We start from the raw sequence: 253,962 nt of genomic DNA, 5'->3' as shown, positions 1-253,962 counted from the left end.
TTTTGTGGAACTAAAAAAACAACAGATTCAAGTAGTTTCTGTTCTGCGTCTGTATTCGTGCAGTACCACAAATTAGATAAATGAACAGATTAGTTGATAATCTAGTTAGTTTGATGGATTTAGAGCTGGTAAAGGTAAGGTAATGGCTCAGAAACGGACGCAGATATTCACATGTCCGGTGTGCTCTGGTAGACACTGAATTGGGGTCAGTTTGTCATTTTGAATGTTCTTCCAAAACTGATCTGGAGTGATATCCACCAGATCCAAACACAATGACTGATTATGGCCATTTTAAAGATCCCTTAATATCTAACTGAATCTTCTATACCGAACATGTGAAAACAATGAGCAAGTGGTTCACTAGCGTACTCTGCATGCTGTTTTTTGTGTTGTGACCCATCCATCAGCTCTTTGGCTGCAGGCTGAAGTCATTGTATCCCCTCTTGGTCGACAGGATGTTACCTAAGAGCTGCATGGCACTTTTCAAGAGAAATGCCACCATTTAGGAAAATCTCTGTTTCTCCGGACCGACTCTAGCCCAGCAGCAGCAGGCTGAATGAATGTTTATAATTCATGTTGAGTGAAAGGACTCTGGCAGAACAACTTGTCCCTATTCCTCAGTTCAATGCAGAGTCTAAAAACAATGTCCAGGCTTCATCTTTCTCAAACCAGACGAGAGGGCTACTCTACCACAGTGGGCTTCCCTCGTCACATGACCTGGGACAACATGGTGTAATATAAGTGTATCCTTTGGGAAAAAAGCAAAGGATAACAGAAACATAACTGTCATAAGTGAGTGAATGTTGTGTTGAAGTTGTTTTATTTACATATATGGCATATAGTTGTACATATGATTGTTTCACATTGGAATATTTGTAACTAATATATCAGTCAGTGATGTACAGGTTGTATTAGCAAGGTGCTGTTTCATAGTATAGCAGCAGTCATTGTTATTACAGAGGAAACCCCATCCCATCAACAAAAAACAACTCCATGTTCCCCAAAGAACCTTTCAGAGAACAGGTCTTACATGAACCATTGTTTTTGTCGTGTGAGGACAATTTAAAAAATCTGAAGAAACTTTTTCCACCATAAAGAACCTTCTGTGAAATGGAAAGGTTCACTGGATGTTAAAGGTTCGTTGAACCAGTGATTTCATTAAAGAACCTTTACTTTTAGTGTAGCAAAGACACAGTAGCACACACATGTTGTATCCTCTTGAGAGCCAGCAAAATGACTTTTTTGTTAATTTAGGATTTTGTAATGTCTTTAATTTTCCAATGACGTGAAATGAAAACACACACACACACATAATGCATGTCTTTTGTTGTGGACAAAAATTAAGGCAAGAAGCAAGTTTATATTAACACATTTTGCAACTTGTAATTACATTTTCAGTTGTAAATCAAAGTTAAACCAATGAAACGTTGGCAAATTTAGCGCCATTTCATATGATTTTAATTAATTAATTATTTTTTTGTTTATTTGTTTTACTCAATTCACCTGTTAAGTCTCCCCACCAGGTGAGAAGCAAATTAAATAATGCATAAAAAATGTAATATTAATGTACACATAAACAATTTGTATTGAATGCAAGGATGCATTAAATGGATCAAAAGTAGAAGACATTTTAAAATGTTACTTCATATAAGAAATAGAAAATAGAAATAGTTTTAAAAAATATTTCTATTTCAAATAAATCTGAATGATTTCTGAAGGATCACGTGACAGTGAAGACTGGAGGCATGATGCTGAAAATACAGCTTTAGCATTAAAGGAATACATTTTTTTATTTTTTTATATTAAATACATTTTATTTTATTTTTTGATTAAATAAATACAGTTATAATGAGCATGACATACTTAACAATAGTGGAAGTTACAAAATAATTTCAATACAATATTTATTTTGCTGAAGTAGATATTTTTGTGATGTCAGGCTTTTTTTAAAACAATGGCAGGAAGTTATCATGGGCAAACTGACAATAACGTTTTGTATCTCTGAAAAGCAAAAGTCAATTTTAAAGTTTTGAAGAGGACATGTATAGACTTGACTATAAATACATGTCATCTACAAATGAACTGCTGTATCTCAGGAGGACACTGAACTTATGATGAAGTAAAAAAACACTGGAGAAAGAGCACAAAGTCAGTGCACTGGAGTAAGTCCTACATGATCAATAGCTATTTCCATTCACCTTTATTATGCACATTTTGGAATATCGCCAAAAAAAAAAACTCCAGATGAAAACATGAAGGTGCACATAAATTCTAAAAATGCATGCGCACAATTGTGTTGGACAAACCTTTTTATCCGTAATGCACATAAACTATGATGGAAACACATTTATCGAATAAAATCTTCCATGTGCATCATGTGAGGGAATACCTGGACTAACCAACAGAGCGATCGCATTGCTCAGCATCTGAAATATTGTTTTGCTCTTTCTTAAATGCTCGAGCAAAGCCGGTCATCTAAGAATTTCTGTATAACAGCCTTCCAGACCTGTCTTACACAACCCCCTCCAAAAGCAATGACTGCATTTATAGAGTTTAATCAGCTCGCTCTAAGGCGAAAGTAATTTATTATATATGAAAATGATTATATTCAGATGCTTCTCCTACTTTACTTAGTGATATTTAGTGGCAGTGTATAAGTGAAGATTGTGTCGTCTTTGGCTCATTGTATGGAAACGGTGCTTAATTCGCAAGTGTTTTATGCGATATTCCAATTTTGCGCACAAATTAAATTGTCAACTTTAGATGGAAAGATAACTAATGTCTCCCTCCACACTGAGCTCTAGTAGGATCTCCAGTGAAATCCCTCATAAAGCTGAGAACTACATCAGGTCTGAGCAACTTTATATCATGCATTCTGACTCGTAACATGTATATCTATCTTGTCTCGATGTTTCCACAGGGCCATTTATATGCACTCGTTAACTGGTTTAAAATGGTAGAGTGCTATTTCAGATCACAGCTGAGGTCTACACTTTATTTATATTTCATCTGTTTATTACAAGCTGACTCTTGTCAGTTGTAAGTTGTAGTTGAAGTTGTAATTAGTGAAGTAATACACCACTTGTAGCCAATTCGATTCCAATTTTGGAGGCGAAGTATAATAATTTCTTCTTGAATCAAAAGCCACTGGGGAACTCCATTGTACAGTACATGCCTCCTTGAGCTTATGCATCTGTAATTGCACATTTCCCATATAGTATTCTTTGCATATAGTACACAAAGAAAACATTATGAGTAGTATGTCCGAATTCACAGCATTCATGAAAAAGTGGGAGAAAAGTGTGCGGATGATGCCATGAGAGAGTTTGTGAATGACACACAAAGCAACACAACTGACTTCTTCTATTAGTCACATGACAACGACAACATGACGTATGTAGTACATCCGGATTACATTCATTTTAAACAAACTAGACTTATGAACAGAATAAAGGAACAAGATAAACAGACTTTTTTAGCAGTCGCAAAGTAATTATTATTCAAACGTAAGAGTGCTTAAATATTTTCTGTTTACACAGCATGTTGTAAAAATACAACTTTTTCGTTCCGCTTCATTATGAGCCCTTCATTGTTTTAGTTTTAGAGATAGTTCGTTGCGTACAGTGTTTCCTGCACTGATATTCAGGATGTTGTTGCACTAAAGCTACATTTGCAAGGACGTGGCATTTTTGAGTTCAGTAAAAAGACTAATATTCTGTGTCAGAAATATCACAAGTGAATTTTTATGTTCGTTCAGCCTGTCTGCAGTTTTTTTTATGCATTGGTCTGAACAGACAAAATCACACTGATAAATCATCAGACAGCTTTTTCAATCCAATCTGATTACTCGCTCGCTCAATGAACTCAAAAGGAGCCCAGAAATGATAACTGTGTTTTAAAGACATACATTCGTAACAGAATTTGAGAGTTTTGTTGTGATAAAACATATTTTACTTTAAAAAAATAATAATAATACATTGAAAAAAAATTATTGATTTGTTGGGAAAATATGTTTAACATGTTTCAGGGTTGATTGATCTGTGAGAAAAACAAAACTCCTGTAGGAAACACTGGTTGCATATATACAGTACATGCTGCATAGTGTTGTTTAACACATCACAAACACTGGGTTTAATCTGAATGAGTGCAGTGCCTCAAGAATAGCTCATAGTTTCCGATTGGCCGTCACTTGGACAATGTCAAGACTCATGATTTAAATCCCAGATATGAAAGGAAAAATTCTGGATCTTTCACACAGGACGAGAAAAAAAAAAACTAACAATATATACTGTAAGTAATTCTTCTCAAACCGTTCACACAGGTTTGATTGTTTATCCAGAGGTATTTTAAAAGGTCAATGCAGATTTTTCATCTGCAAAGGTCAGGCTTCCCCTGATGTCTTTAAAATAAAGAGCAGGTTTTCCGTGCATATTTCCCCGGTTTTCTCCTTTTAAAATCCAGGATTAAAGTGATTCAGAAGTATAGCAGAGAGATAGAAATGCTCTCGGACACCTAGGTGCAGCCTGATGAGGCGATTCCTTCAACCACATGGCCATCAAATGTAATAGTTCACCACGTCCTTATGACACGTTAAGAGTTAATGATAATAAAAGAGAGAAAGCATTAAACTGCTGCATTGAGTCCTTATGACTCCTCATGAGTAACCCGGCCACTATAGACTGAATCACGCTACATTCAATTCAGTACAGGTAACATTACACATCAAAACACATCTCCTGGTGTTTTGATCCCGATCTGACCTTACACTGGACACATTTCGGTCTTTTTCACAAAGACGAACAATTAAACAAGGACAGTACTTGTTATTGGATGTAAAACAAAACCGTAAGGTCGTCGTCCAGGTCTCTGAACCATCTCTTGTCCTCCAGGTCCTCACCTGATTCGTCTTCGCTCCTCAAGAGCGACTGCGGACCTCCTGCGTTCCAACCAAAATCTTGCTGTAGAGTTTTTGTTGCTCCTCTTTGAAATTGTCTTTCACTTTCCCTCGTTTCAACCCACCATCCCTTAAAAAAATATAGAATAGTAATTGTTTCAACTAAACATTTACCAAAAAAAGCCATTTACCTTCTAAGAAAAGCAGTTTAATATGCATAAGCTGGTTTGCTGGCCTCCCAGTCTGGTCAAAACCATGTCGGCCAGGTTTAAAAGGGTTTCTGAGATCAGCTTAAACCAGACATTTTGTCTGAACAGACAGTTATATTAAGAGTGTTTTTATTACTTTTCTTTGGCCTCAACAGATAAATGATCATAATTACAGTAAAAGACTGTAAAATTGCTGCGGTTAAAAACTTGTTAATTGGTCAAAGTTAAATCTCATTACTCTATAGTGGAAAATTTGTAATAATGTAACTAATAGGACATTTCAAACTATTTTACAGTAAAATACTGTTAAATTTACAGTTTTTAGAAGTGAGAAAGATCAAGTCATCTCACAAAACCCCTACATTGACGTTACCACAACTCTCTGTGTGACGGCTCACACTTGATGGTTTTTTTTGGTAGCACTTTATTTTACAGTCCTGTTCCTCATGTAAATACTATGTACTTATTATAGTAATTACAATAACTATGTAATAACTAGGTACTAACCCTGAACCTACCCCTAAACCTAACCCTACCCCATGTAGTTACCTTGTATTACCAGAACTTTCTTAGATAAATACACTGTAAGTTCACTATAAGTACATGTTAGTACACGTACTGTAAAATAAAGTGCAACCGTTTTTCTTATCGGTTATGTACGTTAAAGACAGGGTAGGTGATCTGGTTCAGAAACATATTTTGTTATGCTGTTTAAAAGTCTCTATTCACATCCTGATAGCATTCACTAAGTTAAATGGTCTAAATGTATTTATACTGTCTGAAGAAGGTGTAGGACCATAAAATGTTCTTCCAATCATATTCCTCAGTCTGAGGGCTACAATAAGCTGTCCTGTAAACATATGTATCTGCACACCTGTGCACCGTTAGTTCTTTGCTCATTGCACTACTGCAGACCGAGTGAGACTGGAAGGCGTTATTATTGTAATGTTATGAACTTTGCACTTTAAAGTTTTCTCACCAGTGAACGAGACATGAGATAATCTGACAGAGCTGCATTCAATCCTCTCTCATCGTGTCGGTGGTTAGCCTCTGAACTGGACTGCGTGTTCATGTGTTTAGGAAGAGGCCTAACTTTAGAGAGTGATTTGCTAGGAGAGTGGGATCTTACGCTTTTGAAGATAGCTTGCTACTGCTAGCCTTTCTGAAATCCTACCCTACCTAAGGTTTATCTTATGTTGCTAAATTAATATCCGTTCCATATCTGCCATTTATTTACAGCCAGATTTACAGATTTTTCATTTTGAGTCAGATATTGACTTACCACAGCAGGTCCACCAGACCACCCTGTCTGGCAATGGCTGCTTTTACTCTGTTAGCAAACTGCATTGCATCCTCATCTTCCTGCAAGGTGACAAAACAGACACTGACAAAAAAAAAAAACCTGACCTTTGGTTTTAAAATTGATTAAGTGCTAAAACTGTATTTTCACACTTGTTTAAAAAAAACACATTCTCAGCATTTTCAGTGAACAGCAGTATAATTGAAGAAACCATTATTATTTTTCTAAAATAGGAAATCAAACTATAAATACACAAAGGAAGTGATTTTCCAGAGAACTTTTGTAGCATTCAAGGTGGGGCGGTTTTTGGGACAGGAGCCTTTACGTGCATTAAAAAACAATGGTGTATTTGTTTATCTGCATGCCCACATGCAAACACAGATGTCCATTTCCAATCTTTGGTGGGTGGACAAAACTTCAAACCCACACGGGCTCATTTGTGTTTGATTTGAGTATTAAATGCACCAATTTAAAAATAGGAAGGGCAGTGCAATCATTCATAATACGGATTTAACTGCATTCAAGGAGTGGATGTATGCGTGTAGGCATTACCTGACGGTTCATCGGAGGCAGGTACCACACGCTGCACACGATGGCCCAGCTACTCATCATCCTGAGCAGATAATTCACCATCCCAAACTTACTGCTGTTCCAGAAGGCTTCCCCAAACCGAGGGTCATACTAGAAAATCACAAAACATGCCAATTAAATACAATGCAACCACCAACACAATGCTTGCTGACGCATTTTCTTTCTCCAGTAAACACACCTACATATTCTCAAAACAAATGCATACAGATAATATTTCTTATCTGTTTAAAAATTTGATGGTATTTAAAACTTTTAAACCTTGAAATAAAGCTTAAAATACACAAAGAAAAGCGCATTTAAAAACAAAACACATTGAAGCTAACACAATGTAAAAATAATTCTTAATATCTTCCACAATTTTGCCTCCCAAGTGATCTTGTTTTAAGGATGTTAAGATGTTATTGCTGACAAATACTGATTAAGACATCAACATCGTAATCATCTGCCCTTCATCATTTTTCTTAGCATAAAATCTGATGCAAACGAGGAGGAGCCTTTGAGAAAGCAGCTACAGCATCAAAAAAAATTACTAATAACTGAAAAAACATCTTTTAATTGGGAATAATCAGGATGTCCAGCATGTTTTAAGTGTAAAACACGCATTAACTGCCCTGTCAGAGGACATTTGCTCATGTAAAGGATCGGTAAAAGAAAAAAAAAAGTTATTTCAGCACTCAAAAGAGGACACTGTGGTAATACTAGATTTGTACTTGATGCCAGGGTGTTGTGGGTGGTTTCAAACATGTTGCTATGATTTACTTGGATGGCTAGGGGCTTGCTTACTGTACCAAGTCAAAAGAGTCCACCCCCAAGTCCCTAGAGATGGCTCAGGTCTATGGGATTTTTAGTTTTCGCCTGTTATATCTGTTATATCATCCACCAGCCATAACTCCGATCAACTCAGAGAACAGAAATAGCTCACGTTAAACTCAACATGTCTAACAATTTGCAGTAGAGTGCAAAAGTTTGAGACCTCATTAAAAAGATGTAATTCTTCAAATAGCAGTATTTTCATTAGCGTCTCAGACTAGCATGGGTGCCATTCACGTATCATTTTTGATCACAACACAAACATTGTTTAACCAGCGTTTAATTCTTGATGTTCAAGGTTTGCACACATCCCTAACCCGAAGTATTCACAAGGGAAGTGAGATGTTCTGACCTTTATGGCGACAGGGTAAACGGTTGAGGCAATTTCAAAGCTTCCTTTCTTGAACATCATGACTGATGTGTTATTAATGCAGGTACCTGGAGACAAACATAATATAAACATACAGTAATAGCCTATTAACAACCAAATCGCATCACTTGTTCCATGTTAGTTACTACACGTTTATATGCACTTATGAATCAGTGGAGAAACTGTAAAAGGTCAAATGTAATTTATTCATTCGCAACAAGTTTTTCCGTCACATTCTTTCTCTGCCTGAAAAAAACAGATCAGTACACAAGCATTTCAATTTACAAATACATACACTACTGATCAAGAGTTGAGGGTTAGTAAGTAACATATCGAGGCTTCCACAAAAATATTAAGGATCATGAGACACTGGAGTAATGGAGGCTGAAAATTCAGCTTTGCATCACAAGAATGAATTACATTTTAAAATAGTTTTTCAAATAGAAAACCATTCATGGAAATAGAAATGATATTTCACAGTATTACCGTTTTACTGTATTTTACTGTATGAACAAATAAAGGCAGCCTTGATGAACATAAGAGACTTCTTTTAAATACATTACAAATATTACCAACCCCAAACGTTTTAATGTCCATGGATGTAGGAAACAAACATAGTAATACTCTAATCTCTCTTTCATATTAACACAAACTTCTGAGAATGAGTTCAGCTCACCTTCAGGGAATATGAGGATCGGCAGTTTACTTTTGTCTTTTACATGATCGCTCAACCTGGAATCAAACTCTTTTGATTAATAACAATAATAACAATATATGAGTGTTTAAAAAAATGCAATTCAGTGAAATATTTCAACTAAGAGGAATATTTTTTAGAAGAATCCAGCACTTTTGGTTAAAAGGCACAGAAATAAGAACAAGCTGTGATGCTGTGTTACCTTTTAGCCACTAGAAGGCGATCTTTGACTTCCGAGCGCTCAAACCAAATGTGTGGACAAGCTTTCACCATAGATCTCTGAATGAGCCCCATCAGGCCCCCGTGGATCTGACCCACCTATAACACACACACACACACACACACACACGATTAACCCTCTGAGAGCAGCTTTCTCACACATACCCACTAAGAAACACACACTTACCATTGCATAGCATCCGTCACTGGCTAGTATAATGACGTCAATGGGTGACGTGTGGTTGGCGACACAGATGCCTCCATTCTTGGGTTTGTTTTCACTGTCCCAGAGAAAGAGAAAGAGACGGGTTTCTGAGCAGAGAGAGTTAATAGTGGCAGGGGTGGCAGAGCAATGTGAGTTTGTCTAACAGATTAGTAGTATCTTCTTCATGCTGTTTTGTTGTCACAAAACCCTGAACGTGCCTGGGAAAGGAGACAATTTGACTGGTCAAGAGAGAAAGAGAAAGACTTTTCTTTATTCTTATCGTATTTTGGGAAGAAGAGAACAGGAGATAGAGAGAGAATGCACAGGAGGACAGTGACCTGAAACACCACACATGAACACATGCAGGAATGACTAGCTGAGATAATGATGAAGAGGGAACTGGAAGAGTTCAAAGCTGAGCTGACATTGAAACACCAAACCCATGTTAACTCACTGTCACCGTTTGGGTGTTATGATGTGGGACCCTACTCTGTTTGTGTGTCAGATAACTTCAGAATCTAATCGTCCCTTCACCATTGATTCAGAACATGCTAAGTTAACATTCACAAGCACCAGCTCTAATTTACTGCAAGGACGTTTGATTGACAGGCGATCTGACCAATCATAACACTGTTTCTGCTATTACAGACACGACAGTAGATTAGAGAGTAGAGAGTAGATTAACGTTGGTGGACTTGACCTTGAAAAATGGTGTGTTATAAAGTCTTTTCGCGGTTGAAACTAGATACCTTCTGATGTTGATTCATGTTTATTTAAGAGGAAGAGATGTTAAAGACACATTAAAGAGCCACAAATCGCTATTTATTTTTTTAATTTTTTACAGAATGACAAAATGTAAAAAGCTGATACTTTGTCTCACACCTAAAGTCTTGTCTGTCTTATCTGTCGGCTCGTTGTCAGTGTCCTTTTTGCTCCTTGATGTATTTTTCACTGCCTGGCGTGCGAGTGTCATGGGTTGTCAGATATGGCAACAGTAATTCAGGGGGCAGAGCTTTGCGTAGGGTCAAATGCACTGAAAAGAGCAATATGCACATTCCTCCAACTGTTTCATTTGTGTCCCAAGGAAGACAGTCAGGTTTGAAGAACTACTCCAAAGAGAACTTTGAATATGTGATTGTGAGCATGTGAGTCTGAATGCATGATTAAAACCTGGTTAAATAAAGAATAAAACATTTGAGTGTATGGAGGTGTTATTGTGAACGTGTCAGATTGTAAGCAAGTGTGTGACTGAGTGAATGTTAGTGTGCGTGTATGTGATTCAGAATGGGTATTAGTTTGTGTAATTGTGATTGTGTGACTGCCTGATTGAGAAAGTGTGTGTGACTGCCCGTGAATGTGAATGTCTGATTGTTAGTGTACTGTAGGTAATGTGGGTGTGCATGTGTGTTCATAAGATTGTGAGAATCTCATTGTGAGAGTATGAGTATGCTATTGTGAGCATGTATGTGTGTGATTGGGAACATGTTGTTTCAGAATGCAGGCTCCAGATAGGAGATTTCGAGTAAGCGTGCACATGTTTTTCTGTGGCGCTTCTTACCTGTGATGGTATGTGATGATAGCAGTCAGCGCTCTCACACAGATACGATAACACATCAGGTGCACCTTCTCACTGAGAAAATTCTTCATCCTGCAAACACACACAGAGACACGCTAACATCTGTTACTGGCCTCACAGATGTGTTGTTCTAGGACTAGTTTAAAATTTGTTATATTATATTGATTCCTACCTCCCATTGGGCAGAAAACCAATCATGGCAGTTAAGACGACCAATAGGCCCACTCCTGTGATTGCTAATGTTAACCTGATAAACCAAAAACAAGACATTTCAGCTCCAACTCTAGAACAGTCTTTACAAAACTGACCCTTTAACTCTTTTTCATTTAAAAGTGCACAAGTGTTTTGTATGCAGTTTCTGGATCTCTGAAACATAGCTAATACTCTATGCAGAATATTGAGAGTATTCATATCATATGATTGTATATCATTTTAATATTTAATCATTTTATTTACATTTTTTTAAAAAAAAGCAATAAATTACTGAGTGCATTACTTGGCTTTTATCTTTGTTGGCTTCTGATCTTCTTAATTTGGACTAACAAGCGTCTGTAAGTAGTACGATTGATAAGTTATGTGTATATTTTCAACTGAGTGCTCAAAATACCAAGTTGTTTTGATAATATGTGATGTATGCCTAGTGCAGCTTTAGGTTTCCAGGTAAAACATATCACTGTCGTACTGAAGAAGTTCTGATAATTTACTGTGAACTTACTATTTCCTAAGAATGTGTTGATTATTGTAGACTGAGGTTTTTCTAATTACTTCTTTTAATAATAATGAATGTAGTGTAGCACACAGACTTTATAATCATTGTGAAATTGCTGTTTATTGCGCTGCAGTGGCAGTTCTAGGGTTAATGCGGGTGATACGAGGGAGATATTTAAGGCTGGAGCTCCTGTGACACAGCTGTTCTCGGTTCTGATTCAAAGTTAAGACAGAGCGTCTTTTGTCTGTCGTTCTTCAAACATTACACTAGACATATTTTGGTTTACAGACTGTATTGTTTCATCAGTTAGTCAGGTTAGCCCTTGGCTAATGAACCCACCATTAGTGTTTTAAGTGTTCACAGTTTAGCAGCTAAACTTTAGCTGTGTGCCCGATTCGCTTGAATAAGTGTTTTTGTATTATGTCATTATTATAAGAACGAATTGGCGCACTATATTATTGTTTAATGTGAAGGTGTTTTGTCAATAGAAGTGCTGGGTAACTGTCTCAAGGACTCCTCTCTGTGCCAATCACAACAGGCTTGTCCAGCTGACCAATCAGAGCAGAGTATGCTTGAGGAAGGGAGGGGTTTGCTCCGAACTTGCTAGGAACTAATCATTTTGGAATCATTGGAAAGTGACTCTAATATCAAATGTATATTCTGAGAAAATTGCAATGCTTTCTGTCCTTAGATGGATTTGAATCTGTTGTAGGGGACTCCATGACAATATTAGGACACTTTAAAATACCAAGTGACCTGCTCTTTAATGGATTAGAGAGACTGTAATATGTCACAGGTCAAATATAAACCTACATGAGCTATGATCACAACAGTTCCAGGAGCACACACACTCTCCATCGCACCACGGCTCTGACCCAATGCATGCTGCTGAAAAGTTCAAGCAATAATACTGAGCATTCGGGTTTCTGTGCATAATTCAATTAATCCTGCAATAAGCAGTTGAGAGCATCTGATTAAACAGAGCTCAGATATCAGGCGCACTTCCTCATCTCAAATGTGCCCACGGGATGGTGAGTTTATATTAAGGAATGTGGGTTAAGGCCACTGCCCTGACTGACATTAATCCTACACAAGCTCCATAAGGCCCTGAGGGGCGGCAGAATTAGCCTGTATTGTAAGACGCTAAATTCAGACACGTGCCAGAAACAGTAAGTGTCTCATCTGTTTATTCAATAAACAAGGGTTATTTTCTTAGTTTACTTCACACTATATATTGGTACCTCATCCATTACCAGCATAAATGAGTTTTTTTAATTTTCTAGTACCAGCTTAAATTGGAAGCCAATACTCTGTATTTAATTTTGATGATTATTTCTCCTATTTTTTTAATATATTTTATTACTTGTACTGTCATCTAATGTTCACTGAAGTAATTACTGGAATCATTTTAACATGGTTAAATGTATTTTTAGCAAATTTAAAATTTTAAAGTGAATATAAATTTATCATACTGTACATTACAATGATGTGACGCCTCCATTCACTGCCATTTAAAATTACTGATTTTAGTTTATACTATTTTAATTTATTTAGAAAAAATAGTGTAAAACTGAAATATCAGCCATTTATGGGTTACTGGCAATACAAATTCTTTGTACCAGGCAGAATTATAATATTAGCGCCCAACTTCGTCACCTGAGGGGCAGCAGGAACCCATAACGGATGACAACCCCGAGACCCCACAGCACCGTCAGTCTGCTGCTGATGTGGTTGAAGTTATAGTTGCTCCTGGTCAGCAAGTTCCACGACTCCAGCTCCTCTGCCGAGAAACACTTGGTAACCTCGTCATCTACGATGCTTTCAATGCCACGGCGGCAGAAGTAGAAGGTGTCCGACATCTCAAACTCTGACGAGGAAGGGGAGGGGCCTGTGCTGGTGGAGGCGGAGCCTTCCAACTCTGGGCTGCTGCAGTTTCGCCGAATCTCTTTGAGCTCGTCTTCAAGTGATGTAGGTTCTTTAGCAATAATGCCTGGGATAAAATAATATACACAATATCAAGAAATTAGAAGAAATTATATTTTCTTAATCTGCAATTAGATCAACAAACACTTTGATTCGATTTCGATTGTCGATTTTTTTTATTGCATTCAGTGAATATAATTTTAATACAAATCCTATTGATGTTTCTAAAAAGTAAACACGAGTTTACAAATGGTGAATACAAAAAGATTAATATGTATGAGCAGTAGTAGCATTAAGTCTTAAGACTGCTATATAATAATAAATTCTGACGTTTCTTAACATTAAACTATAACGTTACTTTTATTTTGACGGGTTGCCGTGAGGGACTTGCAGCTGCTGTGTATGTGATACATCGGTAGTTTTCTCAAATGAAACGGTGAAATGCTAATAAAGTTACTCTCAGAGCAGCTGGAGATGATATTTGTGTATTCATATCATCATAGTGAGATCATAGAAGCTGAAAACACCACGAGCGTCGTCCTCGCTTCAGTATGTATGTACGTACGTTAGTAAACAAAACAATGCGCTGCACCATCCACCATTCATTCATTGATTGCGGAAATCATGGCTCCTTATACGTGATATCAAATGCTTCTGTAAATGTATAGTAGTCCTTTAGCATTTCACCTGAGCATTGCGAATCACGCGTATGGCTTTGTTCATGGTTCTCATCAGCAGTTTCATAAGATAACCGCTGAATGAGTAACAGGCTTTCCGTTGTAACATCGCGCAAGATAAATAAGGGTGACATCTAGTGGAGAAGAGTAATGATAAGATTCACATTAATCAGATCTCGTTTTAACAGGGTTTCCGTGGGGTCTTAAATTTCAGTCTTAAATTGTATAAGAAAGTCTTAATTATGATTTCAAGAGGTCTTAAATTTTGGGATGGAAAGACCAGATTTGCGATATGGCTAAATGTGATGATTAAACATAAAAAGGCTAATGTTATAATTGTATTGAATAAACACAAGGTTTATTCTTAAGGTCTTAAAAAGTCATACATTTGAGCATAAAAATCCTACGGAGAATGTGTGCTGAAATAAATACTGGAAAAGATTGATTTGTGGCTTTTGAGAATCAATATTGAATCGATGTCATTTTAAAAAAACATAAATCTAATAATCGTCCAGCCCTAGACACAAATGTAGTTTGACTGCCTTTAATTGCTGCCTGATCTTTCTGTTGATAGGTCAACTGACAAAACCACCTCAGAACACGTTCTGTGAGTTTGACAGTGTACTTGGGACACGCCAAAACAAGCGATGTCCCTCAGATGAACAAGCAGACGAGCACACAGCTGAAGTAACAGATCTCGTCCCACAGGTGTGCTCACACACGTACTATTAAGACTGCAAGGCCTGTACAAAAGATGGTTTTTCTCCTTGGCTCCTCTTTCCATCCTCACTGTGGCCCACTGACAAAAAAACAAAACAAAGAAAAACAACGTCAATTTAATGCAATATTATTACCACTGAGACATTCTAGTACAGTTTAACTATTGTAATAATGATCTTCATTTAACTAAAAAGATATTATTATTATTAGATAAAAGTATTATCTAAATCTTTATATGCATACAAATGCTAGAATGTAATTTATTTGAAACTAAATACATATTTAACCCTCTGATCAACAAATAAATCAATGAATTTTGGGAAATATCATAAAAAAATAATAAATATTATTGCAATCAGAGAGTGTCGCAGTGATTACATATTTTTGTTTCACATATTGAGGGTGGAAGAGAGTGCTGTTCATTAACTCCCTCCCACCTACAACTCCTGCCAGCACCGAGACTCGAACCTGCAACCTCCTGGTACTAGTCCGGCTCTCTAACCTTTACGCCACAGCTGCCCCCCAATGGCACTGGAAGAGCTAAAATGCTAGGTTAACTTGTTTTTTCCAGGTTTTGGCCTACAAAAATGTCATCCCTGCAGCACTCTGTTACACATCTAATGCACAGTCAGCGAGTCATCATCGCCAAATAAAACTCATTTACTTCCTCAATAGATTATATCATAATGGACCTTAAAATAAACTGCTTGTTTCATGATTTGAAAACATATTGCGGGGGACTGTAGCACAAACACACACACACACACACATACATACATAATGTTCCCCCGAGGGAACAACAAGCACTTTATTGAAAAGCTGTGGGAAGACGAATAATGTCAGTATGTTAATTCAGGCATGTGGAGCACACAACGGACTTGAGAATCAGAAAACACTGAAGGGCTGCTATTGACATCTTGCCAAATTAACACTCGTTTTGCTTTATCTTCAATGCCTCAATCTTAGTCTATTTATTTGTCTTATTTCTCTATCTGAGGTTTCTTCTAATCTGTAAGAAGAGTGCTTTGAGGTTGAGGACCGAGACACAACACAGTTTTTCCTAATCTTGACCCTGGAAGCTCAAGGTACAGTAGAAATGTTCAATGCTGTTGCTGTGTACAGCTGCAGAGCTGTAGGTTTACACACAGCCAGGAATAGCACTTTTTAGCATTTTTATTTTTCTTATTTAACATTTTTTAGGGATTTAAAACTATTATTATCTATCAAACTTCCTCTTTACAGCTTTACGTGACTGGGTTGGCTAAGCGAATGTTGTTTAACACCCAAACAACATAACGTTTTACTAGAATTTCTCCTTCATTTTAAGAAATTCTCCTGTTTGATGTTGGAAAAATACTTGTTTTCAGTTTCAGGCAGCAGGAGGAGAGTAACACGCATGTCTGCTCAGGCAGTTACACAACCGCCTCAGACGGACGTGAGGTAATGCTGAAATACATCAGCCACAGCTGGAGACTCTACACTCCACCTCCACTCCAGGATTTTCATCTGGGGGGGAAACAGTGCCAGTAAAGGAAGCAAATCATGCATTGTCTAGAAACATTAACCAGATGCGCTTAACATGTGCTCTTCATCCAGATCTCATTTCTTGCACCTGGCCTCTTAGTTTAAAACAGGACTGTATTCATATTTAGATCCCAGTATGTTCTCTGGACCTATAAAAAATGCAAACTGTGCACTCCCAGCTTCATCTACATCTTATCAGATGAACTCCATAATATAAGAGTATGAATATGTAAAACATAAGCACATGAGAAGTTGACACTACACTCAATAAATAAAAAGTACCATGCTAGTACCAGTTTTTGGACACGGTGCTGTGATAATACAGTGTTTTTTTGGACATAATAGTACCATGATTTTTTACACAATGTCATTATCATATCAGATATCTAATAAACATTAAATATTTAATTGTAATTTAAGAATCTAAAACTCACTTAATTTTTTTTTTTAATGCTTACAATTTAATAACACTGTTAAATGTAATATTTTGCAAAATATATAAATTTTTCCTTCCATGCATTACAATGTTGTGATGCATAAATGCACTTATAGTATTTAAAACGTCTGATTTAATGCGACTGAATGATTGGTTATTCATCGCTCTCAGTCTCACTCCGACCTTTCTGTCAACTCTATACAATCCAGTGAACAAATGCAAGGTCACAAATAAATCAGTATGAACTACAGCATCCTGAAAACCCAGCGAGACGAGCTCCTGCCTCACCTCGAACACCTTGAGCAGCGTCTTCATGTAGAGTCTGCGGATCCCGAAGGACACCCCGAAGATGGCAGGAACGATGATGAAGACCAAGAGCAGCGTGAACCAGACGGTGAACGAGATGCCCAACAGCATGCATAGCAGATTATTGAAAGGAGACATAGAAGGGCCCATTTTTACCAAATAAAAATGGTGTTTGTCTAGGAAGAAAACTGATAGAATTGGGAAAGTAAAGTGGCACTCCAATAGACAGCTGTCTCAGGCACTTTTAGGGTCAAAGTCTCTGGAGTGTGATGTGGAGCGTGTCCATTACAGTCTTTCATTTCACGACTGGATGAAGCCAACACATCCTTCTGCGTGTAGCACTGCCCACAGGTGATTCATATTCTTCAACAATGGCAATTTTGCAACTGTGTGTAGATGCCTGTAGGCTCAGAGAACATGACAGCTCTTCACTCAAAACTGGAGAAACCTGGAGATGGGAAGGAAACACAAACAGGAGTCACTCAACAGGTTTATACAAATCCAACTGACTGTCACTGAACACACCAAAGTAAATGCAACAGGTTGATCACAGAGTGGCCTGGGACTACACTGGGATCTCAAACAAGGACACGTTTGAGTCAGAGCTCCCACGAGTACAGAGATGAGAGACACACTTACATAACAGAGGAGAGGAGAGAAGAGAAGAGAAGAGAAGAGAAGAGAAGAGAAGAGAAGAGAAGAGAAGAGAAGATAATTTTTTTTTACTCATAGTACTCAGCCACAATTATATACACAATACAAAACCATTTTTTTAACTAAAACAAAAAAAACTTTTCAGATATACAACCATCAATAAAAATGCAAGTACATAAAATACTAGAACTTATTCTCAAATTCAAATAAACTCTGAAAATATAAAACTCTCAATATTAATAAATAGTATATTAGTTAGTGCTGTCAAACAATTAATCACATCCAAAATAAAAGTTTTTGTTTACATATATGTATGTGTACTATGCGTATTTATCATGTATATATAAATCCACAAACATACACGTGTGTGTATATATATATATATATATATATATATATATATATATATATATATATAAACAAAACATTTTCCTTAAATATACACAGTACACACACATATATTATCTAAACGAAAACTGTCGTTTGACAGCACTATTAGTATATAGATAATACTACAATAACACTGTCTGAAACTGACCAAAGAAAATTGAGGTACAGTTAGGATGTTAACTAAAGTAAATTCGTAAACTAATAATCAGTATTTCATCACTAAGTTCTGACCTTATGATCTCATTAAAGAAGGCGATAAACAGTATTACTGCGCTGTCATTATTAAGATGGGAATAATTTGGAATTAAAGGTATTAAAATGATTTGCTTTATGTTAAGAGGAAGTAAATTACAACTATATTTTACACTAAATTGAATTTCATTGGCTGTTCTAAATTATATATATATATATATAATAAAGAGGAAAAAAAACTTTATTTAAAAGGTAGTGGAGAGTCATAAGTTTCAACAGCACTTGACTACATTATACAGAACACTTCAGCAGCGGTAATGAAGTATATTTAGTCCAGTACTCACGCGTCAGGTCACACAGACTGATCTGATCTGATCTGATCTGTATCACTGCTCGAAGACTACAGACACACTACATGACTTTATAAACCGCTCATCTGTGCCAGCTGTAGCTGTCAGCTAACGTTAGTCGGCTGTTGAACGGGCAGAGCAGCGGATCTGGTGACTGTCACGGATCATCTTACTCAGACGCGCCGCTCGTCCGCGCGTCACGTGCTGTATCTACAGAAGCACTACTCTGCGCGTTATTGAGCCGCGTCGATCTCAACCCGAGGGCGCGTCCGCCTCGCGCTCACCGACACCGGCGGAACAGACCGAAGATCCGCAAGTCGTGAGTGACGACAGACTGACGCGCATCTGATAGCAGAAGTACACCACGACGGATGTTCCGACAGGGGGCGTGTCGAGGCGCGGAAAAACCGATGCGACACATTTGACGAAGGACGAGTTCTTATTTTTATTTTATTTATACATTTTTTTTGTCTCACTTGAGAAATCTGTACTATAAATGGCTGGTATAAATCGTACAATTTCTCTCTAGAAGTTGCTAAAATATATATTATAAACGAACGTTAGCTAGTAATCACTGTCAAATGTGATTGGTCAATCCTGAGAAGCGCGGAGAAAAGTAACAGGATTTGTGAGTTCATCGTGTCAGCGTGCTGCTTCCGCTTCAGGTTCAAGTTCAATAATAGTTCACATCTTTACAACAAAACCGAGGAGCTCAGCATTTAATTTAACAAAATAATTATTAATATATCTGAGCGATTAAAGACAATTTTCGAGTCTCTAACCCTACCATTTATTTTTTCTAATGACAAGGATCAGCAAGTCAAAAGCACTTTATAGTGACCAACAACTAAATAATCTGTATGGAGCCTAAATTGTCGAGATACAGAAAATAACTAAAATCCTAAAAAACTAAAATAACTGTTATTTCAAACAGCAGAATTTACACTAAGAACCCACCAGGTGGTGCTGCAGGATTGTATGCAATGTAAAAAGCAAATATATATATATATATATATATATATATATATATATATATATATATATATATATATATATATATAATTATTATTTGCCCATTTTCTAATTGTCCAGAAACATTACTGTACAAAAAGCTAAAACCCTTTAAATGTCAGTCAACTAGTATTGTTGTTAATGACTTTTGATAATACCTCCAAATTTATTGTAGTCAAGTCAAGTCGAGTCACCTTTATTTATATAGCGCTTTAAACAAAATACATTGCATCAAAGCAACTGAACAACATTAATTAGGAAAACAGTGTCAATAATGCAAAATGACAGTTAAAGGCAGTTCATCATTGAATTCAGTGATGTCATCTCTGTTCAGTTTAAATAGTGTCTGTGCATTCATTTGCAATCAAGTCAACGATATCGCTGTAGATGAAGTGACCCCTTCTTATTTTTTTGCATGTTTGTCACACTTTAATATTTCGGATCAAACTAATTCAAATATTAGTCAAAGATAACAAATAAACACAACATGCCGTTTTTAAATGAAGGTTTTTATTATTAAGGGAAAACAAAATCCAAAACTACATGGCCCTGTGTGAGAAAGTGTTTGCACCCTAAACCTAATAACTGGATGGGCCACCCTTAGCAGCAATAACTGCATTGATTGTGATAACTTTCACTGAGTCTGTTACAGCGCTGTGGAGGAATTGTGGTCACTCTTTGCAGAATTGGAGGGTTTGAGCATGAACTGCCTTCTTAAGGTCATGCCACAGCATCTCTATAGGATTCAGGTCAGGACTTTGACTAGGCCACTCCAAAGTCTTCATTTTGGTTTTCTTCAGGCATTCAGAGGTGGACTCACTGGTGTGTTTTGGTTCATGGTCTTGCTACAGAACCCAAATTCGCTTCGGCTTGAGGTCACGAACAGATGGCCGGACATTCTCCTTCAGGAGTTTTTGGTAAACAGCAGAATTCATGTTTCCATTTATTACAGTTTTAACAATAGGCAATCACTTTCTCACAAAGGGCCACGTAGTTTTGGATTTTGTTTTCCCTTAGTAATAAAAACCTTCATTTAAAAACTGCATGTTGTGTTTACTTGTGTTATCTCTGACTAATATTTAAATTTGTCTGATGATCTGAAACATTGAAGTGTAAAAAAAAATGCAACAAATAAGAAATTATATACACCAATGTATGTATGTATGTATGTGTGTGTGTAGCGTCGCCCTGGCAACCAACGGAAAACACCTGCATGTCCTCGTCACCGGCTGATCGGTCACAGCTGCTCCCCATCAGCCAGCACACTCTTAAGGAGCACACGCTGCACTCAAACGACGGTCTCGAACCGAATGCAACGCTGGTCTAATCCCTGTCTCATCTCTTTACAGAAAGCAGCAACCGACAGCCCAGCCACTTTGGAGCACGTCTGGACACCCACTTTCACCTTACCTGGCACAGGTACCGTGACAGTGGTGGAGAATGCGAGCAGAACAGTGAGGAATCACCGACAAGATTACCGCCCCAACTCCTAATTTTTTTCCCTCTTTTTCTGTTTGTGTCACCAGCACCACGGAAGACGGTGCATGCGTCCCCGCGATGGAGGACGTCTTACAATGCCTCGCTGAAGCAAGCATCCGCCAGCAGCAAATAGTGGAACACCTCGCCACTCGCCTGGGCAGGACGGAGGATGAACTTGCCGCCGTCCGGGCGGCCGCAGCCCAGCGCGTTCCACTACCTGAGCCTCGGCACAAGCCACCCGCCTGTTACCCAAGATGACAGCCGATGATGATGTGGAAGCCTTCCTTCAGGTCTTCGAAAACACCGCCCACCGAGAGGGATGGCCCGAGGATGAGTGGGCACGTGCGCTGGCACCCCTCCTCACCGGTGAAGCACAGAGGGCTTACTTCTCACTACCCTTGAGGAGGGCAGACAGTTATGCCGAAGTTAAGCGAGAGATCCTGGCGAGGCTGTGCACCGCCCAACAGTTCCACGAGTGGGAATACAACATTGGCTGTTGGAAGGAGACCCCACCGCAACACAGGTAGCGGAAGGAGTGGTGGTCGATCGCCTCCTGCGCGCACTACCTCGCGCCCACCAACAGGCCGTCGGCATGAGGAACCCACGTGACGTCCGGGAACTAGTGGAGGTGATCAATGCTGTCCATCACAGCGGGGCAGGGGACCGGCTGCCGCCATTCCCCCGAAGGGTGGTCCAGGAGCGACGCCCGCTCGAAGGCACCGTGCGACCAGTCAGCAAGCCGACGGTTCCCCCACCGCGAGATGAGCCCATGCCAAGTGCAGATCCACCATTGCCTCCGCGGGCCTGGCTGGCAGGCTGCATCCTTCACCAGCGAGTGCCGGCGGGAGCCACCGAAGGAGAGGTGAAGGTGGATGGAAGACGGTTCCGGGCCCTGTTGGACTCAGGCAGTGCGGTCACCCTCATCCAGTGGCGGCTGTGCGCCCCTCGAAGTGGCCGGAAAAACTTCCTACTGATTACCTGTGTGCACGGAGACACTCGCCAAGTACCGGCCCGTGAGATGGTCATTTCGTCCCCCCAGGGCACCTGGCCGGTGGAGGTAGGCCTGGTGAAGGACCTGCCAGTGGCCGTACTGCTTGGAAGGGATTGGCCCGGCTTCGAGAAGCTGCTGTCTGCCTCTACTCAGCCTGCCAGCCCCAAGGGGAACCGTCAAAGACCGAGGCGGCCGCCTGGACCCCGCCGCCAACCGGCCCTGCTCGTCTCCGACAGTGGGAGAGAAGGTGAGGCCCCCTCCCAATCTACTAATCTGTTTTATGATGTGTACCAACAGGCCGCTGGAGGGGGCTCTTTCGCCAAGGAACAGCGGGAGGACGACCGACTCAAGCACTGTTGGAGCCAGGTGCGAGTCGTGGATGGAGAGGACGTCCTCCCCCGGCCCCACCCTCTCCCACATTTTGTTGTAGAGAATGGCCTGCTGTATTGTGTCTCCCAGCATAGGGGGGAGGAGAAAAAGTTACTAGTCGTGCCTCAAGCCAAGACCAAGACCATTCTAGAACTGGCACATTCCCACCCAATGGCAGGACACCTCGCTGCAGCCAATACCGCTCAACGCATCCGCGACCGCTTCCACTGGCCGGGCCTGGACGCCGAAGTAAAGCGGTTCTGCCAAGCCTGCCCGACCTGTCAGGCCACGTTGCCCAGGACTCCTCCCCCCAGCCCGCTCATTCTGCTGCCTATCATCGAGGTGCACTTCAAGTGGATTGGAATGGACATTGTGGGGCCGTTGCCGAAGTCTGCCCGAGGGCATGAGCACATCCTGGTCATCGTCGACAATGCCACCCGGTACCCAGAAGAAGTCCCCCTGCAGAAGGGTATCGCCCAGGAGCTGTTTCTGCTGGCCAGCCGAGTCTGCCTCCCCTCGGAGATCCTGACTGACCAGGGAAACCCCTTCATGTCCCGGCTAATGGCAGACCTCTGCCGGCTGCTGCGGGTGAAGCAGTTGAGGACCACTGTCTATCACCCCCAAACTGATGGGCTCGTAGAGAGATTTAACCAGACCCTCAAGCAAATGCTCAGACGCCTGGTGGCGGAGGACAAGCGGGATTGGGACCTCATGATCCCCTACGTGCTCTTTGGGATCCGCAAAGTTCCCCAGGCCTCAACTGGCTTCACCCCCTTCGAGCTCCTGTTTGGCCGACAACCCCGGGGCCTCTTGGACGTGGCTCGGGAAGCGTGGGAGCAGCAGCCGGCCCCTCATCGTACCATCATTGAACACGTCCGGCAAATGAGGGAACGGATTGACCGAGTGATGCCGTTAGTCCGGGAACACCTCACCAGGGCCCAACAGGCGCAGCAACGTCGTTACGACTGGTCGGCCCAACCACGGGAGTTCCAACCGGGAGACCCGTCATGGTCCTGGTCCCCAGCTCTGCATGCAAATTTCTGGCCTCCTGGAAAGGACCCTACTCGGTGGTGAAGAGGATTGGGCCGGTCACATACTGAGACAGCCGGGACGATGGCAGGCGGAGCAACTCTACCACATCAACCTCCTGAAGAAATGGGTGGGGACCCGGGACCAAGTAGCTGCCCTAAGCCTCACCGAGCCAGTGGTTGTGGATGTCAACCCCCACCTTTCGGCTGCCCAGAAGACGGAGCTGCAGCACCTGGTCAGTCAGTTCCAGGATGTGTTCTCCTCTCAGCCCGGGCAGACCAACGTGCTTCAACACCACATCCGGACGCCCCCAGGAGTCGTCGTTAGGCAACGGCCCTACCGAGTCCCGGAGGCTCGTCGGCAGGCTATTGAGGAAGAGGTCCAACAAATGCTAAAGTTGGGGGTAATAGAACCATCCCGGAGTCCGTGGTCCAGCCCCATTGTGATTTATTATAAATAATTTGACGTCTATTATATATATATATATATATATATATATATAATAAATCATTCAAAGGCTTTTTTTTGTCTTTGAAACTGTATCTGGTTATGTGTGCTGTTTTGAGGATTGTGAATACATAACCATGTTTAGAATTAACCACCTCCTGATGAATTATAACACATAAGCAAGTACCATAATATGAGCAGATGAAAAGCACTAAAATCAACAAATTATGAAATAAATTATTATGTAAAAATGATTTCATAAATAACATATACAAAAATCATGTAACTTCATACAGACATACAACAAGAGACATACCCAGAGGAGGAGCTGAATAATTCCTCCCACAAAACCCTGACGTCAAGCTTTCATCGGGACACTAGACCCAGCAGGACTTCTGACCCCTCTACATGAAGGCTAAACCGGAGAACAGAGCCTGACCAGACAGGGCTCTAAGCAAAGGTTTCTCTTTGAAGTGACACCAGTGATGTCACTGTGACAGTGACCTTTACATGTGAAAGAATAAGAAAAATATATTGAATTATCCTTGTTCATCTGATCTGAGAACAGTGTGGCTCTCTGGGACAGAACTGTTTCATTGGTTACTAATTGTAAGGGCTTTTCTGAAACCAGTTTCAAGGATTTTAGCTGATAAGGAGAATATTCTAGGCTACATACAGAGGAAAGAGAGAGAGGCGGCCTATGGGACAGAAAGTGTGCTGTGATTGGCCACAGTGTGTTGAATAAATGACAGACATACCTGAACATCAGTGACCACACACAGATCTCCTCCGCAGATCATCCAAACAGGTAAGGACAAAATCATAATTTTAGATTTCATACACATAATGCTATCAGTTTCCTAAAAGGTTGGCATTAGTTAATACATAATGAACTAATAATAAACTAGACTTTTACTTTTTCATCACTCTAAATTGATGTTAATTTCTACATACTAATACATTTTTAACATTTTAGTTGTATAACTTAATGTACATATATTAGTGAAATAGAAGGTGATTTGTAGTATGTGTTGCTGATTGGAAAACTAAAGTTGAAACCACTCCCCCTATTTAGTTTTTAACCACAACGTTATAATAATTAGCAAAAGATTAAATGTTTATTCAAACAAGGATTATAGATTACAGTATAAAATGTCATTTTTATTATAGATATGTCCTGATTTGTGTATTTATGACCTATTCTGTACCAATTTGTAATATAAAGTATACTGTGTGTTATGTGTTAATACTGATAATCCCAACAAGAAGAAGTGCACTTCAAAAACCCAGATGATGCACTTATTAAACTGAAAACAAAAGTGTGGAATGTTGGACAGAAAAACAATCAGACTCAAAACAGCTTTTCAAAACTATTTACACTGGATGTTTGAGTGCATAGTCAATAGTATGTGTATAGTGTATTATTCTTCACTTGGGTCACAACTTATGTCTTATAATTGTTTAAAATGGTATTCATTTACTATTAAATAGAAATATATTCTAAAAATTTTAAACTTTTTCATCATTTCATTTTTTCTTCTGTGGAACATAAAATAAATAATTTTGAGAAATGTCTCAGTATTACAGTATTTTCCAATTCAGTTGAAGTCAATGGGTATCGGCCTGGTTACCTACATTTTTCAAAATAATTATCCTCTTCTGTGTTTTGCAGAAGAAGAAAAAAGTCAAACAGGTTTGGGACGACATGAGGGAGAGTAAATGATGACTGAAAAAATGAAAGATTTTGAATTTTTTCAGTGAACTGTCCCTTGAAACCCGTCTTTCTTTGCAGAGCTGATCAGCATTATCAATCATGATGTGGATCCTTCAGAAAGTGCAGGCGGGAGCAGAAAATCTCCCGATGCAGATCAATCACCTCATCAGCAAAAATAAGGAGGAGATTTCAGCCAAGAGCAGCATCTTCAATAAACTGCACTGCAACGTCCTCACACCTGAAAAAATTCCTGAATTTTTCCTGCCTCCCAAACTGACCAAGCGCTGCCTCATGGCAGACGCTGCAAAAATCTCACAGTGCCTGAACGAAGAAAAAAAAGCTTCCAGCTTTGCAAACACATCACTGTCAAGACCTGGTACTGCCCAGCCACTGAGAGCGAGTCTAAACAAACCTACAGCGGCGTCAAACAAACTCAAACCCATCCCATACTCACTGAAATGCTACGAGTCGGGTTTATTCGAGAGTCCGAACACGCGCCGCAAAGAGTCTTTGTTCCACTCGGCACTAACCAGTTACACACTAGAGCGAATGACCATCAAAACACCCAAACTGTCCTTCAGACCAGTGCTGAAGACGGCCAGCAGTGAGAGTGACACGCCCTCCGCTGACTCCTCCCCTTATTCAACACCTCCACCAATCAGACGAGAGGATTTCACCAGCGACCAGTCGACCTCTGAGGAGCCGCTGCAGCAAGATGTTCATGTTTCTATAGACGAGAAAGAGAAAGTTCACTCCACTCCAGATAAAAAGCTCGTGTCAAAAGTCTGTCAGCGTGCTAAAGTTATTCAATCATCCCATTGCTCCAAACTAGCCCCGCCCATCCAGTTCCCCCTGGACATGCTGCACTGCCAGGAACGCTTCCATCAGGAGCACGTGCTTCCTCTTCCTCAGAGAGGCCGGGTGCGCGTCTCTGCCTTCAGGACCAGCGCAGCCCAGAGCTCTACGACAGTTCGCATCCGCGTGATCTCTGTGGAGGGCTTGAGAGATCCCAGCGACCTTCGACCTCTGACCTGCAGCTTGACCCTAAGCCTCGCTCCAGGCAAGCTGCAGCGGCAACACAGCGCCATCATCAGGAACTGCCGTAACCCCGTGTTCAATGAAGACTTCTTCTTCCAGGAGCCCGAGGAGCAGCAGGGCAGTCTGGGAGATCTGGCTCTGAGACTGAAGGTGCTGGATAAGGCCTCGGGCCTGGGCCGAGGAGTTGTGCTGGGAATCGTCATCAAACCTCTCTGTCAGCTACTGCCTCTGTGACGGGAACACAAGGAAATGAGCTCCATCTGTAGTTCTGTTTTTGTGTGCAAGAAACCTGGCGTTCTCATAATTGCAATATGTTTGCACTCCCCTTAAAAAAATACACTGTGCTCCATTGCATGCTTTGTGTTGCCCCAAGAAACTTTACATTTGTTTGCATTGCCTGAGAAACTTTGGGTTCAGTTGCAAAACTTTTGCATACTCCAGAGAGAATCTGCATTTGTTCACATAACTTAAAAATAACAGCACGTAACGTTCCCATAACAATCGCATAACAGCAAACACAAAAGCATTTAAATATAATCGTTTTCTCTGATTTTTTCTTTGACTATGTCTCCAGTTCTGCTCAGTTTTACCTTTATTTTTTACAATGTTAGGAAACTTCATGCTAGTTACTTGCTAGTATGATCTGAGCTGTGTGTTTTACCATAATCCAAATGTATATGATCTCAATATGAAACTACATCCAGCCATAAAGTAAAAAAAGAAAACAGATAAATGATCTTTTGAATTGCCTAAAGAAGGTTTCTGCTCTACAGTTTGTCAAAATCTAAATATTTAGCTACAGAGGTGTGTTACACAGATCATGATGTTTTTAATTGAGTTGTGAATATTTATCTGTCATTTAAAATAAACATATTATAATAGTGTAAATCACTGGATGTGGATTTAACAGATAACAAGAAAATGAGGTTCATAAAAGTAACAGAAATATAGAATTACAAAAGCAAATAGAGAATGTATGTTTTGATTACTTTAAAAATAAATGTAATAATTGTTTATAAAAATTTGTATATTTTCATCAGATTAATAAAAATGATATGTCAATACTTAAATTGCTTTGTTGGTTTATTCATATTACTATTATGAAATATTTTAGTATTATTTATATTCTATTATATATATATATATATATATATATATATATATATATATATATATATATATATATATATATATATATATATATTTTTTTTTTTTTTTTTGAATTATTTTTATTCATACATTTTCAGTTTTCACTTTAAAAATGTTTGTTTTCACTTATATTTTCTATTTAGATTGAATTTTTTTAATTCTGTTTTAGTTTCAGTAATTTTAGTACATTCAACTTTTTCATTTCAGTTATATTTGTCAAAGGCAACATTTGTAAATATTTTCAACATTAATAATTGTTTTAATTGTATTTATCAATAACAGCTCTGGTAAAAAAAAATCACAAAAGGTTACCTGTTGGAACCTGATTTGAGAAGAAAAATATGAAAAAGTATTATATTTAAAAAATATATTAAATATGACTTTTTAAAAGAAGTAAAACAATTAAAATGTGTTATAGGTTATTTAATGGCTATTCAGGTACAACACAGTAAAACAAATGTGGAAAACACAAAACAGTTTTTAAACAAGGAGTTTACTCCTAATAGGAGTAATATACAAAATAACTAACCATTTAGAGAACAGAAATCATAATAAATGAACTGTATAACAACAAGTGGCAAACTGCCCCATCAGTCCTTGCTGTTCTTCATGATGTAATACAATCTCTGAACACAAGAGGGCGAGCATGAGTTTCTCTCTCTGGCCTCAGCTTTGACTTCCTCAAGCACTGTCTGAGCCCTTTACAGGAAGAAGAACCAAGACCAGTCAACAGAGGCCAGTGTTTGTCTGATTGAGATAATCATTACAAATCTGTAGCATGAACTCCCTCACATACACACATGTTGCAGGAGTGCACATGTTGTAAGGACAGTGTTAACAGATAGAGAGTGCTAATTAGTTCAATAAAAGCCCAAGTGTCTGCTCTAATAGCAAGATAAATGTGCAGGGAGGAGCGCAGGACCTTTCCTTTAACTGCTGTCAACAGCCAATTAACTCCAGATGAGCAGTGTGTGTACTCTCAACACTCATCAGACACTCGCTTAAAAATCAGCCCGCATGCATGGACACACACACACACACACACAAGGTCACCATAGACTTCTGTTGTTTTTACACTGTTTAGTGACAGTTATATAAAGTGCTGTAACCTTATCAGATCCTTTTTTCCTTTTTTAGGATGCTGCTCAAAAAGACGGTTTTATCAGGTTTTTCCTCACTTCTCACTCTGAGAACAAATTTCTCCACATTATATGGTTAAGGATGTACAAATATTGTACATTTCACTAAACTGAGGAACACACTGCATCTGGGGCAAGTTGTCACAAAATTGATAATCTCAGGAAATATGAGGTTTTAAAACAAAGGTCCAATTACTATGTTTACATATGTTTTCTAGCCATGTTTTTTTGTTTGTTTGTTTTTTCATCTAAGTTCAAAGACTTTTTTTGCTAAATACTATACAAAAAATACAATGTCATTATATTTTCGTTGCAGTTGTTGATTAATCAAAACAGTAAACCCACTCCCATATTTTGAGAAAAAAGACAGATGATGGCAGATTTTAACTGGAAAGTTAAATTCAATTGTGCTTAAGAATATTTTTCATATATGTTAACTAGGGAATGTTTTAAATGCTACAGTATAGATTAATTATGGTAACACTTTATTTTAATGTGACATGTACTAATTACAAGTAAACCTAAGCCAAACCCCAACCTTAACCCTAAAGTACAAATTAATATTTAATCATATTGATGAATTATTTAATTTAAAAACATCCCCTTAATAAAATAAAGTGCTTTTTTTTTTCAATTATTTTATCTATTTTAAGTGTACTTTATTTATTATTAGTATATCATTTTATGATGTATTATTATTAAGATTTAAAATTACAATATTTATATTGCAGGTTTCAGTGCGAGAAATACTACAGGGCATGTTGTTGCAAAAAAATTATTTTAATTGCCTTTCTGTGTCCATACACATAAAAAAAAAAAAATATATATATATATATATATATATATATATATATATATATATATATATATATATATATATATATATATATATATATATTATAATCATTTCACTGGAGTAAAATGTTTTTTTTAGGACAGCTGAAAGTTATGAAAAACATGAAAACTTTGCAGAAATGCCCTGAGAATTCATGGAGGTAATCAGAGAGGAAGCAGTCCAGCAGCAGACAATCTGCTATATTGAGCCCCATTAACACGGACTTGGCTGCATCTAACAATCCTTGTTAAAAGGACAACCTCCAGCCATTTCAATTAGCCCACGGGGCAGTCCGAACACGGCTGTCTGTTCTTAGTGAATCACTGTGAAAGAGAGATTTAGTGATCAGCACTTCAGCTCTGGTGACCTCTGCTATCTTTTGTTAATGCATGTCAGATGAGCTTTTTATTAAGAGCCGCTGACTTACGGCTGGAGGAGGTGTGCTGAAGGGGAAAGAAGAAGACACACGCCAAGCAGTGAAGCTCAGCCCTGAAACAACAAATCAATGTGTTTCCACTGAACTCTGAGCCTGAGAGCTGCCATGGAGCAAAACTACTGTATAACGTCCTTTAACATCTGAGTCTGAATATACTGTATGTCATTTCCACTGTCATGCAGTCAACATGTTTTACAAGCACTTCTGTTAATACTAGTGTTCTTATTAGTGTAGCTGTGGAAATTATGTCTCTATGACAGTTGAAATTTAAGGGGGAAAATGACAAAATTTGAGGGACAAAAACTAATTATAAACAATAAATACCAAACTATCTTTACACAGTTACAAAAACATTACAAAAGTTTTTTCTATCATTTCTGACCAGTTTAATGCATCCTTGCTGAATAGAAGTATTGATTTTTATCAGTCGATCAATGAGTCTCTCTGGCCCCAAACTTTGAACAGTAGTGTAAATCTAATAGTGTTTGAGTTTGCTGTTGTTAACCGAGCATATTCTCAATTATCGTACCTTAAATTGAACAAACAGTCTTTATACTAAAGCTAGTTAAAATCCAGAGTTTGAGATTTCAAGAGACAGACAGATTAAACAGTGAATCTATCAATTCAGTTATGAGTTAAGATGAATTAATACAATATATTATACTTAATTAGTGGCCAGGATTATAACATTTATGAAGAATCGTATAATTGTACTAAGTTGCTGTGCTGTTGCTGGGGCTCACGGTGTCAAGCTTCATGTATTAAATGGTTAATTATGAAGACGAGGTCCTTGCAGTCATTAAGACGGGCATGAATGTGTCACCTCCACCCCTGCTGAAGTCAGAGTAATTAACAATAATATCTCATATCAAATTCTGGCAGACCAGCAACTTCACGATGCCCTCATTCCTATTCATCATGCTTTCCACATAATCCATATTTAAAAGACTCAAGGGTTGAAAAAAAAAATTCAAAAAGAATTGAAAAAAGTCATAGCGTAATCATAATTGCAATAAGAAATGGTCACATATTTGCTTTAAATGGGTGGATTTTCTTATCCACCGAATCACTTGACGTGTGTTTTATTTCCAACAGGCACTTACATATGCAAAATATCACTTTTTGTTTGAAATTTACACTGTTGCTGCTTATGGTAAAAGACAAATTTGATGTCTTTTAAGATGCAGAGAAATGGAGATTGCTACCGTCAGACAGTAATGAATCCAGAGAGTGATGTAGACAGAGAAAAGCAAGTGCTAGAAAGAGAGACGGATCTTTTTCATTGACTAGATGCGATGTGGGTGTAGTTTTCACATCAGGCAGCCACTTGTGCATCTTATTTGTTCAGAGGGCAGGTTCGGCTCACTCCTGGTGTGAGCGTGTGCCGCAGCGCACAAATCAAGACGTATAAGAGAGCCTTTGCCATGCTAAACAGTGACACTCTGAATGGCCTCCCGACTGGCAGCTTTTGTGTTGTGAAGAGGACCAGCTTCTCAGCTTCAAAGGTGAAATTTATGTCAAGACGAGCAGGACAAAACAACTTTATCAGACGGCTGCTTTTGAAGTCATGCATCTGTCTCGACCGACGCTTTACGTGAAGCACAGCATCCCAGACACACACACACACAGAGTAAAAGAAAAACATCTGTTGATTTTTTTAGATTGACATGTAAGTTGATCATTTAATCGATCATATGGTCATCATGATTCCACCATGCGTATTAATGTTATTTTAATGAAATCTAGAGGTTTAATTTTTTTTTTTGTGCATATATGCTGTGTTTGTAAAGTCAGGTCAGGTATGCATGCATTATCACTATTCCTGAAATATATTCCTGGCCCTATTAGAAAGTTACATAAACTAGTCCAGCAGTGAACTCAACCCAACACTAAATGTATAAAGCAGCACTCAACACCAGGATGGGTTCTTAGGTAAATGCTCCTCTGCTGGACAGTGTCATGTTTTCTGTAGTTTAGCAAATAGACTCAGTCTTTCGTCTCTATGCCTTGGAGCAACAATTGTCTTAATGTTCAAAAATGGAGAGGAAGCGAGTCCTATTAAGCTATTTATGCTTGTGGATGTTCAGCCACTGTCTGTCAGGAAAAGGAGTTCAAAATGTGGATTTGGTGAAATAATTCACAAAGTGGAATGCAATATATTAAATATTCAGTGAAACAACAATAAAGATTATTTCCTATTCACAAAAATGCTATGTTGCATTAAAATTGTCTCTTTCATTTAAGTATATTTGAAATAATTATCATATTACTGCCTAAAGTACTTTTACACATATATATGCATATCATATATGCATATATATGCCTTTGATTTTACATGCATACGAGTAAAAATTTAAAAAAGTAACAGATATGATGTTATTCTGCTAAAATCAAATGAACAAGTCGTTGAAAATAAGACATTCGACTGCACAGAAACTGGAATGAAATTGACTGATTTTACTCTAAAAATATTTAATTTACAAATCTTATACAATAATACTGCTTTTTTTGAAACTAACATAATACTTAAAAACAGCACACTTCAACCAGGCCTGCTTTTATTCACTATAATTGTCTATTTGATTGTTTCATCTTCATAAAATATTTCAACATCATGTTAGTAAATACCAATTCAAATGCTGTAAGTGATGATATTCTATACATATTTACAGTACATTTATGATAATATATAACAACATTTTAACATAAAGGTATTTTCTATTTTACATGAATACAATAATTTAGCAAAATTCCCTTTGGGTTATTTCACGACTCTCTCCCAGATGCACAGCAATCCACTGTTTTAACAGTGGCATACAAGCATGCAAGTCATCATTTTTAATTCATTATGCACAATCTGTGTAGCTTTTATAAGGCTTGACGTTTTCAAAATTCTACACCTATGTTTTTGTTTTTCTGGCTTATACAGTCCTTTGTACAATACACCATTTCTTAAAAGAAGATAAAGCATGTACACATACCATAAAGCAGAAAACAGCAGAGCCAAATTCTGACCATCTGCACTCTGCAGAATATAATACACAGCAAAAAAAATAAATTAAAAAAAATAACCCTCTTAACAGATCTTCTGGAAAAATCTCAAATCAGTTTACAGCCGTCCCCAAAACATACTCTGTGTACCCTCGTGTGTGAATCTTCAGCGTTTGGCTCAGGACTGCAGGAGAGCAGGATGGAGAGACCCGCTTTTCTCCTCGACAAGAGCTGTTGCATCTCTCTCCATCAGAGCCGCCGTTCTTGGGCACAGCTGCATTACTCCCGGCGTCATGCCAGTCAAGGACGGGACTGCGCCCAGGGTCGGCGTGGGTTTGATGGGCATGGGCACAGCAGGCATGCTTTGGGTTCCCGGGTGATGATGGTACAGCCCCTTGACCGCCACATTGAACGGCGGGTAGTCTGATGACACCGGCTCAGACAGCATGCCCACATGTGGCCACACGGAGTTGACCATACTGCCCAGTTGAGCGGGCACAGGATACCCGAGGTGATGCATGACCGAGGCGATGGGCAACCCGCTGGCCATCACTCCTTTATAGTCTCGGCCAATCAGGCTCTCGATGGCGAATGGGTGTTTGAAGCTGCCGCTCTGCCCGCCGCCAAGCGTGTAGCTCTGGAAGTGGGAGAGCCGGCCCATGGTGCCCAAGTATTCCGGGTGTCCCACGGCCAGCTTGCCCGAATGGTGGTGGGATTGGTGCAAAGCAGGCTGGGCATGAGAGTGGTAGGAGTGCAGCACGGGGCCGCTCTTGCAAGCCGAATGCTCCACCCGGAGGAGCTTGAAGCGCTTGCGGCGGCGCAGGAAGCTGCCGTTCTCGAACATGTCTCCACAGTCCGGATGCAGGGCCCAGAAGCTGCCCTTTCCCGGCTGGTCGGGCCGCCGGGGGATCTTAATGAAGCAGTCGTTGAAGGAAAGGTTGTGCCGGAGCGAGTTCTGCCAGCGTTGAGTGTTCTCGCAGTAATACGGGAAACGGTCCATGATGAATTTGTAGATGTCGCTGAGGGGGAGCATCTTCTCAGAGGAGCTCTGAATGGCCATGGCGGTCAGAGAGATGTACGAGTATGGAGGCTTCTGGTCACTGTAGGAGTTCTTACCTGGCCGAGGCATTTTTGAAAATCTTTTCAGTATCGGTCAGACGCAAGCCAGCATATCGTCCGTTTAGGTAAAAAAGTCATTGATTGACCTCAACTGTTTGTCTGAAATGTTTACAGCTGCTTTATAAGACGCGAGTCATGAAAACATCTCACAAAGTCACAATCCACAAGTATGTAAAAGAAATCAGGACCGTTTGAAAGTTACCTATCTAATGTTACTCCCCGCACGCACGCGCGCGCGACACCTGCGTCCTCTCAGAGCGCGAGAAGTTCTCCCGGAGGATGCGCGCGCTCGGCTTTGACTCGCAGAGGACCCGCGACGCTTTTGTAAGAATGGCAGAGGTCCAGACCCCCCGCTAGCTGCGTTTTATTATGATGACACTGACTTTAGGACGAATAAGGGGTAAATAGGGGGAGGGACAGACTTCATGTGCGTTTGATCCTACTCATCTCTACCAATCAGAGGCAAAGAGCAGCGCGCTCACTAATGAGTCTGATAATGATAGCACACACTAATGACGTGCATGTGAATGATCTATTCCATATGATATACTGTTTTTGGAGTGCGCTGGAATTATTTTAAACGTCTCGAATTCCATAAAATCGAAATTTTGGGAGTTTAGACCTTATTTAAACAGGAATAGGCCATTAATAATTGTCCTTCACATTGTTCACAGCGGTTTTATTTTCACTGTCCATGCTAATTAAAATATTGTAAATAAAGCAGTTTAACAAGAAAAAAAAACATAAATATTTATGGAGAAAATTACTTTTTATTCCTGTGCAAACCACAACATTTATTTATATTTCCCTTTGTGTGTGTGTGTGTGTGTGTGTGAGAGAGAGAGAGATCAGTTATCTGTTTGTTTTTTGTTTGTTTTATGCTGTTGCTGAAGAGGTGCTGATAAACTTTTTACGTCTAAAAAGCCATCATATGGACTTCCATTATGCCACTACCGTATTATTAGTATTTTTAAATGTGTAAAGTTTGGTATGTTAACATTATTTAAATGTCATATCAAGTATGCAGTTGTGAGTTTTGAAATATAGTCATAAAATTCCATCTTTTTTTTCTATTACATATGAGACAAAACTATTTACTATGGGGTTTTCTTATTATTTTCCCCTTATTTTTTAAAAGATGTTTAAGCACAAATGAAATAGGCAACAGGGATGAACATTTAGGGGGAAATAATTTCTTTGCATGCCTTCTCCAGTATATCTTACAATTAAATACATTTATTAATTTTAATAACCATAAGTAGAAAAGGTACTTATATTAATATGCTATTCATAATAGTAATATGCAGAATATTATGAGCATCTTCTGTAATAAATGTGACTTTGTTTATTCAACTGTTAGTTTGATGAACCACAACATTGTCCTCTGGGCAACTTTCAAAGCCTTCTGACACAGAGCTGCAGATCAGAGATCTCGCTTGCTACATTTAACAAGCAAGCTCATTTTTGCTCACAAACTTTACAATTTTTTGGTCACCCCTGAAGCTAAAAATAAATGGTGTTAAAACCCAGCAAGCAATTTTGCGTCTAATAGACGTCTAATAGCCGTCTAAACACAGCCGAGACGTCTAGGCTAAATCGAGGCTAATTTTGGGCTGTCAGTGAAAATCTAATAGACGTCTAAACATACCCCAAGAATAGACAGCTATTAAATGACTACATATATACGTCTAATAGATGTCTAACCATAGCCCAAGAATAGACAATCAGACAGCTATTGAACGACTATATTTATACGTCCAATAGACGTCTAAACATAGCCCAAGAATAGACTAGTCATCAATTAGACCGCTAAACAACTACATACGTCTAATAGACAGGCAATATGGGTCTAGGCTAAAACAAGGCTGATTTTGGGCTATCAGTGAAAATCTAATAGACGTCTAACCATAGCCCAAGAATAGACTAGTCATCCATTACACTACATATACATGTAATAGACAACAAAAAGAGGCATAAGGATTCTTTTCACTCAAATATAACAGGTTCTCATAAATTAAAATCCATCCAAACTAATTGAATATAAAGGGATTTATTTTGAACAATTATATAGACAACAACAACTTGGACAACATTCAAACATAAAAATGAACAAATAAAACATTGGAGAAATATGTAAAACAATTAATTTTTAAGAATTAACTGTTTACTTTAGATCCATAACCCCCACCCCCTGCCCTCCCTGGTGCTTGTTTGAAATGATTAGAAATAGCATTTTTTATTTCACATTCCATAGCTGATGGAAAGCTGGTCATCACTGCGTCTGCCAAATGAGAAAAAGGAAAGAATTATTGCTCAAAAAAAACATTGTTGACAATCCTTTTTAACTAATTAGTCAATCACTTTTGCTAGGATGATTTAATAGATAGAGTTAACAGAATATAGATTGAGACTATATAATTTATATCACTATAGACAATAATTTATATCAATATTATAATTAATATCAATAATTGAACATTTTTGCTCGCTTAGTGGTGATGCAATACGGCGTGTAACGATACGCGTATTGAACAATTCTGTACAAGGCATATATATATATATATATATATATATATATATATATATATATATATATATATATATATATATATATATATATATATATACACACATATATAGGCTATATAGACACACACATATACATATATATCTGACATTTTCTTCTCGAATGTTCATTTTTATCAAGCTCATATATGCAAGTTCTGTAATTTCACTTAAATGGCAATGAAAATGACCTATTAATTTTCAGCGAGAGCATTAACTCGATCTCTCAAGCGACGCCATTCTCTTAGATATTTGGGATCCATAACTTCTGAATATGGAAATAAAATTAACATTATAATTGATTATGTAACACTGTTATCCCAAGACATGTCTGACTACTACCATAATGTGTTTTGAAACTGAAATACAGTATTTTTTTAAATTATCATTCTAATGAAGGTGAAAACAGATTTTATTTTCATTTCTACTTTAGTTCTTCCCTCAAGTTTAAAGGGATAGTTCACTTCGAAATTAAATTTTGGTATGTTTTAGCTTACCTTAAGAACGTCCAAGATGTAGGTGTCTTTGTTTCCGCAGTAGTTTCAATTTTTTAGGTCAAACTATTCTTGTCTGTCAGTCATATAATGCAGGTCTATGGTCACCACCTAAAAAGGCCATGCACAGAGAAGTCCAAATTAAACAATTCCCCATCGTAAGTACACATTGATGGACTAAGACACGAAATGAGCAGTCTGTGTGAGAAAATGAACAGTATTTATATCGTTTTTACCTCTTGTACACAGCCACGTCCAAGTGATATGAGGGCTCACGTGCTTCCAGGTGTGTGATGCGTCCGCGTTCTGGCTTAATTTGCGCAAGCGCCGCACTTAAACTAAGCCAGCCCAGAATGCGCACACACCGAAGCACGCGCGCCCTCAGATCACTTCGACGTTGCTGTGTTATAAGAGGTAAAACGATATAAATACTGTTCGTTTTCTGACACAAACCGCTCGTTTCGTGTCTTAGGCTATCAGTGTGTATGGTGGGGAATTGTTTAATTTGGACTTCTCTGTGCATGCTCTTTCAGGTGGTGACCATATAGACCTGCATTATATGACTGACAGACAAGAACAGTTTGACCTAAAAATATAAAAATTGAAACTACTGCGGAAACAAAGACACCTACATCTTGGATGCCCATAAGGTAAGCTTAAACATATCAATTTAATTTCAGTGAACTATCATTATATATCATTCTTTATCACTTACTCATATAACTCTAATAAACATAAAAAATACTTATAGGCGTAGTTCACTTAAAAAAAAAAAATAAAAAAAAAAAAAAACAACAACATGTAATCGTTTACTCACTTTCACTTGGTTCCAAACCTGTATGGCTTTCTTCTGTTGAACACACACAAAAAAATATATTTTGATGAATGTTGGTAACAAGACATTTAATGGTAGTCACTGACAAGTGTTCTGTATATTCAATTGCTGTACTTTGTTGACTGATTGCAGGATAATTTCCAATAAACAGTGTCTTTAAATCAAATAAAGTGGATTACATCACTCCAGTTCTGAGGTTTTTACACTGGCTATCTGTCTGTCAAAAAATTAATATCCAAAAACTACAGTTGGTTATTAAATTAACATTTTAAGGCCAAAGTAAATTTCTAATCTTCTGATGCACTATGAACCATCCAGAGCAGACCTCTCAGGACATCTGGGACAGTAGCCAGCTACTTTTATATCTCCAAAGTCAAAACAAAACATGGAGAAGCAGCATTCAAATTTATATCTGAAACAAATTCACTGAAAACTGAATGTATGCTGCATATTTTAATTATTTACAAACTAGTTTAAAGACTTTATGTTTGCCACTACCTTTTATTAAATGGAGAGGATTTTTTTTTTTTTCTTTTCATGTTGCACTATGCTGCTGTTAAATTTTATGTAAAGTACTTACAGAATTTGCTTTAAATCAACTCTAATTTAAATACAAATAAATACTGGTATCTTTATAATAATAAAAAAATAGTAATGATAAGTTTCATAGTTTCATGCTTACCACATTCATTGAATTTAGATACATTTGCAATAACACGTGCAAGGTAACGTTAACTTTTTGGAGAAAAGTAGTACTCTGCAATGTTAATGTTAAAATGTCACGGTTTCTACACATTATAACAGCTAACTAATTTAAACAATAAACATATCAAAAATAACACGAATACTTACAAGATCGAAGTAGAAATGTGAAGGTTTTCACTCAGACTGTTGCTCATCCCGTTGCTCTCCGACAGCTGCCTCGTGTAAAATAAAATGGCGGAAATGTTTATCGCGAGATTTGGCTTAAGTGATCTAGTCACGCAATGGCATTAGTTCCATTAGACATGTCTCAGTAGTGTTTCAATTGTGCCATCTAGCGGTTGGGAAATGCAATTGCATTTGATTAGATATTTTTATCGTAGATTGTGTATGAATGTTTGACAGAAAATATATATTAAGCTGTGTAAGCGAAAACATTTCAAAGACTAATATTCTAGGTCGCTGGTCTATATCTGAGCCCAGATTGCAATAATTTCGCCAGGTGGGCTAAAGCAGACCGCATATAGCCCGTCCAATTCGGAGCTAAATCGTGATCTACCATGCCGTGAAATGACGTATTGAACCTTGATATCATACCAATGCGAACATGATTGAATATTAACCATTTCATGCACTGCCTGGCAAAAAAATACAATTAATCAGTTTTGACAAAAAGTGGGCTACAATAGCCGGGTCTGAATACGAGCTAAATCGTGGCTACGCACAGCCTACACATATAACATGTAAAATAAAGTAAACCAAACAACTTGTAATCACGTTAGACTCTGCGTACATGATGGAATATCATACATCTCACAAGTTATTTTGCAAAAAAAATACATTTATCCAGATTAAATGTTATTTGGGCTAAAAGTGGGTTACACATAGCCGGACTATATCTGGTCTATATTTAACCCAGACGTTGAAATGACGGCTATTGCTTGCTGGGAAAAAACAATTGAAAATGGAGAGAAAGGCAGAGAAAGAGAGGGAGAGAAAGGGACAACAACACGACAACCACATCTTCACAAAACGGATCAAAAGTATCAATTCATATATTTTTTCCCCTGAACATCATACAAGGGATAATACGTGGCCTTGTGTCAAAACCTGACCCCAGTAATAGATTAACACGTTGCTTCCATAGTTACATACTACTTCACAACTGCTTTCTCTTCAGTAATTTCAGGTGAAATGTTTGTTACAAACATCATTCAAAAGCTGAAAGCGCACGCGTCTGCGCGCACGCACCAAGAGCGCGCCCGTATTTCACCGCAGCTGAGCGGAGTCAGAATCAACCTGTCAAGCTGTTTGAACTTTGCTCGTATTTCACAAGGATAAACGCTTCCCCACAACCCCCGAGAGCAGGTTCTCCGGTAAACAGAACAACAAAAGCACCGCCGCTCTTGTGCGGCCAGGTGTCACGGCGCGGTCCCGCCAGGCGCCTTCTTACGCGGGCTCCCGACGGGGAGGAGAATACATTACATTAATTAAGCCTTCAGTGATTTACCTTCCTGAGAGCGATGTCCAACAATATAATTAAAGGCGTAGTGGTTATATTAGCGATGAATATTCAAAACGGTGTCAATTAATTAGCCAACAGATCTTTCTCATTATGTTCCTGAAGAGCTCCGGTGTTTCTCTAGTTTAAAGGGTCACCGGCGAACATGCATATTTCACACCCAGCGCTATTATATCCCGCGCTTAATGTCTTTTGAAATACAACTTGAGCGCCAGACTGCTGACGAACAACGTGTGTTTAGAAGCGCCTTTGACACGCGAATCTTGCGGCGCGCTTGGCACCGGAAGGCCCCTGCGAGGCTGCCGCGGGAGCGCGCGCGTTCCTCCTCACCGTGTTGTTTAGATCAATATTAAACCTGCTCCCACAAAGCGCAGTGTTAAGTAGACAACACGCTGATATGCATAAGAAATTAATTAGACGGTTTTCTCTGCATTCAACTCCTGGACAAATAACAACTTGTAAAGTGCACCTTCTGGGCATATTGAACATATGCTGGAATTAGCCTTAATCGACTAATTACATAAATTACTCATTAATTTTACAGCACATCAATTATAAAAGATATATCAATTAATTTTGCATAAATTAAGGGCTGAACGTGGCAAAAACGGAGACGGGGAGATGAGCGCGCGAGGAGGGGGTCGGCTCTGGGCCGCGAGGCAAGGGTCGGGGGGTTCGTCTGTTTGTTCCAAGATGCTAATAATTATTTTGTTCAGCTTTGGGCGAAAGATTCTGACTCTCGTGGTAAAATAGGAAATGGAGAAACCCGCAATCACGGTAATAATAATAACGTTAAAGACCCCTTACTAAGCGAGCATAGTAGCGTTGCCGCAAGGACGAAGCATTTAAATCAATTAGAGTGGTCCTATTGGGAAATGGGACTTTGGCACCAGCAAGAGGACTTCATGGCCACCGAATGATTTATGGATGCCGATTAACATATGATCGCTTTAAGTGTGACGAGAAGTCCTCCCATAGTTTACGTGATCGCTTTAATGCTCCGTTTTAAAGTTTATGAATTCTAGATAAATTGTATCAGGGCATATGCTGAGTGCTCAAACTCTAGAGATATTTCAAGGTTCAACCCTAAAGCAAAGTTTTAAGATTAGGCTTTGTCTGTCCATAAACTAACTCACAAAGACAATATCTTAGACATGGCGCACTTGAAGTAGATTTATATAATTGTCCTTCCTTTCCATTGCCTCTGGTCTATATAAGCATGCAGGCAAACTAATTCGTCTTCCTACCTGCATATCAGACCGATATACACAATTGAGTATAAAAGCCATTCTCATACTTAATATGGAATATACATTTTGGTTCTCTGTATTAGTATTTTTCCCTGCTCTTTCACTCGCCTCTCTCTCACTCACACATACGCATTAAAACGATCTATCTCCCTCCCCTGGTGAGAGTTTAGTGAATCGTGCAGTTGGCAGAGTCTGTCTCCCCCTCCACACACACACCCAGGGGCCCACAGTCTGTGGCCCTTACCTACCACAAACCTTTCCCTACAGTTACTCCTTACCTTTCACAATCCATTCCTTACCTGCCACAATTCATTAACCACCTACATCAACATATTCTTGCTATTTTCAGACCTGCAGTAATCCATTCCCAACAGACCTTTGAAAATCCATTTTACTCTTTATAATCTAAACACACTGTTGTGAACCTTTGGCTTTTATATCATCTGGTAATCAGTCACTATATGTCACTATTAGACCCCCTCTTCAAACTGAAAATATCCTGGGCAAATATCTATCTATCTATCTATCTATCTATCTATCTATCTATCTATCTATCTATCTATCTATCTATCTATCATTTTAATAATGATACAAAAATATATTGTTTAGTTATATTGTATTATTTTATATTATATTAGTAATGCTATCATTTGAAGCTATGACAAATACAAAATAAAAGCAACATATAATTTAAATAATAAAATAATTAGAATGTATTTTAATATTATATCATAATAAAAGTTTCATTTTATTTTAAGCTATAGTGTATAAAACAAAATACTATTTTCAATAATAATTTAATATATTATACAAATTCTACTATATTATAAAAAAGTTAATCTTAGCAATAACACTAATATTTGAAGCAACGTGAGGACTGCTAAGCAACAAGGCTTTTGTAATGTGGGAGGCATGATGACGGAGTTGAGGAAATGCAGCTTTATTTACAAGAGAGTAGTCAAAACAGGCATGGGTGAAGCAGCAGCAAACAGGTATAATCCAGGGCAGACAAAAAGAGTAATCCAATAAACAAACAATGGTTAGGGCAGGTGGCAAATGACAAAAAAAAAGGAAACAGTCCAAGGTCAAAAACAAGTGAGGCAAGAAACCCAGAAAACACAGACGAAACAGGCTATACAATAATCAGCCATATGGAAGTAACAAATCAGACTTTAAATAGGATGAAACATATGAGATAACAAGGCACGTGAATGCAATCAGAGATAATGAGTCCAGGCAAAGGCTTATGGGAAATGTAGTAGTGAGGGAGGGACAACAGTCTGGGGTGAATGGCAAAGGTTAAGGATTGAGTGCCCTCTAGTGAGCTTAAGGGGCACTCTAGCTAGAGATCCTGACAGAGATTGGAAATCTGGGATCTTCTAACTCTGATGCAGCTAGAGGCTGACTGTCCCAAGGCGAATCCTGACCGCTAAACACCCTTGAAGGATGACCTGAGGGACAGACACAAAACAGTGGAGAGAGAACAAAGAATATGACAGGTAGAGAAGGAGGGAGAGGGAGGTTGGGTGGGACAACGGGTTCATAACCGGTGTTTCTTAACCAAAGCAGAGCAGGCAGAGAGTTCAAAAATGGCCTCCTTGGCAGTGGTTGGACAGGCAGAGAGTTCACAGATGGCCTCTTTGGCTGCGACAGGACCATCAGAGGGTTCACAGACAGTGTCTTTGGCCACGGCTGGACCGACAGAGAGTTAAAAGGTGGAGGTTCTGCAGCAGAAGCCACCACCTCAGGAGGAGCTGGAGCGGAGGCCACTGCTTAAGGAGGTTCTGCAGTGCAAACCGCCACCTCGGGAGGAGTTGTACTTACTAGAGTCATTGGAACAGGGAATGGCACTCCTGGTCGTGATGAGGGAACTGGAGTCATTGGAACAGGGAATGGCACTCCTGGTCATGATGAGGGAACTGGAGTCATTGGAACAGGGAATGGCACTCCTGGCTGTGACGAGGGAACTGGAGTCATTGGAACAGGGAATGGCACTCCTGGTCGTGGCGAGGGAACTGGAGTCATTGGAAAAGGAAATGGCACTCCTGGCTGTGACGAGGGAACTGGAGTCATTGGATGAGGGAATGGCACTTCTGGTCATGACAAGGGAATTGGAGTCATTGGAACAGGGAATGGCACTCCTAGCTGTGACGAGGGAACTGGAGTCATTGGAACAGGGAATGGCACTCCTGGCCTGACATGGGAACTGGAGCCATTGGAACAGTGAATGGCACTCCTGGTCGTGGTGAGGGAACTGGAGTCATTGGAAAAGGAAATGGCACTCCTGGCTGTGACGAGGGAACTAGAGTCATTGGATGAGGGAATGGCACTCCTGGTCATGACAAGGGAACTGGAGTCATTGGATGAGGGAATGGCACTTCTGGTCAAGACAAGGGAACTGGAATCATTGGATGAGGGAATGGCACTCCTGGCTGTGACGAGGGAACTGGAGTCATTGGAACAGGGAATGGCACTCCTGGTCGTGGCGAGGGAACTGGAGTCATTGGAAAAGGAAATGGCACTCCTGGCTGTGACGAGGGAACTGGAGTCATTGGATGAGGGAATGGCACTCCTGGCAGTGACATGGGAAATGGAGTCATAGATATGGACTCGTGGACTGGAGCACCCTCAGGAGGAATAACAGAGCAGTGAGTAGCCTAAATGCACAGGATGGCGACCACCATTACCGGAAGCACTGAGCCTTTGGGAACAGTCATTGTGATTACTCGTTCCGATGCACTTGGGATGCCTGCTACTCACACTGACATCAGTGGTGGTTCCTCCTTACTGGATGCCAGTCTCGGACACCTTGGAACTGACCTTGAGGCACTGGGCATGGTCAACATGATGGGAAAAGACTCTGGAATGGCGGCCGTGATAGGACAAAACTCTGGAATGGCGGACATGACGGAAAGAGAATCTGGAATGGTTGTCATTTTGTGGAGAGGCTCTGAACTGGTAGTCCTCAATGGGTCGATAACCCTGACGGAGATGCATCAGCTGTGCTGCTGGATTCATGATAAGCCTGAGACACCCCATAAAGCCGCTAGATCCAGGTGTGGCTGATTATTCTGTAACGTGGGAGTTGTGACGACTGAGTTGAGGATCCAAATGCAGCTTTATTTAAGAGAAAGTAGTCAAAACTGGCAGGGGTCAAGCAGCAGGTTTAATCCAGGGCAGACAAAAGAGTAATCCAATAAACAGGCAATGGTTAAGGCAGGCAGCAAATGATCAAAAACAAGAAAACAGTCCAAGATCAAAAACAAGCAAGGCAAGGCCAGGCCAGAAACACAGGGAACACAGACGAAACAGGCTATACAATAATATTTGTGATATTATTTAAGAAGAAAAAAAAACTTTATTTGGTTCTAAATGTAAATTTATATTTTATGTTCCAAATCAAATATTTATTTTTTAATAATAAATATATATTTTAATAGGACTTATATCTTAAATTGATTATATTATAATATACGTTAATATGAATTTATATTATTAATACTATTCTACTATAAAATGTATATTAGTAATTCTAGTATTATTACTAGTCATTTTATTACTATTATTACAAGCAATAGTATTTTGAAGCTATAGTGGAGCTTTAACAGGTGACAAGGAAAAGTGGCATAATTTGTGGTAGTATTTAAGAAAATTTGGTTGTTTTATGTAAGGGTATATGTGGTGTAGTGAATCATAACCTTTTTATATTATATTATTAGTATAGTAATAGCAATACTAGTTTTTGAAACGTTTGTGGAGCTTCAGTTCAGCATAGGACAATTCTAAGAAGCAAAATTTTGACAAAAAAATGCCAACTTAATCTCAGCCCTGCCTCATGAACATGAGTGCTACGACTAAATTAACAGTGTGTTTAACAACTCGCAAGATAGACATCCTTCTTAATGCATTAAAGAAGTTTATGTGGAAACAGAACTGCTCAATAACGACCATTTGTCAGAGCTGCAAGGGCCTCGGAGTTCTAGAGATGCGGTAAGCGAAAGCCGCTTCCTACCAGAGGGGTGTCGAGCGCAGCCCACTATGCTTGTGGGTGGCGGGCAAGAGACATCGTCTCTCTCCAGCGACGATGCTCTTGCTCGACCCTCTTTTGCTTCCATTCACAGCTCTCCCCCTCCAACTCTTAATGTCCCCTGTAACACTCACTGTTCTGATTTTCATAAAGTCGTTCTTCTCCCCTCGCTGCCCAGTGTGTGATACCAGGATATGTGTAAAATAAATGATGTATATAGCTGTAGGGGGAAGCCTTCCTCCCCCAGAACTACCTTAGCGTCCAGGGAACATTGAACATTAGATCCTCGTTTAGTGAATAAATAAGCATTCAACTGAATGGCAGTGTTCGTGTTGGACTTTTGTGCATATTTTACCAGAAAAGGAGCTAGGCCATTAGGGAGTTAATATCAAATAAATCTCCACTGGTCGACTGGCAGAAAGGGACCGGCGGCTCTGTAGCGCCCTGTTGGGTTACTAATGACCTGAGCGGGCTTCAAATGAAGCCATCATATGCATGTCATTTGCAGTATGTATATATTTATATATTATCTTCTAATTGTGTTTGAGAAGAGAACAAAGCCACAAGCGCAGCATTTAGGATCAGACCGTAAATGCTTTACAAAGGACTAAATAAGCTTGCTTTGATTAGAGCATTAAAGTTTGTGTGTGTGTATGTGTGTGTGTGTGTGTACCGTGTGTGTGTGTATATGTGTATGTGTGCACTGTATGCGTTTGTGTAGATGACAGAATGATACTTACTCAGCCAAGTGTGACAATAACCATGGAAGATCGCAGTGCTCCAGAAAGCCTTAAAACATGCTAAACTAAAACAGAATTTCTTCACAATTGTACGAACACTCTGGAAGTGCACCGATACCAATTATATCTTTAAATATTTTCATATTTAATGAAATATAATCAAAACATTTGATAATAAATGAATAATTAATATTATGTCTAAATACAAAATAAACTAAAAATTAAAACCAGTCATTGTAATCAAGTGAATCTGGGCATCATCTACATAATATCATAGTATGAAAAATGGATATTTATATTGAGATTTGCCAAAGATTAATTTAACATTAAATTATTAGTGTTTTTAAAGAATAAAGGGATAGTTCAGCCAAAAAAAATTAATGAATTTACTCACTCTAATGTCCAAAACCATTAGACTTCTGTTCATCTTTGGAATACAAATAAAGATATTTTAAATACACAAATTTTTAATACTCTCCATTGAAATAATCAAGTTTGTAAAAGACATCCATATGATTTGAGCAGTATAAACCAAAGTCTCCACAACTGCTTTATGAACAGATTTAATTTAGGCTTTTATTCATATATAAACATTGCTCATATAAACAATTTAAAGAGCAAATTAAATATGGTAAACAGAAGTCCAAACGTGCGTGTGAAGCTTAAAAATGTTGACTTTCAATGGGTGGACAAAAAATAGATTTGAAATGACTTGACGGTGGATGAACCACCGTTTAACTTTAAATGAGCGTTACATGACAGTAAAAGTTATGTTAATGTAAAATTGGATAAATTAGCATGTACAGTACATTCAGTATCCAATATCAATTTTGACTATTGTGCATCCCTAAATGAGAGATGTATCATTTTTGCTGTCTGGTAATTTATTAACTTTTCACTCAGTAGACGCAAATTCTTCTTGACAACAGTCAGTCACCCACTCTTTAAAGAAAACCTACAAGTTTTTCCTTTCTTTTTCTTGCAGCTAATTAAAACGTACAAAAAAAATCAAACAATGAGGCCTAGTTCTCTGTGGAGCGTTGGAACCATCTGGAGCACTCACAAGCCCCTTTCGTTTCTCTCCGTCTTGCTGCCTGTGAAATTAAATATGCACAAGAGAAAAGCTTAGTGAATAGTGTTGCACTTTCAAATAGAATCAGCCAGCGATTCTGAAACAACAAGGCCTACAAAAACAATGTAGCTTATTAGTTACAGTCAAACTATCACTATGTACACAGCACACACTGCGTAATTTAGGACTACTGTGATTGATAACTATTATGGTCCTTGAAATGATTATTGCGTCAGTGCATTACGGGGTGATTAACCAACAATTAGTTTTTTCCTGTACACAGTCATCCTTCCCGTCTGAAGTAAATGTTTACAGCAGATTGGCTCGAATCACTGGATTATTGATGCAGATTCATTACAACATTTTAAAAAAGAGAAATATTCACCTTTATGAAGATTAAAGTTCATTTCAATCTGGTAATTGAAAATAAAATGAATGGCAATAGATTTGTCTGTACAAAAAGAGCTAGTTCAGACTGGTGACAATGTGATTAGATCATTAGCATTGCAGCATGCACTACTACAGAAGGCTACAGAAGGCTACAGAAAGGCTCAGTAATTTAAACTTTTAAACCTTTACTCTTTTTCACATTCTTACAGATAGATGAAAAATCTCATAAAAGCAAAAAGCAGGGCACACATTTTGATGGAAGCACATCTGAGGTTTGAAACTAACCATGGTCCAGTAATTAGCATGTGCAGGCGCTGCGTTGGTTAGCAGTCCTCGTGCTGAGGAGTTGATGAACTGTGCTAGAGATAAAACCCTGGAGCCACACACAAATAAATCTGTCATTTCACACGTTATCATATTCATGAGCGTGTGAGTCTGGGTGTGTATCTCTCTCTCTCTGTGTGTGTAGCACATTACAGATGTTACAATAAGCCTACTTGTGTGTCTCAAATGTGCTAGCTATTTGGGAAATGATTGCTTTTCAGACCAGAAGTTTTTGGGTATTTTTTTCCCCGGGAGAGAGTCTACATGCTGCTAGTGTTTTTGCCGTTTGGGCGAAAATGAGCGAAGAGCTAACGATGTTTGTCGTGTGTCTCCAAGCCGCCTGTTTGTTTATGCTAGGCCAGTTCTGCCCAGTGCTGCCTGTAAATAATTACCCACCCTAATTATGGCCCGGAGTTAGCAAGCGCGCTAAATGCTTTTCTGATGAGTACTGCCCTGGGTTAGCAGGTGCTGGGTGGCCCTCCTAGGGACTCAGATTGAAGAGGGGGCCCATATTCCTCCCTCGGGACCCACAGGCGAATGGGTCGTGTCGCTTCGACATACCCCCCGAAGAATAATGTGTTTTATGCAGGGGGGCGGTTCTCTGCACGGGGGGCGTTACATTGTGTACAGCTGGCCCCTAGTGTGAGATCCATTATGCTGGCCTTAAGATTGCCTTGTTTTTAAGGACCTTTGTCATTAAGACTTGTCTTGCTGATAGAAATCAAAATAAATTGCTGAAATTCTCTGGATGAATCTCATTGCCTCCGAAGACTTGGTGGGAATAATCAGATAACTTGACAGACAGTAATCAATATTTACATTTTTCATTATTATTAAAATCTCACATTATTTTACAATTATTTTTTATTATATATAAAAAAAAGAAGCTTTGGCATTATTATAATAATTATTTTTGTGTTTCATGGGAGGGTGAATAGATTTGATTCAATTGGATTCGATTCAATTCAGACTGATTAGTTTTGGATTATGATTCATTTGGGAGTACTTCAGTTAAAATGATCATTTTGCTTATAGATATTAATTCTCTCTCGGTTAATGCTGTTAAATACACAGGGCGGTGTTTCAGATTAATTTAAACTATTTATTAAATGTACTGGCTCTTTAGAGTCATTTGTTTTGGTTATTGGATTAAGGCTCGTTCACAACATGGATGTAAATTATTAAAGTTAACTATGACTATTAAACATTTATTATTATCAAAAAAGAAAAAGAAAATATTGGGTGGGGACTTAGTCCCATCCATTGGTATCCAATTGTGGGTGTTGTAGGACGGGGTTTAACTGGACTAAATGATTGGAGAAGTGCATGTTGTTGTGTTATATTGTTGTCTGCTGGAGTAAATGTTTGAGCTTCTAAGAAAGTCAGGTGGATTCTGACTGACTTGTTTCATTATCATTAAAATTTAGGTAATTGCGATTTTTTCTCTCACAATTCTGGCCAGTTTTCTTTCTTGCAATTGAAGTCAATTCTGAACTGGAGGGTTTTACTTCAACCCGCAGACTAAAAAAGCAACCTGTGGCAGCAGTATAACAGTGTCACAATTGGGTTTTTTTTTTTCAGAACTGTGAGACATAAACACAGAATTGCAAGGAAAAAGTCAAAATTGTGAGCTAAAAGTCACAATTCATTTTTTAATCCATGACAGAAATTAGCTAATATTCTCATAGAATTACAGTATAATGATTATGAAAACTAATTAATCGTTACAGTTAGTACAGTTATAGTTATAGTTACAGTTATTGGTGTAAATGGGCCTTTATAACCAACTCTTTGTGCAAAAATGTAAAAAAAAAAAATGCTTTTTTTTGCCATAGCTAACTCTAAAAATGGGAGGGGGCACTGCATTAACCACTATGACTTATTTTTGCAATTATTCATGTTTTGAGTATTTGGCAAGCTGAATGTATTAAAAGTTTATTCCAAAAACAACTGCTCCACAACTGATAAACCCATGCCGTTAAATCTGAAAATAAATCTTGACGCAAAACCCACAATGGTGTCAAGCTCTAAAATACTTTTACAAAGACATGCTGAACTCCGTCTTGGTGGAGGGGTTGGACAGGGGGGCAGCTTGTGTGTGCCATCACGAGTGCTGTGTGTGTCTTGTAGCATGTCGCATCAAACTTTTACCCCCCATGGACCCGCTCAGTCTGTCTCCCAAACTTGCGCAGACTTGCATTATGTCAGCTCGCGCTTTGCCACCCCATTTGCTGTAGCTGTACTGCTGTGCGCGCAGACAGACTTATCAATCAAACCCGGCTTGATGGATTCTTCAGAACGATGGAACAATCGCCTCAGAAGAGCTGCGGAGTCTCGGAGCGCTTTTTTCTTTGACATAAGGGTATGCAAAGAGTGTAAATGGATGAACGGTTGATTGATTCTCGCCAGCGATGCTGTTGACAGCAGGAAATGTGTTTTGCATTGACTGTGTTTGCATGGGAATTTGCACGGGGCATGAGTTATCGAGCAGGAGTTTGGACCTTAGGCGATTCTAGATAATGATGGCAGGTCGGAGAAGCCGAAATTCACTGTTTAACAGCCATTACCTGTGGAGGGCCCGCAGAGAGAGAGCGCACAACCACAACAAAACAAAACATTACATATTTAGAAAGGTTATAAGGCAGAATAAAAATATTTTGCACTTGCAAAAATACAAGTCTTGTCGGTTAATAAAGATTTGTCATTTAAATGGTTTTAAGGGTGGCCCCTCTCACCCTCAGGCCCAACATGTACCATAGTGGGCCCCCACATCACAGGGCCCTGAGTTTAGGTGTCATCATTACTAAATAACTTGCGCGTTACGTGTTTGGAAGAGTGTTGCTAAGAGGGGTATTAAGACTAGATATTGTCAGAGCTCTCATCAGGGTATCTGTAGTGAAAAACGACCCTGTCCTAGAGATGGTAATAATGCAATGGATGCACACAGTTTCCTGTCAGCTTTACTTTTTTTTTACGCGCTCTCTTCCTCACTTCCTGCCTTCCTACCAACCTCTCCATTTATCTGTGTCTGTCAGTAGTTCCTGTGGAATGACCTACGAGGACATAAAACTAAATATACAAATGAAATAGTTTCCCCAACATCTCTCAGTAGTATAGATTCTCTAAAGATCAATTTTTTAAATAGCACAATATGTGTTTTTTGTGGTTCTCAGTATGAAAGTTGCTGTTTTTGAGAGCCATTAACCACATAATAAACTTTTGTAATGTTTCAGAATGGTTGTAATTTTTGTCTTAACACTTACTAAAAATTATTTTTTGCAGATATTTAGGTGACAACATCTTTGTCGTTCTTGTGCCTTCATCGAATGCTAGTTTCACAAATCTACATCTGAAATTAACAAACTGGATGTCACAATAAGAAAGTGTGATGTAAATCTCTGTATTTTAAGATCAAATAAAAACGTTAACTGCTAGATTAAAGAATAAACACCACTTGACTTCATCCTGAAACAAGCCTATATGTACGTGCATTTTTAATAAAGAAATGACATAACAAGCCTTCATTATGATTATGTGAACATAAACTAGATTTGAAATAATGTTACTTTAAGTGCATTTCAAACAAAGTTACTTAAAACTTTGAGGGAATATGGAACATTCAATGATAAACACATAAATAAGAGATTTTAACAATTGCGCTACACACACACGCCCAAAAACAATCAAATTTTGTTTTTGATCATTTCAAAAGTCATAAAAATGCAATAACCACTAGCATTAAAGAGAAAAAAAGCAAACACGACGGCATGTGTGATTAGCCTCTCCTTCAAACACGAAATAATCATTGTAGACACTTTTTCACTTCTATTCAAAAACACACATGGGGGTCCCATTACTTCGCTGTAAAGCTTCTTTTAAAAAAAGTGTTCAAAAGCAACCATGAAGAAGAACAAAAAAATCCATTCTCCAGAGACAAACAAAACCATTAATTAAAACAAGCTCTCAAACATCAATCTCGCTGCCTGTCACAAAATTATCATAATCTGGGAATTTTAAGAGTCTGTAGAGTAAACAGTTAATTTAGAGCAGTATTAATCAAAAAGTCTGGCTTTCTGTACCCCCTCTGTGCTGTGGCACTTGTACTTCTTCATCTAGCGCACTTTGTACACTTTGCACAGAGAGGGGGCAACTTTTTATGCACTTCTTCACGTGTGTACTTAAAGGACGACAGTAATCTTCACAAATTCAAGTTTACCTTCAGTATTACAGTCTGCAAGTTTTGTATGACCTCCAATATATCTTAATTTCATATTTCATAAATGGGAATATATTTCTGAACAGAATGTCAGTATTTACCACCCATGATGTACAGATGATGCATGAACGAAAACACAACTTACACATCTTAAATCCTAATGTATCCAGGCTGTTTTTTCCAGAACATCATGATGGTGTCATCAAAGCCATAATCATGTCAGAAATGTTGAGCTGTGGTGCCTGTACCCTGTCTTGATCCAATTTCCTTTTATTCTCCGTGATCACTGTCTAATAAAAAAAGGGAAAAATAATATATAGTCAGAAACATTCAATGGTCACACTTTAATTGGGGCACCAATTCTAATGTAATATAAGGAATTAATATGTGCTTCATAAGTACTAATAAACAGTAACATGTTTGCTAATAAGCAAGTCTCTAAACTGAAGTGATACCCATTAAACAAATCTACTGAGGACATTCGCCCTGTCTGCACAACCAGTCATTTGTGATTTTACATTTTATACCTAAAAATATAACAGTATTTTTATATTCATCAAAGAGATATCTAATATCCTGTAAAACCTTAAACGCTAATGTTTCCACAGAATGAAACAATTTTGAACCTGGCTTTTTCTAATGTTCAGATTTCTGTTTTTTACATGTATGCAAATGAGTACATAAATATGCAAATATAATGCATCATTTGCATATTTAAACTTGCAATACAAAACAATTGTCTTAATTTACTGTTATCAATCAGCTGGTGAAAGTACGGTCATAGCTATTCCTTTAAACAAATATCTTATTCACCTTTTATGATCTCGTATTGGTAATAATGGCTTCCCAAATCATTTAGCCTGCTTAAACCCTGCAAGCTCACATCACATTCCGTTTAGTGTTGAGCTTTGGTGCTCTCATGGGTAATGCAGGTTCGAATCTGGCATGCAACCTGTCCCAATCTGATTTCCCTTCCTTCTCCATAATCGGTCAAAAAAAGGCAAAAGCCCAAAGAAGATTCAGTCAAAACATGAAACAAATCTACCGAGGATGCGTGACCTGTCTGTTATCAGCGCGATCAATCGTCTGTGTGTGAGCGTCTAGTAGCCGCGCTGTAGCTGTAGTAAGAGACGAACAGATGGTGAGAGACTATAAACAGTTGAAGGTTTATTCACAGGTGTGTTTGAGGAGTCAGTGCACGTGTATGAGGGGAAACTAAGAGAGAGCTAGAGAGATGGGGTGCACTGCTGTTGTAATAATGTTGGAGTGGGTGTATAATGTGAGTATACAAGCTGTTAATCTCTCCTGTGTTGCTGTGTTTAAATGTGTTTATGCTTCATTAAGCATGCATTACCTGCTTCATTACTGCTGTGTTGCAGCCACTGCCAGTGAGTCTCACGCTCTGAGTGTGGGTGTGTGGAAGTTCATCTCTCTCACAGACTGACCCGGCCCTGATAGGATGCTTCCTTTTTGGAGGAATTTATCTTTTTTGGAGCAACTTGCTTTAGTTTCACTTGCGCATTGATGGGGGTGATATGAGGCTGGGTACATAATGACAGAATTTTCATTTTCAGAGTTGTATCTAAGGGAGGCTTCATCGGTTTGAAAGAGTTGGCCAGATGATGTCAGATAATGTCCTGTGGTTTTATCATGCTATATTCAATTCTAAATCATTAAAAATTATCACCAGAAACACATGCAAACACACATACAGTACATCTATAACTATATCCGCTCCAAAAAAAATTAAGAACACATTTGTAATCCAACTTAAATTTGCACAAATTAAAAATTTGGTATTTTGTAATTGTATATATTTTATTGTGAACAATGCATCCATGTACGTTTTATTTTTTAAGGCAACACACATTTCAGGCACTGGTCCCAAAATGTTGAGATTTTGGGTGGTTTGCTTCCATAACTTGTCTTCTTTCAGAATAGTGGGGAAAAAAGACATCCAAAATACACATTTGAGTGTTTATGTCATGTGTATTACATGTCATCCATTTACATAGATTTAAATTTCAATATTTTTAGCAGTTTTTTTTTTTTTTTTCAAAATTAGCCAGAAATCTCCACTTCAGGAGCACTTACACCAAACTTTACAGTTTATTTCTATTTCTATTTATATCATTTGATTTATATAACATTTTATTCCCTTAAAAAATATGGGGAAAATGTATTTTTTTCCTTGTTGATGACAGTATTTTTGAGTGATAAAGAGATATAACCAACAGTATGTAAAAACATTTAACTCTAAGAACTCAAATGAAACAAGAACGTTAAACTTGGTTGGCTTTATCCAGTGTCCAGATTTCTGTTCTCAAATGTGCACAAATTGCATATTTGATGAGACAATGCCTCATACACATATTTACACTTAGTCATTTAGCAAACACTTTTATCCAAAGCAACTTACAAATGAGGACAATGGAAGCAATCAAAATCAACAAAAGAGCAATGATACACAAGTCTCAGTTATCTTAAACGGAGTTCACGTAGCAAGGGCTTTTAAATAATATAATACATAAAAAGATAACAGATAGACTAGCCAGTGCAAATTGATAAACAGAGGTGTGACGTGTATTCTTTTTGGCTCATTAAAAATTAATCTTGCTGCCGCGTTCTGAATTAATTGTAAAGGTTTGATAGAATTGGCTGGAAGACCTGCCAAGAGGGCATTGCAATAGTCCAGCCTGGACAGAACAAGAGCTTGAACAAGGAGTTGTGCAGCATGTTCAGAGAGAAAGGGCCTGATCTTTTTAATGTTGAATAAATCAAATCTGCAGGACCGGACAGTTTTAGCAATGTGGTCTGAGAAAGTCAGCTGATCTTCAGTCATAACTCCAAGGCTTCTAGCTGTTTTTGAAGGAGTTATGGTTGATGTGCCTAACTTGATGGTGAAATTGTGATGAAACGATGGGTTTGCTGGAAACACAAATCTGTAAACCAAAACAACTGTTTTAGTGTCCTGTAATTAATCAACTGGGGAAAGTTTGGTGCTCGTTTAAATTCACCTGTTTCGTCCTTGTAATGGTGAAAATGACAGTCTTCTCTCTAACACATGCTGGACTTCTTCAATCATTTAGTTTACCTAAACCCCGCCCCTCCACAATCCACTTCAAACTTATGGTCACTTTCGAGAGCAACGTCTACATCTAAAGATCCAGTCAATAACTGACAAATAAACTCAAATCTAAGGCCTTAAAAATTTAATAAAATATCTGTCTTTGCTTTCACCGCAGCTTTAAGATAAAAATGTAAACATTTAATAAATAAATAAATAATTCATAAAATGTTTCTAGGCTACTTTTTCAAGTTAGCAATAAGAGATGCACATAACTTTATGTGCAAATTTTCTTTCTTATTATTTCTTTTGACAAAATTTGGCAACAACAGTATTAGTGTTAAAACATTGTACTAAGGACTTTGCAACATGAGAACTAAATATAATGCAACTGTATTATTGCTGTAACTTATTTATTCATTCGGAATATACATTCAAGTATAACCAGGTTTTGTGCATCTCCAAATATTTTGGGATTGCAACTATGTTTTAATTTTATTTAATTAATAGATGAATTAATCGATTCAAATTAAGATATAATTAAAGGAAATGCTATTCTATAAAAGAGCGCGAGACGCAGATGATACTCCACACCTGCAGACAATGGCGACATCTTCTGATCTTTTACTGTCTATGTTCTGATCACTGATTGAAGGCATGAGCTTCTCACTGAAAACTACTATTAATGTCCACCGAGATCGGACAGTTGACACTTATTGACATTGAACATTATTAGTTACCTGATGGTGGTTTGGCATAATAATTAATCAAACAGTATATAAACATGAATAAAAACTGTTTACATACAATTATTTCATCATTCGGAGTCATGCAAGAGCTATTTATAAAGTGAGGTAATTAAATAGTTTATAGAATGGAAGCGTGAATGTAATGTAAAGGTATTTAAAATCATATGATCTCTAACCTTTAATACACATTTCGTCACGTGGTGACAGGCAGCAGGAGTACTTTATTATTATCGGACAAATATATCTACTAATTATTATTTTGTCTAGTCACTTATATCGTACGAGCTTAATTATTTATTTGGACACAAAATACTAGTGATTTCGGTAAATTACATTCAGTTTCATTTGATAATGTTGAAAAAAGCTAGGACTTTTATTTTGAATGTATGCTGAAGGAAATACGTCAACGAAGGTCGTTGGTGAAAAAACTGCTGTATGATGATGAGTACGACACTTTCAGTTGACCAACCGGTCATTTATCACGGTAGAAATCAACTCACCGATCAGCTGTAACCCGGAGGATAACACTCCTTCATTTCATCTAAAGATTCACAACGGATGGGACCGAGACTGAAAGGCTCTTCGTTATCAAACGGTTATTCCTCGTGTAAGAGGGCACATTAGTTAAAGATAGAAGAATCTAGAATCAGCAAGCTGTCTGACCGACCCAGCTCTGGATCTCCGGATCACTGTGAACCCGTCGACATGAGGAGTTTGCCGTATTTCTGTCGGGGACAGGTCGTCCGCGGATTCGGACGGGGAAGCAAAGAGCTGGGCATCCCAACAGGTGAGACTCACACCGTCCGTGTCTACACCGGAGCGACCGTTAAAGAGCATTTGAACTGCGTGTCAGTAACTTTACGTCATAAAAAGAACGAGGCATCTACTCACTTGTCATATATAGATCTGTGGTTCTACTGTATTTTGTTGCGTCGCTTGTAAAGGAATAGCTGATGCAAAGACTTGATCAATTGTCCAATATGTATTGTTCCTTATGCTGCTTTTTGATTTTCTTTATATAATATATATATAAGTATTTTTACTCTTGTAATGGATGTTATCGTTCAGTAAAAGCTCTGGTCATATTATTATATAACTTCACTTACAGGTGAAGTTACAACTCGCGTCTGTGAAATGTTTGATTGTGATTGGCCAGACCCGACAGCGAGCGCAACAGTGCCCGCCCATCTTTCAGGAGCCCTGGTTCCTTATTCTTTTTTATATATTTTTTATATATTTTATATATTATTTTATATAAGTCTTGGAGTTAGAAGTAATGAACCAAACTATCCAGCTACGGGGTAAATCACAAATTTACAATCTTTGGTTTGAACCAAAAAAATCGGACAAAATGACTAAGGTACAAAACGTTGTACTAAAGAACTACAATCCCACGAAGCATTGTGAATGACAACCCAATTAAAATCGATAACAAATATACTGTAGGTTTATTACAGTATAAGTAAATTAAGTAGTTTAAGAGCACTGGGAAATTGACCCCGTTCATAGTACCTAAATGGAGTTTTTTTTTTTTGGCAATTTGCTTGTCCTTATTCTTTAAATGGTGGATTTATAATTTAGTTTTTCCACCAGATACACAGCTGTTAAACAACTTTTTTTTATATAAGTTGAAATAATGCAGTCTGATGCCTTTGACAAAAGCACATGCCATTAAATAACCTCATGGTAGCTCACTACTAATTCACTACTGCCCATGGCAACACTACCTTGGTGTCTCGCATATCATGTTTTATATTTGCACTAGTGATGCCGGAATCTTTCTGCTGACTCTGGCATTCATGAACCATTTTCATTTTTAGAGATTCTCATTTTTGTACATTACATAGAGACAGTAACGGTATCGTTTTCAAAAACTGGCATTTTAAAACCTGTTTTCAAAATGCATAAAGTTTTCTGTTTGTAGTTGAAAAACAGCATTGTGTAAATGCCCTCATAATTTTGGAAAATGCATTAAAATCATGACTTCATGTGCATGTATTTTTATTTGTCACGTAGCAAAGTATTCTCCGATAATAAATGGCTGTAATGATCCCTTAGTCAAGTTTGTCATGTCTCAAATGTAAACACAGACATAAACATTGATTAAAGAAAATAACATGAAGCCAGTATTTAGTCTTACTAGAGCTCATGTTTTCTTTCCATTCCCATCCCAGCAAACTTCCCAGAGTCGGTTGTGGACAACCTCCCCACTGACATCAGCACTGGAATCTACTACGGATGGGCACGTGTGGATAACGGAGACATTCACAAGATGGTGATGAGCATCGGCTGGAACCCTTACTACAAAAACACGAAGAAGTCCATGGTATGGCCATGTCATCCTTTCTAGTGTACAGATATCTACAAGCTATGGACCTGTTGATATCTTTGCATTCATTAAATGGTATTTTTTAAAAGCAGTATAGATTAATAGTGCATCTCTTATGTCATATATAATGTATTTATCTCTCTGTGTAACAGGAAACACATGTGATCCACAAGTTTAAGGAAGATTTCTATGGTCAAACATTGAGTGTTGCCATGGTCGGCTACATTCGTCCTGAGAGAGGATTCAAATCACTTGGTAAGACTCTGAGCTGCTCCCTTGAACTCACTCCCACATCACATGATCTCAGTGATGCCCTGTTCACTCACCCAAACACACTCATTTGGTGACTTTAACTCACGGTCATGTCTTCCTCCCAGATGAGTTGATAGCAGCGATTCATAGTGACATTGAGGAAGCCAAGATGAAGCTGGACCTGCCTGAGCACTTGAAACTGAAAGAGCATCATTTCTTCAAGACGGCGGTATTGACAACACCCAATCAGATCTTGAACGGTCATCGACTGTAACATTCACTTTCACCATCGCCTCTATTTAAAAGCCTGTTTATTAGATATGCAGTTTATTGTTTTTTTTAATGTACAAAATATTTCTGTCCTTTTGTTGTGCTTTGCTAAAGTGCAGGCACTATGTGCATTTATGTTCATATGGTATCATCACATAGCTCTTTTGCTTCTGTATTTATCGCAAAAAGGAGGAATCAGGTTGCTTACTGGTGAATGATCACTGCACAGGTTAAACTTCCCAGAGCTCTTCCCAGACCTCCACGATTACCACAGATGATAGATACTATGTGGAAGTCAGGGAGTCTCAAAATCTCTTCTTCCTGGTGAAATTCCTCTTTAAATGGATACTTCTTCCGCCACATTCACTTTAATTTATTTTTTTGTTTGGGGAGGACTCTCTTTACTTGAATAAAACATTTTAACAATTGTCAAAGTTTGTGTTCCTCCTCTTTGAGATAAAACGAATGCTTTTTATGGTTCTCAGAGAACCGTGCACATTGCTGGAAGTCCAAGGTTGAGATAAAGAGAGTTAAAGCCTAGAAACTGGGCAGACGGAGAACAAACAGTGACTGAAGACAAAATGAATTAATCTAAATGGCCTTTTAAATATTTAAGTCTGTATAGGAGATCTGTATAGCAAAGACTTGCTTGTATGTAACGTACATATGGTTTACTAAACTTTAACCTAAAACAACATGTATTTTACTCTTGTTCTATAATTTAGTAGTGTTTTACATTTGAGAAGACAATCAAGAGTCAGGTCAGATCGTCGATTTACAAATTATTTACCTGTTTCTCCATGTTGTGTTCCTTCCTGTTGAATTGGTTCTTGAAGCGCGTGCTGCTGTCCTTTTCCGGTGCCATCACGTTATGAGCCGAATTTTACGGGCAAAAAAAACGTGATTCCTTTACAGTAGTGTAACGATGCATGAAGCTCACACAGAAATCGGGTTCAAACTAAGTTTTCGCTTCTTTCTTTTGCTCAAAGCTTCGAATCCTGTTGGAAAATGTTTGCGGGAAATTGTTCGACCTCACGCGGTACTCCCGATCACGTGGACTTGAATTTCGCCCGCGAAAATTCGATGACCGCTCCTTGAAGTAGCTAGTAATAAAAAAAGCGATACTCTTTAAAACCTGTTTTTTTTATACGGTTATCTTCACAGTCTGTAAATGTTCAAACACTTACTCATCTAGACTGGCTCTTAATATGTTGAACCGCTGCTTTTGTTTATGTTTGGTACTGTGTGCATATGCTTTTTTTGCCCTTTTCTTTTGTTTCCTTTATAGGTTAGGGCAGTGCCTTCAAGAAGTGAAATCTAACATATTAATATACAGTGCACAACCAAGAGTTCCTGCAGTGTTGAAACCTGCTTGTAAGCATAAAACAAATGCATTAAGTGGTATTTTACTGCTGTTTTGTGTGTGCGTGCGTGTGAAAACTTCTGTAATGCTTTCATGATGTCATAAATCACTGAAAAGGGAAATATGTACCAGAAATAAATCATATCTAGTTCAGAATCTGTGTAAATAAACGCTTTGTCCATTATAAATAATCTTGAGGCATTAGTAATTTAGTATAGCTTTACTTTAACAATCGCATTCATTTGATTAGAATGATTAAAAATATTAAATAAAATGATGATTAAAAACAGCACCCAACTGAACATTGACTTGTGATTGGGAGAGGTTTTTTTCATACACGAGTTTCTTCTGTTGAACATTAAAAGAAGATTTGGAAGAATGTTGGTAACTTAAAGCATTTCAGTTCCCATTAAAAAATTAAAATGAAAGTCAATGGAACCTGAAACCGTTTGGTCCCTATATCATATATACCTTATTTTGTGTGAAAATAAAACCTGAAGATATAAAAATGAACACTGATTCACATTATATATATATACATAAACTATAATCAAAATATATAGTTTTGTTAAATGAATATTTAAGGAAACCTGACTGGAAAGTGGAAAAGCTGTGTGAAGTCCCATGTATTAAATTTAAGATAAGTCAGTTTAGCTAAATATTTGGTCAGCTTGTATGGATGAAAGGCTGCTGTACAGATAATGTCCTGAAAACAGACACCCTCGAGGCTCAGTGAACCGGCTCTTATTTCATTTTGTGCGCTGTCGGTCAGCTGACATTTCAGTGAGGGTTTCCCATGCAATCAAACGACTTAGTTTGCTCTAATGCAAATCTGTTACTTGTCTGTAGTTAAGCCTTCATCACATATAAACCACCTTTCAAGAGTTTGGAGCAACAGAAGATGTTTTCAAAATAAATCTCTCAAGCTGTGCAAAAATATATTAATAGTGTGATGTATAAAAACACAGTTCAAAATAATGTATAAAAATTTTTTTAAACGATACAAAGTTGTGTTTGAAGTATTAGTTTATGGTTTGTAGGGCTACATTCATTAACTGAATATGTTAATCTGGCTTGCGACTGTAGTGTCTGAAGATCAGTTTCTACATATATCTGATGTTTTCAGCACAGATCATTTAATCAAGTAATCAATCTTAACTGAGATAAACCCATTACAAAGAGCATCATGTTCAGTTTATCATAACAGACTTTTAATCAGCTATCATTTGAAAAAGCCTGTCAATACACTGTATAAATCATTTACAGGTCTTAAAGGATTTTTTTTTGCCTGAAAATGACAAATTTACTCACCCCTCAGGCCATCCAAGATATAGATGAGCTTGTATTTTCATCAAAACAAATTTTTATAATTTTTTTTTTATTCCATCAGTTGCTCACTAATGGATCCTCTGCAGTGAATGGGTGTCCTCAGAATAAGCATCAAACAGCCGATAAAAACATCACAATAACTTCCTCAATTAATGCCATGTGAAATAAAAATCTGTGTTTGTAAGAAACAAATCCATCAGGTATTTTAAAAAAGGTATTTTGACTTTTAACTATTGATTCTCATTGATTCATAATGTTTTGAAATCAATGATGGATTTCTTACATCATGCAGCTCTTCACTTTAGAAGACATTAACTGATGGACAGGATTATTGTGGTGTTTTTATCAACCATTTGGACTCATTCTGACGGCACCCATTCACTGCAGAGGATCCATTTTCTCCAAATTTTCATATTTGGATGAAATATTGTTTAGCTACAAATATAAAGCAAAAGGAATGACTTGCTGATGAATATTGATGACACCATCACATAATATTTAATATTTAGTTACTTACCAAAAGAGTATTATATTTTCATGTGCACCATCCAAGCTGCTCTCTTCCATTCAATAGAAGTGGATGGAGACCACAAAATACAACAACATACAAATAGTAGTCCTTATCACGCAAGTATTATATTCCAAACATTTGAGCCAATTTGAATCCACTTTTTTAATACACAAGTCAAAATAACTAAAAATGTATGGTCACCATTCACTTTCATTGTGTGTAAAATAGCAGCTTGCACATTCTGCCAAATATCTACTTTTGTGTTAGAAGAAATAATGCAATAAGGGTTTAGAACAACACCATGCTGGGTAAATGATGACAAAAGCGTGATATTTGGATGAACTATTTCTTTAATTGTTGATTGGTGAAGCTTAGTGGGTTTCTGCAAGTCAAAATGTTAATAAATAACAATTATATGCACATATCAAAGAAATAACAAACAAGCTTTTTATGTGAGAGTATACATATCATCATATTCCAGCTCCACCACCTCCTCTTCCTCATCCCCCTCCAACAGGCTGTATTTAAACTTTCGATACACTATCCCATCCATCCCCATGTAAACAATGTCCTCATCCTCATCCTCATCCTCCTCTTGGCCCTTTTCTTTATCGCAATAATCCATCGGCATGCTGTCCCTCAGGGTCGCAGAGGTGAAGGGGTCATCTGTGATTTTGGTGTAGCCGTTCAATTTGACGATGGGTTTTGAGGTGATCTTCTGACGAAAATGCAGGAAGAGAAAAATGGCGAGCCACAAGCTCACCAGCACAAATATGACAGTGAAAATAAAAAGGCCAGGATGAACCGAAGTCACATGATCGTTACTGAAGAGGTTGTAGCTCAGTGCGACAATGCATTCATCTGAGAAAAGAGAGGTTAAAGGTCAGTGGTTTCCGGACTGCAATGGCTTAGTGTTTAAAAATTTTCAAAGTGTAATTTAGTAGCATCTTCCTCTTTGAGTGAGTGCTGTCTGATCCAGTGCTATGTGAATCTTACATGGATGGTTCAAGCTAAGCATGATGTCATGATGACAGAAAATTGAATAGAATTAAAATCCAATGAAAATGCAAAAAGATTTCATTTAGTCAGACTGTTGAGCAGAAGTTTGAGCTTTCTGTATATAAATATTCAAATAAATAATTGATTTGTAAATCATTTTATCTGTAAAGCAGTTTAGATATATCAAGAGTTTTTTTTATTACTAAAACTTTTAATTGAAATAAGGTGGAAATAGAATTAAAAATATTAAACAAAAACTTGATGTAGACAGCCTTTGCAATTAACTGAAATAAAATGATCAGAAATACCGAAATTAATAAATCTAAAACTAAAATATAGATAAGTTAAATAAAAATGTTAACTATTTCAAATAACGAAAGCACACAATATTACTGAAATTAAAAATGAAAGCCACAAAAATAGAAATAAATATGAATAAATATGGAAATAGTACATAATAATATGAAAATAACACTGAAATGTATAAATATTTAAATCATTATTTGTAAAGACTTTTTAAATACTAAACATAAACTGTCTTAAAAATAAAACTTGTTTTAGAGAAAATGTAAACAAAACAAAGATTACTGTAGTACATTTTCAGTAGAGAATTACATTTTCAGGCTTTTTAAAAATAATTGCTTGCCGTTTCTTCATGACTGCAGAATGTATAAGCTATTTCTGAGTGAAAATTTTTCACAGTAATTGTAAAAAAAATATATATATATTCTGTGTAGAATGAATGAATTCATTTAAAGCTTGTACCATTGAGTGCCTGGCACTGGCAGCATTCCGAGTGGAATCTTGAGGAATCCTTGCCTGTGTTCTTTTCTCCACAGCAGTGAAGACACCTCCCATCCTCTGTGAGGCGCTGTAGAACAGGGCACGAGATGCAGCTGTAGGGTCCCGGGCCTTTACATTCTTCACAGGATGGGTCACATTTCGCACATGAGTTATTCTGTGCAAAACACACAGCGTGTTAGAAAGAACTGTGTCTAAAATAAGACATTTTTCTACAGTAATCTAAAAAGGTGGGTATTCACACATTTAACCATTTAATGTATGTTTGAATGAGTCAGATATGTCAGGAAGTAATTAAATATAAAGATAAACATAAATAATGAAGGGTTAAGAGAGGAAATGAAGTTTAGAAGTTGTCGGTGACAGATTACCGATTTGATAAAACTGTATTAAAAAGTCATTTACCACAGTGATGGGATATTCCCCAATTAGACACAAAGACGAGCAGATTCCTCCATACATTTCGAAACCGTCGTAACATGATGTACAGGAGACCGCACCAGAGCCTGACGATCAACACAGACACAAATCATATCATCTGCACGCTGATTGTACTAAAAACTGTCTTAAGAGTATGGAGTTTTTCCTCCAAAATATCTTAAATTGTTTTCCGAAGATGAACGAAGCTTTTATGGGTTTGGAAAAACATGGGGGTAAAGTGATTGACAAAATGTTCATTTTGGGGTGGGGTATCCCTTTAAGTCTTACCCTTGCATGTTTTACAGGTGGGGTGGCATCTCTGGCAGTCTCCGTCGAAGGTGTGAAGGAAGTAGTTTGACGGGCATGTACGCAGACACTGTCCGGACTTTCTCATCAGGAAGTATCCATCTCTACAGCGGAGACAGAAGCGGCTGCTTCCTGAGCATTCCTCACACGTGTGGTCACACTCTTGACATGCTCTGCTGGTGGCGTTCACAAAGTAACTGCAGGGGAAATACAGACGTGTTATGATGCTTTCTCATTTTGGGAAACATCATCTTTGAATAATCACGATTTAGTTGCATCAAAATAATTCCTGCTAAACTATGCATTTGCAACACATCTGTGCAACTTTCATGTTTCTTGTATCACTCTACGGTATCTTCCTTCTCCTGTTAATGCATGATTGAAAAGATAATTGTCCCAAATGTAAGCAATTAGCTACTGATTGTAGTAGTAATTTCATTGGAGTACAAAAATGAGAAAAATGCTGCATATTCTACCAATTTAACCTGCTCACGCAGCATCAGTTATAAAAAAAAGTGGAGTAGAAAAACCTCTCTGGTAATCTTGCTGCACAAAATGTATGTATTTTGTTGCCATTTAGACTGAGAATATTCCAACAAGCTGAAATAGTAGATGATTAGTTTCAGTTCGCTCTGGTGAGCAGTCATAATGTTAATGTGACAGTCTTATGACACTGGGAAACCCCCTCAGAGGATCCACAACGTCCTTTTGTGGCCATCTGTTCTCTATCCTATAATGAAAGAAATAGATGAGAAATTGAAAATGAAATGCTATTTATCTTCCCGTTGTTATAAACCCATGTTGAGTTTCTTTCTTCAGTGACAGGTTTTAATGCACCTCCTGAGGAGGAGTAATTGTGGGAGAATGAACCCTTTAAGATTGTTAATGGTTTTGATAAATAAAAAAAAAACGATCTTATGGTTTACCAAGGCTGCATTCATCTTATCAAAAATAAATCATAACAGTAGTCTTGTGAAATAGTAAGACAATTAAAAAAACTCTTATTTCTATTTAAATATAAAGCGATGTTTATTCCTGTGATGCAAAGCTGTATTTTCAGCATCATTACTCCAGTCTTCAGTGTCACATGATCCTTCAGATATTATTCTAATATATTGATTTGCTGTTCAAGAAACATTTCCAATTATTATGTTCTTAAAAAGTTGAACTGCATAATATTTTTGTAGAAACTTTGATAATTTTTTTCAGGATTCTCTTATGGATAGAAAGGTCAAAATTATATCATTCAGATGCAATAGAAATCTTTTGTAACATAGTTATCACTCAGTTGAAAACCTGCCTGTTGAATAAAAGTACTCATTCAACGAAAGGATATATACTTATGATTATGAATAAATCAGAAATATAAAAGTGTAGTCCATAAAAAAAAAAAATAAAGAAACAGAAATAAAGCTCCGGGACCACACTGTTGCTTTTGTGTTATTCCCCAACATTATAAATATATATAGACCTTTTTGTGGGTGAAATGCTTCATGAATTTTAGTCGAAAGACAATAAAGAACAAAAGAGAGCCATTAGTATTACATTAACAGTAGTGATTTAGCATTTGACCACTTATAGCCATTGCATAGATCTTAAAAAAAAAAAAGTCAGTGCTTTGTGCTGTTTTTCTTTATAATAAATGTTACTCAAGGGCAATAAAAAAAAGACATGAGTCTTTCTCATTATGTATCCGATTTTCAAAAACGACATACTTCAATGACCCACAGGCTTTCCACAGTCATGTTGCAATGCGTCTGATTTTATTTTAACTGCAACCAAACTCGATTCTTACTTTAGCAACAAGTGCAAATAAATCTTAATTATCTAAATGTATAAGGATGATAAAAATGACATTTATAAACTACTAACTAAATTAAATAAAACAATAAAATAAGTAAATAAATAAAAACATACAAATAATCAAAACGGTTAATCAGCTACCTTGGTGGGCAGGTGGAGAAGCAGCTGTGTCCGAGCAGAAGCAGACCTGGTTTACAGGTTATACAGTCATTACTGTGATGTCCACGGCATGACGCACAGTTCACATGACACTGAACACACTCCTGCTTGTCCTCGTCCACATAGTAACCATCCGGACACGTGGACACACACATCTGATCTGACAAACGGCAGAAATAATGTGTACAAGACATTAGTTCATGCATGCATGCATTTCCATTATTATTAATATTATTCAGTCCAGCTTTTTTCAGACAGCTGGCAAGATGACAGCCTTTGTCAAGCATATTTTTTCAAACTTCACATTACAGTTCACTTAATTTCTGTTATTTAGTAAATCACGTGATAATTCATAGGTTCTCAAGGACATTTTAATGATGTTCACTTTCATAGTGTCTCTTATACTCTGTCCAAATGAAATCTGGTAGGCAAGTCAGCTCTTACTGAACAGAAAGAGTTTGTGTTTACAAGCCGAGTAACAAATTAAAGATCTTTTTTTATACATGTCACCAAAGCTCAGTTTCTTAGGGAAATGACATGTGGTGGCAGGTGGGGGCTCTTACTGAACAGGAAGTGTTTGGGGTTGCAGCTGAGGCACTGCTCTTTTCCGGCGCCTGAGCAGCGGAGACAACTCTTGTGACAGGACTTGCACTGGCCGTCCTTATCGGCGAACGTGTGCAGAGAGCAGTCACTGAAGAACTGGCAGTGGCCGTTCACATCCTTCTTCATGTTGTCCCTGCAGGTGAGGCAGGAGGACGAATGAGGACCCGAACACGTCAGGCAGGATTTATCACACTCTAGAAACAGACATATTTGACGTCAGTGAAATGTCCAACACTATCCTGCCAATCTGAGGCAATACACCCATAAACGAGGGAGAACATGTATTAAACCTCGACACTCTGCTCCGTCCAGGTATGTTTCTGGCGGGCATCGGATCAGACACTTTCCGTTGTGACGAACATCTCCATAATTCCCACAGGTGGTGCAGTCATCGTCATCAGGTCCATTACATTCTGCACAGTCACTGTGACACAGCATACATCGCTTCTGCTCCGTGTTTGTGAAGTAGCCCTTGGGACAGTCACCCAGACATTGATCCTCATGCAGGAAGTAGTACTCTTCACACGCTGAGAGAGCAGGAGAAAGAGAAGACAAAGACAAAGTTTCAAAACTTCAGTGCAGAGAGAATAACGAACTTGATGAATATGATCACCAAGGCTGGGTTTATGTGACAAGAAATAAAGTAATATTGTGAAATATTATTACATTTTAAAATAACTGTTTTCTATATCAATATATTTTAAGATGTAATTTATTCCTGTGATGCAAAGCTGAATTTTCAGCATCATTACTCCAGTCTTCAGCATCACATGATCTTTGTGAAATTATTTTATTATCAGCAATTAATTAGTTATTATCGGCAATCAAGTAAAAATTGTGCTTAATATTATACATTTTGATCTTTTGTGGATTTTAAGACCCTCTGATAATATAAAAAATTATATATATATATATATAAATTATTTGAAATCACTTGCCTGGGACAACAGTAAATAATACAGTTTAGTGGTTATTATTATTAAATGTCAGTCTGTGATGAATAAGGTTAAGGACCTCACCACTGCATTTGCTCGTTTGGTCACATTCGGCGCAACCGTTTGGACAGAGCTCACATACTCCATCTTTAACAAAGTGCCTGGAAGGGCACTGATGCATACAGGTGTGTTTGAAATGCACATAGTCTTCCTCACAGCTTTGACAAATATCGGCTCCCCCCTCACAGGAAGCACATCCCACGGCACAACTGTGACAAACATCGGCCTCTGGGTAACCCCTGTGAGGATGACACAGACATTAGAAGCTGTTTGTTAATGTACAGCTGTGTTCCAGCTTCAACTTAAGGTTGGTACCTTGCTGGAAATGGTACATATTTATTATAGTGCTAGTCAATAAAAGTCTTGATCTTTGAAAAAACTTGACAAGTACCATTTGGGATGCAGCCTGTGTGTGCATGAGACCAAGCGTGTGAACACGTAGCATTCTGTGTGTTTTGGAAGAACATTTTTCACCTTTTACACTCAGCAACACATTTGCCGTCCTGCAAGTAGAGGGGACCAAAGCTTCCTTTGCATTTCACACAGTGATGTGCATCCTGACACACCAAACAGCCTGCTGAACAGTCTTCACAGCGTCCACTCGTCCGGTTCCCATGAGTCTCACGTGGACAATCGGACACACACCTCTGGCTGTTGGTGAGAAACATGTCTGCGTAGACATATAAACACACATGTAGATCCCAGCAACATATGACAAAGATAAGTGCACATGCATACTGAGAAATAAATAGACTGAAGGCACTACAGAAGTTCACTCACCTTTCTGACAGGAGTCACACTGGTCTTCCCCTTGCCCTGAACACGTCCTGCAGGAGTCGTCACACTGCTCACACTCACCCTGACCTGCACACACACACACACACAATCAAGAAATACAGAATCACGCTCATTTAAAAGACTTCCAGTGTCTTTAAACTCAATATAACACAAGTTATAGTAAATAGGTTTCGTACCGTTTAGGAACTTTCCGTCGGGACACTTGATCTCGCTCTTGCTGATGCATTGACCCTTGTCTAGAAACATGTCATCTTCGCAGGAATCACAGTCGTTATTGTCCGGACCGCCACATGATCGACACGTGTGGTGACACGGCTCACACTCCTGCTTCACGTCACCATAGAATCCCTCCTTACAGGTTTCTACACACTTTCCATCTGCAGCAACACGATTTCAGTAAACAGACGGATATTTGGGCAGGTGCAGGCTTCAGTGAGATGACCTGAATGCTGACACAGACTGGTTGATGTGAGAGATGATCTGACCTGACAGGAAGAAGCCTTCCTCACACAGGTAACATTCAGAGGCATCGCAGGACTCGCAGTGATCGTCACATCGAGCACACCTCATTAAAAACCTGTCCTCAAACGTCCTCTCAGGGCAGAGCTTGTGGCAGCTCGATTTCAGCCTGTGGAAATACCCCGTCTCTTACTCTTTACACCATTAGCACATGGATTATAACTACTCCTGAAGTCAGCAGGTCAGAAAACATGAGACAGACTTACTGATAATAGTTCGGTAAACAATCCATGCAATGCTCTGGACTCTCTAAGAGAAAAGACATATTGTTAAAACACTCTACTGATTACTATAACATACTCGTTTAAAATAATAATGATTTAGAAACTTGACTGGAAATGCTTTTTTCTTCCTGCATTATTATGTCGACCAGCAGAGGACGACATTGCTGCATTTCACACAGTTTACTGGAGCTCATAATGCAAAACAATAATGTAATACTGCTGTGTTAGTACTAAATTGCCTTATGAATTTATACAAATCAACTACTTTTAGTTTTTTTTGGTTTGACTCTGTGTTTCGCCTGCATGAGGAAAAAAAAACATTAATTGTTTATCTGCCTGAGCTGCTGCAGAGACAGAAATTAGATTATGATTTTGTGTTTTCCAAATCTTTTTGTTGAAGGAAAGATGTTAACTTTATTGGTTTATCTGATTTAAATGGGCTGGAAAGCTGCGGGCTGATATGTGAGACACATCTGTGTCTTTACAACTTTAATCTTGACACACTGACTCATCTAGACAGCATTTTGCACATGATTATGAGCCATGATGTCAAATAATACTGTCTTTTAAGTGCAGCCTATGCAGGCAGCCTGCTACAGTTTGAGATACAGTCAGACACGCTCTAATTACGAGAATTACAACAGATGAACAAGATACTGGAAGCTGAGGTGAGACACACACACACAACCTATCATTTGTTCACTAGTAGCCTACACACGACGCATATAGAAATCACTGGTGCGTCTAGAGCAGAAACGGGTCCAGATCACAAAAATGCTTCTATTTTGTCATTTAGAATTTTGTAATAAAATATAAACCTAATCATCTGAGCAAAAAGTATATATATAAAAAAAGTAAGAAATACGCATGTAAATCCTGACATATTAAATAAGATTTTTTTTTCAGTATCATATTTGATCAGGCTTTTATGGCTCATATAGTATGATATAAACAGAACATGACGTTCACACTCAAGGAGGAAAAACACTTAATTGTTAAAGTAAAAAAAAATCATAAAATAAAAGACCCTGATGCATTATATCTGATAAATTTGAACATGATTTAAAAAATATATATAATCAAGTAAACCAATCAAGTTACTCAAGTCCAGTAAGTGTTAGTCTTTTAATATTACTGACAATTTAAAATAAGGATTTTACCACAAACAAAAAACACCATGAACCACAACCCGAAGGGGGATGTTTTTAAAATTACACTAAAATGCTGTTTACTTGCTTAAAATATATAACCTATCAGTCAAACAACAGAAGGCATGTAGTGGATTGTGTACAACAGGTTTCAACAAAGTTTTGATCGTGTTGATAATTTCGAAGCTTTAGAAATGTATGTATCAAAATATAGTGTTATAGAGTGACAGCGCAGGCTTTATAGCGTTAATAACACGAGCACGGAACATTTTCTAAATGCTAAAACTTTATTTCTGGGTTTAATTACAAATTTAGCCCCGCTAATGATAAACATACTATTAAATTTGACTTTTTCAAGACTTTACGTAAAGGATGCTTTTTGCTTAAGACATGATGCATTTAATTTCTTTAAGAGCAATGCTTGTTGTGCTCACATGGATCCAAATAATGATATACTGACCAGAGAGGCAATGCTGACAGCCCTCCTCACAGGGAACACAGTCTTCATGATCAAGGTCGACTTGTTCACCTACAGAAGAACAAGCATCGCACCAGGAGTCAGTACTTTAATACTGTCGCCAACATGGAAAAAGAAAATGCATGATACAGATGTGCATAAAAACTAGATAATGACTGCATTAGCATGTATAATAAGAGTGCATGAGTCTAACAGACGGAGCCCTGGAGGCCAGGGCACAGGATCCGTTTATACATGTCTGCCACTAATGATAAGAATTTCTGTTCCCCCACTGTCTCATTTCTGCTGCTACTTCAGTCTGACTTCTGCAGACAAGCTCTTCCTTCATGCTCAGCTCATCTTTGACTGTGATAACAATTTGTGAAGAAGATTAGATAAACAGCAGTGGGTGTCGTGAGAAGCCAAACAACATCCATAGAGTTAGATTTACAGATATACATGAAGGATGAAGCGTTCTAGCACCGCACACAGAACGAGAGAGGAGAACGTCTGTCTAGTGCGCAGCAATCTAATGAAAACATGGATTTGCCAAACTGCACTGCAAGATCAAAATATAAAAAGTACATTTTCTTCTACTTTAAGGCGCATTATTTTCATGACAATTGTGTACATTACCCCCCTTTCACTTCCTGTAAGTTTTTTTACTTTATCACAGTATACATGTAATGTGTTTTACTGTTACTACTAATATTACTACTGTCACATTAATATTAATCAGCACAACTGTTTACAACATTGATAATAAGACTGGAGTAATGAAGCTGAAAATTCAGCTTTGCATCACAGAAATAAATTACATTTTAAAATATATTCAATTAGAAAACATTTGTTTAAATTATACATTAATTAAATTGCATATTTTTTTACATTTTAAATCTTTTAATTTATAATATTTCGCAATATTACAGTTTTAACATTATTTTATCCTTTTTTATGGTTTGTTGATGCAAAAAAGCAGCACGGCAAATGCCATCACGATGTATAAACACATTATACATCATATATATCACAAATATTGTATAGTTATTTCTTGGCAGGTTTTGTGAGATTCATCCATTGGAAACATTATGGTGAAAAATACTGGCAAATTAGTATTTTGGCAATGAGGATGTGATTTTAACACTGGGCCTACAGCTCAACCACTAATTTGATTTCAGAAGAATTCTCAAATAAACCTCACTCACATTCCAAAAAGAGTCTTAACATCATAAAAAAGAAACATTCGAGAACAGTTATGATGCAACTGACCCACTCCACACTCCAGTTTGGCACACGTCCCGTCTTTGGGGTAGTAGGACGGGGTGCAGTAGAGACAGTGGCCTGTAGAAGTACACACAGTGCAGTCTGGAGGGCAGGGATCACATGTTCCCTTCGAGGAATGGGAATAGCCCTTTGGACAGCTTTCACGACACTCTCCTTCAAAGAGGTACCGCTCCACTCCAAACCTATCTGTGTGAAATCAGAAACAGAGAAAGAATTATATTAAGAGTTTGTATTTTTATCTTATGCGAGACAGTCATGATGATGATGGTGATGATGTTACCTTTGCTACAGCGAGTACATTTGTCAGGTGCCGAATCAGTACATTCGAGGCATGTGTGGTGGCAAAGATGACACTGTCCATCCCTTTCATACTTCCCAAGATCACAATGGATCACGCATATCCCATTATCAAAAAGCCTGCCAGAGAATAAAAACTGAAATCTCTCCCCACACAGTGCACATCTGGTCTCACTGTAACTTTGACTGTGGTGCTGTGAGAAACAAGTGATTTGTTCACACTTCACCTGGTGTAAGGGCAGCTGATGCAGTCTTTACTCTCGGGTCCAGTGCACTTCGAGCAGGTTGAGGAACACTGTGCACATTTTTCAGCTTTGCTTAAATACTCCCCTGACAAAAAAAAAATACAGATAACACATAAGCGACATAAATACCCATAACTAGAATATCCCACTTCATCTAGTGTAGGTATCGTTTATTATATTAGTATATTTATGCATGTAGCATCAGAAATAACTAATTTCCCTGAAGGCAGTTAGAAAAAAGTAGGAAAATACAAACAATTAAGTAAAACAAACAAGCTGGTAAACAAATATATTAAAATAAATATAAATAAACAAACAAAACAAGAAAACATTCAGCATGCAAGCAAACAAAAACACATCCAAGCAAGCAAATGCAACAAGTTAAGAAACAAGGAAATTACAAAATACACACAAAAGAAAATCAAACAAGCTAACAAAACAAGCAAACAAAACAAAATATAAAAACAGCAGATGAAACAAGCAAACGAAACAAGCAGATTAAACAAATGCATGCAAAAAAGCAAACAAAACAAGCATACAAAAAAGAAAGCAAACAAAACAAGCAAACCATCAAAAAGCAGATTAAACAAATACATGCAAACAAACAAACATAATATACATACAAACAAGCAAACGAAACAAGAAAACAAACAAGCAAACAGACAAGTAGATTAAGCAAATACATGAAAGAACACACAACACACATACAAAGGAGATGGAAATCAAGGTGCTTACCTGTTCAGCTTTAGCATTAATAATAAAAGGCTTCTGGTTGAAGAACTGACCAGCTGACGTTTATGATTGTGGACAATTCAAAGGCCATGAACATGCAGGATTCATGAATCACTCTCAAAAGCAGCAAGAAAGCTCATGAAGAATGCCCTCATTCAATCAGCAGGCCTTAGAAAAAAAGAACTGAAAGCTGAATTTAAAAAAAAGTGATTTTGTAAGATGCAAAAAAAACTGGAACCACATTAAAAAAGAAATGTCTTGCACATTCACAGTCGGGTCACTTTAACCAAGCCTGATATATATATATATAAAATACATTTTTCACTAAGTAGGACCAAAATTGATCAAAACTATCCCAAAGTGATGCTATGGGAATGTGGGAAGAGCTAAATACATCCAGCGGACCTTTAACCCCAGGCTAAGCAATGCATTTGTGAGATTTCCTTTAGAGTGAGCTGGACGTCTATGGCCGACTGACCCTTCAGATGACCTCAGGCTTACGCTCTGATACACTCCATTCACTCAATTCTGACAGTCCCGAAGCAAACCCGCATGACCCTACGTGACCGTAACTGAGACGTCAATCACTAGACTTAAAGAAACACTGGTCCGGATCCAGGGTCAGTTAAAGGAGTTTTCTCAACTGCTAAAATGCTTAAGAATCACTTTGATATTTGACACAGGACAGTAACATGTAAAACAGCATATGTCAGTAATAATGGCTTTATTGTGTTATTCATCATTGGTTGTGTGGGAGCTGCAACTATTTTAGAAATGTTCGTATTAAACGGCCACAGGTCAGAACAAGGGGCTGCGCAGATATTGTCTCTTTTAAAGTCAGTGTGACCTCTGCACATTTGAGTTGATTTTCTCTCGCTCAAATGCCGAATTCTCTTCGAAACAAAAAGGGCCTTTTGTTAAGAAAACAAGGAGAGGTTGAATCATTCTCACACCAGTTCACCGCAAGAATTTAACTCTGAACAATATTTCTTAAAGACAAAATAAACAAGCATAGATGATTATGATGAAAATGTGAGCGCTGCTTCTCACTTCTCTTTTATTTTAAAGTTAATTAATAAAAAGATCAGTAAACCATTCGTTTCGTCCAGTCTTCTCTACATGATAAAATAGTTTTCTTGGCACGGACTACAACACATCTTCATCATCTAGACTAAAACGGTTCATGGCGGTTGGCTAAAAAAAGAAATATAAAATAATTTTAGAAAACTTCTAGAATCCATTTCCCCCTTATTTCAGTTGAACCTGGGTGCAAAATATATTTAAGATTAATAGTGATAAAAATACATATATACATTAAGAAACAACGTTGCCAGAACAGAGTAAATGTAACACATCTGAACATAGACTGATTCTCATAATCCTATATAACATTAGTATTGTAACTTTGAATAGAGTACAATCATACTACAACGTCTGTGTGTGTGTGTGTCATGAACACACAAGTAACATGAAGTGGTTGGACAATCCCATCCACAAAACCCAACTAGTTTGAACGATGACCATTTAGAAATCTTTTTCATAAATAAAAGGCTACGTCATCTTAAACCACATCATTCATAAATAAAAGACATAGAAATCCCCTTAACACTGCGCAAAAGTGGATTGGTCAAACATGTCCTTAATGAATGCAGACGTCTATTTTGTGGTGTGTAGTACTATTAGTAGAATTAAACGTTTCACCTCGTTTCTGACCTTCAGTAAAACGTTACATACTCCCCTAGAGTATTTTTTTTTTTTTTTTCGTTTTTTCATGTGAGGTGGCCAAATCAAGTAAAAACAGATGTTGAGCGGGCTGTTGACCCTGATCTACCCGGACACACACTTTAAAGTTCCTTATTTCACACAAATCATCATGCATGTTTAAGGATTTATTTAACAAATATATCACAAAGGCCTGATTGTATCAAATTACACGTTCAGCTACCACGAATAAAACCTGTACTCCAGCCCAGTCAATGATTCTTCAGGGCCCACTAAATTACGTTTAGGTTCAACGCTGATGAAACAAACACACACATGCACGCACGCAAAACAAGTATGAGATATGAGCCTGAGGTGAAGTGAGACCACCTGACCACTGCGAGGCTAAACGGCAGGTCGTTAGTGTTAGTACAACACTTATCGCTTCAGGAAGTACTTCTTGTACCTTGTACCTCCAGAGTCAGCTATTGATTTGACTGCAGTCATGAAGGTCAGTGGATGAACCTGTGCTATGGTTTATGAGTCCGTCCCTTTTGCTCACGGAGGTCTTTGCTGCAAATCGTAGAGGTTCTCTGAGTGCGCTTTATTTCAGAATATGCACAAACTGGCTTTGATCATTGTTGTCGTCATGTGTGAAACTGCGGAAAAATAGAGAACCGCCGCTTCAACGCTTAGCATGTCGCTCCAAATTCTTCTCTCGGACCCAAAACGGAGAAAAAGGTACAAAAATTTGGCATCCATGCTTTGGTCACAAAATACTGACATGTATGATTTGCTGTTTATTACTGATCCCAGTCGCACCACCCTGACAGCTTCTGTCGACACACACATACGCACACACACACACACACACTCTCAGAGATAAAGGTAGGTTTGTTGTAGTTCTGGCATCGGGAAACCTCACGATGTAGTCCCATATTTGAGGTTCCTGACTGGAATATAAATTAGCAGAACGGCAAGTGTGGCTGGAAAAGTTCCTTCAGCCCTTTTGAGAACATGTTCTACAGCAGAGCTGCTGCAGAACCTTCCTCTGGCACAGATTGTTCTTTTTCACTAGCACACAGAAACTTCCCTCCGCCCATGATTCTTCATTTGCTTTCCAGAGAGCAGGAAGAGGAAAGAGCAGAGAGACAGCACACAGATGGGCGGCGGACAGGAAATGATGCAGATCAGGTCACAGTGAGAGACGATGGGCAAACGTTGGTTTTTATTTGTATTTTTTATAATCCAGTTGATTGTTCGACGGAGGAGGATATCCAGGTGTGATTGCAATCCAGGATGAAAAGATTTGAAGGAAAGATCATCAGGAAGAAAAGGAGAACAAACATTTAGAGTGTGATTCTGCAATCATCAAATAATTTTTACTGTGTCACAGGTCGACAGTATAACTTTGTTTTCATTTGCTAGAAATTGAAGACAATACGCTCCACCGTAAAAATTGTATATATATTAAATATTTGGGCACATCTCACCACAAAATCAGAGGAAATTTTTAAAAAATAAATATTTTTTATCATATTTTCTTGATTTTTTCCTTTTTTTATTTTGCAATGAATTAACACATCACAATGGTATTCTTTTTAGTTCCTTTATAAAAATTTTATAAAAAACATATATTACAATAATCAAGATATAATGAGAATCACTACTGAGAATCATGAAATTATGTTACCGTTCAAAAATTCAGGGGAATTATTGCAAGAAATTAATGCTTTTATTTCCCATGGATGCATTAAATTGATCAAACAAGAAATAATATATTTTGTAATATTGTAAACATCTTTCAAATATTTCAAAATAAATGCTTTCGAACTTTCAATTAATTCAAAAATCCTGACATTTTTTTCACGGTTTTCACAAAAATATTTCTACAGAAGTTTGTTCCCGCCATGGGACTAAAATAAAAATTTATAAATATCAATGGTAATTGTGATATTTTTCTGTCACAAGACTTTTAGTTCTTTCAGTATTAACTGTATTAATATTTCACAGTATTACTGTTTTTCTGATCAGATAAATGCATACTTGATAAGCATAAGAGACTTCCTTAAAAACATTTTTTTTACTGATTCCAAACTTGGTAAACTAATTAAATAAAAGTAATAAGAATTGGAGGTTAATGTACTTGCTTGTAGAAATTTTGAAAAGAAACAAAAACATATTTGTGAAATATAGTTTTATTTTGGGGTGAAATGTGACCTGGACACATCTTTCCAAAAAAAGCAATATCAGAAAAAGTAAATAAACAGACCATGATTCAACCCCATGCAAAAACTACTGTATTTAGTAGCACAAAAGAATCAGATCAGAATCTGGAAAGAAAAGAAAACACTGCAATAAGGAGCTAACCCAAAGCTAGCATGGCTGCATCAACAGTACTCACCATCTTTGCAGATGGTGCTGACGACACAAACGCCGTTTTCCAGGTTGTAGCCGCTCACGCAGGTGCTGCAGTTCCTGTCCCCCGGCCCGGCGCAGGCGTAGCAGGTGGGGTCACACCTGCAGGCAGATCACAGACCTGACCGTCATTACTGCTTTACACGTAAACACTCGCTCAGATGTCATGCTTAGCAGTGAGATACTGACTTCTGACAAAACTTCTGGACATCTCCGTTGTCTGTTGTTTGTTCTGCCAAGTAATATCCCACACTGCAGCTGGAGACGCAGCGCCAGTCCTCAAAGTAATAGCCCGGAGCGCACTCACTACACGCTTCCATGCCAGTTCCTGTGCACAGGGAATACCATCATGTTCCCCAAAGCCAGACTGCAAATAATTTGAAATGCACTTTGGAATGTTCACACTTAGAGAAGTTCTTCCTGAAAGGGCTTCCTCTGAGAATGCTTGGAAGCCCTTGCAATAGCGAATGAGTTACAAAAACACAAATAACTTATCGCTTGTGGGGAAACTAATCTTAAAAAGGCACATATCATTACAAATGGGAGCTGATAACAAAAAATTACTGATTCTCTGAGCTGTTGACAATTGTATGGAAGCCCATTTCTGCCATATACAAACATAATCAGTATGAAAATTAAAATTATGAGATAGTTGAAAATGACATAACGTCAAAATGACATAACACTAGCATAAGTCACAACTGTCATACTAAGTCATAATTATGATCAAGTTAAATAGAAAAGTCAAAATTACGACAAAAACTGACAAGTCAAAATTATGACACACTAAGTCATAATTATGAGATAAAGTTGAAATTATGACAAAAATGAACATACATCTAAATTATGACAGTCATAGTTATGAGATAGTTGAAATTATGACAAAAAATTGACATTAAATTATGACAGTCATAGTTATGAAACAAAGTTGAAATTATGACAAAAATGGACATAAATCTAAATTATGACAAAAATTGACAAATCAACATAATTTTTAGATAAAGTTGAAATTATGACAAAAATAGTAATACAACAAAATTATGACATACAAAGTCATGATTATAGGATAAAACTTAAAGTAACAAGTCAAAATTGACAAAAATTATGACGACTTAAAATTATGAGCTACTAAGTCAATTATGAGATAAAGTTGAAAGAAGTCAAAAGTATGACAAAAACTAGTAAGTCAAAATTTCTAGGTAACACATAATTAAGAGATAGTTAAAACTGAAGTATTAATTTAGACTTTTTATCTCAGGTGTCACAGTACGTCAATTTCAATGTCTCATGATTATCACCAAGTATGTCAATTTGTACTTTTTATCTCATAATTAAGCCCCTTTACCTCAAAATTATTAGGACCTCATAATCTTGACTTTCTGTATCATAATTGTGACAATTTACCAAAGCTTTTCTCTTATGTGCTTCCTTTGATTAAGAGTCGACTTAAAAGGTCCTTTACCACTGTTTTTTACTTTATCAAATTATTACACATCCAAGAAGAACTTTAACTCACCCTAATGACTTGAACAAGAAAGGCTTTTTGTGACGAGAAATTGTTTGAGAATTAGAAGTGTGTCGTTGCAATAGAGATAGTTTGAAGAAATGTGATCATCATAAGTGTACACGTGTGCATACATCAACTGTTGATAAAATCTAGGGCAGTTTCTGAGCTAGCAACAGTAATTGTGCTGCATAAACTATATTCAGCAGCTACAGTTGAGGTCAAAAGATTACATACACCTTGCACTATTATTTTCTTTTTTTGGACTATTTGAAAACACCTTTTATCTGAAACTTAATCTATGTAATCTGAATCTTAATCAGGTCAGTATAAAAAAATAAAAAAGACATGCATTTTGTACGATCCCTTGTATTTTGGTAAAATACTTAACATTTTGCAGATTCTGCAAGGTGTATGTAAACTTTTGACCTCAACTGTAAGCACTGGTTGTTCTGCAAAGCCTTAGTAATTTGTTGCAATTTCTGGACACTGAGAGAACAGCTTTGATGCAATAGTCTCAGAAGGCACTTCACAGTCTTGTTAAGTCTAGAACTTCAAAATGACATCAGACTCTGCATCTTTTTTATGCCTGGGATGGTTATATTCTCTTGACATTTTTAGAAGAAAAAAAAATAGAGTAGCCAATCAAAAAAACAACTACTGGAAGTTATATTTTATAAATTGATTTTAAAGGGGGGGTGAAATGCTATTTCATGCATACTGAGTTTTTTACACTGTTAAAGAGTTGGATTCCCATGCTAAACATGGACAAAGTTTCAAAAATTAAGTTGTACGTTTGAAGGAGTATTTCTGTTCCAAAAATACTCCTTCCGGTTTGCCACAAGTTTTTTTCGAGTATGGCTCTGTGTGACGTTAGATGGAGCGGAATTTCCTTATATGGGTCCTGAGGGCACTTCTGCCGGAAGAGCGCGCGCTCCTGTATAGCAGAGCAATGAGAGCACAACAGACTTCACTGATCAGAGCGAGAGCGTCGCGAAAAGTCACAAAAGAAGTGTGTTTTTGGTTGCCAGGGCAAGACAACCCTGCACAGATTACCAAAAAAAAAAAAAAAACAGCATTAAGGGACCAGTGGATGGAGTTTATTTTTACAGAGCATCAACGGAGTTGTGCAAGTGTTTGTGTTTGTTCCCCTGCATTTCGAAGATGCTTGTTTTACAAACAAGGCCCAGTTTGACGCCGGATTTGCACATCGTTTATTTCTTAAGGATAATGCAGTCCCAACGAAAAAGGGTCACGATCGTGTGTTGGAACCGCAGGCGGTGAGTAAAACTGCTTCAGATATCTCTGTGTTGTTAACTTAGCTATCGGCGCGTAAGCACATCAAGTAAACAACATGCGATGTTGTCATCAAACTGAACTTTCCACATGTACAGCTTAAATAAAAAAGAAAAAAAAAAAAAAAAAGACGACAAAGTGGAACTTAGTCATTTTCCAAAACCGCTAAGCAAATATATACAGTTTCAGTACATACCACATAGAGATGTCATTGCTGATGCTGCTCTTGTTAAATTTCAGCCTCTGGATCTGATTCTGGATCATAAATAAACGGCTGAATCTGACTGTTAGCCATGGTTTGTTTTGGATGATGGTTTTTTCCTCAAGGTAATGTCACAGCTTCCAGATGCTCTCAACGCAAAAGCTTACTGGCCCTCGTGATTCTTTAGCTCCGCCCACACGTCACGCCTCCAGCCACTCGTGTTTTTCCAGGAAAAATCGGTACAGACTATCTTTCTCTTATGAATATAATAAAACTAAAGACTTTTTGGAGTTATGAATGATGCAGTACTACTCTATTGAGATTGAGGAGTCACGTGCCGATTTGGGTTGATTTGGGAGGGGTCTGAGCCGGTCGGCCCTGATGGCAGGATACGCTATCTGTTGCCAGGGGCAATGCCTTCAGAACTTCACAGAGGCGCGACTAAACATTTCAGAGCGCTTTCATTTTTGCCATTTATTTTGTCAGCGGAACAGATCGAGACGGATCTACAAATACTCGAAAGAAAAGGAAGAAAGTAAAGCAATGCAAAAACATAAGGCGAAAGAAAGGGGACCTTACAGGAACAAGCTCACACCAAGCGCAAAACAGCGGTGTTTGGAGAAGCTCTCAGGCATCCGAAATATCGACCCATACGAGCTCCCTGCAGCGGCACAGAGACCTGAACAATTTACCTCAGTGCTCACATATGGATATTGGGAATTATATTGTTTACGATGTAAGTCACCTTGCATTTGAGCTGTTAATGGCTTTAATGTAACCCGGACATTTACATCTTGCAATCACACATTTAACTACCCTAGCTAACCCAGAACTGGTTTGTCCACTTTGCATCCCCCGACACAAAAACCTGGTACAGTACGTGTCATTGGGCTAAAATCAAATCATAACTAAACATACACAGCTTTAGCCTACATCAAAACATGTTGGAAACGTTCGTATACATTGAACATCTCGGTACAATCTAGTGTTTACGAAACAGTCGCAGTTAATTACTTTGTCATTTTGGTCAAGAAGTGCATTCTAAATGCAATGTAATTACAATACGCTAAAACGCATGTGAATAAACTTACTTTGGCCAGTACAACACTGTTTTCTTCACATGCTGTAAATGGACCCAGCCACAGCAGAAAGCCTCGTAACTTTTAAAAAGACTTGTGGCTTTTAAACTCCTGCATTGTGTAGTAACTTAAACCAAAAACAATATAATTCCCAATGTCCATTTGTGTGCGTGGATGTAAATGGTCCAGGTCTCTGTGCTGCTGCAGGGAGCTCGTATGGGTCAATATTTTGTATGCTTGAGAGCTTCTCCAAATACCGCTGTTTTGCGCTTGGTGTAACCCTAAAAAAACTGTATTCCATTGTTCCTATGTTTTCCATATGTATCGTGAGAGGTACTGGAGCAGTTTTTAAAGCAGCAGTAACTTCCAGGCATGGTAAAACAGTGCAGAATTGCGAGAACCTCCTCTACTACAGAGTTAAAAACATATGTAAACAATCCTGTTTCGCCGCAGGTATCCTGCCAACATGGCGGAGACCATGATATCGAGGGAGGGGCTTTGTGCTATGACGACAACTTCTCATTCTCAATAGGTACTCAAGATTAACAGGATATTGAGTGAAAGCGAGCATTTCACCCCCCCCCCCCCCCCCCATTTAAGTCAAAGATCATGATCAAAGCCTACTGCAATCCTAAATGGAAAATAAAGTACTATAATTTCAGGTAATGTGCTTACCTGCACAGGAGGCACAAGTCAAGTGGCACTTTTCACATGCTCGTCTGTGTCCATTATAATAGGTGCCAGGTTCACAGCTCAGCTGACACTTATTCCCCTGTAGACTACAGGGAAAAGACAGACAGAAACCAAGAAAGAGGAATTATTCAAAGGGGTTCAATGCTGAGACATATTCATTGCCAGTTTCAACAATGCTAAATAAATAGTTGATAAAATAATGTGAGGATATATCTCTCAGAATGGTTGTTGTGCAGCATTGTAGATCTGCTGTTTTTTTTTTTTTTTATCACAATTTTTATAACATTGTGTTAGTTGTTTTTTTTCTCTCAGAGGGAAGGCCTACCTTCTAAACACATGCAGTAGATGAATGACAATGAATGACAAGTCAAATGAATAATTACAAAGACTGTAACTGCAACCTTAAACCGAGAGAAACTGCGGGCAGAAAAACTAATCTCATCTGCACTCTAGCCCTGCCATCCTTCTTCATAGCTTCTGTAGTCTAAACAAGTCTAAAAAGATCAACAACGACGGATTGAAGTCCAGATGAGTGGGTGAAAAAACCTTTACGTAGATTCAGAGAATATTTCAAAACCATTCACAGAACAGCTGCTGCGCATTACGCCAGATTTTGTGCCATGACCTGTTTTTCGTTTCTCTCTCTGTTTTTCCACCACTCTCTCTCCCTCTTTATCTAACGTCAGAGAGGAGTAGGAAAAGCCCGAGCAAACCTGCTCACTAGAGACAGAATTTCAACATGCATCTAAACTCAAGAGCTACGAGGTGTGTAACAGGATGTTTCCAGTAATAATTCAGCGTGGCTTCATTCTGACACCTCTCGATGGCCAAGATTCTGATCAATTTCATATAATGGCTCTAAAAATACCATGTAGGAGGTGGAATACTGTATTTGCAGTGTAATACCGGAGACCAGTCTGGCACTCTGTGCAGATGTTCGCAGACGTGCATTTCTCGCAGTTCTCTCTGCATTTCCGGCACATGGTGGAGTCTGCAAGAGAACAGCCACATGAAGTCTCAAATTCAACAGCCAATCACAACGTGGGGTTTTTTTGGAGTGAGATGAAGTGTGACTTGCCCAGGTCCAGGTAGAAGCCATCAGGACAGGAGCTGACGCAGTTGTTTCCTCCCTCCACGAGGTACAGACCTGAGCGGCAGGTCGAACACTGATCACCGCGGCTGCCCATGCAGGTCTCACACAGCGGAGAGCACTTCTTACAGCGCTTCTTATCGTCCTGGAAAAACCCAGTCGGACACTCGGGTACACACATCCTGAGAGACACACAGAAGGAGGTGGAAAGAGAAACGGAGAGAGGCAGACACAGACAGGAAGAGCCACATGAGACCAGAAGAATCAACATCTGGCAGCCGTGAGGAAAGACTTTCACCAGGAAACAAAGGCAAAAGTCAGGCTCTGAGAAAGCCATCAGCTCCAGATGTGAGCGGGGCTTGTGTGACCTGGGATATGCCGGAGAACACAAACTCTATAAATGTAATCATGACACGTGCGTGCACACACACACACACACACACACACACAGAGAGAGTGTCTGGACAGATGTGAGACGTTAGCAGGGGCACACAGACACACAGCTGTTGTCAGCATGTGCTTTGGAGTTAATTAATCTTTTGACTCCCAAGTAATATTATTTTCACTAATAAAAAACGTACTTTCAGTAATACATACACAACATTCTGGAAATGTATTAAAAACTTTCTCAATCTTTAGTAGCTCTTATTATGTTACGCAATGCACATGCTTCATGTTGGGGTGTTGTATCGCCCTGTAGCTAGGGAGTTTATTTTGCAATGACTGACTGGATGTACAGCCGGTTCATTATAAGGCTACATACCAAACAAATGAAAACATGGACATTTAATACTGATTTGAGTTTCACAGAAACTTTAAGTGGGTCAATGACAAATGCACCCAGTTCTTAGAAATGTCCTCATGCATTCATGCTGCTTTCATACACTACAGGTCAAAAATGTTTGGGGGTCGGCGAGATTCTCTTTTCGCTTTTATTTGATCCAAAACAACAACAAAAAAAATGTTTTATCAAAAAATGATAAAAACAGTAATATTGTGAAATATTGTTACAATTTAAAATAACTGTTTTCTATTTGAATATATATTAGAATATAATTTATTCCTGTGATGCAAAGCTGTATTTTCAGGATCATTACTCCAGTCTTCAGTGTCACATGATCTTTCAGAAATCATTCTGATATGATGATTTGATTTCTTATCATCATCAACGTTGAACATGTTTTTTGTTTTTTTTGTAGAAACAGTAATCCAACTCAAAAACCACCAATCAAAAGAACAGCATTTCTTTGAAATGGAAATCTTTTGTAACATTTTAAATTGTATAAACATTATAACTATCACTTATGATGATGATCTTTGCTAAATAAAATAATTATTGTAATGTACAAATTTTACTGCCTCTAAACTTTTGAACATTAGTGTATGTTTTAAAAACAAATTTGATTTTCATATAAAAAGTTCAAATTGAATGACTAAAAATATCTTATTACTCATCTTATTACATAAATAAACAATGATTAAATATAGGCTTCTAAATTATTATAATTTTTTCTTTACAAATGGCATTTTCACAAATAAGTTAATTAATTCTAGTTCAACCTGAGCCAACCATGTCATAAAAATATGAAATGATCTGATATTTTAAGAGACCTACAGTCATGAGGGTATGCATGGATAAGTGATATCATTTCATGAGATATTTTTGTTCATGCAAAGGTCTGTTCACTTGTTCTACCCCGAGATAAATTTTAATGAATCTAGAAAAAAAAAAAAAAAAGTGGGCATTACGTTATTGAACCAAATACCAACATTTTTAAAAAAGCATTTAAAAGAGTGTGTGGTGATGTTGTGGAAAGCTGTGTACCTGGTGTTGTTCTTGAACTTGAGGAAGTAGTGGAGGCAAGTGATGCACTGCTGGGGCCCTGGACCCTCACAGCCGTTCTCACACTCAGGGTGACACGAGCCTTATGTGAGGAAACAGAAGATGAGCAGACTCCACAGATACACAGTCAGATGCACAGTATAATTACTTACCCATATACTCCTCAGTGTACTCGTCATCAGGCTGCGGCTCCGCCAGAGAGCGAGGCTTGTCACTGCGGATCGAGTACGGATGCCCAGAGGTGCCATAAAGTACCAGAGACCACTCTTTCAGCTTGCCTGGAGAGAATAACAAGTCCGTCGTTGTGCAATGAAATCAAACCCTCATTTAAAGAGCTAATATTTCTCTGCCTTCCCAATTGGAAGAGGTTATTTACAAGTATGTCAATATCAGTACTTAAACTAAACAAAGACTCATAAAATGAAAATAAGGCTACTAATAGACTCAATATAAATAATTTACAATTAGTATATTTTTTTTTATAGTAATTCATTATATATACACATACATACATACACACACTACTGTTTATATATTATTGAAAACTACGGTCACATTTTTTTCCTCTAAATTTTGTCATAGTAATTAGTTTTTTGTTTTTGTTTTAAATAACATTTTTTTATCGTAATAACGAGATGCCATGTCATTAAAATAATGTTCTTTAAAAATAATGAGATTATGGCTCAATAAATGATGTATTTTCTTGTAATAACAGCATATGTCATAAAAGCAACGTGGTTTTTCCATTAAAACTACATATTTTGTATGTGACCTGACAACAGGAGAACTAGGAGACGTCAAATCCAGTTCGATATTCTGTCTGCCTTACAGTTAATGGACGATTCAAAATTATGGCCAAAAAAAATGTATCAAACCTGAATCTCACACATCAGTTATTTTTCATGTCACACTACCCGAACTGTTCAACTGTAATCAATGTAATCACTGCAGTAAAGGTTGGTACTGTGGTAGTTTTTAATAGCGGAATAAACCACACAGCCCAAGTTTATATGCATTTGTCAAATCTCCTCTGTGTAAGACCGTGTGGTGTATCAAATGTGAAGGAATGGCTGAAGGAACAGGAAGTGTGTTTTCCTTGGAGAAAGTACCTGGTGCTTTCTGGCTCCTGAGTTGGGAGGGAGTGTCGTAGATCTCTAGTATCCAGTCTCCAGTAGCTTTCTCTCCCCAGCAGTGAGTGGTCATGAATTCCCAGTTCTTAAAGCCCTCCATTGAGTGATCAAAAAGCCTGCAGTAACAATAAACAGATGCTACACCAATGCACTTAAAAAAATACTGGACCAATTCAGTGGAAACCTGGGAATTCTTCCACTGAAATTCAGCAGAAAGAACAAAGCACAATATGCAGTAATTCTACCAAAGTAGCCATTTACTGAAGATTAGTGCGTAGTGCACTGTACCTGTTGGCGAGCAGCTGTGACTTTGTCCCTGATGGTGACGTTAGGTTGATTGACAGGTCCCCTCGCCGCGGGTGTGTAATTGTTATACGCACGACCACATGCTCCAGATAAATAACATGATTGTTTGCATTATCGGTGCAGCCTGTTGCCTTGTACACCGAACGAACGACATGCTCTGAACGGATGGTTCTACGGGAAACAAATATACAGTTACTATGACTCATAGGACACTATAAATGTGACGTACTGTGGGCTGTTTAAGAGCTATAGCATGTACCGGATTTGTTTATCAGCATTCTCCACACAGATGTGTTGTGGGGGAACCTGTTTCCAGTGCTCTGCCTCTTTCACCATGGCCTCCGCGTCCATCAACCCAAAGCCATAGAGGTGACTGACTGGAAGAAGATTTACAAAATTACCCTCGATCATAAAGCAGATCAGGGCTAGTTTAGTATCCAGACTATATTAGTTATTCTTATACTGAATTTCATATATTTGTAGGACTTTTGTTGTGTTTTTGCTTTTTTTTATTAGATTATATTTATCTTTTACAATTTTATTATTATAGTTTTAATTTTGGTTATTTTAGTACATTGTTAATCTAAAAGAAAATGAGAAACGATGACTTGCCTAATACATAAAAACATGTTTCTTTTTGTTTTTTTCAAGGAAATGTTTATCACATTTCAAGTCATGGCAGTTTTTTTTATGGTTTTAGTTTACCATAATAACCCTGATCTATATTGATGTTGTAAAATTAATTGTTCTGCATAGTCTGGAATAGGGGTGGACTATCGTTTTTATCTGCATTATGCTCACGTGATATCACTGCGCCAACATGAAAGCTTGTCACTTAAATGCGTTTTTTTTATTTAAAACTTGCGATATATGTGAGCACTGCCTGAGAGACGGTCTGAGTGCACTCATTTGAAACTCAAACGTACATAAAGCTGCCTCTCAGACAGCACAAGCACTGAACGGAGATCTTTCTGGCTGCTTATTGGGCTTGAACGGTCAAATACACACACTTACGTTTCAAAATGCCCATCTTTGAGAGTATCCTCATAAATACAGTCATTTATGTCTTAAGAGAACCTAAACAGTTGAGAAAAAAATGCATGTATATCACTATATTAGAGTCGTACATTCAGTCTTAAAGTGACAGCAGCCTAATAAACCTGCGTGTGTCATTAAGGAGTAATCTCACACTGCTTTCAACTAAATCCTTTTTGTAACTTTTATAGGAATAAATCTTTATTTAATTTACACAAGGGAAGATAACATACATTTTAAGTAGTTATTTCTACTAAATGAACTTTTTTCACATAGTTCTATTTCATTTAGGCCTTTGTTCTGTTGCGGTTTTTTGTCCTGTAACTAGTTTCTTTGTTCTTATTTTTATCATAAATTGTTTATTTGTCTGCAGTAAGCTTAAGTAAGCTTTTTTTTGTTAGGCTAGTATTCGATTCTTGTGATACTGAAATCGATTATGTTAATTATGAAATTATAAAACAAAAAACAAAAGTCTGAGTGTACAAAATGAAATCAACATCTGGATATTCCTGGGTAAGAAGTTTCTCACAAACATCACTTCCCATCTGGTGGTTAAAAGGAGATTAAAAAGCCTGTTACCGTTATAACCAGCGGCATTGGTTTTCCAGTCAGGAGCACTGAGATGACCAGCACGAGATGTCTTCACTATTATGTGCTGTACATCTCGCCACGTTAGGAAAGGACTGCAACAGAGAGTCAAACAGAAGACTAATGGATATCTGCATCTACGTGACCAATTGTGTGACTAAATAATTTCTCCAAACAGGACTCAATATCTTCATATCCAATTAGTAGAATCCAAACAATCACACTGGCCACAGTTTTCAGCTGTACTTCAAAGTCTCATTGCCTAGAGATGTGTGATTGAAGCATTCACTCCCATAATTCACCATGCACAGTGGGATCAAACATCAAACCAAAAGAAAGCTGGATGCCATGTGTCCTCGACTATCCCCCCGAAATATCGAAACAATCTAACTCTGTTTGGTTCACTGCATTGTGCTGGTAATATACAGTCACATGGAAGCCATATGTCAAGGTACTCCTCAATTTCCTGTGTGAAATCAGACACAGTTGAAACTTACAGAAAACACGCCACTTGCGTCACGCAGTTCTGAAACCCAGCATTTACTGGCATGTTTACCGGTTGTAAAATCTATTGTGTGCACAAAATAAACACTTAATGCATTTAAACCATGTGGGAAAGATCAGATTTATGATTTGAAAGACACCACAACGTCGAATCGACGAGAGGGAAAATCAGGGTTATCTTTGAGACAGAAGCATATCAGAGGAAACATGGTGGATGCAATAAATGTGGCGTCTTTTTTATTGTTTAATTTTATATATAAATGTACAAAATATGATAGTATAGCACAATTATAACATAATATATGGCAATCCATTTTACAGGACCTTCATAAATTTAATAAAAAGAAAAAAGTGAGAAAAAAGGCACTCAATGCACATTTTTATTCATTATTTTGAAAAATTAGTTAAAAACATGGACGCTGGAAAATAGGTATCTGCAATCTTGCTCCAGCTAAAGTGACTTGAATGCACCTGAAGTTCTAATTATGACTTGCCAATTCATAAATATACATTTCCCAAAGGCACACAGTCAAAACACATCAGAAGCGTTAATTAAAAGTCACCGTTTCAGCCACTGATTGTGTAACCTGTATGAGTTTATTTCTTGTGTTGAACACAAAAGATGCTATTTTATAAATGTTGGTAACTAAACAGCTGTGGCCAGTGATTCCATACTACTATAGAAGTCAACGGCTAAGGTCAACTGTTTGGTTAACCTCATTCTTTAAAATATCTTCTTTTGTGTTCAAAAGTAAGAAACTCAGGTTTAACAGAGGAGGAATTTTTGAATGAACGATTCAGTGGGTCATCGAGAGTGAAAAGCATAACACCTTCATGATTAGTGGCTGAATTAGTGATGATAATTCCACTGAAGTGGCCTGGAACAGACACTTCCACTACACAAGTGTAAAGCCCCTTTCACACTGCCATTCCGGCAAATACAGGGGTAAAGTGTTCCGGCAATTGTTCCCGGGTCGCAAAATTTTGCACTTTCACACTGCCAGTGATTACCCGGGATATGCGCCTGCTTTCACACACAACCCGTAAACATCCCGTAACGCCACGTGACATCAGGGCGTGACGTGTAATGTAAGAATGTTTGCACATATTTTTTCGTCGCGAACGTTGATCTTCCTTCAAAACAGCCGGTAAAAGAGTCGACATAGCAGTAGATCTGGCTTTTGTTCACACAGCGCTCGTCCCGGGTTGAACCCCGCAATGTTACTAGGTCTCCGACCTGGGTTCAATGCTGGAATCAATCCCGGGACGTGTTTGCTTTCACACAGAAGGCGACTTGGCAATGTTACGGCATATTGCCGGGTCTGACGTGCAGTGTGAAAGGGGCTTTAGAGAAATGAGAGTAGACAGTAGTTTGCTTCCACTTACTTAGCTTCCAGAGCAAGAGCAATGATCCCTGCTGCCATCGGCGCTGACGCTGATGTTCCTGTGTGACTGTCTGTGCAGCGCTGCCTTAGATCAGTCGTGATCTAACAAGAGAGAAATTCAGGTTATTCTTTCGCATTGGGTTTCCATGTGTTAATCAGAGTGAATGTGTACTGACACTGCAAGTGAGCAACATGAAGTGAAGTAACAATACTTGACCGCTCCTGTTATTACACACAACACAGTCTCCACTGAGAGTATGGGATAGGCAGCTTGTTCATTTTAACAAGTATTGCATTGCTTTTTTGTATTTTGTTATTTGAGTTTAGTTTTAGTTAACGATTTATTTTTCATTTGCTTTTTTGAAAATTACTGTGTATGATTTTAGTATGGTTTAGATTTATATGGCGTATTCATTTTCATCCCGTCTCATACAGAGCCACATATTGTTCCATCTGCTGCTTTAATCACACACACTAAACTTAACTCAAAAAGAAACATTGCCAAAGTTTAATTTGTATTTGTTAAATGCAAACTGCAGTACTTACGGCCAATGAAATGTGCTATAAATGTGCCATTGTGCTACACTTAGCTGTAAATTACCACCACTTTGGGGCATTTGTGATTCAGCAGCATGGACTGGATCCACTCAGATACTGTGTCAGCATCAGTTTCATGCAATAAAATCTTTGAAATATATTCAAGAGTTTAGTTTAAGGCCATTTGGATCATCTAAATGAGACTAATTTCAGCTGTGAGACATGATGGATTTCAGATTTACTCTGCTCTAAACGTCACATCCACAAAAAACAAAGTGTGGCTGTTTTGTTTCAACAGCCCCTTCCTGTCTAATTGAATAGATAGGTTTTATTAGATCAGAAGTCTTAAAGTCCTCATGAATTATGAATGTTAACCTTAATGTTACCAATAAGCTAGTGTGCTCCAAAACAATAACAAAATATGCATTTAGCTTTGAAGATATAAGCATTCAACTCTTACAAGGTAAACCCAAATCATGTATTTATGCACTATTATATGCCATTTTGCTGGAGGTGGGGTGTAGATTAATGTAAACATGTGTCATGCTGCTCGCGTCTATCCCCTGAACAAAACAGCAATTAAATGAAGAAGTCCAGGCAATCTAGGTGTGAGACAGGCATCAGTATATTATAGACAAAAGAATAATGATTAGCAGTTCAGAGTCAAGTATCACGTTTGCAATACAAAATAACCATAATCAGTCCTTTATGGGAAGTGTGAATGTCCCATAGTCTGTAAAACTTTAGGATGATGTGGAGAAAAAACATATTGGAGTCAGTTTGTTACTTTATTTTATTAGTGCTCATTTATTTTATTAAACTTAATTTAAATTGTTACACCTTTTTTATTTTTGATAAAAGTAAAGGTTTATTATTGTATATTCGTTTGGCATTTCATTTATTGTATACCTTTTAATTCTCTTACTGAAATAACAATAACAGCAACAGCAGCAGCAGTATGGTGTAACATTTATTAGAAACACATGTATTTCATGGCTTTGGAAACTTCTCTCTGATGATTCTCTGTGTCGCTTTTTGCATAACTCCGGGTCATCGGCACCAAGCTTCGTTGCAATTTCTTTCTAGGAATTAAATGCTTTCTCTAAATTTGTAAAGTTTCTCCGTGAGCGTTCGTACAGGAGTGGATATATTTGTGCAGCTCGGCTATTCGACACTCCAGTGTATTCAGGAGAATGAGGAACGAACCACAGCCTTTAGACTGTGGCTGTCATAAACTGTAAAATGCGATAGCTTTGGCGGAGCTGTGATTAAAAATTTTTATCCTATAGGCTATTTTTAAAAAAGGGTAGGGCTGCTCAATATATATTTCACCCTGACTTCAGTTTCAGTTCAAATTCTGTCAACACATTCAATAACGCTATATGATGCATGCCAGGCCAGTAGTTGGCGATATCACTTTTAAAGAAACACCACGCACCTGCGCTCATACCTATTTACTGAACACATAAAATGCATGCACGAGATGTCACCACTTTCACAACTGCACAGTTCTGTAGTTTCCACAAACACTTGCATGTTGAAAGTAAGCATTTTCAATCCCCCAAAACACTGCTATCAATGCTTTAACTGCTAGTATGTGTCTTTATTGCAGTTGCCTTTAAATGACAATAACCCTGGATAGGTTGATAATAACCCTGTGTAAATATAAGTCATCTAGAAAATGGACAAAGTTGCGAAAACTTGGAGAAAACTGAGTTTCAGTGAACTATAACTTCAGCTGTAATACCCGAAAACAGCAGGAGACCACAACAAAGAGAAGTGCTAATGTCTGTAACACTGGGCTTCAGAATGCAAACATATATTGCAAAAGGAGTTTGAAAGTCAGTGTGGAATTTCACACGTCACTCTGAGACGAGCCGAGAGTCGGGGAAGCTCTGACGCTCGGTAACTCTCAGAGGAGTGTGTGTGTGTGTGTGTGTGGGCTGTAAACCGCAGCGGTTAACACCAGGACGCTCTCATGAAACAGTGACCAAAAGCAGATCAAACACACATGTGTGGCCAAAGAAATACATGAAAATGCATTAGACACATTTAAACGGCAATAAATTGAAAAAACATGGCGAGACGCATCTCTACATTCGAAGATATTGTGCAGTTTACTGGTGTTTAACTTCCAAAAGGTTTCCATAAATATTGGAAACGAGTAAATGTGTTTATAAGCACAGATTAATATCAATTTTTCATCCATTTTGAAACAACAAAAGTCATTTTTTACTCATCATAACGTCATTCCAAACCCATATGAATAAAAACATGAAATCTGTCATGTTTTATGCACCTTGTTGGAGTTGTTCCATACATTAAGGAGTTTCTTTATTCTGTGGAACACGAAAAATTATTTAAAATAATATTTGTAATCAAACAGTTGACAGTAGCCATTGACTTCCATAGTATGGAAAAAAAAAAATACAATGGAAGTCAATGGCTACCGTCAACTGTTTGATCTTCTTTTAATTCAGTGGAAGAAAGAAACTCATACATGTTTGGTACAACGTGTGTGAGTAAATCATGAAGGATTTCTAATTTCTTGCTGAGCATTGCCTTTAAACTAGAAACCTGGTGGCCTTAAAGTCAATTCAGCAGCAGGCCTGTTTAATGAAAAGCACGTTATCTCGGTGCTGAAGATCTAGATTAGGTCTCTTCTTACGATTTTGCGGTCGTAGTTCTCTCCGCTGCTGTAGGTGGTGCTGAGGGTGGAGGCGCACTCTTCCAGATACCAGGGCTTGCGGCCACTCTCTGCCGTGCTGCTGATGGATATCGTGTAGATGCTGTTGGTGTAGCCATCACATGAACAGTGATCGCGACTCCGACCGCCATTTCCTGACGCCCAAACAAAGATTGAACCCCGTCCTTTCCTGCCCTGTGAAGAAAAAACAAAACAGAAGTTTTACATGAACATGTTTTGTTTACGATGAAATGTGCTTGTTAAAAATAACTATTCTAACTAAAAATAAATATTCACAGTACAGTTTTAGTAATAGAGTCATTTTTATTTATTTTATTTAACATATATTTATTTTTTCTTCAGTTTTAATAAGTTTAGTACATAAAACGACATATGTTGCTTGGGCAACTAACTGAAATAAAATACATTTAAATGGTTTACGTTTAGATTAAATTCCTTTTTTTAAATGTAATCGTTTTAAAAGCAATAACAGCATGGCTGGTTCAGATTAACTACATTCATTCAATTTACTAAAAAAAAAAAAAAATTCAAAAAGTTAATTGTTTCCAGACAGATGATTTTAAATGCCTTTTTACTGTAAAAATAATCTAATGGATACATTATGGTAATGACCATTTGTCTCAATTCCAAACAAACAAACAAATAAATAAATATAAACTGTTTTAACTGATTGACAGCCCTTGAAAGACTTCAAAGGAGGAACTAACATCATCAGGACAGCATAATCTCCAAGCATTAATATCCCCCAGCCTTTTCCGATGAGAGGAGACCAAAATTACCTGATGTCTATGAGTCTCACATACCTCAAACATGCCTAAACCCCTCCAAACACACCTTTGGCACAGGATACATGCCAATTACTGACTGAGACTCATGACTTAGGGATGATAAACTAAAATCACATTCTAAAGTTCACTGTCGTAGCAGGTGGTGAGTGTGAGAAGGAAAGGAAAACACCCTCGGTGGGCCAGACTGCTGGAGAGACCAGACCTGAACATTACACTTATGATTTATGAACGCCACATCATATGGAAAATGGAAAAGCATAACACACTTTTCATATAAACTTGAAAAATCCTTCTATACATGCGGAGATGGCTCTTACCAGTCGGATGCCGTTTTCAAAGGCCTGTCTGGCGAGGGAAGCGGGCCCATCCACAGTTTTGCCATCATCATCTGGACCCCAGCTGGCACTGTAAATGTCTATGTGTTGAGGGTTCAGACTCAGTGATTTGGCCTCTACCATGTCTGTCACATCTCCGTCCAACATGCGGACACCTACCGGACAAGCCCAAAGAAAACACTGAAGATCAGCGGGCCAATCACATCCAACAGACATGAAAACTAACTCATTTCCAAAATGAATCAGTCAGAGGAATGTTGACTAAATGTCTAGTCAACTGATCTACAAACCCGATTCCAAAAAAGTTGGGAAACTGTACAAATTGTGAATAAAAACAGAATGCAGTGATGTGGAAGATTCAAATTTTATATTTTTTATTCAGAATACAACATAGATGACATATTAAATGTTTAAACTGAGAAAAATGTATAATTTTAAGGGAAAAATAAGTTGATTTTTAAATTTCATGGCATCAACATATCTCAAAAAAGTTGGGACAAGGCCATGTTTACCACAGTGTGGCATCCTCTCTTCTTTTTATAACAGTCTGCAAACGTCTGGGGACTGAGGAGACAAGTTGCTCATGTTTAGTAATGGGAATGTTGTCCCATTCTTGTCTAATACAAGCTTCTACAGTAGTTGTTCAACTGTCTTAGGATTTCTTCTTAGGTCATCTTCCTCTTTATAATGTGCCAAATGTTTTCTATGGGTGAAAGATCTGGACTGCAGGCTGGTCATTTCAGTACCCGGATCCTTCTTCTGAGCAGCCATGATGTTGTAGTTGATGCAGTATGTGGTCTGGCATTGTCATGTTGGAAAATGCAAGGTCTTCCCTGAAAGAGACGACGTCTGGATGGGAGCATATGTTGTTCTAGAACTTGGATATACCTTTCAGCATTGATGGTTCCTTTCCAGATGTGTAAGCTTCCCATGCCACACGCACTCATGCAACCCCATACCATCAGAGATGCAGGCTTCTGAACTGAGCGCTGATAACAACTTGGGTTGTCCCTGTCCTCTTTAGTCCGGAGGACATGGCGTCCCAGTTTTCCAAAAAGAACTTTTTTGAGTCGTCTGACCACAGAACAGTTTTCCACTTTGTCACAGTCCATTTTAAATGAGCCTTGGCCCAGAGAAAACGCCTGCACTTCTGGATCATGTTTAGATATGGCTTCTTTTATGACCTACAGAGTTTAAGCTGGCAACGGTGGATTGTGTTCACCGACAATTAGAGCGGTGCAAAAAATCGAATGCGATTTTCATGCAAATCTCATCAGTAAAGACGCTCCTGTAATTAGAAGTATATTTCCAGCACGTGTGTTAAGATCAGGGTTGCCAGGTTTTCACAACAAATCCTGCCCAGTTGCTTCGTAAAACTAGTCCAAAACTAGTCCAATCGCGTTTCCAGGAGGTTCCCTGATAAAAATTGCTTCCCGGGGTTAAAATAAATTTTTTTTGGAAGGGTTGCATTGGTAAAATTAGCATTTTAGGGGCTAAATATCACGCTATTGGTATTGGGATTGCTTCAAACCGCGGACATGAAAAACAATCGCAGACTTGGCAACACTGGTTCAGGTGGAGCGGCAGTTACTACACAGAGCCGTAGTCTACTGACAACTAACAGAATCGTTTTCAAAATCGACAAAGAATCACCTGCGATTATAACATCGATTTTGTGTAGATTGTCAGTGAATTACGGCTCGGTGTAGTAAATGCCAACCAGTGTTGCACCGAATGCACGTGTGTACCGAATGACGGAATGGAATATTTTGTGCGCGGAAAATAAGTACATTTTCGTGTTTCCAAATGAACATATTAAGTGGCAGAAGTCTCCCACAGAAGAATCCCACCCTGCAGCTGATTCTAATGCCGGCGACACACGATGCGTGGCGCAAGTGTCTCAGCTGCGTGCGGCTCCCATGTTAACAGGTTAGAGCTTGCAGACTGCCTGCGTTGAGAGCGGCACGCGCAGAAAACATGGGCATACTAGAAATAGAACCGACGCCTATTTTTCACGCGACACGCGCACGTGTTGGAAGCGTTTCCAGGCAAAATAGATTAAGAAAATATGCTTATATGTCATTTTGTACACAAATACATATTAATTCATGACACTTTGATGTTTGAAAGTCTATACGTTGACATAAATTCAGATATAAATGTAATTTAAAAAATAAATGAATAATTATCAATTTTCAAATATTGCACCTGTCAAACATACATAGTCTATTTTGCCGTCAATACTGTTGACGGTTTCCTTTATCAGTAGGCTTTATATTTATGCTCAACATGAAGTATAGATATTGATGTCATGAAGACAAGAGCCTGGTCTGTCGCCGGTCTCCCTGTCACCTACAGTAGCAGGCATTCTGGTGAAGCAGGCCTACAAGCTGGTATTGGTAATGCTGCACTGTAATCATAGTTATTTATTTATATTTTTCATTATATTTTATTATATGATATTGGTTTGAGAGTATTTTATTTAGTGGAAAACTTTGCAGCAGTATTTTATTTCTTATTCTTTTTTTTATTTTATATATATTTTATCAAAAAGTATTTAAAAAAAAAGTGTATAGTAATAAACAACCTGCAGTTTAATGTTTGCATGTTTTTTCCTTACTGTACCGAAAATGAACCGAACCGTGACTTTAAAACCGAGGTACGTACCGAACCGTGATTTTTTGCATACCGTTACACCCCTATTATATATATAGAGAGAGGGAGAGGGAGAGGGAGAGGGAGAGAGAGAGAGAGAGAGAGAGAGAGAATTCATTTGGACAAATTCAAAGACGATTTTTTTAGTATTTAGATTTTTTTTGCACCTTCAGATTCCAGATTTGAAAATAGTTCCAAATAGGCCAGATATTGTGTCACATTTATATATATATATATATATATATATATATATATATATATATATATATATATATATATATATATATATATATATATATGTACACATAACTTAACATTTTTAGTCTCTAAAATTTACATCGGTGACTATCTTTACTATTGTGGGGTACTGGGTGCATACAGGGGTATGCATGTGAGTACGAGCAAAAGGCAGAATTCCCAGTTACAGCAGTAGGTCCAAATCAGACAGTGACCATCAGACACACTCACCCCCAATCTTGGCGTTGTAAGCGATGCCCACCGTGCAGTGAGAGTTGTTGGCGGACGCCGCTACTTCACCAGCACACCTCGTGCCATGCCTGAACACAACACATCAGACGTTAGTGTTAGTAATGACCTACACACACACACACACGTGCGCGCGCACTGCTGCTGACCTACTACACACACTCGCAGAAGGAACGCAGAAGTAGACAGGAAACAGAGAGAGAGAGAGAAACAGCTGGGCTGAAACTAAACATGTGCTTCCACGGCCAGCAGAGCTAAAACACAGCGGCTAAATATTTAAGATATTGAAGGAAAACATTTGAGCGGTTCCTCCGCCTCAGACGCAACGTGGATACATTCCTGACCCAAACTAAAGCCACATAAATCTAATACAAGTCATCCACAAACAACGCACCCTAACGACACAGACAGACAGATGGAGACAGATTCGGCGCTGGAACCTCCAGCAGTGAACAGCTGCATAGAACAACTCACACTACCATGGTTACCACCATCTCCAATCTGAGCCATTGGAAAAGAAAAGAGAAAGAGAAACAAAGATTGTAAAGATCCATAGCAGCACAAGATCTGGGATGAGACCAGGGTTCGGTCGCCATCGCAACCAGAAACATTTACAAGGTCAAAAGGTCAAAAGGTCAGAGGAACCCCAGGTGGTCCGTGGACTCAATCCCGATCCAGTGACTCCAGACTGAAACTATTCCAATGGTTATCCAACACTCAAACATGGCAGAAAATACATAAAGTGATTGGTCACTCTACATGTCATTCGGACAGTCTTTTCCTGTCTAACTAACTATGCCAACAGTCAAAACCCTGCTTTGTGAGACTAAGTCACATCTGCTAGGAGAATACAGGTCAATGTGAAAACCAGAAACACAAACCACACCGGAACAGAACCCTTCCGGCATTCCGAGAACCGCACAAGACAAGACACTGAAATGTTTCCTTCGTTCCCTAAACAAACCTGATAATCATATTATATGTGACATACAGATCGGTCCACAGCCACACACACTCATGATGAGGGGAAACTCCACTTTTGCTGCACATTTGACAAACAGCTTGAAGGTCAGACTGGGTCAGTAACTGCATTACCAGTCTGAGAGTCCAGTGCAAAGCCCATGTTCATCTGGGAGATATATGAACTCCCAATATTTACAATACAGCCGTTCGGTCACTCAGAACGACCCCCGGCGGTGAAGCTCACGGTCAAAACCCACCGCAGGGAAATAAAGACTCACATTACACAAACTGTTAGTGGAGGAACCAACACAAAACATTCCAGCACATAAAAGATCGACAGCTTGTGCAGGATAGTGGCCAAAAGACGGGAGACTTTACTGAATCACTGAACAACCCCCGCCCCCCAAAAACATTATTAGCACCCTTGTAAATATGAGCAAAGGCGGCTGTGAAAATAAATCTGCATTGTTGATCCTTTTGATCTTTCATAAATAAAAAAAAATGCACAAAATTCAAACCTGTTATTGAAGTAAATCAATACACATCTGCCATAATTATTAGCACCTTTAAAAATTATTATGGAGTAAAATATCTCCCATTCATATTTACATTTTTTGTGCTAAATTTTGTTAATTGCAAATAATCTTGACTAACATTACAAGCAGACTTTAAAGGGGGGGGGGGGTGGAAACCATCATCCAAAACAAACCATGGCTAACAGTCAGATTCAGCCGTTTATTTATGATCCAGAATCAGATCCAGAGGCTGAAACTGAACAAGAGCAGCATCAGCAAAGGCGTCTCTATGTGGTATGTACTGAAACTGTATATATTTGCTTAGCGGTTTTGGAAAATGACTAAGTTCCACTTTATGTCGTCTTTGTTTTTTGTTTTTTTAAGCTGTACATGTGGAAAGTTCAGTTTGATGACAACGTCGCATGTTGTTTACTTGATGTGCTTACGCGCCGATAGCTAAGTTAACAACACAGAGATATTTGAAGCAGTTTTACTCACCGCATGCGGTTCCAACACACGATCGTGACCCTTTTTCGTTGGGACTGCATTATCCTTAAGGGGGGGGGGGGGGTGAAATGCTCGTTTTCACTCAATATCCTGTTAATCTTGAGTACCTGTAGAGTAGTACTGCATCCTTCATAACTCAAAAATTCTTTAGTTTTATTATATTCATAAGAGAAAGATAGTCTGTACCGATTTTTCCCGGAAAAACACGACCGGCTGGAGGCGTGACGTGTGGGCGGAGCTAAAGAATCACGAGCGCGAGTAGGCTTTTGCGTTGAGAGCGTTTGGAAGCTGAGACAATACCGTGAGGAAAAAACCATCATCCAAAACAATCCATGGCTTACAGTCAGATTCTGCCGTTTATTTATGATCCAGAATCAGAACCAGAGGCTGAAACTGAACGAGAGCAGCAGCAGCAACGACTCGCTCCGAGCAGGGCTCGAACCCAGGTCTCCGGCATGGGAGGGGACGCACTAACAAGGAGGCAGAGATATTTGAAGCAGTTTTACTCACCGCCTGCGGTTCCAACACACGATCGTGACCCTTTTTCGTTGGGACTGCATTATCCTTAAGAAATAAACGATGTGCAAATCCGGTGTCAAACTGGGCCTTGTTTGTAAAACAAGCATCTTCGAAATGCAGGGAACAAACACAAACACTTGCACAACTCCGGTGATGCTCTGTAAAAATAAACTCCATCCACTGGTCCCTTAATGCTATTTTTTCTTTGGTAATCTGTGCAGGGTTGTCTTGCCCTGGCAACCAAAAACACACTCCTTTTGTGACATTTCGCGACGCTCTCGCTCTGATCAGTGAAGTCTGTTGTGCTCTCAGTACTCTGCTATACGGGAGCGTGCGCTCTTCCGGCAGAAGTGCCTCAGGACCCATATAAGGAAATTCCGCTCCATCTAACGTCACACAGAGCCATACTCGAAAAAAACTTTCCGAAACTTGTGACAAACCGGAAGGAGTATTTTTGGAACAGAAATACTCCTTCAAACGTACAACTTAATTTTTGAAACTTTGTCCATGTTTAGCATGGGAATCCAACTCTTTAACAGTGTAAAAAACTCAGTATGCATGAAATAGCATCCCCCCCCCCCCCCCAAGGAAATAAAATGCTACAAAAATGTAGTATATGCCGAATTTAAAGGAGTTCTCTATATTTCCTTTACAGGGTGAGAGTTTTTGAACCTTTGCACTGGAAGCCTCACAGAGACAGGAGGGGTATGGTTTTCTATAGAGCGTGTCTATACATGCAGACCTGAACCTCCCTCTCCGTCTCCAACACACACTTCCTCCTGAAAACAGTGACCGCGTCAAACACTCCCCTTTTCCTCGGGCCACGGAAATACTTCTAAAGGGGCTCCTGAAAGTGTCAATTAAGAGAGGGAATAGTGCTCACGACAGCAAAACACTCATGTGTACGTGCACTCACATACAGAGACCTCCAGATGGGGGCTTGTGCAGCATTTAGAGAAGGGATGCACCATCATGATTTTTCATGGCCGATTCTGATACCGATCTCTTTTTAAATTTTTTATCTTTAAGCAACAAACAAGAAAGAAGGAAAGTATGCCTAAACAAGATATTTATTTGGTATTTAATTGGCCAAACTAGCTTTTGGCTATTGAAATTAACAGCAGTAACTGTACATTAATTAGCCTACATTCAATACAAACATAGATGGTACAGACATCAGCATTTAGCTTTTATTTTTGAATTGGGTTGAAACTACAGAGAACTGGCCTTAAATTAAAAGATTAACTGTAACCATGTGAAATTAAAGGCAATAACTGCATAGTTCTGCAGTCCAAACAACACAATCAACACACGTTCAATAAGAGGTTTCTTAATCAGCATTCAGTATTTTAGTTTTTTTACATTTGGTTTTACATTTAAAAAAAAAGGTCTTTACCAGTGAGACTAAATAAAAGTATGCTATATAAATACATGATTCCAAATGTTAAAATCAAATAATGTTGGTGCGATTAAAACAAAGATGTAAAGTGTTTCATTCATCCAATTAAAAAAATAAATAAAATAGGGTGATGATTCATATCTATGTTTTTTACTTGAGCCAATGAAAAATAAATAACTATTGTCCCAAGTTAAAAAAATATAAATGTGAATCATTACCCTAAAATGTTTTAATTGGATGAATGAAACACTTTTTTTCAGTGTACTACAGCAGGTGATTTTTAAATCAAATTAAGTCTATGTTACTTTAAGGTAAAATAAAAATAATCATCCTAATGCAGAGCTGACGTTTACTTCTGGCTTTTCAAACGTGTTTGCAAGTTCTACTTTACAAAAAAAAAAAAAAAAAACATTTCAGTTTTGTCACAGTTTAGTCCGTTTGTTTTCTCATCCAACACACGAGACGTTGAGCTGAACATGCTATCTGTGCCTCAGACTTGTAGCTCTGCACTTCCAGTGCTGAACGGCGGCCCGTGTCCTGCACACAGATTTCGAAATACTTCCCACACATTGCATAGCGAATGATTACAATGCAGTCTGTGCATGCGGGTGTACTTCTGGAAAAATTGTCCGAAAAGAGACCAAAAACCGGCCGATTGCCGATCGCATATTTTAATCATAAACTGGCCAGTTCGATTTATGGCCGGTCAACCGGTGCATCCCTAATTTAGAGGCGTCTGAATCAGGCAAGACAAGAATCACTACTACTATTGCTCATTCTTAGGGAAAAGTATTACACTTTGGCACATAGCTCACCCCACACTTTTTGAGCTTTGGGCATGAATCATACCAAAAAATAAAAATAAATGAGGAACTCGTGGAGAGGTGTGCAAAAGGGACAAAAAAATATTCTTTAAATTATGGTAATGAGAACTTGTACAGGTAGATGGAAATTAGCCTTTTTGTCCTAAAAATGGTCCTAAAATTTTTTTATTTACACAAAAACAGGGTTATCATTATTAAAATTAAATTAAACATTTAAAATGAACAAAAATGCCTCTCCTTAAACTAACTGGAAATATCTAAAACCGAACCAAGAAAACGTGAATCTGTTATAGCAATATAATAAAAATACAAATCAAAAAGCTCAAGAATGACAATTACTTGAAACTAAAACAATGAACATTCAAAAGCTGAAGTAAAATATAAATATTAGATGAAAAAAATCTTAAAATAAAGAAACATTTGAAATGTTGCCTTGTTGGCAACTAAATGAAGCAATAAAACTACTCACTGGAAATAACTAAAACTAAAATAAATTAAATCTTAATATTAATATATAAAGAAAATAATAACAAAAAAGACAAAATAATAAAAAATGTAACTAAAATGAAAACTGAAAAAATGAAAGCCAATTAAAAACATTACTAGAAACTAAAAGAGTATATAAATATCACTGCGCCAAAACTTAATTTCTTTGTCTTGATTTGAGGACCGAATATGACCATTTTGGGAAAGTTAACTTTAAATATAGCACACTAGAATAAATAAATATATAATTTTTTTTTTCATCTGCTCATATTTTGAAAGCTTTCTGCTACAGTAGACAGCTTTGTGATCGTTCTTGAAAAGGTCTCCTTTTGTGTTCCACGAAAGAAAGAAAAACATGAACATCTGGAATGGCATGAGAGTGCGTACATGATTGCAAAACTCCACGGAGGGAGCAGATGAGGTTCGGCTGTCACTCATCAGTAGCAGAATTGCATTGCAGTTGAGCTCCTTGCAGAAACGACAACGGCACGGAGGATCAGAGCCCGGGCCAAGCTTCAGTCTGAACGCTCCAAGAAAGCTTCAGAGCCATCTGGCAAAGGCTCACACACACTGACAGAGTGGCAGCCACAAAAACACATGGGGCCTCCACCCACTCACAAAACACACCCATATACACACACACACACACACAACGAATCAAATCTCAACACTCACCAAACACTTCCAAATACACACTGATCCTGTGCCAACATTTCCACACACACGCATAATCTCTCACAGAAAGCTAATTCCGAAAATCCCTTTTTGCCAAGCAAACATGCCAAATACACTTACTTCTACACACACCGATTGCAAGCCAAGAGCCATATTTACTCATACACCTAAGAAACCCTCAGACGCACAAAAAGCTAACTCCAAAAACCCACATTCACCAACCAAACCTGCCAAACACTCTTATTAGCGCACAGATCAGAAGCCAAATACTCACATTCACACACACAACACAGAGAGGACTGTATAAACGAAGCCTTTCCAGGGTTTTAATGACTTGATATGCTCAAAGTGTGTAATGAACTTCACTCTTACTTGTTCTCATTACTGGCATCATATCGGGGCATGGGATCCATGTCATTACCGTTCACATCATAACTGGCCTCATAATCCTGCGCACAGATCAAAGGGAGAAACAGACACATGAGAACACGGTCAAATCTGGATTTTTCCATCCATTACAGGAATGTGCCAGATAGGACACTTCATTTTTAAAAGTGAACAACGCTTTTAGACTTATGCAAGTGAACATGTGAATCTGGACGTGTACTTTCAGGACTGAGCTTATATAAACACAGTCAGTTTACGAAACAGTCTCAGTCTGGGTGCTTTTGTTTTATTCAATTGCTCGGATCCAAGGCTTAGTTTTAAGTTCTTAAATGACGAATCAGAATGAGCTTTAATGCCAGGTATGTTTACACATACGAGGAATCAGTTTTTCGTGACTGAAGCATCATTGGTGTGGCTCAATTATTACAAAAAGGTAGCTATTTCAGAAATGCCAACCTTGGAAATGTTCTCTGCATGCAAAGAATACCTGAATGACAGACACAATGTGTGTGATACAACAAAGCAGAAAGCACATTACACATAAGACTGCATCCCACAATGCAATGAGCTCAAGCTGACCTACAATTTCTACTGCAAATGAATGAACACTTTTTACATTTTTATTTATTATTTGGACAAAATGCAGTTTTTTTTACACCAAATGTGACTAAAATGTAACCACTAATAAGTATATAATGCAGAGTATGCAGCATGCAAGAAATTACTTTCCTAAAATCACACACACACAGAGATACACTTACATAGTTCTGGATGAGATCTGGGTGGTTCCTCTCGATACCGTCATCCAGAATGGTAACCACCACATCCTTCCCCGTATAGCCTCTCTTCCACGCGCCCACGATATTCATATCAGACTGACAGTTATGGATGTTGTCATTACAGTTCTGCAAAGACAGAGATAAAAGAGGACATAAAACAACCGAATTAGGTGAAGAGTCACACTGTGACACTCACACTGCTGTTCAAAAGTTAACACTCAACAAGAGTTTTTTTGTTGTTGTTGTTGTTGTAAAAAACTAATACTTTTATTCAGTAAAGATGCATTCAATTATTCAAAAGTGACAGTAAAGACATTTACAATGTTACAAAATACCTAAATTTCTAAATTTCTTTTGAACTTTATATTAATCAAATGATCCTTAAAAGAATTTATCAGTTTTCACAAAATAATAAGCTTTTTTCAACATTGATAAATATTTCTTAAATCGGCATATCAGAATGATTTCTGAATGATTATGTGACACTGAAGACCGGAGTAATGATACTGAAAATTAGGTTTTGCATCACAGGAATACATTAACCTAATATTTACAGTATATATAAATATAAAACCTTATTAAATTTAACAGATATTTCACAATATTACTACACTTTTGATCAAATAAATGCAGCTTTGTGAACATCAAAAACCTTTTAAAAAATCTTGCAGATCCCCAAACCGTTGAACAGAAATGTACATACATAAAAACATTAAGAAGGACTACCATAAACCCATTGTGTTCATGTTTGCAGATGCAAATAAAATGTGGGTTTTCTAGTTATTATTATATTTTAAAAAAAAATGACGGAGATAAAGGGTGAATTCAATCCCACATCTCCCACGATTACTATAGCTCAATGTGTCTGTAAAATCCTGCCTATTTTTGGTGCTTTAAAAAAAAATCCCAAGTACGTAGTAACAACCTAACATTATTTTTAAAACACATCTCTGTAAATTACTGCATCTCTCCTCGTCTATCTCAGACACTGTTATTACATGCGTCACATGGAAGCAAATGTTCACTTTCATTGGGCCTTGTGTTGGAATTAGACCCCATCCTGGAAAGTCAAGTTTATATGCTCCCAAAGTATAACTCACAGGTCAACATGAGAAACCTGAGCCAAATGGATGCATTCAGGTCAAAGTATTAATGTTATCTGAGCCATATTAACCATTGACAGAGCTGTAACAACCCATTAGAGAACAAGCGCTTGGTTCACGCTCGCCGTTTGGGTGGAAGCTATAAATACGTTCAAAGACAGAAAGTAATGACAACAATTGCTATGTGTGCAATGACTCAAGGTTTCAGCCCCAGCCAAAGTGCAACCTCTCGTACATTCTGGGAAATCTGAAAGGCTGTTTACGGTCTGAAAAAGCGCAAGGATGTCCAGGGCGCGATGAACCACACCATTTTCTCTCCTCTCTTGTGAATTGAGGAACATGACAGCTATGAAAACAAAAGCCTGTTTTTACAGTTACCTCACAGAAAATGCCTCCGCTAGACGTTATGTTAGAGCTTACGAAAGCTGGGTTTATCTCTCCGGGTGGTTTTCGCATGTAGAAACTCAGCTAATCTGGTGTGACAGGCATCGTTTCCGTTGAGCGAGATTCAATCTGACCAATTAGTTTTAGTTAAAAACACTGAAGTTTTACTACCTGCCATTACGTTTTAGTGAAAGCCGCTTTGAAAAGCAGAAGATTGGCTTGGATTTGCATTCAACCAAACACAACGTGATACATTGTCTTTAATGAAAGCATTCGCAATGCATTTCAATTCAATAATGGGCTGTATTGCTGATTTAAACAGAATGAGACGTGACGTGATTTTAACCGTCTGGATTTGGAGCTAGTCTATGATTTTATTGGATAATTGTATCATAGGCTTTATCTCAAAGTTTCTTCCTTGCTGGTATCACCTTTCCATTTATCACTGTGGGATCTGTAACGTGTAAGGAATAAGGAATGCTTTACAAATAAATGAAACAATGATTTTCCCATATCCAAGTTTATTTATGTAGAGAAAGTAAATCCAATTTGATGAAGGAATTTTTTCCCTTTCAGAATAAGACGTGCTTGATTCATTGGTTCATTCACTTAATGACGGAAGAGTTGAACCGTTCATTAGTGCCCCATATTTTCTGCAGTAGAGTAAGAAATGATGAAAACCATGACAATGATCAAGACTTCAGTGTTTTTCAATGTTAGCAACTCACTAGAACAATGTCCAGCATGTTAATTAAGAAGTGAAGTGACATTCAGCAAAGTATGGTGACCCATACTTAGAATTCGTGCTCTGCATTTAACCCATCCGAATGCACACACACAGAGCATTGAACACACACACACACACACACTGTGAACACACACCCGGAGCAGTGGGCAGCCATTTATGCTGCGGCGCCCAGCGAGCAGTTGGTGGTTCAATGCCTTGCTCTAGGGCACCACAGTCGTGGTATTGCCGGCCCGAGATTCGAACCCACAACCCTAGGGTTAGGAGTCAAACTCTCTAACCACTAGGCCATGACTTCCCCTTGAATATATATGTAATATATAATATGAACACTCACGATGTACCACATACTGCTCCATTTAGCATCATTGAAGTATATGGAGCTGGGCTGGACCATACTGTACTGTAGAGGACCGGGATATGAGGGATTATAATCTCGCTTTATTCTCCTCTTCACCACCTGCTGTTGCACCCACTCCACCTGAGAAAGATTGAGAAGAGATCCTTCAGGAACTGACAAACACCAACATCTGTTCATGAATTATTAAATGAATGATGACTATTGGAATACAGTAATCAGAAACCATCCGATGATGTTTTTTATTATACAAGTCAAAGGCATAAACACTGTGATGATATAAACATACTTTCATTATAGTAATACAAAAATTTGAATGATGCCAATTAATTTTTTTGGTAATGAGAATTATGGAGGAAAATACCCCTAATATAAAAAAGATAATGTCACAATAGAAAAATGTGTGATAATATATAGTGCTAACTTTCCTCATGCACAATATTATACCTTAATTTTTTCTTGAAATATACATAGGCTTTATTCATGCAGCTCACAAACATGTTTGACTTCAATTATACAGCTACAAAAAGTCCATGGATTGGTTATTTGGTAGAAATTAATATTAGGTCATTATTTATTGACCCTCATGTCTTTCCAAACCTGTGTGATTTAGTTCTCCGCCGAATAAAAAATGTGAATGGTTACGAGACACCAGTGGTTTTTGGCATCACTGATGTCAAACTTGAAAAGACTAATTTCAGATTTCTAATTATACAAATGCAAACGAGATTTGAAAGCTACGGTGAAAAAAAAAAAAAAAAAAAAAATCTAATTCTCAGTTTTTGCTTTAAAGGTGATTTTTGTCATTTTTAGAGATTGACGGACATTGGTCACAATTCACTTTACATGCATAAAAAAAGCAGCATGAACATTCTACTCAATATATTTAATTTTTTCCCACAGAAGAGAGGCGATCCAACATGTTTTCAATGACACTGTTAGTAAAAGATGACAATTTTAATTTTTAGATGGATAAAACAACACGGTGAGGTTTCCAACATGTTAACCCAACCGTCCTTTTCAAGATTATACACAAGTCGCTGTTCATGAACAGAACTTTGCACGTGCATTGCGCAACAGTTGTTTTGAATACACTGTGAATTAAGAGTCATTGATGATCAAGATCAGGAGTCCATATAGACCATAGAACACAGGTGTGGGGTTGTCATAGAGACAGCCTGACCTTTGGCTCCATGGAGATGAAGCTGTGTGTGCCTCTGCTGAAAAGCGTCGACCTTTTTATCGTCCGGCTGTGGAAGAAATGGTAGTAGTCCTTCAGATCACCAATCTAGGGGAACAACACACAAACCTGTCATTTAATGCATTGCAACATCTCAAGCATATCACAAATTAACATGTTGCAAAACACGCAGCTATACTAATACTTAGTAATTTTTAAAAAAAAGCATATCATCAGGGCAGGCACATCTAATATGTAACAATATTGGTATGAATAAATAGGAAATAGCTACAGCAACATTCACCGCAGGCACATTGAAACCAGCATGCATCATTATTTATTTAGGATGTCATTGACTGGAAGATTGGTTACTCAATAAGCTGTATCACTTTCCACTGAACAGATTCATTTGGCAAGTGTAATAACACCAGGCAGCCATGAAACATTCTCCAGACTACTGTACTCCATAGAGATACATAAGTCTGCCATAAAAACAATAAAATAATGACTCTTGAAGCCAATGATAAGCTTTGCAGTCAATCAAATGGGCTTACACCGTTTATAAAGCAACTGATTTGAAATTAACTTGACGTTTCTTTGTGTTCATGAACACATAGGCTACAGCTGGCTCCTAAGGCAACCTCACGTTCTGGGATCCTATAGCAGATTCCCACAAGAGGACACGAGTCCCATGAGCTGCAAAGTCCAAGAGGAGTGCTTAAACTTTCATGAATAGTTCCTCTGGATGAGACAAGCTTGCAGTTAAGGAAGGACCTCTTCGCTGGCACAATAAGCACAGATGAGCGATAAGATAGCACATTGTGAAATCAGACAGTGAACACGGTTGCAGTGAAATCTCTCAGCACATGGCAGGTCTGAGATCCGACATACAGACTCAGTGAAGCCTGAGCGAAGGTTAAGGCTCCACCATAAACTTACATTAACCTATTATTATTTAAATGCACCAGCATTTTTTTTTTACCACCAAAGTACTAACTGGATAACGAAACATATGATTAAACTAAACTATACACATTATACACACACACATATATATTTATATAAAGGAAGATGAAACTGAGACCAAGGCAGTTTATGATGCCACATAATGCAGTTCTTTCCATATACAAAACTTGATTTGATAAATTAAAAAGAAAACAGCTGCATTATATGTAATTTTAATATAAAGTATTCTAAGTAGGACTCAATTAGAACATATGGAACGTGAAAGATGTAACATTTTCAGCATGTTACAGTGAATGTTACATGAATCCTGCTGAAGCTGCATGTCATGCTTGACTTCAGTTTCTAACTTATCATTTAAGAATCCAGATGTACACCTACAATGATCTGCAAGCGTTCATTACTAACAGAAAACAGTCAATAGATCCACCAAGTCGCAGGAAAGTTTCAGAAACACCTGTTGTTGTGAGTCAGTGGAGACCAGTTTGTTCACTGGGTTTTACTCCGAGAACTGGATTTTAAAAGAGTCTTCAGGCAGACTGGTGAAGATTCAAGTCTTGAAAACGTGCATTTATCAGTCTGAATGATCAAAACACAACTCTGGGAAACTTGTGTGCAAAGCTTCCATCCCTGACGTTTAAACTTCAGTCAAACTCAAAACACACTTGCACTGAGGAGAAAGAGCTCTGGACAGCAAACACGATGAAATAACACCCGTGACACGCTTCAGAGCATGTTAGCGCAGGACACACGTACCTGGCCCAGGTTTCTATACCCGTATTTATTGGCGACATGGTCCGCTTGCTCGGGTCCGCCGGCTATCCGAACAGCCCAGTGGTTGGTGTAAATCCGAGCTTTGCACGGAGAAGACGAGAAAAACACCAAGCACATCGAAGCGAGGACGCACGGGAGGCTGTTCAAACCCATCTTTCGTTATCTCTCTCTCGCCTCGACTCTCCCCAGCTCCCCCGGGTTTAGGAAAACAACCAAACTTCGTCTCGCCGTTCAGCGGGGTTTGAGCTCCACATATACTGAAGAGAGGGAGAGCGCAGGGTTTACACGGGATACGAGCCTCGGAAAGCTTCAGCCTGCAGCGCATCGGCCACGGAGAGAGAGAGAGAGAGATGCGAGAGTCTGTGTGCACGGCTTCGGCTTGATTTGTCCTCTCAAGACAGTGCCGTTACTTCCAAGTGGAGATATGTCTCTAGCGCCTCCCTCAAATAACTAGAGAGAGAGTCGGTAGAGTACGGAGAGTTACCGGGGCTCCGCAGGGTCTTAAAGACACACCGCGTTCCGCCAACACAGATCCGGCGGCGGCGTCGCATTTATCACAGCGATCCAAGTAATGAGATTCCCGGAGCCGTCTGTGAAGATTAATACGTTTGACTAAGTATACCGTTTTTTTTTTATATACTTATGGTCAATCGTATGGTCAGTTTTACCAGCAGAGACCAGTCAAGTATTAGCAGCAGTTTGTTCTGGTCGTCAAATTAGATTGACCATGGAGTGCTTAAATTGAATATAATGGCACTCGAGGTCTGTTTTATCCCCATGATCAAAGAATTCAGAGAGAGAGAAAAAACATAATTGTGAGATGTATAATTCTGAAAAAGAAAAAAGAAATGAAAGTGTTGCAATGGCTTTTTATGGTTAATCTTGTTTTCCTGTTGATGAAAGAGAAAAACGTTAACAGCCAATCAGAATCAACCTGACTTTAAAGATGTCAAGAATTTAAAATGGCAAAAGACATAACAGCAGTGCATGTTTACAAAGAACAGGAATAATTGAATTGTGTGGATGCTAATATAGTTATCTCATAATGACACAGAGGAACAAAAGGAATCACTTTCAGGATGATTTTTTTTTTTGTTCAGTTGATAAAAATATAAACCCGATTCCAAAAAAGTTGAGACACTGTACAAATTGTGAATAAAACAGAATGCAACATAAATGACTTATCAAATGTTTAAACTGGGAAAATTTTAAGGGAAAAATAAGTTGATTTTAAATTTCAGTCTTCAAACGTCTGGGGACTGAGGAGACAAGTTGCTCAAGTTTAGGAATAGGAATGTTGTCCCATTCTTGTCTAATACAGGCTTCTAGTTGCTCAACTGTCTTGGGTCTTCTTTGTCACATCTTCCTCTTTATGATGCACCAAATGTTTTCTTTGGGTGAAAGATCTGGACTGCAGGCTGGTCATTTCAGTACCCACCCAGATCCTTCTTCCACGCAGCCATGATGGTGTAATTGATGCAGTATGTGGTCTGGCATTGTCATGTTGGAAAATGCAAGGTCTTCCCTGAAAGAGACGACGTCTGGATGGGAGCAAATGTTGTTCTAGAACTTGGACATACCTTTCAGCATTGATGGTTCCTTTCCAGATGTGTAAGCTTCCCATGCCACACGCACTCATGCAACCCCATACCATCAGAGATGCAGGCTTCTGAACTGAGCGCTGATAACAACTTGGGTTGTCCTTGTCCTCTTCAGTCCGGCTGACATGGCGTCCCAGTTTTCCAAAAACTTCAAATTTTCATTTGTCTGACCACAGAACAGTTTTCCACGTTGTCACAATCTATTTTAAATGAGCCTTGTCCCAGAGAAAGCACCTGCGCTTCTGGATCATGTTTAGATATGGCTTCTTTTTTGACCTACAGAGTTTTAGCATGCAGCGGTAAAGGGCACGGTGGATTGTGTTCACCAACAATGTTTTCTGGAAGTATTCCTGAGCCCATGTTGTGATCTCCATTACAGCATCATTCCTGTATCTGATGCAGTGTCGTCTAAGAGCTGAAGATCACAGGCATCCAGTATGGTTTTCTTGCCTTGACCCTTACACACAGAAATTGTTCCAGATTCTCTGAATCTTTGGATGATATTATCCACTGTAGATGATGATAACTTCAAACTCTTAATTTTTCTCTAAAAAGATCCTTTCTGATAGTGCTCCACTATTTTTCGCCGCTGCATTGGGGGAATTGGTGATCCTCTGCCCATCTTGACTTCTGAGAGACACTGCCACTCTGAGAGGCTCTTTTTTATACCCAATCATGTTGGCAATTGACCTAATAAGTTGCAAATTGGTCCTCCAGCTGTTCCTTATATGTACATTTAACTTTTTCTGCCTCTTATTGCTACCTGTCCCAACCTTTTTGGAATGAAAACTGCTAAAGTTATACCAATTTTCAAGTCAGGGGACAAACACTGTTTTAATAACTATCGGCCTGTTTCCCTCCTACCACAGTTTTCCAAAATTTTAGAAAAATTATATGACAAAAGACTCCAGAGTTTCATTGATAAACATCAATTACTATCTGATTGTCAATATGGGTTCAGGGAAAACAGATGTACTTCACATGCATTAATTGATCTATTGGAAGAAATTACAGATGGTATTGAAGGAAATAAATTTGTTTTGGGAATTTTTATAGATCTCCAAAAGGCCTTTGATACCATTGATCACCAGATTTTAATAAAAAAGATGGAGGACTATGGCACAAGGGGAATAGCAAAGAAATGGTTAGAGAGCTATCTATGCGAGAGGAAACAGATTGTTGAGATTGATCAATATAAATCAGGGCTTCTGAATATAACGTGTGGAGTTCCGCAGGGTTCAATATTGGGACCTACACTATTTTTAATGTATATTAATGAATTATGTAAATTATCAACTAAAATGAAATTTATTCTTTTTGCTGATGATACCAATATTATCTGTGCCGATGATAACCTGGAGCAACTTTTGGCTTTGGTAACTGTGGAATTGGTTAAGTTAAAAACCTGGTTTAATACTAACAAACTGTCATTGAATTTGAAAAAGACAAAAATCATGCTGTTTAGTAATCCTAAATGTAATATACCTGTTAAAATTGTTATTGATGACACACAAATAGAAAAGGTTCAACAAAATACATTCTTGGGCGTTATAATAGATGAAAAGATCTCTTGGAAACCCCACATAAGCTATCTGAGGATAAAAGTGGCTAAATGTGTTGGAATGATGAAAAGATCATGTAATTTACTGAACACTAAAGCTCGACTTCTACTGTATCACTCATTTATTATGCCATATCTATACTATTGTGTTGAAATTTGGGGGAACTGTTACAAAACCCACTTACAGCCCTTGATCACTCTGCAGAAAAAGGCCATTAGGATTGTCTCTGGTGTTCATTACAGACATCATTCCAATCCATTGTTTGTAGAGCTGGAAGTTCTTAAACTGCAGGACGTGATCAACTTTAAAACTGCTCAAATTATGTTCAGAGCAGCTCAAAACTCTCTGCCTTCTAATGTTCAAAATTTATTTTGTGATAGAGATGCTCATCATAGTTACAAACTAAGAGGAAATAAAAATAAATATCTGCCCAAATTTAGAACCACTTTGAAATCAATGTGTATCTCAGTGCGGGGAGTGAAGATTTGGAATGATTTGGTAGATGAATTAAAAACCTGTCCAAATATTATTCATTTCAAACATTTGTTCAAAAAAATGTATTAAAGAAATATGTAGAGGACAGAGAGTGATGCTCTCAGCATGAAGCCAGTGGTGAGAGGTTGTAGGGTCAGAGAGTTTGGGCCAGTGTCTCTTGTAAGTGTGGGTGTTTGTGCGTGCGTTGTTTTGTCTTGTCCGTCTTATACCATTTATATAGAGACAATTGTTCTACTGTATGTATTGTACAGGAATACGTTTGTTCTTGAATTATTCTGTTTGTATATTGGTTTTGTATTGTATTTTGTGTTGAATGTGAGGGGGGTTGGAATCATATAAGCGTTTGCTTCGTCCACCTCCTTTTCAAACCATGCATTTGTATAATTTGTCTGTTATGTCTCCTGTTATGTTGATTTGTGAGAAAATTAGAATGCAGGTTTGAAATAAACATCATCAATCAAAATGTCTCACTTTCAACATTTGATATGTTATCTATATTCTATTGTGAATAAAATATATGTTTATGAGATTTGTAAATTATTCCATTCCTTTTCTACTCACAATATGTACAGTTTCCAAACTTTTTTGGATTCAGGTTTGTATAAACATGACAGCCAATCGTCAAAAGGCAACATAGCTGAAGCACAATTATAATAATATACTGTAATATAATATAATATGCAATATAGTTTTTGTTGTTGTAGTTATACAGGCCGGTCTGTTCTAGTTCATGCATTGCTTTATTGACATTTTGGGACAATCTTAACTGATGGAACAGGCCGAGATTTTGATCTCAAATATTAAACAATGTTTATTATTAAAAGCAACTTAACATGCACACAATATCAGCACGACTGCCCGCAGCTGAATCACCATCAATGATTTACTAAATAAAAATTGTTTTTCTGCACATTTGGAACTAACTTGTTCTTGGGTAATCGCCTTGTGTGCCTTGTTGTTTAGTTCGAGTTCATAGTATTCTGTCCATAAACTTGTGACGTATAGATCTAAGGTGCTTAGAATGGTTCCTCTCACAGCCGCATCCCCTCGTCACCAGACACACTCTTGATGGCATCATTATGAGGCGAGCGTTGATTGATTGATCTTTGTTTTGGTTTTCCCTCGCGCTCGGTTCCGTTTGCAGCACAAGTGCGAATCAGCATAATTGCACTAATCACGGCCAGTTTCTCCGTGAATGGAGCCGCTGTCAAATCCAACAACAGACGAGGGACAAGAATATCTCACGGTCCTTATAAACGAGATGAAAGGGGATGAAAACACGCCGTGAACACGCCATTGAGTGCGAGAGCAGGATTGTAATTTAAAGAACTGGGGGATGAGGAGAAAAGAAGTGAAGATGCGGAGATTTGAGAGCGGAATCAAGTACCCAGCTCACGGAGGGAGCGGACAACCCATTCAGCGCGACGCATCTCTACCGAGGGGCGCAAATCCCGCCTGACAGCCATTACCCCGCGAGCCCGAGCCGTCCCCTTTCAAGAGTACTCCTCTGAGAACAGATACCAGCGTGCATTCCTCCTGCTGCAATTAAACCTTTATTGATCAGCTCTTCAGAGCTAAGTAAATACAAACGTAATGGGCGGAAATCACTGGTTAATTAGGGTGCCAGTTATGGGGGTTTGGGGGATTTGACCCCCCTAGTTAAGGCTTTAACCCACAAAGCCAAAATAATAGAATGGGGTGCCTTAGAAGACAGTAAAACACAAAGTTAGTAAAGTTAAGGTGGGAATACACAATACAGCTGCACAGATTTTTTTTTTCCCTCCCGGTTTGCAGTTTGCACTGTCGAAAGCCAGAGCTAGTGTGCAGTTTTCAGTTTACAGATTTTTGCAGAAAATCGCGTAGAGATTGATGGGCACCGACTCTGATTTTTAGCTTCAATCCAGTCGGAGGATATCAAGCATGCTTGATATTTTGGGAATAATTTAGACACAAGGTGCATCCCAATTTGCATACTTATGCACTATTCTGTTATTTTATAGCAGACATTTAACAAGAAGTACATTCACACCACTTATCTATAAAAAAAAAAAAAAAAAACATTTAGAATTTATAAAATTCATACACTACAGGGTTGAGTAGCCTACATAGTGCATAAGTACAGGCCCTGTCCCAAATAGTACACTTAATGTCCACTTGCAGACTTATGGCCCAGGTATAGCCTACTTCATTTTCTGCGTTTCATTCCATCTCGTGAACAGACGAGTCCGCACAGCTTTCAAACTATGGCCCTGTCCCAAATCGCACCCTAAACCCTCGCTGTTTTCCACACTTTCATAACTTAATTCTGTTTTGACTGTCGGTCAGAAGTCTGCTGTGGAGCTGGGGATGAATGGAACACCCTGCTCTCGTAGACTTAACAGAAATGCACACGTGGCAGCCATTGTAAGACTGCAAGTGTACATGAAGTGTGCCGTTTGGGACAGGGCCTATACTCAACTAAGAGGGAAAAGTTCAACAAATGTGCAGTACCACCTAGTAGACTAGTTCTGTCTCAACAATCACCTAGCGCCTGCACTGTTGTACACACAGACCGTCTGCATGGTCACAAAACATTTGTATAACACAGACAGTGTGCCAACCATCGTGTTAGAATTTCTTTGAACTTCTGTTTTGTGGTAGCTCTGTAGCATAGCTGTTGAAGAATAATTAGCTGGCGAATGGATTTACTTATTGTAGACTTAACTTAAGTTATCATATGCATTGTAATGTTCGAAGCAGACGTCATAACAAATGTCAGTTGATTGGGAAGATTTTAAAACAGGCAGTTCAGACGTCTGCTCAGCGAAGCTACATAAGAGCTATAGAGTACATACACAAGAAATACTGTCAATATTCATCACTATATTATAGATTGACACATTACAAGTATATTGCAAAAACATATTTATTACCATTTAAGATCTATTAATTACTAGCGATTAATAGCTATTTTCTCATTCAAGACAAGCGCGACAAGTATGACAGATGTCAGTTTTTTTGACTTTCATTAAATGGAAAAAAACTGTTCAAAATTTTTTCTTTTGTTTGCATACAGGTTTTAAACAACATTAACGTGAGTAAACGATGGCAGAATTTTCATTTTGGGTGAATATTTCTTTATTGTCTTACACGAATGAGACAAACCTCAACCGAAATTTACAAACAAAATTATTTTTAATATTTAATTAATCTCATAAGCTCCTTTTAATGTCACTTAACAATTCTCACACGCTCGGACCCGTACTCGGACCCTCTAACAAGGAGTTCTGCGGCTAATGCATAGAACCCATTTATTCATTTGTGCACTTGCTCACCAAATGCAATAGGAGAAGTAGGGCAGCAAGATTTGACTGGTTGATGCAGTCAAAACTGTATTACTTGATAGCTTCTCTAAGTGTAATTTTTCACAGGGAGGATTTTATGTGCTAAACGCTGATGGAAATGAAAGAGACAGTAGTCAAACATCACACAGGCTGGGCCCATTGACCTGCATATGTGAGAGAGACAGGCAGCCAGAAAACACACAGCAGTGAGACAAAAAGAGCTCTGTGGCCCTGACGGCAATGTGGGAGCCCCTCACTGATCTCACTGGCAGGAGATCATTGTTATTCTCAGCAAATCAGTGCATGGATGACACACAACCTCATTCTTACAAACATTTTCCCTCTATATGCACACACACACACACACACACACACACACAGAGAGAGAGACTACATTATTCGGAGCCAGCCAGCTATTCAGCTGACAGACAATCTTATGCTATAAGCATAAGTAAGTTAATGCCAACACTGCATCAATTAATGCAAAGCTTCACTGCATCAGAGTAATTACCACTGCAGGCCAGCCCTATATATGTCCACATGAATGAAAATACACAATAGTGTGTGTCATGAAGACTGCATCATCTTCTAAAGGTCATTGTATGACATGATAAAGGACAACAACTCATTGCTGTACTGTTTTAAAAACCATCATATAGAATTGAAATAGTTTATTTAGTATATTTTAAGTATATTTATTTATCCTTGTTCATATAAGAAAGTCAGTGTTGTTTGGACCCTATTGATTCACAGTCTTTGTGTGTGTGTGTGTGTGTGTGTGTGTGTGTGTGTGTGTGTGTGAGAGAGAAAGAAGTAAAATATATTAAAAATAGACGATACTAATAAGTAAAACAATGTTTTTTATTAGTTAATTATGTGTTTAATTTAATTTCATATGTTATTTATCTCTCTCTCTCTCTATATATATATATATATAGATGGATGGATAATGGAAAGAGAGCGAGAGAGAGATAAATAATCACATATCTTAAAAAATATGTAGAGTGTTATAGAATAGTTCCATTCCTTGTTTCTGATTGGTCAATGCAGCGTTCCAATAAAGGAACAGCTATGACGTCACTCTGAACTGTTCATTCAGGGAATATATCTTCAATTGGAAAGATGCCACAAAATGAATTTGCTTAAAAACAATGCTCAAATGAACCTTTGTGGCCTTATTTATTTTATTTTTTTTGTTATGCAGTTAAATGTTTTGTAAAAGCAATAAGGCACTTGAGGCTGTGCTGTATTGTGAATATAGTCAGTCTGTTGCACAATATAGCAACACAACCCATATTATATCGCTTAATTATTGGCCAATATCTTTTTTTTTTTTTTACTTTGTTTACATAGCTATACATAGTGTACTGATGATTTATTATGAACTACACTGTTACCTTCCTCCACTTTGACAGCAACATTAAGTACAGTTCAAAACTAGGTTCGTTAATAAAGTACCGCTTCATGCAGCGCCCTCTAGTGTTCATAACATATATGACAGTGACACTAAATCTCTACTGAAACACTCATCTGTCAGTGTTTTGAATAAACAAATATATATATATATATATATATATATATATATATATATATATATATATATATATATACACACACCACCTTTTAAAACCCCTTGAACAGAACCATCTTAAAACACCTAAACCCCTAAGCTACTTCAAGTCTGAAGAGCCTTCCCATTGTAAATCTATTAAGATGTTGGTGAGATTATGTATGTGCTTTTATTTAACCAGGAGAGAACTTCACGGAGATTAAACATCTCTATACAGGAGTGTCCTGCAAGACAGGCAGCCCAGCTATACAAATACACATTATAACAAATACAACACACTATAACAGATCATTAAAAGTACAGCCTTAGAAGCATTTGGAAATATGTATATATACATATACGCATATGTGTTTTAAAGTTACTGAGACACCCAATTATTTTATCATGATGACGGTTTTAACTTTTTCACCATTCATAGAAGAAAAAAAACACTGGAACCATTTGTGTCCCTCATATGCATGTTTAAAAATTACTTAAAAAATGAACAGTTCTACATTAGACACTTTTATAAATACATGGACAGAAGGAACAAAAAGTGTTTACATTTTTGTTTTCTTTCCAGTCTTCACATCAGTTTATAATACATCAGTAAATATGAAACCATTGTGGTAGAATTGTGTCTATTCTTTTTTTTTTTTTTTGTTAACTTGTTTATCTATTCAATTATTTTTACAGATGCACATATACATTTTTGGGTAAAAATAAAATTTCATATTTACTTTGTTACAGAAATGGCAAAAATAATTTTCATAGTTTTATAAGCTAACAGCAGTAAACAGAGAAAATTAGCCAAGTTCAAACTTGCAAACATATTTCACGTTAATGTTAAAAAGCATACTTTTTTTGTATAAAATTACAGCAAACGATGTTAAAATGTAAAAGTTAGAACCAAGCAAATTCCACTATAAAAAAAATAAATAGACTGTAATAGTTTAAAGATGCATCCCAGATATATTTAAGCAGCACAATGCAAATAAGAGACACACAACACGGTGAATAGCTCAGAACCTTTATTCAGAGGGCAACAAGAGTAAAATATAAAATGTATGGGCTGTTTTTCCTTTCTTTCAGAAGCATGGTATGGGAGAACTATCCCTAGAGGAAGAGAGTCGATGCTTGTGAAGCCTCCTCCGCCATCAGTGCTCTAGTTCTACTGCAGGGTCTCTGTGGTTTCCCTCAAAATGCTTTTCCTTTTACATTGTTTTTGCTACATCTCTGTAGTTTTTAAAAAGTAAAAAAAAAAAAAAAGTCCTTCAAAAAAATAAAATGGAGCGACCACATCTAAATGTTCAGCTTCTTAACATTTACAGTATATATAAATACTTACATAAATATCTTACATGGAAAACCTAATTGAGAGAAGGAAAAAACAAGAATGGAAGAAAGCAGAGGAGAACGCTGGAGGAGGGAGTGTGTTTGTGTATTTCATGTCAGAGGCAGGAAACACAGGTTTGGGCCGGGGTGTTCAGTTAGCCCAGTATGGAGAGCTGCTGTAGGTGGACTTGCCCTGACTCTTCTGCATGCTGTTGGCCTGACTGCGCTGGCCCTGCACAGACAAACAGAGTCAACATTAACCCTCTAAAGTTGAAAATTGTCCATTTATTCAAGTTTTTCCAAATTCAATAATTAATTCAAATATATCATGAGCTTAACTGATTTTGTCTTAAGAGAGAAGAATTGATTACCATTTTTATTTGAAAAAAACAATTACTAGCTAAATAAATGTTGGTAACTGCAGCTAGACTAAAAGTTGACAAAGGTAAACATTAAAACATTTAAGAAACACCTCGGAGCATCTGCTCGTGAATGCTTGTAGACGTGAGTTACCTGCGTGTCTTGAGCCATGTGGTGGTGCAGTAACTGTGAGGGGGGCTGCTGATGGGGCAGGATGTGAAGGAAGGGTGCGGGGGCGTATCCGGGGGCACCTGTGGGGTTAAGCGGGCCGGTTCCTCCCAGAGCTGAGGGCAGGCTGAAGGCAGGGCCGGCTGCTGTGGGGAAACCCTGCTTGTCAAATGACTAGAAGGGTCAGAGAAGAGAAATGAGATTAATGGCCTTGAAAGAACCCCATAAGTAGAAAAGAAAAGAATATTTAGTTTCAATATTAATATGATTTTAAAAAGCTAATTTAAAATGAATTTAAATAGCAAAAATATAACATGTAATGATGTATAACATTTACAATTTCCTCAGCGTCCGAATGGTCATTGCGATCCATTGTTTTCCTATTGTTTAAATTGACCACACTCCTTCCCATTACGTCACTTCAGGCTTTTTTTAGATGCCAAAGTTACATTTTCTCACAAAAACAACTCCAGAAACCTCAATTAGTGTATTTAGAAGTATATTTTAACAAAAATCTAGTTCCTAATCTAGACAATTTTACGCTGAATGTGCAAATTGTTTGTACAAAACTAGTCAGTTATGCTGCTTGATGTCACAAACTGGTATTTATCATTTCAATATTTTATCATTATAAATATACTGATAGCAAGTTTTACCATTCACAACACTTTTTTCTTCTGGTTATTTACCTGTAGACGCTAATAAATCAGAAGTCTCGCACATTCACAAGAAACAGCTTTCGCAATGTTGAAAAATAAGGTGGATATGAAGACAAATACAGAGTGCAAACTGGTCATGTAAAACAAAATTATTTATAAGGATAAAGTAAACCAAAAAAGTAAACGTAAAAAAACGAGCAGAAATGTGAAGCTCACCTGTGTCTTGTTGTACATTGTTCCAGTGAGCTCTGAACTCGCAGATCCAGACAGTCCTGGCGCTAAGAAAAGGTTTCAAATGTTCAGTTGAAATCATCTTAAATATGACTTTATTCAACACATTTTCAAGCTTTTTACAATTGCTACAGTCAGTTTATAGTCAGTAAATGATCTGTGCACGGGAAACATTTAGTAGTCACCACTTCAAAGCAGTAATTTCTATTTTTGATATATTTCTATGTACACATTTGACAGATGTTTTTAAGGCCTTTAAAGTCGTGTTTTCATCAGAAAATAACCAGCATTTAGCAGTAAAATGCCAGTTATGTGCTGAAGAAAACATGACCAACAACAACATCTGTACATAAACGGTGAGTGTGTGAAATCTACCTTTTCCAGAGCTGTTGACCGCTTTGGCCTGGGCCTGGGAGCTTCCTCCATATCCTCCTTTCCCATAATCTCCTCCAGCATGAGCCTGGGATATCTCATCAAAACCTCAGGAGATAAGAAGAGATTTCACATAAGGAAGTCCATTTTACAACCACAATTAAACATTTTAGGACCCTCAAAATCCTACATGCCTTCTGTCACCCAATTATACTTCTGTCTAATTTATGCTTACAGTAAAAATCTTTTAAGTACAATTCAAAAAGTGTCCAGCAAGTTGTGCTACACATTTTTACAGTGAAATCTTTAATATTTTTATATAGTAAATGTAAGAATTGCTTTTATATTGGTAGTAATATTTCAAAATGAACATTTAATGGACTGAATATGCTTATGTTTACTTGATTATCCATACAATACTTTTAAAAAAATCATGTCATTAACCAAAGTATGTTACAGACATTTCATGAGGACCCTAAAATGGGCATCCAATGTCCCCTAGAAGTATTACTGGGCGAGATAGTGATAACTGATATTTACATGCATTTTAAGTAGTGTGTTATTTCATATATCAGGCTTCCCAGGGTTAAGATGTCAATTCAGTAGCCTGTAACACTTACCTTGGCCATACGTGTGCTGGCCGTATCCGGCCTGGTGTTGGTACTGGCTGGACGGGCCCATGCTGTGCTGCTTTGTGGATGCTGGAGGCATGAAGACAGCGGGGCCGTACTGGAAGGCACTGGGCACTCCCGGCACCCCGGGGTAGTAGGGCAGGCTGGTGTAGCCGTAACCTGGAGGCAGAGGGGGATTGAGGAAGGCCTGGGTCTGACCCTGCTGGGCTTGACCTGGGTTCTGTGGCCCTTGATTTTGAGGGGGGCCAGCACTCTGTTGAGACTGCGAGGGGGGCACTGAAGAGAGACTGGAGGCAGGGGCTGGGGAGTTTGAGTCGCTGCTGCCAAATTTGGTAGGCTCTCCTGTACGAGCAAGTCAAGACAGAAGAGTGTTTAAGACTGAACAAGTACCAGACTGTAATAACTCTTGTCCTAGCTTTTTGCACTAGCATAATATTTGTGCTTTAAAAATAACAATAACAACCAGGGCTCAACAATAAGGACTGCCCGGTGAAAGACGTGAAAGACGCCTGGACTGTTGACACATTTGTCACTTGTCTGATTGGTCCACTGCTGTGTTGTCACAAAAAAGATCTCATTTGCACGTGTTTTTAATCCTTGTTAATTAAAAAAATTTAAGCGATTTTAAAGCATTCAAGCAAGATGAGAAAGACAATTACATTCAGTATTCGCACACTGTGTTGTGCGTGTATAACATGTACACAGAGAGTTGCAACTCTGACAATGTGCAAGACCCGAATTGTGTTTCTTTACTCGCCTTCATGCGCCTGAACAGACAAATACATACAATAGTATGTCAAAATACCTGGTTTTGTGAGTAACTTCGTAGCTTTAAAAAAAAGAAAGAAATTGATCTCCGTTCCAGGCTTGCACACAAACTGCACTGCAATAATTTTCCAAAAAATAATTTGAGTGTAAATATTACAAAGTGTGTACACAGGCATTGTCAGAGGCCAGAGACACTGAAGGTGAACGCAAAGAGCAGAAAAATAATGTAGCAGGCAGAGCAAGATCACGGCTCACAATGTGCAAAATATTGGAAGAAAATCCTAAATTATCTTTGTGGGGAACTGACTGTAAACTTTTCTGAATACATTGCATTTTCTTTTCATCTGGCCTCTGTATAATGCATTTAAAGTGGTGTTGGTTGTTAGGCTAGTAGTTGTGGCTGTGGTATCAAATTATAATCAAGAATTGTAACATTTTATTGCTATCTAAACTTTAGGTGTTATATCCAGGGCCAGTAAAAAATTGCACCACTGACACAACTGGGCTAGAAGAGAAAATCCTTAGCATTGAGCCCTAAACAATGGTTGCGTACCTGAATAGGGATTGTTTGCTAATCCTCCATCTCTGCCAGCTAGTGCTGTACCAGGGAAAGCCATGCCATAATAATCCTACATAGAAAAGTGAACAAAAAAAACATTAATTTAATTGAGAAATAAACATTAAGGAACAGTTCATACAATAATACAATCTGACTAGTTAATCTAGTCAATTTATCACATTAACACCACAGTTAAAGCTCCTCCCCATGAACTCGTCTCTGCAAACCAAAGAGATGCTTTAATGGCTCGCTGCGGGTTTCTACCATAAAAGCTTGGTTTTATGTTTGAAAATCAATAGACAGACAAATTGGAAACTTGAAAATAAGTCACATTCTAACAATATTTCACTTAATTCTGTTAGAATGAGAATCTGTGGAGTTGTTACCATTTAAATGAAATCAATATCAACAAACCCAATATTTTTTTTCACTGAAGGAAACAGTAGCTGCATCTGAAGAGGCATGACATGTATTTACACAGACCACTGGAAAAAGCTGATGTGCCACAAATGCGTTTACACCACAAAATTGCAAATGCATAAAGTTTTTTTTATTAAAGTGATATTTAAAAAAATTAATCACCGACTCAATCCATTCGCTCTAAACTGTGGATTAATTCAGTAACAAAACACCACTGAGTTACTCTGAGACACAGCAGTTCTGCTGTGGCTTTGATCAGAACTATTTTCATTTGAGAAATTGGAAAATTGGATTTAGTGTTTCTAAAATGCATGTCACTTAATTGGAACTTTATTTAATTATTATCACTGTCACATTGCAGCCATGCTGATATTCGGAGAAACATCTTGGTCGTGGTAATGTTGCATGCTATATGATATATTATAAAAAAAAAAAACAATTCAACCACAGTGTGAATCTACAACTTTCTGTGAGTTACTTTGTGTTGTTGCGCTCATTTGTTTTGATTTCTACATGAGTCGCACACTCAGGCTGCGGAAGCCTCATGGCACAACAATACATCATCAGTCAGCCAGTACACTACGGATGTGACGATTAACGACAAGCTGGTTGAAAATCTATTCAAATATGAGACTGTTTAAATCATTTGATGCACCAAATTAATAGGAGCAAATGCATTGTCAAAAGACTGTGAAAACAGGCAATTGACTATGAAATGGTTACCATGGGCAGGCGGGACTGCATCATCTGTAGGTCCTCATATCCATAGATTGGCTTTAGGGATGAGAAGGCACAGAAAGATCAGAAACATGTACAAGACAGGTCAGTACCATCACTGAGATACATGCAAGAAGACACTTCACTTCAGCAAAAGATGAAGATAAAGTGAGAGAGTGTATGTTTAAAAATGTAGCTCTCTCTATCTGAGAGCAGATCAGCCATACACTAACCGGGTAAGCAGGAAGGAGGCCACCAGGACCCATGATATACTGACTGGCCAGCAGCGGAGGAACTCCTTGAGCCAGGTTAGGAGGAGCTTTACCTGGAGATATGGGTGGGGGGGGGGAATGGGAAACAAGAAAAAACTATTTACAGATTGACAAGATTTAGATTTTACATTTACTTTTTGATAATAAATAATGATGCAACTCCACTGCATCACTCTAATCATGTTGAAGTTTTGTGACTGACCAGAGGAGGGTGTGATGTTGGTCTGCAGTGGTGCAGAACGGACAGCAGAGGGAGCGGATGCACCGTTAGCGGTGAGGCTTTGGGTTCCAGTGTTCAGGCCATTTGAGTTGACCATCGAACTGGACACGGCCGACACAGCGCCAGAGTACGTGGACAGGCTCACATTCACGTCAGAGCCCATCTGCGTCTAAAGGAAGCATTTCAATTCAATTCAACACTGATCCAGTCACACTTATCCATTATATAAAAACGAGAAGTTTATTGCTGAAACCAGGATAAATAAGGCAGAGAAGCTCAGGTAAAGAAGGACATGCTGGAAATGGGAGGATGATCACGAGACACTTACACTCAGGGAAGAGCTGGTGGGCGCAGAAGATCCAGGACAGTTAACGCTGCTCACGTGACTGAAAAAAACAAGCAATCAGAAGACCATAAGGAGACGGTGTTTTCTTTTCCAGCTTTTCTGTACTGGCAGACACTAAAGAAATCTAATTAAATGCAAAAAACCTAAAGCTATTTCATCCAATGTCCCCTTCAATGAGACTGAAATTCGAATGGGTCAGTCATACCTGCTAAGTGATGGAAGAGCTGTGCTGAGGGCAGGCGCTGCTGTTGAAGAGGAGGAAGATGACAAGCTTTTCTCTGTGGATATGGGCTGATGGGTGCTGGATGGAGCAGCTGCAAATATTTCCAGTCAAAAATGTCAATTGTGGCCTATGCTACAAGTTCAACTAGCAACGAAAATACAGGTAAAAATGGAGAACCTGGTAATAAAGAACTCAATTACCTTCCTGTACGCTGGATGTTCTCATTTCACCGAACCCATTCTGTGGGAAATGAAAAAAAGATCTATGAAAACCATCATGCAGAAAAACTATTTACATGGATGTTCCACCCAAAAATGAAAATTGGGTAAACTATCCCTTTTAAAACACTTTTATTAGAGCATTTGCTTTGTTTGGTGATATTTTTTTGACACCAGAATGGGGTTTGCGAGGGCTCTCCTTAATAAAGTATCCAGCTAGGTAATATGAAATGTTGAGTTGAGCTGCAATACGATGAAACGGCTGCAGCTTTAGGTAACTGGTGATTGACCGCTTCATCATGACAATGATCAGACCAGATGTGGCACTCTGCGACTGTCCTATGTATACTGTGCCTTGTATCTTGTATCGTCTTCAATAATATCTCTACTTTACATATTACATGGTTGAATACTTTCCGAACAGTCCTCGTATGTCCAACATCCCCTGACCAAACTGGAAAACAGATCTCATCGTGTCTGCTTGTGAGAGTGTGTTAGCAGTAGTATGAACTGATGGCAATATCTTTGTTGCAAATAATCTCTATTCTATTCCTTTGATTAGAATAAAAGCAACTTTTTGGACTAATTCTATTCTGCGTAAAATGGGTCTGATTCATGTGGACTCAATGGTACAACTGGTTTGACCAATGAAACACTAAAACATTCTTGATTACTGGATTTTAATTAATTTCGCTCAAATTCAGAGCAGTTCACTAATAAATCATGAAGTTTCATTTTTAATTAACATATCTATTTTAGCATCTCTGAGACACTATTATATTTTTTATATATTTTGACAGTATTTTTATATATTAATTTTAAACTTTGTGATTTTGTTGTTTCTGTCATTTTTAGTCAGTTTTTTTTTTGTTATATCTATACAGTTTTTATTCATTTTTATTTGAGTTTTAGTTTTTTTAGTACATCAAGTGTTCATTCAAGATTAAATAAGATTTAAGTTTAGATTTGAATTTAGTTATTTATTTAAAATAACTTTATATATCATATTTGCTCTTCCTGGCATGGAAGACATGAAAATATCACATTTATATATGACAAGACAAGAAATATCCCATTTCTAGATACATCCAGGTATTTTCTATATACACAAGAATCCTGAACAAGAACAGCTCAGCTCTGCATTCTGTGTAGTCTGGACCAAGCTAATCTAATTAAGGTGGAGGCGAGAGCCAGCATTAAGAGCTTAGGGATGCACTAAGCACCACTCAGAAATCACACAGAAATCACTTTCAAAGCAAACAGCTTTTCTGTCGGTGAAACCTGCAAACTTAAACATGAGCAAAATCTGTATGAGTAACTGATTGTGAAGATTCCAGATGAAATGCCTTATTCTGCCAAGATACAGTAGATGTGATGAAAAGAGTTTTGGTCATACACTGAGAGTGGTGGTGGCAGATGACTCCACTCTGCTAGCTGAGGATTGAGCCAAGACAGGAGGGGCAGTAGTGCTCGGTAAACCAAGAGAGGCTGATGGGTAACTGGACTCCATCACTGCTGGAGGCAAGCCACCTAAAGACTCACTAAAACAAGAAAATTGGATTAGAAATGCATTGAAGTCATTTGTTTATGGAATGATCTGGGTTTTATCAAGAGCATATTTTAACTAAAACTTGAGATTTCTGCCCCTCCACTGGAAGCCAATTTCAAGTTTTTGAAAAGTTCATAAAGACACTGTAATCCATACAAATTTAGAGGTTTAATCTGAGTCTCCTGAATAATCACTCTTTGAGTGAAATATCCCTTTAAGATCTTGTTAACATGCAGAAGAGACAGACAAGCAGGTGTACAGTCAGACCTGATGGCGGTGGGTTTGGGAAACAGGCTGCTCTGGGTTTGAGGAGCGGCCACAGGTTCCTGACAGCTACTCTCTGATTGGTTGAGATTTTCCACAGTGGATTCGGATCCAAAATCCAGCGCACCAAACTGCACGTTCAGCCCGGACACGTCAGCAGAGCCTGGCATCTCTACTGCCGAAGAGGGGATCTGGCAAAAAAAAAAGCATAATTACTTGTTCTTTAAGATGAAAAAGCCATTAGAACCATTTGGTACATGGACCTCCTCCTTTTTACAGTAACCCTAACCTAACCAGTATAGAATATACTTTCTGACACATTCTGTGATAAGAAGCCACAGAAGATGACAAACGGAAGTTATTTCAAACACTTGACTGATGTGGAGCAAAAACATGTTATAATGTTCTCTTTTGTTGGGAGGCTTTTACATTTACACTGAAAACGTACAGGGGCTACAGGGAACTTTTGTTACCTTAGAAGGAGGTGGTGCTCTCCGTCTCTGTGGTCTGATGTTTCTGGGTTGTGGCGGCTCTGTCGAGGTGACGACAGGCTCACAGTGGGGTTTCAGTGTCAGAGAAGGCTCATCGTAGGGGGGGATCGGAACAGGGTCTCGGGCCTGAGCCGGCAGGTCCGACTGGAGGGCTGCGTTTTGATGCTGAGTCAGACGACCAAGGATGGGGGATGGGTCGGGTTGGGCCTTCAGGTCTACTAAAGACAGAAAAGATATATTCGAACATGTGTAAGTCTTTGTTAAACTCTGACAGAGAATGAGTGTTCAAAAATGTTAGAGAGTGTTAAGGAAAACCACACTGATTTCAAGACATGATGCAACAGTCAAGTAAGAGTACAGGCTGGGAGACTCTGGTGTCTATGAATAGTACTTACGATAAGTTGCTGTAACAGGGGTCTCCTTGGGTTCATTCAGGGTCACAGGTGTAGATTCAAGAGGCACTGGAGCAGTGGATTCAACAAATGCAGTGCCATTGCTCAGGACCCCTGAAATCTGATTGGACAAAGGGGCAGTTCGGGGAGTGCTGATTGGCTCCATTTTCTGTACATCATTCTGGGGAAGCCTGGATCCCAGCATGGACTAGAAGGAAAGCAGAAAGTTTGTCATGACACCAAAATATTAGTATTCAATACCAATCTCACTAAATTTGACACACTATTTTATCAAGTTTGAAACCTATGTGTCATCTTGTTAAAGTACAGGTACTTTTGACATTTCTTATTACAAAAAGCATATAATAAGTAGTACACTTTGTAATATGTGATGCACATTATATATTAACTCCATATGAGGTATTAACAGATTTTGTAGTTTATCACAATTAGCCCATACTGTATATTTACTGGCTAAAACTTGATTATTTCACTGTATCCAGAAATGTTAAGATTTAAAACATCACTAAAAACAACGACAACAAAAACTAACTTAAATGGAAAGTGACCGATTATGTGATTTCTGGTCAAAGATACAAGTTTAGGTTGTTAAGATTTTTTTTTTAAAGATTTGTCTCATGCTCACCAAGGCTATATGTATTTGATGAAAAATCAAATTAAAGAAATTAATTTTACTAATAAACAGCATTTATTAGAAATCTATTAATGTCACTTTTATCACCGTCACCTTTATCAAATCAGGTACATTCTTTGAAATACGTTTTTCATTTTTAATATATATGATAAATAATAATGACATTTTTTCACTACTCTGCATCAGCAATAATTTATTTCAGCCATAATTTTCACACGTATAAACTTAATACAGTGAGCTCAGGAGAGCACCACACGCAGCTGTTAGATGGCGCCTCTAAATCAAGCAATGCTGTCGGCATTAACACGCATGTAATAACAGTCATTATGAAAGCAGTATTTGCACTTTATTCCAGTGTTACTTATAAAGTAAAACATTTGTACTGTTTTAAGCCATTAAATATTGGACTAAAAAAATTATGCAATTTTGTGTCCTGAATGAGGCAGAACCCTGAAGGTACCAACTGTCCAGTTGGGTGATGATGACGATGTGCCTAATGGCGTGCGAGATACCAACAAATAAAAGATAAACCCCTCAAAAAAAACACCTCTGAGCTACACAAATCACATGGGTCATCCCTCAGAGGTTGGAAAATACAGAAATCCGTATTTATATGGAAAAATCACATCCCTGGTGCCTGTATGTGTGCATGTGTCTCACCGATGCAGCATGGGCGTAAGTGCCAGCAGCAGCAGAAGCGTAGCTGTGTGTGTGTGTCCGGGTGGCGTGCTGCTGAGAGTTGGTGAACACCAGGCTCTGGGTGAGAGTATCAGGGGATGACGGCTCCAATCCAGACAGCTCAGAGTCACCCTCAGCCACCTTAGGCAACAGAGAGCCCAGATCCATCCTGAGGAGCAGAGAAACACTTTCAGACGACTACAAAAGAGGACACTGCTCTATGATGCAAAACATCAGATTCACTTTTGATGGGGTTCTGCACTATTGCTTTCAATACATAAGCAGGAAGTGAGGATGTTCCAGGAGTGCATTTGCATATGCCTGCTAATCTGTTTCAGTTTTTAAGGCTGTTTTTTTTGTTCAATTGCTAAACATAAGTCATAAATTAACGAGACAGGGAGGGGAATCATACTGAATGTGTGCCAAATATTTTGATCACTCAAGTAGACAGATGTGTCTAAACTTGCTCTTCAGAACGGCTTGTTGAACATGTAATAGAGTCTAAAGACTTGCTTATACTTCTGACACTACTGAATTGAGTTGAATGACACTTTGTGTACTGTAGAGCTGCTTTATAACAGACTTAACACTATTGCCTTCTCTAGAGCTGCATACAGCTGAATCAACCATGTTTCATTATTGATCAACTTTACACAGTATATGAAACTAAACCAACAATCTATTAACAATACTGCCTTTTAGAGATGCTTTATAGCAGAATTAAAGCAAATAAAGAAAACTATTATCAATGTATTACTTAAAAATATATATGACTTCTCAAACGGCTAAATAGATTGCTAAATAACAATTAAATGTGACTAAATTAATGTATGTAAATTAATTTTGACATCAAGTTTTGATTTAGTCTTGATTTATTCAGTCTTTTGACTAAAATGCCATTTAGTTTTAGTCATTTTTGAGTTGATGAATCTGAATTGTTTTAGTTTTAGTCAACTAAATATCATAAGATTTTAGTAGACTAAATCTATGGTAGGTTAAGTCAGCTAAAATCTAATGGTTTTAGTTAGTGTAAAACATTTATTAAACATTTCTCCAAAAATTCCTCAAAAAAAAAAAAAAACTCATAGGTTCAATATTAAGGATTTATCATGCAATATGGAGAGAGATTTAACTGCTGTGACACACAAAGTCTTCATATTAAATAAAATAAAACCCCCTCTTAAAAAAACAAGACCATGATCCTCCTTTCAATATATATTATTCATTCTTTATAACAACTTACCACATTCTTCATTATTTCAAGCAGACATTTTTATACAAATAGATTGAATCCTTATTATTGCTAAAATAATGTCATCAGGTCAAGAGCAGTGAGTGATCTTTTTTGTTGTTGCTTGAATAACAATGAGACGTACAACAGCTAAATTAGGCTGCTGTCCCTTTAAAACAGAATTACTTAATACTGATACACATCCGATATCCTGTTTACTTTCACTTAAGACAGTCCAAATGATCGCCTCTAAGCTCCTAAAACCTCCAAAATGTCAATGGATTTTCATCTTAGTTTTTGTCATTCAAAACGAGTTTTTATTCCACTATTCTCATTTTCGTCTGTGAAAAAATGTGAACGAAAATTTGTCATGAAATGACAAACTGCATTAAATATATAAATGAACGTTGAATTGAGTTAATTAAAAATATTTTTACAAACCACTTTTCTATCAGTTTGCAAAGCGAGTTTAAAATTGCCACTGGACCCATCATTGGCTGCTCCCATGTGTGAACTACCAAATGGCATTTATTTGACCTTGATTGACAAATGACTAAATAAAAGCATCTGGTAAATAAAAGGCAGTTGACAAATCAAATGAACAAATTAATATAAATATATTAACATTTTGTTAAATTGAACTTGTTTTTGTCAATTTTAAGTCACAGTAAATGAATGAAATTAACTTTATTTGAATTAAGATATTTTTTATGAAATCAATTTCTTTATTTTTTAAGTCCTAGTCTCTGTGCTAGAAAGTGCTGAAGCACAGGAAGCACTCACCCCTGTCCAGGCTGCACGTGGTTCTTGGAGCCAAGCGCATAAGAAGCAGTGAACACTTTGGTCTCAGAAAGCTGATAAACAGAAAAGTGAGCGTTACACACTTGACATCTCTTGATCAAGCTTTCCAGTTTCATTTGAACATTCATGACATCACTCACATCTTCATTCCAGTCTTCGGCCGCCCAATCTTCCAGACTCTCCTTCCAGGCTCCTAAAAGCACAGGTGAGTTAAAGATAAAATGATTAGTGATTATGCTCATTTTCACCATCAACTGTGCTTTTTGGTTTGAGAATAAGCCACACTACAAAAAAAATTGGATCAGAGATGAGCATTTCGAGCTCTATACAGGGCTGTATAAAATGGATACTACATAAACTGGCTCACCTGACACTGATACCACACTGAAAATGGCTTCAGATATGATTAAGTGAAAAGTCTAAGAGAAGCAACTTCTGCTCTATTAAAGAAACTGTGTTCAGGATGCGGATCAATAAACGGCACTCACCTGCTCCTTCAGTAGTCTCATTTCCAGCCTCCCCTGCCTCAACAGAGCCGGTGCAGTCAGCAGGGTTAAACATCCTTCTGGTCAAAGAGAAGCCAACAGAGGGGAAGTGAGAATAATGACCAAGAAAGAGTTTGTTTGGAATGGGCACAGAGATATTTCTCACTGAAGGAGTGTTCGATGGGTTTGGAGAGACAAAAGTGTGAATACTCACCCCGTTCCCTGAGAGAGCCTGCTCATTCCAGCTCCTCTGCCTCTTCCTCGGCTTCCTACACCTGAGACGACACACCAGCACAGATAACATGAGAACAAATGAAAACATTGGAAGAGTTCAGTCAAAAACAAATATCCATTTACTAGTCCTTGTGCCTTTCCAAGCCAATATTACGGTCATCACTCTTTATGGTCAGGACACGACAAACACTTCACGTTCTTGAATTCTTTACACCTTTCCAAAATAAGTATCTTTATAGAAAAATGTATTTCTTAGTTTCTGCATGGTCTAATGAGTGATATTGTTTCAAATAAAGCAACCGGTTTGTGTTGCCAGACTTTGACATATCTTCAGCACAGTTTGCAGTGCAGCCTGCAATATCATTAATAATATTTTTTGTCTCTTAGAAAAGCACATTTGACAGTAGCTCGAGTTGACGGTAGTAGCTTGAGTTAAGATGCAGATGTAAATTTGTATTCATTATCAAAAACAGTAAATCCGTAAAAATTGTAACAACCTCATTTTTATATGGTGAAATTCAATCATTCTGACAATTTGAGTTTGCACAGCCCTAGAATTAGCTAATCTTATTGCACATGAAATTCAATGTAGGTGTAAGAGACTAAATTTTCATTTAAAAACTGGAAGTAATCTGTCCTCTTTAGGAGACAGAAGACAGGCCTTTCCGATGACTCTTTCCTACCCTCACTCTCCATCTATCCCTCTTGAGTTGCAGCTGCTTTAAACAACGCATTCGTCACATTTAGTGCCCTACAAATGTTGCTCAGAGTGACACAAATAGCAACACATGAAAAGGCCCCTTCCTGCCCAGTCTGACACAGCAGAACTTGCATCAGGCATAAACGTTTCAAAGAAGAACCAACAAAATGCTAAAAAACCTATTATTGTGAAGAACTTTAGTTTTCCACTGAAAAGAATCTTTAGTATACTGGAGAGTTTCCATGGATGTTAGAAGTTTCTCATAGATCATAAACGATACATATTTCCAAATATCACACACATGATAATATTGGAGGATACAGTTCTCTGGTGTAGACCATCTGTGGTAAGCAGCAGCACATGAAAAATCAACTACTCTGCTTCTACTTCTGCACCAGTAAAATCGCCATTCAAATTCTGCAAGTTGACTCTGTTTTTGGCATCTGAATTGGTTAACATTTGACACAAAGTTAAGATGGCGTGTGCTCTCAGAATTTTTATTCTTAATCTATATCTATTTTGATCCCCACCGGATGATGATTGCTTATCATCAGACTGATATTAGTGTGCTAACACAGCACATATTTCCTTTTTAATAACAATAGCAATTCAATAGTTAAAAAAGAGAGAATGTAAACAAAAATGTTAATAAAGACTTTTATAATGTTACAGAAGACTTCCTAAATGCTGTTCTTGAGTACTTTCTATTCATCAAACAATCTTGACTAAATTACAAGATAGTAAAACATTGATAAGGTTGCGTCTACACGGCAAGTCTTAATGCACACATACGATCTTCTGACCATATCTGTGTTTTTGGCCCACCTGTTTACTTTCATTTTAGACATGACTCGAGGTCGACCTGTTTTGCTGTTGTCCGCTGCTTGAACAGAAAGCGACAAATCTAATATGTGTGATCCCTGATGCCTAGCTAGCTGATACCCCTGATAGCCTAGCTTTTAGCTGTTGTATTTATACAATTCACAGGCCAGGGGTTGAAAACCACCTCCTGAACGTACAATTTCTTACCAATATAAAGTTTCCATAAATGTAAGCACATACAGCACACCGGCATTAAGACACAATCTTTATGGGAAAACATATTTTCCTCATATTGGGAGTTCTGAGGGCAATCGGATCTGTGTGTTTAGACGCAAGTCGGATGTCCAGATATCAGATAATCAACAGTTCGTTTTTTGCAGCTAATCAAATTAAAAACCACGTCTGCAGGCAGCAGTGTATTGGTAAGCAGTAATGTCTTGGAGTGCATATAATGCACTGACCTCTCCCTCTTCCTCTGCGTCCACGGTCTCCTCCTCTCTCTCCTGGAGCTGAATCAAACCCGTTCTCTTCCGACCGCCCTAAAAAACAAAGTCCAAGAACAGTGACTGCCTGTTCTCCTAATCGCCAAAAAAACATTATTATGCGGTCTAATTAGACACCTGACCTTAGAACACAATCCATACACACAAGTTAGGACATGCACACACAGAAAGACACACCTTCCTGGCTGTGGCTGGCCCCTCGGCCTCGTCTGTTTGGACCCCCACGGCCTCGGCCTTCCCGCTCTCCTCTCTTCTCCCTGCTCTCTGGAGCAGTCCCTTCCTTTCCAACACTTTTCTTCTTACCAACTGTCTCCCATGAGTCCTGTGCAATCAAAGTAGCGATGAGAAAAACTCAAAACAGAATCAGAAACATGGGTTTATTAACCTCATAAACGTTTTGCGAAGACCTATAGCAGTTTAGTAACTAGTATGGCAGGCTAGTAAAGTTGGAAAAGCTCCATGACAATATTTCAACTCGGTCTAGTTCTTCTGGTATAATTAATGCAATTACAAGATTACAAGAAACGAGTAAAACAGGATCAGCTATAGCAAGCGCGCACCTTGACAGTGACCTCCTCCAGCAGGAAGTTGATGGCCCTGGTGACGTCCCCATTGCAGTCGTGAAGGGCCACCATACACTCATCCTGATTTTTGCCTGTAACCTCCATGAGCTGGGAGACAAACAACCAATGCAATCAAACTCAACACAGCATCAATCATCTAGCTCCATTATATTTGACATTAAATAAATATGTACTTCTGTAACCTCTTTAAGATTTTATTAAAGTTCACAATTTATTACAACAAAACCGTCTAAATGTCTATCATCCAGAAATTATACTGATTAATTTAAGCTTAGTATACAACGCAAAAACCTTGATTGTAAAAGTAACTGCAGTTCAGCGAATCAAGAACCACTTCACATTCATCGAGACTCAAAACTAAAAGCTATGAGTTTAAGACTGATCTTGAATCTATTTTATCGTCTAGACAGAAATTATATAGATTCGTCTGGACCTTAAGTAAACAAAAAGTAACAAATCTTGATTTGTTTTGATTTGGAAACTTGAAAGAACCAATACTCTGACTGATTCATTAGACAGATTCAAAATCATAAATTCAAAAAAGTAAGTGTCCTGCCAGATTCTGAAATAATTTTTGCTGATTCATTAAAGGAAACTTAAAGGCTTAAAAAAGTTAATCACATTGGATTACACTTTTAATTTCCATTATGACTAGATTCTATTCTTCCATCTTCAGCATTGTATATCAGATTTTGTCCTTATTGGAATACAGTCATGAACCGTTAAAACAATCTTGTGGCCGTGATGCTCCCGACTTCTATCGATTTTGGAGTTCCTCACCTGCTGGACTTTGCCCTCAAAATCTGCATCGTTTTTGTCGTAAATCATCTGGGCAAGTCGGATCTGTTCGGCTGTGGCCTAGAGACAGTTGACACAGTTAAGAATCCATAATCAGAACATACACACTGGTCCTCAGGCCTGTGTACACACCTAACTTACGGCTCACCTGTATCTGTTTCTGTGACTGTGAGGTGTGTGTGGTTTTTGGTAGGGCTCTGTCCCGATTGCCCCTGGCAGCATCAGTGACCACTGAAGTCATCATAAACAGTATATACAAAATAATGTATGTACAAAATAGAAAATCTGGAGGAGAAAACACAGGAACAAATTACTACACACAGAAGAATACTATTAAAAAAAAAAACATGTGTATGACGGCATTGGTGACCGGTGCATCGGACACATTTAACTCTCAGCACTGTACTTCTCATGTAAGAGCACCACCCCCCATCTGTCCAGAACTTAAATATAACCATAGTGTGGACTGGTGTCCAATTACACATCCACCCAAACCCCTCTACTGAAAGAATAAAACACGCCTGCAACAACATATCAGCAGCACATCGGTCTTAAAGGGACAGTTCGACAAAAAAATAAAATAAATAAATAAATAAAAAACAAAGGACGTGATAAATTCTGCAAACAATAACAAATCGCATTTTAGGCCTATCCCTTTAAGGGCTGCGTCTCAAAACCAACGGAGTTGCCTATTTAATCACATAGTAGGTTTTCCTAACGTGATGCTCGGACAATGACGCTGTTAACGTTAGGCTCGGTGCGTTTTGACCCTCGGAATGATCTCAGCTAATAATAGACGCGATAACGGTTTGAATTCGCTGCGACCGTCATCTATAACAATATCCACCTTCGTGACGGACTAAAAACAAACAGTAACGTTACCTTGAAACGGCCCTTAGCAACAAACACACAAACTCATGCGATATCACTGCTATATCGTTTTAACGCAAGTGAAAATACACAAGTGTGTCCTATGTGTTTACAGTCAGTTTCGGATAGAGTTAGATTCGACGGAGATGCTAACACGCACGGCTAACTGTTTGGTCTGCACCACGCCACGCCGCTGCTAATGCTACGAACAACCGTCAACCGACCACAGCTCATATGTCGCGAATAAAGTGTCGAAATCGAATGAAGTAAACATGTAATCATGGGCCAGATATAAGCATAAGCTCTTTTACGTGTTGACGGTAATGGCTTTGTTTTCAGTCTCTCGGCATCACAGACATACCTTCTCCGCTCCCTCAACGCTGTATGTGTTTACCTGCCTACTGACCGCACGCGCTCCCCTCGTTCAGCAGCGCGAAGCACGCGACGACAGACAAGTCGATTTTCAAAATAAAAGCTCAGACGACAGTTCTAAAGTAAAAGACCCTTGTCGCACAGAATGGCCGCGTCTACTACTAGATAAACATAAAGCAGATGTACAGTAGGGCTCAACATTTTAAGATCATGTTTCTCTAATTTAATAACTTTTATCACAAATTACATGAGTAGTACAACAATTTGAGTGTACCCTTATTGAAAATCAATAAGTATTTCTTAATTATTGCCTTAGTATCTGTTACCACTTTTGTTTTAATGACAGCAGCGTTTGAGCTGAGTGAAATCCACACGATTCGACAATGCAAGCAAAAACATCTGGAATTTGGTAGTAAGCCCAGAATCTTAATTATATACTCTATAATCAATTTTTTCCCATAAAAATGTATTGTTTGAAAATTTCGAAATCCTGACACTTTCCTGTTTATTGTCAAATGTAGGTTATTTTGAGAGCAATGTCCCAGATGACACACATATTTCTGCGAGATGTCTGTTACTGCATGTGGAAAGCATCTTCTACAAACATCTGAGAGAAGTCTCTATGAGGTCATGTCAGTTTTACATATTTTACCATTTTAAACCATAGACATCTTGATTATATATATATATATATATTAAAACATGTACACTTCTATATAAACAGATTTTAAAATATTTTTAAACATAGAGAGAGCTATATGACCTATCTCTGTATGAAAAATTGGCATCTTAAGTAAGAGTTTATCTGTTGATCTGGTATTATAAATATTTCATTATTGCAATATGTCAGCAAACTAGATCAAATTGGCCCCAAAATTGATCCTTGAGGTACGCGTGTCTTTACTATTAAAGTAGAAGAAACATAACTATCTATGCACACACACTGAGTCCTTCCAGTCAAATAATCTGAGAACCTCTTCAACAGTATATAACTAAAACCTACACATTATTTAAGCCTTTGCAATTTAAATACATTTTATAAATGTCTATTTGACATAGAGTATGATAGGAAATGTCCTATAGACATATTGCAGATTATCTTAAAAAAATGTCTTGAAAGAAAACCAGTGTAAACATCAGTATGTGCATACATATATATATATATATATATATATATATATATATATATATATATATATATATATATATATATATATATATATATATATATATATGGCTTTATTAGCGTTGTGACTCATGGTGATGTAATAGAATCACTGAATCATTTTTAACCAGTTCACTGAACTGAAAGAACCGATTACCAGAAATTAGTCAGATTTCCCATAATCCCAGATTTTAAATATGGTCTCATACTTCTTCTTGACCCACCAAATATCATTAATAAATCATTTGCAAATTTGAGGAAAATTACTAGTTAAATGTCTGTACCGGACCAGAAACATTTATTTAATTCAATATTAATTATGCCAAAAACAATTCTTTTTAATGATTAAAATGATGTGGTTGACACAAATTAAAAATCATGGTCTCAGAAAGTCTAAACAGAGCTTATAGATATAACTAAATTGAGTAATCTCATAAATTGACTGTTGGTTATTCCTGTAGTCTTTCTTTAATGTTGTGTCCCACTTATTTTAACACCGTGCTCCTGTATTCTGATTTGGAATTACATAAGAATTCTTTTCCAGTTTTCCAGCAATGTCAGAAATCAATAAAAGACATCAACGGAGAGCCAACCACAGCACAGCCTGTTACCTTCTACACAGATCACGGTGTGTCAACACTGTCTGTCATTCATCAACTCAGGGTTTCAGTGGGGCCTCCCCATGCCTGCTGATCAATAACCTTTTATGTTGATCTTTCTAAACAGACAGAGTGTGAGACATCGGTCTAATCACAGGATACTTTCAAAAAAGTCGAAATTGCAGTGGTAAGGCAGGCTGATTGCTCTCTTGGCATGTTCAGCCTCGTTTGATTAATCCTGTGCTTCAAGATGTGGTCAAACATGAGAAGTCTGATCTGGCTCTTTCTGGGTCCATGCCTGTTAAAAACAACAGCTCTACTGATTTCACAATGCACTTTGCAGAAGGTAAGTGTGTTTAAGCTTGGAAAAAAGGCACATTTATGACATATTTTAGAATGTTTACAGATTTTAGAAACTTTTAAATTCTAAATCTACAAAGATGGTTCCCAAAAATAATTACTATAAATTGAGATGAACAGAAGTGTGTAAATATTGTAATTTTTATTAAATCTATTGAACTTTGTCTTTTGTGATGGAACATTTACAGTATTTATGTGCAATATAACTTCTGTATTAATGAATCAAATCTCATTTTAAACTAAGTATTTGTTTCTTCTACCCAGGATTTTTTAGAGTCACTGAGACCTCAAGATTTATTTTATTATTTTGATACTATTTCCGTTAAATCAGGTGAGTCTGATTCCCAGATATTGAGAAATACTAGTCACGAACGAGGAGTCAAAAGGTTCACAGATATAGGCCATAGGTTCATAAATACAAATTAGAGGTTTTAAGAGACCTGGAAAAAGTGAATTTGTCTAAACTAAACACGTAAACACCCTGACTTTAGTAGTTTGTTCTCTTCAGTGCCTCACTTTGAGCTGGTGTGGGTGAATTGCTCAAGGAATGAGTCTTTCCGAGGGCTATGGAGGTGCTTGTTTCACAGCGATGGTGAGAGTTATGAGCTGGGTCAACACAGAGATGAACAACCCATGTCCTGTCCCATGAGTCTGGAGACGGTGATCAACTCAACCGCCAGCGTGGTGAAGAAAAGGGAGGATATGTGCTGCGAGCAGCTGAAGTTACTGAGACCAGCGCATACGAGGACTCTTCTCCCCATCTGCCAAGGCAAATTAGTAAGAAGATGCTTTTTACTGTGCTTTGTGTTTGTCCATATACAGTATTACATGGAGACAGATGTCTAATCATACTCTGTATTTGTCCTCAAAGCAAGGTCTGATTCAGTCAGGGGAGAGGAGGCTGAATATTCGGCCGGTGCTTCAAAAACACATAGACCATCTGAAGGAGCTTACTATGGATTTCCCTTCTGGTGTACCTCACCTGCTATTAACCCACACATTACCAGTGAGGACACGTCTTATACAGCCTAAGAGTGAGTGAACATTGTACGTGTTAAATATCACACAGTATTACTGACCATAAGCCTATAACTTGCCTGAAGTCCACAGCAAAACATCCATATATTTATATAGTGCTTTACACAAAACAGATTGCTCCAGCATCACGGTTAAAAGTAACAGAATCATTAATGGATGTTTCCTCATTCACAGTAGGAGCACCAAATGCAGTGTTAAGTTAGAAATGATCAGGTGGAAAATAAGAGCACTTTCTGCATTTTAGATTGTTCTGCCAGTAGATGGCGACATTTGACTGATAAGTGATTCATTCAGTCAAATGATTCGTTCAAAACATTGATTCATTCAGAAACAAAACAAAGCTGCATCATATTCTACATGATTAAGGAATCACATTTGAATACATATTAACTTTTCATGAATTATGCCTGCATGTTACAAATGTGTGTAGCGTGAATTAAATTTGGACATATTACCGCACATACACCATGGTATCAACTTTTCATCGTCACATAACTTAAAGTGTTGGATGCGCAATTCATAATCTCGGCAGTAGTAGTAAGTCATCCGTTTACATTTCGTCTTCTGTTTTATGAATACTATGAATTCAGACATTCTATTTATTTCTCGTACTGGTTTCTGTCTAGTAAAAGGGAAGCATGCATATGTACACAGAGTGAGTATCTGCATCATTCACTTAACAAATCTAAGGGACAAAACAAGTCTTTCTGAGGAAGTCATTGAATAATTCACTTAAGCAATCTGAAAAAAAAAACACACTGATTCTTTCAGGACCTAACCTGTTGTTGAGAAACACGCAACATTTCTGCAGTGCTATAGCGGAGCTAAAACAGACAACATAAGCAACGATACTCAAAATAACTTTTTATTTATTGAACTTTTAAAACAGAAGAAATAGTATTCTTGCAATAAAGCTGTTCGTCTTAACATCAGAATAACTGCAACCGAATCAGTTCAGTATCGAGTTCAATAAATAGACTACACAAAGTGCTGCTTTGATCAAACTTAGAGCTTTCTAAAATGTAATACTTTTTTTAAAAGTAATACATTCCTATTCACACCAAAAACTATAACTACAAAACTAACGATAATTATATTAAGTGTCACCTGTGTGATCTGCGTCTGCCTTAGGTCAGTTCAGGTTACGGAGAACACCTCTGGGGTCAGAGGTCACACATCTGGAGCTAGCAGTGGTGGTGGGTCCAGATGTCTATGATGTTCATAGACAAGACACTGAGAGATACATCCTAACCAATCTCAACATCGTATGTGTGTGTTTAATCTACTTTTTCAGTTACAGACTAGACATTGGATTTAAATGCATACTCAAGTAAAATACATTTGACATGAACAATAAATGGAATAGGATTAGCTCCTACCCAAGATACGTCGTGTTGTTCAAATATCTTTTCTGCTCTTGCAGGCCTCTGAGCTTCTTAGAGATGTTACTCTCGGTGCCAATATAAGAGTTCATCTCGTCCGTATGGTCATTCTCACAGAGCCCGAGGTAATAATGGCTGTTTGACCTAATGATGTACACAACAGCCATTATATTAATCCACAAGAACAATAAAGCTTGTTTTAATCCACAGCCAGACATCCAGATCTCCGAAAACATCACCTCTTCACTAAAAAGTGTGTGCGAGTGGGGTCAGAAGGTCAACCCTTCTGCTGACACTGACCCTTTACATGCCGATCTACTCTTATACATCACCAGGTGTGGACTAAAACCATAGAGAGCACTTAATTTAAAGACAGTCATTCCTCTTTCTTGTGTAACTGTCAAACTGACTTTGTATGCTATTTGTTAATTTATGGAACCCTCTGTGTGTAAATAATGCCTAAAACTCTTAAAGATTAAGACATTTTTATATATAAAATAAAAATGTATTATATTTAAACATATGTGCATTGTATTATATTATATTATATTATATTATAGTGCAAATAATTTTTGGAGCAAGCTGTTAGATATCTTGCTAAAATGTTTGAAGTACCAGAATATTACTATCAAGTGTTTCTGAATAATTGCCTCTCTTGGACCACATTAAGGTTTGATCTGGTGTTACCCAATGGGAATAAGCTTGTGAGAGGTGTGACCCAGCTGGGCGGAGTCTGCTCCTCTCAGTGGAACTGTGTGATTACAGAGGATTCAGGCTTTGATCTGGGCATCACCATCGCTCATGAGATTGGTCACAGGTGAGCTTGACAACATTATAGGACTTCACATTACCATGATGAAACGTGAGGTGAAACTGAACACTTTACTGTAATTGTTCTTGCCTTTATTGTTTTTCCCAGTTTTGGCATAAATCATGATGGAATAGACAACACATGCAGCTCCAGTGGGTTTATGATGGCATCTGATGGAGGATATAACAGTGTTGATCTCACATGGTCCCAGTGCAGCAGAGCTCAGCTCCACAACTTCTTCAGGTGTCAGTCACTTACTGTACATCACATATACATATACACATATACATCAGCCGCCAAAGGTCTGACACCACTAATAAAAACGCTGCTATTGTGAATTTAAAATAATAATAAAAAAATTATAATAATGCAATTGTATAACTATATATATATATATTAGCAATACCACAACCCTTAAACCCCAATTTCTATTCTTCAATAAAATGTCAAAAGCACCAATTCTTTTTGGGTTCATTTTAGTTATTTATTTGCACCATTTTTATTTATTGTATTTTATATCAATCCATTTGACTTAAACAAACGTATGTGGTCAATAAGAGAAATAAAAACAACAAGGATGCATTAAAAGTGACTTGCAGTTGCATTGTTACAAGAAATCGCAAATAAATCCTGAAAAGCAAAACAAAAATATGAAGCATAACAACTACTTTGGTCTCCGGAATCAATTAAATTCTAAAAGAAAAAAAAATTAATCACAAAAATATTAGTGTTTACTGTATTTAAAAAAAATAAATGCAGCCTTGGTGAGCACATAAGAGACTTCAATAACATTCATACCTCTCACTGACTGAAGATGTGCAGTATTGTTCATCATGATGATGTGTCTGTGTAGTTCTGGGAAGGCGGAGTGTGTGAAGGACGTGCCGGTGCTGGGTGGATCAGTGCAGGACTGGAGGCCTGGTCTCTTCTATGGAGTGGATGATCAGTGTCGTATAGCGTTTGGCAGCTCGGCTACTGCTTGCTCTTTCACTAATGGTGATATGGTGAGGAAGCTAGTGCTTTAAAGACCTGGAATCACTTGACCAGCATAGTACTCTGTTTTATGTTGACATCTTTCTTATTGATATAGAAAGTTTCAGTGAAAATTTTTTTAAAACCATTAAAAGCTTTGGTTAAATCAAACCCAGGAACATGATTTGCCACTTGCTAGTCAGAGGCAAATGGAATTTAACATTGCAGGAATAAACTGCATTTTAAAATTGAACAATTACAAAAAACAATTCTATTTCACAATATTAATGTTTTTATTGTAATTTTCACCAAATAAATGCAGCATAAGAGACTTCAGTCAACCCCAAACATTTCAGTGGTAGAGTATGTAGTTAATATTAATTCAGTCATCTCTTAGGAGAAGTTTATGCAAATAGCATATTTATAGAACACATGACCAAAAAGCCACAAAAGGCTTTTTATTTAATTTAATTTTTGTAGGTCTATCAAGGTTAATCGTATCACATTTTGATTGTAATTTTGATTTAGCTAATAAAGATCTGACTCAGACTTTCTCTCTGTTGTCATCAAGGCAACCTGTCGTGTTTTGTCCTGCCATATCAACCCTCGTGACCGTAGCTTATGTAAACGTCTCCTTGTTCCACTTTTGGACGGGACGGAGTGTGGGCCCAGTCAGGTGACAGACTGCTATAACCAACATTTATTGACACTGAATCCTTAAGAAAAAGAATACTTGTATGCATCGACATATATTTCTGATTTTTTTTTTATAGTTTATGGAATATATTTGAGATTCTAAAAATGAAATTCACCATAATGTTTTAAAATTTATTACATGTCGATTTAATTCCATTCTCTTTTAGTGTTGTTTTAATCATTCTCTTTGGATGTTGTTCGATGCAGTGGTGTTCAAAGGGCCAGTGTGTGTCTCCTTCTACTTTGGGTTCCTCCATGATGGTTCACGGCTCATGGTCTTCATGGTCTGAATTTTCTGTCTGCTCAAGAACATGTGGAGGAGGCGTCACTTACCGCAGGAGACAGTGCAACAACCCCAGGTGCGAGAGTGGCAATATGACAACTGCTGTTTGAAATAAGAGCACATAGAAACATAACACTTCTCAGTGTACCAAGGCAATACAAAGACTAAAATCTGGTGTTTGTACTTTTGTGTTTGTACTATAAATTTGATATGTAGAAGTATGCAGTATCCAGCATCAGTATCTGCTAAGAAACTAGTGATTGTACATGGTGTTGTTTCTGTTTCAGGCCAGCCTTTGGTGGTACCTTGTGTAAAGGACAGGACACAGAAGCTGAACTTTGTAATCAGCAGGTAATAGGCGCCGGGCATGTTTACCCTGGGCCTCTGTAGGTCATGTTAGTCAAATCAAAGGTTGCACCATCTACAAACCCGATTCCAAAAATGTTGGAACACTGTACAAATTGTGAGTAAAAAAGTAATGGAATAATTTACAAATCTCATAAACGTATATTTTATTCACAATAGAATATAAATAAAATATCAAATGTTGAAAGTGAGACATTTTTTAATTTCATGCCAAATATTGGCTCATTTTGGATTTCACGAGAGCTACACATTCCAAAAGGGTTGGGACAGGTAGCAATAAGAGGCAGGAAAAGTTAAATGTACATATAAGGAACAGCTGGAGGACCAATTTGCAACTTATTAGGTCAATTGGCAACATGATTGGGTATAAAAAGAGCCTCTCAGAGTGGCAGTGTCTCCCAGAAGTCAAGATGGGCAGAGGATCACCAATTCCTTCAATGCTGCGGCGAAAAATAGTGGAGCAATATCAGAAAGGAGCTTCTCAGAGAAAAATTGCAGAGAGTTTGAGGTTATCATCATCTACAGCGGATAATATCATCCAAAGATTCAGAGAATCTGGAACAATCTCTGTGCGTAAGGGTCAAGGCCAGAAAACCATACTGGATGCCAGTGATCTTCTGGCCCTTAGACGGCACTGCATCACATACAGGAATGATACTGTAATGGAGATCACAACATGGGCTCAGGAATACTTCCAGAAAACATTGTCGGTGAACACAATCCACCGTGCTTTTCGCCATTGCCAGCTAAAACTCTGAAGGTCATAAAATAAGCCATATCTAAACATGATCCAGAAGCGCAGGTGTTTTCTCTGGGCCAAGGCTCATTTAAAATGGACCAAGGACAAAGTGGAAAACTGTTCTGTGGTCAGTCAACTCAAAAATTGAAGTTCTTTTTGGAAAACTGGGACACACCATGTCATCCGGACTAAAGAGGACAAGGACAACCCAAGTTGTTATCAGCGCTCAGTTCAGAAGCCTGCATCTCTGATGGTATGGGGTTGCATGAGTGTGTGTGGCGTGAGCAGCTTACACATCTGGAAAGGCACCATCAATGCTGAAAGGTATGTCCAAGTTCTAGAACAACATATGCTCCCATCCAGACGTCGTCTCTTTCAGGGAAGACCTTGCATTTTCCAACATGATAATACCAGACTACATACTGCATCAATTACAACATCATGGCTGCGAAGAAGAAGGATCCGGGTACTGAAATGGCCAGCCTGCAGTCCAGATATTTCACTCATAGAAAACATTTGGAGCATCATAAAGAGTAAGATGTGACAAAGACCTAAGACAGTTGAACAACTAGGCCTGTATTAGACAATGGGACAACATTCCTATTCCTGAACTTGAGCAGCTTGTCTCCTCAGTCCCCAGACATTTGCAGACTGTTATAAAAAGAAAAGGGGATGCCACACAGCTGAAAACATGGCCTTGTCCCAACTTTTTTGAGATTTTTGAGTATTGATGCCATGAAATTAAAAAACATCTTATTTTTCCCGTAAAATGATACATTTTCTCAGTTTAAACATTTGATATGTCATCTATGTTGTATTCTGAATAAAATATTGATATTTTAAATTTCCACATCACTGCATTCTGTTTTTATTCACAATTTTAGTGTCCCAACTTTTTTGGAATCTGGTCTGTATATATTGCCACGAGGCTGTTGTGATAAATGTATGCCGGCAGTATATATATATATATATATATATATATATATATATATATATATATATATATATATATATATATATATATATATATATACTAACATTGCTTCCTGTGAAATAATTGATGGTTTACAGTGACATGCGTGTCTTGTTGATGCTTGTTCCAGCCCTGTGAGTCGACTCAGCTGGAGTTCATGTCTCAGCAGTGCTCAGCCACAGACCAGCAGCCTCTGTCAGTGTCTCCAGGCTCCAGCTCAGTCTACACCTGGATCCCTGCTGTCGGCCACAGCTCAGGTGCGCCCAGAAACATCTTCCTGTTCAACTGGTCTCCTGTAGCTTTCTCTGTTCTCACGTCTCTCTCTCCCGTCCAGGTGATGCTCAGTGTAAACTGATGTGTCGCTCTCGTGAGCAGGACTTCATGGTGAGTCGTGGGTCTCAGTTCATCGATGGGACGCGGTGTGAAGCTGCTCATCCTGTATCACGTGGTTCCATTTCGGCCTGTCTGGGTGGAAAGTGTCAGGTAAAGCCACACACAAAATGCTAAATAAGTTTTCTTCTTAGCTTTTTTTTCTGTTATTCACCATTAACCAGTAAAGTAAATTAAGCAAATACTGTTTACTTTCTGGGACAGCTGTTTGGCTGTGATGGAGTAATGCATTCTGGGAAGGTGGAAGATGTGTGTGGGGTGTGTGGGGGCAATGGCTCCTCCTGTCAGCTCATCTCAAACACATATTCAGGCGGAGAAGCCGGAGGTAAGTCGAGGTCATTTGACCATTCATTTGCTCTCAAATATATGAACAATAACCTCTTTCTGTCTGTTGTCTTTTCAAGAGTATGTCACATTCCTCAGGCTTCCTCTGAACGCCTCTCGGGTTCATGTGATTAACACAAAGCCAGTTTTTACACATCTTGGTGAGTTTGGCTACGTTCAGCAGAATGCAGTTGTCAGTCTTAGATTTAGAAAAAATTCCGTTTTTTGCACAGTTTAGTTTTGAAATAGTGTTGTATGATGGAAAAAGAGGGTTTTGGTTGTGTATCTTAGAGATTTAAATCAGTGTTACAAAGTTTAGAGTAAAAATTATTGTTAAACGATTGTTACAACCATTAGCCTATTGATAGTTAGAAAAAATTTGGTATAATCACTTCTACTCACCAAGGCTGCATTTATTTGATAAACTTTGAATTTTTTATGAGCCTCGAATGAATAGAAAGTTCAGAAGAACATAATTTATTTGAAATAGTAATCTGTTCTCATTTTATAGAGGTATTTACTATTACTTCTGATCAATTTAATGCATCCTTGTTAGAAAAAAAATTCATTTCTATCAGAAATCTTACTGGGTCCAATCTTTTGAATATACGTTTAGGGGTGTAAACCATGTACCCACTCTTTTTTTTTCTTTCATTTATAAAAAATATGGCCAATTTAAATGCATAAATCTGGAAGGATTGCGTTCCTTTTTTTTTGCGTAATTTTTTTTCTTTGTCTGAGGACAGTATGTCCAAAGAAATAATCGATACAGTTCAAAAATGATATGAAAGAATTGTGCCTCTTTTCTCCTGCAGCGGTGCTGTTAAATGATAAATACGTGGTGTCTGGAGATGGAAGCCCAGGCCTGAGCATCACATACCCCACACCTCTGGAGAAGAGCCCCATAATCTATAACCTGCTCCTCACACCAGACCACCTGCCTCAAAATGAGGAGATCACGATCTCTGGACCAATCACAGACAAAATCCACATACAGGTGTGCTGCACCTTTACTGGATCGTTGTTATTTGTGACTTTATATGTTATTGTTCAAAAATCATTGTTTGTAACAAAAACTGCTAATTCTGTAGGTGTTTCGGAAATACGGCCAAGAGTATGGAGACCTTACCACCCCAAACATCTCATACCAGTACTACTCTTCTGAAGCTGTTTCAGTGGAGAGAGCTGCTGAAGGCAGATGGTCCTCTGTCATATCTGCCTGCTCAGTGACCTGCGGCACAGGTAACACACCAGCAATCACATTCTGCATATAAAACATGTTACAAGTTTTGTAATAAATTAGAATACAATCCAATTGCTTAATATTGTCTTGCACATGAATTTGGATGCTCTCTGGTTCCTCTCTCTCTCTTTGTTGTAGGCATTCAGAGAATCAGTCAGCACTGTGTGGATGTGCTCACACACAAGCGTCTGGAAGACGAGCTCTGTAGGAGTCCACCCCCTCAATCACCAGATCAGCTGCTGCCCTGTTTCCAGCCCGACTGCCCACCCAGGTGCCTTTCAATTTCTCAGATTCATAGCTTTGCCTCAGAGGAGCCTTTCAAACATACCAGAAAAATTCACAAACTGGCAAAGAATTGGATTAATAGTTTTTTCGTGAGTTCAGCCAAATAGGAAACCACTCTGTCCAACCTGACCCATTTGATGCTGACTTCATCTGGCCAAGTCAATGAGACGCTTTTATGTTTCAGAAGACTACTTACAATTGCTGCGTTATTGCCAACAGTCAACATTTCATTATAAATGATATCATGATGACACGTGCAAGGACTGAAGGTGTGATTTTGATAGGCTCTTTGTTTATTTTGTGCATGGGTTGTAGCTGGGATGTCGGTGAGTTTGGGCCCTGCAGCGCCCCCTGTGGCGTGGGAGAGCGAGTGCGCTCTGTCACATGTGTTCAGAAGCAGGGTACGGTCAAAGTGGAGCTGCCTGACTCAGACTGTACGCTTGACTCGAAACCCCAAACCACTGAGACCTGCAACCCCCAAATCTGTCCTGCCAGGTAATGTGCAAAAGTGTGAGAGAATTAAATGAATTAGCAATTCCAAAGCTGAAATGTCCAAAGAACAGGATTGCAAAGAGTACATTTTTTAATGCACAGATTAATCCAGAAAATGTGTTAATGTGTTAACAGCCTCAAAATAGCAGTGGCATCAGGTCACTGTAGATTTAATTTAATTCAAATGATTGCTGTTCAGTCTTGCAGTCGTGTGTGTGTATATTCATGCGCACTTGTGTGTGAGTGTTGTAGATGGCAGGTGTCGGAGCCTGCCGAGTGTTCGGCTGTTTGTGGACCCGGCGAGGCTCAGAGAACGGTGTCGTGTGTCCGCTCCCATCATGGATCTGACTCCGAGGTTGACCAAAACCTGTGCTCTGAACCCAAACCCACAGAACACGTTCCCTGTGTGGTGGACGTTTGTCCTGTCGGCTGGGATTCCCAAAGAGAGGTACTGCATTACAAAATGAATTCAGCATATATTATTGACATCAGAAAATAATTAAGTAATATCACACAAATAAGAGTGCTGCTGTACTGAATGTCAGCACAATCTCAACAGTTAATATCGTCAATATCATAATTTAATAAGTCAATATAAAGTCATTTAGGTTTAAAAAAGGCTTGTAAGTAGGTATAATATTCTTTGCAAACAAAAGGTATTTCACAAGAAACCAAAGCATCAAGTGTTGCATTCACTAAGATGCAGTGGTATGAATGAACCACTAATTACTCTTTAATGGTGATGCAACAGAGAGTTCAGAGAGAAACTTGTTCCTCTGACACATATGGTCTATTTGTGGTCTGTTCAAAAATGTCTTCTCAATACGCAGCTGATCCGTACAGACACCCACGTAATGCCCCGCTCCAGAACGGTTCCAGTTTATGTTTGGAGTCCCGTGATCGGCCAGTGCTCAAAGACCTGTGGGAATGGTAAGTGAGAGCCGAATGCACATGCTGAAATTATGGCCAACTCTCATTTGTGACTCTGTGTGCATAATTTCTCACGTTTACGCAGGATCACAGCAGGTTTGGTTCTCCTGTGTGGATCACCAATCGAGTCTAGAAGTCCCAGAGTTCCTTTGTGATCGTACCAGTAAACCACAGATGTACGCCCAGCCCTGTAGCCTATCAACATGTCCTGCTACGTAAGCACTCTACTTTCGGTTTCTAGTCATACTTCTATACATTTACACGTGATGAGCATGGTGTCTTCCTCATCAGGTGGCGCTACATACAGGGCCCGTGCAGCGTGTCTTGTGGAGGAGGTGTAGCGAAGAGAGTCCTGTACTGTTCCCAGGGGATGGAGGGAGAAGACGGAAACACGGATATGGTGGTGGGGGAATCTGCTTGTCAGTCTATAGCCAGACCTTCAGAGGTGTTGGAGTGTAATACTGAAGCCTGTCCTGCCAGGTAATGCTGTCAAACATTTCTGAACACATTTCAGCCTTCTATCCTTCATTTTGCTCTTAGCTCAGAATAAGTCATAATGTTGCACACATTTAACTAGGCTGCTTGGAAAGCTGAAAATATAATCCAATCACTCACTGTTACACTTGGAAGAATTTGTAATGGTTTTTTGCATGTTTTAATAAAGCTGAAAAAGAGCAAAAATGGCCTGTTCTGGGGTTCGTTTCCCAAAAGCATCATTAGCTGACTATTGTCGTTAGTTCCACTGAACTCTATCGGTAACAGCGGGACTTGCGACAGTAGCTGATTTTGGGAAAAGCACCCCTGATAGATTCACAGACAGGAGGTGAAGAATAAGGGCTAAATGCAAATAATAAAGTGCAACTAACTATAATATACACAACTATAATCGTGCATACAGTAATCTCAAAATATCCTTTTTGGAATTTAGTTCTCCACATAGAAATTATATCCACTATAGAAATGTAGTTTTTTAATTCAATTACTTTTCCAGGTTTAAATAAGGTTCGCAAATTAAAATAAGAAATATAATGCCAGTTTATAGCTTGATTTTTTTTCATCTGTTTTAGCTTATTTTAAATATATTTAAGTTGTCTTAAGGTCCCATGAAAGGGTTGTTGAGAACCACTTGGCTATGCAATTTGTTATAACATTTAGTATAATTCAGTGTTTAGGAAATTGTTCAATGTCCCATTTTGTTCATGTCAATTTTATATAGTAAACATTTGCTTCTATGTTGGGTCCAGTGCTATTTTAGTATAATTGATATACTATTGTTTTTTGTTAATATTTTTACATTTTATTTTTCCTTTTTTTATTGAAGTTAACCGTTTTTAAGTAATTTTGTTGTGTCTTTATAATGTTTATAAAAAAAAAAAAAAAAGTGCATTTTTTATAATTTTGTTTCGGTTTCAGTTTTTCTTTATTTAGTTTTAATGTTAAAACTAAATGAAAATGAGAAATGTAAGTAGAAACTAGCTTAAATAAAATAAGCCTAAAGTTTATTTTATTTCAAGTAATGAAAATGTTTTTTTTTTATTGTTTTAGTTTAAGGTAACAATAATACTACTTACTGTCCAGTAGCAATTAATAGCAATTGTCTTGAATCAACACCAATTCATTCATATTAATTATATTTTATGAATTTATATTATGTCATGTCATGTGATGTGATGTGATGTTATGTTATGTTATTAGAGTTAGGGTGTCTTAACTGAGTAATGATTTTGTAGGTGGCGGGTGGGAGAGCAGTCTATCTGTTCGGTGTCTTGCGGGATGGGTGTAGCTGTGAGGAGTGTGCGCTGTGTTCAATCTGAAGGAGGTGTAGAGAGGGTCGTGGAGGAGGAGCGGTGTGACCCAGGAAACAAGCCTCCCGTCACTGCACCATGCTTCACACAAGTCTGTTTTTTCCACTGGGACGTGCATGAATGGAGTGAGGTATCAACACATCCATGATCCAGACTACACATGCTAACAACACAGCTGTTATCAGACAACCTCGAGTCCCAGTTTGGATATTACATTCATCACTGTGTCTCTGTTCTCTAATGTAGTGCTCAGTGTCATGTGGTGATGGGATCCAGTCTCGGACCGTGTCCTGCATCGGCCCATCCAGTCCTCATCCTGTCAGTCCCTTTCTTTGCCTCCACTTGCCAAAACCCATCACCATCCAGGCCTGTTATAGCCCTGACTGTTCCTCAGCTCAGACCTCCACACCGGAGCCCAGCAGCACTCACATGCAGTCAGAGCCCCGGAGAGGAGAGGGGACATGGAGAACCACACCGGCTCCAGCTCCAGACGTGATGAGAAGTACCATGAGCACAACAACAGACCCACCACAGACCAGTTAGGTGGCAAGTGTCTGCTAGCTCCATATAAGACTGATCAACTTTTCAGTATCTAAAGGAGGCATATTCTACAGTTTTGTAGTGTCCTTAAATCTGGAATATTGGTATTAAATGTTAAAGAATGTCAACATAAAAATAGTACAAAGCCTGCATTGCATGCACGAAAAAAAAGTAGGCTTAATCGTGTGCACGATTTACTATTTCGTTAACACGATTTATAAATTGTGCGCATGATTTACTAATTAGATTCCTCGATTTGCTAAATCGTGCACGTCTTAGTACATCAAAGGAACGATTTAGTAAATTGTGCGCACAATTTATTAATTTTTTTCTTGCATGACAGTTGTGGGGCTCCATACTTTTTAAATTGACATAAATATATATTATTATAAAGGGCCAAACTGAAAATAATTATATGAAATGTAAAAAAAAAAAAGTTCATATTTATAATTTTGAATGTATAGATACAATTTGATAGATACATTTAGAACCAGTTTTTTCCTTGGGTATTTTATTTCAAGTTCCACATTTATTTTAGTTTTTTAAGGTTAGGTCGTCTTAGTTAACTATGCTAACCCAAGTTAAAACTCTTAATATATACATTTCGTCTGTCAGTGTATATATATAGTTAGGACTCTAAATATGATTATGTACAGAAAATGTAAAAAATTTCAATATATTATCAGGGTTAATAACTATATATTCATGATTTACATTAGGATTTATAAATTCAGACTTATAACTACATATCCATGTTTTACATTTACATATTATACAGAATTTAATTCATATTATATTTAATTACTTCCTGTTTGGCTCCTCATACATTATAATAGTTAATATAATTTATATTATTTATAATTTTTGGATTGTTACATGAATAGATGGATGAATGGAGGGATAAATGGAAAAAAAGCTATGAGGAATAAGTCATCTACTCTGGTTTCAGGTTTCTGTGGGCAACTCCTGCTTCAAGACTCAGGAATTATCGATCTGCGCAACATCACTCAGACGAGGTGTATATTTGCTATTGGCCGACCTCTCGATGAGGTTATTCAGATCAAAATCATATCCAGCACTCTTAGCTGCCGACAGAGTAAGTACAGAGCTTATATTTCTTACAGACAGGAATCTGATGCAGAACTAGTGTGGTGAATTGTGTGTGTGTTTGTCTGTAATCTTCAGAGGAGAACATTGCCCTGTATGACAGACTCATCCTGATGCGTCTCTGTGAGAGGATGACCAGTAAAACACTGAAATCACGATCAAATGTGCTACTGGTGCGTCAGAGCTGCCTGACCCCTGGCAATGGAGTGCTGCTATTTTATCAGAGCATAAAGAACAAAAAAAGCCAACATGGAGGTGTGTTATTAAAAACTACACTGCATTACACATAATTCTTTTTAATGCGTACTTGACGAAATATGTACATAATTCATCAAATGTAATTTATTGAATATTCTGTCATAATTTATTCACCCGTAATGTTTAAAAGTTTGAATAAACTTTTAACGTTATATAAATATTCTATTACAAACCCGACACTGTACAAATTATGAGTAAAAAAGAATGGAATAATTTATAAATCACAATATTCACAGTAGAATATTGATAACATATCAAATATTGAAAGTGAGTCATTTTGGATGACATGCCAAAAATTGGCTCACTTTGGGTTTCACGAGAGCTACACATTCAATCAAAAAAGGTTGGGACAGGTAGCAATAAGAGGCAGGAAATGTTAAATGTACATATAAGGAACAGCTGGAGGACCAATTTGCAACTTGTTAGGTCAATTGGCAACATGATTGGGTATAAAAAGAGCCTCTCAGAGTGGCAGTGTCTCTCAGAAGTCAAGATGGGCAGAGGATCACCAATTCCTTCAATGCTGCGGCGAAAAATAGGGGAGCAATATCAGAAAGGAGCTTCTCAGAGAAAAATTGCAAAGAGTTTGAAGTTATCATCATCTACAGCGGATAATATCATCCAAAGATTCAGAGAATCTGGAACAATCTCTTTGCATAAGGGTCAAGGCCAGAAAACCATACTGGATGCCTGTGATCTTCGGGCCCTTAGGGGCCGTTCACATATTGCGCCTAAAAACATGTGGAAAATGCTAGACGGGCCGCTTTCTCCTTCTTTCCAAAGCGCTCGGAAAGCTAAGCAACCATAACGTGCTCTCTCCATGAAGACGCAGAAATTTCAGCAAAGGATAAATGGATTTGCAGCACTAAAAATCGCTTGCAGTAGCTCTGCTACTAAATTTATTTCAAAATTGCAATCCATATACAGCTATGGTCAGCTGTTCCTTCATCTTGGCTGAGCTTTCAATGTTGTTACGTGAAAGGATGAAGCTGATTGGTTAGTTCTTGTCACATGACCTGCGGTGCTTCCATTATGAGCGCGCATACCGCACGCCTACATTGGAAATAATGAACTTGTGCACGCAAAAGACGCGATATGTGAACGGCCCCTTAGACGGCACTGCATCACATACAGGAATGATACTGTAATGGAAATCACAACATGGGCTCAGGAATACTTCCAGAAAACATTGTTGGTGAACACAATCCACCGTGCTATTCACCGCTGCCAGCTAAAACTCTATAGGTCAAAAAAGAAGCCATATCTAAACATGATCCAGAAGCACAGGTGTTTTCTCTGGGCCAAGGCTCATTTAAAATGGACTGTGACAAAGTGGAAAACTGTTCTGTGGTTAGATGAATCAAAATTTGAAGATCTTTTTGGAAAACTGGGACGCCATGTCCTCCGGACTAAAGAGGACAAGGACACCCCAAGTGTCCTTGCATGAGTGCGTGTGTCATGGGCATCTTACACATCTGGAAAGGCACCATCAATGCTGAAAAGTATATCCAAGTTCTAGAACAACATTTGCTCCCATCCAGACGTCGTCTCTTTCAGGGAAGACCTTGCATTTTCCAACATGACAATGCCAGACCACATACTGCATCAATTACACCATCATGGCTGCGTGGAAGAAGGATCCGGGTGGGTACTGAAATGACCAGCCTGCAGTCCAGATCTTTCACCCATAGAAAACATTTGGCGTATCATAAAGAGGAAGATGCAACAAAGAAGACCTTAGACAGTTGAGCAACTAGAAGCCTGTATTAGACAAGAATGGGACAATATTCCTATTCCTAAACTTGAGCAACTTGTCTCCTCAGACCCCAGACGTTTGCAGACTATTATAAGAAGAAGGGATGCCACACAGTGGTAAACATGGAATTGTCCCAACTTTTTTGAGATGTGATGATACACTGAAATTTAAAATCGACTTATTTTCCATTAAAATTATACATTTTCAGTTTAAAAATTTGATATGTCATGTATGTTGTATTCTGAATAAAAATTTTAATTTGAATCTTCCACATCACTGCATTGTTTTTATTCACAATTTGTACAGTGTCCCAACCTTTTTGGAATCGGGTTTGTATTTTTTGTATTAAAGTATTATTAAATGATCACCGAATTTTCATTATAGGGTGCAGTTAGACAAAGTGAAATAATCTGAAAAGATGTAACACAGCATGTATCTTCCTCCAAGAGTGTGACGTTCAGCTGTTCTCTCCGTCTGGACTCATTGAGAATCCCATCAAGAGCGCAGCCACCTCTTACACTCAGAGCTGTCGTGTGTTCATCGATGCTCCGCCTGCTTTCAGGATTCAGATCAGAGCGCTTTCTGTGCTCAACAACACTGATACAGACTCCACTTATATACTGGTAAGTCACTGTTCATCCATCCTTTATATCAAGAAGTTTGAGGTCTGTAAGTTGGAATATTTTTTTTCCAGGAAGGATGCATTAAATTGATCAAATTTGCAAATACTTTTATAACGTTATGAAATATTTTTATTTAAAAATAAAATTTCATTCTTTTGATTTTTCTGATCCTTAACCCTGTCACTGTCACTCACATTTTTGAGCATAGACTTTATAGTGCACAATTCAAACTTAAATTTGTATAATTCATGAATGAAAACATGTTGTAAGATGATATTGATGTACCATTTACATGATAATGCAATGTCTGATTTTAAAATGGTTTTTAAAGGATGAATTTTGAGATTTTAAGTTTTCAGTTGATATATAATTTCTGATGATTTCTAAAATGTGATAGAGAAAAACTCAAAGCTTAAATATAATAAATAAATTAAAAATAAACTCCTGTTATAATGTAGTTTTTGAGGGTGCACTCTTGTCATAAATTAATCTATTACTTTTCATAAATAATTTTTAACAAAAAACTAAAATATATATTTGGGAGTATTGCACCTTTCCAACGACATATACTTTGTCAAGATTAGATTAGATTTAATTGTAATATAGTGAAGTAAATGTAGGCGTCCCGTATACGGGACAGGGTGACAGTTAAAGGGTTAAAAAAAGTCTAATTTTCCACAAAAATATTAAGCAACATCCGTTTTTTTAGAGTGATTTCTGAGGGATCGGGTGACACTGAAGACACAACATATAGATAGTTTAAAATGTAATAATATTTCAGTTTTCTTTTTTTTTTATTTTCTTTTTTTTAATCAAACAACAGCAGCCTTAGTGAGAATCTGAGACTTTGAAAAATGCAATAGAAGACCCAAACCCTTTGTTCGATAATGTATAAGCATAATCATGTGTCTAATAAAGGAAGAGATGTCTGTAGACTCTATAAGGGTTTGAAACTCAAAAAAAAACTCAGGCGGTTCGCGTTTACAAAATTATAAGGACACTGATGGCAGACTGCTTTGTGAGTCATTTACATCAGATAGACATTGAGCTGCATCCAGTAAAAATAGGTAGTTGTGCAAGCACTAAATTTGGAGCACAATGTGGATGTAAATGATGCCCCATGGGTTTAACATAAACGTGTTTATGCTGCAACTCTGATGTTTTCTTTGCTTACCCAGATTCGGGATGTGGATGCCTTAAAGACGACCATCTTCAGAGGGACTCGGCTCTTCCTGTGGAGCTCGTCAGGAAGCAGGGCTGAGGTTGAATTCCATGGGAAGTACCAGCAAATCAAGGGCATGTTCAGGGCCGAGTATTCATACATTAACCCTTTTGAGGAGCAACCAGTGTAGACTGAAACAGAGCTTCTGGTCCATAAAGAGCCTTGGAGCATTAAAAATCATCCGCGTTATAATTTAGCTTTAACTGATTCAAACAGATGATAGGATTTATTAACTCTATATCAAAGATATAATTATATCAGTTTTAAATAACATTTAAAAACAATTTACTGGTTATATATATAAGTGCCCCTGTGTATTTATTGTGATGAGAATGAGTTAATCTATGTAAACTGACAATAATGTGTCATGCTGCTACTCTATCAGCACAAAATAAATAAAAATCATAATTTGTTTTATATTTAAGTGATTTAGAAAAAGTCCATATTGCTCTAAATTGAGCATAACAGTCCTAATTACCATTTGTGAAACTAGCATGGGACTTTTATAAGTACCGTATTTTTTGGACTATAAGTCGGACCTGAGTATAAGTCGCAGGACCAGCCAAACTATGAAAAAAGGTGTAACTTATAGTCCGGAAAATACGGTATTCTTAGTTTTTACATGTACATCTGTGTAAGTGCACAGTCGAATGGACAGACTTTCAAAGTGTACTCCATCTGCACTAGAAATGTTCATCCTCTTCCAGTGTCTGCGCTTTTTCTTTCCATCAGTTATAAGTAATAAAAACTGATTTAAACTGGAGTTGCGGGTATGTTTTAATCCCCTCACATAAGCGCTCATTAATGTGGGTATATACGTGTTTTGCTGCATTCAGCAGTTTATTGTCCTTTTTTAGTTAGTAAGGACTCTTTATTTGTCACATACTTATAAATGTGATGCAATTTAGTGAAATCTATTTTTTTCGTCCCACAATGCAACAATACAAACAAGTTAAAAAACACAGTAAATCAATAATACAAACATGAATTTAACAAAATTATAATGTCTGTATATAATGGATGTTTAAATGTGGATTTTTTGTTCGGTCTCCTCTTTTTTTGTCTAATTGTGAAACAGGCCCAGGCCAGTGTATGTGACCAAAAAAAAAAAAAAAAAACTGCACTTGTACAGTACAAACAATATGTACAGAAGCCAAAACTGATGTCACACCAACTGTACACACTTACCCTAGCGCATATGTAAAAAAACTGAAGCATACTTTTGGTTTAACTTTAAATGGTACTGAATAATATCAAGAGCCTTCTCACACTTGCAATTTCTACAGTTGAAACTGAAATAAAAACATAGTTTGTGTTTATGTCTGTAGTAGCCTCTTAGTCCTCTTCCCTGAAAGGTGAAGTGTGTCATTTCTATGCCACTAAATACCCTGTGAAAATAATGACTGTTTTCAAACTGGTTTCCTGACTTCCAGTGGTTAGACAAACAGACAAACAGCCCCAAACCCACACTACTGAGTTAACGTCCCAGTGTCAGGCTCAAACAAATCAAAACAAATGTTTAAAAGCACCACATAGTCACTTATGTTTACACTTTTCAAGGAAATCAACCTAAGATTAGTGTTCTTAGTTACTTATAATCTCTGCAAAGTGAAAACAAAATCATGTGACCTTAAAGATATGGAAAACCAATAGGAGTCAGTTTAATGACAATGAAAGTAGTAAAAGCCTCCTGAAAGGGTTCTGAAAGGGCTTCAGGACTTATCCGAGGGTGTCTTTTGCCATTAATGAAGTGTCATCATTCACTGGGTCTTAGACACCTGCTCCAGAAGAGTCTTCATGTCCAGAAGCGAGGCCTCTAGAAACTCTGACAGTTTTGTGGCATTTGTTTCCTCGCAGCTATTGAAGGCGGTCACGGCGAAGTTGATATGGTCATCCATGGGGTTGTAGCAGATACCGTAACCATCAGGAACCATGGGTCCCAAGCACATAACACAATCTGTATTTGATCCAACCTGAAAAACAAAGAATACAGCCACAGCTTCCATGAAAATGATGCATTTCACAACAGCAGCAGAAGATAGATTTACACGCCATTCAAACTCTTAAAGGGACAGTACACACAAACAATGTTAGCATCATTAAATTGATTTTGTTTTGGAATACAAAGATCTGGCTAGCTGTGGGTCGACTATCCTCCTCTGACATGATTTTGTCCAGCAGTAGTAGCTAAACTGGCTGCGTCCAAAATCGCAAACTCTCCAAGTAGGTACTTCTTTAGTATAAGCAATTACTTCGCGACTGTTAAACAAAGTCTTTCTGTACATCAATATTGTTATACTGCAAGACCCCTAGTACTAATACATTTGTAAATACATTCCAAAACAAATCCTTTCTTTAACTGAAGCTATGTATCTGTAGTGTAAACTATATCAAAGGGCGTCAACAAGGCAGAATGACTTGCAAGGGATTACATGACAGTGAGACACTGTTACTCAAGAAGAGTCTTTAACAAAACCATAACCACCGGGACAAACCTCATTATCAGTGCCTACTCAGTATTTAGAAAAGAAGTAGAATTGATATTCCAGAAGAGGGTACTATTATTTGTTTGCATCTCGATTTTGGGATTCTACCAAGCATTGTGCTGTTCCTGGTTTAGGGTTAGCACTTATGCTAGTGCATATAACCTGCTTTGAAGGTTAAGTCTATTTATAGAAAGGCCCCTTATCTCATTACTTCTTCCTAAACTGTGTGAGCATTTGTTTTGTGAACCGGACACAATGTAAAGCAGGCCAACTATGCAAAACCCACAAGATGTAAGAAAGCACTGCAACTCATTTCCCATGCACAGAGGTTAGCTAATAATAACAGAGGTCATATACATACAGTATAGAAGTCTTAAAGGTACAGTAGCCAAAAAATAAGCTTGATAAATGTTGGAAATAGTCATGTAAAACTAAATTACAACTGTTTTGGAGAAAGCAACTTAAAGTATTAATCTAAGTGAACTTATGTTTACTTTATGATGCTTTTTTTGTCATTTTTTTACATGACAAACCCAGCTTCCACTCATTTTCATTTATTTGAAAAAGATTAAGATATAATTCAATATAAGATGTCATTAGAGTGAATCAATTCCAAGCTTATTTCCATTTATTACATTAAAGTTCTGTGTATATAGATTGTTATCAAGTGCAAATAAGCGACAAGTGTATTTAAATGCAGTGTGTACGTGGTCTGCAGTAGCCGCCAAGAACCAAATTTTACAAACCTGACTTGTGTAGAGATTGAAATGTGAAGCCACAGCGAACGACGTGTCCATGAAGATCTCAGGTAAAGAGGTCAGATCCTCAATGGCTATCATCCTTAGACCCAGCATGTGCCTCTCTACACCCTGCCCATGGATGGCCTGATCACAAGGAAACAAGAACGGAGACTCGGGTCATGTTTAGCATGATAAACCCGCTCTTTAGCAGTGTAAAGTCAGAATGCATGAAATAGCATTAGACCTCCCCTTTAAGATCATATGATGCTGAAAGATTTCAGATGCATTTACATTGTGCCTCAGATGCAATCAACTGAAACTGTTTACAAAGGTGTGACCCATATGGCTCATATCATTAGCATGGGCTCTCCATGCGTTGTTATTGTATTGATTGTAGCACATTTATTACCAGGAATAAAGGTCTGGTCTCATGTCACAGTACTTTGGATTAAGATTGTTTGAAGGATGACAATCAATAAATTCTTCTCCCCTCAAGAACTTTGCTCAAGCAAACTTATTTAATGTATTCGAGAAATCTAGTCCACCCAAATGATTGCTCAGCCAACTACAGCAATATCTAACAATGCTCACCATGTGTGTGTGCTTTCTGTGGACTTTGATGGCCTCTTCGAGCAGTGCTGCTTTCTCACTATTCTGCAGATTGGAACAATATGGAAATAAATAAGCGAAAACTCACAAAACGCACTCAAATGAGAACGCTAGTAAAATGTAAACTTGTACGTGTGTTGATGGATCATCCATGGCTTTTGTGAACTGCAGCGATTCTGTGGTGGTGGATCGAATAGCTTCAGTTCTTCCCAGTTTGAACATGCGTAAAGATGCGCTCTCATAGGTCGGACAGCACGTCTGATACATCCTAACACAGGAACAAGATCAGTCATTAGTGGACTGCCGTGGTTATGGGTACATATGAAATCCCCTTGCATTTCCTGTTAGTTAGCAATTTATGGTGTACTGAAGACCCATACCTTACCACACTTTAATTCTAATAAATACACAAGTTTCCTAATAACAGGTATTTTTTTATGCACATGCAACTTTTCTACTCGTATAAGTTTCTGCAATTCTTTACTTCCTGAATGAATTGCATGTTTTAAAGGCGAAGTATGTAATTTATATACCACTAGTGGCACTAAACCGAATAGCGTAAAAATATGGTTTCCAAACCCCCTTTGGCTATGTAGGTGTCTATGCAGAAAGTTTTCACATGAAACTATTTTAGAGGACAGTATTTTAAAATAAAAAGAAATTACATACTTGACTTTTAAAGATGTTGACAAGAAGAAATGTGGCATAAATGGCATGCATGCAACCTAGGAAATGAAGTGAGAGAACCCAAAGGGATGTGAACATATGCTATCTGAAGGTCTAGGGACTTTAGAGGTAGTTGAGCAGAGGTTTCAGAGCTTTATTCAGCACTAGGATGTCAAACTCACCTGTAGTATGCCAACTGCAGAGCCATTTGGATGAATGCGTCAGGACTCATTTTATGAGACTTTGGGAATTTTCTTCCATAGTGTGTGAAGTTGAGCACTCGGACGTCCAGGTCATGAACCATTCTAGACAGAGGATGTAAGAGGATTACAGTGGTACATTATGTAATATTAATTTATTATAGGTTAATATTGATTTAAACACCATTATAACATTTTTGAAATGTGCTCACATGTTCATGTTCTGTTTGGCTTTCTCAATATCCTTCTTGATTTCTGGTGTGATGTTGAATCGAAGCTTTTGTGGCATAGCAAGAGGAATCATGGGAGCTCGAACCATCTCACTTCTCTTCCTATTACACACACGTTGCATGCCATATTATCTACAACCTTTCTGAACAACCATACTTTCACAAAAAGCAACAACTCTACATTATTAAACCTATTCAGAGCCTTGTGTTCAGGAAAACATCATATCATATGAGTTTTTTGATTTATTGGTGTTAGTTGATATTTGGTGTTTGAGTGTGCATTTAGATTATTAGATTTAGATAAACACTCATATACACTCCCTTAAAGTTAATCTTAAAAATAATAATAATAATATTTCATAACACTGTTAAATGTAATCTTCAGCAAATCTGTTATAATGTTATGATGCATTTAAAATGAGAATCTATTTTATTTTTTACTGTTATTATATATTAGTAATGTATTTATACAAAACTATGTGATGATATAATGAAAATAATTATCAACTTATCAGTATTGGTGCATACCTGTTTATTAATACATTTATACTACTGTTTCTACTAATCTATTTTTTTTTTATGAAAAACTGATGAACTTTACATTCATCAAAGAATCCTGAAGAAATGTTTCATGGTTTCCACAAAAATATTAACAACTGTTTTCAACTGATAATAATAAGAAATGTTTCTTGAGCAGCATATTAGAATGATTTCTGAAGGATCGAGTGACACTGAAGACTGGAGTAATGATGCTGAAAATACAGCTTCACATCGCGGAAATAAATTACATTTTAAAATATATGTAAAAAATAGTTATTTTAAATTTTAATGATATTTCACGGCATTAATGTTTTATTAAATTCAATCTTGATTAGCAAGAGGATAAAAAACATTTAAAATATAAAAATATCGATCCCAAACTTTGAATGGTAGTTATATCATATCATGTCCTTACATATAGTCAACAACATGGTCCACCAGGAAAACAATGGGAGGTCCCTCAGCCGGAGCATGTTCATAGGTGAGTCCACACGACCCGTCCTCCCCAATTATGAACTGTGGGATACAGAAAAGAGCCCAGGTACAGAAGAATATCCCTATATATCTGGATTCCTATCTACCCTGTGAACATACACTTGGTTCAGTGATCATACATGCATGACAGTAACCTGCAGTGTTTTGTCAAACCAGCGGTTCCCACTGTTCCAGCGACTGCCTCCTCCATGGAGCATCTGAGCGGCCACCTTGTTAAAGTACATCTCATCTGACACACGTGGCTTTGGAGCATCAAGACACACTGTGAAGATGCTCTTCTGGATCGCCCTCACTGAATCCTTATTTGTCTTGTCTGGAACAACATAAAGATGAGTGGCACAGGAAAATCAACACCGTGTCCACTAACACAACAGCCAGTATTGAATAATTCATGCAAGCTCTAGAGTGGAACAATTAAACAGGGTTCACAGGTATGCAGAGGTGCACAATCCTTTATCAGAATTTGATGTTACGCAATAACGAGATTTTGAATATAATATTTTAAAACATCTATTTAAATAAATATCACATTAAGATTGTATATGCATACATAAAAAGTAAAGTTACAGAAGTTTAATTTATTGAAAAAAATTATATAAAACAAATTTGGAATTTAAAATTGCTATATAATCAAAGCCATATGTCTAACTAACTTATGTTCCAAATTTGAAGGTGATATTACAAAAATTGAGGTTTCTGTGAGATTTTGTTTAGGCGATTCACAAATTTATACATTTCTGTCACAATATTATCTTTCTCACTAAACAGACACCAAATATGGATCCTTGACTCAGACCTTTCCTTTCTAGAGGTAGGAGCCAACTAAAAGGATTTAAAGGGGGGGTGAAATGCTATTTCATGCATACTGAGTTTTTTTACACTGTTAAAGAGTTGGATTCCCATGCTAAACATGGACAAAGTTTCAAAAGTTAAGTTGTACATTTGAAGGAGTATTTCTGTTCCAAAAATACTCCTTCTGGTTTGTCACAAGTTTCAGAAAGTTTTTTTCGAGTATGTGTGACGTTAGATGGAGCGGAATTTCCTTATATGGGTCCTAAGGGCACTTCTGCCGGAAGAGCACGCGCTCCCTTATAGCAGAGCAGAGAGAGGCTGTGCACAGACAATCACTGACACTGATCAGAGCGAGAGCGTCGCGAAATGTGCCAAAAGGCGTGTGTTTTTGGTTGCCAGGGCAAGACAACCCTGCACAGATTACCAAAAGAGAAACAGCTTTAAAGGACCAGTGGATGGAGTTTATTTTTACAGAGCATCAACAGAATTGTGCAAGCGTTTGTTCCCTGCATTTCGAAGATGCTTGTTTTACAAACAAGGCCCAGTTTGACGCCGGATTTGCACATCGTTTATTTCTTAAGGATAATGCAGTCCCAACGAAAAAGGATCACGATCGAGTAAAACTGCTTCAAATATCTCTGTGTTGTTAACTTAGCTATTGGCGCGTAAGCACATCAAGTAAACAACATGCGACGTTGTAATCAAACTGAACTTTCCACATGTATAGCTTAAAAAAAAAAAAAAAAGTGGAACTTAGTCATTTTCCAAAACTGCTAAGCAAATATATACAGTTTCAGTACATACCACATTAAGACGTTGTTGCTGAGGCTGCTCTTGTTAAATTTCAGCCTCTGGATCTGATTCTGGATCATAAATATACGCTGAATCTGTTAGCCATGGTTTGTTTTGGTTGGTTTTTTTCCTCAGCTTCCAAACTCTCTCAACGCAAAAGCCTACTGGCGCTCGTGATTCTTTAGCTCCGCCCACACGTCACGCCTCCAGCCGCTCGTGTTTTTCCGGGAAAAAACGGTACAGACTATCTTTCTCTTATGAATATAATAAAACCAAAGACTTTGTGGAGTTATGAAGGATGCAGTACTACTCTATAAGTACTCAAGATTAACAGGAGATCAACGAGCATTTCACCCCCCCTTTAAAGTACCATTTTCATGGAAATATAATTTCCTGTTTCAAAACGGCTTTCACAGGATGAATTGACAGTCTTTAAGCTTTCGAATGATAAAATCTGACTTTTTATATGATTTATGATTTAATAAGATTTTTACAAATCCATTTCAAGCTACATTCATACGTGGTTTGAAATCAGATTCCAATCGGACAAACAATTGGATTTGGACTGAAATTCTGAACAAGGCCTAAGAAATAGGAATATTCTGCCATGTCTGACCCCGTTGACTTTATCAAACACACAGCACACAATTTTTCAGTCGACTCACCCTTGATAAGGTTGTTGTAGGCCTTGCCCCAGGTGTTGCGGTGGTTGGAGGTCAGGATGCCAATCGGCTCTTTATTGGACTGAAGGGAAGAGTTCCAGATCTTCTCCAGCTGAACATAGAGCTGATCTACAGTTAGTGGTGATCCATCGCTGTTGTACACATCCAGAACAAAGAACTGAGGAATACAGAGAGAATATCTTATTGCAACAAAATAAACATCACTGGAAAATACCAAAGCATCAGTCTAAACTGAAAACTCGTGCATAAACTATAAACTCTCCCAATCAAAGGTTTAGGGTCATAGGATTTTTTGCAATGTTTTTGAAAGACTCTTATGCTAAAAAATTCAGTACAACAGTAACATTGTAAAATATGATTACAAAGACACACCTGAAAGTTGTGGACCACTGTGATATGCGTAGGAGGGGTCTTTCCGTTGGCGTAGTTCACCACAGTGTCTCTCTTGGGTCCAGGGATCCGACATGAAGACAGCACCTGATAATACTGATCCATGCACAAAGGCTTGCCACCCAGATATTCCACAGGCAACGTGTCACTGTGCCACGGTAAAGAACGTCCTTTAAAACAAACTGATCCATCTGTACAATTACCAACTGCTTCAGAAAATAAGAAAATAACTCACCTATCAATCATACTTTTGAAATCCAAAACCCCAGCAATGAGTTTAGCAGCAAACCTATAATCAAGAGATAAATCATTAATAAATCTGAACAGCCAATAAAAACATACGTCACTGTCAAAACAATAGGGACTCAGGTCAAAAAAACGATTATTTTTCATTCACACTTAGGACTGTCAGTGTTTAAAAAATATTGTTAACCCGTGGCTGAAAAAGGGCAGACTATAGATATCATGTAGCAGAAGACTACATACTAACACCACACAACACATGTAATGGTTTTATAGAGTAAACAACACACTGTTAATGTATCTGTCTAGATATTAAATGTCACTATAGGTGTTGATTGCCCAGATATAAGGGCAAATCTAAAAGGGGAACAGGGCTGAATCTGAAGTGCACATCCCTTTGAAAAAACAGTGCAATGCCATGAGTAGGGCATATGCCAAAAATAGCCAAGCAAAGTGAGAACTCTGCGTAAAGGTCGATGTGATATTTAAAACCCCAAATCTAAAGACCTCTCCAACATGAGTTTGGAAATAATTCAATACTTTTTGCATTTTAAGAACATATCCGCATACATGTATGACCCTTGACCACAAAACCAGTCATAAAAGGGTAATTTTTTTAAGTTAAAATTTATAAGTCATCTGAAAGCTGAACGAATAAGCTTTCCATTGATGTATGGTTTACTAGGATCGGACAATATACAACTATTTGAATATCTGGAATCTGAGGGTGCGAAAAAAATCTACCATTGAGACAATCGCCTTTAAATTTGTCCCAATTAAGTTCTTAGCAATATATATTACCAATCGAAAAATAAGTTTTAATATATTTACAGTAGGAAATTTACAAAATATCTTCATGGAACATGAATATCCTAATGATTTTTGGCACAAAAGAAAAATATAAAAAAATATATATATAATTTTGACCCATACAATGTACTTTTGGCTATTGCTACAAATATACCCCAGCGACTTAAGACTGGTTTTGTGGTCCAGGGTCACATATATATGTCATGCTCTGGACTGGTGACCATCAAGGGGCTTGATCCTGAAATTATCATGAACTATCACCACTGTGCCCTTGAGCAATGAGGATCGAAAATATATTAAATTGTAATTTATTCTGTGATGTAAAGCTGTATTTTCAGCATCATTACTCCAGTCTTCAGCGTCACATGATCCTTCAGAAATCATTCTAATGTTCTGATCTACTGCTAAAGAAACATTTATTATTTTTATCAACATTGAAAACAGTTATGGTGCTTAATATTTTTGTAGAAATTTTTATACATTTATTCAGGATTTTTTTGGATGAATAGAAAGTTCAAAAGAACAGCATTTATTTGAAACATACATTTACTATCACATTTGGTCAGTTTAATGCATCCTTTGTAAATTAAAGTATTAATGTATTATTTTTTCTTCCTAACCCCAAACTATTTGCAGTGCTGTGTACAGCGAACAGCGATCGTGTGAATACACTTAAATAGTCATATATTTCAAACACACATTGTCTTCAATACTACAATGTTTTTGCTTAGTTATGTCATGTTGCCCAAATAAAAGTAACATCACCTGCTTTCAAATGGAGCGGCATTTAATAGACAGAGCCGTAGATCACTGACAAGCTACGGAATATCACGTTCATTATCGCAGATTTTGAATGCTGCTCTATTTGAAAGCAGGTGATGGCGATTTACCGCTAATCAGGGGAACTGGCTTAACGAAATGCGCGTGACAATCACATGCGATATATCACCCATCCCTAATTGTCACCCACCTCATTTGTCCCTGACGGTCTTGTAAGTTCATTTTGGGTAAAACGACCCCTGGGCTTGTGTACATCGCCACAGGCATTCGAGAGTCCAGGTATGACTGCATCCACCAGTCCGAGAGCTGCATCATACAATGACGAGGGGAATAATTGATATACCGTATTAATCCGGACTATAAGTCGCACTTTTTTTCATAGTTTGGCTGGTCCTGTGACTTACAGTCAGGTGCGACTTATCAAAATTAATTTGACATGAACCGAGAGAAATGAACCAATAGAAAACATTACCGTCTACAGCCGCGAGAGGGCGCCCTCTGGTGGCTGTAGACGGTTATGTTTTCTCTTGGTTCTTGGTTCTAAATAAATGTGACTTATAGTCCAGTGTGACTTATATATGTTTTTTTCCTCATCATGACAAATTTTTGGACTGATGCGACTTATACTCAGGTGTGACTTATAGTCCGAAAAATACGGTATTTGGAGTAGTTAAAAGTGTAATACACAGGCAAAATAAAAAGAACTGTGTACTTAAAAATAAATTTGTAATTGGTCCAGCATCCCATTTTCACTACAAGCTTTGTCGCAAAAGCCCCGCCTCCACAGACATGTCAGCAACATAACATGCAAAATGATTGACACGCCTCTGCGTTATCTGATTGGCTAGAATGCACTGCAATTTTTTTGTCTGCTGTTTACAGATTTTAGTTACGTGTGATTGTATAAAGTTAGTGAAAGCAAAAATTCCACCAACTCCACAAAAATAATAACTTTTTTTTTTACATTGTTGGCATTTCTGAGGTAAATATTATGACTGTTATGACTATTCATAAGAGGTTTTATTGACGATTTCGAAACATTGATCGATATATTGCACGTGACATTCGTTTTTTATTTAGCCGTTCAGATTTTTTTCAACATGTCTTCTGACATTCATTCACATTTATTTTGTGCTGTAACTAGCAGAAAAGAGGAAATTATTGATTCACATGCCACATTAAAAGAGCAGAAAAACACATTTATAATTTGTATTTTGTGAAAAAAATTAGAGAACTTAAATGATTCGATTTGTTATATTAAAAGTAACAAAACAGGCTAATTGCGATTATTGGGTGGCGCACTACAAATATTGAATAGACTTGAGAAAATTAAATAATAATTTTATTTCCTAGCATTTATACGGTCAATAAAACAGCTTGTGAATAGTCATGTAATGTGGTTTACCTCGGAAAAAACAACAATGAGAAGCATTGGAGCCCACTTTAACATCCAAATGTTTTTCCATATGGGCAGGAAGTAGGGCTATTTTATGCGTGGTATTAAAATATAATTCAACATTATTTTGGATACTACAAAAGTAAGTTATTATAAGTAAATAATAAAAAAACAAGTGATGAAATAGTTATATTGAGACAGTTATACTGAAGTGTGTGCTTCTTCCGCACCCAGTTTTCAGTTTTGCGTGCCCGGCGCTCGAGGCTCTTCTGCAGTCTCTCTCCGATGCCGCCAGGCTGCAGGAACTCGTCCATGAGCTGACGAGTGTGCATCATCTCCTCCTCACTGATCAGCGGGTCGAGCGAGGCCAGATAGCGGGAGCATGTCTGCTTCAGCGGAGGAACGGGCAGCTTCGGGAGACTCTCCTGATAGACCAGCGGCCGCTCACAAATCTGGACAACCGGCACTGGACTCAGAAGACGGCAGGGCTTCACCAGCCCCGTCCTTGTCTAAGAACACAAAGAATCATTTATAAACATTTATAGGACAGGGAATATACAGGATACCATTTCCATAATGAGGTTCAACCAAGTCTGAGTTGACTTAACCTGAGATGGGAAACTCAGGTTCAGTTTTCAGGTACAAAATAGCTGAACTGTGTTTGTTCAATTACTCGACTCTGAAATTATGATTCATCATGGCTATAGCACCCAATAAAGACTTTAATTCTTTCTTAATCACTGTTATAATATCAAAGGTAAAAACTGTTACATTCATGGTATCAGGGTGTCCCACAGGCAAAAGAAACAAGAAGAAAAAAGAAAAGCAGCTAAACATGAAATATAAAAACATAATTCAATCAGGTAAAGCTTTGAGCATAAGAGGTTCATAGGTGTAGGGTACATGACTTTACAAGCATTTGACATATTAAATAAATATAACTCAGAGTCTCTTTCATACATCTCAAACTACCCTTCCATCTGGTATCCTCCCATTCAGTAATTTTCGATGGGTTTGTGCTTAGGAAGCTACACAAAAATTATCATAAAGAGTGCGAGAGTGAGACACACTTTCCTTACCGCTCTGCATGCAGCAGTCTTACTAATGTGCGCTGCATCGCTGATGTTATATAGAAAACTACCATGTAAAAATGGAACCGCTCAAATAAAAATGTATGTGGATATGGCAAAAAAAAAATCGAAATAATCCTCTCCCGATGTAAATGTCTCTCCCTACGAATTAATGTAGCCTCCTCATCAACAGGATGCTGTATAAAAGGACAGTACATGCCGTTTCTGTCACAGTGTCTATGATGAAAACCTGTGAAATGAATAAATGTACCTGCTTTTCTAATTTAGTATTTTTGTCTTGTTTCCAATCAAAATATTTAAAGATTCTTAAATAAAGATGCATTTTCTACATAAGAAAAATGACAAAGTATTCATGTGGATTTTTCTTATTTTGCAAATGATTTGCCAGTGGAGTAATCATGTTTCTGTTTGCAATTAAAATTAAGATTTTTCTTGTTTTAAGTAAAAAGCACTTCATTTTTAGATTCCGGTAATAAAATGTATTACTTAGATTTAACTAAAAGCATTTATGCAGCGTGAATGAATAAATGAATGAATGAGGGATTAAAATATTACTTGTGAGGGTAATATTACAGGTGAGGTTCATAGAGTAACATAGTAATTGACTCATGTGTCCAAATGAGTTGTGTCCAAATGTTATTGTACAATTTATTTAAATTATTTTATTTAGCCTAATTTTCTTCTAAAAATGCAACTTGCGTTTTATTAGTAAATATCCTCCTAAAAGGGAATAAATAAATCCCATTAAATGGAAAATAAAACAATAAAATAAATGAAAAGTCTTATATAAATTGAGGCTTTCGTCTGTCGTGCTTCGGAAAACTGATCTTTCTCGACGACCTTCACACACACACACTCACACACACACACACACACACACACACACACACACACACACGTTTAGAAACATGCCACTTAACTTGTTTGAACGGACATGGTGAATATTGATCGATCTGTCTCGTTTCCATCCCTGTTTATTGACATAGGCTAATTGTTGATTTAATTGTGCTGTAATTAAGTTGATCATCTCAACATGTCACAAGTCAATTGCTGTTTGTAGGCGATCGTAACAACAGTCGAAATGATGCACAACAGATATAATGTTTCCGATCATGTTGCAATGAATAAAAAGTGAGCAGCACATCAAGAGATACACGGGCCTCACTGCTACTGTTGGCGCATGCAACTGATCAGGAGTTCAATGAGCTGTTGAAGTTGCTGCGTTTGATCTCAGTGTGAGTATTGTACATTATGATAATAATCATCTCTTACCGCAGTTCTGGTCAGGACACACAGCATGATCTGACGCAGATAATCCCGGAGAATTCAACTGACAGCTGCAGGACAGGATCTCCCCGACATTATGCGCTACAAGGGCGAACAAAACTTTCTTCACAATCACAAGTTCCAAACACGGCTCGCACACCTTCGCCCTCGCTCGGATAACACTGACACTGCAGCGATGAGCTCATTTTGACCCTCAGTGGCCTGCACTGTAGTAAACAAACTGCAGGGGATTTCATTTAGCGCTATAGGCTACTGTATATATGAATATAGCCTACTTTTCAACTTCACGAATCTAAATGATTAAATTATCATTGAATGCATCTATTATGATTGTCCAGGATGCATTTATATGAGATGTTTTGTTTTTAAAAATGATGAACTGTGTGATTATGCTTATTACGCGTGATTGTGTCAATGTATAATTTAGTAAATTATATATAACTGTATTAAAATATTTTACATTTTCATATTTTACACTAGACTGGTCTTCGATTGCGTGACGGGTTACGGTCCTGAAGTCACAGGGCTCTTGGTTATTTCAGATCAGGTTTGGTTAGTAAACGAAACTATCATCAGATCTGTTTTGCGAAGCGAAAACATCACAGATCACAAAAAAAAAAAAAAAAAAAAACACTGATAATCGGACATATTATTTATCCTATTGACAGAGGATGGATCTAGTCCTTACAACAAATATGCATTAAAAAATATATCTTGTAAGGACCAATGTGTCTAGTAAAAAAAAAAAAAAAAAAAAAAGTCTACTCAAGTTCATTGGTTGCAAACTGAACCTCGTGTCAGGGATTAATTGCGTCAGCGTGCTGTCTGACGTCAGGAGGGTATCATGGAGGATACGCTCGTGAACCCCGGGGAAGTGAAGTTCATCTCCTCACTTCTGAGCGGTCTTCTCTTCAGCTCGTGTCGGGAAACAGCTGCTATCAGAAGCAGTTTGTGTTCTCGTTTGCGTTCATGATGGTGTCATGATCTACAGTAGCTGCTGTTGACATATTATTACACCGAGTGTTTGATAAACATCGCTATCACGTGGATCTCATCTCGCTCCAGTGCTCAGGAGTGAAGGGGCTAAATAAACTCACTGTTTTACTGCACTTACAGCTTTTACTTCTTGTGTATGACATGTTTAAATGATTTATACCAGTAACGATTGAGATATGACACAATCAGAATTTTCTGTATCAGGCCTGTGTGGTTCATATATAGAGATCAGTCTCGAGGAGGAAACACAAATCAGTTTGATTCAGAGGCACACGTCTATGAAATTTGTTCCATATGCTGAAATGTATGTGGTCAATAAGCAATCTGTAATGTATCAATGAGATATTTCTAACAATATAGCAGTCTACTTACATGAAATGGATATGGTATATCTTAGTCAGATGATGTTTAAATGCTAAGTTTTTTTTTTTTTTAGTAGTAGTAGTTTTTATTGTGGGGGCAAAACATGGGCCTATAATATGCAATACAATAATGATTGAAAGATGTGCAAACAAATGTTACAATCTGCTAGATAAATAGTAACATGTTTTTTCTAAACAATAAATATAAAGAAAACCTAATTTTATTACATCCAGTAAGTTTTTATCTTGAAATATTACTAACAGTATACAAGTTATTCTTACGTTTCACTTCAAAAAGAGACGTTTTTACAGTTATACTAAAAGCCCTTTAACTTTCAAATAGAGTATTAACTTTAATGCTGTAAGGCATGTAAAATGCATGTAGTAGGTTGTGCACAACAGTTTTGATCATGATGATCGTTTAGAGGCCTTAGAAAGTAATGCACCAAATACGATACAGTAGGGATAATGACTTAAAAATATAGCTCTTTCATTTCAAATTTCACTCCTCCACCCCAACTCCTCACTTCTAATTTGTTTTTATCCCAAATTAGGGATAGGGGGAGTTCTTTGGGTTCGGGTTATGCTCTGGGCCCCGACCCCTCCCCCAGGACAGCACGCCAAAATATGCTTACTATTCACTTTCAGATTAGATGTAAGGGTGGACTTATGAATATCGTGCTGTAGAAAACTGTGTAGTGTAAGTCTAGTTTTAGTATTTTGTATATCAGTGATTCACAATAAATTGAGGTGTGGGTCTGTTTCTCCTGCAGGTAGTTTTGCTGTATGGGCTGGCCTCTTTTCCACCATAGACTGTGGTCTTGTGCGTTTGTGGGGTAAAGAAGACCCTTGGAACTCCATCAACACTGGAGCCATGACTGGAGCCATACTGGCTGCTCACAGTACGTTTAGCATGATAGTCGTTTTTCTTTTATCAGTGTTATTCCACAACATTAGACATTAAAGTTGGAATACACTACACAGCTTTTAAAATACGAACAGATTTTAAACATACAGTTTTCTTGTCAACTTTGTAAATGTTTTCATAACAATGCCAGTTCATTTTTGAGGAATACAAAGAATGTCTAAAACACATTTCCATTTTTTTTCTTTTAATTATTATTATTATTTTTTTTTTAATTATTAGGTGTCAAACATCCTACATAACCTACAAACATCCTGTCAAACATACAAAGACCCACACATGTGGATAAAAAAAATAGATATTGTGACCGTGAATTAAGAATTTGTCCCCACAAATTTAGCAAATTAGTACAAAATGACAAGGGATGTCACAATACCAAATATCTAGTATTCGATACCGATACCACCAAAAGTACACAATAATCGATACCATGTTATAAAAACATTAATAGTTAAACATCCTTTATTTAAAGTACAACATGGCAAAAATTTAGCTAAAACGAGAAAACGACCATGAAAACGACCTTTGAAATTAGTTCAAAGTGGCCATAATTTGCCAAAAAAGAAAGGAAAAAAATGAGTACGAAGTGTCCACGATTTACCCAAAACGAGAACACACATTAGTACAACATGGCCAAGTTTATAATTTATCTAAAATAAGGAAACAAATAGGCAAAAAGTGGCCAAAATGTACTAAAAAAAAACAAACATTTTTTTATAAATGTGGCAACAACTTACCAAAAATGAGAAAACAAATAAGTACAACATGGCCAAGTTTAAAGTTTACCTAAAATAAGAATATAAATAGGCACCAAGAGGCCTAAATTTACTATTAAAAAAATAAATAAATTTGTAACGTGGTAACAACTTAATTAAAATGAGAAAGCAAATAAGTACAACATAGCCAAGTTTACAGTTGACATAAAAAATAAGTTAAGTTAATTAGTACAGCATGGTCTTGATTTACCTAAAACAAGCAAAGAACTAATTAGCAAGAACTAATTAGTATGACGTGGCCACAGTTTATCTATAACGAGAGAACAAATTAATCATTTGAGGCCAAAAATATCTTGTTTTTTTCCTACATATTACGTGCTGGGTCCATACTTTAAAAAATATGTATTTAACATATATTGTATGTATTCCATGGTCATTTTGTGGAGGACCCGAGTCAGCTTCCCCCAAAAGAAGGCTAATAAGAGACACGCCATTATGGACAGTAGCAGTAAACTCAGTGCTGTGCAGTGGTGACTGTAATATTATAGACTGTGAAAAAAGAGGATTGTTAGATCATAGTTTACAGTCCCCCTCATAGACCGGGATCTTCCTGAAGCTCTCATCCTCTATCAGATGACCACTCAGGGGCAAGCAGAATGTCATCTGTATTATGAATTGTAATATACATTTGTGTTTTGTCCTGTTGAAAAGGGAATATCGTCATCCAACGATTTCCATTAACTCAACTCAGAACTCAATATTTTTATAGTTCATCCAGGCCTGTTTGAACACTGATACAAACTGTATAACTAGATCAGAGATATGATTCCTTTCAAAGTTCATTAAATTCTATCTATCTATCTAATATAAAACATAACCCGACTACTGATACACCAGTGGTCTTTTTTTTTTCTTTTTCTTTTTTTTTTTTTTTGATTTTGCTTTGAGTTATTATAATTGAGTTATATATGATTTCCATTCAAGCTAGCAATAACAATTCATTTATCTGCAAACCAGAATGTGCAGTCAGTAGAGACACCAGTGTTAAAGATGATATTCAAACTTTAATATTCATCTACCAAAGTAACTTTAAGCATTCATCCTCTCAATATTTTCTGTCTCTCCAGCTTGCTACTGATTATTTTTCTACGGACTATTTATCACAATCTTTGTTTTAAGTCTTGTATGGTTTTTCTTGTTTTTGTATTTTAGAGCGCAAGAAGAGGATACGTACAGGTATGTAACCTGTCTCAATAAAGTATTTTATAGTTGATGCTTAGATGTTTTAAAGATGTTATTAGGTGTTGAAAGTGTCTGGACATATCAGACCATAAATCGTGGAAACCCCAAACCCCCACATTTGCATTTTAGTTCATATTTGGGTTATTAAAAGCAGGAGTCAAAAGTCCCTTCTTTAAGTAACAGTAAGACTGGGAGTGATTTCCTTTTGAATGTAATTTGTTCCCTTTGACACCAGTATGTTCTGTTGCTGTTATTATTATTAGGCTAGAGTAATTATTTATATAGTTTTAAAAGCATTTTATTAAATACAAAAACGTTACATGCCTCCTTAATATTAAAGAAGCACGTTAAGAAAACTATTTATTTATTTATTTTCACTTGTTGTCTATTTCAGGCGTTTTGTATTTGACCGCTTTTCTCGCGTGTGTCTGCAATGCATGCTGGTAAATGTAGTCACCAGAAGCGACAAAAATGGTGGATCTTCAGCCTCCGCCTTTGCGAACCCTGGACGATTTTGTGCTGGGTTCGGCCCGGTTCTCAGTGCCTGATGTCCGGAACTTAGATCGGTGGAACAACCGCATCATTAACAACCTGCTGTACTACCAGTCCAACTATTTTGTCTCCGCCGTGGCATTTCTGCTCGTGGTCGGGTAAGAAAACCGTGACGTGTTCGTTCATTCAGACCCATTCACTGTTCTTCTGTCTCCCAAACGGGGAACAACAACACTTGTGATGTGCTCTGAATTGAATGCTCTTATAAAAATGCTCACAATGTATTAGTGTGACTTAACTGAAGAAAAAAAAGGTTAGGCCACTGTTATATTATTACAAACATTCACTTCTGTTTGTGGTTTCAATTTTAAGTGATAGTGCAAATATGTTTTGATAGGTTTGAGCTATAAAAGACGTTGTTTTGTTGTCAATCTGTCACTTAATAGACAGTTATGAAGCAATAATCATGTTTTTAAACCCATCCCAGTCAGTGCGGTGTTCCGAAAGAGTCGGTGTCTTAGATTTTCTGGGCGGAGTTAAATGAATATTTGAGTTTCCTGTTTCGCTTTAAAGCGCTAATATTGTTTCACTTTGAAAGCTTTGCGAAACTTTTAAAAACTGGTATAAATGTATCTTTGACGGCATAATAAAGTTTCAGTTGTGATCATACTGTCTTTCCTTGTTGCAGTTGTTGGCCTACATAACTTCAGCTAGAGATTTCTATTAAATTAATGTTTTTAATGTTTCAATTCAAATATGAACGTTCTTATGTTTCCCGCAACACACACAATGCTCTATATGGTTAGAAGCATATGGTAAGATGATAAAATTAGCATCCATGATTTACATTTCACAATATTTTAATCCTATTCTACAAGCTTACATTATTCCAGAGTTAATATTTTAGTTACATGTGAATGAAATAAGTCACGTGTATAAAATGAAAGTCACTCATGATGGTATATTTAATCTATGAATAAGGAGCAAAATATTGATTTCATTCACAATATTAAGTTAACAACCAATAATATATAAGACCCCTCTATAGATTTGTCAGTGCAGTAAAAGTGATGAGGTAAAAGTCAAAAGTCCTTGCAGATTTCAAAAGGTTTGGAAAGCTACCTGAAGGTATTTCCAGACATAAAAAAAAAAATATATATATATATATATATATATATATATATATATATATTTCATAGAAGGGCTAAGAGCTTCATTATTGAAAACGAGTACTTGAAATACACACCAGGGATCAGTGTCTTCAGTGATTGTCTATAATGATCAATCACATCTTTATACTTTTTAGATTAAGTTTTTTATTATGCATGCAAAGAAGTCACACTGGCAGAAGTGGTCAGCAGTGGCCACTAAATGTTTGACCAGTTTCACAGAAGCCCATTATGTGCTCACTGTTGCATTCAAAAAAAGCCCTGGTGCCATTGGAAAGTGCTTTTATTGTCTTGGCATGTCTGTGGACATAAATATGGGTGAGTTTACTATTGTGAAGTAAAGTCCCTCCACAGATATTGATACTATACATTTGCATTGTTACTGATCAAAACAGGTTTTTCCAATATATTTTATATCACACACACTGCGCTGCCTGCCAAAGAAAACAATATTCTTTGAAGAATCTAAATGAATATAAAGTAATTAATCACATTGTGCTTGGAAACAATATCCCCACACAAGACCAAGACACTGTGTTAGGATGTGTTTCTTTCTTTCTTTTTTAACATTACAGTGTGTTGCAAGATATGTTTGTTTGTGTGTAAAGCCCGTTCACACCAAGAACGATAATTATAAAGTTGTTTTATTTTTATATTTGTTTATTCAGTTTCTTGAATGTCACTTCTAAATGCACCTATACTGTACCTGAAAAATGCTGTTTGTTTTATTTGTATATTATGTGTATATGTGTATCTTTGTCCTTATTTTTTTAATAACAAAGATTTTTATTGTCGCCTACTAAAGGTCTGCAATTCTGTTTGTTTATAAATGTGTCATTACATGTTTATTTATTTAAATTGTATTTTTCTTTGTGTGTGTGTGTTATTGTGTCATAGGTATTTCCAACCACTCCAGCTGATTCTCGGGGCAACAGTTGTGATCCTTCTGTTTTTGGGGTTTGTCTGGGCGGCTGAAAACAAGGCCATAATCCGGCGATTCCGGAGAAATCATCCATCGCTCGTCCTGGCTGCAATTTTGGGCTCCAGCTACCTTCTTCTGTCTGTTTTAGGAGGGGTAGCTGTTTTCCTCTTTGGCATTGCCTTCCCAATTTTAAGTTAGTAAAATGTTGTTTTGAAAAAATACTTTGTTGTTTTGATAATATTTTGCATGCACTGTATATGAATTTTCGAGCTTAACAGACTTTTTCTCATCATAGTGATCCTGATCCATGCTTCAGTGAGACTCCGGAACCTCAAGAATAAACTGGAGAATAAGCTGGAGAGTATAGGATTGAAGAGGACTCCTATGGGTCTGCTGCTGGAGGCACTGGGACAGGAACAAGAGGCTGGATCATAGCTGCATTAACTATTACATATTTGGGCTATTGCTCACCCCTTCTGGAGCTTCCCGCGTGTCCTTAAAATATGTATGGAAACAGATATTGGTAAAACATGTATGGCATATAGCTGAAGTCTCTCAGAGATGCAGGAAGGGCCCAGTGGACAGGATTTAATTACGATGCAGTATATGAAGGATAGCCAAAAGTAAAGCAAGAAGTAAGATTTCAGGATCAGCTGTGTATGACTGTAGATACCCAAATATAAGAACAGCAATATATGTAGGTTCACATTTTTGCATCATCCTATGGATTTAATTGTGCCTATACTTTATTCCATCCCTAAATGTTTTCTGTGAGCTTGATTTTGTGGATCGTGTTTAAAGGATGTCTCTTTGCCAGTTTGTTACTTGACCAAATATTATTTTTACTGATTGTTTTGAGTTTTATTTCATGTTTCAAGTTGTGCCATGCCATAAGTTCGTTGCACTCTTACAAAGTGCCAAGGTGAAGACTTCTCTGTCATTGCAACACAAATGAGTGATCAAGAAAATGAATCATGTTTCCATTTATGTGGATTGCACAAATTGATATTGTTTGGCAAAACGATCGTATTTTAAGGAGAGATATGAACTCTAGTCATATACATAAATTATCTAATAAACATGTATCTTAATATCTTTGAAGGTGTAGCCGAACACAGATTTGGGTGATTCAGAGAAATGTGGCATTATGCTCATTCTTACTTTGAGGTTTTTAATATGGTTGAAAATCATTGCTTAAGTGATCATTCCTTCAAAAATGAAGGCATTTGTATTTTCTGCATGTGTAATGTTTACAACATCAGCTGCCTTGAATATTCAGGAAATGCTCGTCCGTTGCAATGGTTATAATAAACTTTCATATATTCGCGGTCTTTGTCTTTTCGTCTGCTACCGCTTAGAGGCGCTGTGATCGGTAAAATGACTTTATAATAGGGATGTGACTCATAAGTAGGCCTATAGATCATTTCGTTTCATGTTCTGTTTTTCTTTTCTTACTATTGAAAATAGTTTACTAGAAGTAACTTTAGAAAATATTTGTTTAGCATGCTTCAAGTCACCCAGAACATTCTCCGTGTCTCCACCGCCCCTTTGAAAGGGTTGAGCACAATGATCCCCGTTAACCGGCTCACGCGAGTTAATCCTGCATGCACGGTTTACCCGCGCGCACACGGCGAGAGAATAGACGTTTGTTTTCTTTAATGAGTGTTACATATAAAACAATCGACGTGTTGTTGTTTTTTAATTATTATTATTCGTGTAAATACATTTAAGAAAAATGTTTTGGTGTTTGGACCTAGCTTTTAAATCCCGTCTTTTGAGTCGCGTGTCTTCATTGCGGCTCGCGTGAGCTGATTCACCTGCGCGCGACACCTGTTCGAGACGCGCTTCGGCCCGAGAGATATTGCCAGTAGCCTAGATATGAAAGGTGCTGAAAGTTATTGTTTCAAGTGAGTTCGTGGGAATAGATAGCAGACGGTGTTGAAGAAGTCGTGGATATGGACGCGGTCCCTAAAGGTGAGTAATCTGATAAATACCTTCACTGAAGCACAGGACACAAGACAGCATTAGACTACACATAACTGACGATTATCGTGATTCAACTAAAATAATGAGTAGGTTATTGACAAATTACATTTTGAAATTAAAATACAGAAGTAAGCCCATATTTTTAGGTGCACTAAATATTACATGTTTGCATTTGCAATTCACATCCTTGCATTTCTAGCAATAGATAGATACAGTCAGAGTGTCAAATACTAGCTGTTCTTTTCTCTCTGAACTAGGTCACTAGGCCTGATCCCTTATTAGGCGTCTTAAGTGTACACTCTGTTTGCCACATCTGGCCTCTTTATTTAACATTATTTAAAATATTTATAAGGTTCTGTCGAATGGAGAAATGCCAAATTTAAGACTCGTATGATTAATAGTATGCAGTTTAGGTCAAATACAACTTATATGCAAATCACTGGTTTTTGACTATTTTACTTTTATTTATTTATTATTTATTTAACACCATAGGCTCACATAAATCTCACTGATGCCAAATTATCTTAGCTCTTTTTGCCTTTATAATTAAGCTTGAACATTTATTTTGTTGTCATTATTGTATTTTGAGATGTGAGTTGAAGTGATTACAGAGTTCCCCAAAAATGAAAAATGAGTCATCATTTATCCTGAACACATATGAACATAAAGCAGAATCTTTGAACAACGAGCTGGTGCTGGTTTGTAGATTGTCAGTTTGGTCACATTTTAATTTAGGGACCAAATCTTTCTCAATATTATAATATATAGTTAGTAAGGACGTTGTAAAATTTAGTAATGGGGTAGGATTTAGGGATCTAAAATATGGTCATGAAGATTAGGAGTGTTTTTTTGTTGTTGTTTGTTTTTTTAACTTTAGAAAAAAATAATATGGAGTGATTTGAGAGATTCAGTTTTTTGAGTGAACTTTTATCCTTTAATATTAAAATTAGATGGAGATAACTTGTTGGCCACATAGTTTTAATAATAGAACCTTTATTTCAGATGGGGCCGGTTTGGCTGACCCCAGCAAGACAGACACACTCAACTCAACGGGTTCAGCAGGGCAAAGGAGAGCTGGAGGAGCCAAGAAGCACACGCAAGCTAACAAATCAGCCCTGCGTGCACCCAGAGCTCTGTGCTGCCTCACTCTCAGCAACCCTATACGCATGGCAGCACTGGCCCTGGTGGAGTGGAAATATCCTTTTGCCAAAAGTGTTTGTGTGTGTGTGTGCAATCCTTGTACATTTGTATGTTTTCAAGACAATTGTTTCCTTGACATCAGACCTTTAAGCCTTTTGATATATTCATATTATTGGCCATCTTTGCCAACTGTGTTGCCCTTGGTGTCTCCAAACCATTTCCTGAAGATGATTCCAATGCCACCAACCACAATCTGGTGAGTGTGCATTGCCAACACTACCATGATCTGCCACAGTGTTCTCCAGGAACACATCAAATAACATAATATACCTCTGTGCTCCACCCAAACACATTCAGCTACTGACATTCATGTGTGTGTGTGTGTATATATATATATATATATATATATATATATATATATATATATATATATATATATATATATATATATATATATATACAGGTGCTGGTCATATAATTAGAATATAATCAAAAAGTTGATTTCACTAATTCCATTCAAAAAGTGAAACTTGTATATTATATTCATTCATTACACACAGACTGATATTTTTCAAATGTTTATTTCTTTTCATTTTGATGATTATAATTGACAACTAAGGAAAATTCCAAATTCACTATGTCAGAAAATCTGAATATTACTTAAGACCAATACAAGGAAAGAATTTTTTGAAATCTTGGCCAACTGAAAAGTATGAACATGAAAAGTATGACCATGTACAGCACTTAACACTTAGTTGGGGCTCCTTTTGCCTGAATTACTGCAGCAATGCGGCGTGACATGGAGTCGATCAGTCTGTGGCACTGCTCAAGTGTTATGAGAGCCCAGGTTGCTCTGATAGTGGCCTTCAGCTCTTCTGCATTGTTGGGTCTGGCATATCACATCTTCCTCTTCACAATACCCCATAGATTTTCTATGGGGTTAAGGTCAGACGAGTTTGCTGGCCAATTAAGAACAGGGATACCATGGTCCTTAAACCAGGTACTGGAAGCTTTGGCACTGTGTGCAGGTGCCAAGTCCTGTTGGAAAATGAAATCTGCATCTCCATAAAGTTGGTCAGCAGCAGGAAGCATGAAGTGCTCTAAAACTTCCTCGTGTACGGCTGTGTTGACCTTGGACCTCAGAAAACACAGTGGACAAACACCAGCAGATGACATGGTACCCCAAACCATCACTGACTGTGGAAACTTTACACTGGACCTCAAGCAACATAGATTTTGTGCCTCTCCTCTCTTCCTCCAGACTCTGGGACCCTGATTTCCAAAGGAAATGCAAAATTTACTTTCATCAGAGCACATAACTTTGGACCACTCAGCAGCAGTCCAGTCCTTTTTGTCTTTAGACGCTTCTGACGCTGTCTGCTGTTCAAGAGTGGCTCGACACAAGGAATGCAACAGCTGAAACCCATGTCTGGCATACGTCTGTGTGTAGTGATTCTTGAAGCACTGACTCCAGCTGCAGTCCACTCTTTGTGAATCTCCCCCACATTTTTGAATGGGTTTTGTTTCACAATCCTCTCCAGGGTGCGGTTATCCCTATTGCTTGTACACTTTTTTCTACCACATCTTTTCCTTCCCTTCACCTCTCTATTAATGTGCTTGGACACAGAGCTCTGTGAACAGCCAGCCTCTTTTGCAATGACCTTTTGTGTCTTGCTCTCCTTGTGCAAGGTGTCACTGGTCATCTTTTGGACAACCGCCAAGTCAGCAGTCTTCCCCATGATTGTGTAGCCTACAGAACTAGACTGAGAGACAATTTAAAGGCTTTGCAGGTGTTTTGAGTTAATGATTAGATTAATGATTAGAGTGTGGCACCAGGTGTCTTCAATATTGAACCTTTTCACAATATTCTAATTTTCTGAGATACTGAATTTGGGATTTTCCTTAGTTATCAGTTATAATCATCAAAATTAAAAGAAATAAACATTTGTAATTTATCAGTCTGTCTGTAATGATTGAATATAATTTACAAGTTTCACTTTTTGAATGGAATTAGGGGAAAAAATAAACTGATATTCTAATTATATGACCAGCACCTGTGTATAGTAATGCCTAAATAAATTCAGCCATAAAATTGAAATACATCCTATTTTTATCTATATTTTGTTCTGTTGATATTTGATAACACTTTCAATAGGGTTTCATTTGTTAATAATAATAATATAAATAACTATAGAAATAAAAACAAATCACATATAAGCAAATATAAAAAAGTTTTGAGAAGGGATTCAAAAACACTAAAAGGTTTTGCATTTCTGATATCATAGGGAAGAGATTTCAAGAGTTTTAGAGCAAGGGAAGAAAAAGCCCAGTCACCCATAGATCGTAAGTGACTTGAGGGTACAGTCAAGAGGCCAGAATCAAAGGAACGGAGATCACACCTAATAGTGTAGACCATTCACTACATGTAACGTTTTTTGAGCATATGCGAACATTTACACTAAAGCATAAACTATGACTAGTGACAGAACATTTCGTTACACACTTGATTTCCACTACTGCAACATCACACTTGTTAGTCCTGTCTATTGTGAAATCTCATTGGTTCAAAATCTTGTGCAACATACAATAACTGCATGTTGTCCAGCGGTTTCGTGTTCAGTAAGATTTTCACATTGCACCAGGTAAGAACACAGTGTTGTTATGGAAAGTACTTTTAGGTGTATTCATTTGGCCCCTGGCTGAACAACATGCCTGTGATAGTTTATCATTTGATGATCTGCTTGTGAAACAGAGGATAACTAGTAAAAAGAAGACTACAAAGTCGTTTAGGGCTGCCAGTGTCAGATGCAATACTATAATTGCATTAGGCTTGAAGTTTGACTGACAGCTCTGAATACCAAACAGGATAAGCGTATCGACCATCTGTTCTCTCACTATGGCCTCTCGCTCATTTCCCTTAATGTGATCTACTGTCTGACTGCATATTTAATATAGACAATTATGATTTCAACAAATCATCATTCTTGTTGTTTTTAGATTGCTTCCGTGCTTCTTTTTCTCTTTTCTTTTCTGTTTTTTTATTTTTCTCACACAACAATGTCCATCAAGATTTAAAGGGATAGTTCACCCAAAAATGAAAATTTGATGTTTATCGGCTTACCCCCAGGGAATCCAAGATGTAGATGACTTTGTTTCTTCAGTAGAACACAAACTTAGATTTTTAACACAAACCGTTGCAGTCTGTCAGTCATATAATGTAAGTGGATTGGAATCACACTAAAACATACAATAAAACAAAACCAAAAAAAGACACAAAACGATTAGTCTGTGCAAGAAACTGAACATATAGCATTTTATTTTACCAACGATCCATGCAATGTCTGAACTGTTAGAACTCTCCTGAGTGCGTCCTCTTGTGAGCGTCCTCAGCAGCAGGTGTGTGAGTCTTCTTCTTCTTGCTTTATGGCGGATCACAGACTTATAAGTGCATTACTGCCACCTATCGCTCGAGTGGACCATTGACACTCCTAATTGAGATTGTAGATAGAGTTTCAATGGTCCATTTGAGAGATAGGTGGTGGTAATGCACTTTTAAGTATTAGCATCAAAATGGCATTTTTTTTCTTTTTTTTTTACTACCTTAATTATTCCTAGGAACAAGTGGAGTATGTGTTTCTGGTCATTTTCACCATCGAAACATTCACAAAGATCCTCGCGTACGGCCTGGTCATGCATCCCAGTGCATACATCCGCAGCGGCTGGAACTTGCTGGATTTTGTCATCGTCATTGTCGGGTATGTGCGGGGTTACTTGAAATATCCTTTCGAATTCAAGTCACGTTAAATGTATTTGTATAGTGCTTTTCACAATGCACATAGTTTCAAAGCAGCTTAACAGAAAGTCTTCATGTCTTATAGTTGCATTTAGTAGATAATATCGCAGTTGAGATATAGTATATGTTGCTTTATATGAATATACTGTAAACTGGGGTAAAGTTGGATATATATGCAACTTTATAGAAAGACTTTAATTTAATTATTAAATTGTTTATTGATTGTGTTATTTTTATTTCAATTGTTTAATAAAGGCAAAGTTTAAGGCTGCATGATGTACTTAAATGACAGTAGAGGTCACAGGGTATGTGTGCTCCATTTGCAGTCTTTTCAGCGTTATAGCTGAGATGGGCGAGCACAAACCAGGAGAGGCTCATCACGCTGCAGGTAAACCAGGCGGTCTGGATGTCAAAGCGCTGAGAGCTTTCAGAGTACTGCGACCCCTGCGGCTCGTGTCTGGTGTACCTAGTAAGTGTGTGTTCGTGTGTTCTCCTGACTGTATATCTGTACACATCTACAGTGATTGTGATTCTGTTTGTGATGTGTGCAGGTCTGCAGATTGTGTTGAACTCCATCATGAAGGCCATGGTGCCTCTGCTTCACATCGGTCTGCTGGTCATGTTTGTCATCATCATTTACGCCATCATTGGGCTGGAGCTCTTCATAGGCAGGATGCACAAGACCTGCTTCTATGTAGGGACAGGTGAGAAATCCAAACATGATTGGAAATGATGGTATAAAAATGATGACTTTTTGGGTAACCCATCCCTATAAATGGGAGTTTGTTCACTGTTAATAATAATAGAAAGCCTAATTAACTGTTTGTTTTCATTTGGAAAGATCTAATGGTGGAAGATGATCCAACACCATGTGCTTTTGCTGGTAACGGTCGATTCTGTGAGGGGAACAACACTGTGTGTCGGGGAGGATGGGAGGGACCCAATGGAGGCATCACCAACTTTGACAACATCTTCTTTGCCATGCTGACTGTGTTCCAGTGCATTACTATGGAGGGCTGGACTGATGTGCTCTACTGGGTACGGCTGTCCTCCATCTTTTCCCTCTTGATTTTATTAAGCCAGAGTTACTAATCATTTATTGGAATTAAAATAGAAGATTATTTGAGATGTTCCTTCTTTCTGATTTAAATATTACAGTTTATGGAATGTTCATTTTATGCAATGTTATAGCTAATTACATATATATACATATGTGTGTGTGTGTGTGTGTGTGTGTGTGTGTGTGTGTGTAAGAGATTTTTGATATCATCAGATCAACTCACATTAATACACATGCCGATTCTTCCATGTTTACATAAGAAAATAATAATTTCAACTCGACCCTTAATTTTTTATTAAAAACTAAAATTTAAAAAGCATTTCAAATTAAAGTAAGTGAGGCCAGGCAATAAATGTTCAAATGCACACTGTCTATAGCCTAAATGTTTAAATATTATACTTGTTAAAATATGACTAATGTGATACAATGAGTGTTTTGTTTCAGTATCATTTATATAATTTCTCTTAATTACGATTGTATTCAATTTATTAATATTTTAAATTGACTTTTAATTTATGTTTTGAAGTTTTAATTTATAATTTCAAGTTATAGTACTTTTGTTATGTGCTATTATAATTTTCATTTCTATCATTTTCAATTACATTTCTATTTAGCTGTTTTTTATTAGTTTTATTTTCATTTTAGTACTTCAACTTAACATTTATTTCAGGTATTTGCCAAGGCAACCTTTTAATTTCAACTATTTTTATTTTGTTTTAATATTTTATATTAATATTTTATTTCACTGCAAATCAGATTTTTTTGGGTTTTAGGTAACAATAACAACACTACATAGAATTACTTACTAACCTCGACTGTTTCCCTCAGATGAATGATTCCATCGGGTTTGAGCTGCCTTGGATTTATTTTGTGTCTCTGGTCATTTTTGGATCTTTCTTTGTCCTCAATCTTGTTCTGGGTGTGTTGAGCGGGTGAGTGAGTCCAGCCCTGATCCCCTTTGAGCCTTTTAACTCATATATATGTTTTTATTGTAGTCTAGTGTAGTATATTTAATATTTGATACTGCTATGTAAATATGAGACTCAAGGGTAAGGGGGACTTGTGATGTCAGTTGTTGGGCTTCTTGTGAAGGTCTGGACTGTAATGCGTGTGTCTTTCTCTCTTCACAGTGAGTTCTCTAAAGAGAGAGAGAAGGCCGTGTGTCGCGGTGAGCTGCAGGAGGCGCAGGAGAAACAGCAGATGGAGGAGGACATGATCGGTTACATGGACTGGCTCATCGAAGCAGAGGACATGGATGAGGATGGAAATAAACGTAATATACGTTTGTTTAGTATTCCTTTCATATTAAACATAATCACACTATCATACAGAGAGTGAGCAGCAAATCAATCATAAAGAAACACTTTTGCCCACTGCAGATGACAGAATATCACATGACGTGCCATCCATGTGAAAAAGTAGTACACACTCGCATTACTTATTAGAGAAATAATATACTTCAAAAGAATATACTTAATGTTTTTTAGACACTTGAATGCATGATAATTGCAATAAAAAAAAAAGTTTAAATATATATTAAATGCAATTAGCTGACCTTATTGCGTTTTGTGCCAAGTAGGACTCTTTATCTGTAATTTGATAATTACTTCTATTGAAACTGGAAAAACTGACAAGCATTTAAAATATGCATGAATGTCATTTCATTTGAAACTGTTTTAAATGTGTACTTAAAAAGGACGAAAAAGGAACAGAAACATTTTTAAGTGCACTTACAGTAAGTGGCAATTTATCACATTAATATTGTTTTATCTGCAAGTACCGTTATTTAAAAAATATACTTTTAAGATTTAAGAAATATACTTTTAATTCAATACAGTAAAGTGCTTTTAATTTCCACTAGCACAGCCAGCTCTGTTTATCATGACGGACAGGTTTTAGATATTTTTTTCAGTTGATAAACACAATTTTTGTTTGTACATGTTGTCTTTTTGTGGTGTAAATGGCAGGTGCTGTGGTGGCTAAGAAAAAGATGATGAAGAAATATGGCTGGTACAAACACAGTGAAGATGGAGGTACTGCAGACAGCTTCACTCAGATTTTTAAATGTCTTTTTAAACGACAAATACAGACATCTGACTTTGTTTTTGAAGAGTTACACATTCAGTCCTTCTCTTGTACAGAATCAGATTCAGACTCTGAGTTTGAAGCGTTCCTGGATGATGACAGTGGCTGCTGTTCATCTATAATGTAAGTACAATGTTCACACTGCTGTTCAATCCATTATAAAGTGTTAATGACCAAATCTTTGATTAACATTGATCTAAATTCTCTCATTTTCCTCAGGGCACGACTGATGGCTATAAGCTTCTGGTAGGTGTTTATATGTTAAATAATGTTTACCAGAACCCAAAGTTTCTTCTCTTCATTTCTGACATGCATTATTTGTTTAATATATTGATATATTTGCCGGTTCTTCTCTTTCTCAGTGAGCAGCTGTACCACTTAAATCTGGTCATCAGGAAGAATTGCCGTGTGGCTGTCAAATCCACCAATTTCTACTGGCTGGTGCTACTGCTGGTGTTCCTCAACACAGCCGCCAGCGCCTCTGAACACTACAGCCAACCGCAGTGGCTCACCGACATACAGGGTGTGTGTGTGTGTGTGTGTGAGAGAGAGAGATAGAGTTTGCCTTTAATGACCTGAATTGACCCTGTCTTAAAAACGGTCTCTTTAATGTCCCAGAACGAGCAAATAAGATCCTCCTGGCTCTGTTTACACTGGAGATGCTGATGAAGATCTACAGCTTCGGCTTTCAGATCTACTTCATGGCGCTCTTCAACCGTTTCGATTGTTTCGTGGTGTGTGGTGGGATTCTGGAGACGGTGCTGGTGGAGATGGACGTGATCCCCCCCATCGGGATCTCTGTGCTGCGCTGCGTCCGTCTGCTCCGTATCTTCAAAGTCACGAGGTGATCCAGCTCAGAAGTGTTTCCATCTGTTTGAGAATCACTGTAAGGGTCATGGGTCTCAGTGTAGTTTTGGTTTCACTGAGTGCTTTTACATGCATGTTTTTAAACCGATTATGCTTACAGATGACAGCGCATGTGGTCATGTGAACATGTTAAATCGTTTCCTTTATCAACGTAAGGTCATAAATGGCTTAAAATAAACTGATTTCTGCGCATTACCTGATATACCGTATTTTTCGGACTATAAGTCGCACCTGAGTATAAGTCGCATCAGTCCAAAAATACGTCATGACGAGGAAAAAAACATATATAAATCGCACTGGACTATAAGTCACATTTATTTAAAACCAAGAACCAAGAGAAAACATTACCATCTACAGCCACGAGAGGGCACTCTATGTCTTCAGTGTAGACTACAGGAGAACTGAGCAGCATAGAGCGCCCTCTGGCGGCTGGAGACGGTAATGCTTTCTCTTGGTTCCTATCTCTTGATTCGTCAAATTAAATTTGATAAATAAGTCACACCTGACTTTAAGTCGCAGGACCAGCCAAACTATGAAAAAAAGTGCGACTTATAGTCTGGAAAATACAGCTTATACTGTTTTCATTCATTATTTCAGTTTTAAGGTAAAGTAAATGAAAACGATAAATTTCGCCTTGGTGAAAAGTTTTATTTTGCTAGATTAGAATGTATATATATTTTTTTTTTCGAGTAATGATTTTTTTATGTTAGTTTTAGTTCATTATAATTAACCTGTTATGCCTTTTTGATTTTATTTAAAAAATGAGAGCTTATTAAATTAAGACCCAATGAGAGTCATGCTGATTTTTAAGAGTCATTTTCAGAGTCATGTTGAACTGGTTGAGGTCTCTCTTTAGACACTGGGCCGCTCTATCAGACCTGGTGAGCTCTCTGCTGAACTCGATGAAGGCCATCTGCTCCCTGCTGCTGCTGCTCTTCCTCTTCCTCATCATCTTCGCTCTCCTGGGCATGCAGCTCTTTGGCGGAAAGTTCAACTTTGATGAGACTCAAATGAAAAGAAGCACCTTTGACACTTTTCCATCTGCCCTGCTCACCTGTTTCCAGGTTACTGCCTCTGTTACGAAGTCATTTGTGTTTTTTCTAAACGTGTTTTTCTAAATGACAATTAACTCTTCATCTAAACTCCTAAAAACTGTGGAAAGTCAAGGTATCCCGTGTGAAAAAGAGTGTGCTTTTTTAACTGATTTAATAAATAGTTATTTAACACATCAACATAAACACAGTTCCAATGCAGCAATTCCCATGAAATTTTGACCAGATGATGGTATTAACACAATAAATCTACACAGATAAAGAAATCATAGTAACACTTTAGTATAGGGGATCAATTCTCACTATTAACTGCTTATTAGCATATTATTAACATATTGTCTGTATATTAGTACTTCTAAACAGTGTTGGGAAGGTTACTTTGGAAATGTAATAGGTTACAGAATACAAGTTGTGCTATTTAAAATGTAATAAGTAGTGTAACTATTTTAATTGATTGCATTTCTTTTGTACATTTTTAACAAATAATTTTGAAACATTTAAAGCAGGCAGGGTTAACCTTACAGCAGGACTCAACATTGATTACTGTCAGACTTCAATACTTCATCTCTTGAATTAAGATTATAATAAGTAAATTTTAAAGCACAGCCACCATAAAATTAGACTTTAGCGCCACTTTTTACTTGGAGATCATTCTGAGGTTAAAAAAAGATTTTAAATCATATACAGTAGATATAGTTTAATAGCTATGATACTGTCTTTTAAATCAAATCTTTGCATAGCTACTGTATGCCAACAAACACAGGAATCTAACAGTTTATCTTTAAAAAAAACACATACATAAAACCAAACAAAAAAAATAAATAAAAAAAAAAAATAATATAAAATAAATAAAACCGTTATTGTATAAACATCTTCTGGATGACCATACTCTACATCCCTAATCCTACACAATACCTAAACTTAAACTAAATGTTGGATTTGAACTTTTTAATTAAAAAAATGTTATATGTATATATATATATACAGTATTGTTCAAAATAATAGCAGTACAATGTGACTAACCAGAATAATCAAGGTTTTTAGTATATTTTTTATTGCTACGTGGCAAACAAGTTACCAGTAGGTTCAGTAGATTGTCAGAAAACAAACAAGACCCAGCATTCATGATATGCACGCTCTTAAGGCTGTGCAATTGGGCAATTAGTAGAAAGGGGTGTGTTCAAAAAAATAGCAGTGTCTACCTTTGACTGTACAAACTCAAAACTATTTTGTACAAACATTTTTTTTTTCTGGGATTTAGCAATCCTGTGAATCACTAAACTAATATTTAGTTGTATGACCACAGTTTTTTAAAACTGCTTGACATCTGTGTGGCATGGAGTCAACCAACTTGTGGCACCTCTCAGCTGTTAATCCACTCCATGATTCTTTAACAACATTCCACAATTCATTCACATTTCTTGGTTTTGCTTCAGAAACAGCATTTTTGATATCACCCCACAAGTTCTCAATTTGATTAAGGTCTGGAGATTGGGCTGGCCACTCCATAACATTAATTTTGTTGGTTTGGAACCAAGACTTTGCCCGTTTACTAGTGTTTTTTGGGTCATTGTCTTGTTGAAACAACCATTTCAAGGGCATGTCCTCTTCAGCATAGGGCAACATGACCTCTTCAAGTATTTTAACATATGCAAACTGATCCATGATCCCTGGTATGCGATAAATAGGCCCAACACCATAGTAGGAGAAACATGCCCATATCATGATGCTTGCACCTCCATGCTTCACTGTCTTCACTGTGTACTGTGGCTTGAATTCAGAGTTTGGGGGTCGTCTCACAAACTGCCTGTGGCCCTTGGACCCAAAAAGAACAATTTTACTCTCATCAGTCCACAAAATGTTCCTCCATTTCTCTTTAGGCCAGTTGATGTGTTCTTTGGCAAATTGTAACCTCTTCTGCACATGCCTTTTTTTTAACAGAGGGACTTTGCGGGGGATTCTTGAAAATAGATTAGCTTCACACAGACGTCTTCTAACTGTCACAGTACTTACAGGTAACTCCAGACTGGCTTTGATCATCCTGGAGGTGATCATTGGCTGAGCCTTTGCCATTCTGGTTATTCTTCTATCCATTTTGATGGTTGTCTTCCGTTTTCTTCCACGTCTCTCTGGTTTTGCTCTCCATTTTAAGGCATTGGAGATCATTTTAGCTGAACAGCCTATCATTTTTTGCACCTCTTTATAGGTTTTCCCCTCTCTAATCAACTTTTTAATCAAAGTACGCTGTTCTTCTGAACAATGTCTTGAACGACCCATTTTCCTCAGCTTTCAAATGCATGTTCAACAAGTGTTGGCTTCATCCTTAAATAGGGGCCACCTGATTCACACCTGTTTCTTCACAAAATTGATGACCTCAGTGATTGAATGCCACACTGCTATTTTTTTGAACACACCCCTTTCAACTAATTCAACTAATTGCCCAATTGCACAGCCTTAAGAGCGTGCATATCATGAATGCTGGGTCTCATTTGTTTTCTGAGAATCTACTGAACCTACTGGTAACTTGTTTGCCACGTAGCAATAAAAAAATATACGAAAAACCTTGATTATTCTGGTTAGTCACATTGTACTGCTATTATTTTGAACAATACTGTATATATATATATATATATATATATATATATATATATATATATATATATATATATATTAGGGGTGTAACGGTATGTGTATTCGTACCGGACCGTTTCGGTACAGGGCTTTCGGTACGGTGCATGTGTGTACCGAATGACCGAATGCAATATTTTGTTTGCGGAACATAGGTACATTTTCGTGTTTCCAAACGAACATATTAAGTGCCGGAAGTCTCCGCGTTCAGCACAAATCCCGCGCTGCAGCTGATTCTTAGGCCGGTGTCACACTGGCAAAATATTGCATTCGGTCATTTGGTACACACGTTCACCGTACCGAAAGCCCTGTACCGAAACGGTCTGGTACGAAATACACGTACCGTTACACCCCTAATATATATATATATATATAAATACTGTAATTATTTTTACTGTAATGTTATTAATTATAATGTAATTTCTACTGAAACCTGGATGTCATGTATTTAAATATATTTGTAATTTAAAATATTATCTTTAAATGTAATATCAAATAACATGCTTCAGTATGTTAGCATCAGAATAAATGCACTTATTTAAAGCGTGACAAAAGATTATTAAACCATAATGGGTTAATATGTACTTTAAAGTAAAACCTTTAATTTGACATTATTAAAGTGCCTTTTTTAAAAGTGTACTTAAGTGCCTTGAAAGTGTTTCTCTTTAAATACACTTAAGTGGCCTTTTATTTAATTAATATTATATTATCTGCCAATACAGTTTTTTTAAACATACTTTTAAGATTTCAAGAGCACTACAAGTGCACATTCAATACAATTAAGTGCACTTCTTTTTCACAAGGGAGTATAGGCGTATGTGCATCTACAGATTGTGTACAGATTAATGATGGTTCTTTACATTTTTATTATGCTATACAAATGATACGATGTTGAGAAAAGAATGCAGTAGTTTCTGTACTGAACTGGGAGATGTAAACTGAAGCTGTTTTTTTATGTAGATCCTAACAGGAGAGGACTGGAACTCAGTCATGTATGATGGCATCATGGCGTATGGAGGACCAGTGTTTCCCAACATGATTGTCTCCATTTACTTTGTCATTCTTTTTGTCTGTGGTAACTGTATCTTTTCAATGTGAAATATGTATAAAATACATTCACTATTTTTATATGGCTGTTCTAATCTTGTATCTGGAGTCCTGTTTCTGGCCCTTGACTTTGTCATACAGACATCTTGTTGAATGTCTTCTTGGCTATCGCTGTGGACAATTTAGCTGGAGATGGAGGCAAAAAGAAAAAAGAGTAGGCAGCATGCACACACACACATGGGACAGAACAGAAGCAAAATGTGCACATCCTTGTTTTTGTCATGCATTCACAGGCACAGAGCTCAATCTATTTGTTGTTTTTAAAGAGAGCGAAAAGAAGAGGAGGAGGAATGGGAGGATGATGAAGACAGAGAGGAAGATGAAGCTGGAGTAAGTTTTGGAGAGCTCTTTCTTTCTCCCTGCATTTGAAACACATTTAAAGAAATAGTTCACCCAAAAATGAAAATCAGTCCCTCCAGAAAAACGCGATTATGCGATCACTCGATTTAATGCATAATCAGCCAAAGGCCGCATATTTATGCGGGGTCGCGTTTTTTCAAATACGCCGCTCTTTTGCTGCATAAATTGCCGATTTCAGAAAGCAAAATATGCAGGGCTAGCATTTCATAATCCCTGTATTTCCGTTGCAAAAAACTCACATATATATTAGCAAAAAGTTTAAAAATGTTGCGTTTACTTCACACAAGTAAAGCGCAATTTTCCCCCTATTGCCATGGGAACCTTATGAAGTGACGTAATTATGTGACGTGAACATCATCTGTAAACCCCGCGGTGAAACCAGGGTGAAACTTGAAGCGTGCAAATCATTCTTATTTGCCAACAAAAATAAGCACAAAAGAATGGGCGAAGCAGTTTCCCGATTTGTTACATGACAGTGGAGCCAAATTATTTTGCGAGAACTTGCGGAAACTGCGGTTTGATGAAATAGAGAAAAAAAGGTGATTCCCCAACACCCCATTCTCACTAGGCTACTAACGCTGTTGTAGTTTCATTCAGAAGTTGATGCAACTTTACAGTTGTAAGATTGCACTTTTTTGTTACAGAACAGTACCAAAAACTTACAGTTGTAATTATATTAGTAGTATGTAAAATAATTTACGTTGCAGTAAGAGATTGCAACTTAAATATTCTGTGATTTAGTATGCTCGCTTATTATAGGAAGTAATAAGAAATTACTCTTTACATTAAGGTAGTAGCCTAGTGAGAAAAAGGTGTTGGGGGAATCACCTTTTTTTCTCTTTTTCATCAAACCGCAGTTTTTGCAAGTTCACGCAATTTCATCGCATAAAATTGCAAAAATATCCCGCATATTCCATCGCATTTTTTAAGAAAACGTGCTGCAAAATCAAGGATTTTTGGCCGCAACAATCACAAAAAAAAATCCACTTTTTCTGGAGGGACTGGAAAATGCACTTCTTAGGCAAAGCAAGATGTAGATGAGTTTGTTTCTTTATTGGCACAGATTTGGAGAAATGTAGCATCACATCACTTGTTCCTCTGCAGTGAATGGGAGCGTCAGAATTAGAGCTGAAAAAAACATCACAATAATCCACACCACTCCAGTCCATCAGTAAATTTGTTAAGTGAAAATCTGCATGTTTGTAAGCACCAAAACACATCATTAAAGCGTTAAAACTTTCAATTATTCATCTGGCCAAATTTGTCTCCATAATTCATAATAATGCTTCTTTCAGTGAAAAGTCCATCCTCTGTTGCATCAAAATCCTACGACATATTTGTTTAGAGCTGTTTTGGACTGTTTTCACTTGTAAAACTTGCTTGATCTGTACATATTTCTCTCCTGATTCTGATAAGTAGATTTGGTTTTTAAATCTATGCAGTATTATGGATAGAGAACTTAAATTTTAGCCGAAAGCAACAGTTTGAACTTTAAAGTTAAATGATGATGGATTTGTTTCTTACAAACACACAGTTTTTCTTCATCTTGTTTTCCACATTACTGGAGTGGTGTGGATTACTCGAGGATTATTGTGATGTTTTTATCAGCTGTTTGAACTCTTATTATGACGGCACCCATTCACTGCAGAGAATCCATTCCTGAGCAAGTGATGTAATGATACATTTCTGCAAATCTGCTCTGTTCAAATGAGAAAATATATAATTGGTTAATATTACTGTTTTTTTTTTCAGTGGAAAAAGTAAATGTTATTACATTTTGATGAATAAAAAAATATTTTTATATACACTTATTAATCATGCATTATATGATCAAAGACATTTATTAAGCAAGTGATTTCCATTTGACTGAGAATTTCAATATCGTCTGTTGATTATAATTTATGTAAATAATCAACTTATAGAATTTCTGTGATTGTTCTCATCATATTATTCTTTATATTTGTCTTGTTCTTAATTTGTTTAGAATGATGTGGATGATTGGGAAGAGCATGAAGAGTTGAGAGCAATTGAAGGACTTGAGGGTAAATTATGTTCAGTATAACATTTTTTTTTCACATTCATTATATATGTGAATTTATTGAATGACAATTTTTTTTTCAATCTTCATATTCCCTAAAGGTATAGGCACTCCCATGAAAGTTGAAAGTTTTCAACCCAAAGAGAAAATTGTACCCATTCCTGATGGAAGTTCTTTTTTCATCCTCGGGAAGAAAAACTGGTATGTTAAAAATGATGGTGGTTAATAATGTTATTTTTTCACATCTTTGACCTGAAACTGACCATGCTAATATTCAGTCTCAGAGTCGCCTGCCACAACCTCATTCATCATCACTACTTCACCAACTTCATCCTCATCTTCATCATATTCAGTAGTTTTTCATTGGCTGCTGAAGACCCAATCAAAACTCATTCTGTCAGGAATGTTGTAAGTCCATGCACCTCTAGAATAGAGGACTAGATCCAAGTGCTTGAAGGCCAGTCTGTCCCATTGTTAAAAATAGCGAACAAGATGATTAATATATCATGTAGATGTTGTGTCCCCGTTGGATGGCTTTTCTCAAGAGGACCGTGGTTCCCATGATTCCCAAACTCCATCCCATGTGCTCTATAGAGATTAAACTATCCTTAAAGTATGAGCTCTAGTTTAAAAAAGGCTAAAACCAGAAATGTTGGTGAATCCCATGAAGACTTCCATATTTAAGCCCAAATCAATTATATTTTACATCAAGACATTTTTTTTTTAATATTGTGAGATTTTATTATTGTAAGTACAAATGTATTATTGACATGTATTACTTTAATGCAAAATCATTTTACTTTGTAATATAATCTCAGCATGTAATTTAAATATCTTAATAACTGTATTGTTTTCCTTAAAATCAGCAAATAGTATGTTTACAATTGTATTCTTAAATTATTATTTAAATAATATGTATTTTTCTTCTTAATGATCCTAAAAAAAAAAAAATTATATGCAAAGTATTTTTTTAAAATGTGAAATATGATATGAAATTATGAGACTGACCAGGTGCCTTTATATAATTGCTGTCTTTATGTCTTATGATAGATGCTGGGCTATGCTGATTATGTCTTTACCACCGTCTTCACTATCGAGATCATGTTTAAGGTAAACTATCAATCATCTCTCTGCTTCAAACTGATTTTTATCTTTTCTACAAGTTCAATAAAGGCGATGGGTATTATTGTCAACTAAAACTAAAAACTAAATAATTTTATGAATTGAAATAATAGATTGAAAACCAAAAGTAGAAATGTTGCATTGGCAACTAACTAAAATAACTTCAATAAGGAAGTACAACAACTGCTAACTAAAACTAAAATATAAATAAAATAAAAATACTAAAAATGAAACTCAATTTTAAATTAAATCTGAATATAAAGCTAAAAGCTAATTCAAAATAAAATGTATTAATAACTTAGTAGCATAAAAATAATACTAAACTAACACTGGTTTTGGGCTCTGACAAGGGATCGGTCATGTGCAAAATCATCATTCGTTTGTGCAAATTGAGTTGAAACTTTACATTTGCTAAACTTTTGTGTATTAATGAAAATGTGTGACGGTGTGTTGTTCAGATGACAGTGTATGGAGCTTTCCTTCATCAAGGTTCCTTCTGCAGAAACGCCTTCAACCTGCTGGACCTTCTGGTCGTCAGCGTATCTCTCACCTCTTTCTTCTTGCAGTAAGTCTCCATCTATCACTTAGTTCAGTTATTCATCGATTCATTTTTTTATTTGTTGTCATTTCTGTATTTAGTTCGAGTGCCATTTCTGTGGTGAAGATTCTTCGAGTATTGCGAGTGCTCAGGCCTCTTCGAGCCATCAACAGGGCAAAGGGACTCAAGGTACAAGCTCACAATGCATTTCTCCATACTAACATCCACAGTCCATTCATCCAGTACCAGTAGACCTGCATGATACAGGTGCATCTCCAAAAAATGTAATATCATGGAAAAGTTCTTTATTTTTTGTAATTAAAAAAAAAGTTAACTTTTTTATATTCTAGATTCATTGCACACATGAATGAACGTCTGAGTGTAGAGACTCTTGATGTGTTGACTGTGAAGCTCTCCCAAGTTCTTGAATCGGCTTTTCTTGACAATCTTTTCAAGGCTGTGGTCATCCCTGTTGCTTGTGCACCTTTTCCTACCACCTTTTCCTTCCAGTCAACTTTCTATGAATATATTTTGATACAGCACTCTGTGAACAGCTAGTCCTTTCAGCAATGACCTTCTGTGGCTTACCCTCCTTATTGAGGGTGTTGATGATTGTCTTATGGACAGCTGTCAAGTCAGTAGTCTTCCCCATAATTGTGCTTGCATGTTCTATACTAGCCCAAGAGGTAACCAGTAAACTTAAACTAATCAAGCTCAAATTTTATTTTCCTAAGCTGTAAGTCATAACCATCAGAATTAAAACAATATCACATTTTCATATCACAGTTTATATATTTGTGTCATGCTGCCCTAAATACCATTATGTTCATTATTTCCAGTTATGTTTATTCATAACCTTCAGTGAGTGTTGCCGTTTGTGTCTTCAGAGCGTGATTCAGTGTGTGTTCGTGGCCATCCGCACTATTGGCAACATCCTCATCGTCACCACTCTCCTCCAGTTCATGTTCGCTTGTATTGGTGTGCAGCTTTTCAAGGTGCATCAACTCAAATGAATGCATATTCCTGGTCTAATTGTGCTTGATTCTTCAATTAATTAATTCCTATGAAAAAAATGATCCGTCTTTTTATCAGTCAGCCATTCTTTAAAATGTAGTAACTTTCCTAATAATAAGTATTTTCTTGCTGATTAACATTAATGTAATGCCTCTTGCAGGGCCGGTTCTACAGATGTACGGATGAGGCCAAACATACACCAGAAGAGTGCAAGTATGTGGTTTGGTCATAAATGTGTTTGCTTTGCACCCACAGTTGAGTTTTTTTTCTGAGACTTGTGTGTGTGATTGTTTCAGGGGCACGTTTGTGGTGTTCAAAGATGGTGATATGAACCATCCAATGGTGAGGGAGAGAGTTTGGGAGAACAGCGACTTCAACTTTGACAACGTGCTGATGGGGATGCTGGCGCTCTTCACCGTCTCCACGTTTGAGGGCTGGCCACAGTGAGTGAGAAAACCACTCAACAAAACACCACTGATAGAGGATCCTCCAAACTTTAATTGTCTTTCGTGTATTTCGCAGGCTCTTATATAAAGCCATTGATGCTAATGCAGAGAACAGAGGCCCAATCTACAACTACCGTGTTGAGATTTCCATCTTCTTTATCATTTATATCATCATCATCGCCTTCTTCATGATGAACATCTTCGTGGGTTTTGTCATCATCACGTTCCGTGAACAAGGAGAGGCTGAGTTTAAAAATTGTGAACTAAATAAAAACCAGGTTAGTCTGAATTCAGGGCCATTTCTTTAGATATTGAATAGGTTATGCTACGTTATCTTTCTTTGGTCATCTAGTCTAGTCGTTTGATTCTTTCGTTGCTCTTGTTGTCTGTGTCACGGTGTCTCTCTCCTTTGCTCACAGCGGCAGTGTGTGTATTACGCATTGAAAGCTCAGCCCATAAAGATTTATATCCCCAAAAACCCCTCACAACTCAAATTCTGGAAGATCATCAATTCCTCTCAGTTTGAGTACATCATGTTTTTGCTCATTCTGCTCAACACACTCGCACTGGCTGTACAGGTACGCACACACACACACACACACACACACACACACACACACACACACACACACACACACACACACACACACTTTGCTCTTCAATGAAGTACACTTATTTCATCTGTTGATTAACATACTTTTATACAAATATTTTATCATTTACAAATATATTTACATATATGTAACCCTGGACCACAAAACCAGTCTTATTAAGTCGCTGGGGTATATTTGTAGCAATAGCCAAAACATTGTATGGGTCAAAATTATAGATTTTTCTTTTATGCCAAAAATCATTAGGATATTGAGTAAAGATATTTTGTGAATTTCCTACTATAAATATATTAAAACTTAATTTTTGATTAGTAATATGCATTGGTAAGAATTAATTTGGACAACTTTAATGATGATTTTTTTCCCCTCAGACCTTGAGGTCTATTTAAGTGGTTAAAAACACTCTTAATTGCATTTAATATAAATTTAAACTGTAATACATTTTCAATTAGTTGTAAATAGCATGCAGTTAAGCATTAATTAGCTATAAACTACAACTTTTGCCACAGAACACTGCTAATTTGCTGCTTATTAATAGTTAGTAAAGATGTTTTGTTATGGTCATGCAGAATAATGCATTAACATATTCTTTAAAAGAACTAATAAACAGCCAATACGCTAGTAATATGCATGCTAATTAGCAACTAGTTATTAATGAGAAGTGGTCCCTAAACGAAAGTATTACCCTTTGTTTTGTTTTTTTACTATTTCACAAATAAATATGTCCCCAAAAGGATGTTTTGTCAAATTTAGCACACACACAAATGGGTGCACACACACATAATACACTATATGAGTAACCGTAACAGCTCTCAGAGGGTCTCTTTCAGCACACGTGAATGTTTTCACTTTAGAATAAAGTTTAGACTTATTTAAACAACACGTGTGTAAAAACAGAGACTTTTGGTTTGTATGTATTATTTGAAATGACAAAAAATGAAGTGATCCTGCAAACTCTCATATTTCAGTGTGAAGCTAGCGCTCCTCTGGGAGACGTTCTAGTCATAGTCTCGAGCACTAATGAGTTCACTTGACTGTGACCCACAGCACTATGAGCAGTCCAAACTCTTCAACTCTGTGATGGACATCCTGAACATGATCTTCACTACGCTCTTTACGGTTGAGATGATCATCAAACTTCTGGCTCTGAGACCTTACGTGAGACCTGCTGCACACTGTCCTTCCTCAGTCATTTAATACGCAGACTTGACATGTCCATTTGTGTTAGTGCCTTGACATTTGTGCTGTTTTCTCTCTCTCTTGCTCTCGCTCTTTGTGTTTTGGACTACACAGCACTATTTTATAGATGCCTGGAACTCTTTTGATGCTCTGATAGTGGTGGGCAGTTTGGTGGACATCATGATAGCAGAGTTCAGTGTATGTAACTATATCTGATCTGTGAGAGATGTGCTAGTCTAGTCAGTGTGAACGTTTGCTACTTAATCTTTTGTTATCACAGAGACACACACTTATCAATGTCTATAATCTCTTCTGTTTTATGTCATTATGATGGTCCTGTCACTCACTCAGGGTGGAGGAGGCCATGGAGAGGTACGAACATCTCACCTTATGCATCAGCAAAACAAATATTCATATCTTTGAAATTTTACAGCTATTGTTCATTAACAGTACACACAATACTTAGTAAACTGTAGTCAAAAGTCACAACCTTATTTATGATCAGTAAGACTTTGTTAACTCTACTCTTTAGTCACATTAATATTCGTTCTGTCATTTTCTTTCTCCACTTTTAAAAGGGAAAAGAAGGGGAGGGTGCCAAAGTGTCCATCACCTTCTTCCGTCTTTTCCGAGTTATGCGACTGGTCAAGCTGCTCAGTAAGGGTGAGGGCATTCGAACCCTCCTCTGGACCTTTGTTAAATCTCTACAGGTGAGAAATTTAGGAAACAAACAAGCTAAACTATATTTCTCAGTTATTTTATACATGTGTGTCTCTCTGCTTACCTTTAGGCATTGCCGTACGTTGGCCTACTCATTGCCATGATCTTTTTCATCTATGGTGTGATTGGGATGCAGGTGGGTTCATCTTTATACATTTGTCTATGTTCATTCGCTCCCTCTCCTCACATGAGGAATGTTACAGATTGGGAAGTTTAAACTCTCTTTTCCGTTTTTTTTTTTCTTCTATTTCTCAGACATTTGGGAAAATCGCTATAGATGACAGCACAGAGCTCAATCGAAACAACAATTTCCAAACCTTTTTCATGGCTGTACTGTTGCTCTTCAGGTGAGCATAGACAGGGTTAAACTCCTGGTAGATTTCTGAATTGAGTTTGGTTAATCTGCTTATCTGTAGTTAGTAAAAGATTTCAAGTACATTTAATTTAATGTTTTTTTTCTACTTCAAACCCAGGTGTGCGACAGGTGAACAGTGGCAGCAGATCATGCTTGCAGCACTGCCAGGGCGTCGATGTGACCCGGAGTCTGACTTTGAGCCGGGAGAGGAGTACAGCTGCGGAAGCAACCTGGCGTACCTCTATTTCATCAGTTTCTTTGCACTCTGTGCCTTCCTGGTAGGAGATAACACATGCAACGCATTCGCCTGTAAAGCTTTTGCATTACCCCAAGAAACTGTGATCAAAAGTTTTAAGCTGACTGAAAAAAAGTTTTAAGTTCACTCACCAAAATTTTGCATTCCCTGGAAATGTTTTCTCACAAAAGTTTGTTCTCTCGCGAAATTTTTGCATCAACTCTTTGCAAAAGGTACATTAAAAACAAAAAGTGCATTCACCTGCATTTAATGCAAAAGTTTTTAGAGTGAATGCAAAACTGGTAACAGAAATCACATGAAGTGGAGGGAAAAACTACAAAAATGCAAATGCACAATTTAAGTAATCCATCTCTGAAAATAATAAACAATTGATTTCAGTGATTAACTGATCCAATCTGTGTTTTCTCAGATCATTAACTTGTTCATCGCTGTCATCATGGATAACTTTGAGTATCTGACCAGAGACTGGACTGTGCTGGGCACTCATCACCTCGATGAGTTTAAACGAGTCTGGTCCGATTACGACCCAGAGGCCACGTGAGTGCTATCATACAAGCTTTGTGTCTGCCTTAAATGAGTATATCAATTCAAATTACAAATACGTCTGTATCGTTTTGCATCAGGGGACGGATTAAACATCTAGATGTGGTCACCATGTTGCGCAGAATTCAGCCTCCGCTGGGCTTTGGGAAACTCTGTCCACATCGAGTAGCCTGTAGGGTAAGCATGACTTGGATTTGTACAGTCAGTGACTGTTCACTTACATTTAAGAGGAACCCGAGTCATACACTACTTCTCAAACATTTATAACCAGAATTTATTGTAAAGCTTTTTAAAATGACTTTACTGTCACTTCTGTTTATTTAACAAGTCCTGTGAGGCCCAGTAAACACCTACCCAGAATGAGCAAGCATCCTGCTCCACATAGCAATGTCATTCACTCCCTAATCTCTGCACCTTTCTGTTTGACTCTCTCTTTCTCATCGGCAGAGATTGGTGGCTATGAACGTGCCTCTCCATGCTGACGGCACCGTGTCTTTCAATGCCACTCTGTTTGCTCTCGTCAGAACGTCACTCAAGATTAAAACAGATGGTAGAACTTCTACACACACACACACACACACACACACACACTAGCATACACACAGTTAATACACTTACTTCTGTCAATGTCAGCATTCACAAGAGAGGATGTTATTAATTGTTTCTATATATTAACTTCTATATGAAAAAGGTTGATATTTATAGATTTAACAACTCTGCTGTTTGCTATTTGACACAGTACAGCAAAAAATGAAGTGTTAATCTTATCTTAAATACAGTAAGACTGTACCTTTCCATTCCCCACAGGCCCCATTGACCAGCAGAACGAGGAGCTGAGAGCTATCATTAAAAAGATCTGGAAACACACCAAACCCAAACTTCTAGATGAAGTTATACCTCCTCCTTCAGGTACAGTATGTTATCAGATCTTCTGCTGATACGGACAACCAAATGACAAATACAGCTTTCCTCTTTTCTTTTGAGTCTTTTTATAAAATCCATCTCTCTGTGTTTCAGGGAATGAGGTGACTGCAGGGAAGTTCTATGCCAGCTTCTTGATTCAGGACTACTTCAAAAAGTTTCGCAAGCGGAAGGAGAAAGAGAGGAAGAAGAAAGGCAAGGACAAGTCAGCCTCTCTCCAGGTAAACAGTGTGTTGTCTTGCTTTTCAAATGGGTGTTTTACATGCATCAGATCAGAAATAATATATTTATAATATATAATATTTAACAGCAAAATTAAGTATGATATAGAAAGCTGAATTAGGGCAGCGTGTACTTTCTTATTTCTTATTTAAAGTACATACTTAACACAAGTAAAGTTAAGTACTCAAGTTTGGCATGTTATGATGATGTTCGTATCTTTTGATATTTATATCAAATTTTACTTAGACATCATTGGGAGATTTAGAGTGACAACTGATATTTATATGCATTTTATGCAAGTAGTATTTTATACTTTTATAAAAACCTCATTGAATATATATATATTTTCTTGTTGGGGGGGGGGGGGGGTCATATAAATATCAGCAACTGCATTGATTTGCATATGTTTTTTCCTCCTCAATTATGAGCTCCATATTCTCTCTAAATCATACTACATGAGCCAGTTATGTTACTCAGAAACACACAACACATCTTTGACTCTCGTCTTGTGTGGTCCAGGCCGGGTTACGCACTCTACAGGATCTGGCTCCAGAGATGCGTCTGGCTATAGCGATGGAGGATGAGGAAGGGCTGGAGGGGGAGATGATGGAAGAAGACGAGTTCTTCAGGGTAAGAACACCCAGCATCTAACATCTAAACCAGTGGGGATAGTAAAATCAGTGCGCTTTAAGATTACCAACACTATTATGTTCATGTCCTTGTTTCATGTGCACTATGGGCCAAAAATGTTACATTTGTTGAAAAATGTTTTTCATGCACATAAATGATGTGTTTGAGCAAAAAAATTTAATATTGTGAAATATTATTACTTTTTACTGTGGTTTTCTGTCAAACAATGAATCACATAATATATGTGTGTGAACTGTGTATAATTATTATGCATATATAAATACACACACATGCATTTATATGTGATAATTTTTTTTTGTTTAGACATAAAATATTTATGTTAAATATATATATATATATATATATATATATATATATATATATATATAGTGCTGTCAATCGATTAAAAAAAATTAACTAATTAATCGCACAATTTTTTAAAATTAATCGCGATTAATCGCGATTAATCGCAATTAAAAGACTGAAACATTTTGGATATGTAAATGTAAAATGTAAATAATTAATGTAAACTCAAGACAAAGAAACTATTTAAATTCAAAATATGATTGTTTATTGGAATTTTTGTTTAACTTGTAACACAGATTTTCTCATGTAAACAACATACCTGCAATAAACCATCAATATCCTCCAAATTAACTGTTGGCTTGAAAGCCATATTTATTACAGAAATAAAAACACAGGCATGTAAGTACCATTTGAATTTCAAAACAATCAATGCCAATAAAAAACAAAAATGATTTCCATGTTGAATTCTAAGTGGACTGCAAAAAAATTCCAAAGTATAGTCATTGCCAGTGCTTTAAGTGGGCCAGTACACACAGGTACTCAGTACCACCACTTCCAAATATAGCTCTTGAGCGTACCGCCACCTCTCCGTGCGCCCAGAACGTGCTTGTAGCGTACCGGTACGCTCATTTGGACATCTGTTTTAATAGAGGTTTTAATCTTTTACCTGCACTGCCGATTTTCAGAGCGCCCTTCACAATGCAAGCTTCCTAATTCATCCCACCCAGAGCAGAAACTACATTACCCATTCACCCTTAAGTTATACAAGTGAATAGCGCATGTGTCGCTTTTCCCACTGTTAAGTGTCAACAACTCAACGTGGCCGGAGAAGGTGTGTGAAACTCGTTGTGAGTTATACTAAAGCAAAATCTTGAGTATTTATTGTCTGATAAACATTAAGAACTGTCTGCGGAGGTTGAGTCGTCCTGCAGCCCCCGCTGGCTGTTCATTGGCTGCAGCATCTTTTTTCTAACTTCTAAAAAATACCGTAGACGGCAAGGCACAAATTTAGGTATTCATTTATCTAATTTATCTATAGCCTATGCACAAAGACAATATGATCTTTTTGTCCCCTTTTTGTTTTAAAGCTTGATGAAGAGAGAGAGCGCAAGTTGCTGCAGCTGAGGAGGACAGTGATGCACGCGTACAGGAGTGATTGACAGTTCGCGGCACTGTGTACAAAAAATACTCCGCTACACAATTATTTCTTTATTTTCGTTTAAGCTTATTAACGTTAGCGTTACAGAAAGGTCTGATTTACGCACTGTTACAGTCATTGTTTTTTTTTTGTTTTTTTAAACAATGACATTTGAGTTCATGATTTTAATGTTGCTGTTTCTTGTGGCAGACTAAATGAAGAGTAATGTTTCTTGTGGCAGACTGAAGAGTAATCCGGCAGAGTTTTATACTGAAACTTTCCGTCTAAAAGTCCTTCCTTGGTCTTATCCATATTTCTTTGCACGTTGAACACACATAGGCCACAACTGGAAATAAAAAAAAAACTGCAACCGCGTTAATTGCGTTATTTTTTTTTAACGCGTTAAATATTTCAAATTAATTGAATGCGTTAACGCGCTAATTTTGACAGCACTAATATATATATATATATATATATATATATATATATATATACACACACACATATATATATATACACACACACACACATATATATATATATATATACATATACACACACATATATATATATATACACACACATATATATACATATATACAATACATACATACATATACATACCTATATATATATATATATATATATATATATATATATATATATATATATATACACATATACATACATACATATACATGTATGTTTGTGTATTTGTATATACATAATAATTCTACATGGTGTTAATTAGTAGTGCTTAATTTTACATTTTTACTGTAAAAATCACAAATTAAAACCAGGTTGCATTTGCATTTGTAATTAGTCTCAGTGCAACCCCAGTTAATTGTGTTTCCCTTGTCGGCAGAGTGACAGCGTCTTCAGTGATGCTCCTCCCACATCGGCCATGTCCACTCCCAGAAGCACCCCAATGCCGCCCCATCTGGACGAGACCACAGTGAGCTTTGAGCTTCCTCCTCGAGTCCACAGTGGGAGCTTGATGCTGGAGGAGGCCCTGGTGGACTCCCGTCCGGCCTCCGCCCTCTCCGAAAACACAGTGATAAGTGAACAGCCTCAGAGGTTGTCTCCCCTGCTCAGCAGGTGGGCCTCCAGTCACAGCAAACTCACCCCATTGTGGATGCTGAATAACAACCAAAGGCAAGGAGCACACTAAGAGTAGAAATATACCTGTATAAACAGAGGCTAATGCAGCTTGCCAGAGTAGAGAATTTAACACTAATGGCTTGTTCTGCTCAGAGACTTGAGGTCTGAAAGCTGTTTGATCTATTATGACTGAAGGATGCGTTATTTGGTCAGATTTTAGTCCAAGACAAAAACTAACAGTATTTTAATCTCTTGTTATTGGACTGTAACTTGATAACTGTCAGCTTACAAATCACCTTACAGCTTTGAGACACTCCAGAAACTTTAACATGAAAATATGCTAAGAAGTTTGAATTCTGGGGAGTTGCGATGCTTGCCAAGCTTGACACATGCTGTGTAGATATCATGCTCTCTAGTGTTCCCTAAAATGGGAGTATGGCAGGGGTTTTCAACCTTTACATGCTCATTAACCTCTCAGTAAACCCCAGGGTCACTATTTTACATTTATTACATTTACATTTATGCATTCAGGCTAACAATTTTCTCCTAACATGTATTCCCTGGGATTCGAACCCACAACTTTGCGCTTGCTAACGCAATGCTCTACCACTTGAGCACATTAACGATTTATAATAATTACCGTAAAGAGCATTAACATTACTGCATTATACTCATTTTCATTATTTACAATTTAGTTTAAAACGCACAACCCACATGCAGTACCTTCAGGGACCCCTGGTTGAAAACCCTGGCACCATGAATGAATTATCACAAACAATGTTACGCCCCTGAACATACGATGCCATCTCCCAGGCCAGCAGCACGAGACTCAGTCCAGCTGCTCTGCTCGTGCACATCCCATCATCATCTCTCTTTAAGCAGCAATGTACTGTTAGTAATAACTGAATAACTTGGGATATTGGTTTTGCATCAGAGGGAGTGTAAGGCACGTTTCTAAACAGAATAACTTAAGTAATTTGTGGATTAGTGCGTACTGGAGATGCAAACCATTTCAAACGTTTCACTTCGATTTGGTGAACTAGTTCAACCGGGTCACTAAGAAGATCAGGTTAAATAGAAAAATTCATTTTTGATTCGCACATCACTAGATGAGACAAAACCAATAAAACCCATTACAAACGAGGCATTTGTTGCATCCAGTGGGAACATAATTACTGATTATAATGACATTGCGCCGCATAAACATCCATGTTTGCATTTGTGATCAGAGAAACAACATACAACAAGCACTACTTTACACTGCTCAAAACTTGCGTTTGAATCATCAGTGGCAAATTATTTAAATATAAAAAACTTACAGGCTGTTAGTCAGAAGAGCCAGACTGTCCTTGCAAAGACTAAACTGCCCAACCTTATATATACATTTTTATATATATATATATATATATATATATATATATATATATATATATATATATATATATATATATCAATGTATTTCTCATATTCAGGACTGACACAACCAGAGCTAGTGACTATATTCCCTCCCCATCACTGGATGGAGGAATGCAAAATGGAGGAGTCACAGGAGTCAGTGTCACTCCGGTAGGAGTCACAGGTGGAGGTGAAGGAGTCACAGGAGGAGAAGCAGGAGTGATGGGAGGAGGAGTCACAGAGATGCCATATCCTACGGAGCAAGGCAGTGTCAGCAAGGAGGAGCCTCAGAGTGCTGTCTCAAACGATAGGTGAGTACAAACTGTTTGACTACACATAATGCCCCAAAACAAGCACAGTCATGCATTGATATGTATACGCAGATGCATCATTAGCAGCTGTTTCTATGGGCCATTTTACAGAAGTCATCCTCCACATTGGAATAGTCCATGAATACTTGAGTGCAAGATGACTTTGTTAATGTATTAATATCTATATCTGCAATAGACTTCAGCAGATGATTTTGCCAAACTAAAAGTTTTTTTTAAACACTTTTTATGCATGTTTGTATTTCTAATCATCATCCAACGTGTAATGGGTTGAGTGCAATATCAGCCGTGTATGGATCTGCTCTTCAAATTTTTACATGAAATAGTAAACCTTTGAGATATTCATTTCAACAAACTACGATTTGGGAAACACTAATAATAATTTCAAGTAGTATTTAGGACAGATAGTAAGCGAATTGGGACACAGCAATTCATTTTCACTGTGAGTGATGACACAAGACGGTTGCAAGATGGCACACACATCTGAATATGGCATATACCTTTTCATATCAATGCTGTCAAGGCCCTGATATACTTGAAGCAAAATTAAAGAACAATGTAATTTCAAACAAAATCAGTCCAAAACAGAGTTTGTTTAGCGAGTTTTTAAACAGTTTGCCAAAGCAAACTTTCCAGAAAAAAATGCATGTGATTGGTGAAAAATGCAAACTGGTGTGATGTAATTTCAAACAAAATCGATCCAAAATGAAGTTCATTCTGAGTTTTGGGAGTTCAAAACAACTTATCAAAGTAAACTTTCTAGATTCACTTCGGCTGGTAAACACCTTCAAGCTATACTACCATTGGTCAGAGGTGATTACATAACAGGTGTGGCTCTGGAGCTCCGCCTTCTTTAACATGGAACTATTCTTTGGTTCATTTCTTATGTCCAGTCTATTCTGTCGAGGTTAGATGCATGTTAAAATATGAACACACCGGAGAGCTGCATTGTAATAGAAAAATTCTAATAGAAATCAACACTGACACTGTTTTATCATGTTTAACAATGTAAAGCCACTTGCTTTGAAGCAATCTATTGTATAAGTGCTATATAAATGAACATGACGTAACTTTACTGGAGTGACGAATGGCAGAACTGGTGCAAACATCCACATCACTATGATCAAATGCTTTCGTCCACATCACTATGATCAGATGCTTTCGTCCACATCACTATGATCAGATGCTTTCTTAACTGCTGTTTTCTCACTGCTGTCATTTAGTTGTGTTAACATTGTTACTGAGAGGAAAGCACGCTGATCATATTTACATATTCATTTAAACGCTGCTCTCAACAAATGTGGTCAGTGTCGGGATGTTTGCTAACAGTAAACCACTGCAAAGCTATTTCAGTTTTCTTTTTACCCTTAAACGAAGAACAAAAAAGAACTTTGCTGTGAGTATATTGGGACTTTTACATGACTTAAACAGAAGGGACTTTGTCATATTTTACAAACGTTGCTCATAAATTAATATATCTGCGTTTGTGTTGATGTTTGAACAGACAGTGGTTCCCTGAGGTTCCTCCAGCACAAACACCAGCACTTAATGGGAGCATTGAAAGTGTGGCGCCAGTTCAGCCCAGTAACGTTAACAACAACAGTTATCAAGGCAACAGCCAAGATGCTGGTGGCTACCATGGCAATGGTTACCCTGGAAATGGCTACAATGTTAATGGTAACAATGGGGCTGGTTATCCAGGCAACCAATATGCCAGCAATGGCTACAGCAGCAATGGATACAATGGTAATGGTTACCCTACTAATGGATACAATTCTAATGGATACAATGGCAACGGTTTCGCTCCCCGGAGACGTGTGCTTCCCCCAACTCCCTTAGGTAAAACCAACTACTTTATTTCTGCACTGCACAAAATATAACAGCTCTTCAGTGAATCTAAGATTGTTTGTTTTTTCCTGTATCTGTCAGGTCGAAAGCCCAACTTCAACATCCAGTGTTTGAGAAGGCAGACCAGTAATGAAGATCTGCCCATTCCAGGCACTTACCATCAAAACACCCCACCCTGCAGGGCACTCGCACAGGTACACCTCGCCCAACATGATCCACACTTTACTGCATAGCAGGCATTTGCAGTATATTTATTTCAGTCATCATTGTAATTTATTTAATGTTATATTATGACTACCATAATAAAAACAATTTAATCATTATTTTAAATTAATTATATACAAATCTTGCTATTTGAGTACGAGCTAAAATTTGTATCTTTATAATTTATTTATAAATGCAGTCTGCTTTAACTTCTTTTGCTATAATAATCTTCTTGATACAAATTACATTTTATGGTTATTATTCATATTAATAAAATCTATATATTACATTAAATGAAAAAATACAATTTATATTTACAATATACTTATTTTGTCACTGATGAAACTATAAAGGCATAGAAAAATAGGTTTCATTGATTGTAAATGTAATAAAAAAACATTTTTCTCAAATTACTATAAAGGCTTTATATTAAATATAATGTAAAGAAATGTTTTTTTTTAAATATGCAACATTAAAATAACATCATGAGTTCAATTAAACAATAGTCAGAAAATTAATTAAATGTGTGTGTGTATATATATATATATATATATATATATATATATATATATATATATATATATATATATATATATATATATATATATATAATTTCATATTTCAGGCTTAACAGGGTTGAAAAGATGTAGTGTATAACTGAGAATACAGCAGAAATTTACTTTCAATCAAGATTATACAAATTTTTTTTAATAAATTATTATTTACATTATTTATTAATTAAATATAATTTAATTCAATTAATTTAATTATTAAATTAAATTATGACACATTCTCACTTTTTTCCACACCAAAAAATAAATAAATAAAATGATTTGCGTACCTGCTTTAACAGACAAACAACAGCTACGACTCACGGCGGAGCAGCATTTCATCTGGAGTTTCTTCGGCCTCTTGGGCAAACAACCAGGCCAGAAGGGGCCGTCTCCTTTACGCTCCCCTCATGCTGGTGGACGAGGTGGGGGGCACTCAGGCACTGTGGGGCGACACCAATGGCAGCGCCAGTCTGCCGGCATCGGCCCGTCCCGGGTGGATTGGCGGTGGAATGGCAGGCATGGCCCAGCAGCCTCGGGCATACACCACTCTCAGAGTGCCGTCCCAACACAGCACCGGATACATAGAGAAGGGAAGCGCTGACAGCCTCGTGGAGTCGGTAAATGCGCTTTTTTTATTAATAGCGTATAAAATTTCCATTTTGCCTGAAAATAAGTAATAAGGATAGCTTTTTTTTATTTGCATAATTTCACTCAATTTGTACCTCTGAATAAAACTGAGGTGTTATATTCCTCAAGTATAAGTGTCATATTCTCATTAAATGATACTATATGAGCCATAAAAGCCTGATTTATCAAATATGATACTCAAAACACATATGCAAACATTATTTTTGGATTTAATTTATTGGATAAATGGTTCAATTTAAAAACACTATTTTTGCACTCTATTTGATATGACATTTCTTAAATCATTACTGGTGCAAATAATTGGTTTGAGCAGACAAATAAATAGTGAAATGGAGATCACCTGCATGTAGTCAGTGGTTTCAGTTGGTTGTAACGTCTTTCTGTTTTGTATTTATTTAGATCCTGATCTCTGAAGGATTGGGTCAATATGCCAAAGACCCCAAATTTGTTGACTTTGCAAAGCGGGAGATTGCAGATGCCTGTCACATGACTATTGATGAAATGGAGAGTGCTGCAACTGACCTTATAAGTCGAGGGAGGGCAGGACAACCGACCGGACGCTTTGAGGAGGATCTGTCTGATGAGATGAATTGTGTTATATCATACTAAATGGGCTTCAGTTTGCTGGCGAGGGAATGAATGTGATCTCTGCATCACAAACTCCGATACATTCACCTCTTCATTTTAAGCTTGGTTGGGTAGATTTAATAATTATATTCATTTGATTCAGTAGATATAAGGAAATTGTGGCGATCACTTTGACTTCACCCCTGTTGCATTGCATAGACATTTAGAAAGAGCCTAAACAAACGACAAGATTACTATTCATATAACTTTGTGTAAAGTCACAAAATCTTTTCAGCATTTATTATAAATGGTTTATGTTGACTTTGTAAAATGGGAAATTGCAAGGATGGGCATTTTTTTATGGTTTTCTTAATTTGCTTTAACCCACTGGGTGCTAGGTTAAGTGTATGCATTATGAGTTTAGAAAATTGGGAAAAGTGATTGAAAAAAACCCAATCTCAACCCACCGACTGGAAAATATCCATGATGGTTCCAAAGAGACAATCAATGGAATTCAAATTTGAGGGCTAATAATAAAAATGCAATAGCCATGTTGTGTTCTCCATTTGCCAGTTCTAATGTGCTCCATAAATCCCCAGTCTGACTGTACCTGGTGTGCTCATATTTAGTGTTGGGTATATTTAATGGCATTTGTTTTACTTTGTGATAAACCATGTCAAATCCACAATATCAGCCTCTATCATTTTGCTATAAACACATTAATACTACTTTCTCACAAAAAAATAAGCATTGGTCATGTAAGGCTAGCATTTTAATTCCTCTAAACCAGTGGTGTCCGATCCTGCTCTTGGAGGGCCACTGTCCTGCACAATTCAGCTCCAACCCCAATTAGACACATCTGAACCAGCTCATCAAGGTCTTACTAGGCATACTAGATAAAGACAGTGGATAAAAACAGTCCTAACTAGATGTTTGGAAACACGAGTCAACATAACCAACAAATGTCAAAGTGACCATATTTCATTTTTTCAACAGCTTAGTTAAGTGCCTTGTGCGTCACTATTAAGACGCTACAGAAACATCTGCGCTACTGCTGTTAATTACAGAGACAACAACCTACAATAAGAAATGTAGTTTCCCAAAGTAAAAATATGAGCTCCGCCTGAAACCGCATTGTGTCTAGACGTACAATATTTTTTAATAATGTTACAGTGCATTATGAATATTGGTAGTATAAATGTATTCATCTGAATACATCTGTTAAATTACAGTCACGTGACCTGCAGCATCAGTTGTCACATCACTACCCTTCACTCCCTCTCCTGTGGCCTCATGGGATAGTAAAGTATCCATCAGATGCAACTTTAGAATCGCAGAAGTTATAGGTCATCCAGGTACTTTTCACCTACTGGTTTTTTTTTAATACTATAAAATTAGACCGTATTTTTCCACATACTGTTTTTGCCTTTATTGTATGAAAGTGGCATATTTGGTGCAGCGATGGTGTCAATTTAATAAACTGTAAACACAGCTAGTCAGTTCACAATGAAAGAATCCAAACTGCAAATTTAACATGCAAAGCTTCCAGTACTGTACTGTATGTACACAATTAATTACATTCCATTAAAAAGTAACTTGCATATTTTTACATGCTCATGACAAACATCACTACCTGCACCTGACAGCAATTAGTGGCTGATAAATTTGTGGCTGATCAGTGCAAAGCCACAGTCTAAGGACTCAATGTTAATAATTCTTCTGTTTGAAGTTCGAAAGTAAAAGATTGCTACCGTTTAGAGGCCGCAGGGACATCTTTTGAACATTAGATGTTTCACTTTGTTTCTGACTGACATTAAACTGTAACCATATACACACACACACACATGATTTATAAGCCTTTTTAAACTAGTTAAGACCAGTCAAATATCCTCACTAGTGGGTTGTCAAAGTATTTCAAAATGTAAGTGAGGTAATTTTGATCACACAAGTATAGTCAAAACAAGCACACATATACATACACACACACACACACACACACACACGCGCATGCCTTTCACTTCAGTATCAATTCAGTCTACCCTCATGATTGTGAGGAGAATGTGAAAGTGGTGTTATGCATGTCTTCCATCTTATCTCACATTATGTTTTCTCGGCCAATCATCGTAGAGAATGTCTCTCTTACGAGCACAAGGTAACATTGCTGCCGTGGCGATTAGGTCCATTGTTTCCAAGCTGAGGTCAATAGTTCAGTAATAAAGTATATAAAATGAGTGCTGAAAAGGAAGGTGAAGACAGAAGAGAGACAAAGAGGAAGGCAGTGTCTACAATATGGAGCCGCCTAAAAGTAAGCACCGACAACAATCAGAACTGAGTGGGAAAAGGACCCCAGTTTTGTAGGATGGCTAAGACTCAGCTCAAAGGTCCATAGCACAACAAAGCATTGAAGATCTTGGACCATTTGGTCGATGTCTTATAAGATAAAGGCCTATTTAAAGATTCAAAATCAGCTCAGCACATGATCCTTGGTCACATAAAGACAACAGTATAAGCAAGCATGTCATTGGCGACCGTTACTTTTTAGAGTCTAACTGAAATCATGAAAAGGAGAAAATTAAGTGTTTTGATTGACAAGCCAACAAACATCGGGAATGTGAAAACCCTTTGTCGTTGTTCATTGTTTTTTGTTTTTGTGAGGGCACAAACAGGATTCAGAATAATTTCTGGAAACTGGTGCAGATGTATTCAGACCCTCAGACAGTTTGCCACTGAAGGGGCCACTGCAGAAAGCTTTACAATTAGATGAAGTCATTCACCGATCCAGATGTACCGATTAAAAACATGGGGTTTGGGTCGAATGGCTGCAATACAATGATGGGAAAAACAATTCTGTCTCCAGCCACCTTAGAAATGATCTACCAGGCATCACTGTGCAGCGGTGTGTGTGCCACTCTGTGCGAGAGAGGCATGCGAGCAGCCAAAGACATTAATGGATAGTTCAAAAAAGGTGCAAAATGTGCCGCACAGCTCAGAGAATTTCAAGACTTTTGCCATGTCAAACTCCACAAACTACTGAAGCCCTCCCAGACCAGATAGCTGTCATTGAGCAAAGATGTGAAACCTGTGTCCGTCAGGTGGAATGCCCTCTGGCTTTTTTTCACTGACCAATGGATGAAGGCCAGATTGACCACTGCAGAGAATGTTTTTCACTTCCTTGATGAGTCTCTTTACTTGAACTACTATTTCTAGATTCACATACCTTAAACAACATTTTGATGAAAAGGTAAAAAGGTGGTGATTACTTCACTGAAGAGCAAGGTCTGTGAAACATATACAGATCTCCTTCTCACCTTCATGGACAGAGATGTTCATATATATTTTAAAGATCCCTTTATCCCGGAAGACTTCCCCATGTGAACTTCAGTTGACATTCACTACCCAAGTGTTTAATACTTGAATCAATATGCAAGCAAAGGCTGGACTACACTATGAATAATCACCCCTAATGTATACTGTTAAATATGCAGAGTGTCAAGGTGGTTGCTTGATGTGTATTTAACACTGTAATATAAATAAAACAACAACTGAATGAGTATGAAAAGACTTTATTTACCGAAAAGAAACCATCTTTTAGAACAGACCATTAAACATGGTGGAACTTTGAAGGAAAATCTCCCTTGTACACATGCCTTCAACAAACACTGACTGTTTATGTGAGAGAAAGGTAGAAATGGAAATACAGCCACGTCTCTTGCATTAAAACATTCTCATTTCCCCTCAGTGGGTATGATGGCCATATGAGAAGTTTTTATGTTATGATTTGGTAGAATAGTACAGATGTTTAGCCATTAATACACTGTATGATTATTCTTACTACTCCTAAGTCTTTGCAAACCTTTGAGTGATGCCTCCAACCAAACAGCTTTGCAATCAGAAAGAGGAGTGTTAATAATCAAGGTCAATTTGAAAGTTTACATTCTGGAATAAAAATCTTCTATAATTAACTGTGCAGTCTGTAATTTACTGTGCAAAGCTTATTTAGTGTTGCCAGAATTCTTTGACTCTCCATGTGACACCTTTTTGCTCACATCTCCTCCAGATCCAAACAAACCAAGGCACAAAAGCATGGCAACAATTACCTATACCAGTCCAAAACAATCAATCTCTGGAGCAAAACGTTGATCTGTAGTTTGCTATTAATAATCATCTATCTTGTAATTGTAGTTGTAGTCCAGTGTACCTGTCTCTTCTGGTGGGGTTGTGTTCTCTTCAAAAATTTCCCCAGGAGGCCAAGAGTCATACGAGGGAGTTATACTCTCTGTGGTTGGCGGAACGGTAGTTGTGGTCGTCGTAGATGTGGTAGGTGGTGGTGTTGGTGTTGTGTTGCTGGCTAGAAGTCTCTGTTGCCTTAGGCGGCGGATTTTCATCAGCCGTAATCGACGAAGACGAATCCTCATCCTCATGTCCCCACCATTACCATTAGAATTTGGGATTTGGTTACTGTTGTATGTGTAGCGCTGACCACTTCCCCTGTTGCCACTACTGAGCAATCGGATGGGTCTATTGCCGTGGAGAGCCATGATCTGTTTGATGCGGTCCCAGTTAGATTTGTTGAGGTCAAAGTTGCACAAGGTAGCGCCTGGGTCGAATCCTACAACACATAGACGGGACAAGGGGGCGTAGCCTTCTGCTCGGGCCGTTACACGGTACTCACCGGGATTTAGAAGTCGCCAGTAATCTCCAGATTCACCTAAGAGTAGAAGTCGTTTTTGAAATTTGTCAGTACCCTAAAAACAGGACAATTTTCAGAAATAAAAAAAAAATCTCACCTGTCCTGATGTCATGGTTGACTCCCTCCACAGACACAGTGGCATTGGAAATAGGATTGCCCTCCTTATCCCTCACAACTCCCTTAATGCCCCGATGCACCTGGTAAAAGGACTGTGGTTAACGTATGGTTGCGCAGGGCAGTGTTGTAGACGGACTGAAGTCAATCTCAAGCTTGATTCCTAATTTTTAGGAGCATTTGGACTCTGCAATGACTTTGACTCGAATAGTTATAGAAAATAGGGTCTTGATATGGACTTAAGTCTGAGTCTGTTTTTGTCCAGATTCAAGTTCAACAACTCTGTTGCAGGATTCTTAAAATCTTACCTACAAGGGATATACTGTTTCTAAACACTTGCGACTGATATCAGTAGCTCACCTGAGCCATGAAGGTCAGCAGGGCCTCTTTGTTGTGCTCCCACTCTCTTAAAAGGTCACTCTGATGAGGGAACTTATCACAGCCCAGGAAAATGGACAGCTCAAAACAGTTAGTGTGAAGGTAGCTGAAGTCATTCATACCTACATGAGAAGAAGGGGCAGGAATGGGTATTCAAATGAATATAAGTCTTAAGGGTGACAGTGTAGATTCAAATTGATCTTACTGATCCTTCTAGATCAAGGGTGTCCAATTCTGCTTTTGGAAGACCACCTTCCTGCAGAGTGTAGCTTCAACCCTTATAAAATAAACCTAAACCTGAGCTGAAAGCTAATTTCAGTCTTCTGGATTTAACAATTTTTCATGGTATATCTTCCTCGTCATTAATACCTTTTCTGATTCCAAGCCTCTATTCCATTTCAGTTGGAGAATACAGTATCAACAGACATTTAGAAACACTATTCGTTTTAGTACACCTTTAAGCCAAGCTACAGTACTAAGATATTCACAGTGTATACTGCAGTCCACAGACTCACAGTGTCAAGAACATCAACATTTAATTGATTCAGAAAAGATTCATGTCCGTCTGGCAGAATGAGATTTTGGTGTGGTGTAGATAAGCACTGTTTGTTGTTTACTTCTGTTATTAGAAAAATCCTTTGGACTCATAACATCAGACATAACAACCGGATAAAACTTCCAGGCAGGACTGGGGAAGCTTATCTCAGCAGGAAGGTGGTCCACAGGAGCAGGATTGGACATTCCTCTTCTAAATTATCCACTTAATGGTCTATCATTTGATTGTGCAACACAAATCCCTAATGCTCACTTCCTGGGATGGGCTTCCACTTAGCACGGTTGACAATTCCCATTCCACCTGTTGGGTCATCAGTATGGCATCCTCCCTTATAGGTTTGAGACATAGTGTGGTGAGTAGAGGCATAAGATATGGCTAACCAGCGGAACAAAGATTCGTCTTCAATCGATCTGATCTCCTCTTCTGGTTCAACTTCTCCATATCCCTCCCTGTGTCCCTCAGAGTATCCTTCTTGATAACCCTCATGGTATCCTTCAGAGTGACCCTCTTGATGGTATCTTTGGTTCTCATCATGGTACCTTTGGTTCTCATCATGGTACCTTTGGTTTTCATCATGGTACCCTTGGCTCTCATCATGAAATCCTTGGCTCTCCTCATGATATCCTTGGTTTTGATGGTGATACCCATAACTTTCTTGATGGTACCCATAGTTCTCTTGATGATATGCATGGTTTTCATGAGGGCCACTGTAGCTCTCCTGATGGTATCCAATGTGAAGGTAAGGGTGGGGTTCTTCTTCTTCCTCTTCGTCATACTGTCGCTTATGTCTGTTTCCTCTAGGGTTTCGTTTTTTCTCCATCTCCTCAGACTCCTTGGTGAGCCGACGCATGTCGAAGGGGTATGTGACCAGTCTCTCGCCACCCTGCAGGTTGGCACCAAGCACAAATGGATGGCTCTCCATCCAGGAGATAAGGGCAAGAGTCTCCATTGCAACCTGAAGGGTAGAACATAAAGAATATTATACAGCAGTTGGTTTCTGTCCTATAATCTGATTAGCCTAGTTCAAGGCGTTCAAGATAAGAGTGTGTGAGTGCTGCGTTCATTCATTAAATGCAAATAACACAGCATTATTTCCTTACTTACTGAGCCATTGCTTGAAAGGATACCCTCAGGAATGGGTACATGGTGATTTGATATCAATTTTGGCACCATGCCCTTATCCTCTGCATCCCAAAGAATGTTATTTAAGTCTGGAAAGTTCTGGAATATGTCATGGCCATCTTCAGTCCAGTGCCCTAATGTCCAGCTGCCCAACTCAGAGCCCTGTGAAACAAAGTTACAGCGTGTATATTACTTCAATGAGATTGTCACAACACCATTTCTATTTGTACATTTGGTAGACAGTTTTATCCACATTGATCTGTTAAACCTGTTCAGTTGATAAATCACTTAACTAGCAATGACCTTGGCATTGCTAGAACAATACAGTACACTACAGAAGATGCAATTGTTAACAGTTTATATGTGAATTATATGATTTTATGCAAGGGTTCCTCAAATCTTGCCCTGGAGGGCTAATTCACTGCAGAGTATAGCTCCAACCCTGATAAAACTCACCTACCTCTGATTTTCGAATGATCCTGAAAACAAAGACTAGCATGCTCGGGTGTGTTTGATTAGGGTTCCAACTAAACTCTAAAGGACAGTGGATCTCGTGAGCCAGATTTTAGAATCCCTGCCATAAGCCATAATGGTTGAATTCCTAAAAAAAATAAATCTGGCACTTCTAAAACATTGCTTTGTTAATTTAAGCAGTCCATCATGTCAAATTCAGGGCTATCTGTACAGTAATAAGCTATTTGGTGAGGACTTACTTCTTTACCAAACATGTAGTTGTTTATTAGCTCAATTGGTGAATAACTTTAGCTCTTTCTGAATTAGCGTAATGTTACTAAATATTAATATTAGATATCCAAGATTTTGGGGAAATTAGTTAGAAAGCAACTTCTGGCAACCTAGTAACATCACATATTTCACTTTCAACCTCTGTATACATTATAACGCACCTTTTCAAAAGCTTTCATATGGCCATCAGGATTAACTGATGGCACCAGGTGAATTCGTGTCTCATCAACAAGGAGGCGAACTCGAGGGTTGCCATCTTTATACTCTCTACACAGGTACTGCATAAGCATCAGAAGAAGCTCTCGTCCCAAAGCCTCATTCCCATGATAACCTGCTGTGTACCTGAACTCTGGCTCTCCTGAGGAAAGATGGTATGTTCATGAAATGGATAATGAACATAATTATATTGCTTGTTTCAGTACCTGTAACCATACTGGAATAATAATACTGTGAATAAATTCTTCCATATGTTCCTCACCTGTTTCATGCATCCCAGGATTATCAGTAATCTCCATGGCATAAATTTCCAGACCTTTAAAGCTCTTGCCCAAACTGTAGAATCTGGTGATGTTTGGACACTCATCAGAGATGGATTTCATGAGCTGTGCCAAAAAGAAAAGTCACGTTTGGAAGCGATTAGCACACATTTAGCGTTTTTTTTTTTTTTTTAAATGCACTCATCCCAACTGGTTTGTGCTACAAATATCAGTTACACTTCAAATCTTGTGGCTTAGAAATCCCTGGCAGCCACCCACACTTTTCTTAAATGTAAACTCTAGTGTATTTCTTATATCTTTTTTTCCATTCATGAACTTTTAAGACTCCGGGCATTGGCACTCTCCCTTCACCTTCTCCATGTCGAGGTAGTTGTGATGGGTGTAGTCCAAGTCATCTCGATGTGTCACTTCATTCTGACTCTGGTAATGGCTTAGAGGATCTGAGAAAAGACCAAATGCAAAATATTCAGTAATACACCTAAACTATAAATGAAGAGGTATTTAAACAATGTCCAGCATATTAGTAACAGGAAATATTTTGTCGTTGCACAATGCACAAACAAACAAATAAAAATAAAGACCACAACAGGTCCTGAGTTTCTTACCTGGTACGGGGCATCCCAGAACCTCCATCCTCATACACATGGTGCCATTCCAGCTTTGTGGCAAGATGCGTATATAACGTGCCACTACCGGCTCCATAAACTGAGACAACACTGGGGTGTTTTTATCGGAGTTACCAAAGAATAACTGAGAGCAAAAAGAAAAATTGTTGAAATTACAATGTGTTAATAAAAAGTGCTGCACTTTAAACCTGGCCTATTGTAACACATGCATAGAAACAATTTTCACTCAGAATGAGTCACAAACAACTAGTAACACATTGAATGGCATTTTGAAGTAGAGAGAAAGGACAAAGCATTTTATTGTACAGTGTACTCCGGTAATGATGTTTTATTCAAAAACATAAAAAGTACCGAACAGCTAAAAGACCCCATTGACTTTCCCTTATATGTAAAAAATATGATGGGAACCATCAACTGTCTGGTTACCTACAGTACATTCTTCAAAATATCTTCTTTTGTGTTCAACTGAAAGAAACATGCAGTTTTGGAACAATTTAAGGTTGAGTTATGTTATGACAGACTTTCATTTTTGGGTGAACTCTTTTTAAGCCCCACAGAAAGATTTAGCAACCAAAAGAAGAATAGAAAATGATGACAATCTGGCAACCTACCCATTCAGCATATCCATCATGAAGGACAGTCCACTCTCTGCTGTCATTACTAAACGCCACATAGTAAGAAGACACATAGTCGCTCCTGAAAAAACAAAACAAAATTACAAGGACTATAGATGTAGACTTTATATATACTGTGCAAGGTCTCCAAGGTTTCTAATGTTTGTCTTACTCTAAGGGGTCATCTCGACCCTGAGTGATAACGCCAGTGAACTCTGTTAGTGTGCGAGCATCCAGTTCAATCCAGTTGACTTTCTCTTCAGGGTTTGCACACCATGCCCCACCATTCATATCATCTTCATCCCCAGACGCCTGTGAGATGAACCAGTTAAACACCACATCACTTTTAGTTGCCAGTAATGAATTTTCAGAGTGACTATCTGCATATGTTTTTACCTGAATATTGAGACGAGCTCTGTGTGAGCCATAGCGATGTTGATAAACAGAGGAAGTCAGCAGCTGGTCATTCTCTATGCGGTGAGACTCCATACCCAGAGGAGGACAAACTAATACACATCACAAACCAGAGAAAACAAAATGTTCACACAATATGTTGAAGTACAGAGTGAAATTAGTTTATCTGTGCTTTCTCACTAAGCACTGTCCTACACTTTCTGAAGGCATCACATTAACTACATTTATGTCCTTTTATTTATATATTTTTATTGATGTTCTCAGTCATTCATTCTTTAATTATAATTGAACATAGTAGCAATTTTTATAAATTTTTATTTATTTTAAAACTGACACCAATATGTATGGCAATATGTAAATGTATGCAGGTACATATACAGATCTATCTCAATAAATTAGAATTTCATGGAAAAGTTTGTTTCAGTAATACAAATCAAATTGTGAAATCTGTGTATTAAATAAATTCAATGCACACAGACTTAAGTAGTTTAAGTCTTTGGTTCTTTTAATTGTGATTATTTTGGCTTACATTTAACAAAAACCCACCAATTCTCAACCAATTACAATATGGTGACATACCAATCAGCTAATCAACTCAAAACACCTGTCAAGGTTTCCTGAGCCTTCAAAATGGTCTCTCAGTTTGGTTCACTAGGCTACACGCTCATGGGGAAGACTGCTGATCTGACAGTTGTCCAGAAGATAATCATTGACACCCTTCACAAGGAGGGTAAGCCACAAACATTCATTACCAAAGAAGCTGGCTGTTCACAGAGTGCTGTATCCAAGCATGTTAACAGAGAGTTGAGTGGAAGGAAAAAGTGTGGAAGAAAAAGATGCACAACCAACCGAGAGAACAGCCTTAAGAGGATTTTAAGAATTTGAGTGAACTTCACAAGGAATGGACTGAGGCTTTTTTTTTTGAAAACCAAAGTAACTTCACCCGTTTACCAAGAAATTTTGGAGCACTTCATGTTTCCTTCTGCTGACCAGCTTTTTGAAGATGCTGATTTCATTTTCCAGCAGGATTTGGCACCTGTCTACACTGCCAAAAGCACCAAAAGTTGGTTAAATGACCATGGTGTTGGTGTGCTTGACTGACCAGCGAACTCCCCAGACCTGAACCCCAGAGAGAATCTATGGACTATTGTCAAGAGGAAAACAAGAATAGGAGACCAAACAATGTAGATGAGCTGAAGGCCACTGTCAAAGAAACCTGAGCTTCCAGACCACCTCAGCAGTGCCACAAACTGATCACCTCCATGCCACGCTGAATGGGGGAGTAATTAAAGAAAAAGGAGCCCCTACCAAGTGAGTAAATGTACAGTAAATGAACATACTTTCCAGAAGACCAACAGTTCACTAAAAATTGTAATTTTTTTAATTATTATTATTGGTCTCATGAAGTATTCTAATTTGTTGAGATTGGTGGGATTTGATTGAATTGGAGAGTTTTTGTTAAATGTGAGCCAAAATCATCACAATTAGAAGAACCAAAGACTTATAAAACTACTGAATTTATTTAATACACGAGTTTCACAATGTGAGTTGAACTTCTGAAATAAATTAACTTTACCACAACATTCTAATTTGAGATGCACCTGTAAATGTATATTAGTTTTAACTAGCAAGGTAAATTGAAACAATATAGACAGACTGTGCACATTCTTGTGTCATCAAGAAACAACAACTATAATGGAACTTAACATACAGTATATTTAACTTCTATCATTTAACTTAACTTTTAACTTCAAAAGTTAATTTGTTCAGCCACTTGTCTTAATTCAGAGTAATTTTCCTGAAGCATTAAGGACTATATCCAATGCATGCGTTTCATGAGCAAGGAAGACATTTGGAATTTCCTTTGAAAAGAGCCAGCTGTGGAATTGGAGCAGGTTTTGGCAGGATTCGGCATCTGTAATGACTTAAAAACAGCTAAAGTCTTACAAAATGTTCTCAAAAAAGGTCTCATATTCACTTGAACCTAATGAAGGCTTCATCAAGATATCACTATTTCAGTTACGTTTGTTAGCATTAATTATGTTAGTGTTAATTTAAGACAAGCTTTGAGGAACATATTTGTTTGGTAAGATCTGCAGCAAGAACTGAGAGCTTGGAGAGCTTCAGTATTACATCACTTGAGTGCTCTTATATAAGTTTGTTGCATGTTAGAGTTTTATAAAATAATTTCACAGTCATTTTGCCCTGAGTGTATTTATTGCTCTATGTTATCTATTAAGTGATGGATCCCGTCTTTCTGCATGCCTAAACCGAGCCCCCACCACTCACTTTTAGGCTCTCTGTAAACACGTGGTGGAGGTCTGTCAATCCTGGGTTCCCTCTCCCTCTCCTCATGCCTCCTCTCTTCTCTTTCTGAGGAGACAAATTATTTGAGAAAACACAAAGTTCACCACTGATACTATGGATTCATTAGCATGAAATATCAAGATTAATCTCTTAACTTCCTTGTAATTAAAGGGATAGTTCACCCAAGAATAAACTAGAATGAGTTGGCAAAAACCAGCATCATAGTACCATATATGCAGTATTTTGTCTTGTTTCTAGTCAGCGTGATTGTCAGGCCTGAATGAAAGTCAGTTCTGACTGAGTAACTTGTAGATCTGCGTTCAAACCACAAACTGTTTCAGATGATTCAGTCTAATTTGGTGAACTGGTTCATTCACTAAAAAGAACCGGTTCAAATGAAATGATTCATTCGCGAACAGGACATAACTGTACAGTAGACTGTTTTTTCTCTGTATTACTGGTAATAATGTTGTAAATAAGGCTCAGTTTCTTGCACAGACTGATCATTTCGCTTCATAAGACCTCAATTTATCGCCAGGAGCCATGTGTATTAATTTTGTGTTTTTTGATATGTTTTTTTTTTTCCTCAAAGACGGGCAGCCACTGACTTGCATTTTTCTACATTGAAGAGCACCAGAGCAACACTCCACATATATATCATAGAAACATATATGAATTTGACACCAAATATCTTGATCGTACAGTAGATTCTTGCAATGCTTTTGGTAAATGTTATACTGTTCACAATCCTCTGGAAAGTTCTGGAGCTCCATTTCCATTAATCTTTACAATCCAGGGAGGATGTAATATAGATCTGTGCCCTGTAAATCTGAAGATAATTGTTCTTGAAATACTCCGAGACCAGTCATTGTAACATCTTGACCATAAGTATATTCGCAAATCAAAGATAATGTCCTTTAAACAAGTTAGCATCAGTTTTTGCTTTTTGTAGCAAGCAAGCACATGTCTTTTTGCTGAAAAATTATTATTTACTTTTAGTAAATGAAAGAATAAAAATGTAAAATTATTAGTAATGTTTTTTAAGCTTGAACATGTACTGTGCTAAAATGAAGCAATTTTGGATTACTGGATTATCCATACATCATTTTTTAGAAAAACCATGTTTAAAAAACAAGCAAACTTTGAATTATTCACAGTATCACCTGGAACTTTCTCAATTTCTTTCTCAGCTCGCTTTCTAATTTTGGTTGATAAGTCCTGTTCTTTAATATCCTGCATATCGAAATCCTAATTCCTGCTCCACTGCCTTAGGCCAGAGGAAAGGATATTGTTGAGTCTGTCAGGAACCAAAACTGAAAACAGAGCTCATGGGAACAAGGTCCGTTCTCTGTTTTTAATGGATGCTTGTCATTCAGTGATTTCCCACAAAGTCTATAATCAAGTGTAACAGATTGTGGGGCAGCTGGAAGACAAAACCGAGGTTCAAACTAACAGTGTTATTTAAATGATTTGTATTACAGAGAGTCATGTTGAGCGCTGTTGGCAATGCGCATTAATGTTTTTCATCAGTAAGGTATTTTTTCAGTTCAGCTCAAGATAAACCAAACAAAAGGAATGAATTGATATAAAAAACAAAAGAAAGTACACTCATTATATTAACTGACAAATTTCAATATATGAAGATAAAAACAATGTACCTTTTCCCTCTTGCTCTTTTCTTTCTCTTTCTCTCCCTCTTTCCCTCTCCTCTACCAGTTTCTTTTCTGTTGACAAAACAGAAACCAAGGGTATAACTGAACGCATTAAATAACAGTTCAGTGTCACACACTAAGTACAGCAGGTTTCACAAGTCTGAGACAACTGAATTAGAAAAAAAAAAAATTAAAACAAAGTTACATATTACAATGCATAAGAAATAATCAATATTCCGAGCTTTTAGGTCACTAATCAGATAAGTAAGTTTTTGTTTTGGAAACAAAACATACATATTTTATTCATTAAAGCAAAAGAGGACAAACAAAATACTAAATTCAAAATATCTGAGGCCATATGAACTGCAAGTCTTGTTTGCAACTGAAGTGGATTAGATTAAAACTGAATCAGATGATCAAATCAAAATGGTTCCTGACACACTTGTGCCTTAGTGGTTTGCCAGATTTCCATTTTATAGCCTAATAAAAACAGGCTCTGCGTGCATAATCAGAAACCGGTGACATTTTTTGGTTTTACTCCAGGAAATAGATTTGTTACAATTTTTTTATTTATTAATACAAGATAAGTGCTCCATGCACCAAATATCATCTTACCTCTTAAAACTTGATAACATGGGCAAAAAGGCGTTTTTATACATGCATATTATTTTTACAGTAAGGTATAAGTTAACATTAGTTAATTAATCAGCTAATATTAACTAAGAATGAGCAATACATTAGTTACAATACAGTCATGGCCAGAAATATCGGCACCCTTGGTAAATATAACCAAATATGGCTTTGAAAATGTATCTGCATTGTTAATCCTTTTGATCTTTTATTTAAAAATAAATAAATAATAATAATCACAAAAAGCTTACCTTTTATTGGATAATAAGAATTTAAAATGGGGGGAAATATAGTTATGAAATACATGTTTTTCTCAAATATATGTTGGACACAATTATTGGCACCCCTCAAAATTCTTATGAGTAAAATATCTTTGAAGTATATTCCTATTCATATTCACAATTTTTAGCACTGCAGGGTGATTATGAACATGAAATTATCCAGCCATGGATAAAAGAAATATAAATAGGAGGGAAAACAAAGCCAAAAATCCCTTAATCATCCATCACAATGAGAAAAAACAAAGAATATATTTCTGACGTGCAGCAAAAGATAATTGAGCTTCACAAATTAGTGAATTAGTGAAGTGGCTTTAAGAAAAGAGCTAGAACAGTGAAAATTTCCATTTCCACCATCAGTACAATAACTAAGGGCTTCCAATCAACAGAAAATATTACGAAACTGCCTGGAAGAGGACGTGTATCTATATCGTCCTAATGCACGGTGAGGAGGAGAGTTTGAGTGGCCAAAGACTCTTCAAGGATCACAGCTGGAGAACAGTTTGTTGAGTCTCGGGGTCAGAAAAACTTAAAAAATTGTCAAACAGCACTTACATCACCATGTGTTGTTTGGGAGGGTTTCAAGAAAAATTCTCCTAGCTCATCCAAAAACAATCCCTTCACAATTCACAATTCATATTCAGTTATCAGACACGACAGGAACTTCAAAAGGGACTGGCTTCTATGGTCAGATGAAACACAAAAATGAGCTTTTTAGAAGCAAACACTCCAGATGGATTTGGTGAACACAAGGATAAAAAGTACCCCATGTGAACAATGAAATATACTGCTGTATTTTTGATGTTGCGGGCCTATATTTCTGCTGGAGGTCCTGGACATCTTGTTTAGATACATGGCATCATGGATTCTATTAAATACCAACAGATAAAATAAAACAAAAGTGACTGACTCTGTTGGAAATTTTGTAATGGGCCATGTTTGGATCTTCCAACCGTACAATAATACAAACACAACCCTCAAAAACAACACAGAAATGGGTCACTGAGCTCAAAACCAAGCTTCTGCTATAGCCATTCCAGTCCTCTGAGCTGAACCCTATAGAAAGTTAGAGGAGTGAACTGAAGAGAAGAAGCTGGGAATCTGAAGGGTCCGGAGTGAATATGGATGAAGGAATGGTCTCTGATCTCTTGTCAGGCGTTCTCTAACCTCATCAGGCATTATAGCAGAAATCTCAGAGCTGTTAAACTGGCAAACTGAGGTTTCGAAAAGCATTGAATAAATCGGTGCCGTTAATTGTGGCCAATGTGTATTAAAGAAAAACATTTATTTCATAATGATATTTTCCCCCATTTTAATCTCTTATTATCCAATGAAAGGTTAGATTTTTGTGATTTAAAAAAAAATAAAAGATCAAAAGGATTAACAATGCAGATACATTTTCACAGCTTTCTTTGATCATATTTACCAAGGGTGCTGATATTTTTGGCCATGACTGTATTTTTTTTAGCTTTATGTTAGTTAATAGTACAACTATTCATTGTTAGTTCATATTAGCTCAAATCCATTAAATAATACTAACAAATACAACTTTTGATTTGAATAATGCATTAGTAAACATTCAAATTAATATTAACTACTGTAAGATTAGTAAATGCATTATTAGTATTTATCAATGACTAATATTAACAAGCATACTGTAATGTGCTACTGTTTTTTTCTTCTTCTTCTTATTTGGAGTAAGATTCAGTTGGGGAGGAGATATACTACAGACAATAGGAAAATATATCCATTTATAATTTTGATCTAATGTCAACATGACTTAAAATGTTCAGCTTGACATCAAGCAGCACCTCTGCGTCTCTGAAAGTGTTTATTTGAGTGCAGAAATGGCAGGTCACACTGTCTGTACTCTTATTAAGACGAGAGCGAGGCCAACACCTCGGTTTTCTTTTCAAAATAGAGTATCAAAGCGGTTTGTACCATGTCCATATTCATATTCTTCATACCAGTTGTTTTCAAATGGAGGGACGGTGGGCTCCTCTGTGACAGAAAATAAAATAAATGCAAGTTAAATTTGGGAGCTTTACTGACAGTACAGTAGACTTTAAAAAACTTTAATGTTTGCTAAATGTCTGTCGCTGCTGAACTGCTGTCTTTTGTAAGAACCACACTAGACATTGTGGATTTTAAATAGTGTGAAAACAAGATGTTTCATGAGATGGGTGTATACTGTGGTATAAAAAGTTTTATTTGATTCACACACAAATTTATAGGGTACTAAAATCCACTCTTCTGTAATGTAAAATATAACAGTAAAACATGAGACCTACTAACCCAACTGACTGTTAAACCTACTTTTTTGTCTGTTTTAAACATGTTTTAGATTATAGTCACAATTACATAATGTAAACAATTTAATTTTAAAACATAGTAGCAGTCTGCAGTAATAGTAAAAACAAAGTAGTAACACATGAACATTTAATAAATCATAATGTATTATCAGAGTTTTTAGAAGGAACGATCAGTTTACCTGTGGTAGTGTAATGCCAGTCATTGTCAGTAGAGCTGATCTCTTTACCATCAGGAAAAGGCATGTTTTCTGGCTGCTCATCTGTTGCCAAAAAAGGTTTATTAGCTGAAGAATCAGTCTTTTTTGACCATTTGGTAACTAACTTTAATTACTGGAAGACTCACATCTGGCATCCCAGTAATCATCCTCATCATCAGGTGGACGGCCAGCGATCACAGAGGTTGTAGGTGCGGGTTCATCCACCTTCCAGTAATCATCGTCTGACAGTAAATGAAAGGAAATGTTAAACGTGATGAACGAAAGTGGTATTTGTGTACACAGACATGAGTGATGTTCTGTTTACATGAGTCAGGATAAGGTGGGGAATACTCGTCCGTGTCAGGAGGAAAGTCTGTTGGAAATCCTGTGGTTTTCTCAATCGGAGGGTTTGTAGGCTTTGCCTCTGTTGGTGACTCTGTAGGAAATTCTGTGGATACCAAACAGTCTTTGTAAGTGCAAGTCGATTCTTCCAGTTCGTCTTATTCTAGACGTGGCATGTTCTACAAGGTTGTTTTAAAATGCTTCAGCAGACGCTACAAGTCGCTTCATTTTTATTTTTATTTTTCAATGGATGAATAGCTGAATTCCAGGTGAAAAACTACACTACCCATAATTCCTGAAGAGCGATCCACCAATCAGAGAAGCTGCTTTTACAATACAAACATAAATTGTGAATACCTACAGTATATCAAAAATTTTAATATGTATACGTTTCATAATGCTTCATTTGATGAGTTAAATCTTTTGTAAAACAATGTCATTTGATATATACGGTTTTGCTTCAAATCAGACTGTGCAATGTTATGATTCATTTCTGAGCTGGTTGGTTTGGTTATGTCTGGTAATTTTTATGAAGAATGTTTTGAAATCCCCATGGAGAAAACAAGTGGGGAAATCACTTATAGAGAACCAAGGTGGTCAATGTTCTGCTCCAACCTGCACCAAAAATACACAGATCTAAAACACTGAGTTTTTTTTAATGAGAAGGGCTTTTCTAACCTCCATCCCAGTACTGGTCTGGTTCAGGTTCATAAAACTCCTCGTCATACACAAAGGTCACAGAGGTTGTGGGAGCCTCAGTGGTGGTGGTGGTGGTGATCGTGGTGGTCTCCTCCCTGTTCTTCTTGCCTTTCTTCCCACCCTTCTCTCCTTTGTTCTTCTTCTCGCCCTTGGGTTTCTTGGTGGGCTTGGGAGCTTTGGGTTTCTTGGTGGGCTTGGGAGCTTTGGGCTTCTTTGTGGGCTTGGGAGCTTTGGGCTTCTTGGTGGGCTTGGGCTCTTTCTGTCGTTTTCCTCTTCCCTCCCTCTCAGTTTCTCGACGCATTCTCCATGCTTAAATAACACAGAGAAAATCAGCGTAAAATGACAGCGTAAGTCTTTATAATCAGTGATTATGTCCCCCTCTTGATGCAACAAACGCCTTGTTTGTAATGGGTTTTATTGGTTTTGTCGTGCCAAGAGACGGCATCACAGTATGATTAGGGGCGTAACTTTTCCATCATGCGCTTGAGGGATTCAGCCAATCACAACACACTGGCCAATCAGCGTACACCTTGCTTTTCAGAACAATTAGCTTTGTAAAAATTTAATTGATGTGGAAAATAATGTTCTTTGAACCTTAAACCGCATAAAACACATTGCATTACACCAAATACACAACCTAATGTTCATTTTAGCAACGTCATACGAACCATTTAAGAGTTTTTTTAAGGCAAGAGTGTAAAAATTAGCTTCAACATTTTTCTGAGATGTAAACTCCAGGGCGTAAATCATAGTAGAGTTGACACTCACTGTGAGCAATACCGCAAATGGAGTTGAAAGTTGAAGTTACGATATCACTTGAATATCTCACTCCTGCAAAAGGCTCTCAGAAAAGCCAATCAGATTCAAGGACCAGAAAGTACTATTGTTGTTACTATTGTTGTAGCTATAATGACTTTAACCTTGATATTTAATATAACCGACTGGCTGAGGCCAGCCTAAAAAGATGCTCAGGACAGTTGACGACGGGCCACTGCTGCGCATCGTCACGAAAGCTTATCTTTTTCACATGTTTTTATGCCTTACCGCTTGTCGATTTAAACATTAACCTCTAAAGAACAGTTCCTAAAAGAATGTGAATAATCTTAAGAGGAAATCATTGAAGAAAACCCTTTTTTAATAGATTTTAAAGATTGAAGACATTTCACAGCTAAAAAATACAGCCTGTCATGTCTGTTTTGTTTGAATCTGTCATGACCAAAATCCTGAAAGGCTTAATTGATACGAGCTGCTTCATCAACTGCAAGAAGTTTCGGGAAACCATACCAAGAAACAGCCAATTCTGGCTATTGTTTAAAAGCCTAGTTTTTTCCACAGCAACACTGGCTCCCTCAGTCAACCCACGCTTTTTGGACGCTTGTAACAGGAACGTACAAAGAGAAAGGAATGTATCTGTGTCTACCAGGATGTCTGGCTACACTTTGATAATTCCCTCCAAACTTCCAACACATTGTTCTGGACGACTCACTAATTCAAGCATCATTCAAACGGCCCATCTAGTAACTTCTGCTCCAGGTTTTGAAATGAGAAAAATAATCTCTATATAATACAAGAAATATTACAATGACTCATATGACTCTATGACTCTATACAGTTAGATTATACTTTTTTTTTAATTATGATTAAACAATACATAAAGGTCTAGAATATTTGAACATCCATTAAAAACTGTGTTAGTGATTGATTTTGTCTGTTCAGATTTGCTCATATTGTGTAAGCTGACACTGAAGGGAAGGTTTTGAGAAAGAGTCGTTGAACAGTGTTGGGTAAGTTACTCTGAAAATGTAATCAAATGACTGATTACGGAGTACTCCTTTTAAAAGTAATCACGTTACTGTTCTGATTACTTTATTTCAAAAGTAATTAGTAATTAGTTACATAACTAGTTACATTACTTTTTTTCTCTATGAAATTTATGAAATCCAATCATACACGCTCCTGATAAATATTTGTTATTAAAGCATCAACATTCACAGAGCACTGTTATTTTTAACTAAAGCAAGCGGCTGCTGCGTGCATGGTTTGGCAGAATGCAAGCAAAGAGCTCTGCATTTAAAATCTCTAAATTACAACTCAGTTCATCGCAATCTCACAAATCTCTGTTATAACACAATAAATATATGCATAATTAATATTTCATAATGTCTACAATTCGTGTGTTTATAATGAGAGGATTCTTGAGCATGCAAGGTTCAGCATTGCATTACTCAATGCTGCAAACACGTGTTATAGCCTAAATAGAAACTCTGCATACACTTGCACCTGCTAATCGTTTATATTTTATATTAGTTCATGTTGCTTTTGTGCAATAGATGAATAACATTTATTTGTTTTAGATATTTTATTTTTTTGATATTTCTATTTTACTGGAGTCCCGTGAATCATTTTATTCTCCTGAATCCCGCACACACACAAGTCTCTGCAAATCAAGTTAGCTAAACGTCAGCTAAATGAATATATGCAATAGCAAAGTCCATGGTTCAGTATTTTAATAGTTGCTGACAAAAACAAACAAAAACAAACTGAATCCAGCATGTTAAATGGATCATAAAAATGCAGACTGAACTTGATTTCTTATCATAATATTTATGATGATAATATTAATGTAAATACTTACAAAAGATGTTCAGCTTGGCCGTAGCTTGTGATTCTGTGGCCCAGTTTCTGGCCACACATTTGTATATCCCAGCATTGTTTAAATTGGCATTGAGAACAATGAGAATGGACGAGGACTTTCCACGACTCCGCACCATGAGATTGTCATGTTTTGTTAGAATCTTCTCACCATCAGGAGAAAACCATGTGATCTCTTCTGCACCCCCATCAACTAAGAAAGAAGAGAGAAAAAGTATTGAACCGAATTAGCATCTGAGCTAGTTCAACAACAAGCACATATCAAACCACTGCCAAATATATAATATATATTGTTCAATCTCATGCCATTCCAAACTCCTATGACTTTCTTTCTTCAATGGAAACACAATAGTTTTTGGATGAATTTTCCATTCTTTTATAAATACTTTTGCACTATATTCCAAGCCATTTGACAGCTTTGCATGAAGAACAGACTGAAACGTATATTTTCATTCAGTTAAAATGTTCCTCATGCACTTAAATAAAATACTGTATGGTGCCATTAATGTCAATGAAATGTAGTCTCAAATGTGGCATTGTAACATATTTGACTTTTGTTGTCCAATTCAGAGCTTTATTGGCTAGTCCCAATCCAATCCCTTTCATATTTTGTAAAGAGTAGATAGGATCTTCTCCAAAAATTCACCTTTTGTTGTCAATTGAAGAAAGTCATATGGGTTCGGAACAACATGAAGTTGAGTAAATGATAACAGAACTATTATTTTACGGTTAAACTGGCTTCTCACCTTTGCATAAAAATAGTCCCATTTGTCCAACATAAATCTTTGCATAGAGTGGGATTATCTTCACTTGCAGAAGATCTAGAGAAACATAATCAATTATTTTTGGCTCTTCATTTCCACATTTTTTCACACCGTCGACTCATATTTAATTGAAGCTCACAGACTGTCCCATTTAGAGTTCATAGCCTCATAAGTTGACACAGACACTCTGGCTCTTGAAACTAATCCTGTCATGTCTCCAAAGGGCAGTTTCATCCATACTGGGGAAGTTTTAAGCAAGATTCTTGCCAGTTGCTGTGAAGTCATTACCTCCACAGAGATAGTCCACAAAGCCAGTCCTCAGGAGTAATCTGGCAAAAGTTTACTTATCTGCCAGTCAACACTGGCTTGAAATGGTGAAGGGGGCTTCAAAACAGGAGAAGTAAGCTTCAACAGATTTCCTCTGCTCAGGGAGTAGGAAGCAATGAACACTTTGTAGGGACCATGTCAGTCAGAACACAGTTCATGCACGCAGCTCACTTCTAATAAACTGATTATCTGAATTAGGTGTGTTAACAAAGAGAGACATGCAAAATATGCAGAGCTGGGGGACGCGAGGACTGGAATTGAGAATGTCTGGTGTAGAGTATGGCTTGTTGTTTGTTGTTTCTCCAATAACAAATACAGACATGGTTTTATGTTTGTGCGGCGTGGCGCAATGCAACGCAACGCGTTAAAACACAGTATGAGTCATTATAATTCATAAATATGTTTCCACTGGATGCAACAAATGGCTCATTTGTAATGGGTTTTATTGGTTCTGTGTTGTCGCGCTGGTGTTTTGCATCACAGTATGATTAGGGGCGTAACATTTTTGTCACACTTTTGGCATTCAGCCAATCACAATGCACTGGATAGCTGGCCAATCAGAGCACATCTCACTTTTCAGAACAATGCGTTTCAGAAAGGCGGGGCAGAGAGGAGAAACAGTATGTGGTTTCTACCACATAAACACATTTCATTATACCAAATACACAAAATAATGTTTTTTAGCAACATCATAAGACCCCTTTAAGTCCTAAAAGGCAACCAAAAGACTCTACTCTCCCACTAAGGCAGAAACCTTTATGACAATCTTGTGAAATGCTGCTCACTACCTAGGGATTGACCAATAACATTATAGATATTTCTGTCTAAGACAGGGTGCCCAACCCTGCTCCTGGCGATCGACTGTCCTGCAAAGTTTGGCTCCAACCCTAATCAAACACACCTGCCTTTAACTTTTAAGTGAGCCTGAAGACTTAATTAGTTGCTTCAGGTGTGTTTGATTAGGATTGGAGCTAAACTTTGCAGGACAGTCGATCGCCAGGAGCAGGGTTGGGCAAGATATGTATAGTCAATGAATACATTCCTATTGGGTTCCACAGGGTGGGATATTGGAACGGTTCCTCTGTTTTTCTCAACACTTTTTGTATTTTTGTATTTTACTGATCAGTCCAGTTTGTCAGAGTGAGTCTGCTTCCCTTCATTAAATGGAAATGCTGTGTTACTGAATACCAAAAGCCTGCCATTAACCATATTTTCCAAACCTCAGCCACAGCGCTGCTATTTACTCTTAAATGAACTCCTTAATCCAAGTTGCAAGTGTAATGAAGCTATGACGTTCTTCCAATTTCTACAGTACTGTTTTTTTTCAGCTTCTCCATTCATCACATCGTGTCAGCTACATATTCATTTGTACTGGCGGTCTGCAGTGGTTTTCTTCCTCAGTGAGTTGGCTTCTTAGACTTGGCTTCTCCAAGCACAGGTGCTAGTGTTGAGTACGCACCTGCCACTTTCAACAAGAGCTTTGCACATGTAACTGCAAAAATCTGGTGTCCTTCAAGAAGAATCCCTGTCTTTGTTAAAGTAGCACTTAAAACGTGCCGTAAACTATGTGGAAAATATAACCTGTCAACATTAATACAGTGTGCTGCTGGAAAACGGCATCTTAAGTTATAAGCACTTTTGTTCCAAATCACAGAAAATTCGTCCTTGTTAACCCTTATGGTCTCTTGAGACTGATTTCACAGTTTTTTTACATAAGGGGTCCCAATGACCTCTTTTACTTATCCCAGTAGACATATATTATTGAAGTTTTCAGGGATCATTAAAAGTTATTATCAACCAGACAATGCTTATCCACTGGACTGTAAAAAGCTGTCATTACATGCCAAAATATAGCCAGAACGAATGTGAGTTGCAAGCATAATGAAGCCTTGACATTCTTTTGAAACACAAGGATGAAAGTCTGTCACTAGTATTTCATCCTCTTCATTCATCACACCATGTCAACTAAACATTCATTTGTACAGTCATTCAGCAGCATTTTTTTTTTCTTCCTCATTAAGTTGGCTTCCTAAACGTGGGTCCTCCAAACACAGGTGCAAGTACATTTTTCAACAGGGTTAAAAAGAACCTGACAGACAACAGCTATTTTGGCAGTTATACCTGCTTTAGTTGTTGCCCTTCTGTCCTCCACATGTTGCTCTGGGGTTGTGTGGCTGATAGCTGAGCGGCTGTGGTCTGTCAGTCCGTTTACAGTCCAGACACGAACCAGCAGGGACAGACAGAGAACTGAGAGTGCCGTCTGGTCCCTCCGACCAGGCATGGTACCTTATTCACTGCTGAAGACAGAAGAGGTTCTCCACAGACAGTACTTCTCTGAGGAGAGAAGTGAGAGGGAGTGCTGGAGAGAGAGAGAGAGAGAGAGACACAAGGGTGTGAGGAGAAGGGGAGGGGGAAAGAAACACAAGGATCTACGGAGGAGTGTAAAAACAGACTTGAAGAGTGAGGGTGGTAGAAAGAAAGAAAGAAAGAATAATACAGAGCAGAACCGTTTTATTGTAAAGTTTATTGCAAAGTGCCAAATCTAAAAAACATATATGGAGTTAAGGTACTGTAAAGAACCATTTAAGATCCATTTATGAGTTTTACTAGGTGATGAGAGCATTATGCAGTAGCTGTATAAACACAGAATCATTCAATGAAGAAGAGTTGACAGGTGTGGCAAGAAACCAACCGTCATATAAAGATACCGTATATGCTAAAGGCAGAGGCTGGAATTACACAGAATTGTGTCATGTAATATTTATATTCAGCACTGGGATTTCAATGTTACTGTACATTAAAGAATTTAAGCTTTCAGTTGGTTAGGCAACATAAAATAATCACAAGTTTGGGTCAAAGGGCATTTTTTGTGTTAAATTGGGAGCCCTGTAAACATTACTGAAGGTATTTCAATTGAAATAACTACTTTTTACTCATATTCTATTCTACACAAAAGATTCCGCATGTGTTTTTTTTTAAATGTTTCTTCAAGGATCCTGCCACCTCAAAGTTTTTCCTTTTAATTATTATTAATTTAATTAAGTATTAGTAGTAATGTGCCATTCTTTGTAAACATTTTATATTGTGAAAAATAACTAAATGACTAAAAAAACTAAACTGACCTGAATCTGCAAAAGAGATCACGTTCCAAACTCTTGCAGATGGCCAATATTGGTATGTTAGGGTGCTCAAACCATTAGAGTAATGTTGAAAATGCCCAGGACTCACAGTTTATACCTTTACACTAACTGTATGGATAGTTTACTTATAGTTGTCTCTGCATTCCAAGCAGGGACAGAAGAAATTATTTTAACGTCTACAGTACATCAACTCCGAAAATCAGGGTACATGGACTAAAATTTTGTAAGATTTGTGTGCAATTTCCTTTTAATATTGGCAAGTCCAATGGTAGCCAAGAAGAGAGAAAAAAGACTGAACAAGAGTGTCTGGTGGCAGACTGGGGGGTGGGGTGGGGGGGCACAGAATGAGAGAGAAAAACAAAAAAGATGAGTCAATGGAAACGGACAAATGTGCCAAGATAATTTTTATTGTGATATCATGATCTGGGGACTGGGAAGAATTTGAGCAGTGTTTTAGCTTTATTATGTATTTATGAAAAAAGTTATAAAGACTTAGAGTTGGCATCAAATCAGTGATTTTATTTATTTTTAAATATCGGTATAGAATTTGTTGACCTACTTGGCTCTTATAACTGCAGCAACTGTTCCAGCCAAACTGATGTGACAGAAATCTGAATAAATCCTTTACCTATAAACTTTTAATTGTCATTTAGGATAAGACTTTTATTTTAATGAAGTTGCATCTCAAATGTGTGATTCCTGCCAGTAAGTGTGATTACAAATACACAAATGAGATTTGAGGGGTAGGACTAACTTACATGCTTTAGAAACAAAAAAGTGACTGAAAATAAATTCCAGTAGACAAGAATGAAAAGGAAGTTAAGAGTTAAAATGATACTGAATCCCCTACCAAGTGTATTATAACAATAGTTCATGTATAATACATAGCAAACCATGTATTTGCAAGAAAAATAGTCACTGAAGTAAATGTAGAAAGATTCTATCACTATCACACATAGATTGAATCTTGTTCGAAAATTCCTTCCACCTCCTCGAATGGAACTGCTGTTGGCCTTTAGTGTCACAGACTAACGTAATATCCCCATGCTGGCAAAGAAATCTGAGCAAAATGGAAAAGACACCTCATATCATCCACCAAAGCACACACACAATCTTCCTGGACTTGAACTCCTGACCCAAAAACTAAATCTTCACTAAGACCTTTGTTTTAAAAGTCCACCAAAACATCAGAGCCCGTATTTATAAAGAATCTTAATGCAAAAAGTAGCTCCTAGTGACAAAATTCTAAGAAAATTCTTAGAAATGTGGGCGTTTACTCTTAAAATTAAAGAAAAAATCCTAGTAAAGAAAAAAGTAATTCAGAAAGCATCTTAACCCTTAAAAGAGGTCTTAAGGTCAAACTTGTTAGGAGTACAGACGAGGACTTTTAAGAGGCTTAAGAGTTTCTTTAGCGGAGGAGAAAATGGCAGAAAGACGAAGAGGCAGAAGAAATGTGTTGCAGACAATGGATGACAGTGAGTTAATAAGACGCTATAGATTAGATGGTGTCTATCACATTTTCTAACTGTTTTTAAATTCATTTTAAGTAAATGTTTTAATCATTTTAAAAGTTTTAAAATTGTTTTTTTATTTTTGTCATTATTTTTCTTCATGATTATTTTACTTTCTTTTATGTAAAGCACTTTGCATTACCATTGTGTACAAAATGTGCTATATAAATAAACTTGCCTTGCCTTGCCTAGATTGTGCAGCGATCATGTTTGTGACTGATCTTATTAGAGATGTGCTAACATCTCCAACACAGCGCAGAAATGCCATAGCGCCAGAAATTAATCACTACATTACGATATTTGGCAACTGGGAAAATGCAACAATGCAATATGATGATTTGGGTCTGTCACAACCTTCTGTAAGCAGAGTAATGACACAAAAAATTACAGCACTTTCAGAACATCTTATTGTGTCGCAGTTCATTTCGTTTCCACTGGACATTCCCTCAAAAAACTGCATTTATGAATATAGCAGGCTTATAGGTGCGCACAAGCAGGGGGAATGAACCATTAATAGTTTGTGCTATATGCTCCCATGTCTGCTTCTTGTCCCTTGCTGTGACACCCGGCCCGAATTTTCCTTTAAGAATGGCCTTGTGTTCATCCACTAACTGGGCTAACAGTAAACACTGTTTGGCTTTCTCGTCCTTCTTGGTTTTGATCCCATGTTTGATACATTAAAACCAACATTCAAACCGCCACTTCAATCACTGTAATTGGAAAGAGTGAAACATACCTTATAGGAAATTAAAAGCATGGTAAATAAAAAAAAAATGATTTATATACACACATATAATGTAAGTGTGTGTGTGTGTGTGTGTGTGTGTGTGTGTGTGTGTGTGTGTTTGTGAGAGAGAGAACGGTCAAATAGGAAAAATTACGCATGTAAATTCAAAGTGAGAATTAGAATAGAGCCTATACTTAAAATCACTCTCTTTTCCTTCTTGGACAACCAACCAATCACTGTCTTCAAAAGATTGTGTCATACATAGCAACAGGGTCAACCCCGCCTCCTCACTAAGATAAAAGTTTTTGTCTTTTCCTTACTCAGAGTTGCTCTCAGATCCATCCCGAATCGCTCTCAAGCTAAGACTCCTATATAAAAGTTTTTAAGCTAAAATAAGAGTTTTCTGAGAGGATTCTTAGAATCTTTATGAATACAGGCCCAGTTTGTTTTCTAACTTGTTTTCTAGCCTGTTTTCACCCTCATGTCCCTCAAAACCTTCCAAATCTTCGGAATGATATTTTAGATTTAGTCCGAGAGCTTTCAGTCCCTCCATTGAAGCTGTGTGAACGGTATACTGTCCATGTCCAGAAAGGTAAGAAAAACATCATCAAAGTAGCCCATGTGACATCAGAGGGTCAATTAGAATTTGTTGAAGCATTGAAAATACATTTTGCTCCAAAAAAAAAAAAAAAAATTACGACTTTATTCAGCATTGTCTTCTCTTCCGGGTCTGTTGTGAGTGCGACTGCTGTGACAGTTGATGTGTTTTCTGGTGCACCCAATAACAAAGATAACACGTCAGCAGTGTCACTGCATTGTTGTGAACGCACTCACAACATGGGTTGAACAGAGGTCTAATGGGTTTGGAATAACATGAGGGTGAGTCTTAATGACATAATTTTAATATTTGGGTGAACTAACCCTTTAAAGAGAGGAAAAGAAGGATAGACTCACAAAATGACAGCATTATTTAAAGGGATTGTTCACAGTGGAGCACAAAAAATGTTTAGCAGAATGCCCTGGAATCTTTTACCAATATAGAAAAATATACCAAGTGAAAGGAGACGGGGCTAGTAAGCTCAAAAAAATCAAATAAAAATTCACCATAGAAGCAACACTAGACAGATAGACAGAGACAGAAAGATACTGTAGACAGACCGACAGATACTACAGATAGACAGACAGAAAGATACTGTAGACAGACAGACAGATACTGTAGACAGACAGACAGATACTGTAGACAGACAGACAGATACTGTAGATACTACAGATAGACAGATACTGTAGACAGACAGACAGATACTGTAGATACTACAGATAGACAGATACTGTAGACAGACAGACAGATACTGTAGATACTACAGATAGACAGATACTGTAGACAGACAGACAGACACTGTAGACAGAAAGACAGACAGATACTGTAGATACTACAGATAGGCAGATACTGTAGACAGACAGACAGATACTGTAGATACTACAGATAGACAGATACTGTAGACAGACAGACAGATACTGTAGATACTACAGATAGACAGATACTGTAGACAGACAGACAGATACTGTAGACAGACAGACAGATACTGTAGATACTACAGATAGACAGATACTGTAGACAGACAGACAGATACTGTAGACAGACAGACAGATACTGTAGATACTACAGATAGACAGATACTGTAGACAGACAGACAGACACTGTAGACAGACAGACAGACAGATGGACAGACAGATACTGTAGACAGACAGACAGACAGATACTGTAGACAGACAGACAGACGGACGGACAGACAGATACTGTAGACAGACGGACGGACAGACAGATACTGTAGACAGACAGACAGACAGACATACACTGTAGACAGACAGACAGACAGACAGATACTGTAGACAGACAGACAGACACTGTAGACAGACAGACAGACAGACAGATGGACAGACAGATACTGTAGACAGACAGACAGATACTGTAGACAGACAGATGGACAGACAGATACTGTAGACAGACAGACAGACAGACAGATACTGTAGACAGACAGATGGACAGACAGATACTGTAGACAGACAGACAGACAGACACTGTAGACAGACAGACAGACAGACAGACAGACACTGTAGACAGACAGACAGATAGACGGACAGACAGATACTGTAGACAGACAGACAGATACTACAGATAGACAGACAGACAGACAGATACTGTATACAGACAGACAGACAGAAACTGTAGACATACAGACAGATACTGTAGACAGACAGACAGACAGACAGACTCATGAGAGTGCTGTATATTTGTGTTTGTGTGTACACATCTGCCTTTGAATTGTGCTGGATGAAAACATAAATGAAGCACATTTCTGCTCAGATGCTGAACTGACCAAAGACCTGGGAAGACCTGCATCTGCACACCATAGTGAAGATCTTTAAGAAGGGAGAGCGGAGGGAGGAGAGAGAGATGGAAAAAGAGCCTTACAGTGGGGTGTAGGAATAATCTGGTATAAAAGTACTGCGTCTGACAGCAGGAAAATTGTCCATAAAGGTGAGAGGGGAGAGAAAGAACCAGAACATATAGCTCAGAGAGCAGAATGAGATGTAGAGAGAGAAAGAAAAGTAAAAGTTATGAAACACAGCGAGACAGAGGAGGGGGATTTCAGCCAGAAGGCTCCCAAGATTCAGATGGGGAGCAGGTTGAAAGAATGCCTCACCACACATAATCTACAGCATTCATCTAGCACAATTATATTAAATATGCACGACACATTATAAAAACCATGATATTTTACATTTTCTGAAAGAGAACATTTTTTAATCTGTGACACATGGAGGAAAACTGATCAAGGTAGTGCAGTGTGTGAAGAAAATACAGCTTACCATAAGTATGAACAAAGCTTTCATCATATTAATCACAGAAACACTAGTGTGCTTCTCTGACTCACAGCAATAAAATGTTGACAAAGAGGTTTATCACAAACCACAGAGCATGTGATGAAGGGGAAACAGGGTCCATCCCAGCTTGCAACAATGTTTAAAGCAGTGAAGAAGGGGTGAGGGGAACTGTAGCCAATATGCTGATATGTGAAATATGTATAGTAGGGGTGTAACGGTTCACAAAATTCACGGTTCGGTTCGATACGATACACTGATGTCACGGTTCGGTTCGGTTCGGTTCGATACGTTTTAGATACAGCAAAATGTAAAAACATCTCAACTTTTCAGAATGCCGCAAGCGCACCGCGGGTCATGTGACAAGAACTAACCAATCAGCTTCATCCTTTCCCGTAACAACGTTGAGAGCTCAGCCAAGATGAAGGATCAGCTGATCATAGTTGTATATGGATTGCAATTTTGAAATAAATTTAGTAGCAGAGCTACTGCAAGCGATTTTTAGAGCTGCAAATCCATTTATCCTTCGCTGAAATTTCCGCGTCTCATGGAGAGAGCACGTCATTGTTGCTTAGCAAAGACAGACGCCTCATGAGCGCTTCTGCCCAAGCGCTTTGGAAAGGTGGATAAAAAAACAACGGTATGTCGCATCTGCAACATGACAGGGTACACCAGCGGGAATAAAAAAAAAAAAAAAAAAAAAACACCAGCGGGAAAAGACGAAAAAAAGGAGAAACATGCACGCAGCAAACTATCCCTGCAGCATTTAGAAACTATAGCTTACAGGGAATCCAACCCAAACACCAGACCTGTTGGTTATTGGAGGATCTTCTCATTTCTAGTCTGTTAAACGCATTGGCTATTTTGCAACGAGCCTTCAGCGCGTACTGAGTGAGCGAGCGCCTGCTGAGTAGCCTAACATAAACATATAAGATGGTGTTTTTTTCTTCTTCGGGAGTGTCAGGGGCGTTGCCTGTTACGTTGTTTGGGTTATTGGGCTACCTTGTTGAACGCATATCATTATATTTCTCTCTCTCTCTCTCTCTTTTTTTTTTCAAATATAATTAATTACTCCAACGAACCGTTCGGTATACATAATGCGTACCGCGTACCGAACCGAAAGCGTCGTACCGAACGGTTCAATACGAATACGCGTATCGTTACACCCCTAATGTATAGCCATCTTTTTTTAAAAGAGACCTGATTTATTATTTTTTTTCCAGTTCTGCAATGCAGGAGATATTTGAGAACAGTCTGATTACACACAGACGGGATTTTGCAAGAAAAAATATATCTCTCCCTTTTTCTTGCTTTTGTGCATCATAACCCTGACATTCCATGTGGAGTTTTACTGACATACAGGTCTCAATAAATTAGAATGTCGAGGAAAAGTTAAGTTATTTCATTAATTCATCTCAAATTGTGAAACTCGTGTATTAAATAAATTCAATGCACACAGACTGAAGTAGTCAAAGTCTTTGGTTCTTTTAATTGTGATGATTTTGGCACGCATTTAACAAAACCCCACCAATTTAATATCTAAAAAAAATTGAATACGGATGCCAATCAGCTAACTCCTGCAAAGGTTTTCTGAGCCTTCAAAATGGTCTCTGACAATCATTGACTCCCTTCACAAGGAGCATAAATCACAAAAATCCATTGCCAATAAGCTGGCTGTTCACAGAGTGCTGTATCCAAGCATGTTAACAGAAAGTGAAGTGAAGTGAAGTGAAGTGACATTCAGCCAAGTATGGTGACCCATACTCAGAATTTGTGCTCTGCATTTAACCCATCCGAAATGCACACACAGAGCAGTGAACACACACACACACTGTGAGCACACACCCGGAGCACCCGGCGCCCCGGGAGCAGTTGGGGGTTCGATGCCTTGCTCAAGGGCACCTAAGTCGTGGTATTGAAGGTGGAGAAAGAGCTGTTCATGCACTCCCGCACCCACAATTCCGTCCGGCCCAAGACTAGAACTCACAACCCTTCGATTGGGAGTCCAACCCTCTAACCATTAGGCCACGACTCCCCACAACGTTGAGTGGAAGTAAAAAGTGTGGAAGAAAAAGATGCACAACCAACCGAGAGAACTGTAGCATTATGAAGATTGTCTTTCATGGGCTAAGGAGAAGAAGAACTGGACTGTTGCCCAGTAGACCAAAGTCCTTTTTTTCAGATGAGAGCAAGTTTTGTATTTCATTTGGAAACCAAGGTCCTAGAGTTTGGAGGAAGGGTGGAGAAGCTCAAAGCCCAAGTTGCTTTAAGTCCAGTGTTAATTTTCCACAGTCTGTGATGATTTGGGGTGCAATGTCATCTGCTGGTGTTGGTCCATTGTGTTTTTGAAAACCAAAGTAACTTCACCCGTTTACCAAGAAATTTTGGAGCACTTCATGTTTCCTTCTGCTGACCAGCTTTTTGAAGATGCTGACTTCATTTTCCAGCAGGATTTGGCACCTGTCCACACTGCCAAAAGCACCAAAAGTTGGTTAAATGACCATGGTGTTGGTGTGCTTGACTGGCCAGCGAACTCCCCAGACCTGAACCCCAGAGAGAATCTGTGGACTATTGTCAAGACGAAAATGAGAAACAAGAGACCAAACAATGTAGATGAGCTGAAGGCCACTGTCAAAGAAACCTGGGCTTCCAGACCACCTCAGCAGTGCCACAAACTAATCACCTCCATGCCACGCTGAATTGAGGCAGTAATTAAAGCAAAAGGAGCCCCTACCAAGTATTGAGTACATGTACAGTAAATGAACATACTTTCCATAAGGCCAACAATTCATTAAAACTTTTTTTTTTTGGTCTTATGAAGTATTCTAATTTGTTGAGATCTGGTGCATTGAATTTATTGAATACACGAGTTTCACAATTTGAGTTGAATTACTGAAATAAATGAACTTTTTCTTGACATTCTAATTTATTGAGAAGCACCTGTATGTTTTACAGAAAAAGGGTTTCACTTTATTTTGATGGCCCCTTTAACAGATCCCGTTGTCTATAAGTAACATTGTACCTACATATCTACTAACTCTCATTAGAATGGTAGTAGAGTATTAGTAGACTGGTGGGGTTAGGGTTAGAATAAGCTGACATGTACTTGCAACGTTACTGTTTCTTAATCAGAATTTTCAGAAAGGATCATCAAAATAAATTTCAGTTTTTCTACTTTAAATGTAAATCTTAAATCAATGTGTTAATTAAAACTACTAGCAATTCCACTACCATTTTTTCCCAGTGTAAAACTAGCACAGCAAACCTGGATTATTATTATTTTTTTTAATACAATTGCAATTTCTATCAGAAAAATTGCAATTAGATTTTCAAACTGTGGTGCACAAATGTGAACCAATGTCAAATCTGGCCTCATGCTTTGTAAAATGCCTTAAACTACACTACACCCAATTGTGTTTGTTGTATGAAAAAGAGCAGCCAGGACATTCTGCTGTTCTCTGTTCTAAGCAAGTGTCTACAAGCACAAACTCCTTGCCCACAATTTTTTGTCCTTCATCCAGACAGCATGTCATCTGGCATACGAACTTACTGCAGAGAGCAGCCAGATTCAAATCAGTAGAGAGACCTACAAGCCAGAACAGCAAGAAATTACAATGATAAGTCAAGTCAAGTCACCTTTATGTTTTCAGTACTGTTGAGGATACATTTAAAACAATTATTTATTGAATCTTGCCATGAGTTTGTTTTTGTCCTTACCTCTTAGGATGTCATCCTGCCTTATTCTTTGGTACTAACAAAGCAGGCCAGATGTCTGTCCTCTTGAATCAGAAATTCCTGGAAGAATCGCTGGCCCATTTCTACATTGAGGCCTAAAAAGCAGTCTGGATCTGTTACCCTGACTCAGGGACAGAGGGACAGCGTCAGAGCCACTGTAAGGAAGCCAAAACAGCAGGTTTACATTTGATGTTCTGATCCTTCAGCCAGAGAATTTCAGGCCAAGCTCCTCAGAGAAGCTGTGTGTGACTGATTATATGCAGGAAAAAACCACAAGATTTCATCACAAGAATGCCAAAACAGTCCTAAAAAAATTCTAATTAATTTATGGATAAAAGAGAAAAGCACTTCAAAACAGTTTATTTTAAAAGTCAATATTTTATTTGTTCCAAAGTATTAAAGTCATTTAAAATGTTCATTTATTAACCTTAATGAATGAAATATAATGAACAATCTACATCAATGGTCATTTTATTTAAAATATACTATAATTTAATGTCAATTCATGTTAATGTATAATGCATTAAAGATTAGTTCACCCAAAAAATGAAAATGTACTCTCACAACATGCTCTTACATCACTTGTTCACCAATAGCTCCTCTGCAGTGAATGGGTGCCGTCAGAATGAGAGTCCAAGCAGCTGATAAAACATCACAATAATCCACAAGTAACCAACACCACTCCAGTCCATCAATTAATCTCCTGTGACATGAATTGCTGTGTGTTTGTAAGAAACAAATCCATCATAAAGCTGTTTTTAATTTCAAACTGTTGCGGAGTCCTCTATCCATCATATTACTTTCTCCAGTGGAAAAGGTCAGAATCAGGAGAGAAATATGCACAGATTTGTATAAAGTCACCCAAATGTTCACTAAAACAAAAAAGGTGTAACTTTTATTTTTCCCTGTTGCCACCGCTGCCATGTTGTGGAGTGGCTGTGAAACTACTTGTTTGATCTTCCAAGGAAACGACTAGAAATCAGTGGTTAAAGGGGGGGGGGGGGGGTGAAATGCTCGTTTTCACTCAATATCCTGTTAATCTTGAGTACCTTTAGAGTAGTACTGCATCCTTCATAACTCCAAAAAGTCTTTAGTTTTATTATATTTATAAGAGAAAAATAGTCTGTGCCGATTTTTTTCAGAAAAAAACGAGCTGCTGGGCGGAGCTAAAGAATCACGAGCGCGAGTAAGCTTTTGCGTTGAGAGCGTTTGGAAGTTGTGACATTACCGTGAGGGAAAAAAACCATCATCCAAAACAAACCATGGCTTACAGTCAGATTCAGCCGTTTATTTATGATCCAGAATCAGATCCAGAGGCTGAAACTAACCAAGAGCAGCAGCAGCAACGACTCGCTCCGAGCGTGGCTCGAACCCGGGTCTCCCATGGGAGGGGACGCACTAACAAGGAGGCAGAGATATTTGAAGCAGTTTTACTCACCGCCTGCGGTTCCAACACACGATCGTGACCCTTTTTCGTTGGGACTGCATTATCCTTAAGAAATAAACAATACGCAAATCCGTCGTCAAACTGGGCCTTGTTTGTAAAACAAGCATCTTCGAAATGCAGGGAACAAACACAAACACTTGCACAACTCCGTTGATGCTCTGTAAAAATAAACTCCGTCTACTGGTCCCTTAATGTTTTTTTTTTTTTTTTTTTGGTAATCTGTGCAGGGTTTTCGTGCCCTCGCAACCAAAAACACACTCCTGTTGTGACATTTCCCGACGCTCTCGCTCTGATCAGTGAAGTCTGTTGTGCTCTCAGTCCTCTGCTATACGGGAGCGCGCCCTCCGGGAGACGTGCCCTTAGGACCCATATAAGGAAATTCCACTCCATCTAACGTCACACAGAGCCATACTCGAAAAAAACTTAATTTTTGAAACTTTGTCCATGTTTAGCATGGGAATCCAACTCTTTAACAGTGTAAAAAACTCAGTTTGCTTGAAATAGCATTTCACCCCCCCTTTAAGTTGTGTTTCAACACTGTTCCAGAACAGTTCAACCCAAATATTCAGATGTGTGCTGCACATTTTATGGAGGATGAGGAATGTTTCCTGAACCAGTAGCCTGCAATGCATCTGTGGCACAACGGCTGTTTCTATAAAGTTGGGCAGTTCAAACTTAGAGAGGACAGTCTGGCACTTCTGACTCACAAACAGTTGTGCTGCACAATATTTTTGTGGAAACTGTGATGCATATAGCTCCATATACAAGTCAGAAACTAAGCTTTTTTGCACAGGCCTATATAAAGGGTTAAAAATGCAATACTTTTATTCAGAAAGGCTGCATTAAAATGCTAATTAAAATAAAAATGAAATTGTTATATGGCTTAATGTGATTATCAAATCGTAAAGGCTGCAATAAGCATTAAAATGCTCAAAAATGACATTTATGTTACAAAAGATTTCTAATTCAAATAAATGCTGTTCTTTTGAACTTTCTATTCATCTGTGAATCCTGAAAATAAAATGCATCTATGTCTAAGGATTAATGGTCCCAACTAGTGATCAACTGTAAAAATACCAAATTTTATCTCTTCCCAACAGTGAAAACCACCAACCATCAAGAATGCATCAAGAATGATTTTATGGTGTCATGGCTTTGCAATCAAAAAATGTCATTATAATGGAATTCAATGGGGCAAAAACAGCCACCAACAATAAATGAGGGAGAAAAAATTTAAATCTAATGCTGCACAAAAACTAAAAATGCATCAAAGCCAATGTTGCTACTAATCTTTGACATGTTCAAGACTGATAAAAAGTTAAAAAAAAAAAAAATATCCAGCCACGATTACTTTTATATTGAATATCGAATATTGAATAAAGTCATTTTGTTAATCGGTAAGTTATTCTGTAAATAAACATACTTTACACTCCCTCTGATGCAAAATAAACCAATATCCCGAGTTATTCAGTTACTCCTAACAGTACACTGACTGAACTGCTAAGAGAAGCGATGATGGGATGTGCACTAGCAGAGCAGCTGGACTGAGGCCCTGTCTACACGGAAACACGTTTCTGTGAATGCGCACACATTTTTTGTCGGATAGGCATTTTGTCCAAACGGATCCGCCGTTTTTGGAAGGTGAAACTTTTTTGAAACATTTTCTGGAACAATGACGTCATCAGCCTACATCTCGCCCCTAGAGTCAGACACCTCTACGTCTTGTAACAGCAACAAAAACATAAACACACTGAGCGATTGTCTTTTTATTAACTAACATTACTACAGATTAATAAATGTATTGTTCCATGTTCGTTTGTGTACCACTGGCAAGGTTTATGTGCATAGTCCATGTCTTCTTCTCCGTTTTAAGTGTATCTCTGTGGCAGAATTAATGCGCCACATGCTGGTCTGGCATGTATGGCATGTGTTTTCATGTGGACGCGGATATTTCTTGAGACGAGGAAAAAAAAAGATTGGATTGGGGTAAGCTCCGGCTTCGTGTGGATGTAGCCTGAGTCTCGTGCTGCTGGCCTGGGAGATGGCATCGTATGTTAAGGGGCGTAACATTTCCGTCACAAACTAGAGGCATTCAGCCAATCACAACACACTGGATAGCTGACCAATCAGGGCACACCTCGCTTTTCAGACCTATGAGCCTTGTAAAAATTGTTTTTCAGAAGGCGGGGCATAGAGAAGAAAAGATAATGTGCATTATATGGAAAATAATGTGTTTATTGAAACTTAAACTGCATAAACACATTGCATTATACACAAAATAGTGTTCTTTTTAGCAACATCATATGACCCCTTTAAAGGGACAATAAGTAACTTTTTAGGTTTTTTTACTTTTTTTATTATCTAAAATCTATATTTTTTTTATTCATAAATATGCCCTCAATGGTGTACAAATACCTATGCCAATGTTTAAACTAATCCTCGTAAATGAAGAATTTATTATCTTTATATACATGGGACGGGTAGGTCGACGGAGGCTTCCATGTAGTTCCGCCATCTTGCAAAACTATAATAGCAGAGAGGGACAAAAAGTACTAAGCCAACGCGTTTCCACAGCGCGTTTTAGGTCAGAGCCAGAAACGCAGGTGCAGAGCAGTGAGAGGCGCTTGAAACTGCACCGGCAAGTTTAAAAGTCTGGATTGCATTCTTATTATGGACCATACATATGCCGCTCCACAGGAGAAGAAAACATCGTAGCCAAAACAGTCAAAAATAGAACGTAAAAGGAAACGTGACCGTAGATTACAGAAAACAAGAGTTAATGTCGGGGAAGCTTTTTCTAGGTGGAAAGAGCTAATGCTGGATAAAGATTTCAAAAGAGACGCTGAAGTGGCCAGTTTTCTTCTCGACAGGTAAGTCAGTGTTTGATGATGATATCTAACAATGCACATAATTCAGAAAATATAACGAATAAAGAAGACATAACTACTAATTACAATATTTCATGTTTTCCACAGTCAGTAATTCATACTGTAACATTCGTTTGTTAGTTGTCATGTTGCAGTTTGTTTGAAATAACACACCTGTTCACCTGAAGGAAAACTCGACGAAGTGCTATTAGAAGACATCCTGTCAAAGCTTTTTGGTACATATCGCCTACCGCAGATGCAACGTGCATTTGAAAAAGCGAGGCGCTGGAGAGCAAAATTAGTTTGAATGCAAAATACAATTTCACCACTAGATGGGAGTAATTCCTACTTACAGTCCCTTTAATGAAATGGAGTCATGTGGATTATTGTGATGTTTTTATCAGCTGTTTGGACTCTCATTCTGACGGCACCCATTCACTGCAAAGGATCCATCTGGTGAGCAAGTGATGTAACGCTACATTTTTCCAAATAGGTTCTGATGAAGAAAAAAGCTCACTTACATTGTACATGGTCTGAGGGGGAGTACATTTTCAGTAGCTTTTTATTTTGAGGTGAACTATGCCTTTAAAGGGTTAGTTCATCCAAAAATGAAAATTATGTCATTAATTAATGAGCGCGTTCACAACAGACTCGGTGAGAAGACAAAGCTGAATAAAGTCTTAATTTTTGGACCAAAATGTATTTTCGATGCTTGACCCTCTGATGTCACATGGACTACTTTGATGATGTTTTTCTTACCTTTCTGGACATGGACAGTAGACCATACACACAGCTTCAATGGAGGGACTGAGAGCTCTTGGACTAAATCTAAAATATCTTAAACTGTGTTCTGAAGTTGAACGGAGGTCTTATGGGATTGGAACAACATGAGGGTGAGTCATTAATGACATAATTTTAATTTTGGTATGAACTAACCCTTTAAAAACAGTAATGTATAACTGTACA

General features: G+C 37.7%; 11 protein-coding genes and 2 long non-coding RNA genes across 25 annotated transcripts; 5 read left to right on the top strand and 8 right to left on the bottom strand.

The window, feature by feature from the left end:
- Positions 1–803: 803 nt before the first annotated feature.
- On the bottom strand, positions 804–19,127 carry LOC128018350 (glycerol-3-phosphate acyltransferase 4). Of its 2 annotated transcripts, XM_052603818.1 has the most exons (13): positions 18,744–19,127; positions 17,146–17,611; positions 14,904–14,976; positions 13,234–13,567; positions 11,041–11,115; positions 10,851–10,940; positions 9,275–9,368; positions 9,071–9,186; positions 8,851–8,906; positions 8,157–8,242; positions 6,956–7,084; positions 6,386–6,465; positions 804–5,024 (listed from the first exon to the last, which is right to left on the bottom strand). In XM_052603818.1, exons 2-13 carry the CDS (start codon positions 17,311–17,313, stop codon positions 4,916–4,918), a joined length of 1,410 nt encoding a protein of 469 aa, XP_052459778.1. In that variant the 5' UTR covers positions 17,314–17,611; positions 18,744–19,127; the 3' UTR covers positions 804–4,915. The 2 variants fall into 2 exon arrangements, with proteins under 2 accessions (XP_052459778.1, XP_052459779.1); XM_052603819.1 differs by lacking the exon at positions 804–5,024 and having other exon boundaries at positions 6,386–6,487; positions 18,744–19,122.
- Positions 19,128–25,517: 6,390 nt separating this feature from the next.
- On the top strand, positions 25,518–27,791 carry LOC128018027 (C2 calcium-dependent domain-containing protein 4C). The gene has a single exon (XM_052603424.1). The coding sequence runs from the start codon at positions 25,889–25,891 to the stop codon at positions 27,059–27,061; it is 1,173 nt and encodes a 390-aa protein (XP_052459384.1). The 5' UTR covers positions 25,518–25,888; the 3' UTR covers positions 27,062–27,791.
- Positions 27,792–33,065: 5,274 nt separating this feature from the next.
- LOC128018026 (forkhead box protein B2-like) lies at positions 33,066–34,811 on the bottom strand. The gene has a single exon (XM_052603422.1). The coding sequence runs from the start codon at positions 34,504–34,506 to the stop codon at positions 33,556–33,558; it is 951 nt and encodes a 316-aa protein (XP_052459382.1). The 5' UTR covers positions 34,507–34,811; the 3' UTR covers positions 33,066–33,555.
- A 1,588-nt stretch (positions 34,812–36,399) lies between these two features.
- LOC128018025 (uncharacterized) lies at positions 36,400–39,331 on the bottom strand. The gene is made up of 3 exons (XR_008184694.1): positions 39,243–39,331; positions 38,373–38,405; positions 36,400–36,777 (listed from the first exon to the last, which is right to left on the bottom strand). It is a non-coding gene; the product is annotated as an uncharacterized LOC128018025 (long non-coding RNA).
- A 7,847-nt stretch (positions 39,332–47,178) lies between these two features.
- LOC128018349 (uncharacterized) lies at positions 47,179–60,408 on the bottom strand. Its single transcript, XR_008184829.1, has 3 exons — positions 60,091–60,408; positions 52,779–52,923; positions 47,179–47,725 (listed from the first exon to the last, which is right to left on the bottom strand). It is a non-coding gene; the product is annotated as an uncharacterized LOC128018349 (long non-coding RNA).
- Positions 56,855–59,734, top strand: LOC128018348 (riboflavin kinase). Its single transcript, XM_052603817.1, has 4 exons — positions 56,855–57,236; positions 58,624–58,775; positions 58,931–59,033; positions 59,156–59,734. Exons 1-4 carry the CDS (start codon positions 57,155–57,157, stop codon positions 59,302–59,304), a joined length of 486 nt encoding a protein of 161 aa, XP_052459777.1. The 5' UTR covers positions 56,855–57,154; the 3' UTR covers positions 59,305–59,734.
- Positions 60,409–62,835: 2,427 nt separating the features above from the next.
- Positions 62,836–111,594, bottom strand: LOC128018347 (proprotein convertase subtilisin/kexin type 5). 5 transcript variants are annotated; one of them, XM_052603812.1, is made up of 37 exons: positions 111,119–111,594; positions 109,403–109,507; positions 108,199–108,342; positions 105,612–105,755; positions 104,836–104,912; positions 98,558–98,646; positions 95,417–95,589; positions 94,273–94,485; positions 91,069–91,169; positions 89,170–89,273; positions 87,815–87,932; positions 87,538–87,726; positions 87,229–87,365; positions 86,272–86,397; positions 86,102–86,201; positions 84,265–84,458; positions 84,093–84,177; positions 83,169–83,272; positions 78,602–78,740; positions 78,399–78,514; positions 73,544–73,646; positions 73,300–73,436; positions 73,005–73,205; positions 71,739–71,807; positions 70,113–70,155; positions 69,873–70,015; positions 69,564–69,764; positions 69,370–69,453; positions 69,064–69,259; positions 68,614–68,828; positions 67,885–68,121; positions 67,555–67,788; positions 66,974–67,151; positions 65,012–65,226; positions 64,709–64,809; positions 64,268–64,460; positions 62,836–63,364 (listed from the first exon to the last, which is right to left on the bottom strand). In XM_052603812.1, the coding sequence occupies exons 1-37, from the start codon at positions 111,287–111,289 to the stop codon at positions 62,952–62,954; spliced, it is 5,592 nt and encodes a 1,863-aa protein (XP_052459772.1). In that variant the 5' UTR covers positions 111,290–111,594; the 3' UTR covers positions 62,836–62,951. The 5 variants fall into 5 exon arrangements, with proteins under 5 accessions (XP_052459772.1, XP_052459776.1, XP_052459774.1 ...); XM_052603816.1 differs by lacking the exons at positions 62,836–63,364; positions 64,268–64,460; positions 64,709–64,809; ... (12 more) ...; positions 73,300–73,436; positions 73,544–73,646 and adding an exon at positions 75,313–78,346 and having other exon boundaries at positions 111,119–111,586; XM_052603814.1 differs by lacking the exons at positions 62,836–63,364; positions 64,268–64,460; positions 64,709–64,809; ... (12 more) ...; positions 73,300–73,436; positions 73,544–73,646 and adding an exon at positions 75,313–77,101 and having other exon boundaries at positions 111,119–111,586.
- Positions 111,595–120,682: 9,088 nt separating this feature from the next.
- LOC128018346 (ubiquitin-associated protein 2) lies at positions 120,683–138,728 on the bottom strand. 6 transcript variants are annotated; one of them, XM_052603807.1, is made up of 27 exons: positions 138,622–138,728; positions 137,502–137,638; positions 137,336–137,413; positions 136,532–136,642; positions 136,149–136,293; positions 135,930–136,007; positions 133,927–133,987; positions 133,716–133,792; positions 133,368–133,420; positions 133,210–133,280; positions 131,178–131,364; positions 129,866–130,070; positions 129,453–129,688; positions 128,983–129,170; positions 128,563–128,707; positions 127,149–127,188; positions 126,931–127,039; positions 126,708–126,765; positions 126,362–126,548; positions 126,121–126,212; positions 125,894–125,944; positions 124,745–124,820; positions 123,412–123,765; positions 122,795–122,899; positions 122,405–122,466; positions 121,515–121,703; positions 120,683–121,233 (listed from the first exon to the last, which is right to left on the bottom strand). In XM_052603807.1, the coding sequence occupies exons 2-27, from the start codon at positions 137,595–137,597 to the stop codon at positions 121,153–121,155; spliced, it is 3,135 nt and encodes a 1,044-aa protein (XP_052459767.1). In that variant the 5' UTR covers positions 137,598–137,638; positions 138,622–138,728; the 3' UTR covers positions 120,683–121,152. The 6 variants fall into 6 exon arrangements, with proteins under 6 accessions (XP_052459767.1, XP_052459766.1, XP_052459771.1 ...); XM_052603806.1 differs by having other exon boundaries at positions 138,585–138,699; XM_052603811.1 differs by having other exon boundaries at positions 129,453–129,685; positions 138,585–138,699.
- A 1,745-nt stretch (positions 138,729–140,473) lies between these two features.
- Positions 140,474–159,717, top strand: adamts13 (ADAM metallopeptidase with thrombospondin type 1 motif, 13). 2 transcript variants are annotated; one of them, XM_052603803.1, is made up of 31 exons: positions 140,476–140,705; positions 140,984–141,050; positions 141,228–141,496; positions 141,591–141,753; positions 142,889–143,022; positions 143,181–143,264; positions 143,350–143,474; positions 143,810–143,956; positions 144,059–144,193; positions 144,804–144,954; positions 145,494–145,598; positions 145,826–145,977; positions 146,189–146,252; positions 148,110–148,236; positions 148,314–148,462; positions 148,574–148,694; positions 148,774–148,854; positions 149,509–149,690; positions 149,785–149,935; positions 150,075–150,207; positions 150,537–150,716; positions 150,966–151,161; positions 151,544–151,643; positions 151,729–151,858; positions 151,935–152,123; positions 153,374–153,578; positions 153,695–153,986; positions 154,938–155,084; positions 155,174–155,350; positions 157,557–157,732; positions 158,911–159,717. In XM_052603803.1, exons 1-31 carry the CDS (start codon positions 140,610–140,612, stop codon positions 159,082–159,084), a joined length of 4,602 nt encoding a protein of 1,533 aa, XP_052459763.1. In that variant the 5' UTR covers positions 140,476–140,609; the 3' UTR covers positions 159,085–159,717. The 2 variants fall into 2 exon arrangements, with proteins under 2 accessions (XP_052459764.1, XP_052459763.1); XM_052603804.1 differs by lacking the exons at positions 155,174–155,350; positions 157,557–157,732; positions 158,911–159,717 and having other exon boundaries at positions 140,474–140,705; positions 153,695–153,994.
- Positions 159,718–159,769: 52 nt separating this feature from the next.
- LOC128018345 (carnitine O-acetyltransferase-like) lies at positions 159,770–173,340 on the bottom strand. Its single transcript, XM_052603805.1, has 14 exons — positions 173,170–173,340; positions 171,037–171,315; positions 169,601–169,716; positions 167,813–167,866; positions 167,560–167,725; positions 167,170–167,344; positions 165,055–165,233; positions 164,841–164,941; positions 163,868–163,987; positions 163,638–163,760; positions 162,922–163,057; positions 162,772–162,834; positions 162,187–162,324; positions 159,770–160,927 (listed from the first exon to the last, which is right to left on the bottom strand). The coding sequence occupies exons 1-14, from the start codon at positions 173,194–173,196 to the stop codon at positions 160,715–160,717; spliced, it is 1,890 nt and encodes a 629-aa protein (XP_052459765.1). The 5' UTR covers positions 173,197–173,340; the 3' UTR covers positions 159,770–160,714.
- Positions 173,341–175,344: 2,004 nt separating this feature from the next.
- LOC128018343 (PRA1 family protein 3) lies at positions 175,345–181,335 on the top strand. The gene is made up of 5 exons (XM_052603802.1): positions 175,345–175,444; positions 177,396–177,419; positions 177,820–178,075; positions 179,984–180,201; positions 180,304–181,335. The coding sequence occupies exons 3-5, from the start codon at positions 177,897–177,899 to the stop codon at positions 180,441–180,443; spliced, it is 537 nt and encodes a 178-aa protein (XP_052459762.1). The 5' UTR covers positions 175,345–175,444; positions 177,396–177,419; positions 177,820–177,896; the 3' UTR covers positions 180,444–181,335.
- Positions 181,336–183,288: 1,953 nt separating this feature from the next.
- On the top strand, positions 183,289–215,459 carry cacna1fa (calcium channel, voltage-dependent, L type, alpha 1F subunit a). Its single transcript, XM_052603799.1, has 46 exons — positions 183,289–183,390; positions 186,750–186,889; positions 187,254–187,396; positions 187,479–187,631; positions 187,769–187,965; positions 188,816–188,919; positions 189,118–189,260; positions 189,955–190,020; positions 190,129–190,195; positions 190,292–190,318; positions 190,435–190,595; positions 190,691–190,916; positions 191,796–192,003; positions 195,580–195,700; positions 195,808–195,880; positions 195,993–196,056; positions 198,071–198,128; positions 198,226–198,325; positions 198,403–198,532; positions 199,175–199,234; positions 199,705–199,811; positions 199,886–199,973; positions 200,672–200,779; positions 200,959–201,011; positions 201,095–201,241; positions 201,321–201,522; positions 201,664–201,822; positions 202,903–203,013; positions 203,149–203,232; positions 203,386–203,406; positions 203,613–203,744; positions 203,825–203,890; positions 204,010–204,101; positions 204,228–204,387; positions 204,775–204,902; positions 204,989–205,085; positions 205,356–205,458; positions 205,716–205,817; positions 205,926–206,050; positions 206,571–206,681; positions 208,991–209,223; positions 210,699–210,932; positions 212,455–212,789; positions 212,880–212,992; positions 213,856–214,173; positions 214,604–215,459. The coding sequence occupies exons 2-46, from the start codon at positions 186,825–186,827 to the stop codon at positions 214,811–214,813; spliced, it is 5,805 nt and encodes a 1,934-aa protein (XP_052459759.1). The 5' UTR covers positions 183,289–183,390; positions 186,750–186,824; the 3' UTR covers positions 214,814–215,459.
- A 2,859-nt stretch (positions 215,460–218,318) lies between these two features.
- LOC128018342 (inactive carboxypeptidase-like protein X2) lies at positions 218,319–239,057 on the bottom strand. Of its 2 annotated transcripts, XM_052603800.1 has the most exons (22): positions 238,808–239,057; positions 236,342–236,416; positions 235,579–235,788; positions 232,923–233,252; positions 232,228–232,350; positions 232,049–232,144; positions 231,885–231,965; positions 231,335–231,394; positions 228,492–228,557; positions 226,816–226,899; positions 224,509–224,618; positions 224,285–224,424; positions 224,110–224,194; positions 223,478–223,622; positions 223,224–223,312; positions 222,854–222,977; positions 222,537–222,733; positions 221,614–221,793; positions 220,762–221,464; positions 219,936–220,075; positions 219,559–219,658; positions 218,319–219,479 (listed from the first exon to the last, which is right to left on the bottom strand). In XM_052603800.1, the coding sequence occupies exons 1-22, from the start codon at positions 238,965–238,967 to the stop codon at positions 218,926–218,928; spliced, it is 3,852 nt and encodes a 1,283-aa protein (XP_052459760.1). In that variant the 5' UTR covers positions 238,968–239,057; the 3' UTR covers positions 218,319–218,925. The 2 variants fall into 2 exon arrangements, with proteins under 2 accessions (XP_052459760.1, XP_052459761.1); XM_052603801.1 differs by lacking the exon at positions 231,335–231,394.
- Positions 239,058–253,962: the final 14,905 nt, after the last annotated feature.

This window comes from Carassius gibelio, chromosome A8 (genome assembly GCF_023724105.1).
Source record: "Carassius gibelio isolate Cgi1373 ecotype wild population from Czech Republic chromosome A8, carGib1.2-hapl.c, whole genome shotgun sequence".
In the NCBI taxonomy this organism is placed as follows: Eukaryota; Metazoa; Chordata; class Actinopteri; order Cypriniformes; family Cyprinidae; genus Carassius; species Carassius gibelio.
The sequence above is the reverse complement of the archived record's forward strand: the minus strand, read 5'-3'. Positions and strand labels throughout refer to the sequence as shown.

Excerpts from the sequence above, each read along its gene's own strand:
- LOC128018350 (XM_052603818.1), bottom strand. The coding sequence starts at position 17,313 with ATGGGCCCTTCTATGTCTCCTTTCAATAATCTGCTATGCATGCTGTTG. Across the intron at positions 13,568-14,903 it reads CAGGCCTTGCAGTCTTAATA|GCATTATTGCTAAAGAACCT; the intron begins GTACGTGTGTGA and ends ATTTTATCCCAG. Across the intron at positions 5,025-6,385 it reads GGTCTGGTGGACCTGCTGTG|GGATGGTGGGTTGAAACGAG; the intron begins GTAAGTCAATAT and ends TATTTTTTTAAG.
- adamts13 (XM_052603803.1), top strand. The coding sequence starts at position 140,610 with ATGTGGTCAAACATGAGAAGTCTGATCTGGCTCTTTCTGGGTCCATGC. Across the intron at positions 148,463-148,573 it reads GTCTGGGTGGAAAGTGTCAG|CTGTTTGGCTGTGATGGAGT; the intron begins GTAAAGCCACAC and ends TTTCTGGGACAG. Across the intron at positions 148,855-149,508 it reads GCCAGTTTTTACACATCTTG|CGGTGCTGTTAAATGATAAA; the intron begins GTGAGTTTGGCT and ends TTTCTCCTGCAG.
- LOC128018343 (XM_052603802.1), top strand. The coding sequence starts at position 177,897 with ATGGTGGATCTTCAGCCTCCGCCTTTGCGAACCCTGGACGATTTTGTG. Across the intron at positions 178,076-179,983 it reads GCATTTCTGCTCGTGGTCGG|GTATTTCCAACCACTCCAGC; the intron begins GTAAGAAAACCG and ends ATTGTGTCATAG. Across the intron at positions 180,202-180,303 it reads CATTGCCTTCCCAATTTTAA|TGATCCTGATCCATGCTTCA; the intron begins GTTAGTAAAATG and ends TTCTCATCATAG.
- LOC128018027 (XM_052603424.1), top strand. The coding sequence starts at position 25,889 with ATGATGTGGATCCTTCAGAAAGTGCAGGCGGGAGCAGAAAATCTCCCG.
- LOC128018026 (XM_052603422.1), bottom strand. The coding sequence starts at position 34,506 with ATGCCTCGGCCAGGTAAGAACTCCTACAGTGACCAGAAGCCTCCATAC.
- LOC128018347 (XM_052603812.1), bottom strand. The coding sequence starts at position 111,289 with ATGGGTTTGAACAGCCTCCCGTGCGTCCTCGCTTCGATGTGCTTGGTG. Across the intron at positions 78,741-83,168 it reads GACTTGTGCCTCCTGTGCAG|GAACTGGCATGGAAGCGTGT; the intron begins GTAAGCACATTA and ends CCCTGTGCACAG. Across the intron at positions 65,227-66,973 it reads TTCTCCACCTGCCCACCAAG|TTACTTTGTGAACGCCACCA; the intron begins GTAGCTGATTAA and ends TTTCCCCTGCAG.
- LOC128018346 (XM_052603807.1), bottom strand. The coding sequence starts at position 137,597 with ATGATGACTTCAGTGGTCACTGATGCTGCCAGGGGCAATCGGGACAGA. Across the intron at positions 131,365-133,209 it reads CACGTGCAGCCTGGACAGGG|GATGGATCTGGGCTCTCTGT; the intron begins GTGAGTGCTTCC and ends TCTGCTCCTCAG. Across the intron at positions 130,071-131,177 it reads CTTACGCCCATGCTGCATCG|TCCATGCTGGGATCCAGGCT; the intron begins GTGAGACACATG and ends CTTTCCTTCTAG.
- LOC128018345 (XM_052603805.1), bottom strand. The coding sequence starts at position 173,196 with ATGCTGTGTGTCCTGACCAGAACTGCG. Across the intron at positions 171,316-173,169 it reads GTGTCCTGACCAGAACTGCG|ACAAGGACGGGGCTGGTGAA; the intron begins GTAAGAGATGAT and ends TTGTGTTCTTAG. Across the intron at positions 167,867-169,600 it reads GACCGTCAGGGACAAATGAG|GTTTGCTGCTAAACTCATTG; the intron begins GTGGGTGACAAT and ends TCTTGATTATAG.
- LOC128018348 (XM_052603817.1), top strand. The coding sequence starts at position 57,155 with ATGAGGAGTTTGCCGTATTTCTGTCGGGGACAGGTCGTCCGCGGATTC. Across the intron at positions 58,776-58,930 it reads AAAACACGAAGAAGTCCATG|GAAACACATGTGATCCACAA; the intron begins GTATGGCCATGT and ends TCTGTGTAACAG. Across the intron at positions 59,034-59,155 it reads GAGAGGATTCAAATCACTTG|ATGAGTTGATAGCAGCGATT; the intron begins GTAAGACTCTGA and ends TCTTCCTCCCAG.
- LOC128018342 (XM_052603800.1), bottom strand. The coding sequence starts at position 238,967 with ATGCCTGGTCGGAGGGACCAGACGGCACTCTCAGTTCTCTGTCTGTCC. Across the intron at positions 235,789-236,341 it reads GGGACTATTTTTATGCAAAG|TTGATGGGGGTGCAGAAGAG; the intron begins GTGAGAAGCCAG and ends CTTCTTTCTTAG. Across the intron at positions 219,659-219,935 it reads TGCTGACCTTCATGGCTCAG|GTGCATCGGGGCATTAAGGG; the intron begins GTGAGCTACTGA and ends TCCTTTTACCAG.
- cacna1fa (XM_052603799.1), top strand. The coding sequence starts at position 186,825 with ATGCATCCCAGTGCATACATCCGCAGCGGCTGGAACTTGCTGGATTTT. Across the intron at positions 199,235-199,704 it reads CTATCGAGATCATGTTTAAG|ATGACAGTGTATGGAGCTTT; the intron begins GTAAACTATCAA and ends TGTGTTGTTCAG. Across the intron at positions 206,682-208,990 it reads AAGAAGACGAGTTCTTCAGG|AGTGACAGCGTCTTCAGTGA; the intron begins GTAAGAACACCC and ends CCTTGTCGGCAG.